Here is a 288,358-nt window from a genome sequence, read left to right as displayed (position 1 = left end):
TCGTGATGTGTTCCGTTGTTCTTATCTATTAAGCTAGGACATATCATTGCTCGACGCTCATGTCCGTTATCTTTAAGTGAATATGTGTGTCCATTTGTTATTGCATAGGTTCTCGTTACAGCATTAGTTTTGGAGTAACGAACGATTAGCGTAGGAGCTTTCATTGTTTGCAGTGGGTTGAATACGTTTATATTATGTACGTTTGTATTGTTACTTTAAAATATTGCCAGGGCAATTGGTCGTTCCGGATGGGCTAGCACCTTGAGTCGGCCTTCGGTATGATGGAAGTAGGCGCTGATTGTTTGCCCCCGACGAGAGCCTAGCAACCACGTGCCATACTCCGCTAGTGCGAATGTTAACGAGGTCTCACTTCCTCTGCGGGTTCACCGACGGTCAGCGGCCACATGTTATTTTTGCTATTGCGAATTGTAGCTAGTGAAATATGTTCGCTTTCCATTGAAAGGTTTATGACTTCACATACAATTAAATGATATTTGTCGACACCTAGTCCAAATATATTACACTCTTTATATGAATTCCGAGTGCATCGCTTGTGGAAAGTGAGTTGGTCAGCATTATAAACAAGATTTTACAATTAATACAAGTATCATTGGAAATCATTGGTGCATTACGCTGCATTTCCATTGAGATTTAAGAAGCGTCTTGTCATCGTTCTGCCTGCAATATGATGTTGTGATTAGTTGATTCTGGACGTCTCAACGGAAGCGTAGCCGTTTACGTTTGTACATTGAAAATGTGTTTCTCGTGTAATTCGTTTTTTTGGATTACGCCATTTCGCAATAAGACCAAGAGGAAGACTCGAAGGCTTTGTTCGGCTGAGCACGTATTGTAATGAAAGGTTGATTCCGCAATTTTCTCCTCGCACAACTAGGTTCACACTTCACATCCCGCTCCCACACGGAACTTTCCAGCGAAACAATGGATCGTTGAAGATTTCACTCTTTTTGTCAATGTATAAGCAGCTTATTGCGACACAGCGCTAATTAAAACCACATGTGATGAGCCCGCAATCGTAACTGTCTCTTCCTCGTCGGTAAGTTTTGCGCGTGATTCGACGACTCTTGCGCAACTCGTAAAAACACACAACACCGTCGCGACGCGGTTTTGTTTTTAATCCCGAGTCATCAATAGCAGCTCTCGCGGAAGTGATACTACGAAAGTAAACGTTATCATTACATGGTTGAAAAGATCTGCGTAAACATTTATAGTTTAAATTAGTGATTTGCCGTGGTCATTTAAATAAAGTGGTCAGGGCTACGAACGGCTTAAGCAATTACCATTGCGATAGCTTTTAATTACTTGACATTACGGTTGTTTTTCTAGAATTAAGACATTGTTATGGTGTAAGAGGCATTGTTATTTTTATAGTATGTAAAACGCCAAGCGCCATGTTAAACGTATTGATATAAATATTTTTTATTCATACGTTTTTGAGAGGCATCTCGTGCCCATTTTTTATTATCTCACTAGTCTTTGAGGGCGTTCAAGTGCTAACAAGCTCGTATACAAAGAACCAGTCTCATACATATAAACGACTCTGGCTAGGTTAGGTTGGTTACGACATTAAGCGGTGAAACATCTCATAAGTCATACGGCAAGGGCTTCATACGAATAAGTCCGCGGTACCACGGGCACAACAGAGACGTGGTGCTTTGTTCGTCTGCCATTCATTAGCCGTACGTTACATTGGTAGACCCCATTCTTTGGGAGGGCACTGAACCCAATGTTCGCCTTGTCACAAGGCGTTCCCTCTCAGTTCCCTTTTAATGTTTTTCGAGTTGGTCGCTGATTCTTCAAAGTTCCATTTCTAAATATTATAGTGTGCGTGCATTGCAATAACCTATGTAAATATTAGACTAAGGGGCTGTTTCACCATCTATTGATTAGCGTTAACCGGCGGTTAAATGTGATGCCGTCTCCGTCTATTCGAACAAAACAAATAGAGACGGCAGCACACCTAACCGCCAGTTAACACTAATCAATGGATGGTGAAACAGCCCCTAAATGATATTTCTATTAATTATTGCACTACGCACTCAAAACCCGCAGTTCATTAATTATGGACGAATATATTCTTTAGTTATTATGTATACAATGAAACTAAAAGAATTTCTTTGCTCACCCGCACCGTGCGTGCACCATACACCACCACCACCATATTCTGAAGATGAGCTCTGGTTGAGTTTGAAACGCGTTAGTGTGTTGTGGTGGTGGTGATAGATGGGTTTGTGTGTTTTGTGTGTGTTCTTACAGTGTGGAGGTGCAGGAACTGCATGAACACGCATATCTTGCATAAACTTAGCTATCATCAGGTCGCGAGTGAGCAAAAAAATTCTTTTAGTTCATTGATATGGACATCCGCAAAGTAACGCCTGATTCAATAAACTAATTATGTATATATTTTAAGCAGCCGTCGCGTAACCAAACTTAAACCCTGACATTACGCAAACTTGTTTACAAAACAATTTATCTAAATATTCTACCGTGTCGCACGTTTATAAAGTCTATTAAGAACGTTGATAGATCATTGGCGCAGTGGATCACTGATACCTTCCGATTACAGGTCCTTCACGATAACAGGAGATAAGAAACGAATATTATAACATTATTTGAAACAAATGCAGTCTTCTCTGAGAAGGTGTGTAGATCGCACGTGACGTGATAGATTATTATGGGGTTAGGTCATGCTCATGATACGAAGAACTGAACTAAATTCAAATCCATAGAGTGCTTCTTCATTGATTGCGCATGACGAACGTTTTGCGAAAATGTTGTAATAAACAAATGACATCAGCTCTATAAAAGTGCATCAGTGACTGAACTGAATTGTGATTAATAATCGTCCAAGTGTCAGTGAACGTAACTCAGTGTTTGTGACGAATGTAAATCAAATACGTCACATCATCAAAATTTGGTGTGCGTAGATTGGTTGTATCCAGTGAGGTGGTTCAGGATATGTGCCAAAATGAGTACGGAGCGGCGTCTCTCGCGGAGCTTCCACTCCTGTCTGAAGGGTTCGTCTACGGAGGAGGCAGCCGACGAGGAAGAGAGTTGTTACCACTCCTTGGGAGGACGACACTCTCTCAGTCGTCAGCCGCAGGTCTATATCGAAGACCTCTCCAACATGTCCTTGGCAGACTTTGAAACAATGCAGGAGGAGAATAATGGTTTGTAACTGAATTTGTTCCTAGGGGTTTAATTTTTGACGCATTGGTATTCGTATATAGTAAATGCGTAGCTATTTCTATATACGGGGATTAATAGATGGCCAATTAATAACACAGCATGTGTTCTTTATTATAACTATTTATACCTACCATCGTAATTGGTTAGATTATAATACTTATTTTTATGGTGGCATTTACATCGTTGTGGTGTTTGTGTTATCGAAATATGCAGTAATTACCGTTTCTGCAAGCTGCAAAAATCACCCTCATTATGCATTTTTTAACTTAATATCTTATAAGACGGTTTTTAAATAAAAAAGATATATTTTAAATAGCTTTTGCCCGCGACTTCGCTCGCGTTAAATTTGGGGTAACATAGATTTACTTTCTACAATCCTTTTTTCGTTTTTAATTAATTTTTCGGAGGATTATATTTGCAAATTTTCGAATTCAAAACTTTAAACCCCACATCTTCGGGGGTGTAATTTGAGAAACCTACATGTTTCTTTTGCCCGCAACTTCGTATGCGACATAGGATACCTAATTTCAGTAGGGTAGGAATAAGTTAATAAGTTAATTCTATATAAAACCACAATGTCCGCGATTGAATTGAAACAGGCTTCTGTTCTATTATTCCGGGAATCGATTTTTAAAAAGCTTTACTAATAGATTTTTTTTAAATTAGCTTAGCTGTTTCAGGGATTACCCGCAACAAACAATGAAACAGACAAGATTTAGATGTCCCTATCCTATGGGAATTTCGAAAAATCCTTCCTCAGTGCATCCGTAGTTTACTTACTTCTGGGATTCTTTAGGTACGTGTAGGTATACCAAATTTCAAGTCTCTAGCACAAGGTAGGTAGTTTAGGCTATGCGTTGTCTGTCAGTCAGCCAGTCAGTACTGTTTTATAGGTATACGCGTAGATAAATTGTGTTACGTAATGAGTTAATTGGTTTGGCGTAAGTATGATAGGTACTTGTTTCATGTTTATGTATTTTTATAGAGCATACTTAAGTAATAGCTTTTTTAGCTATATATTTTAGTCTCTTATCAAGTCAAGTGTGTATCATCAAAACTGAACGTACATGTAAAATTAATTATTGGAGTTATCAACCTTTTTGGAGTTTCTTTATGAGTAGACGACCCTGCCTGCAGCATCAGGTGGTGGTATGATCAGCTAGTGTTACTTTCTTTCCAATATCTTATATGTATAGACTTTCGACCCTCTTCAGCTTTATTTTTTGTATAGATGATGTAATCCCACTAATGCATGTCACGATTATAATCGTGAATGAACCTATTAGTTAGAAACGTCTCTATTTGAATGATATGCCCTGTAGTAGCATGACGATGGATGACAGATAGCGCGGACCGGTTCATGCACTCTTGTGGTCGGTGGACGCGTTCATTATGTACATATCCCGAGAATTACATTATGATATGCATTACTCCTATGCCAAGACAGAAGCCGCATTGCAGTGGCTAGAGTACCGGTCGGTGGTTTACCTAGCAAAACGAAATCACATACTAGGGACTAAATGTCGCATACTCGTACCTTCAGGAATATTGCGTCAATGTACTAAGCGAATTGAATGTGACTATTGTGTTTTAACTTGCGCTTGCGAAATTGAGTGTGTGTTGGAATTGCTAATTAATTACCTACAGTATTCATTTGATCAAATAAAACCTAATAATACTTTCATAGCTTTAAAATTGTTAAAAGATTAAAAACAAATTCGATAAATACATCGACTGGAAGAGTGGCAAACGGGAGCAAAAATTTGTAAGTTAGCTGTCAAACTGCTTGTTAAAATCGTTTCGCAGTTCAATGTCACCCCGATTTATTTAACTTAAATTACTAAAACGGAACTCATTGATTTTGAGTATGGTTACATGTACCAACTCGTACTGATATCCTTTCTTCACATGACTATATCTTAAGTTATATTGTATTCGATTCCTCGTTCATCCTTAGCGACTTATTTATATGGTATTCCGGTCTCGTTGTCTATAATTTTAAAAGCTTAAAAAAGGGTAACGTTCACGTTTAGATCACGTTCAATGTTAAATGATTCTGGTCGCGTGCGTTTGGCGCACCTGCGTCGCAGCGGCGCAGGCGCAGCCACCGCGCACATCCGGTTCCTGTGTTCCTGTCTCTTTCATGTGCAACCCTACCGCTACCGAACACTGCTTCCGTTCCATTTTACAGCCTAGGTTTTAAATAAAATTATTTGTTTTGTATTCTCAAGCTATTTGTGGAGGCACCTCTTTGTCTTCATTACTGTACCTAATATATTACAGGCCGCCGTCAATATTGTCAATCCGGTATAGTGGGATTATCCTTGGAATTCCAGCCGTTAGTAGCAGGGGCAGGTTTTTGTTTGCAGCATCAATTAAGAGAGGAAACTGAGCGGGTTGTAAATCTACCTACGCGAGTGTACCACATCCTCCCGTCCTTTTGTTGGTAGTATTGAATGAAATTTAGAGTGGGCCAGGAAGTAGGCACGCTTGGGAATTGTTTAAGCAAATATCTTTAGAGTTCTTCTCACGAAATACTTTAAACATTTCTTATCCGTTTTTTTACGTAGGTGGCCATTTTTTGGAGAACGGGTGTCACAATTATTTTAATAAAATAAAGTATAAATTATTACGTTCGCTATATGTTTGATATCCTTCCTACTAAAATTATAAATGTGAAAGTTTGTAAGTAAGTGAGTGTGTGAGTTTGTGAGTGAGTGAGTATGTTTGTTACTTCTTCACGCTGAAATGGCTGGACGGATTTGTATGAAATTTGGCAAAAAGTTAGTTTATTACTTGGATTAAAACATAGGATACTTTTTATTCCGATATTCCCACGGGATAGAGATAAAATCTCGAACTAATAACCGCTGGGCTTAGAGTCATGAAATTTGGTATGTAGATAGCTGGATAAATGCAAAATTTCATCATTGAATGTACTCTTTTTGATCTTAAAAAAAAAAGAAGTTATACTAGTATACATAAAATATACCGGTCAAGCGTGAATCAGTACCACCGTACAGTGTCCAGTACTAAGATTGAGCAAAACCGTCGATTGAAACGTAGCCCCTATGATCCGAAGAATTAAGAATCTTATTCATTATTATGTCGGTTATAATCTATTTTTATTCTTGTTTAATGACGAACCGTAGTTCTCAACAAAGGAATTTCCTTTTAAAAATAACAATATTTTAAGTCCAAAAATGCATTCCACAATAAGTAGTTGAATTACAAGTTTTTTATGCAATACCTCGATATGCGTTTGCCAGATTTCGTAGTTTTACTAGTTCCGTAGCGGGTTGCAATACAATACAGTACAATACATAACAATACAGAACACCACGATACCACAATGTAAAGAACTAAACCCTTTGGTTCAAAAGAAAAAAAAAGTGCCGAGGTCGTATTGCGAAGCGATCTCTAAAAGTTAGTAATCACTATAATTTATTTTTGTTTAGGGCGACCGTGTTTTATTTCTGCTTTCTGTCTCCCTTAACGGTGATTAGTCGTCATCCCTATGATACTCTTCACAATTTATTGAATTGAAATGGCTTAAGTTGATTTGAGGCAATCTGGATAAAGAAACATATTAGGTAGGTAGGTACCTAAGTACATTAAATTAATAATAAAGATGACAAAGGAATTAAAAGTGTTCAATATAAAATTATCACTAACTTTACGTCAAAAATGTGACAGTTGCGAATGAAGTGGCGCTCTTATTTTATTTCTACGTTTTTAGTGTCGGACTTTAGTTACAATAAGATCAGTTAGTCCACGTAAGACAAGGGGGTTAATTTTTGTTTTCTTGTGACGATGCATACTAGCGCATAATGCGCGCATCCTTTTTAGCCCTTGAAACTACTACTAACCTGAAAGGTTATTAAAATATTTATGTACATAACAAGTTAGGTCCGAAGGTTCTGACCTTTACATACAATCATAAAACGTCAGCTTGTAACTAAATAACTACAAGAGGCCAATTTAAAAAAATAACATTCTGTAAATGATATAAAGTAATGTAAAGTAAATGTATTGTTTTAAAACTGCAGCTCAAATGAAATGCTTAGTTGACAAGATCAATTAAATCTCTAATTTTCTACTACTCTACTCGTATTTCAAATTCTTATTTCGAATTATATTTTCACAGCTGTGATTTTAAAAATCGGTCTATGCGACTCCCTCAAGAGCCGTTGTAAAAAAAACTGGTGCCTACATAAATAATCTGGAATGCGGAAATTTGTCGAATTCGTGATGTCAGGTCTTCCGCTAGGTGGACTGACAATATTGCGAGTGTTGCGGGTAATTGGTGGATGCAAGTGGCGAGTTGTCATGTCGTTCATTGTGGCGTTCTATGGGCGAGTCTTCCGGCTGACAATGATGATGATGATGATATTTATAAACTTTTTTTTTATTTCACAATCAGACATGATCCTATCAGCATAGGAATAGTAGGTTTAAGTTAGAAATCGTCACTGCTTTTTCTGAATAACTTTATGAACATTATTTCAAGGGTCGGTTTTGTTGACGTATTAATTTCAGATACGAGATCGTTTCAAAGTAGTGACGTTGGCACTGTAAGGGTGCGAAGTTGCGCATATAATATACAAATACTCGCCGTCTTGAATAATTTACATAAATTCGAGGATGCGACTTCGCAATATGATTACAAAAGTACAGAATAACTTCGATGTAGTTCTGCGGTGCCGGTGTTTAGCGACTGTTGTTTTAACTTGTTATCGCATGTGAAAAGTGTGTCGCAAGCAGGAAATGTCAGTTTGAATGTAAATTGGTACAATGGTTGCAATACCAGCTGATAGACAGGGCGATTACTCGTTAGTACCGTCTTAACTGTTCGCAAAAAATAAAGACGATTAAACTTAACACACCTGCAACAATCACAGAAACTAAACAGTATGACGAATCTGGGTTTCCTTTCAGAAAACCAGATTCCGCATTAGTATCATGTAAGTGTTCCGTATTATGTTAGTTAAATATAATATACTTCCAAACAGTTCATAATAATAAAAATAAAAAGTCATTGTAAATGCGTTGTTACATGTTGGCGTTTCAATGTTTTTTTTTTATAATATCTAAATACGACTTATAGATATTTTCATTATATTTTTGATTTTGTTTCAGGTAAGTATCTTCAGAAGTCCCATGATGATGTGAAGGATAAGAACAATGAATTTACCTACAGCAGGTACTGACAACGCCATCTCTGTGAGTTGCTACTGATAAGCATTAGTTTTGCTATTCGCCGCTAGATGGCGCAGTAAGTTGCTACGGCGTAGCGTCGCTATTATCAGCTCTACCAATCTAAAATGTATCTTATATGAAAAATAATGGAAATAGGGTAGTTAATAATTAATAATTTCTATTGATTACGGATGAAACTGTGTAAGATTTCAATACTTGTCGTAAAATCACTGTTAAAATTTGCATTTTGTATTCGCAATACGCCACACTCAAATTTCACTTGAAATATTTCCACTCTTACATTGACGATAAATTTTAATATATCGTTTATTATATTTACTTAAATGTCCACCAACAAGTGAATTACAGATTAAAAGTTTCATCATCATCATCCATCATCATCATGTCAGCCGAAAGACGTCCACTGCTGGACATAGGCCTCCTCCAAAAAATTAAAAGTTTACAACTACATTATTCACACCAAACTTATCATAAATCGGGTACAGGTGCACGAAATAATTGAAAAAGTATGTAAATGTTGGTCTTTTCATGCACTGCCGCTTCGCACACTTCAACCCCTTACATAAAGGCCGTAAAAGCAATTAAATCGAACAGTTTCCTCGCTTTGAATCTGTGCTATATTTAGTGTAGGTAAACTTAAAAAAAATACAACACCTACTAACCTGATGTATGTGTATGTACCTGTATACTTATATTAAGCGTTACAAATACGAGTACGTGGAGATAAGTGCAACCCTGGTTTATTGTATTGTATTGTAACTCTTTATTGTACATAAAACATATGAAAATTACAATTGACAAGAGAAAGAGAAAAATAAAGGTTTAAAGCTTAACATTACAATTTATCCCACTAATATTATAAATGCAAAAGTTTGTAAGTCCGCATTCTACGCGGACGTAGTCGCGGGTAACGGCTATATTATACCTTTATCATTTACCCGTCGTATCTTTGTTATACTATAAATACTTACTGCAATAAATACTCAATGAACTTAGTTCAAGCCACTCAGTCAGAGCACAGGAATTTTCTATTTTAGCATTTAATAAGGATTTTGAAAGGGATTAATTTTATGATTCTGTATTTCGGTGGTTGCTCGGATAATCCTTTTCCTTATGGATTGCGGTCGGAATAAAAGCAAGAGGGCCGTGCATTGCTAAAGGTATTTGCAAACTTAATAAGGTACGCCTTTGAGGACTTTCCATTATGACATTATTAAATCAAGACATCGCGATGAATAAAATTATAAATATTGATCTGTACTAATTTATACGTAAAGAAAGTTACTACTTATACCAGTATTAAACTAAAAAAAAAATTAGAACAGTATTACGTAAGAGGAAGAGATCCAGACTTATAATAAGGTCATCCAGTAAATCTTCCGGTCAATTAATTAATGGCAATCAGTTTAATATTGGTTCGAGTAAAACTGTGTTAATTATTGATTTCCTGTTCATTTCTGTAATTACGCAATGGTGTACATGACAATCAAGCCGACAGAGTGGCAGAATAATAGTTTTTTTTTTAAATTCAGCCTTGATTTTTTTTGGTGTGTTTGTAAAGAGTGAAGTTACACAGTTAAGTAGACTTTACGCGTTTAATGAGGCGATCAAAACATAATATTGATTATTTGCCATGCACCTACTCGTAACTAATGGTACGGAACTTTATGCTCCTTTTTTCAACTTTTCCTTATTAATAAAACTAGCTTTTGCCCGCGAATTGTCTATGTCCTTCCCGGGACTCGACTATCTGTATACCGAATTTCATCTAAGTCGGTTAAGCGGTTTTTACGTGATTGAGTAACAAACATCCGAACATCTTCACAAACTTTCACATTTATAATACATATTAGTAGGATAGGATTAGTAGGATTTCGGAATGAGGATAAACTGTTATATTATCATACAAGGACTTCGTAATTGTTATTATTGTTAAATTATGGTTAAATTATATTGTAACGGATAACTCACCTCTTAAATCGAGTTTAGCTCGACATGTTTCGGGCTATTTCGTAGCCCTTCTTCAAGGGAGCACGCGACTCGGCGGCTGCCGCAACACGCGCACTACGCGCCACCGCTCTGCTCGCGCGACTATTATTTAATATGAGTGAGTCTCACGGTAGTTTCATGTTCTAAATTATGGTTCTTTACTAAGTAATTTGTAATTTATTTATTTATTCATTTATTCATAATAAAGACTTACAGTATACACCAAAGCGTCTCTATTACTATGATTTATTTATATTTTTAGACCACTAATTAATATGTATTTTAAATACCCAATTAACAAACAATTTGGTAGGTAGGTACATGTAGAGATATAACAATATATGTATTAGAGCTCTATTATAGTACTGTCAATGGAAATAGTGGGAGCACACCGGAGTATCAACTAAAAAAATCTTGGATTTCCTATTCTATTCAAAGGACAACCTGCTTAGTATAATGAAAGCGCAATCCAAGCTTTGAGAATTGATAGAAACACGTGGTGCCACGAATTGAACACAATCATAATACGAGAAGCCTCCTCACCTTGTTCTGGGCACAGAACAATACTAGTAAGAACCAGTTAAGTAGGTTCATGACCGGCGCGACCGCCTTGCGCATAATGCCAAGCCTTCGTGATTTAAACATGTACTTACACTACTCGCCCTGCGGCAAGCAAAATCTGACCGAAGAGGGAACCATTCTAACACCAATCTGATCAGACTCGGACCTCCTTTCATCGTCTCTAACATGAGAACGCACGCCACAGATCAATTTACGATTGCCGGTCCCAGCGTCGAAAAGAAGCGCGTTAGTAAAATAAAAATTACATGCAATGTTAGCATCTAACTGCGAAAGCACAAAAGATTTGTTATTAATATGAGAAGCACTGCTATTTAGCAGATTTGGTGTTATGAAGGTTCTACTTACATTGAAGATGGGTATGCATTATGCAGCTCGTATAATGAATTCTGGATATCTACACAGCCGCAGCATTGAATAAAATGTAGCTACTTATAAAGCTGCTCTACGTGCATTCTTCTATACATGCTCTCTAGTCGTAGCAAACCTAGAGTACCGATATGTACTGTCATTGTTGGTGTTACATACAAACCAAAGGTAAGTACAAACTTACAAACTTTTACAGTTACACATCGCCATGTCGATGTTGTAAATCTCGTAGAACCAGAGTGCGAGCGAGAAGGCGATATGAGCCTCTCCCGGACTCCGCACGAAGACCGCCGGAGATAGCCGAAGGCTCCAAACATGGCGGCCGGAGCACGCTTAGCGCTTGTCAACAAAGTTCCTCCGGCTGCCTAGGCGATCGCGCGCCCTCGCGTTCAGCGAAATTTAGAACTTAGTTCACGGTTACAGCTTCAAGTGAATATTGGTGAAAATATTGTGAAAGTGAAGTGCGGTGACATTGGGATTGAATTTATTATTTTAATAATTTGATTAAGATATTTAGACTATAACAGGTATACAATTGTGATGTTACTAAGAAGTTGGAATATTATGAACCCAGAAATTGCATCGGTTTTTTTTTGTATTTATTACTTTTTATAAGCAGCAAACCATATTTGGAGTGACTAAGAATTATGTTCAATGATTGTTTGGTATCTTATCTTCTACCTAATTCTTGCCTAATCTTGCCTACCTAATTTTCTACGTATCATGTTTCTAAAATTAATAGATTTCGTGTTATCAAAAATCAAGTTTTGTTATTCATCCCATTAAAGACTTTTATTTGTTAGAATATTTTTAGTAACTTGTTAATTTTTTATTGTTGTCGAATATAAAAAATAATCAAGCTTTTCAGCATATGTAAGCTTTTAAATTTCTGTGAAAAACCTTTCACCGAAATCGGAACTATTTAACAATTAGTAAAGTGATTAGCATACCTACGTTGCGTTGCACTGCTCACTTTTTGTAGTCGTTGTGCTCCAATAGACTCGCGTCTTGCGGGGTGCAAGTGGCCGCATTTAAATACCAATATACCTACCGCCTATTTGCACTAATTCCTAAAGAAAGTCACACTTACTCGCGTAATACCTACAACGAAAATGTTTTTCTCTTCGTTTTTTGAATAAATAAATTATTCCCCATAGACAAATAAATATTCATAGAGCGATATTTTTTTGTAAAAGGACTAAATGTTAACCAAACCAATGCACGTGTCGGGTTCAACTTGTTGCACAGTCGGTCGGCCCGCAAACTCGCTCGGGTATTGTTACAAAAACACAATGATCCATAATTCCTTTTAAAAACATATGTCAGTGGCAGTGTTAAAACGGATTTTAAAACCATATTCGTAAAAATGGTAACATGTAGGCCACACGCAATTTTAAAACGACGCGTGGAAGTTTGGCGGCTTTCAGTTATTCGAATATCTACTAACTTACATATGTCAAGTCAAGAGAGTTATTTAACTTCTGGTTACACGACAGTAGTTTCCTCACGTTCGAAATATTATTTCTTAGATTTAAGAAGCGTTGATCCGAGTGTGAAACGTTATATTGCGAATCAACTTCCGCATGAAACTACTTCAAATATCATATTATGCTTAACTTCTTATATTTTCGTGCATACAACTACATATTTTATACCTGGAGACTGAATTTGCGTGTCTCTTGATTGATACTTCAGTAGGGTTTGTATGTTGTATTGCATGTATCCCTGACGTAGGACGTAGTTTATTGTCTTTAGTGTAACCTACAAGTATGCAATAGGCATCCCTAAAGCCGGGGGTGCCCAGTTGAGTGACAGCATGCCTCTCAAGGAACGCAACACTCGCGTCACCCTCAAGTACACCTGCTAGACAAAACGCGCGTAGTTAGACAGCTATTAGATGCGGACGGTGTTTAAGAAATAGTTTACCGGAACGAATTGTCTTCCCCTGTTACACTAAGTTGAGTAAGGGTACCGACCGACCTATGTTATTGTTTTTTATCTCTGTGTTCCCACATTCACAATTTGATGACTAAGCATTCATTTAGCGAATCGTTATCAAATCTATCAGATATGCCGCGCATAATGTTTGTAGGCTGTAGAGATTTTAGTAGCAATTTTTTTCAATGTCTCAAATTAGTTTCGTGTATGAACCTACAATTTGCTGTGGGATGTCAGCCAAATAATTACATTCAGCCGAAAGACGTCCACTGTTGAACAAAGGCCTCCCTTTTAGAACGCCACAATCACAATGAATTACAATAGCCAATAAGCTCTACCGGTTGCCTACATTCAACTCTCACGATGTCATCAGTCCACCTAGTGGGAGGATTACTGGCGCTTCGTCTTCCGGTTCGTGGTCGCCACTAGAGAACCTTTCTCCCCCAAATGGTATCTGTTCGAGCGATATGGCCCGCCCATTGCCACTTCAACAGGCATATTCTTTGAGCTTTAGTTCTTCGGCGAGTTTCCGTTTCCGGATTCTATCGCGCAAAGAAACTGCATAGCTTCTCCGTAGCTCGTTGCGTGACTCTGAGCCTCTCCAAGAGGCCAACAGTCAAGGATCAGCCATATGCAGGTCACGAATTGCCTCGTTTGATTAAGCTACCAATAGAAACGATGTGGGACGCGGTATGACTAAAAGTATTGTGGGCAGAGTGGGTGTAGTGTAATCCTTTATCTATAGGCCCACGCGTCTGGACAAACTTTCTAGTTTGTATAATAAATAGAGGGAATTTAAGTCGGGTTAAACGCCTGATGTTTGAGAAAATATATTATTCCGCCGGTGTGACTCACGGAGCGGGTCCCATCGAGGTCTGGGTCACATTCCAGACCTGCGAGCGCCGGCCGCCGCGCTCCGCCAAACCGGACTGAGCTTGTGCTCTTCCATTTTTCGATATCCTGTAGTTTACGTAATTTCGGTGAACGGGATTTAATTATCTCATTACATCACAGGTCATTGGTTTATAAAATTTGGTTAATCGATTGACCTACTAAAGTTTCATACTTGTTACTTATACACTTGAGTAGGTTTTTTATTAATATATAAATAATCTTTGATATATTAACTTTCGTTCCTTGCTAAGTCCCGGTCCCGTCGCGGAAGGGGCGTGTTTTTTGTCCACCATCTGTCGGGCAGCAGGTGTCGCTTTACATACTAAGCAGGTGATTTAAATTCGCCTTTCTCTCGCTATAAGGGTTTTTTAACGATCATTTTGTGAAGTGGTAGTCGGCAGCCGGCAATGATTTGATGTCCACCCGCATTCTCATTTCCGCTGTGGCGTTAACTTTACAATGTCAGTCCGGAGACCACGTCACTTTACAGTAAATACATTATTTTGGTTTTAATGTGTCTCTATTATAATGTGCCTTGCTAAGATCTATTTTTCAAAGACAAACCCCCAGTCTCATTCAAAGCCAAAAGCTGAATATGCTACATAGATACCATCTTAGGAGTTTGTCACAATCCGTCGGGCATAATCTAAAGGATCGAGTGCTTCGCTGCCAGTCTACTACTTGAATGCTAAAGATTTATTATAAATCGTCTGGCTTATCCAAAAAATCCTCACAGATTTTATGTATGATTGTAAAAGTATTATCATTGATAGTTTGCTTACTGCTCTCTTATCGTTATTATTAAATTCTACAGAGGCCTAAAAGTAAGGTAGGTACATACAATGAAAATAATGTGTGCATTGGTGCATTTGACGCGCATGACCATTGTTTCAGCTTCATGGATCATTCGTTGCGGCTATTCCCATACCATTACATGTGCCTATGCACACATGGTTATGGTTCCCAATACACGATACATTACAAAATTGAACAACATGTAAATAAAAAGCATGAATTTAATACTGTATTTAATGAATTCGCAGTTTCAAATGTAATAAATAATATAAAATAAATTATATTCCAACGAATGGAAGCACACAATGATCATATTTGTGTTGTTATTGAAAAATCGTACATACATGGTATAGAGGTGACATTTCGACCGGTTGATTAGACAATTTAACAGGAAATCGGGTTATCTCGCATATGACACTGACCGGAAACTTTATTTATGGAAAAATCACACACGTTGTATATTGTTTATTTACATTGAATTTCCTCCGTAAAACAAGCATCAAATTATCCTAACTAATATGCATTAATAATATTAACTTTTTAATTAAAACTTAAGAATTACCATACCGCTCCTAATGTTCCTATTTAATAGGTAACCCGTCTAGTTTATAGCGTCGATTAATTGTGATGGATCTCGATTGTACCTAATCCCGACTGAAAGTCACTGAGTTTTTCGCCAAAACTGTTAAAATTAATGCAGTATTAACGTTTCGCTTAGTCATAGTCCTTAAACACTGTCTTTGCCATTCGTATTTATTTACGATTCTTTAATAATTGTTTCCGTTCCTTTTGTACGAACAAAAAAATTATCTCCATTCGACAGTAGTTATGTTGGCATGACCATAATTATCCGCTTCATTATTAGTTCCTGTCAATTTCATATATAAATTAGATGTTTCAAGGAACATTGTTTTTTGGGTCAGCTGGCAACATAGTAAAATCGCTCTTGTTTTATTTCACCTTAGTCAAACAGTTTGTTTTGTTGTGTTATAAAAATCAAGGCCATCCAACTGGTCCTAATAGACTGTAGACCTGTTATTACGATATTGACCTTTCAAGTGATCATTCGTTCCTCGAATATTCAAATCAGTATCTACTTATTGTACCTATGATAAATGCCGGCGTCACACTGCTGATCCTGACCTTGCCAGTTAGTGAACGTATAGGTACAGCTTACGACCAGAACATAGGTCTAGAACCGGTATGAGATGAGCTTCGTTGCCTCCGTCACGACTTAGATCCAAAGCTGTTCTGTTAACAATTGCTACGGGTACTTGCTTGTCTGTTGGAATTATCGATTCAAAAACAAATACCAAGTATAGTACTTAATCCTAGAGGGAACAACATATTACTTCCATGCTCTCCTGCAAACATTCATCTGCTTTATAGGGGCTTTGAGAAACCTTTATAAACAAAGAAGCGAATGTTCCGTAGTTGTAATTTGCAAAGTTTTAATTCTGCGGTTTAGACAGCTGTCGTTAAACCGTGATGTGCGCGCAAGTAGTATATACGCGTGTTGTTATGACTTGTGTAATCATTTGTATATAATCATGGTTTATAAGTAGTTTATAAGTTAAAAAACGTAATAATTAGGGTAACAGTTCTTAAACCAACAAAAGAAATATGCATCTGTTGTGGTAATTTCTGTCGACGAAATTAGCACTACTTTCCGTCTAGTTATTTGTAGCAGCATAAAATAATGGGAGATAAATAGTGATAATTTGACCTATGACATTGCAAATGAGAAAGCTGATGAAATTAAAAAAAAAAACAAGATTGTCGGCATATCAAGCGAAGTCAAAAAGGCGTTATCATTTATTAATTGTAGTACCTACACTGACTCTGTGCGAGGAAATGTGTAAAAAGTTAAAACATCGTGATTATGGATTTATGATTTTTTATAATATTTAGCCCTAGCATTTTCTGTAGGCATTTCTAATTCAAGTATGTCTTTTTCTAATCCCGGCGCGCTGTTCTCGCATAGCGTGGAGAATTGTGATTGCACAAGCCGCCCGGGCTCAGTCGCGGCTACCTCTAAACGCATTCCGCATAAAGTTTTTGTACACATTTCCGCTCAATTTTTTACTATTGCGAGTCTGACTGTTTTGACGTTCATAGCAATTATCTCGTGTTAACATAATCTGCGTACTACCGCGGCTAATAATGACACTCGTTTGAGTTTTGTGTTTGAATAAGGTCAGTGTTCGTACTAAAACATATTGGACCAAAAATATAAAAATTCACGCTCTTGCCCCCGTTTCGGCGTCTAACTGAAGAGTGTGCTGTGTTAACTAAGAGCTTTTATCGTGACCTCTCCACCTGCCCTATATCCCGAGGGGTGATGACACGTATTCCTTCCACGTTATTTGTTTAGCTTTACCTGACGAGATCCACTTTTGGCTACCACACTAGTTCTTGCATCTATTTAAGAAAGTTTTCTTTTGTGCTCTCGCCTCCGCATTAGTTGTTTGTTTGTTTATAACTCTTTATTGTACAAAGAGGAAATACAAAAGTTGACAATTGTCAATTTGTACGACATACATCAAGCTTAAATATTTAAACTGGTTTTACTTGGCTTGTCTGTGAGATAACAGTAACGAAGTTGTACTGCCAAAGCGAGTATAATGTATGTGCACGTCTCTTTGACGAAAGTTATATAGTGATTATTTTGATTTTAATAAACCATTTTGTTTTGTTTTTATTTATGTTCTTAAACCGTTAACTATTTTAAGATTAACGGCACTTGACGTAAGTACTGAAATAAATATAGATGATGATTGAGGACTTACTTTATTACTCGTAATCTCAGTTTTCGTCAAACATAAATAGTATTTTTTTTTATAGAGTAGGCTCAATTTATAACGGTCAAAGTAAAACAATCCGCATCTCAATCAAAGCGTAACTAAAAATATGCAGCGTTGTAGACTCCGTGAGCTCTTAAAAATACCTTCTGATTTTAGAAGCATGCTTCGGGTATAGACGATGACACGCGATCGTGATATGCGGTTCTGTTCTGTTATCAGCTTGCAAAACTTTTCAAAGTTACCGTAAAAAGTTATGTAAAGAATATTCATCAGTACAAAATAATCCTTACTGTAATAATATTACGCTTCTTTTTCTTTTTATAATTTTAACACAATATGACTTTTTGTCATGATATAAATAAAACAAAATCAGCATTTTCGAGTTCTTCCATCATTACGTAATTTAAATAGAGAACACTCCGCCTTAACACAATACTTTTATTCGGGTATGTCAAATGAATTTTTTTGGGCTGCTTTCGTTTAATATTTTTTTATTGTAGTTTACGAAATCCCCGTTGCTTCTATAACTCGGTGTTGAAACTTATTAAAATATTAACAATCAACACTTTTCTTGAAACTTTCAGCTTCTTTACTAAATATTTATATAGGTACATTATAAACAATTTCCCGTGATTGGCTATTTACAGAAATGTACCCTGTTTAAGTTGATTCACCATGGAAATCAATTTCCGAAAAATAACAAACTAAATAAATAAGTAAGTGGTGGTTTTAACTGCTCTATATAACTCAATGAAAATACAACAAGTGCACACTTCGCGTGATAGATTGCTACTAAAACAAAAAGACAATTGACATTTTCTACTACACGAATCCTTCCGATTGCCCCCGAAACCCGAAGGTTTTTCTAAGAGCTCACGGATTGTAACAAACTATCGCGACCGCACGCCATTGACAGTGCTACAACCAGCATGACGGCATCAGGCAAGATACTTAATTATACCGCAATTGTTAACACTAGAACTATCGATATCGATATCCATTTCCATGATTAAGACGAAGTTTCCGCATAAGTAATTAACCTATCTCCGGCAAGTTATGCTAATGTTGGGCTCGACGTATTGACTACTTGATCCCCTCATAAAGAACCTCTGATGGATAGAGCGGAGCTTGTCGCTACATCTTTTCCCTGATAGTGAACCCATTAGGCTGATTGTTATAAATTTTCTGAAGTAGCAATACCTACCGTTAATTGGTTGTTTTGCTGATGGGTGGCTATGTACGAGTAATTTAATCTTTGATGCAACAAAGTGCATGGATATAATTGAAAAACAACTTTGTATATAAAAATGACCGATCGTACCACGATATACTTGGACTTCATATGAAATGAAACAGATTGAAAGAATATTTATTTTAAGAGTGAGTTGCATCATGTTGCATTAATTGACTATACTCGTACTAACTGTAACCAATGCTAAACCAATTGTCAAATCTGTGGTAAAGTAAATGTTTGGTTGCAGAAATTTACTTAACCGGAAATTTGACGGATTGTTTGACACTGGTATTCGCTAAAATAACTTAGGGCTACATTTTATTACATTTGTCACTAAGCTAAAATATTTGTAATCGCTTTAAAATATGAAATAACGTTATAATTAATAACGTTTGTTTTGTATGTATTTGGTAAACGCGGGGCGGTCTCCGGTCGTACATAAACCTACATATGCCTGGGATCCGGTCGACAAACCCGTATCTGTAGCTAGGAATCTCACATCTCGTCCGTCGACCGTCCGAGGAAGTCTTAAAGCATTTCCGTACTAATCGCCTTTTGGTATTAGGACTTGGCTTTTACCTACTAATAAAAATAACATATTTCTTTCGCTATCTTTCTTAGTATTCGGTCTACGGTCCGGTCATTTTACGATAATTCTTAGTACTTATAGTTGTTTAGTTTGGCTCAGGTAACTGTAAGTCACGATACCTAATTAAAATACTTACATAAATGTTATCGTTATCCCGCATGTTTTTGTGCCACCTTACCTCAATGATCACACTTCCAAACCAAGCACATACCTACTCATTGTTTATGAAGAACCTTTACAATTTCTCTGACCATTGATTTCTTATTGTCTCTGCTCATTAAAGCAGTTAATTTAAATTGCTCTAAATTTACGTTTTGTTCTAAATATTAAGCACCTTTTCATCTGACAATAGTGCCAGCAAACATTTTCTTTTCATTTTAATTGTATTGTGGCTTTAAATGTACACAGACGTGGGTGAAATGAGAGTTCGTGCGTTTATTTTACGTCGTAATTATAATTACGAACTGAAAAAAATAAATGTAAAAAGTTTAAATTACTACGGAGCGTATTACGCTACGATCTGCCTACACAGTGATTAATGGCTTAATTCGGACTCATAAAAAACAATACACACGTTGTTGTGTATACAAGTTGCTTTTTCATGTTATTTTATATAAAAAATAAAATTTTCCCCGTGCTTGATAAATAGCCTCAATTCAATACCTTCTCGATGCGGTACTGAGGTACCATAAACGTGCGCAACTGCGCAAGCGATCTTCTTAGTAAGTGAAAGTTTCTCGTTTCTATAGTGTCGAACGGATACAAAAACCCCTGATTTTGTCACTTCAAAGTTCAATATCTCAAAACAGCTGAACCGACTTTGATGAAACATGTCTAAAAACCATGGCTAGAAAACCTGCTTTAAAATAAAAAAAAACCGCACTAAAATCGGTCCACCCTTTTAAGAGCCACGGTGCCACAGGTAGACAGACAGACCTCTTTTTGCGTCGGGGGTTAAAAAATAATCAAATACATGTTTAAATGCAGTATTAGGAAAAAAACTGGACAATGAAATGGGACACAACTTCAACTGACATTAAATGATTTGTTAATAGTTGCTCAATATCTTTGGTTTACTAGCATCTATTCGTTAAGCCTGCGGTTGGAATTGTTTTGCGAAAGTCTATTAGTCCGATCAATGAAGCGAAAAACCATTACAATAATTCGTCCGTCGTTTAAGTAAAACTGAATCCAGGTAGACATAATTTAATTTTTATAGGAAGCACTTAGGGTTTATGCACATGTCGTAAGTATTTTTCAGGCGCAGACAACGCGTAGCTTTAAACGAGATTCAGTCGCTTTTGTCCTAGCTTTTTAAGATTTTTTGTCTCCGTAAACGCCGACACACGCGTCATCTGCACCTAAAAATGCGTCGTGTGCATAGGCCATTGGAACGAAATTTTATTGTTTACTTAATGAGAAGAAAATCGTAAATTACGTACCTATATATTTTTTCAGTTTTAATCACGGTCTTTGTTTTGATTGCAACTGTAACACTTGCTGACAATTAATCCAACAGCAATTTACTACATATATGAAAAATCTCTGTATTGATCGGACTATGTAGGAAAGTTTCGCAACTACACCCACTTTAGTTCTAAACCACGTCTTGCGCCGGCTTGCCTCTAATCTCGGGCGGAAATGTCTTTGACAAATACTTACACAGATTCCTTCTGTACGTGCCGCATAAATAGAATATGACATTGTTTAAACCCTGGAAATTTGCCGCAAATTACAATTATCTACTTGTAGCCTTAATAGTATATTGACGATGTTTCAAGTTTCGTTATTATGCGCGACGCACACAGTTAATTATATATTATTAGTGTTAAGTAACATGTCAGAGATAATTACTATTTTATTCTACAAATCATCCCTCGTGATATGAAGGGAGGGATTAATATACGTTATGTAACGTTTATATTTGTTATTAAACACTTTTGCAATAACTACTTAAATAAATAAATAAATATCACGGGACAATTCACACAAATTAACCTAGTCCCAAAGTAAGCTTAGCAAAGCTTGTGTTATGGGTACTAAGCAACGGATAAATATAATTATATAGATATAGATACATACTTACTTAAATACATATTAAACACCCAAGACCCGAGAACAAACATTCGTATTTTTCATACAAATATCTGCCCCGACACGGGAATCGAACCCGGGACCTCAAGCTTCGTAGTCAGGTTCTCTAACCACTAGGCCATCTGGTCGTCTAATCTCGTCTAACTACTTGGCACAAACTTTCTCACCGAAAGGTCTCGATTTATCGCTGGTTCCAATGCTATTTGGTGCGGTTTCGTTGATCGTTTGCGCGAATGCTTCCTGGTTTACGCGCAGATGAGTCGGTTTATGTAAATGCGACACTTTCTAAACACAGCTTATGTGCAAGTAATTCTATTATGGCTAGCTTGGTTTATACTTTTTGATTTCTTAGCTGATTAGTAGCCCTATTGAATTTATGTAGATGCGGGAGGGCGGGCATAAGTATATCAAGTAAAACTGATCCAAAAATATGGTACACACTTAGCAAAAACGGCGTTGTTGATACATCAAAGTAAATATATTCATTTTATTAACTAAAATCTATCTAGATATACATATTTTCACATCCGTCAAATAATCATTTTTTTAATAGCCTGGCTACGTCACAGTATTCTGGGAACGTAAAAAAATAGGCCTAAAAAATAATTCGGCTGACAAACCAAGTACCTACGACATGAAATAAAATAATTTGACGACAGGAATCCTAAATGCGAGGGCGTTTATCATTCCATTTCACAGCGGGAATTTCGAGGATATTCAACAGCATCGCAAGTGCATGAGAAAAAGATTCACGCGTGAATAGCGTCGATTTTATTTTTATGTTTATATATCACACAGCAACTTCGGTCCGATATATATACCGAGAACACTAATCCGGAGTGCTCAAACGATTTTTTTTTTAATTGTCTTTAAGTACTTGGTATAAGCATTTAGGTGTAGGATTTCCTCTTGTATGTACTGCGTATTCAGATATTATATGGATATGTAGGCTTGTAATTTAATAGTCACTTGAGAGTTTATTGCAGTGGATTGTTCATCTTTTTCAAGTAAATATGTACATATACTGTTTTATTTATATTTCAGCGAAGTTGAGCAGGCACTATAATGGTGAATTCATTATTAGCAGCACAGGCTTGCACCAACAAATGGTTGTAATAGGATATTGATCAATGAGATCTTTGCAAGTTTGATTCAAGTTCTTGTGTGCTTATGTAACTTGGGGTTAAGTCGGATCCGATCGGAACGCGGCTTGGTGAATCATAATTCATGGTTGGATGTTATGATTGCTCGGCCGCATTAGGTACGAAGTTATTGAATAATTAAATATATTTCATCTGTGAAAAGTCTCGGTATTATAATTTCTGCTATGAAAAAAATATTGGCCGCCACGAGTCTGTAAAACAATGGGCACTGCAGTATTGTTGTTTTCAGCAAGTCTTGCTGATGTTCCTCGCGTCTTCTGAATGAATGCGAATGCTTAATCATGCCACTTGCAGCCAGTTCATGTTTCTACTCCGAATATTTTATTTTCTCTCGCGAGTCCGACTTTTATTGCGTCTCACTGCCAGTTCTGTTATTACTGGATTTTGCGGTGTAATAAAACCGTGGAAAAATAGAATTACTTTCATATTATTCCAAGGGCCCGCTCTAGGCTGTTTAGTATTGATTTCATAACGCGAACTCTGACATTATCAAATTTTACAGAATTTACTCATCTCGAGTGTTTCTCTTTGGAATAACATTCACAAATACGTGGCGGCAAAATCTTGTGTCTAAATATGGTTTATTTGGGGCAGGTCTGTTTATTTAGGGGTTCAAATTCAATTTTATTTGGAAGCGGTACTTGATACTAGCTAAGTATTATGGGGTAGTTGGCATGTATCGTCAGCGACCGAGCGCGGCGGGTTTAGCACATTCGTCACGCCGGCTTCGCTTTGCTCGATTAAAAGTTACAATCATGTTCAATTATCGCCTGTGCATCACGACGTCCGGTGCTTTAGTCATCCCAAAAGAGAACAACGAGCTGCATACAATCTAATCGTCTGAAAATAACAAAGAAGTTCTTATATCAATTTTTGCACTTTATTTGATTTTTTTAGATATACTCGTACTCTGTTGCATGCATGAAAACACATTACCTTACATTACATTATAAGTTTGCACTTGTTTCGTTTGTCCGGTACGCGGTCCGAGCGTACACGAATAAGTAAAGCCTTATATTTTAACATTTTTATTTTGAACAACCACCCGCCTACGTCCAACTAAATTAACCGAGTATTTTCGCGATCTAATTGCGGCATACATGTGCTATGTCTATGTAGCCGTACTGTGTGTGGCGACCTATCCTATCCTATAGTATAGGGCGAAGCTAAATATATTCGCACGACACCCGCCACTCCTCGCACCAACATGAACACGTGTGTTCCAGTATTTAAGTTTATATATTTTCCGCATCGTGTTTTTATTTTTATTCATGGTAAACAAATGTAAATGCGCTTCCACATCATATTATTTTAGGCAACAGTTTTATTATTTCTTTCTACTTATGCTTTGTTTTAACGTGGCTGGAACTGGACTGCAGCTATTTATTGGCAGTGATGAAGGGCTAATCTTATCGCTCGTTGATAAAGTGCACTACCTTGTGTAAACACTTATTGCCCCGATCAATACCAATGCACTTTTACTTAACTAGCTTTGAAAAAAGTAGATTCGGATCTAGAACTTTAAATGGGTTCTAAATATTCCAACTTTTCGTAATTGGAGTTAAGTCAATCTCAATTAAATTTAACTATACAATTACCAATTTCTTTTTATGGTACAGCGAGCTGTGAAGAAGCTGGAAATAGTTTTGATCAGGAAGTAGTTGATAGCGAGACGAACCGCATCAGCAGCGATGTGGCGAGACGACATTGCTGAGGGTAAGCGGCGCTAACGCAGCGTGCTTCCTTAGCGCGCATCGCCGAGCAGCGCCATGTCCAACTCGCCCGCGCCTGCGCCCGGCGGCGCCGGCGACGACCCGACCCGCCGCCGATCCGTTTTCTATGTGCCATTATTCGAAAGCTTCGAAAATTACCTACCTCTTACCCAAGAAGAAAAAGATGCGATCATCTGTGGACAAAACATAGAACCTTATCCCACCAAAAACAAAAGAAGAAATCTCTCGGAGAATGGCAGACTGCAAACTCCGTATCGTGGCGATTCATCCTTGACAGAGAGCGAGAGCGACATTAGCGTATTTAGTCCGGAACGTCGATTTCGGCGACCTTTATCGTCCACTGTGAGCTCAAATGAAGCACTGGCTAGAGTAGGCCAGCGCGACCTGACCAGTCCGCGGTTGGTCGCCGAGAGCGGGCTCATGAGGCACAGCAAGCCGAGATTACGGAGCACGACGTCCTGCGAGCCTCGCTACGACAAAATATTTTCTCCGTTGGGTGGCTCGATCTCATCAAATAAATTAAATAACTCAACGACGAATATTGGTAATAAAAAATCAATATTAAATTCAAATTTATCACTGATACCTGACTCGCCGCAACTACTTACTCCGGGCAAAGAGAAATCGAAAACGTTACCGCAAAATCTCACTGTGCCATCACCTATTCGAGGTAGTAGCAGCTCTACTTCGATATTCAAAACTCCTAGAATAACTATAACGCCGGACAGCCCCAGTCGAAGCCCCGGAAAAATGTCAGGACTAAATTTTATTCGACGTTCTCGAAGCACAAAGCTATCAAGGAGCAATTCTTTGTTGCGGAGTGTGACTGCGAGAAATATCGAAGATGGGTCAGATGAGCAGACGGCTGTGGTCACGGATCTGACCGAGGATTACGATAAATTTGTGGGTAACAACGGTGGCGAGAGCCGCGTGATTGGGGCCCTCATCAAGAAACACGAGGAGCAGATGGCCAATAGTCCGCTAAGTATTCGACGCGGCTACTTGGACGTCGACGACGATGTCGCCGTGCATTCTGGTAAGCCCCTCGTAATTTAGAAACTTAGATTATTCATCGGAAAATAATTTATTGGATGTTGTTTCGTGGCTCGGTCACAATAGTTTCGTAATATCAAATAGCTGGTTAACCTTGTTGCAAACTAGTGAAATATTCAATCGTGGTTACTACATATTTAGATTCGTATTGATTTTGACGTAATAATGTAACTCTTAATCATGGTTGATTACTATAATGCAGTTACTCTCTATCTCGTACGACTATCTCCTACATATTCCTAGAACATCAATAAATATTGCGAGTCCATTATATAATGTATCACAACATTCGAGCAGTAAATGTGTGTTTGTGTAGATACGTGTGGAAGCTATTGAAGTGCGCTTACTAAGCGTTCTTCAGGCTAAAACAGCACCTTAATATGAATGACTCTGCTATTTCAGACTAGTACGCTTCTCGACAACTCACGTTACGAACAATGCTCACTAATTACATGTCAAGAAACAAAACGTTGCTAAGTTTCCTGCGTAACAATACAAGGAGGCAAAACCATTATTACTGATACTTCAACTTACAGCATGCAAAATCTCTTGTAGCGCAGATGAGAAAGGCGGTTTTGGTTACTGATTTTGGAGACACATTTTGAATGGGCACCTACTTAGTAAGTTTTGGTTCTATTTTATTAAATTGTGACATTTAGCTTATTTATCTGAGCTTACTTATAATTATAATAATGTAGAAAACGAAAACAATAACCTACAAGTTTAATAGTCTGAACTGAATATAACGTAGACATAATTTAGATTACGCAATTGCGCTGCTGTTGCTTTATGTACTCGAAAGGGTAATCAAATCTTTGAGCACGACGCTCGACCACATCGGATCAAAATCGTGAATTCACACAATCGCGGTTTTCGGTGTTTCCACCACATTTTATCTGAGCTGTTCTTATTCTCGATTCAAATATAAATAAATTTAACATGGTTGTTAAATATAAACACAAAATCTGTGTAGTACTTATTGAGGCGTTATCATAATGTCGCGTGGCACTTCCTCGTGGGCGTTTTATCATGGTCGTATCAAAGTATACAGTTAGTGATTGCGGCTGCGAGCCAAACGATCCACTTACCGCGGCTCTTTACTAAACAAAACGATCTTTTGTTGTTTTACTCCCTACAATAACAACGACGACACCAATAGGGAATATTACTGAAATTTTCTCCCGTCAGGGTGCAGCACTAGCACAAAACCGTAAACAGTTTTTTGAGTCATAAAAATAATAAATGCCATAATATCTTATTATTTCAATTATTTTTTTGGAAATATAGCTCTATCGTTACTATCGATGTAAAATATCATGATATTTTGTTACTAATAAATACTTATTATCATGATTTCTATAGGTATAATAATCATGGCGACAAAATAAGTCTTAAATAAGTATAAAGGGATGGAGTTTTCACGCTGTCATCGTTCATCCACCATTACCTCTCATATTTCGTTTTCTAGATTTTTTTACCGTACAACGGCAAAACCTACTAGACACTGGCAACATTGTCTTCCAATGGACAGAGCCATATTTTTTTTAAAATCTAATCTAATCTTAGTATAAAGAGAACTGACGTTGACATGGGTTTGCGCTAGTGTCGCCCCCTGTGCTGCGCAGAGCTTTGTCTAATATGCCCTATTTTTTAACTTCATAAAGTCGTCGTTCATATTTTATTCTCTTATCATTTTTTTTCTTTTTTTTTCAAAGCCAGGTCTATTTTTTTATTTAACCCTTAAATTAAGACTGGTTAAGATCGCGGGATCTGGTCTGAATGGAGAGCCTTGGGGGAAGCCTATGTCCGTCCCGCAGTGGATGTCTTTCGGCTGACATGATGATGATGAACCCTTAAATTCTTAATTATAGCAGTTCAGACGTATGTCTACGCGTTGTTTATTATGCTCATGAAAAATAATTTCCTTGGCGTCTCTGTTTATGACACTTTATTATAGAACCCTCAGATTGTGGACATATCAAAGGCGGGAATCTAAAATTATATTTTCTTTTGAGTTTACAGTTAGTTTTTAAAAGCTGACTTATTTTATTTTGAAATCAGTTTTTTTAAACTTTGTTTTAATGCTCTCAAAACTCTTACTAATATTATAAACGCGAATGTTTGTATGGATAGATGGGTGGATGTTTGTTTGGATGTTTGTTACACTTTCACGCAAAAACTACTAAACGGATTTGCATGAAATTTTGGCATACAGGTAATACATACTCTGACTTAACATATACTTAGGCTACTTGTATCCCGAAATAATATTATAGTTCCTATGGGATCAAAAAAGTTTTAAAAGTTAGTATCAGAATAAAGGAAAAATTTATTTGTTTCCAGATGCACTCAAATTAAATAGTAAAAATCTTAATTAATTATCTACTGATCTGTTCGTCTCGAGGCCCTTTGTGTACGTCGTTGATAAAACTAATAGACGCGACCTTATCTATTCCGATCAAGAAACGTACATAACTTAATAAATCCTGTTATTAAGTGAGAATTTTAATTAGATATTATAAACTGGATATCCAAGGGATAATAAATGCCTTGTCAAGCGTATATGACATCGTATAGTTAACAGCGGGACACGAGGCTACCGTTAGATACCACTAATGCTCCCCTTTGTGAGTACATCTGTTGTTTCGCACGTTAGCGTCGACACTTCTGTCGCCTTCGACGTTGGCACTACTTGACACTGCAATACTATTTTAGTTCAATTATTTTATAAATCACTAGATTAACAACGCCCATAAATCATTTATTTGCATAAAAACATGGTACACGGCTTTACAAAAAGTATTTATTTACTGGAGGCAATATCAATATGTTCTTATTACTTGTTTACAATTTTACTCAAAACAAAATTTTAGTTTTCGGGGGCCAAGGATTATCTGACTCATCAAAGTATAGTTATGCTGTGATGAGTCAGATAGTGAGAACTTTTATTTTGTACATAAAGAAGTTTAAATATCGAAGACAAAGGCAGAATATATTTAATAACGGTACTTCATTCTCTTCCGCTTTCAACTCAGTTAGTGAGCTTTCAGCTCAGGATTCTATTGTAGAATCCTTCGCTACATTCTGGATTCAATTTACGCCCTCGCCGTAAATACACCATTTTGCTCCCTTGTGACACAAATAACTATTATTTAGTTTAGTATTTTGGTGCGAAACCATATCTCTTTTCTTGAAAGTGAGTCACAGGTTTAACGGAATTGATAACGTTCTTGCTTTTTGAAGTCCATTAGTACCTGTAATATAAAATAAGTTTTTTTTTTGTTTTTGCTACTTAATTAGCCTTAGTCATATTAGTCAAGCAAAGATGTGGCTTACAATTCCTGTTCCTTGTAAACGGAACCTTAAAAATGAGAGAAGTACGAGCTCTTATTTATTTAAGCCTCGTTAGCCATAATTTTTACCTTGGGTATTTTTTTTCCAAATTTAGATAATACCAAGTAGTAGTAGGTTTAGGTAGTAGGTTTTTTTCTTAATTTTCTGAATTTAAATGGGAATACCCTCGGGGTGTACGCTTTCCAATAAAAACATAATTGTCAAAATCGGACTACACTGTAAACATAAAATATCTGTCATAAATATACGCGTCGACATGAGAATCTCCTCCGTTTTTTTTTTCGTCGTTTAAAAAGCAAGATACAACGCAGACGTATTACTCTCTGTCACGTCAACGACAACTGGACGGACAACCACAGAGTACTTTATACATACGGACAACAATCCGAGTTTATCCTGCTTCAACACTGCAGTTTGGAATCAATCAGTACAGTAGTACCACAAGTTTATCTGACCCGGTGGTCAAAATTGTAATTAATGCCGCAACCATATCAACATCCATTTAGCTGTAACAGTATTTTTTATTTACCGACTCCGATACCGATCCCATCATCTGATGTGGTGATGAAGTTTGTGGTATTGTATGAAGTAAATTGAGCTATGTACGAACTGATTATTTAGTTATTGTACAGTAGACGCTAAATATTTACATATAAAGGAGCGGCCAAAGTGCCTAAATCCAGTTTGATAAAACTGGACCAGGCTTCGTATTTTTAATAACCATGGAATAGAATTTATCCCCATATCTCTCTATTTTGCGAAATTTAACGAATATTTTTTTTCCTCTTTTCTGTAACGCGCTGCACAATAGAGACATGTTCCGTCTGTGTCTTGAGCATCTCGGTAGCTCCCTTATATCTGACGATGACTATATACCTACATAATTATAAGGTTTTGACATTGTAGAGGCATGCGCGCTGGTCACTTGCGGCGTGCGCGCCGCTTCCGCCGGATGCCGCGCCGTATATACCGTGCCACTTGCTCGTGTCCACATTATACTTCATTCGAGATAACGTTTTGATAAATTTGACGTAAACATTCGAGTATTAATTACATCGTCAAAAGATTGAAACATTTCCACAAATTAAAAACAATACAATTTAGTTTTGATAAATTAAAGCTTTAATTTTCTTCTACTCGTATTTTAAATTCAGCAAGAGTTTTTTTCACTTTCGATTGGTATTTTCGAGTGATATGATTTTAAAAGTCGGTACTGAGGCACAATACCTATAGTTGCTTTATAACTATTAGCGAAAAAGGCGACGTCCTCCTTAGGTTTTAGGTTAGACTGAGGCGCGGAGTATACACGTCGTTGCGATACGCTACCGTAAGGCTAATGGTCGTTTATTTATACCTTACGATTATGCCGTCGGCTTGCTGCAGGTACCATGCCGGTGTGGCCTCGCGAGTAGGTAGCATTTGGCATCAGGATCAGGCGGCACAGGTATAGACCTCTGATATGCTATGCCTTCTGCTTTTGTATCCTTGCATCTTGTTGCGCTATTGGAAACACCCCAAACTGGTCAGATGAGATGAGTCACGACAACGATAATTAGTAGGTACAAATTAAAAATCGCCCGCTATATTGACTTCCGTGTTTGGGCCACTTTAATTCGACTGCCTCGTTGTTTTAGTTGAGTTTTTGTCACTGAAGTACAACATTATTGAAAAATATGTACCTATCATTTGTAGGGTATGTTAAGACCCGTTTTTTCTGTGAATAACATGTTCGTTTCAATTTTATCTCACGTCATCTGGATCTGAAATATGTCAATATCAATAATATTTTTGTACTTGTAGGCAGAGAATCCCTGACAGTCCGCCTCAATCATCATAATTGTTGCAATCATGCTCGCTGCGACATGCAAGGCTATGGTAACTCTGCAAATTGGAATGGGCAGAGTGTATGACTCAGGGCATTACTTTATTGCTGTATTTTGTAGATTTGCGTTCGCGTTAATAAACAGCCGGACCCTTATGCACCGCATGAGTAATAAAAAACTAAATGTTTTATGGATGGAGCAAACTACTTAAATTATGTGTGGCGTTGTCAGTACTTTTGGTTGGTATAAATTGGAATATTAGCTATAACTATGAATAAATACGTCGTGACTTGAGTTAATGATGTAACTAATCTTGTTTTTGACTCGATTATTAACTGAATCTCTTTCTTGCAGACACATCGTATGAAAAAGCGTGTCGCCGCGGCTCGGCGCCAAGCACGCCGGTGCCGGGCGCCCAAGCCCAGCACAGCCCCTCACGCCTCGCCTCCTTTTTCTTCTCGAAACGATCCTTCCGGAACAATCCGCTGAAGAGGACCAAGTCCGCCACAAAGTTGGAAAGGGACCGCGCGCTGGCCGCTGGCAATACGCACCCGGCTACGCATGCTTTACGGACGTCCAGGTAACATTACAACATTAGCTACAAGAGCATCCGGCTGTTTTTCCATCAGATATGTATGAGCTAAACTGCGTGGCTAAGAATATTTCATACACCAATTAGGATAGCTTAGCAACTTAGCACTGGTGAACAGGGACAGGTTTAACCTGAAGTACTTACATAGAGACTTTACAGCTAAACAGCTACCTCACACTTCTCTGGTGGAAAAACAGCCTTTTGCTTCGTACTAAAAACTTTCTTTCGGTTGGATTGGAGATTTCACACACCACTATCTTGAGTGTTTTCCATGATCTAATTCAAATGCAGTTGTCATTAGTAAACATGTAAACACAACTGTATCGTCAATGGTGCGTGTGTGCTCAAATATTTATTACTGACTACCGTAGCTGCTCCGTTACATCTGGTGATAGAAAAATGGCGCGTAACTATCTGAATACTTACACTGGTAGATGCTGCGTGGGCTCAGTTTTGCACACAGCAAGCCACTTTAATTTGTATGGGTTACCTTACGAATGATTGGCTGCATCCGTTTTGTCGAATAGCGACACCAGCGACAGCAAATCACTGGCCCCGATTGGTCGGTTGCGAGTGCTAAGCCTGTAAACTGGTTTAACTGTGAGAATAACAGCCGTACAGCGCCTTTTGTTAATCATTGGTTTCTTCCAGCAATTGATTTGTAGTAAAACGGTTTAACCACTGATGTATTAAACTGGGTTTAACTAAATGAGCCTTTCGAAGAGCGGATACTAGTAAAGTTTGTTAATTGACAGCTTTTATGCTTTCCGAGTTAGTTATGGCCTCTCCGCAAATCTGCCAATCTTAGTATAAAAAAAAAATCAAAAAATGTATTTGATATTGGTTATCGGAATTCGGATCGGAATAAGAAGCTTCTATAACCACCGTCTATTTCCAATTTTTGTTGACGTATCGTACATGTTTCCGTCGCCATTTTCCTCTCCGGGGAGTCTTTTGCAAATATCTAAAGGTCGTATGTATCCCATCCTCGGCTGCCACAATTGTAATTTCATGCCAGTTTCGCTTTGTAATTTTCGATAATGTCAGCGCATGAGTAAAGCTCGTTTCTAAAGAAATTACTGTGCGATATTATTTCCTTCACTGAGAAATAAATATTCGAATTGTAGGTACATGCCTATTTGAATATTGTAAGTATTATGGTGGATTAGGCAACATATAAGTTACATTATCTTCTAGAAAGAGTGTTAGGTTACGTATTTTCTCTCTCTCTAATCTCCTTTTAACTCAATTATTGCGGTTTTGCGCCACTCATTAGTCTTGCCCACGTACAGTCAAGGATTTTAGTTCATGAGCCACCCTGGAACCTTTTCAAAGGAAAAGTCATGACGATGTTCCTTGTTCATTAATGCGATGTCACATGACGTGTCGTATGACGTTTACTGCGGAATGGTTCCATGGTGGCTCATGGATTAAAATCCTTAACCGTCCCAGCATGAAGTGTATAAAATGTTCAAAAGCAGTAACCAAACGTTCCTCCCTCAGTTTAAACTCAAACTAGGCACTGCAAAGCTGGATCGACTCGGTACAACGGCGCAATTAGCGCAATAGAGTGAAATTACTTAGTTTCAAAGCGCTTCCTTTGTTCGTTTCGTATCGAGTTATGCATATTGTCGTGGGGTTGAACCCTCAATCAAAATGCGATGCATGAACGCGCGGTATTTTTACACAGTCGCACGTATTTAGCGACGTGTCGTGACATTACCTACTACGTTACCCAGACACTAGGTGTTGTAATTTTGTATATGTGGGAGTGTCGCCCCGCCCGTCTGCTCGAGTTATTTACTGGTTGCTCTTTAATTACTTCCCTGCGAGCGCACGAAACAAGTTCATCACTCGTATTTATTACAAATTGAAATACTTGGTGGTTGAAATAACACGTAAATTGGATTGTTTCAGATCACACGAGAGCCTACTATCTGCGCAGTCTCCCGCCGTCTCCACTATGGATCTGGGGCCGCCCAATCAAGTGGGTTTAGTTTCTTTGATGATTTCTTTTGTTTTTCCATCTTGATCGGTGCCCAATTGTAAGGGTCTCGAAGCTCTTTGGATCAAATGTTATTTAGTTGGTCCACTCTCTCTCGACCGCTATTTATAAGTTTGATAGATCGTAAGCGGTTTAAGCTTGAAACGGATTTGTTTTATATGATGTCAAATCATGTTTTCTGTTTTTCAGGTGGAAATCCGTGCTCTGCACTCGTCAGTGCTGGGCAAGCCGCACTGCTTTGCGCTGAGCGCTGAAAATCGTGCCCCGCGATATTTCGCTTGCGCCTCCAGAAAGGAGCGTGATCGTTGGATATACAGGTAAGATATAAATGCAGTTTATTACGAGATAACAGCTATAAACGACTTAATCAAGAAACCGTCAGACCACTATTTTAATTCCATTTGGCATTAGTAGCAGTTAACAATTAATGACTAGTATTGCGTAAATCAGAAAACATTTGAATAAATATGTGTAAAATATGTTAATTTTCTGATTTTTCAATTAGTCTTGCCTTTATTATACGTTTATGTATAAACTGTATAGTTATACTAAGTAGCTGTTGCCCCCGACATCTTCTGCGAAGAACTTGTTTATCGCTATCCCGCGGAAACTTTGACATTTTCTGAGATAAAAAGTATCCTATGTGTTAATCCAGGATGTAAACTATCTGTGTCGCAAATTTTATCTAAATCCGTCGAGGCGTTATTGCGTTATTGAGTAACAAAGATTCAAACATTTTCATAAATTTCTTATTTATTTATTTAAAATAGACACAAAATGTTTTAATTTAAATTTTTACTATAGGCCTTTATATTCCAAGGTTTTCTAGCGGATCTCTTCTTGGATTTAAAATTTCTACCAAGCAAGTGTGTTTTCTCCGTGTAGTACACTTAATGCACCTAGAGTTAATTCACCCAGGATTTACTCATCCGTAAGTGTACTACACTTTTTTCTCTTTTTACATCTTTCTATAAAGCGTTGACAGGAACGAAGTACCTATGAACATTTTTTCATTCAGCATACGATGACTGCTGGTACAGCCTGCCTTACCTTATATAATAAAAAAATCACCTCCATTTTACGTCTAAGAGAGGTACTCTAAATTTTTTTTTATTTTACCTCTTTGTCGGCGTGACTGATATGTATATTCATGCTAAATTACAGCTTTCTAGTACCACCGATCTCTGAGCTTAGCCGCGGACGGACAGACATGGCGAAACTATAAGGGTTCCTAGCTGACTACGGAACCCTAAAAAGAACTCTGAAAAAAAAGCAATGTCATAACTGGGTTTGTACATATAATGTACTTGTGTTACAGTCTCCGGCAGGCGGCGCGACCGGACGAGATGCGTACGCGGCGGTGTGAGCGCTCCGTCAAGCTCTGGCTGCTGGAAGCAAAGGCCATCCCGCCAAAGAAGCGATACTACTGCGAGATTCTGCTTGACGATACGCTCTACGCCAAGTAAGCAGTTAAACCCCACTAAAACAAATTTAACCCTTTTCCAGGCATAGTGCATATAGCGACCATATAAATGTACACAAATGTTCGATCTTGCTTAATTTACAATATGCTACAAAATCAATTGGAGTTAAATAAAATATTACTCGTTTTTAAACACGTCCCTCATAGGTAAACAATGAAACTATGAATCATTTTGTAGTAGCGTATCTTAATTTGCGGGGCCTGGAAAAGGGTTAAAACGCCTAGTACGAGTTAGCCGGGTTGTTAATTCTTCTTAGTAGTTTAATTAATTAGGAATTAGGAGTTCTATGAGTAGGTTACTATTTAAGTATACGTTTTGCCGTATTTGTCCAACAGGGGGTAAATTAGTGTTTGCATAGGTAAGTGTAAACAGCGGCGCCAAGATAAAATTTGTTTATGTACTTTTAAAATTCGCGTCGATTTGAACTTTCTCCTTTCCTTTTCGTCAGTTAAAAGACTGTGTACAAGTCAGCATCAAAAGTAGCGGAGCACTTTTTTACTCTATCGCATTGACTCATTGACTATCTCGCATGGCGTTTCGTACGTGGCTGTAAAACGACAAAGTACGAAAGTGTACAGCTACTTTTGATGCTGACTGTACAATACAATTCACTTTATTGCTTTATTTATTACTCTTTATTGATTTTAGTTTATGGGTCTAGGTACATTCGAGTTCTTAAACTTCTGAGCAAACATTTGATCAAAAATATGTGAACACGACTTTATCGTTAACGGCGTAGAAGCGTGTTCAGATATTTTTGATCAAATTTTTGCTCAGAAGTTTACGAACTCGACTGTACCCATAAACTAAAACCAACAGAACGGAAACTTGAAATAATAACGAAATAAATAACTAACTGTTCAAAGGATTAATCGAAATAGTAGAACAACTCGTGAGTCATAGTTTTCGTGCTGCAATTGGTGGGGTGACGTAATACATCATTATCGTTTGCCTAATGAAACTTCCTCACATTTAACTAGTCTGCTCTTAAACATTGTAAACACGGTTGAAGTTATAGTTAAGATACTAATTAATTAATATTCTTAACAAAAGATTTAAGAGGAAGCTAAATGCAATAGGTTATAATTTTTAATATCCTCGTAGCTCTGGTAACAAGTTCCAATAAAGTTGCTGCTACTCTGCAATAGATAGCGCATCTTCAGAAACTTCGATCTGTTACATGACAAGCAAAACTTGATTTTACCTACCATCAGATTTAGTATCCAGTACAATATTCTAGCCTGGTTTCGATTATAACATTGGTGTTTTACTGTAAACGGTTTTATTGCGGAGTTTCGTATTCACTGTTGTGTCATTACAACAAACAAGCCCGCAAGGAATTGGGATTAGACGTCTACATCTAAGAACTCTCTATCGTTTCCCTTGCGTGTTACCATTGGACACTCGTCAACATGTATTTTGTTCTCCAGATCCTCGTCTAAGCTGAAGTCGGAGCTGTGTTTCTGGGGCGAGGTGTACGAGTTCACCGGGCTACAGGCGGTACATGCGATCAACGTGAATGTATACAGAGAGCCAGAGCGACGCTCGCGCAAGCGGGACAAGCATGCGCTAGTCGGTATGTATATTTTAAAGGAGAAGTGATATAACCAAATTTTTCTATCTCTGACCCTGTCAGTGTCAAAAAGTAAAACTCCGCACCCACCTGCCGCGGAGCTGTAGTTTTTTTTTTGTGACAAGAGGCGCTTTATTTTGGCTATCTTGTCGTTCGACCTATATGTATCACTGCCATTCAATAATTTCGTCTCCGATAGCATACCATCATCAAAAAATTCATATTCAACTGGAATTTTTTCCCAGGTACCGTTCGCATCCCGGTCGACGACGTATCCTCCCGATACCTCAACGAGCGGTGGTACCCTCTCTCCGGGGGGGACAAACCCCAGTCCCCGGGGGGTCGCGCCCCCCCGCCCCCGGTGCCCGCGCTTCGCATCAAATGTCGCTATCAGAGCGTAGACGTCCTCCCACTCGATCATTATGCCAGATTCCTCGATTATCTGAAGAAAAATTATAAGAGGCTATGCGAGTATTTGGAACCTGTTATTGGTAAGTAGGGTTTATTTATGGTCAATACAAATATGTAATATGTTTGAGTAATTTAATCTTGTATTTTTTTTATTTTCTGTCTAATAGGTGTTTTTAGTGACACGCTTTTATTTACAAGCGGAATCTTTAGATAGTCCCGCGCTTTGGAGTGTATCTGTTAACAAGAATTACACTCTTAGCCAGCGCCATCTATTTTTTTTAAACGGAATTATCAGTTTTACAAACTGAATTAATCCTTACTTCCACAGGTGTCAAAGCCAAAGAGGACATCGGTTGCGCCCTTGTTCTTTGCATGGCGGGCGCGGGCCTCGCGCCGCGTTACCTCGCCGATGTCGTCGCTTTGGACGTGCGCCGTACCGGCGACCATTCCCTCACGTTCCGAGGGAACTCACTCGCGACTAAGAGCATGGAGGCATATCTCAAACTGGTCGGCGATCAGTATCTACAGGTCAGTTGAGCTCGAGCATTTCTTCAGTATACATCGTCAGGTGGAAACTATTTTATAAACTGGTTAACGCCCATTAAATCACATTGATGACTTTCAAGAGCGATGTTGTAGTTAGCCCAGAACCAGCCTTATATGACAACGTAGTAGACAGTTACATAAGTATGAGTGCTACTGACTACGATCAGAATTGATATATTACTAGCTGTTGCCCGCGACTCCGTACGCGTAGTATTCGTTTCTCACTATCCCGCAGGAACTATGCAATTTTCCGAGATAAAACCTATCCTATGTCCTTTCCAGGGACTCAAACTATCTGTATACCGAATTTCATCTAAATCGGTTCAGCGGTTTAGACGTGATTGAGTAACAAACATTCAAAACTCCAAACATCTTCACAAACTTTCTCATTTATAATGTTTGTAAAATAAATAAATGAAACTGAAAGACCACACTTGCAAATCTAAGTAAAAATTATCTTCTTCATGGACAGGACGTCTCTTATTGGATATAGGCCTTCCCCATAGGTAGACCTCCAGTTGCTTCGGTTGGAAGTGACCTGCATCCACGGCTCTAACCAGATCATCCGTCCATCTCTATCCGTCGTCCATGTAAATAAAAATAGAAGACAGTTTTTATTTACATTCCACCGTATAATGGGTATGAGGACCACATGTATCCTATCTTGCCGACAGGACACGCTAAGCGAAGCGGTCGCCGCGGCCGCTGGCCCTGGCGCAGCGGAGTGCGAAGTAGATCCTTTACGAGCCGGCAGCGGCGCGGCCCTGAGAAGACAACAGACCGCTCTCAGGGACGCGGTCACACTGGCTTGGAAAGCTATTGCCGCTTCCGCACCCCGCTTTCCCCCACCACTAAGGGACTGTTTCGCGACCTTCCGTGAGAGGTATGTGCAATGACCTACCCAAACTGTTCGGCAGATTATAGGTTCACGGAGATATCCGAGGCCCCCGGAAGTCAAAGAAAACGGAAGACCTTGCCGAACCAGACCTTCGCCCAGATACAATGGATAAACGGTATGTTCAAAATTAGTAACGATTATTGAGTGACAATACCGAGACGAATTGTTTAGTCCATAGTTTGCAGCGATTTATAGTGCGAAATATTTGTTATTTGTTTGTGATTGTCTGCCAGCCTTGCGAAGTGAAACCATTTTGTTACCTTTACAATATTATTTTTCTCAACCTGCTCAGCGAATGGTTAATAAAATTTAGTTCAAGTATTAATGATGTTCTCACTTATTTTCTTAAAATGCCCTTTTCATGACTTACTAAATGTTTCTTTATCTTTTCTGTGAATTCCATTAAATTTTTCTGATTTAGTATCGCTACTTGACAAGAGATGGCGCTATAAAGCTTCTTTTGTATTGTTTGCAGGTTGATCGCAATGGGGCGAGAGGATATATCGGACAACTTGATAAGCGCATCGATATTCCTTCGATTTCTATGTCCCGCTATTTTGTCACCGAGTCTCTTTGGGATCACTCATGGTGAGTAAAACAATAACGACGACAAGCGTTTAATTACAGCGCCATCTACCAGTATCTGCTTGTACTATTACGTTCACTAACAAGCTTCCTCATGTTACAGAGTACCCGAATGAGCGCGCCGCTCGCAACTTGACGTTGGTCGCCAAAACACTGCAGACCCTTGCTAATTTTACGCGGTTCCAAGGCAAAGAAGCTTTTATGGAGTTCCTCAACGACTTTTTAGAACAGGAGGCCCCTAACATGAAAGCATTCCTGCGAACTATTTCGGTAAGTACGCAAGTTGTCGATGTAATTAAATTTAAATCATGGTTAATGGCCCGCCAGGTTAAGAAAAATAGGATAAAATGTAATGTAGAAATAGTAATTACGAAAACAGCATGTAGATAGAAATGCGAGTCACAAATATTGAGGTAAGTACATGTAAAGTCGAACAAATTAAATCATGTGTGTAAGTAGGTGGTGCTTAGTAGCACATACATTAGTATGTCATGTTAAAATCCCATACTTTTGTCAAAGAAATCATAATGAAATTTATTATTAAAAGGTTCCATCCTGGTACATGAATCAGTTTGTTTGACGGTACAGACGTGTTCCTTACTCCATTTGTATCCGTCATATTAGTACTGTCACTCAATACCACCATTTGCCTTTATAGATGCGTCCCCAAGAGCAGAACCAGGACGGAAGCAAACGCAACTCGTCCGCGTCCCAAGGCTCCGCTACCGAGGCGGTGGAAGCTGACCCGGAATGGGCGCCTCATGTCGACTTGGGGAAACAGCTGGCAACCCTGCACGCTTTGCTTGTGGACAGCTTGCCTAAACTGCCCGGAGGCAGGACGCAGGTGAGAATAGATTGTTATTGTGTCGTCCTATCTTACGCTGATGCGATGCGCGCGTGTTTTTTTGAGTTGAGTCGCCTTAAGGGCCAAAGACTTCTTACTTTCTTTCAAAGGGTTCTTGCTTTTATTTACTTGATGTTAGTTTTTTTTTCATTTCATATTTAATTATTTCTCATGGAGAATTAACAGAAATAGAATTAGACAAAACATTATCTTATACTTCAGTTACCTAACTTAGAAAATTTATCTAAATATTTAATGATTCTTACCAAAACATATTCCGATAATTTTAACTAGAATACGCACTACATACATAACTCTATCATTAAAAAGTACTTAACACTTAACAAGAGTAAAACTAGTAATGATACAAAAAGCAAAGGAAAAGTACAGTAGCCCATTGATTCCACCCTCCGTAGAACGCTCTCACAGTGTCTTAGTAAATTCCCTTGTCAAACTATAACTGGTATAATTAATCAAAGGATGTCACTGACTTTTACTACGAAACGGTTCCACAGTGGGTCACGATTCAGTTGGTTCGGATGTACAATGGGAAAATATACCCGGAATATTGTCGTTTCACAAAATTTGATGTGGAAATTATAAATATTGAAATTACTGATGCATTATAAACGCATTGATAGGCATGTGCAACTAGTGCTCTGGGGTGCAGACAGTGCTGGACTCTTACCGGCCAAAAAATCCCAGCTGCACGTCCCCAACTCCCTGCAGCTTTGTCCGCACGTGTTAGGCACGGTCAATGAGAATGAGGCACCTATACTATAATTTATTTATTTATTATTTAATTTGTCGCACGGCATTACAGCGAACCAACACACCGAGAAACCAGGTTACTTAATAAACTACTAAATATATATCAGCTAATAACAATTATAATATAAATAACAATATTAATAGCAGAAACAAATCAAACTTACAAATGCCAATTACCTACACCAAAATTATACGGTGGTCTGCCTATTGCCCATCGCCTCAAAAAACCTCAAATATTCTCGGCAAACAGGTACCCATTTCCACGCAAAAAGGTCACATTCAGGTACGAATGCCAAGAGAGCATTCAGAAGAGTGAGTGCGCGTGGTATTGGCGCGTTGCTCATGGTGTCAAAGGGTATAGGTGCGCTAGGGATAAATACATGCGATGTGCTATTTATCGATAACTAGAAGAAAAAAAGCGAAGTACTGTACATTGAAACGAAACCTTACCCTTCCCCTAAATTCCTCCGAAGTAGTCATCGATATGGCAAAACTTACGCCTGATCACCTGAATTAATCAATATAGTATGTGCTGGCGCGTGGTAGTTCAATAATTGCGTGGAATTTAGTAAACTAAATGCTCTGTTTTTTTGCCCATCGGCTAGCGAGTATTTGACATCTCGTATGGCATCAGGTGGGTGGCTAGTTTGAGTTGCTATCTGACAAGACTAGCAGTAAAATAAACCATCTTGGTAACAGATAGTGTGATTCTTCGACGAGCTTATTGTTAGGGATATTGGGCCGCCCATTACATTTACTTTAGTAACAAAGAAAAAAATGTACTTGGTAACTTACAATTTTATAATTTTGTTTTAAGTTCTGCTACTGCTAAAACCGAAGTATTTGTAAACCTGCATCATTACCATTACTTTTTATTATTATTCCAGGAGCTTGAGCCATTAACCGACATCCTAGACGAGCTTACCAAGCGTCTGGCCGGCAACGATACCGGGACCACGCCTTCAGACAACATATTCCGGTTTAACGACCCCACCTGCAACACTCCCACCAAGTTGGAGCCAACCAACTTTGCCCACAGCTCCCCAATCATGAACAAAAACGGCGTCCAATTTAACATCAGTCCGTCAAAATCCAACGCCGAAAACTCTAAATACAAAAACGCGTACGCGGGCGTCATGAAATCACCCAGCTGCAACCTCCGCTCGGCGACGCTACCTAGAAACGTATACGGGTCGAGCCCTCAAAATGTCAACCCTGACCGGTACAGCTCCCAGTATAACAACCAGGAACACTGTGTCAACCTCAAGGTCGTACAAATTGGCTTCGGCTCCGACCAGTACCCTAAAGGCATCAGCAATGGCGTCAGCGAAAGCCTTGAACGCCGTTTCCCAGAACGATATAAGACAAACAATTATCAGCAGCCGACACATTTCCACAACGCCAACTATCCCGGCCCCGAGCGCTCCCCGAGCAGTGACAACGTCAACCACAACTACTGTTCCAGTGACATGCAAAATCTCATGAGAGACACGGCAACGCTCGAAGAATTATCAGATCTTCTAAAGTATGCCGACGATTCTGACATCGTCGAGGACAAACTCATCATGAACAAAAAGAGCCTGTCGCAAAGTCAGCACAACAATAACAACATTGTTAACGGAAACAAAGCATATACAAACAACGGGTCAAATGTATCTATTAGCGGCCTATCTAACGTCGCTAGCTCCGGCTACCAAAGCATAGCCACCTATAGCCAAAGCTCTAGTCCCATCGAAAACACTACACACCACCACCCGCCTTACGAGAACGGCGGCCAACCCATGAGCCGCTACTCACAGCTCAATTACCAAAAACAACGGGACAAACAGTATTACGATAGCAAGAATGAAAAATTCTTCCCAAAGAGTCCGGTCCAACAGAAAATCGAATATGACATACAGAAGTACGGGATTCAAAATTTTACTATGGCGGACAACGCAGCGGCCGCCGCGAACGCTAACGCTAAGATGGCTCCGCTCGTGTTCACTAACCCTGTGTACAACATGGAGGACCGCCAATCTCCGGAGAAGAAGAAACCCGCTGACAACAGGAACTCCAAGCGGTGTCCCTGCGGCTCGTCCAGTTCATCGATCGATGAGGAGGCTCTGAGCACGGACAACGTGGAGACCAACTCCGAAGAGGGCTCTACCAACTTCAACGACGAAGGTAGAAGCTATGACCAACAAAACCGCAACAATACCCACCGCAAGATAACTAGAGATAATAATTACGAAGACGTGTACCAACGGAGCAACCACAGCCACTCGCCGCGCGACGACTCATCTGCCTCGCCGAGTCTACGGAAGAGCAAGACACGTATGCCGCGCACAAATCCCATGCTTTCTTACTCCACGGGACAGCAGCCTTATAAGCACTTCGGCCAGCGCGGGGACTCGCTTTACGAAAGCAAACCGCATCACATCTCCACCGAGCCCTACCCCGTCACTCGCTCCGAATCCAACGTCGAAGAAGTCAACAAAGAAATGTACCGCCTGCAAATCTCCCGCAGCCAGAAGGCACTATTCAACATGGAGAACTCGAAGAACTCTCCCGAAAAATATTCCCTAGCGGAGAGCTCTATTTCCGAAACGAACTATCCGTTAGATCGCGCTTATTCCGGAGCTAAGATGTCGAGTAGTCGTTTGAACGAAGATTTGGAAAGGCATCAGGAGTATTACGTACGTGAGCGGCGGGAATCTCCGTCGCGCATGCTGTTCAGTCGCGAGTCTCACTCGAGCGAGGCGAGCGAGCGTGCGGGGGCTCGCGAGCCTCCGCGCGAGATGCGCGAGGCTACAAGGGAAGTGGTCAGGGAAGCGCCTCGCGAGGCGGGCAGGGAGAAGCTCCAGAGGCGGCTGAGTTTGGAATCGGCGCGAGAGCTCACAGACAGCTCTGATGAACTTGAGGATACGCTGTACAGCACCACGGGCCGGCGACGCGCCAAGCACCATAGGACTATCGAACAGGTATTAGTGCAATTTGTGTTATCAACTATAACTGACGTAGATATTTAGAAGTAGCATTTTACTTACTTCAATCACCATGTTTTAGTGGTAAAACATCAACTATGTCCACAACAGCCAGTGGCTTCACACATTTTGCACTACATCTGCGTGTGTAATGATCGGTATAACAACATTTGATATAATTTCAAATGATAGGAGCTTCACAGAACTTTTTTATAAAATAAACCAAATCTAGCCTAACCCAAAGTACATCAAATCGGATTAATAACAATATAAATAAGTTTGGGTTTAAAGATAAATTACATTATATCAAATGAAAATTACATTTGTTGCATTATATCAATTGTTGTTATATCCTACATCTTCTGACCATAAAGCGACGTCTACCAACAATTCTATTTACGGTACGCCTTTACCACTTGAGAACCTTCATTATCATCATATCAGCCATAGGACGTCCACTGTTGGACATAGGCCTCCCCCACAGACCTACAGTTACCTCGGTTGGAAGCGGCTTGCATCCACCGTGAACCCGCGACTTTAACCAGGTCATCCGTCCATCTCGTTGGTGGACGTCCTACGCTACGCTTGCCGATCCGCGGTCTCCACGCGAGAACCTCTCGACCCCAACGACCATCTGTTCTCCGTGCTATATAGCCTGCCCATTGCCACTTCAACGAGCTAATTCGCTTGGCTATGTCGCTGACCCTGACCCTTGTTCTTCTACGTATCTCCTCATTTCTGATTCGATCCCGTAGAGACATCCCAAGCATAGCTCTCTCCATAGCTCGCTGAGCAATTCTGAGCCTATTTATAAGACCTACAGTGAAACACCACGTCTCGAACCGTCCGTCTCCGTCTGAGAACCTTACCGCTTATAAAATGAGTCGAGTCATTTGTAATGTTAAATACGTACTGCTTCGTAGCCTTTTTAATTAACACTGGGCCGTCATGCGAACTAGAGCCTAATAAGCAAGTTTCTATCAAAAGCAAAATTGTTAACAAATTTATTTCAATTGCAGTACGAGCGCGAGATCGACAGGCTAAAAAATTCTGTGGACTTATTGCGTGGACGCCTGGGCCCCGCCGAGTCCGGGCAAGACCCCTCCGACTCTAAGATGAAAGCTGTCATCAACAGGTAAGCGCGCGCTGACAGTATTCATTTCGTTTTAATAACTTCAATCAATTCAAAAGGATAAGGCTCCATCAGCTTGTTTTAAGCACTTGAAGTTTATACGTGAAAATATGGATAATTCATAAGGGCTTTGTTCTTATTTCCTTTATCGGGAATACTGATATGATATAAAATTTCGGAGCACAGTTATAAAACAGCTGATATAAAACAGTTTTTTTTAAACGTAGCCTATTATTGAGTCCCACTGCCTGGGCAAAGGCCTCCTCTTTTGACCTCCACAACTCCCGTTCTGACGCTATGTCAGGCCAGTATAAACAGTACTAAGCGACAAAAAACGAGCGACCACTCGCCTTTCTGGCCACCATCCCACACTGAACCTATTTCTAAGTGTCAAAAAATTCGCAAATAACTTTTAAACGTGACCAGGTTGATCAGTGTGGAGGACGAGTTGCGGCGGGAGCAACGTAAGATGGCCGCCGCGCTTTCCCACAAGCAACGCGTCATCGAGGCTCAGGAGCATCGGATCGCGGCGCTGGACGAAGCCAACACACGACTGTTGTCCGCTCTCGTCCATCTCCAACAGAGGGCGCCACTCCCCCCACCCGCAGGGAACCCCCATCCCCACCCGCATCCTCACGCCCCCTCCCACCCCACGCACGCGCCGCATAACCACCAGGAATTACAAATATAATTAATTTAATAGAGTACTAATTCTATGCGTTTAAAGCAAAACGACGCGCATGTGGCTTGCACATTGCTTGCAGATGTCTATTCACTATGACTAAGTTGCAAGTTACTCGTGCAAGTAAAATGTGCAAGTTAGCATGAAAGGCATTGAGAACCAACGTTCTATGCCAGTGGCAATTAAAGGATACTGCACCAGATGCAGGGTTCTGATGGAAAGAAAAACCTTCTCAAATCCGCTAAGACTTAAAAAGATACAACTTAGTAATATTACCTTGAAGTACACTTGAGGGGATCGAGACCTGAATCAAAATTGTAGACATGTTATATTTTATTTCGTGTTGATTGATCTCTATACTAGACTAAATGTCGACTTCTTACATAAAATGTGCAGACTTAAAACACAATCAAGCATTTATATTTTAGCAGTTTTCATGTCATCCATTTTCTTGTATTGACATACTCATACATAAGCCTAAAAGAGTATTGTATATCCATCTCAAGAAAACCGACTCCTTGACTGACTCTACCCACGATGGAACCGAACTAGTCTATTCATGTATGTCTAAGTGTTAGTTTTACAGATTGCGCTTGGAATGGTACTTTATTATTAACGAATACACGCAATTGACTGATTTTAATTGTAAACCATCGTGGAATGAGAGTTGCGTCCTGTTGGTAGATTAATTTTAATGTTCTGTGTTTAAAGGTTTATCAACCTCGCCGTTTCTGTGCTAAAAGATTTATTCAATGTCGTTCAAATGTTTAGTAAAATAACGATTTGTCAGTCATATTTGCATCTATATAAAAAAAACAATACCCAGTACCTACTTTCAATATTTAGAATTTAGTTGTAACAAGATAGATGCTACGTGGTCCATGTCTACTATTTCTAGAAACTTCGAGGGAAGGTTACGAGTTGAGAGTCGTATTTGTTCGGCGGGGGTAGCGTGCAAACGTTTCTTAAGTGATTTGCGGTCACGAATATAAGCCTGGAGGCATTATCTTTAATATATTATTTATGTATATATTAAAGCTTATTGTAAGTTCTGTGCACAAACTGTTCCATTGTACGGCTTGTTTTGTATCCTATATTTTATTTTTTCAAGTCTATAATTAGGTAATTTTTATGGATGTAATGATACACAATTTTTATGAAAAAAAAGGCATGAGGCAGAGGCATGTTTCATCGTCGGCTAGTAGCAAGGAGTTAGCGATACTAAAACAGCATGCGCTTATTAGACGTTGCAGTATTTTAGTCGAGTACTTTTTAGATTATAACATGAGCAAGAAATGTCTAAAGATGACTCTTCTAACCAGTGAATACAAAAAATGCTGTAAATACTTGTAAGATGTGCTACCGGTTTTTAAAGATAATTGTAATAGTTAGAAAAATGCTGCCCTATTACCTGTCATAATATATGTAGTTGCAGAAACGTTACTCCTGAAAATTCTCATTGTTTTTAATAAAAAAATACAGCAACGATTATTATGTGTAGACATCATAACAGCTACTTTTTTCAAGACTGGTTGTAAATTAATTTGCTTTTTAAATGATTTATTAAATTTTGCATGAAATTAATCTTTACTTATTATATATTTTTATTATTATAATCATTCACATTATTACAGGCAAAGCGATTAAATTAATATATTTTTGAGGCAAATATGTAATCGATCTCCTATCTTCTTTGCCGGCGGTGAGACTGGCACCGACGAAAGCGCGGCTGCAACATGGATATCATTTTACATGGATAAATAATTAGTATTAATGTTACGTAAATGAATTATAATTGTTTACTAAAATCATTGTATTTATATTTAGAACCATATTTACATAATCATGTTTCGTTTTGCCATTTTCTTTGTACTTTGTTAAAAGTTGTTTCGTTAGGTTTAATGAAGAGATGCTTTAATGACATTAACATTTGATTTCGTATCAGTATTCTTCTCAGCCGGTTTACGTTCGCGCTAGGCGGCCTGTTACGTTTTGTTCAGCAACATTGATACCAAAGAAGATTGAATATCCGTTAGAATGTAGTAGTAGTACCACACACCCACTACGACTGTAGCGTTTGTATTTACATTATAACGTTAAAAGGTTTTTTTAACTACGCTAATGTAAGTCTTGTATAATAATATTTTTAGGCTAAGTTACTATATTTGTAGTAAATGACATATTAAATTAGTACCTAAAAAAGAAAAATATTTTAATACCTTCGGAGTATTATAATACGACCATGACATGGTACGATTTTTCAGAAATCATTACAAATGAATTCCGAAAAAAATCACGTGTATAATGATCAAATCACTTTCGCATTATATGATTTCGAAGGGCTGTCAAATGAGTGGTACAAATTATCTACTTTTCGCAGTTCACTCGTCTGTTTCGTGAGTAGGTACATATTTGATTAGACCCACTTGTGGTACATAAAGACCTGTTTAGCGTGCTGCGATTTATCGCGAACCGAACGAGCGCCCGAGACAACCTAGTTGCTCTCTACGGAACGTAAATGTTTTAAACTTATCACATTAAACTATGAATACTATTCTTCAATGTTATTTTATAATAAATGTATGTTTGAAATGTCACTTTAAAGTACATGGAAAACTGTCGTGTCTATGATGTTTTTCTTTGTGTCTAGTAATAGAAAAAGGAAATAAAGTATTCAAACCAGAAAATCTAGTTTTTATTGTATCACCATTGAACAATTTGCGTGCTCTGCACTCACGATCAAAACCACGGTCTGTCTTTTACAGTGATTCGAAATTGACGGGTAATTATACATTTTAGTATATCTCTCCAAAGTCCCACCCCTACCCCATATCATAACTCCTAGAACGCGTGGTCCCAACTTAAAAGGTATATATTCGGAACTTGAATTGAAAAGTCCAATACCCAAAACATTGACTGAAGCGTGGCGGTGCCCTACCGTTAGATAGTAAAGTGTCACTACGCTTTACTCATAATGCTCATTAGCATTACCGCCTCCCCTGGTAAACGCGCTTTGATATACACGCTCACTCTTCGGGCTCGATGCCCGCGGGCAGACAGATGATTCGCCGCCGCGCCATTTTAAACGCACGCTCATTCGTCTCCATAGTATTGTACGGGTGCATCAGCTGCAAATCTTCTACCCTCCCATGCAAATACGAGAAGTATATTTCGCGAAACTTTTTATCTGGAAACGCACTAGGGTACATAGTGGACCACAGCATGTTATTCAAATTGGCAAACGATCGGAACAATTCAAGTTTGTACCTCATAGTGTACTGATTAAATTTTTTTTTGAGTTCCAATTTGTGGAGCCAGTTAGTCTCACCGTGGAAAAGGGGATCCGGCTTAGTGGCGACGTGTCCGAAACCGTTGGCGGCGAGCGTGGTGAAGAGCTGGAAGAAAGCATTGCTTCGGCGGAGGTACTCACGGCGCTCCGTGGGGCTGTACGGCCCATAGATGCGCCGCCGCATCCACTCGCGCAGCTCCGGCACTTGGTGCACGTCGGGCAGCTTAGCTGCTATGTTGACGTGACGCATCTGCCGCAGCGCGCACTTCAAGTAGTCTTCCGGCTTCGGCCGCTCGCCCAGGCAACTTTTCGATGACCTCTTCTTTTTTATTTTTTTCTTATCCTTATTCAACGGATTCTTCGGGCCGATCACGCTGTCAGTATCCCAGACCCTCTTGAACTCCTTCTCGATCAATAAACTTTTCTCATCTATGTCAAAAATTGTGTGGTAATTGAACTGGAACGGAGCATGCGGTGTAGGCTTTTGAAAATACGGCGGTTCATCCGGTGGAAAAGTTCCTTCGTTGCCGTAATCGTAACGGTGACCGCAGTAACATTTGTTTTCTTTTATATATCTGAATGCTTTGTCTTGCCATAACTTTACGCAGTTACAAGGGTCTGGCTTCGGCGCCGGTGTGAAGCCGCGGTAACCGTTATGTATATTAATGAGTTCCCCATTTAAGTATCTGAATCCGCCATGTATGAGTTCGCCTTTCGCAGGTAAAATGGAAACGCTAGATAGAACAAATACAGTTTTTCCACCAATTGTATACACTCCCTGGATCAGGTATTGCGTGTTCTGAATACCTGTTGATGGGGCCGTCAGTTTTTTTCTCCGGCTTCCTTTTTTCGGACGTGTCATACATATACCATAAGTCTTCTTAACTTCGGTCATGCACAGTTTGTCACCGCGCTGTCTCCGCGTGCTCGTGCGGGTCGTGGTTTTTATTGCGACGGCGGTCACTTCGGAGAAGGGTTCTACAGGCATGTACCCGGCCACTTTGTCGCAAAACGTGCGCGGTAGCCTCTTCTTAGGCGGCGGCGGTGGTGGCGGCAGAGGCGGCGGCTTTGTTACTGGTGGTTCTTCCTCGACCGGCTCATTTAGATCTTCTAAGTTGGTTGGTAGAGGTGGAGGCTTACCTCTCTTTGGTCTGGGTGGATCATACAACACCGCGACCATTTTTTGCAGGTACGGAGATGCTAGTGGTGGCTCAGGCTTAGGCCTTTGTTTATTTTCCTTCACTTTTGGTTGCGGATCGGGCTTGAATCTTTCACGTAATAATTCAATCAAGTTTTTCAAACCTAAATAAAGTATAGCGGACAACATGAGTCTTGCGTTAAGGTTGTACGATTGACACTTTCCCCCTATGGGGTGGCCATAAGAAATTAGATATAGTTCGGCAATCATAGCTTTCGGATCGTCGCGGCCGGCGTAGTTGCAAGTCATCAAGTCTGAGTTGCTTGGTCGCGGATAAAGACCGAGTTTTCGCATTATAGCAGACGTTTTCGTCGGACGCCCTTCGAGCAGATCTTGGTAAATGCCAAATTCTAAGGTGTCGAGGGCGTCTCGCTGTGGCACGCTCAAAACTTGATACCACGTAGGGCCCACGAGTTCTTTTATGTTTCGCATGATTTGTATGTACTTTTGTTTGCGTAGTTCTTGTAGTTCTTGCATAAAGTACTGGCGTTCGCGCGTCTGTTGCGCATACACCAGTTGCATTCGCTTGTGCGCGCGCTCTCCGTAGCTCGTAGTCGGGCCATGCTTCTCGACCATTTTCAACTACTTGTGAATACCAAAAATAAATCAGATGCATACACTTATTGGTGACAAAAAAATCGTAAAACAGCAATTTTGAAAAAAAAAATAGTCTGTAAATCAACGTCAAAATAATCAAAAACAAAATAAGTCAAATGTCATTTTGATTGTAGATGTGATGCTCCATGGCTAGCTGAGATGGCTAGTTAGCTTTTGTAAAAAGGTTGACTTATCATAATCAAATCGTTATTTATTACAGCGCCATCTATCGGCGAGTAGCGTAACTATAGGCAATTTTCACTAGCAATAAAAGCTGGAAAGCTCACCTAATTTAACAAATAGCCTTTCGTCAAATTACAATGTTAACTTATTATTGTTTTGTACCTTGTGTTGAGTGGAATCAGCTGGCAGTGATTAGTCGCCGCGCGATCAGCTGGCAGGTCACAGACCGCCGGGTGAACGCCCCACCACCTGAATAATCCCTCACCTCATTCATACGCACTAACGAATCCATTTCAATGTTTAAAGCTCTATGCATTATTCCGGAAGCGATCAATCAAGTAGCCAGACGTTTTATTCAACTTTGTCGCGTTATCAGTTTTGCATGTCTAAAATTAAACTGTTTGCCGTGTCCGCCGGGTGACAATCTTTCCCGGCCCGGATAATACCGTCATGGAAATACCGACCCTGTTTTTCGTGTACACACCCATAGAAAGAAGCTCGTGTCAGTTTCTATGGGTGTGTAGGTACACTAAAAACAGGGTCGGTATTTCCATGTCGTTATTATCCGGGCCGGGAAAGAGTGTCATCCGTGTCCACCGTGTCGCTCGCTGTACATAATAATATGGACAACCGAGTCCCAATGCGGTGGCCGAATGATGTATTGTTGCTAAGTGCGTCGCGCTCGGTAATTGAGGAGTACAGAAGGAATACGACAATGAAGGTGGTAAAACGGTCGTCATTTTCTTCTAAGGGTTGTTGTAATAAATTTTAATACTTCATTTTTAACTTTGAGCACAGTGTCGTGTTTGTTACTAACAACTTAAAAACTTTTTTTGAGTTCCGTACTGGAGAGTGACAAACGGGACCCTATTGCTGTATGTCTGTCTGTCTTTCTGTCATTGAGCCGTACCTATCTCGAGAATCATAATCATAGTTGAAGTTTACACATAATGGTGTATTTCTATTGCCGCTGCAACAACTAAGTAAGTAATAGACAGCTTCAAAAGCACTCCGGAGTCTGTAAACTTGATGGCTATCTATAGCACTCTTCATTTTATGGAGGTCACTACGGCTCATACACACCCACCCATTATATCTTGCTAAATGTGCAATTACCTACTAAACAGAAAGCGGAATAATTTGCAAAATACGACGTTTTATCGAAATAGTTATTTGTGCAATAAGAGAGCAAAGTTGTTTCTTGCTGCGAGTGTTGAATTCGAACCCGAGAAAGCGAACGATTCTATAATTAAATCACGAGCGTAGCGAGTGATTCTAGGTTAGAATCTATCGCTTGCTCGGGATTCAAACACACGAGGTTTTTTTTCTCTCTTTTTTTTTTGAGGTTTTGAACACTCCAGGTGATCATGTCAGCCTCATGGGTGCTCGCTCATAAAAAAAATAACTTTGGTCTCGTGTGACACATACCACTTTTCACCTCAGTAGCGAGAACATAAGGTTAGAATAAAACCACATATGGTAGGTATTTACAGAACAAACAATATAAAAAATCCGATTTATCATCATCATCATCCCGCCTATTTACGTCCCACTGCTGGACACAGGCCTCCTCTGAAAATAAGAGGGAATGGACCGTAGTTCCCACGCGGGCCCAGAGTGGATTGGGAACTTCACACATGCCATTGAATGACTTCGCAGGTGTGTGCGGGTTTGCTCACGATGTTTTCCCTCACCGTAAAGCTCATGGTATCTAGAGGTGTGGGCCGGGGTTTGAACCCAAGAACCTCTGCTTGAGAGGCGATATGTCAAACCACCAGGCCACCACGGCTTTTTCCGATTATTAGGAAACAAAATAATAATAACATTTAAAACCTTTACTCAAAAATGATACGTACAGCCGCCATTACATCTTTAAAAAGTCTCCAAAAACTTGAGAATGCCAGACAATGATCAAAAGTCTCCGGCAAGTAGAGAGGTTTTGAATTCGGATCGAAAGTGTCCAGTAGGTACGATACAAATATAATACTCATAACATAATATGCATTGTAATTTGAACTTAGAACTACTTTTAAAATATTTCTTAATTTTTAATACTGCATTAAGCCTCATCTTTGGGTCATTAAAAAGGTTGAACAATAAACGTATTATAAATGTTACTAAATATGACTTTATTAGGATTTCTATTAAATAAACATAAATAGATCAGTTGCAAATTCATTCAATTAGACAAATATTTATTCCAACTCTAAGAGGAACGCAGTATACGGAACGCTTTATTAAAAAAAAAAACAAGAACATAGCGGCTTTCGTGCAACGAGGTTGCATACTTTATTAAAAGAGCGGGATTTTTTTTACATTTTGGAAATATTTCGTTTTCATGTAATTTAGTATCGATATATTTTTAATACTTACTAAGTATAAATTTAATTTAAGATTGTAATCAACACATTTGATCATATCTCTCGCTTTCTTCGTGTTGATGTGAAAGTGAGAGATCAAAGTGAAGGTCAAATATTTGGAATTCAGTGAGGACCCCATAGCACTGTCTCGAATTAAAAAACAAATTACTTTGTCTCTCGGAGTGAGCAAAATCCGACTTTGCTCACTGATTTTCAATAGCAAAACCTGCCTGTTTGAGCTGCTGAGGTGAAAACGTTTATTTTATTTACGCACAAAAATATACAAAAATGAACAAATAGGTTAATACAAAAGAAAAGAAAAAAAAACTAAACCTGAGTTACCCATTCTACCCCGTTTTACACTACATAATACAAGGTTTTTACATTCTCGGATCTTTGTTATGTGTTTTATTAACGGATTTTTTATTTAAAATTTAGTTAGGTATACCTTTGATACGGTACACCTTAAACATTCGATTGTTAATCACAATTAAAAATACGAAAATATTCTGGAATGTACATCATCATCTATAAAGAATACGTACTACCTACTACCAAATGAACCTGTGTTCATTAAACACTTATAATTTTCCTTGTGATTACCTAAGCACATGAACAAGCCGAATCCACGTACATTAATTAATTGACTAAATTAATGGTCAATAACCCTAACTTAATACTAATAATAAAAGTACTTCGGGCCTGTTTCGGGTAAAACCATATTATAATTTTCTTTAGGAGATAATGATTTCAATTGGTGTTTGCATTTCATATTACCAAATTAAACTGAACACAAATACCTGCTACATTCCATATTTTTCCCAGAACATAATGATTTAACTGTATAAGTACCTTTCAAAGCTCTTACAAACTTGCAGTGACAAGATATAATTTCGAGAACATTCAAATTCAGTGTTGTGTACCTTGTTTGTGTGTTGGCGTGCGCCTGCGTCACTACTTCACTAGTCAACAGAATGGACAGAGTTAAAGGTTGCAGTCGGTAAGCACAGCACAATACAGCTTTTGGAAGCACCTTTGATATCACAAAGATAAGTAAAGATAATAATATATCTATTTTACTTTAAAGCGTTTAAAAAAAAGTGTTGGGTACCTTTTCTTTTTTTTATTTAAAAATGTATGGTTTTTTTTTCATACAAAATTTTATGAGTCTGTTTTGTCACGCCCATACTGAGTGTAGGTGAAAAAAACGTCGCAAAACTGTCATTTTTTTGGGGACATTTTTTAAACTATCGATATCGATTGTGCTCTTGATTCTGAGTAGGAAAAGCCACATTTTTCCAAAAAAAAAGAAAGCGTACACTTTTTTTTAAAACGCCCTAAAATTCATTAGATGTACTCAGAAGCCCGGTAACTCGATTTGCTGCCAAATATTTAGGTGTGAGTAAAGTGTATGTATTATAATCGTTCTATTTTTAATTACTACAGCTGCGTTATTATAAAAGTTGAAAATTTACATGGACGTAATAAATAGATAGTATCAAACGATAAGTGAAACAAAATTGAGAGTACTGTATATTATTCTATAATTCCATCAATTTTTTTTTGTGGTTGCGAAATAACATGGTAAATTAAACCCTTCAGAGTAGTAACTCTTGATTCAACCCGCGAATCCGTTCACGCAGAATTCCTTAATCGCTTTCCCGCGGGAACTATGCTATTTTCCGGGATATAACTATCCTATGTCCTACGGGGCTCACACAATATATAGAACGAATTTCATCTAAATCAGTTCAGTGGTTTAGACGTGATGTAGGAACAATCAAACAGACCTACAATCTTTCACAATTTTATAATATTGGTGCGATAGGATAAACAAGAGCGTTAATATTAAGCAAGTGATTTACGAGTATGTAAATCCTATCCCACTAATATTATAAATGCGAAAGTTTTTAAGTCTGTTTGTTTGTTACCTTATCACATCTAAACCGCCGCAGATAGTTTGAGTCCCGGGGAAGAACATAGGATAGTTTTTATCGCGCAAAATTGCATAGTTCCTGCGGGATAGCGAAAAACGAATTCTACGCAGACGGAGACGCGGGCAACAGGCTATTAAGAAATAAACTGCTTAAGCTATAATATTCTAATACCTAGAGTATTTCAAATTTATCATACATCACCTACGATAAAATAATATTTTCAACGGCGTAATTTTAAAATAATGCACAATGGGTCCCTAGTGACTAGTGACGGATACCGTAATAGAGGCAGACCGAAGAGGAGATGGAGGGACGACTTAGATGCCTATAATGTGGGATGGCGGGAGCTCGCCTTTGATAGGCAGGAGTGGAGCAAGAGAGGAGAGGCCTTTGCCCAGCAGTGGGACACAAAAATAGGCTAGCTATGATTTTTTTTTGTTAAAAACCGCTCCTTAGGTTCATTTCAAAATCATCTAGAAGAGCTACATCCTGGACATTTGGATATGTATTACCGCGACAACATCAAACCGACCATGTATTGATATATTCAGAGTACCAGAAGTGAATAAATCGGGTTTGTTGCCACTCTAAGTACGCATCTATGAATTTACCGTCTGCATCGCAATTATGCAGGACAGGGTTGAATTATGTAAAGTTATATGTAGACAAGAGTTCCATCTGCCTAGGTTTACAGTGCACATAGCACCGCTAGGGCTGGTTGGTGACTCTTGTCGGGAATCTTTTTACCCGACTGCCCCAAGGAGGGCCATGTTTTTTCAGTTTCAGAGCTCTAATCGTAAGAGGCAATTAGCTGCATACTAAGTTAACTATTTAAGTTCGATCTTCTTGAAGGCAATGTCAATGTTATAGACTTTAGCTTGCAACGCACCTATGTATTATATTGCCAATCCAAACTTAAACACGAGATTTTGTCTCATTGCACGCTTTATTTGATTCATCTGTCTACACTCGTGAGAAGCCGGGGCGAGCAGTTAACCCAAAAATTTTTTTTTTTGTGTTTTTTTTTGCCTACTTATTTATTAACTAGGGTTTACCCGCAGTTTTGCACGCGTAAAGCATAAGATTCAGCAGTTGCATTAACCTCTCTTATGTCAGAAATAATAAAAATGGATTCAAGTCTCATTCTACGATTTAAAAAAATACATATTAATCTAATTAAATTAATTATCTCTTTTCCTAGCGTCAGAAGAATTGGAATTTTTCCAATTCAGTAGGTATATCGGCATAATAGTAGCCTTTGTGTTATTCCTGATGTCTAGCCAGCTAACACACCAAAAATTTCATCCAAATCTGTCCAGCTAAAGCCGAAATTTAACGTTCCGAAGCCGTGGTGGCCGAGTGGTTTGACCTATGACCTCTCAAGCAGAGGATCGTGGGTTCAAGCCCCAGCTCGCACCTCTGAGTTTTTCGAAATTCATATGCAGAATTACATTTGAAATTTACAACGAGCTTTGCGGTGAAGGAAAACATCGTGAGAACACCTGTACATACCTGCGAAGCAATTCAATGGTGTGTGTGAAGTTCCCAATTCGCACTGGGCCCGCGTGGGAACTACCACCCAAGCCCTCTCATTCTGAGAGGAGGCCTGTGCCCAGCAGTGGGACGTATATGGCTGTGATGACGATGATGACTTATAATCGTGACTCGTATGAGTTCAACCGCTTCATTTTTTTTCAAATAGGTAATAATAATATCTCACGAAAGAAGCACGAAAGCATATAATTATGTAATATTAAAGCGTCCCTGCTATGTCAACGCAAGTGCTGACTTGTCATTTCGGCCTGCATCTCTTCTTTCTTAGCTTCTTTATTATGATGGCTTGATGGTGGCACTTCACTTGGCGTTGTGTATCTCGTTGCACTTTTGACATCTTCATCGCTCATGTCAGAAACGAAATATTGGCTCTGTGCACGACATCAGCGCCACCTAAAAAGCGTCCGCAAGGTTGTCGGCTCTGAGGTTCTGACGATCCTAAATTTCATTGCGACATTGTGACAAAAATCAAACCTATCACGTATTAATTTATAATACAAAATTACTGTGATACCGTGATTTGGGTGGACAAAGGGCTGTGAATTCATTTTTGGTCATTAAAATTAAATAAGGTTAGTACAATTTATTCAAAAAGTGTGTTTTATATTGGTTATGTATGTCAGAGTTTGTTTACTTCATGTTTAGTCGTAGTTACTTTTATTGTAAAACGAAAAGATAAAGCTACTTTAATGGTTTCGTTAAAAAATAGTAAGTTCTTGTATCGCCTGTAATTAAATATCGTTTTTAGATCATAAGACGTATTATTTTGACGACCGGTTTTGTGTGTACCTATTACTCAATATAAAATTTCAACCACAAACCGTTTCATAAGTAAAATTGTTGGTATCTGCTGGAGATGTCCGGGATGTAGAGGAATTAAGAACAAAACAGGGACTGTGTTCAATAATTCAAGAAGACAAACATCTATTACGAAAATTAGGCCTTCACAAATTGCTTTGTTAATGACAGATTCATATGAGTATGACTAATGACAGAGCCTACATTATTTCTACTTTTGGCCACTGCGCGCTTTTGGGCGCTGCGATAGATTTCATTACCCTAGTACTTCGCACCCAGCCAGTACTTACCACGCTGAAAGTTTTGCACTCCTGGCCACTCGTAAACTTTTTAATTTAGAACTATGTCATTTAAAAAAATATAGCTCATTGTTTATGAAATTAAATAATAGTTGGCGGGAAATTTAACGTAATATTTTTTTCTGACGTTTATAATGTGACGAATTTGCACTAAAAATGGAATTGACGCGAAAAGACTTTAGAGCAATGATTTTTTACGATTTTAAAATTTCTAATTCTGCGCAAGAATGTAGTGCTCGCCTTCAAAATGCTTTTGGGCTTGAAGCACCACATTTGAGCACTGTGAGATCGGATGATGGTATGCAGAATTTGAGAGAGGCCGGGTTTCTATCCATGACCATTCTCGTGAAGGTCGGCCGGCTACCGCGGTCACTGAAGAAACTGTGGCTGCTGTCAGGCGGCTAATAGAAGAAAACCGACGAGTCACCTATGACGAAATTCGTGGACAATTAGGGATTGGTATGAGACAAAATGCAAAAGATTTTGCAAGAATATTTAAAAGTCAGGAAGCTCTGTTGTCGATCGATTCCCCATGAACTGACATCAACTCAGAAACAGGCCCGTGTCGTGTCGTTTGGTGCCAAGAAATGCTACGGAAGTATAACGACGGGCGTTCAAATGCTGTATATAATAATATAGTAACAGAAGACGAAACATGGATATGCATTCATGGGAATGGGTTTAAATCTAATTTCTATAAATGTATAATTATAGTTATAAATTGTTTTATTTACAAGCTACGCAAAACTTTCAATGTGGCCATCGTAGTATAACTCTTTCGTACACGCAAATATTTCGGTGAATATACCAAGTGAAATGCCAGCGTTACATGCATGCGACAAATGGGGACCGGTGCGAGCCGCCCGGTCCAGGGCTTTCAGAATCTAGTTTGCATAATGAATTCGCGAAGCTGGAGCCACTGTCCTCGGCAATCGGAGCGTTCAACTATGTATCTTATTGTTGTAAGTGCTGCATTCGTATCGTACCTATACTTACTTAGTCGTAGTACTAGTACAGGGTGTAATCGTTAAGTGTAGAAAGGCGATTATTCTGTATCAGATATCAGAAAACTTTAAGCTGATATCGTAAGCACGTGACCCTATGAATAGTTTACGCGTGCGAAGCCGCGGGTAAACTCTAGTATCCCAAATAAATATTAACTTCAAAGTCTCCCATACATGTAAATACGCACATATCTACAGAACATATAGCTGAAATAAAAAAATACGTTTTCATGTTTAATATCGATCACATTACATGTTTGGAATTTTTTTGCTTGTTATTTGTTTTTGTTTGTTTAACGTTAGATAGTTATTTTATTTTAAAATATGGCGCTCTCCAAATAACTTTAGTTATTTACGCTTTTTTTTAGTTAATAGAGTCTGTTAAATTTTGTTTTTATGATATTACTTACATTATAGTCCTCGATTTTAGTGTAGGTAACTAATCTAAGTTATGTATTTAAGTTTGATAAGTTTGATTTTAATTTAATTATTATTTACGTGTACTGTTTTCTGTTGTGAAGTAACTTGTCAACTATTTGACGTCCTTTACAAAACATTGCTTTTCCCGATGCAAGGACTTTAATCGTTGAGGAGTCCTTCTGATAATCAGTTCGATTTCACCAAATGATGACTTTTAAGGGCAATTATATGAGCTACAACCAATGTCTATCATATTTGAAGAGGTCCCTCCATTTTCCTGGGATTTACTCATCAGATCCTGACTTGGTGACAATGGGCCCACCTCAAAAGTGAGGATAATATATTCACTAGCTTTTGCACGCGGCTCCGCTCGCGTCTAATTCGGTTATCGCGCGATGTTCCCTCGGGAACTGTGCATTTTTCCGGGATAAAAAGTAGCCTATGTCACTCTCGGGCCCATAAACTATCTCTATGCCAAAAATCACGTCGATCCGTCGCTCCGTTACGGCGTGAAAGACGGACAACACATACAAACACACTTTCGCATTTATAATATTAGTATTTGTATATGGATTCGTATGGATTTGACTAGATAAGAGCATACATACATTTAAAAAACATACATACAATCGAAGATAAAACCTCATCCTTTTTTTTAAGTCGAGAAAATTACACGATGAGCAATGAACCTGCGACCTAGTGTAGGTCTCAAACATTAGATAAATCCAATCATGATTATATTCAATCGTAATGCTCAGTTTTACCCCTACACTTGACTCTACGGGACCCGTGGCAATGACACACCGAGAAGAATCTACGTTACTCAATTAAAATAAAGTGGTTCATTGATTAATTTATAGTGTTTCGGACACAGCTCGGAGTAAAGACCTCGGGATACGAAGGACGAATATCTTGAGGTTACTTTATTTTTCATCTATAGCTATAATCAAAAGCCTAAAACACGTGGTACAGAAATGTTATTATGTGTATTTTCTTCCACGATCGATGTTTGCTTTCTTTTTGCCTGCGCACAATTTTTTAGCGCTTTAGTATGTTAACAGCTTCACGAAATAAAACTCAGGTTTAGGACATCGCCAGGATTCGTAGGGTTTCGATTTTCAGTGGGTTTTCTAATTTATTTGTCGTAATAATGATAACCACCATATTCATGAACGGTTTTTAAGGTTCTGTTTCAGTGTTCAAAAAATATGGCTCTGTCCATCAGAGGGAAAGTATGCCGTGCTTGTGTTTTTCCATGATTAGGTATGTTAATAAATAAAATGGAATATAAGCGGATCCAAATGGTAGAAGGGATGAATGATGTAGCACAAATCCTTAACAACTTGTTGTTGTTGTTTCTTTAAAAAAAATATGGCTCTGTCCATTCGAGGACAATTTTGCCAGTGTCTAGTCGTTTTTGCCGTTGTACGGTAAAAAAATTGTAGAAAACGAAATATGAGAGGTAATGGTGGATGAACCATGACAGCGCGAATCCTCCCTTAAGAACTTATCTCTAAAAAAAAACTGTCCGTTATCTTTATCTTTCGCTTTGACAGTTGCGGTTGCCAGACGCTGACAAAACATTTTTTACATAACAGGCTTTTATGAACAAGGAGAGTTTGGCTGGCATCGTGTTTCTAAATATAATTAACACATGACTAATTAGTGTTTGATGTTGTGTAGATAAATATTAAATATCAAAGAAAACGCAAACATTTACAACCTGATTTTGATTATATTAAAATAAATACCCCACACCTGGTATTTAACGAATTCGGAAATATTTCGCGTAGCGAAATTTATCTACCGAATCACCTTTCTTCTGATAAAAAAAAAAAAAATTATGACAAACTTTAACACACTTCTGCCTAACATTTCCGTTCATTCAAATTCATCTCTGACACTTTTAGGCTCACTTTTAGGCTATAGTTAGGTTAGTTCTTTTTTATGTATGTAAACTCATAATTGTACAATATAAAAGTCTATCATGAATAATATATATAACAATTTATTTAATATTAAACAAGAAGAATATAAACAAACATAAACAAACAATATTATACGACTACGGTCAAATTTAAATTATACAAAGTCTCTAAACTTTCCGTTTTGCAGAACGTGAGATGTGTATCATGGCCATTACCTAGGCTGGGGCTAGAGTAAAATGCACAGACGCGAAATCTTAGAATCCATTACATCTTTCAAATTCATGTTTTTTGCAAAAAAATTCAGTTTTAATACAAGCACTTTGCATACTGTACTCGTACGTGCATTTCATCTAAACTACGTATCCGTACCAAATTTCAAGTCGGTACTATTAACCGTTGAAGACTTCCCTCCTGCGGAGATGATCCTGGCAGGACCACCAAGATGCCAACATACCAGATTATTATACTGTCACCAAATTTACATACCTAAGTATGCCAAATTTCAAGTAAAAAAATGTAGGTTCCAAGATTTGACCCACACAAACAAATAAATAAACAAACAGGGCAAGTTAAATAAAAGCTTGTAAAAAAGTTCTTAGCGTTCTATGTGCAACCGTTTGGTTAATATCCTCATCAAATACGAACCGATTTAGATTTTTTAGGGTATAGGGTATACCGCTGAGACAATGAAGTCCCATACATTTTATAAATATTGGTTTACACAATTTAAAGGTCAATAAGTGTTTCAGTTTTAGGAAAATGAAACGAAGATCAAAACCAGAGTTCACAGTCAGTTAAATACAATTATGTTATATCACCAGCTTTCGGTCACCTGTGACATCGAGTATCCTCTTTGTAATTTTTTCAAATTTACCTTTCCGCTAGGATTTCATATACGATGGGGACGATGGGTAAAAAAGGGGGGCAAAGTTTGTATGTATGGGACAACGTAATTCCTTGGTCCAATGTACTTCATATTTTGCATAAACATTCATTAACAGAACTGATAGAAGACGTGTTTCGAATTTTATTGAAATTCATTCCCTAACGTGGTGAAAAGGGGGTGGAAAATTATTTTGGGGGTGATTTGCTGCTTACTTATCAATACTCCTTAGTGCTTTTGATTTAAATTACAGAAATTAATAGTACATTGTGTCTTAAGGGCGGTAAATAAGGAATTACGAACGAGAGTCTATTAGAAGGCCGATGTCGAAGACTGAGGGCTTTAATGAGTCGATGTTCGTAATTCTAGTACCGCCCGTGCGACATACAATGTTTTTCATCACATTTGCAAGTAAAATTTTATATTTGTAAAAGAAAACATATAATTCTTCCAAATATTGGCGATACCTTAGGCCCGCTCTTGGCAACGTCGCCCTCTACCTCCCTCGGCATGCGCCGCAACGTGCGTGTGCATGTGGTCCATGTAGTCCTGCAGCAGCGCGCGCACGGCGCAGCGCCATCAGTACGGGCACTGACTCATTTACCGACCTTGGGCTTCATGGCAAGAAAATTTGTACGCGCAATGACTCATTTACCGACCACGGGTTTCATGACAAGCACATTAAGGTCGAGGGTTTTATTTGGGGGGTTGCAACTAAGGTAGCCTGCATGTTACGACACTGTTTACGAGCAAGTGTGATGAAAAATTTATTTTGACACATGTTTGAAAACTCAAATCAGATTTTATTCAAAAAAGGTTGAACTCACATAAAAGCTTGGTGCAATGCCTGGGGTTTCTAAGTTTTAGAGAAGTTATGCAATTTTAGGATACGGCCTCATACGGACGTAGAGTTCGAAATTTGAAAAGGTAAGGAGTAAGGATAAAGAGGTAAAGTTTGTAGCTAAAAAGAGGTAAAGTTTGTTGTAGGGGGAAATCTCTGGATTTACTGAACCGATTTAGATGAAATTCGGTAGGTACACAGATAGATTGAGTCCCGGAGAAGAATAAGGATAGTAGAATCCCGAAAAATTGCGTAGTTCCCGTGGGATCCATAAAGGAAATCTACGCGGGCGGAGCAGCTAGTCTATTTATATAAAAACAAACTAAAAGCACGGTTTATTAAGATGGGACACAAACTTCGCATCTACGTTAGTTTTATTCTAGCGGCTAGGGCTCGACGCAGTCGTGTCTACAGCATGAACCAACTTTCCTCGCGGCAGGAAGCAATGCAGTCACTTTCACCTCGTTCAAGATCTTGGTTTCATCCGACGAATGTATCTTATATTGGTGACTAGGAAAATAACTTATTTTTTATAAAAGAAATTTTGAATGAGATAGAAATAAAAGCTCTCTTCTGCCATGTTCAGGAATAAGCTGTCACAGGAAAAAATATTTCGCTTGTTCACAGGCAAATTTCAAAGCAAGGGATGAACATAGTCGAAGTTTTAGTTAACAACAGTTTGCTAAGTCTTTCAGAAATGAAATTGTAGGTAATGCTGATTCGATTCCTCGATGGATTTTGGTGCTATGAATGCCTATAATCATAACTAACCCCTGTAACCTGTAACTTTAAGTCTATCTTTATCTACTTCTTTATCTTCTTATGTATACGTTTTTAGGAAGTAGATAAAGATAGACCTAAAGTTACACATGTCTCGAAGACAATTTTCAATGGCATATATATATATATATATATAAAATGTTTTTGGGTATTATGTGGTTTATCTATTTCCTATAACTTTAGGAATATGTGACAAGTAGAGTTTGACTTTATTTACGCACTGTGTAGGCTAAGGCTTCACGTATTTATCCTTCATAACACAAAATCAATGTACCTATTCCTTCCTTCTGTCTATTGCAGAGTTGCCTGGAAGAGATCGCTCTGAAGCGATAAGGCCGCCTATTGATTACCTTGGTAAATCTCTTTACTGTGCTGCTTACTGTGTGTTGGTGTTCAATAAAGAGTTATTTTATTGTATGTATCAACGTAACGCTTTTTGTCGTAAATTATTACAAATTAAAAAATAAAACCCTCTATAAAATTACATAAGTATATAAATATTAATATTCGAGGCCTGTTTTATTACTCTCTGAAAAGTTTCGGATCTTTTTTTGACAAAAACTTCCGATGTAGTCTATGACCAAATGACGACGAATGTTTCACCAAAACAAAGATAATGTCACAGATATGTGTCATATTATAAAATACCAGGAACTAAGCAGGGAGGGGTGAAACAGGCCATAAAATGAATAAATGACCGAAAGTTATATCCAAAGCATGCATGCACTTCAAAACTAATCTATTATAATTTAGCTGCATTAATGACTCCATGCTTTCAGTCTGCTTTCTAGTAGTAATTTCAGTGGGCATTTCCCCGCGGGGTCAACGGCCCCTCTTATCTCGTATGTGAGTGTGGGTGCACGTGGCGCACGGCTGTGTGCGCAAGCGACGCCTTAGCGCTTAGAGGATATAGAAGTGGACAGGGCTTGCAACGACAAAGAAAAAAATCCTTAAAATCGAAAATATTTTAAGCAAACTTGCTCTAAGGCGAAATCATCAATTGATAAATATCTTCTTCTAATATTTACCTTTTTTTATAAATTTCTTAATCAAAGTGTTATTTATCCGCATTATTGACGAGCAGGGGCTTGCAAAATTTTCGATGGTGAGAAATGATGTATTTGAGGAAGAACTCTGTTGTGTAGGTACGACGACGAGCGAAGCGAGGATGAGTGTTGGGTAGTACTGCGACCCTACAGAACGCGAGCCGAGCGAGCGTGCCTCGGCAGCGGCCGGCGAACGCCAGAACCGAATATATTTTTTTATTGGTACTTAATACTTGTAATAGAAATACCTAATTAAAACGATATAAGTAAACCGTATTTTTAAATAGATAGTTACCGTAACGAAAACAATATTATGAGTTAAAATATTTTCTTGTTAATGCCATTATAACGAAACAAAAATACATCTACACATATATAATAATATATCGTACAAAAATAATACACGTCTAAGGGCCTGTTTCACACTTGTCGACTAAGTGTCAGATAAAAGTAATGCCGTCTTTGTTTATTCGGACAAAACAAACAAGACGGCATCACTGATATCCGTCACTTAAAGTTAGTCGACAATTGGTGAAACAGGCCCTAAAATAAATAAATTAATAAGAAAATTATTAATCAAATAAATTCATTAATTATTAATAATTATTAAAATTAATTAATAAAATAAATTATGATCATGAAGAGTGATTATAATGAACAAAAATCGGTAATAAAGCACAAAATAGGAAAACAAATTTAATGTGAGCCCTTAATTTCTTGGTGTCATTGTACCGCATTCCAAATTATGTTCTTCTTGAGGAACTTGTGCTTTCTTTTAGGTATTGAAGATAGATAGCCAGTTTTTTAAATCTTTCCTTGCCCAGAGCTAGGGCCTTATTGTCTACACACACTTGGAATCACAATCGTTTTCACTACTTTTTTCTGTCACACGGCATAAGACGAGGGTAGAAAGAGATGGTGAACGATCGTGAACGTCAGCGCGTTAGACAATACGGCCTTTAGTCTAAACCATGTCTAAACGTTAGGTTGACATTATACATATAGACATTAATTAGAACTATATTTTAGTCTAAACCTAAGGTCTAAACAGTTGTTCCACGGCTTGCTATCGGTCCTTTCTCTATACTCGTAATTACGAAGCCATGGCTTTTGCAACCTTCTGCTTCCCTGCTAATATGAAGAACATCCATCAATGATATGATGGTGTTGTTTATGGTAGTTATATGTAACTTTGACATAGTTTTTGGCATGTCGGACTTTTCAATCTAACATCCGTCGGCATTTAAAATAATTTAAATATATATATTTAAATTTTTGCGCTTGTTGAATAAATTTGTGAATAAGTTAATATGTGACATATCAATGTTTAAGTGCTGAGTCTGTGAACACTAGGGTTAGCATTCGCGGAGTTTTTCAGTGCGAAGATACTATGGCGGCGTGCTGATTCTGGATTGCACTGAGTGTGGAATCAGCACTTCAGCAGGGCTACTACGAAAATCGAAGTTCGTATCGTACCGTCCCTCTCACTCTCGTATTAAATAATATAGCGTCAGCGGGACGGTACGATACGAACTACGATTTTCGAGTTTCGTAGTAGCCCAGCATAGCTCATGTTGCCTTACGCGTGCGGCACCGTCTCTTTCTTCCATCATCTTGTACCGTAAGGCAGTAAGAAATGGTGAATGCGATTTTGTTTCCGAGCGCAATGTCAATTCAAGACGTGATGCTGGACTGGGTGGAACTCGAATCTGTTCATCCTCAAAACAAAGGTAAAGTTCATCACCATTTTCTATCTATGCACTTCTCCAATAAAATTGTTCAACAGTTCACGATCACGGCTGTTTCATATGGAGTCGTTTACGGCCACTTTTTTAGAAGCTGGAGGGTAGCTGGACTAGTTTATATCGGATGAAACTTCAAGGTAACATAATTAATGTCTTCTTCCGCCGCGACCTTAGACTGAGAGGTCGAGACACCGCTGAATCGGTTTAGACGAAATTCGGTACACAGATGGTTTGAGCCCCGGGGAAGGACATGGGATAGTTTTGTCCAGGAAAATTGCATATATATGTAGTTCATGCGGGCTAGCGATGAACAAATTCTACGCGGCCGGAGTCACGGACAACAGCTAGTAGTCAGTCAAGGGCAAAGATATCGAAACAGCCAAAGTTGCAAAAATATGTATACACGGCCTTAATGTTAAGTGCATAAAGTCGTGTATACATATTTTTGTAACTTTGGCCGTGTCGATATCTTTGCCCTTGACTGTACATATTTATTTACAAAGGCAAAACAGTCCAGTGAAAAAATAGCAAGCTGCTCTATACGCTCTTAGTTACCGTTGCACACGCACTGCATTATGCAACGAAGGATAGGCATCGAAGGCACTACAATGTAATAATACGAGGATGGCCAATGCAATTATATTTATATCATCTTATTTTTACCAGCGTTTATTTAAATTCTTATTTGTTTGTCACTGTGGATATGGCTAGAGTTTAAATCTAACAGGCTTTTCAAGGAAAACTATAACGGCTAAGTTTGCTTGAGAATTATTAGTAGTTTCACTCTTAAATAGCAGACTAAGGTATAAAATATACCTAAACTTGGAAGATTCCGTATAAAATACGAAATCCTTAGAAAAATATTACTTATTTTTTTTTGTAATAGCTTCGGAACCCTATTTTGAGCATGTCCGACACGCTCTTAGCCGTTATTTTTAACATAAGAGAGCTAGAAAATTAAAAAATTAATTAATTAATGCTTAATATATTTGGAGTGACGTATTTTTGCAGATTGTATGGCGATTGCAAGTTTAATCATCAAAAAGAACCATCGGCAACAAAGTATTATTAAGATGTTAGTAAGTAGTTTAAAAAGTATTCCATGTATCGATATTACATACTTTAATATCGATAGGTATTGGCAGGGCGAAAAACACATACGCTATTTGAAATCTGTTAAATTATGTATAGAAAATAACATATCAAACGAATTTTCTGCTTTGATTTTAAACAATCAAAACTAGAATCATTTAATAGCATAAAATGAATCCAGATTATTCCAGCTTTGTGGTTAGATTAGTTGGACTCCTGTAAATGTTTTGTACTATTTTATATTTGCGGTATTTTATATATTTATCGATATTACCACGTCAAAGGCAGGACCACATCTAGATTAAAAAAAAATACGAATAACCGCCAGGTACAGCGATGATCATTGATCAGCCAGTATAACGCAACCATCTGCTGAAACTTAAATAGGCAATAAATATTTTAATCTTAGTTAATATCATTAATATACCCTATTTGGGTTTATGTTCAGAGCTATTTATACTGTTTAAGATCGCAATAAAGTATTTGTTTTTAAAATATTCCAGATCAATTTTAAAACACCTTGTATAATCAGGATTTTATCTTCACAATAGTCAAATGTCATCCCGTTTACAAAGTTTTATTCTAATTTCGGATTATTCAAGCGAAACCCCGGTTTGAGACGCGAGCTTTCCGTTGACTTGTTTAATTTGCTCGGTGACGTCTGCGCCCGCGCCGGCCCAGGCCCTATACTACGAATGAAGTGCAAAATTCGAACTTGGTATCTTGCCATCCGCTGACGCTTATATTATTTGATACAAGAGTGATAGGGATAGTGTGAATCGAACTTCGATTTTCGAATTTCGTAATAGCCCTCCAGTACACCCGCCCAGGCTCGTTTGAATCTCAGAATCCATGAATCGGTAAGGAGCGAGCAAAATTTGGTATTTAAAAAGGCACACTGCTTCGTATTTACCATTTTACCACCGGGGGGCGGGCGTCTGTGATAATTCGAAGCTTCAGAGTTTTAAGTTCGTTGTTAACTTTTCAATCTCCAGTTTGTATTGTAGGTATGTATGATTCAACCTGCGTCATTGTTTCAGTATTCTACTAAGGGCTTTTGGTGTAAATTTATTCGATGGTTGATATTTATGATGCCGATCAATGAGTTGCATCCAAAGGCATACCTAAACTCAATTTCTTTAATTCTCCGGGAGGCTCAACGTATATATTTAAAGTGCTAACGAACCAAACCCACCAACCAAAACCTTAAACTATGATATTTTCCGTTGTACCATTTAATTTCAAATAGAATACCGACAAACTGCAATATTTATGTTTTTTTAGTTTTTATTTTCCGAACAAAATTAAAAAAGATTTTTATTTCATAATCATCCTGTACATTTACTAGACAAGATATTTAATACTTTTAGTCAAGTGAACATCGTTGGTTGTCTATCACTACGTTGCCCCCGACTCCGTCCGCGCAAAATTCGTTTATCGCTATCCCGCGGGAACTATGCAATTTTTCGGGATAAAAACTACCCTATGTGCTTTTCCGGAACTCAAACTATCTGTATACCGAATTTCATCTAAATCGGTTCATTGATTTAAACGTCATGAAGTAACTAACATCCAAACATCTTGACAAACTTTCACATTTATATAATATTAGTAGGATAGGAGGATTTATCGTAGTAAATGCCAAATGATCGGCGGTTATTATCGAAAGTATACGTATAGTGGTAATGAAAGTACGTGTGATAGTTAAGATGTTCCTCATTTACAGGCTTATTTTTACGTGGCATTTTTTTCCTAAATTTCAACCAAAAACTAACGATCATTCTTAATATTTTAAACTTACTTATATATATACCAAGCAAGTGACGCTGCGTTCAAACGTTAGTTCATACGTTTCCGTACTGCATAATACTATCGCTCTACCGCCGCCTTACTGTCGCTGCGTTAGTGACGCCGGAGCCGCTCTACTCGGTTGTCTACCTTTAACTTTGCGCAAGCACTGCCGCGCAATCGCTGGGATCGCACGTGGTTTTGAGGTTATTTTGCATGGAATAACAACAAACTGACACCGGAGTCGCGCTGCTCGGAAGCCTATCTGCGTCAGAGCCGCTGCGACACTGACGCAGCGGCTCTGATGCTGCGGCCGTTGCGATAGAGCCGCTCTAGTCGGAAGTCTACCTTTACATGGCACGGCCGGTATCGCTCGGCGTCACTGACGCAGCGCCACTGTCGCGGCGACAGTGACGCTGCGTTCGAACGTTAGTTCATACGTTTCCGTACTGCATAATACTATCGCTCTATCGCCGCGTTACTGTCGCTGCGTTAGTGACGCCAGAGCCGTTCTACTCGGAAGTCTACTTTTAAATCGTTGATCATGTCGCGTTTTCAAAGCGCATTTTCATTGCCCCTAGCAAAGAGCTGACGGAAAAAATTAAGAATGAAATCCTAAACCCCTTTTAAACATTAAAACAGGACAAGGAAACGCTATTAACGCACAGGTGGGATGACATTTGAATCCATTTGGCAAAACGATCTATCGGGTTTTATTCAGATTCGAGTTTCGACGTATTTGTAGCCACTTAGAAGAGTTGTTGTCGTTCGTTCGTTAGCATTGTTTACTAAAAATTTGCTATACCTACAGCCTGTTCAATATAGGAATGAACAGAAGGAAAATATGCTCTTTATAATGCACGCTTTAGGAAGTCATTTAATAAATTGCTTTTTTTAGTATACGGTCTAAACTAAATTCTAATTAAAATATTGAAGACGTCAATATTAGTTTAAATTATTCATTAACTAACTGTTGCCCGCGACTCCGTTCATGTAGAATTCGTCTATTGCTATCCCGCGCGAACTATGCAATTTTCCGGGAAAAAACTATTCTATGTCCTTCCCCAGGACTTGCTGTCTGTATACCGAATTTCACCTAATTCGGTTCAGCGGTTAAGACGAAATGGTAGTAACAAACAAAAATACAGACTTACAAACTTTCGCAATTACAATTAATATTAGTGAGATTAACTTTGTTATTTTTCATATCATAATTTAAAAACAGTAAAAAAATCTTTCCCTATTTTGTTAAAAACAGAAACGTCTCCCTATAAAATACCTAAAGAGGCAGAAGTAAAGAACATTCTGCAAGACGCGGGACGCTTAAAATATTGTTAACTCAAGAAATATTGTGTACATCATTTATTGTTTTTAACGCCAGTTTGGATCAAAATGTGATGACATTTAATCATATATGAATAGTTAACTTTTCACAACTAAAGCACTGCACTGCTAGAATTGAAAAAAGCTTGAACTTCATAGTAGAAACTACGAGTACAATATTTTTAAACAGGGAATGAGAGCGGATGAATCCACGAAACAAAGTTATTAAATTATGTATAAAATATAAATATTATGTAGAAAATTACGTATTAATATTGTTATAATCTACTTAGAAAGTAAATAAAATTATGACTACATCTTATTACCTACTTCTTTTGTTCATCATCATCATTATTACGACTTCACAAAAAATGTTTAGAACCCCTGCTTCTGTGACCTTCTAGAGTCCAATGTCATCCTGAATGGACTATACTTTCTCCAAAGTTTGTCAATTGTATTTTTTTTGTACAATCAAGAGTATACATACATACCATACATACATTACTCTGTGGCTTATCCATAGTTCGCTTAGTCATGGCTATAGATATAAACTGTGTTTTCTTGATTTCCGTTAACTTAAACAGACGGCTACCTGGTAATTAAATTTTAGGCCAAATTTATTTTTTTCATACATGTGTATAATAACAATAACTTCAAAGTCATTGTTACAGATCAAAATATAAAATTTACAAACTGACTAGTGACTCATAAGGCTCACTTTTATAAATCCTTATTTTGCTAAATAATGTGTGCATTAAAAACGCTTTAGTTATAAATTATGAATCTTTACAATGTTTAAGAAGGAATCTAAACACTGCGCATAATTAATTATCTTGATTCTTGATTATCCTTTAAACAATAACAGTCAGGCCACTAGTGTCTTGGAAAAATTAAATGCATTTGACCTGTTGAATGTTCCCAGTTCCCACCAAGTTAACGGAAATCAAAAACAGCACGATCAAAAACAGTATGAGAACCTTAAATAAGTCATTCAGAAAGCTTGCTTGAGCCCGATGAACCATTGAGCATTTTTCTGCGGTAAGTATTAAGATTTTCAGTATAATGTGCTCTATGTCCGACCCAGTCTATGGTCTTCATGATTTTGGCCCACCCACCTGTAGGTACATGGTTGGGCATGACTGCTGTGACAGTTGTTTGTCGTGCAACTGGCGTCACAGTTAAGCAAGCATCTTCATTCTGCTACAGTTCCTAAGGGCCCGGGCCTACTTAGCGTCTTACACGTTGCGGCGCCGCGACGCCAGTGGCGTCTTTTGGACGTCAGAGTGTCGTTAACGCCCTAGCAGCGTCGACGCGGTGTCCGCGCAGCGTCGCCTCGACGTCAGGTGGCGAACTGTCAAATGCCGCGTCTGTTCTGCGTCTATCCAGCGCCAGCGAAGCGCTCCTCCCCTATTGACGCCGCGTTGACGCTGCGCGGGCGTTTACTAGACGACGACGCTCGAAAGACGCTAAGTGGACCCGGGCCCTAACCTAAACACAGAGATTCAAAAAAGGCATTTGTGCGCTCGAAATTGCTAAATGCATGCGTTGTTTTGATATAGCGATTGTTTCCAAAGTGGTGTTCGGCTACAGTTTATTTAATAGCCCTCCTTCCATCGGCAGGTGGCTCTTGTCAATACACTTGAACGTGTAAATTGAGACAGCACCAGCCTAAGTTTGTATCCTTTGACAAATAGTAGCCCTGCCAGGGAGGGGCGACACCCAAATACTGGGTGAACAACCTCTTAATGCTTAGAGGAGACATTTTATTTTTACCAAACGTATCTACGTCGTGTCTAAATTAGTAACTTCAAAAACGTACGTAAATACTAACTGCGGATGTATTATGGAATATAATTATTAAAGGCCACCCAGGTTTAAATTTTTTTAGGCAATTTATTGGTTAATGATGAAAATATGCGTATTATAAATAGTATATTTCCGCGCGATGTGTCATCGCTGGAGCGGTAGGAAACCGTCTGCCGTGGCGTACATATAAAAATACTAAAACGTTATCAGTCAGTACCAAGGTCTAATTATAGAGGGGTAAAGACCGTGGCTGCTCGAGTCAAGGGTACGTTCACTCCCGCCAAGTTCAAAGGTCACACAGGTCACGGCTGAAACTAAATCATTATCAACTGAAACGTTACTTCGTCCGTTGTCTGTTGAATATGGTTCAATACTTTATACCAAACTTGGTCCGCTCGTTACAGTAATAATTTGGTACCTATTTTATTTTATTTTATTATATTACTTAATAATGCATTCTAATTAATTAATTAGTCATTTATTTTTAATAATAAGATAAGTAGGCTCTGCATGGATCCAGCATATCATGAATGAGTAAAGAATTTATAACGAAGTTTAACGAGACGGAAGTAAGAAAAATTAAATTATCACGTGGTTTATGAAAACCAGTATTTTCAGTTTTTGCATTGTATCCAGTTAGTCACACGCACTTTTTACATACGTATCGACGGTCTCAACCTCACATTAGTGGATTTGCACCTCATAAAATCATATCATATCAATCATAAATAAGTAACCCAGGAGACGTTACCATGGCAACCAGCTACACTAAAAAGTTGATTGACCCTTAAATATCTTTACAGTAGGAGTTACGCCACTAGTGTCTTGTACAAAATAAATGAACTTAATTTTATTTCTTTAATGTTCCCTTAAAGTTAACGGAAATTAAAAAAACACGGTGTATTCCTTTTTTGTTAGTCCTTAGAACTCCGAAATTTATGAAACAATTTGGAAATCTCTTTTTAAATTTGGATCGGTATAGTTCCCGTTAGCTTTCATCTAAATTTTAAGAAAAAAGACTACCCCCTAAGGAAGTTGTTTGAAGTGGGTTTATTTATCCGCAAAACGTCTCGAAAGTACTAATGAAAATAACCTAAAATATAACAAAAAAAATAAGTAATTTATAAAAACGATTGCTAACAATTTCTTATAACTTCCTGTCCTGTTACATTCATGCAGCACACACGCACCAGAAATCGGTGTCAATATTTTCGACAATGGTTTTCCGGTTCCACTATCGCGGCAGATGTCGTATGCGTGCGCCTGGGCCGGGCGCGCTTGTGTGCGTGCGCGCGCGTGTGTGCAGGATCGCGTTACAGCTGAAACTCGGGGCGCCTGCCGAAAAGCGCGGTCAACGACCCGGTCAGGAGCGCGGCCGTTTAGCGCACGCGACACACCTTGAGCTTTGCGGCAAGCAAACTGCAAACATCTGAAACTCTGAGCTACATATTTTTGCCGTTTTTTTTATTGGATTGATAAGTACGATGATGTACTATAGCATACTATAAACAGAAGCTCGTAAGCTTAGTTTGCGTTTCTAAAATCAAGGTTTTTCCATGTATCTAAATGAAAATAATTATGTGAAACATAAAATTTGTTCTTATGCAATTTATTTATGAAAAAGTTTGAAATGAAATGTAAAAGGTTATTCCACACACAATACACATACAATTATTACTACAAAAACAACAAAAATATAAAATATTAAACAACAAAATAACAAGCAAACATAAATGCGGACTATAAAACTATTTTATGTCCTTCCTCAGGACTCAAACTGTCTGTGTTCCAAATTTCACTGCGGATGAAGCGATTTAGACGTAAAGAGGTAACAAACAAACAGATAAACACTCACATTTATAATATTATGAGTAGGTGGGAACTAGTGGGAAGTGAGCTAAGTGAGTCATTAACATATTGCTTTGCATTGTATATTGTGTAGCATTACACTAACCTACTGTAGCAGTGACGATAAATTTTTGTTTAATTTTATGAGATACGGATACGAGATACCTATAAAGTATTTGACTTTATTACGAGAATGAAATGTACAGAATCCTTATAACATTACTTCATTGCCCGTCCGCGTCAGTCTGTCACTAATATAATCTCAGGAATGGATTTAATGATATCATTATTATTAAGTGAAAATTTATATGAAGTATCTATAACTAGTTTTCCGCGTAATCAGGGAATTCATTTTGGAAGTGTTTTTTTTGTATAATATTAGGACCTAGAATTATGAAATTTGCCAAAAAGCCTAACTTAGCAACGCAAGTGAAGGAAAAATGGAATAATTGCGAATTTCCACATGTAATGAGAATTTTTAAATATTTTTATACAAGTTAATTCTAAACTTTACACGAAATCCTCAGCATGCGAGTCCGACACGCAATTATTCAGTTTTTTTTTTAAATATTTTATATTCAACCGTAGAAGAAATGCAGATATAGACACAACTATTCTTTCGAGCGCATAAAGCTAGAAAAAATCCAAGACATGGGTGAAGTTCAAAAAGTTAAACCATGTCAACCGGTTGTTAACCACACAAATCGAGTGACTGGAAAAGTTTCGTTGTATACAACAATGATATGGTCAGTTATCGTATCACAAAGAAAAGGTTTTCAAGGTGTCCAAAGTTTTGAACCCCACTGACATACGTGACATCCTGAGGCTAAGTGCACATATTGACATGTCGATTTTTTCTAAAACTCTGTCGTGTGTTTTTACGCCGCGTGGCTTATGGGACTTATATCCACGTTAGCCAGGCTTGCATGGCAGCAAGGCGCAAATAGAACAGTCAGGTGGAAAGATATTGTCACCGCCAAAGTTACAAAATTATATCTATACACGACCTTAATGTGAAATGCATAAAGTCGTGTATACATATTTTTGTAACTCTTGCCGTGTCGATATCTTTGCACTTGACTGTACGTTGTCTGTAGGAAGAAGTGCGTGGGTTTTTATATACATTAGCGAGCTGTAAGTAATATCCGCAAATTAGTGGCTTATTCAAATAACAAGGATTCTCGACTACCGCACACTTACTTTCCTACCGACATGATGTTTATATGAACATGATATTTTCAGTAAATTACGATTGAAATATTCAATTTTTAATTTCCATAATTGCTCTACTGAACAGCCACACTTCCCGCTAATAAAACACACAGAAAAGTATTAAAAAGCGATTAAACCAAAACATGCACATGCAAATGAACACTTGCGAGTATCAAGTTGGCTCGCGCGGCGTGTACGGCTCGGTGATACATTTGGTGACATTGAACCGCTTCCATTGCCAACGACCTCGCTCCTCGGGGAAGCTCGGCTTGCGTAATCGTTCCTGCGTACTCGATCCCGGCACACTCATACAAACACCTATTCAATAATCATGCGGCCAGTGAGAAAGAACCCCGATCGGATGAGGATGTGTTTGGTATGCGAGCAAATTGAGGGGCCAATCGGCGCTGGCGGGGGTCCTGAGTCATTTGGATTGACTGTACTTAAGTATGTATGTTGATAATGTATGGAGCTATTTGTTTCCTTAGTTCCGTGATGATTTAAATAGTATTTAATCGCGATAGACAGGTTAAGCTAAACTAAATTCTGCATTATGAAAATTTTGCGACTGCCAGATAGCTACCAAGTAAGTACATACATCGGAGTGGTCTTGGTGCTTAAAAATACCTATATTATTATATTATTATTATTATTATATCGGATGTTAGACTAACTAACTAAGACAAACATTTTAATTACAAGCTTTTATTTAGTTTCACCTGTCCCGTTGTCGGTCTGTATGTCTGTCTGTCTGTAATATCTTGCTAGTTTAATTCGACCAACTTCCAGTAGTTGGATTGACTTGAAATTTTATATACTTATGACTTATGTAACTTACGTGACAATACAATAATCTGGAAGTGACATCCTAGTAGTCCAGCCAGGATCGTCTCCACAGGACGGAACTCTTCAACGGTTGATGGCATCGACTTGAAATTTGGTATGCAAATGTAGTTTGGGTGTCAATACAAGTACAGTCAACAAAAAGAAAAGTCAGCAAAAAAGCTTGTAATTTTTACCAAAAACTTATTAATCACCGTCACTCCCAAAGTACCCACTTTATTTTTCTCAAACAAATTACACACAAAAATTTATTAAAGTTTAATCGTCTCATAAAATAGCCTTAGTTTTTTGTTCATTTACTGTAAATGTAATTCCTTCACCGCATAGCATTACATTTGAAATTTACCACGAGCTATGCGGTGAAGGAAACATCGTGAGGAAACCTACACAAACCTGCGAAGCAATTCAATGGTGTGTGTGAAGTCCCCAATCCGCACTGGGCCCGCGTGGGAACTATGGCCCAAGCCCTCTTGTTCTGAGAGGAGGCCTGTGCCCAGCAGTGGGACGTATATAGGCCGGGATGATGACTGTAAAGGCATTGTTTTTATTAATCCTAACTGTTATTGTTCAAATTAGACCCATTGTTGGTTTTTAAGGAAGGGCATAGCATTTTCGGCAGATGGAGTCGCAGGCAAAAGCTAGGTTATAAATTTACGTAAAAAAATAGTATCGGCACAGTACAGCTCGAGCAACATATTCGAGCACATTGGTCGCTCCCTGCTCGACGCCGACAACAACGACCGTCTCAAATTGGCTTTCATCCTAGGAACAGCCATAAGCCCGGTATTGTACCTAACTATATACCTTGGTGGTAAAGCTGTCAGGTACGATGTGTTACAGTTGTACAGTTGAACAAACTAAATCATGAACCAGAGAATCTTTGTGCTACTATGTCATATTAGGGTTGACTTGACATTGCATATTTTGTCAAGGAAGTCTTAGTGAAATTGATTATTAGGGTACCCGGGTACCTTAATAATAAGCTACAGTCGATCCATTTGATTCCTGACTCACCGTAGAACGTTCTCACAGTAAGCGTCATAATAAATTCCCTTGTCAAGCAAAGCGTTGTCACTATGACTTTTTGTGCGAAAAGGTTCCACGGTGAGTCACGATTCAGTTGGTTCGATGGTACATGGTCAGTTTGTTGAACTGTATATTGTATCTGCCATTAGGCAAATATGCTCGCAGAGTGCATTATTCGGCTTGCATAACGCTGATATTGTACCTATGGATTTAACGGTATTCTTTTTCAACTCCGCAGGGCTACTACGAAACACTAAACTCGAAGTTCGTGTCGTGCGGTACCTCTGACACTTATACTACTTAATACGAGAGCGAGAGGGACGGTACGATACGAACTTCGAGTTTCGAGTTTCGTAGTAGCCCTGCTGGACTTAACAGTGTGTCCGGTCTGTTACAGACTACTGTAGTGCCATAGCTTCCGACCGAACTTTTTATTGTTTGAAAGGTGACTTAGCCGAGAGCCATTTATTATTTATTTATGTTACAATAGCCATTGGGTATCCGTGGGATGGCCACCGTAACAGAGGCAGGCTGAAGAGAAGATGGCTGGATGACTTGGACGCATATCAAATAGAGTGGCAGGAGCATGCTCTCGATTGGGACTAGTGGCGGAAAGAAGGGGAGGTCTTTGTCCAGCAGTGGGACACTTTCAGGCTAAAAAATACAATAGAGATTTACAGCAAAACTAATGTGCCTTTATTATTAATTGGGTCACAAGTATGTCCAAACATTAAAGTAACAATAATCTGTCTTAAATATTTAAAAATGAATTGCCGAAATAAGCGTACGCTCCTTAATTGTGAACGATGGCACTGAATCCATACTAATATTATAAATGCAAAAGTGTGTGTGTTTGTCCGTCTTTCACGTCGAAACGGAGCGACGACTCGATATGATTTTTGGCATAGAAATAGTTTATGGGCCAGAGAGTGACATAGGCTACTTTTATCTCGGAAAAATGCACAGTTCCCGAGGGAACAGCGCGCGATAACCGAATACCAAGCGGGCGAAGCCGCGGGCAAAAGGTAGTTGGATAATATTTTTTTGTTGTGTTCGTTATTTTTTGTCAGGACAAGGTTTGTGCTAACCAAATTAAAAAAAAAGAATGGACGGGGGCGAAGCCGCAGGCAACAGCTAGTTACAAATAAAATAGGAAATAAAAATAGTTCGGCTATACAATAAAAATCTATCAGGTATTCAGACACAAAAAAAAACTTATTTTTTGCATATCTATGTTATTAATATAAATTATTTACTAGATGTGGTGGCCTAGTGGATTGACCTATCGCCTCTCAAGCAGAGGGTCGTGGGTTCAAACCCCGGCTCACACCTCTGAGTTTTTCGAAATTCATGTGCGGAATTACATTTGAAATTTACCACGAGCTTTGTGGTGACGGAAAACATCGTGAGGAAACCTGCACAAATCTGCGGAGCAATTCAATGGTGTGTGTGAAGTTCCCAATCCGCACTGGGCCCGCGTGGGAACTATGGCCCAAGCCTTCTTGTTCTGAGAGGAGGCCTGTGCCCAGCAGTGGGACGTATATAGGCTGGGATGATGATGATGATGACTAGATGTAGAATAAATAAATAAATATCATGGGACACTTGACACCAATTGACCTAGTCCTATCCTAAGCTAAACAAAGCTTGTATTATGGGTACTAGGCAACGGCTAAACATACTTTTATAGATAAATACATACTAAATACATATTAAACATCCAAGACCCGAGAACAAACATTCGTACTCGTATTTACATACAAATATCTGCCCCGGCCGGGGATCCCGAAATTTTTGGGATGTTTTCCAACTTAATTAAGTTGTAGCTTAATGCAAAATAAATTTGTGTTTGATCGCATTTTTATTCATAAGCTGCCATTGACTTGCATTGAAATATTTATTTGATAGATATTGGATTTTAATTATACTAAACAGAGTTATAATTATACAAAATAGGTAAATATTTATTTCATCAACATGCGTTGCGTGTTTGCAGCCTACTCGATTATAGGTGAAATTCTTTAATATTCAAGCTATGGCGAAGACCAAACAATCGTAAATAAAAAATACTAGTTTATTTTTATAAGTGTAACTTGCCAGTCATTTCAGAAAATCATTTTTGAGACGTATGTCATTCACTTTGTCGCGGTGCATTCGTTTTGTACTGTAGACAAGACAAATTTGTCAAGGTCTTGCGGAGGACACGGGCGGTGCATCGCGCTAGACCGCGCCGGCAGCGGGCACTTTCACTGTCGGCGCGGACCACCGCACCACCACTCCGTAACACCATTGCACTGGCGATACCCGATACGCGCCCATTACTTATCGACTCATCTATCTCCAATTACAATCTACGGTGGTCCATTGTGATAACGAGTTTGATCGTGTTTTGTTTCTAAGTTTGGAAAGCGCGAGTTGGGTGGTGCTCTGTGTAGTTAGTTGTTACCACTGTACAGTCCGAGTGCAGTAGGGTTCGAGGAAGCATTGCAAGTCCCGATTCCCGGCGGAAGGGTCCCGGAGGAGCTATCCCGCGGGGCGGCGTGAGTGTGCCGGTCAGTCACCGTTCTGCCGGCGCGCCGCGCGCTCGCCTTGCTGCGTCGCTCGTGCGCCTCTTGTTTATCATCGACCCTGGTACCCCGCATGAACTTGTGATGTGATCCCTCTAAGACTCACCAGAGGTTCCGGATTGTGACACGTGCATCTTGAGCGCAAAAAAGGATTGTGGTTGATGCTGAAGGCGTTCGTGCACTGAAAAATTCAGGTGTAAATACTGTCATATTCTGATTTATTTTTATTGCACCTATTTTTTTTTCTTAGCTATTAGTTTTGCCGGCGTCTGTAACAAGAAATTTTCCATTAGGATTTTTTTTCAGATGATAGGTAATTTATGATACTTATCTCTGAAACTTTTGTATTTTATTGTATTGTACACAAAAAGTACCTACTTGTGATTGTACATAAATGAACCCTCAAGGGGATCTCTTCCTGATAATCTTTTTATTGCATAGCTCGACATTTAAAGGCTTAATTTGTACCTACGTGTTGCTATGTCCTAAGCTAGGATTTCAAACCTTAATAAACGATATTACATAATATTAGATAATTTTATGACTGATATATATTTTTTCATTAAAAGGAATTATAAAAAAAAATTTCGCTGTCAATATTATTGCGCTATTTGTACAGTACACGACTCCTACTTAAATTAGGTATTGAAGTTAATAAAAACAACGAATTAAGAAACTTGCCTAAATCACATCTGGAATATGGATTTTGAATACAATTTTCATAATACATAATAAGATAATTTTAGGTACCCATAGCTGAGGAAACTGAAGTGTTTACTAGGGTGGAACTTTTTCACAATCGATTTCACGATTTCTTTAGCAGATGTATGGAATGTCAACATGACGTTTGCAGCGGAAAGGTTCCACCCTGACACGAATCAGTTTCTTCGACTGTACACTTACAAATGTCTTAACGTTTCTGAAACCTCAGGTGTACGAGTATGTAGGGTTCTGTCACCACGATAAACTATAAACATGTGCGAAATTTAATTTACAACTTTCATGTTTGGTTGGGATGGGCTGAAAGTTATATAAATCCTCGAGACGATGTCTGTACCCAACACTGGATTTCGTATTGGCTCGAGAAAATTATGCATTTTTCTTGGATCACTCATCATCATTAGCTCCTCGCGCATCAGTTTTAATTAGAAAGGACCACGCGGACCTTAAAAGCAAAATTAAGCTATTTTTGTAGGTATAAGGACTAAGGAGTCATGCATATTGTACGTCACACCAATTTTGACCATTTTAGCAACCCCTCCCTCCGTTGTCACACGTATCGCTATGAAAATTGCAACTATTATTTTGTTCATGTCTCACAAACCGCCTGATCCCTTCCCCTTAAATGAGTCATAAAAATGGGTGACCCCTAACAGCATTCGATGCAATCTTGTGCAAGTTCATGATGACGCGGGAATCCTTCTTTACTTCCATCTTAGCTAATAGCCTAGCTAGCCTTTCCTGAAAACAGCATGGTTCTATATATTTAATGGCAAACGTTGGTATGGCAAGTGAAATTCGGGCAAGTAAAGGTATACGGATGTTATAAATGCGAAAGTTTGTTAGTAAGTGTATGTGTGTATGTGTGTTTGCTCCTCCTTCATCCATACTAATATTATAAATGCGAAAGTGTGTTTGTATGTTTGTGTGTTTGTCCGTCTTTCACGCCGTAAAGGAGCGACGGATCGACGTGATTTTTGGCATAAAGATAGTTTATGGGCCCGACAGTGATATAGGCTACTTTTTATCCCGGAAAAATGCACAGTTCCCGAGGGAACAACGCGCGATAACCGAATACCACGCGGGCTGAGCCGCGGGCAAAAGCTAGTCCTTAAATACCAAAATGGATTTTGATGAAATAACGCATAGGCTACTTTTTTACCTACCCCGTTGGGAAAGAGGCGTGATTTTATGTATGTATGTACTTTTTTTTACCCAATATTCCTGCGCGATCGGGATAAAATCTCAAAATCTCAATAGCTCGGTTTAGATTAGAGTCATGAAATCAGGCAAGATTGTTTTTAATGCAACGTTCCCATGGTCATTTTGTAAAATCCTGGAATTTTTATCCAACTGCTGGTGATGATGGTTTACGCGTGCAAAAGAATTCACGGGTATATGTACACTAGTCTCAAATATTTCAGTCAGTTGGTTGGTTAAGCCCAGCTAGACAACCTTATTGCTCAAGATTTTTCAATTTATGGCGACATAATTATGTTTATATTATGTTTGGTCGATACATTTGTTCGTTGCTTAAAGCGAAATTGAATACTGTCAAGTCTTTGCAGGGATTTTTGTTCGAATTGATCGTGAATTGATCCAATCTTTAATTATACCTTGTAAATAAACTTGTTTTAAAGTTACTATTTCCTCCTTATACCTTGTTAGAAAACTCATAACTCATATCATAATCTTATATAAATTCAAATCAGAAAAAAACAAGCTTCTATTTCCCATTTAAATACCTATGTATAATATTTATGTATTTACACCGCCAAAATTTGTGCCAAAAAAGACGTGTTACTATTTCCCAAACAAAACTTAAACACGATAATCGAACAGAAATATCTGCAGGTTGCATTGTGGTGAAAATTAATATACCCATGTGTTTAAGAACTCTACATAACATTTTTTTTTTCAGTTGTTACCCCACTTGCCTTCATCTTCGTTTTGAAGAGATGAGAGAAAAAGGCTGAGCACATGAAGAAGTTGAACAAGAATTAAAATGTAAGTAGACACGCAATCTTTCTAGTTAAGAGGTTCCCAAACAACTGTGCGTCGCTGTGTGCGGAATAAATTTGCCGTTGTGGGAATAGCAAGCGCCGCGATGCGTTTCGATTTTCTCGCTATTTTCCATTGTCCTATACTTAGGACAATGGAAAATGGAGAATAACTTTATAAGACTACTTTCTTACACATATCGGGAAACATTATCCCCGCAAACTGAAAAATGTAATAACTAAAGTTGGGGTCTGCAAGGCTATTATCTAAGGCAAGGCTAAATCAATAATTAAAAATGTTTTAGAACTTTAAAGAAATTTGACCCAACAAATATGTTCTATGGTTTTTAACAAATTTTGCGGCCAGTTGCCTTATTGTGTAATTCACACGGAATCACAATCATTTTCATCGCTTTGTTTTTAAGGTTCCGTAGCGAAATGGCAAAAAACGGAACCGGACCGGAACGGATTCGTCATGTCTGTCTGTCCGTCCGTATATCACAGCCACTTTTTTCCGAAACTATAAGAACTATACTGTTGTAACATGGTAAGTAGATGTATTCTGTGAACCGCATTAAGATTTTCACACAAAAATAGAAAAAAAAACAAATTTTGGAGGTTCCCCATACTTAGAACTGATTCTGATGTGGGGGGGGGTATCTATGGATAGGTCTTCAAAAATGATATTGAGGTTTCTAATATCATTTTTTTTTCTAAACTGAATAGTTTGTGCGAGAGACACTTCCAAAGTGGTAAAATGTGTGTCCCCTGTAACTTCTAAAATAAGAGAATGATAAAACTAAAAGAAATATATGATGTACATTACCATGCAAACTTCCACCGAAAATTAGTTTGAACGAGATCTAGTTAGTAGTTTTTTTTAATACGTCATAAATCGTAAAGAAAACTTTTATATTATGTTACTTGCTGCTACGGAACCCTTCATGGGCGAGTCGGATTCGCACTTGGCCGCTTTTTTCTTACACGGTATATAGGATGAGGGTGAAAGAGATAGGTAGTTAATGCGATCGCGAGCGCTCAGGGGTTAGAGAATACGGCCACAGTCCATAAATCTAATGCCGATGGAACGATACAGACTATATCAATTTAATGAGCTTCAATGGTAAATAAGTGATAATGTAAACAACTTTACGTTAAGTTGAACATTAAGTTGATTTTTATTCTCTTCCAATGGTCTGATTGTCTTAAAATTTCGTACATATATTATGTCGTTGCTTTTTGATTTGCTATCAATACACCCAACATAATGTTTTTGGAGAACTCATCTTCTGCTGAAGTGATTAACATTGCAGATGTTGATCGACTATATTATGTACAGTCAACGTCATAAATAAGTGATCACTTTTGTACCTTGTCGCTTTAATGCATGTTTGAAAAGCCATTTGAAATTGTGTAACGATTGAAGGCAAAAAGGTACAGAAATGATCACTTATTTATGACGTTGACTGTACATTATTATTTATTGAGTTAAAACTTATTTTAACCCCCGACGCAAAAGAGGTTGTCTGTGGCATTTTAGCTCTCAAACAGACAGACCATTTCAATTTTTTTATAATTATGACTATGATTAGATGATTCTTGCTGCTTTTTGAGATATTGAACTTTGAAATGACAATATCGGGCGGGGGTTATCAAACTATTTTTTTTAGGTTAGATTTATTATTTGTTGTATAAAACTATGCGGCTCGCGTAATGAAACAGCTACATGAATGCACTCTTACTTAAGCTGCGCGTCCACTGCATTGGAATCGGAGCGTACGCAGCGTAAGGAGCGGACGGATTTGTTGCTTTGTATAGATTTCTACGGCGCAGAAATGCCGATCCAGTGCACGCAGTACCATAAAGGTAAGCGTCCACCCACACACACACGATCCGCATCGTACGCTTCGGACGTATCGGATTTGTTGCATTGTATAGAAATTTGCGATCCGTACAGTGCGGATCAGTGGATGCACTTGTCTGTCTCTCTATACAAAGAATAATACAATCCGTTTGATGCGATACGTCCGCATCGTACGCTTCGGACGTATCGGATTTGTTGCTTTGTATAGAAAAGTGCGATGCTTACGATGCGGACAGGTGGACGCACTTATATAAGTTTCTATACAAAGAATACTACGATCCGTTGCGTGCGATGCGTCCGATGCGTACGATACCGACAAGTGGACGTTTACCTTTACCTTAACTCTATCCAAAGCAACAAATCCGTCCGCTCCGATTCCAATACAGTGGACGCCCAGCTTAACATTGCCAATTCTGTGCTAAAAACAAAATACTTTTTCAATTAGCTCTGTAGAAGGAGGTAAGTTGGAAATGTGTACTATATGGTAATTAGTAAATATCGCGCTTGACGTGTGATAAAGCATGGCAGATAAAAGTAACGAGTAGGTCTTGGTTTAAATGCAACCATCGGTAAGTTGAAAGAAGCGACTACGAGTATAAAAATAACTTGATTACTTTTCAATTTACTGTTAAGTTGGATTTTTTGTTGAAAATATAAAAATCAACTAATTGAGTTAATAGATAAGTGACGCATCGCTTGTTATTGCCATACAAGTCTATGAGAGAGACAGATACCTATGTTGATTGCTATGGTGTTTATCCCTTTTCCTAGCAATTAAATATTGTTGAAAGTTTTTCAAACTCTATCAACTGATAAGAAAATCATACTTTCAATATCTACGTGCTTACCTACTAGCATTTATAGATAAATAAAGGAAAAAAGAAAACTTTTGCATTTAAATTAAGTACCTACTTACGCTACTGGGAAGCTTTAAAGTTAATTTAATTTAAGTCAACTGAAACCTGATGAGTGATACCATTGCTTTTCAAACTTGGAACTGAAACCAAGATATTTTGCATAATTTTTAACTTTACAAATGCATCGCTTTCACAGTGAAATGAAACGAATGGGAAAAGCCAATACAATTTATCATTCACGGCACTCAATCCGATTATATTCCGGTGGTCGACATGATAAGTACGTTGACAAGCTTATCGGGAAACAATGCCCCATTCAGAGGATTAAAATCTGCCCGTTCTCATCAAGCATCGACGACCCAATCAACATCGGAACGATTATTGTCGACGAAAATACAAATTGCGTAATAGTTCTAAATGCCCATTAATTTTACACACATACCTATCTTTAAACAAAACTTCCGCGAAGCGCCGGGGGTGCGAGCGCGTGATTAGCTGTCTATGTGTGACCGTGGAAGGTGCAGAATCGAGTGTGATGGACGCACTGCGGCCTATTGTTGCGGGCATTATGCACTGGCGGCAGTTTACGAGGTCTTTCACCGACACATTATATGGGTCAGTTAGATTAGTCGCGCTCCCCGTGCGCGCTGCACGGCGCACGAGGCTACTGTTGCAATGTTCATCTAAGGCGGAAGACGGAGTTTACGTATAACAGTTTACATAAAACATACAGCGACATAAAAATGTTGCTTAACTTATTTTTTCCGCCTGTTATTCGCGACTTTCTTAAATCTATAATTATATTAAAAAAAGGTTTGTGTATGGGGATAATCTGCGGAACTACTGCACCAATAAAAAAAACTACCTATGTCACTAATAGAAAACTACAGTATTCCACACTAATTTGCTATTTTTATTTCGCAAAAGTGCGAAACGCAGACGAAGATGCTCGCAAAAGCTACTTATACGTATGAACTTGGTAGAAGGTACGAAATGTGTGAAATTAATGTAATGTTAATTGTTACTAAGATGTCATGATTTTTATTTACAACATTTACATAAATATCACATCAAAGTTAATAAAATAGATAAGCATTAAATAAAACAAAACCATCTTAGACTTAAAAAAACTTACTTACATAACATAAAAATAAAACCTAGAACTAAAACAAATTATAGTAAGATTAAGTATTTCAATTATTTTGATCATTATAATAGAAATTTGAGGCGGCGAAAATGTTTTCCTACTTTATTTTTCAGCACAGAAACAACAGGTGTTAATATAACTTGCATTTCCTTGTAAGTAGTTACAATCCCAGATAATCATTTAGGTCATATGAAACTTCGCTTATCGTTCAAAGCAGTTGCAATAACACTAGGTTAATTATTTCCTTCAGCGATAGCTTGTAAGTTCCCTGTGCCCTCGATTCTACATATTGTTTCCATTTCATTAATCAATTTCTACCGGTCACAAAACTGAGAACTTGCTGGAATATAATTTTATATTCCATATTTTTTTTGTTTCTATTTTCTAACTCTTTTATTCAGAGACTGTTTATCTTTTTTTGTTATTTTGGCATTTGTTTACAAATGAGACAAAACATATTTTTTATTTTTAATCGTATTATTTTTTAATTTTTGATTTATGAAAGTTGAGCCTAAGAAAATACCCCGAATACACAAGGCTAGGCTAGTTCTGAAGCCAGTGTCTTTAGCTTTGTGTGTACAGATCTAGCTAGTTTTTCTTTTGTAGAGTCGCCTGAAGGGCCTAAAACACTATGTCCTTGCTTTAGTTTAATTGTTTTACACTAGAAATAGTTCTGTACACACGAAGCTAGAGTCGCTATGCTTGCTTACAGCTATCCCAGCATAGAGAAGTAGTCTAGTATACCACGAGAATTTTCCGGGCTCAGCTTCCATAAGCCAGTATGAAAAGTCAGATTGGTGGACCGATAGACAGACAAATTGGCAGAGGGACATGGTGAAACTGCAAAGGTTCCTTGTAAGACTACGTATCCCTAAAAATGATAAAGCACTTACCTACTTGGCCAACTTTGCCTAATGTGGATCCTTTGTTGATTTATTTAACGGACTATTTCCATTGAATTATGTCTATGAATTTAGTAGCTTCCCATCAGCAATATCGATAAGTACAGTCAACTACAAAGAGATCGATACGCTTAAAGTTACAAAAATATGTACACACACTCACTTAACATTGAAGTTTTGCATTGCATATTTTTTTTTGTAAAATTGGCTGTATCGACCTGAGGCCGATTGCCTAACGTTTCTGACACTCGCGATAGCAATTAAATGACAGTTTTTGTATGCGAAATCTGTCACTTAATTGCGATCGCGAGCGATAGAATCTGTTTGTAGTTGACAGTATTTAAATTACAGTAGATATCAATTGTTTTACGCCAGACGCTGTTTAATTTTAGCAACATCAGCGACGATACGCCCAGAGGCGGTCCCGTTATAGATTCGTAATGGGAGACGTTATCTTCGACCCGATTCTAGTTTAATTGAAAGTTTGAGGGAGATTCCGCGGTCTCGGTTAACTTAATGGATTTATTGTGGAAATGACGGCGGGACGCGGGCTGCAGACTAGACCCGCTCCAGTTTCGGGAGGTCGCCGCCCGATCGTGAACCCTGCACTCGCTCGATCGCTGCCGTCCTGGGGTTTTTACGGATTGCGTAACATTTCAGTGCCTTTTTCACCTTTTGATGTTCTAAGGCGAACTCCTAATAAGTAGCAAAATAATTCCTTTGACGTCTATCTGTAATACTGACTTATTTAGGAAACTGTGAGCTTTGAGGGATATTAAAGTGTTTTAGTAATAAATAACCTAACCGAACCAACAAAAAGTTTGTCACTTTGTCATCTCAAAAAATGCTTAACCGATTTTGATGAAACATGTCTAAGAACCATCGCTGGTAAACCTGGTTTCAAATAAAAAAACCGCATTCAAATCGGTCCACCCGTTTAAGAGCTACGCTGCCACAGACAGACATACATAGCGGTCAAACTTATAACACCCCTCTTTTTGCGTCGGGGGTTAAGAAGAAGAAACTGAATTTACCTATTTGGCAATACAAACATGCGATGATACTACTATACTTTTTTATATTTTCAAATAACTGCGGTAAATTTTCGTGTGAAATTTAAATTTCGCAAGTAATGGGGTGGCCCAAAGCTGGGCCGAACGCCAACCTCACGAGTCGCCGACCGAGGTCAATGTCCGGGAGCGTATATAGGTCAACCGAAGGCGCCCGCTCGTCTATAATAATATTATGTCAGCCTGATACTTGACTGAACGCCTTTCGCAAATTTGTTCTTTAAACTGATCACATCCAAAACTTGTTTCCTTAATAGTTAAACGGGCTAATAATACTAGGACAGAAGAACCGGTCCTATTGATAAATCAAATTGCCGTGTCTCTACATGAGCGTTATACGAAAAGGGTTGCGTGACAATAGGTATATTGTACTTTCCTTTTTTACAATCGAACCTGATCATTTGAAGTTTTAGAATTAGAGTCAGCGTTTATTTTTTTTTATTATGATTTTTACAAGTTGTTATCGAATACTTCCTACGTTCGTCCGGTCGTAATCTTAGCATTGGTAAACATGGGCAATCAAATATTTTATTGGTAGTGGTTCGTGGAACCATTTGACCTATAGTTAACCCATAGCCGACAACAGAGTGCTGCGGCGAAATTAGAATATTTCTAAATGAAATGGTTGGGCATAAAAGTCTAAACTTTCGTTATTCAGTTCACAAGTTATATATTACAGTAATGAACTTTATTTCCTGAGTCCTTTATAAAGGACTTAATGTAATTTTAACTTCAAACTCTATCATGAATGAATAAAGTATGATGTTCATATGTCAAAAATTTGACTTGGGCGTTAGGAGGATATTGTGTACTTAGTGCTAAGCTAAAATAAATTCTGGATATTGCAAAATGTAGTACAGCTGTAGTAAATTGTAAATGTACTAGTTTTGAACATGTGGTGCATTTAGAAAATCAACCTAAGTACATATTTTAATTTGTCAACCGTAATGTTAAAAAAAAATCTTCACAATCATTTTCAAAACTATCTAAATCGAAATAACTTAATCACTTATTGAAATATTGCGGATTTATTTTGCATCACATCATCTCATCAGCCAGAAGACGTCCACTGTTGAACAAAGGCCTCCTTTTAGAATGCACAATAAACGACAACTCGCCACTTGCATCCACCCGCTTGCCCGCAATTTAACTTTATATTGGTTCAACAATGAATTGATAATTTTTAGTTACACCATTTAAACAAATAATAGTTTTTTCTAAAAAAAAATATTTATGTCATAATAATTCAGAATAGTTTAGTTATTACTTCAAAACGGAGCGACGGATTGACGTGATTTTTGGTATAGAGATAAATTTATGGGCCAGAGTGTTTATCCCGGAAAATTGCACAGTTCCCGAGGGAACAGCGTGCGATAATTGAATTCCATGCGGGCGAAGCCGCGGGCAAAAGCTAGTGTACTGTAAAATACCTTATAAACAACTTTCCAGTTACTTAAAATTAATTTTTGATTGGAATTTATTCTTTATTCAAACTCTTTGAAGTTATGTTTTTGATATTTCATCTGTTCTGTAGTAATATGTATCTGGTATCATAGCATATAAGCAGCGCGCACAGACAATGATCTGCGGCTGCGCGCGGGAGTGCGCCGCGCGCAAAAGGGAAAGTGCGCTTCCTGCTCGCACGCGGAAGCGTTTGAACGTAACTACGATTTGCGACGAGCGCGCCGCAGCTGTAGGTAATGTGGTAAAAAAGGAACTACGGATATATAAAAATAAATTAGCAGGTGCTTAGGTACCACATTTAATGTTGTAGCGTGGTTTAGTTTTACATTAGCGGAACCATCGTGTCGCCAGCATAAACGTCAGATATACTCGTACCTATCTAGTTAAAAACATCTCCACGCTGTTACTTATTCAAAATTCGGTCGTATTCAGATGTTTATGAGTACATAGCTAACTTTACGATTAATATAGCAACTGTACCTAATTAGTAGTAAGTGATTTGTTTGGACCGCCAAACTCAAGTGGGATTGGGCAGGTCATGTCTGCCGGGTGCATCCGGATCGTTGGGCCAAAATCACCACTGATTGGGTTCCAAGCGACGGGCACCGGAGCAGAGGTAGGCCTAAAAGAAGGAGTCGTCGGGACGATTCGGAGCGATCCCAGCCGGACTGGCAACATTTTGCCGAAGCCAGAGACCTTTGCCCAGTAGTGGGACACTGTATTTTGCACGGTTTTAGTAAGATATTCTTACGCGCTCAGCTAAAGAAAGTCCCTTCGGCAAAACTTGTACCAGTGGATCGTTTTTTGAAAAACCATCGAAATACCAAAATCGTTTGTAGAGTTACAAAATTTCACCTCTAATTAATTTCGTCTCAGTTCTAATTTTATTCGAGACTAGCTGGTGCCCGCCGGCTTCGCCCCCGGGTTAGTACCATTATATTCTGATCCCCCAGTGTAGTTTTTTTTTTTAATTTTCTAAGAACTTCTTTTATAAGAACCTTCTCCAGTTTAGTTACATTATTGTAGGTTTAGTACGGAACCCTAATTTTTCTGTTATTAAATATAGCCTATGGCACTCTGCAATAATTTAGCATTTTAATAGTGAAAGAATTTTTAAAATCGGTCTAGTAGTTTTTGAGTTAATTCGTAACAAACATCCAAAAATCCAAAGCTTTACTCTTTATAATATTAGGTATATTATAAATAAATTATATGCCACAGAATAACTAATAGTTTTATTCGAGACTAGCTTTATAGCTATGCCACAGAATAACTAATAGTGCAGTGCAAAGATTCTTAGCACTTTGGAATACTATATCCACGGACGCGGTTTCGAAAATTGCCCACCAGATTTTTTTTTCAGCATTGTCTTAGGCAGTGGTTCAAAAATAGATATAAAGGTCTCTTCCCATTACAACGTATCATAACATGACTGTAATAGCAAAGTGTCAGGCGAAAATATATTCTTTGTATTGAAAAGTATGAGACTATGCCCACTAGCACGTTTCGTTACCAACCGCCGCCGTCGCGTGTCATGTATGCGCTTGAAATTTCGTTCCTGACACGTTCCTATTACGGTCATGGCATGATACGGTGTAGTGGGTTAAGACCTTTATGCTTGTAATTGTTTAAACGTAACCCTTGAGTTAGGCAAAGAATTTAAAAACACAATAATTATGAAAAGACATTAAGTAGGTACTTTCCCGTCAATTCAACAAGTTTAAATTATAGGTACTTAATTAAGTACTAATTTATATTATAACTAAACCATAAACGCGAATCCAACCGAATTCAACGAGAGGCCGTATTGCCTAACGTGTCCGACGCTCGCAATCTCAATCAAATGACAGTTCTTGTATGCGAAATCTGTCATTTGATTGCAATCACGAGCGCCAGAAACGTAAGGCAATACGGCCTCTGTTTACATTGCTTGCGAACAAACCAAACTCAGAATATATTTTGTATTGTTTGATGGAAAAATTGTCGTCTTGTATAACTTGATTTTTTTTTGCATTATTCATACGCCCACAAGCTTTAGAAATACAAATTTAAAAGAATATCTTTGTAAACTTTCCAAGGTATTCCGTTTTTGTTGGATAAAACAAACAATTTAAAGCAAAACTCGTGTACCTAGCTAGGTCTTCTTCAAGTGAGGCAATCATTTTTGTTCCTTTAATTAAATAAAAAGTTTCTCCTTCGCTTAACTTAATAATAAACCTTTTATACTTTAATGCAATCAAAATTTAAAGTAAACATGAGACACATTTAGGGGCTGTTTCACCATTCATTGATTAGCGTTAACCGACGGTTAAATGTGATGTCGTCTCCGTCTATTCGAACAAAACAAATAGAGACGGCATCACACCTAACCGCCAGTTAACACTAATCAATGGATGGTGAAACAGCCCCTTAGAAATGTAAGTAAGTCATTGCAAATGCTTGCGGCGCTCGTTTTGAACACCGCAAAATAATTATGCCGTAGCTACAAAGAACGTTCGCACAGTAGCGTCATAATGATTTTCCTAGTCAGGCAATGCGATATCACCATGACGCTCTCTGTGAAAAGGTTCCACACGGGTCACGACGATAAAACGTTCATTTCTTCCTACAGTTACTTACTATTTCGTATGCACTTACGCGCTATTTATGACGTTGCTCTAACAGCAAGCGTAATAATGCATCATCGCATCGACGCATTATACGAGATCGATCTGTGCGCATAAAACCGGTCGGTAATAAAGACTAATTATAGAACAAAGCGATTGTGAACCCGGCCTTACATGCGCCTTCCGCGTTCGCACTTTCCTCGTGTCCGCTTCCACTCTGCATTTAGGCACGCCCGATCAGTGCCTGATCAGAGTGCAGCAAGTTTGTTGTGTTCATTGCTAGCTTTGCTAAATAACCAGGAGGCGATGAGCGACTTGGCCGCGCATTGAACAGAGAAAGAACTTGCCACGCATCCGGACCCGGGCAGTCGTGATCAGGCCGTAAGAGGCCAGAACAGACTGAAGCCGGAATGGAAAAATACAAGCAAGAACTGAAATTTATAAGCATAAGATTTGTGTAGCATATGGCCCGTTAACATATTTAGCTCATGCAGCTATATTTCTTATATTACTTAGCTTATATTTTAATCAATTCAGGCGAACCGAGTAGCATATATTGTAAATAATGTTAAACGCATTATGTTTGCAATATTATTCGTTTTTAAATTAATCCCACATAGGTAAACAACATAAAACTATGATTAATTTTGTGGTAGCACATCTTAATTCGCGGAGCCTGGAAAAAGGTAACTTTCATCTCTCCTGTCTGTCTGTTTTCGGCACTATAACTTAAGCAGAAGCCTGTTTATATTGGTTTCCAAATCTAAATAATTGTATGGAAGAGATCGCTTCGAAGCGATCATTCCGCCTGTTGTCTACTTTGATTTATTTTATTGTACTGATTTGTTGTATTCAAGAATATTTGTCTTATATTGTATTGTATCTCTAGGTAGATAGAAAATAAGTAAGCCTTAGATAATTAGCGTGTCGGACACGCCCGAAATAGGGTTCCGTAGCCATTACGAAAAAATTAAGTAGGTAATATTTTTCTAAGGATTTTGTATTTTGTACGGATTATTCCAAGTTTAGGTATATTATACCTTAGGCTGCTATTTACTCTTAAACTACTAATCATTCTCAAGAAAACTTAACCGTTCCTATAAGTTTGATATACTTACTACCATCCTGAATTTTTTCAATTTTCGCTCGACTAATGAAAATTTGCACTTTAAAGTTGAATATTTTGCAAACAAGTCACTGAATCGAAAAATCGTTTTAACAACCCCGTAATTATTTTAAAAGACCTATTCAACGATATCCCACACTACAAGGTTGGATGAGAAAAAAGAGTCACCCACACTTTGCGTCTATGGAAGGTACTGTAAAAAAAATATAATTTACCTACCCACTGTCAGGGTAGAACAGTGAGACCCTAGGGGTTCAATTTGAGTAAAACGAATTTAGGTTTTAGACGTTTATTTAGCCCCTAAGGCTTTTCTGACAGAATAGAAATATAAATAAAAAAAAACTCGAGGGTCGCGGATACGAAAGAGTTGAGTTGGAATGCGTTTTCTTTGGAGAGGCTTCCCTGGACTAGAGTCCGAAGCGCAGGTCGCCGGTGCTGGACAAAGGCTGGAGGATGTAGGGCCTCCAGGGCCAGCAAGCAGCAGTAGTCCTTTCAATAGAGGAAGGACAGGGGCTTTGGTTCCAGGCAGCCGTGCAGGTGTTGGTGAAAACGGTGAGGGGTTCAATCTCAGACCGTACTGTGCCCGGAAATTAACGCTCGTTTAGACGAGATTCAGGTGGCCCTTATTCTGCCATCCATCCAACCGGCGTGAAGATTCTTTATCAACATCATCAGGTCAGCCATAATGTTGGAGGTGGCAGAAAAAATCGTTCGAAGAAAGTGAAGTAAATTAAACTTGGAAATATTTTTTTAGATTTTTTTATTGTACCATTTTGGCAGCATAGTTTACATATCGTCGCTCGGCAGGCAAAAGTACTAAAGCGACACTTCGTCAACTTTACAGGAGAGCGAATTAAAGTTTTTTTTTTTACGAAAAAAAATCATAACTTTTGAACCAGACAACCAATTTTGAAATTTCCAGGAATATATGACACATAATTTAATAGACTATAATAAGGTCTTAATAATTCATAGCAAAATCCACTGGTTTAGGAGATAAGTGTCGCTTTAGTAAATTGTCCCCGAGTCATCGAGCAAAAGCAATCAGGCAAAAAGACTAAACGTAAAAATTGACCTCAATCGTCATATTTCAAATTAACTAATGTGATTTTACGTCTCAATAAATTTAGTATGTTTTTACTAACTACACACATTTTTTTCTTATCAAACTGTTCGTAATGCTGATTTACCAAATCGCAAGGGAAAATATATTCCAAAGTACCTACTGAACAGAAATTATATAAATAATATTCATTCATAATAACAAATATTAATCATCTATGCTAAAATTTCAATAACTTAACGTTAACTGTTACTAACACTAGACTTTTGTTAATGTTATAAGGTTATTAATCACAAAGGCACCATCTGATTTCTAACTAAATGCACAAAAGGTTTTTTTTTCACTATTATTTTTTGAGGTATTTTTATTATTATCATGTCCTAGTATTTTTGGTGTATATACAAAGCATACGCTTAGGTTTAAGGATGAAATAATACGTAAAATACCTTAATTTATTCTGTAGGTAATAACCTTAAATTAGCATTTCAACAAAAGTTTCAGAACAATTTTTTTCTATTTTATACAAATAAATCATTCATTCATTCATTCAACATTATAGTACTTATTAGTACCTAATAAGTAAGAAACCTGAGTAACAAACTGATGCGTCATGGTTGCTATAGCAACTTTAGATATATTATTGGTCTATATAAACGATTAAGAAATATAATGCACTATTGGTACAATAACATTTGTTATATTCTCATGATCTAACTATCCGGTATCATGGACTTGTAATATACCAAACTATTAATATACTAAGGGGCTGTTTCACCATCAATTGATTAGTGTTAACTGGCGGTTAGGTGTGATGCCGTCTCTATTTGTTTTGTAGGAATAGACAGAGACGGCATCACATTTAACCGGCGGTTAACGCTAATCAATGGATGGTGAAACAGCCACTAACAGTACTATGGTATAATCAAATGAAACGTCGTGAGACCTTTGCTGAGATTTAAGGACTGCGCTAAGTGAGACATGGCCGTCTTCAAAATTGACCACCTAGACTGAGAAAAGCTGGCGGAAAAATGCACTGATTGGCGCAGACGTGTGTTGGAGGGCCGCAAGTATTGTGATGAAGGCTTGCCTGGCTCAATGCACTTGCTTGCTGACAAGAGACAGAAACGAAACCAAGGCCGTTCTGCACCAACATCCGCAGACTTCTCTTGTCAGAGATGTGGACGAACATGTCGCTCTCGCATCGGTCTAGTCAGCCACCAAAGACGTTGTGCACAGGCAACATGCCAAAATTCGTCTGAAACAGACGCGTAGGCCTGATTGATGGTATAATGTATGTGATATTATATCTAAAGTTGTTATACTGGTCATAACACACCCTGATGGCCATTCGGTTCCACCATGGAGCCGCAGCTGCATTTATGAGGCATACAAACAAAAACAGGCGGAGAGCTACTGCCACCCGCAATGAGTCGTTGTCCAAGGGTGTTCCCAAATAAGGAACAGGCAAAGCCTATAACGACGTTCGCGCTTTGACTATTGATGCCGACTTCAGCCTGGCCAAACCCACCCCAGTGGTTACACTCATAGGCCGTGCCAGAGCGTCCCTAGCCCCCTCGTCATCCCAAACTCATTGTATCTGCGGAGCCCCGTGCAGTGACGCCAGTCTCATTCGCCAGTGCATCATCCACATACGAAATGGTAACCTTTATGAGATTTAAAAATTTAAGAGATAAGGCCACCAACTCCATGTGCCGATCCGAGGAAATCGAGACCACCGTTACATATGGGCAAGGACGCTTGGACTCATTGCTCATCCGCAAGGGACACGTTCAATACAGTCTCCTTTGTATCTCTCAAGTGTGACGTCAAAAGAAGAAGTTTTACCCGAACACAACCATTGGAGTGGTTTCCAAAAATTGGTTATTTTTGGAACTGCGAAACACATTCGTAACAGAGTCAAGATGAGATGGGTATTAATACTCTTCAAACGTTCCTGGGCGAGCAAAATAGACGCTTCCTGGTCTCTAGTGCACTAGAAATGGCCTCTTGGAAAATAGAAGAACCCAAGAGGTTAAAAATCGCCGTAGACAATATATAGACCTGGTGTAAAAAAGGTACAGGGTGGGAATGTATTTTTTCACCTCGCCCAACAGAACATCCCTCTCGCCAGTATTGAACGCGTTCTTGAGATCCTACTTCAAGACGACACAGTTAGGATTTCCGGGTTCCGTGACGAAAGTGCGTGTTGTGGATCGCGACCTCACACCCCCTCAGTGTGCCAAAACCCAGCTGAAAATGATCTGGTCGAATTCCGTCTAAGCTCACAGCTGACCTATTATGGAATGACCCTAGTGCTCGCACCACATCCTCCAAGTTTACCGGCAAGGCTTGAATGGACCGATCCGGCTCTCGAGGGAAAGTTAACGTGCGGGACGCGGGAGGATGCTTCGTACGCAAGAACACAAGCGTCTCAAGACCCGGAGGTGCTACCAAGTCATCTGACATTAACACGCGAACGGCCCCCCACACACCGGCCCCATATACTTTGGACTCGATAGTCTTAAGGACAGAATGCGACCTGGAGGAAGCCTGCCCGTCACTACTAAATTCAACCAAGACCAATGTTCAAGTTTGGTCTCAGTTTGCGGCGTGTGTAGAATGTGGGTTCGCCAGTCTTCCTCACATCAGTACATGGAGTTATTATAGTGGCCTTGTCTCTTAAAATTAAAAATTCTCATGAAGATGGGGTTACCATTCCGTCTGTGCATGGTGCACTGGCGAGGTGGACGGCTCGACACCTAATAGCGTCGCTGCCTCAGGCTCCGCTGATATAACGAGTTTGGGATGTCGTGGGGGCTAGAGACGCTCTGGCACTTGTGGGTGGGTGTGCCACTAGAGTGGATTTAGCCAGGCTGAAGTCGGTATCAAAAATCAAAGCGGGAGCGTGGTTATGGGCTTTGCTTGCTCCTCATTTGGGAATACTTCTGGACAACGGCTCATTGTGGGTGGCAGTAGCTCTCCGCCTGGGCTGCGATGTTTGTGTGCCTCATAAATGCATCTGCGGCTCCATGGTGGAAGCAAATGGCCATCAGGACTTAAGATGGTCGGTATAACAAATAACACATAATTTCACAATATTATGCTATAAGTATTATGTATTTAGTAGTATAATGTGTAGATATAATTTAGTTTTCTCTATGAAATCGTTGGAGTTGCAATTCTAACCTATCCTAGTTTTCAGGCAGTTTCGTTTCTTGATAGGGTCGCAGTTCTAACCTAACCTACTTTTTTGGCACAACACATTATTATAATAATAGTATTACGTATTCCAGATTATACCAATAATTCATTATACCCACTGAACCACCAATAATATATCTAAAGTTGTTATACCTAGCCACCGGTACGCAGCCTGGCCATTTCACGCGTTGAGTTCTCGTCGGTGTTCAGGAAAATTTCCGCGCCGCTATGCTCTCTTTGACATACTGAAGAGGGCTTTAATATCCGCCAACATCCTCTGCGTTCTGGAGCCTCCGGTCCTCTGTCGAACCGACAGCAAAAGGCCAGATGGCTTAACTTTAGTGCCATGGGAGAACGGGAAGTGTTTGCTGTCGGACGTTACGTGCGTCAGTATTTTCGCCGCCTTGCACCTCAGCTGAACACTCCGCGGCCATCCGCGGTGGATTTTGCGGTCAAAAAACGGGAGAATTATTTGGCTATTGTTTACATTCGGGAAGTGGGACGTCGAATTACAGGAAGGGGATCTCACGCCCGCGCGGGTTCGTACCCTGGTGCAAAGATTGTCTATCGCCATTCAACGTGGTAAAGCGGCCAGTTTGATGGCTACCTTTGCGCCAGGGATAACTCGAAAGGGCCTACTGGACTAAACTTAAGCTATTTATGTAACATTAATAAAAACAAATTAAAACTTCTTACTCTAAATTTCAAATAGGGCCGAACATCATCTTTATTTGATGCAAACAGAACCGTAGCGATCAAATTATAATTTTTGAATTTTGAAATAGATTTACTATTGAGGTTGACTGGTAGAGATCCCTTAAAGGGATAAGTCCGCCTTTGCACAAGTATCTCAAAGTTTGTCAATTGTGTTGTGTTTCTTTTCTTTTGTACAATAAAGAGTTTACAGACATACATACTATTTTCTTTTATCCTTTGGCAACATAAAAAGAACTTTAAGTTTTAAGGAATAATACTCATTATAATTTATAAATTAAGTTATAAATCTTAAGAAAATATGATGTTTCTATATACCAAACATCGAATTGCAATGATATTTTACTACGTATATATTTTTAATACACGATAAAGGTCAATGGTAATGACTAATTTCACCAAATCTATAATATTTCGTGAAGTTTTTTTGCTAATCCTATTTGAATTGTATGCTTTTGTATATGTTAAAATGGTTAAAATGCCAAACGTATGTTTTAGTTTTTAAGAACAAATAGCTAAATTCTTATAAATGAATTCTTATCAATACAACCAAACGACTAAAGGTGTATAAAACTTCAACTCAAGGAGGGCATAATTACTAAAGTGACAAAGGTATTTTCTTTTTTTTTGCACAAAATACTAAACGTCCAACATTTGTAAACTAGAAAAATGGAAAAAGACTGAACGACAGTAAATCTTAAAATGGCAAAAAGGTAACAGTACTAAAATGAAAATAATGAAAGTGATGCTGCATTAAGTGATTTGCTTCCCAAATTTAAGCGTTTTTTGAAAGACTAAAGCGCCAAAAAAACTTAAATTTTGCTCCAATCACTTTGAAACCTAGACAGTTTGATGCAGAAAAATTCGCTGATTCTGGTGATATGCATAACTCATTTTAGCCCAAAGTGTCGCTTTAGTACTTTTGCCTGCGAGCGACGATATATATTCGTTCATAATATACAGTTTTCTAGAGAGCCAGACAGACATGGCGAAACTATAAGGGTTCCGATTTTGCCATTTTGGCTACGAAACCCTAAAATTATGGCTGTCCATCGGTGGATAATTTTGTCAGTGTCTAGTAGGTTTTGCCGTTCTCTAATATAGAAAATGAAAAAAATCTAGAAAATGAAATATGAGAGTAAGGTAATGGTGACTGAGCAATTCTAAAAGTGATAATGTTGTAAAAAGGTTTACCTTAGGTTAATTATCACAGCCGATGTCACGTGAAACCAAAGTTAAACGTTTAAGTACCTAATTTTCACTTAAACACTTATCAAACCGAATTTGCATTGTCAAGACTTACGTTTAATCTTACTTAAGCACTTACTTAACTAAGCGGGGATTATGGATGTCGGAAAGGCGTCTCATGAATGAATTATCAATTAGCTCTGAGTGAGTTACCACCGTGGTTTACTCGAGTCACTGAACGTGCACTAAGAATAGAAGCCTCACAAAACGATGGGGTCAGTCGGGTGACGCCGGGGGAGGATTAGGATCTTCGCATTTAAAATCTGTGTCTTTGAAGGATGTGTTATTCATATCGCTATCGTTGTTGTGATCGTTTTTTTGCCGGTTTTGAGTTTAACGACCTAATGGTATTTTTTTTACATTTTTAAAGAGTTAGGAACTAAAGTAGACTACCGGATAGCCTAGTGGTTGTGAATTTACTATACTTGTCTACTAGGGTATCGGAGCACATACGTAGTATGAGGAAACAGGACGACAGGGGCTCTGCTGTGGCCGAGCATTCAATGAACTCGGATTTGACGCATTACATCAGGTTTGATAAGGTGTCTGTACTTGCGAGAGAAAAGTTTTTCATTCCGCGGAAAGTGCGTGAACCCATTGAGATTAGTCGTCATCCGAATTTTAACCGGGATTGCGGTTGGTCGGTACCCCCGAGTTGGAAAACAGTATTAAATACTCGTGCTGCGTCATCGGTTGGTGTGAACGTGCCTTTACGGAGCGATGTTGTTAGTGTTGTGTGCTACCCAACATTAGACATTGACAATAAAAATTACGATAAAAATGCGGGTAGTTGTGCGCCGGTGTTAGTTTCGTCGGGCAGTCGCGCGAGCAGAGCGGGGGCTCGTAGTGTGCGTGTTGCGGCAGCCGCCGAGTCGCGTGCTCCTGAGAAGAAGGGCTACGAAATAACCCGAAACATGTCGAGCTAAACTCGGTTTAAGACGTGAGTTATCCGTGACAATATCATTTAATATGAGTGAGTCTCACGGTAGTTTCATGTTCAAAACGTTCAGTTCTTCATCGTCAACAGTATAAATTTAGTAAAATATCGAAATTTAAATAAAAATACAGGATCGTTTGCTGGTATTGTATGATGGATGTCTAATAGAGCTGAGACGTGATCCCATACAAGGGGCTGGATAATAATACTCCGGGCCACTCAAAGGGCAATGGAAATGAACGATCTCTGTAAGATAGAATCAGGGATGAGGAGGTCCATAGAAGAACTAAAGTTAGTGATGTAGCTCATTAAACGCGGAGCACGTTGCTCCTAGAAGTATTGGTCGTTGGGGTGGCAAGGTCCTGGAGTGATATGTACCGCAATGAAAATTGTTAGTAAGCATTCTGCAACGTGGTTAACGTAAAACCGATAACGAAACCGAAACCGACATAGAAATCCTTGAGGAAGGCCTGTGTCCAGTCGCAGACGCCTTCTAGTTAAGGCATCATAACCGCCGAAAAGATGCCTCAATGAAAGATCCAATTCTTTGCTCTAATTCGCGAGGCTGCGACATATGAATTGTCAATCCAAAACTACCCCTAGTTAAACAAATAAATAGACAGAATCGTTATAAATTAGACCTAAACATGTTCATTGAAAAAAAAAACCGGTTAGCAATTACCGACTCTCAATGGACACTTTCGATGCGTGGGCGCGTCTCTATACCGTAGCGTAGCGCGTGACGTCACGGGAGCGCCGGCCGCGGGGTCGACGCCCCCCATGTGCGTTCGCACGCAACCAATGCACTCTGCGAAAAGAGATTTTCCATTTTCCCGTAACTTGTAGGTTCTAAATGTGAACGCAATGAGCGCCAGGACGGGATTTTTCAAAATTAACTTTTATACCTTGCTTCTCTGTTAGGTGCCACAAAACAGCGGCGAGTCGAGTAGCGTGTGGAAGCCAAAGAGTAAACAAAAATGTTCCAGTCCATATTAATTGACCTCCGCAAAGTAACTGAAACAATAGTTTTTTTTTTAAAACACGGTACATCTATATGAAGGGTCCATGGAAAGAACATGTCTAAGCACCTTTTTTTTAAATTGAGATTTTAATATCAAAATGTAGAGCTCGCAAAGTACCATGACTTACCAGTGAATTCAATAATCTGAAAACAGTATAAAATATATTTATTTAACCTTTAAAGAAATGGTAACCATAGTAATTGTTCGGGATGACTAACTTTGAAACCACTATAAGTCAAAAAGTTGCTTATGTTTTTTTATTTATTTATTAATATTAGCACATACATAACAATATATTTACAGTACGCCAAACTGTAAAACAGTTTGTTGGCGTCGCGCTCTGATGCTAAAATTCTTGTGCAAAGTGATGCTTACTAACTACATAACTAAACATAAACATAGGTACCATGTGACTAGACATGTTCTTTCCGTGGACCCTTCGTATAATATATAATGTATTATTAGAAAATTCTGGAAATCTGTGCATAGTTGCAAAATTTCTGCATGGGTGTATTTTTTACTAATGTGGAAAATAAATTAGACCAGTAATTTTCTTCTTCTCAACTAGTATCTATATATATCGAATATCGACACAGAACTAAGTACATAATAACAAAAGGAATTTAAATAGATATGGCGAAACTATAAGGGTTCCGTTTTTGCCATTTTGGCTCCGGAACCCTAAAAAGGCATTCAAAGCCTATAACGGGTGTGGCCTGTAATATGAGCAAATAATTAAAATATAGATCATACTCGTTAAACTGAACAACATTAGTTCAGCGACTTTTAAAAATAATTAGTTTTCTAATTTTTATTACACTTTAGTTTATTCGAAAAAGCGATGTAAAGAAAAATGCTTGATATTTGTAGCGTGACAGGCAGTGACAGGCGACGTCAGTTGTGTTCTAGGATGGCGTACATTGATAGCAGTATTTAATTTGTATGAAAAAAAGGAAAATTCAAAGACTCCATTATTTTTAAAAGTCGCTGACTGAACTAATGTTGTTCAGTTTGACAAGGATGATCTACGTTTTAATTTTTTGCTCGTATTACAGGCCACACCCGGTATAAGTACTCGTCGCCAGCATTAATTTTGGTGATCATATTTGCAAAAGCGAGTGTGCCTAGGACACCTAAACTTTGAACAATTGGAAAGGGGTACATGCGGATTTCGAATATAATGTGGGTAAGTACTAGGTATAGCTTACTCAAGCAAAAAGTAGTAAAAAGATGAAAATAAATAATGAATGTAATTTTCCGTGTAACATATAGTAAAGTTGTTCAGTTGAGCGATATTTCCATTAGCTTATTAACTTTTTGCGTCATTACAATAATGGCTCAGTTTGTTTTTTTAGGCTTCGAGTTATTTCACACTTTCACTATCCCGTCTCCTATAGAAAATCTACCCCAGGGGTAGTAGTTATAAGGGCGATTTTTCGAACGTTTCAACCGTCTCATTTTTTGGACACGTTTCTGTAAAAATGGCCGAATACTCTGATACAGTTTTTTAGTGCTCTGGTAGAAATACAGGAACTCTAACAAATAACCGAAATATACGTCAAAATCTACAGCCAGTGCGTAAAGATGTGACCATAAGAAAAAGTCGTTTGAAACGCTCGAATAATCGCCCATCACGTGGGTTTTGACCATTCTACGGTAACGCTGATCATATGGTTATAATAATACTAGCTTTTGCCCGCGGCTTCGCTCGCGCAGAATTGGTATGTGGCTTAAACCTTTTTTGATCCCATAGGAACCATAAATTATCTCGGGATAAAAAGTAGCATACATGTTTATCCGGGTATTATGTTACCTATATGCCAAATTTTATGCAAATCCGTTCAGTAGTTTTTGCGTGAAAGAGTAACAAACATCCAAACATCCATCCATACAAACTTTCGCGTTTATAATATCAGTGAGATTACGAATATTAAGATGTTTTAGACGAGACGACGTCATCGACGGAAAAATATGGCAGTTTAAGTTTAATTAAGTGAATATGGCTAGAAACACGAAAACAATCAACCATGAAGATTTGTAAAAGTTATTGCTAATTCTATCAACACCCTTCGACAGAAACATTGTTTACTACTTTATATGTACTATCAGCCAAATATGTGTTCTACCATCCTAAAGTTGATAATCGTTTGCATGTCATAAAACAATAATGCCAGTAGACGTGTCTGTCAACTTGAAAGTTCGACTTTAGCGACATATTCATTTGCTAGGAACGTGTTTAAAAATTGATATACCACTTATTTGGCTGATGGTACCTAGGTAGACAAAGAAGTTGCAAAACAAACAAGACAATCTCCTCGCCTCCTTCCCCCTTCCCTTGTGATAAAGTTATGACAGTTAACTATATTAAAATTCTATGACCTGGAGCGAGTTCAATGACCTGGGATAGCTAGGATCAAGTGTCTCGTTCTCATTTAATGAAAATGTTCCAACTCGAATATCCTAAAACCATTCTAGTGTTAGTCGCGGGGCGTTGAACCTTGAACTTGGTATTGTGGACCGCTCCCAAAAATCCGAGTTGCTTCAACGATTTTCGACAGATTGATTAGCGCTTACCTAGACTGTCAGCGACGAACACTCAATGGTTTCAAATTTTCATGCTGTATCCTATCCTTATACCTATGTGTGTGTATATCTAACGCAAATACTTTTATTGCTGATAGCAAAAGATGAGCTAAAACTCCCAACAAAAATCGGCGAAAAATCCACTGGCTCTTGCGTAATAAGTGGGAGCAGCTCCTCGTAGGTATCTCGAGTCAACCGCTCAGCGATACGGTGCAGTGTTGATACCACTTGCATTCATATAGAAATACTCGTATATCTCGAAGAGGGAACGAACTCCACGAACTCAGCGTTGCGCGTTTTGGAATCCCTTCGTAATGAGTATTGGGATAAATTCGTATAAGACTTTTCTCATCGATTACTCGTAAGTTAAGAAAAGAGAGACGATGAAAATCTAGGTACAACGAGTATTAAGTGCTGATCCGTGTTTAAATGACGTAACTCAGCAATCCACCCTTTGTTTTCGGCGTAATATCGCAAAGAATCACAATTAGAAAATCAAGACGATGAGCAGCGTCATTTGATTGCAATGACGCCGACCAGTAATACCGTAAAGCTCGTCCCAAAAACAATTGTCAAATTGATTTGAATGAAAGTATGGAAAACAGTAGCGCGCAATGTCCGCTAGAGCGAGACAACGGGTTGTCTGTGAGCCCCGCGCAGCTGTGCTAAGGACGGTCGTTGCCCCGCGGCGGCCGCGAGTGAACTTCTAATGTCGTGAGTATGGTATAATAATATACTGCGCCAGGTATATACAAACTTCGGAGACAACTAACTCATAAAATTCCGCAGAAAAACGTCAAATTCGATATGGCAGTTCGTCTCAAGAGGCGTGCTGCTTTTGTTTACGTTGGTTGTAACGGGGGGCATTTCTTTATTCCGTTCGTTAGTAGCGTGTTTTTTGTTGTCTTGGTGTGTTGTGTACGTCTGATGCCGTTTTAACCCTTAAATTCAGTGCCAAATATCTTCTATTTTCTTCAAAGTGCTGTGAAAATATTTGTGAACGCCGATCCGTTAAAGCAGTATTCTCTTAAAATCTGCCGCCGGGTCAGCTGCAACCCGCAACCATATTGTGTTTTGCACATTCCTGGGACTTGGCAGGTAAATACCTTTGTATGTGTCATCTTTACTACATAATGATCCGTCATAACATTATGTTAAATCTACTCTGAATTAAATAAGGCATCAGTTTACTCGTAATTGTTACCCAGTCAATCGTAATCTATTTAAAATCAAAGCTCGAATCCATATTCTAACATTGGGAGCTAATGTTCCGAGTATTATTCTGCCTTAAGGTTTCAGCAGTATTGCTAATTGACGTCGACTGGCATATGTAATGTACATTACATACATATATATTTGGATTTGGTTGTGCTCTGCACTGTAAACAGTTTATGTAGTTACTAGGTTAAATACAGATGCAGCTTAGCATATATGCAAGTACGGGATATAGGGAGTTAATTGTTATCGATGAACTATATAAGCAGCTAGTTGACGTGCTGCCTATATTGGTACACTTACGAGTATTTTTGCTTTTAATTAATATATATACCGCTGTAAACAATTAAATATCTGTGTAGTCCAATAAAATACAACCATTTGAAATTATCTCAAGCTTCCTTAAATGAAAAGAGATTGAGGTACTTAAGTAATTCATGTCGCAATGAGTACTTAATTTATTACGGTCGGTGCAAAAGTTAAAATATTTTTGCAGCTTAGATAGATAAACTCTAATAAGTAAAATAATGATCTTTGCGACTATTTTTAGAATGTAAATGAACAGTATGAGTTAGAATTTATCAATGTATTCGTATGTTGCTAGTAAAGTATATTTAAATTAAAGGAATACATTGTAACGTGTGAGTCGTACACGTCGGTACCTACTCATATCACTGTAACCGCGGGTCGATGACCTGACATTGAATTCTTCCAATTAGAATACGTCAGTGGTGATATCACTCCAGAATGACATTATTAATGCGTACCTACCAAGGGTAGGAAGTAGATAACTGCTTGCTTGTTTACAAGAGACTTTAAACAATTAATTTTAATTACATTCAATTAGGTAGGTACCACGTATAGGTAGAGTCATTCACGATGACGCGCGCCGTGGTTCTTATTACAATGTCATTAATGTAAAATTTTGACAAAATCACGTGTCTTCGTGGATGGCACTAGATATCCATACTAATACTATAAATGCGAAAGTGTGTGTGTTTGTGTGTATGTTTGTCCGTCTTTCACGCCGTAACCGAGCGACGGATCGACGTGATTTTTGGCATAGAGATAGTTTATGGGCCCGAGAGTGACATTGGCTACTTTTTATCCCGGAAAATGCACAGTTACAGGGAACAGCGCGCGATAACCGAATACCACGCGCGCGGAGCCGCGGGCAAAAGCTAGTAATATTATAAACTGGTCAAGTGCGTATCGAGCCACACGTGGGAGTGGGATAGAGTTAATGTGCAGAAAATATTTTATACCAAGTTTTGATCGACTCTTGCTCGTTATTTTTATTCAAGCTGCAGAATCGGATCGGATCGCATATGGCAAAACACAAACGTTCCATTTTAGCTGTTGTGTTTTTTTATAATAGCATTCGGTTTCAGTTTTTGGGATTTCAATAACATTTTTTCTATAGAATACAGCCTTACCCAAAAGTATTGGCACCCTAAAAAATATAAATTCACAAAATATGTGCATCCAAATTATTAGTAAATATGTATATTTTATGTAGTTTTATAAACGATAAAAATGGCATGATGGTTCGCAACAAAACAAAACCTGTAATACAAAATGTAAAACCTTTTTTTATCGGTTCTGGTTCATTTACGCTAGAATAAAATAATTGTTTGTGCTTCGTGCAAGACGAAAATTAAAATTAAAATCCTTTTAATATGCCCAAAAAAATGAGAAGTTACGCGCGCAAGTATCATAGGTGGTCAATACTTTTGGCCAAGGCTTTATTTGCAGAACAACGTAAGTCCTCTTTTTTTAGGCATATTAAAAGGATAATTATACATTATTTATTTTACTTGCACGAAGCAAAAACAATTATTTTTTACTGGCGTAGTGTTCAACTGGATGGCAAACGAGCAAATGGGTCTCCTGATGGTAAGAGATCACCACCGCCCATAAACATCTGCAACACCAGGGGTATTTTTTAGGGTGCTAATACTTTTGGCCTAATAGTCTCAAAGTAGTGTCGATATAAAACTATCGTTTTATTTATAGTTAGAGCTAGAGCTATAGTTAGAATTACTTCAGCGTCAGCGTTCGGCGTTCGTTAAGTTGATTTCGCGAAATATGAACCGAAGCAGCATGTCAAACGTTATTAGCTCTATAAAAACCAAAAGACGATCGCAGCTAAAACGCCACAGTGAAACGTTGCATTTTCCTGTGCCCGGTATAATTACTTAGGTCGGTGGCATACGGGACCGGACTCGCGCATGTACTATACCGGAGTGTTTAAGTAATTATTAATTAAACAAACGAGCGTCGCGGTTGTTTTCTCGTCGCCGCGGTAAACAATGGGCGATCGGCCGGCTATCTGCAGCACATGGCACGTATCCGACGGCGAGACAGCGACCGGAGTCATTGTCGCCGTGTACATACCGGCTGTGCGAGCCGCTCGTATTTACCTACCTTATCAATAACATGACCAAGCCGGTCCTATACTGGTAGCTTTCATTTTAATGCTATTAAAATATAAGATCTCGCAGTCGCTTTCAGATCTGGACAAGGCACTTGAAAAGCTAAGTAACACTATCACGCTCCCTGCAATGTTATTGTGTTTACGCATCTTTGAGCACGTAAACAACTGTAGTATATATTTCACGTGATACTTGAAATAGGCTTTTACCTAACTGTTTATTTAGATAGTTTCATTTCGTAAACAAACAAAACTCATGCAAAATAGTTGACCCATACAGTTTCTGATGCCCCTTGCGAAACCTGTCACTGTCAGTTAGAATTTAACAAAGTAAATTTTGTAGTAACTGGAGCGGAGTCGGCCTAAATTTGATGGACTGTTTAAAAACAGTGCTAGGTCGGTTGCTATGTGAGATTATTTTAGTCTGCCTCCAAGTGTGGGTGGAATTCAGGCGTCAAAGGCAACTTATTTTCTGGGCGAGCTTATTCCCTGTTCGATTCGCGATATTCCTACATTAACACGAATTAACAGAAATAAAAACTATCAGTGATTCAGATTCACATTAATGAATAATGTGAATAACGGAGGGTCGCATCATTGAAAAAGTTGTAATACACTGCTTTAATAAAGATTTTGAAGTTAAGATAACACAGTTAAAAAAAAGGATAGCTGAACTAGTTTGGCTACTTGACGTTTAGACAAAATGTACTAATTAGAAACCAAAATTATGCTAATATAGCAAAACTGATTTTGTAAGACATCACCTAACTTTTAGCTACTAGTAGGCTTGAATTTTATAGTCACTCAAGTTATGTTACAAGCAACTTTTTTTTGTTACTGTCAGCAATTTTTTTTTTCAGTGATACCAAATCACCCGATGTGCGAAATGACTGCGCCAAAATATGTTAACTCGGAAATGAGAGAGCTCACTCAATTGGTATCATGTAGGTATGACGGATAAAGTATAATATAGTGTTGGGAATTACCGTAAGACAAAGAGAGATGGCACTGCTTTTTTAGAACAGCACCGTAGCGTATAATGTTACTACTACACTTTTTCGCCGCGATGGCATATCCTAACTTCTAAATCTTTGGCTTTAAGGGGTATAGCTTGCGATCGCTTCTCGTTATATCTGGCAGTGTGACAAGGAAGACTTCGCCGGGTTCAAGTTCGGGCGGACGACAATGAACTTGCTCGGCCATGACTCATGCATGCCACCGCCATCACTGTTACGAAACCATAAACAACACCGTATCTGTGCGACTGCACTTCGCTCAATTAGCAATATTTAAGCGGACGTTTGATGACTGCTATTAATTTTGGTCCATTGTGCAGTTTAACGGTTTTTTGCACAGCGAAGACAGGCGGAGTTGGCATTAGTATGATTAATGATCAATAGAATATTTTTGAGCCCAATGAGGTAAACAGATACACCAGTTTTCTCGAGAACGTCAAATATATTTTAGTTAATGTGAAAATTAGTTCACATTCTCTGCAAGTGCATTGCAGATATTCAAACTTGAGGTAATTTTTGTGTATAGGTATATTACGGAGCGGCCAGGGTGATCAAAAATATCGGCACATGCACTCAATTATTAAGGTATTAAAGTTCATATCGATGTTTTTGATCACCTTGGCTGCGCCGACATATCTGATGGCAACTGTACTTACTACGTTCTTATTCTTATCTAAGTATAGAGTTTTACAATCAAATTTCAATAACATTCGTAAACGATAAGTGTTATTTTGTTTGACCTATGCAACGTCATATACTCCGAATAGAAAGGAGTTTCAAGTTCAAAGTAAGTAGCATTCCTCAAATCTCCATACAAAAAGTGAGCGTGTTAGATGCTTGCAGGATAAGTAGATTTATTCTCACTTTTATCATTAGTACTCGTACCTACGTGCAAAGCGCAGTTAAAATCAAAATAAAGTATATACAAACAAAAAGTAAACCGCAACAGACATTTTCCCGTGCCACCTATTTGAACACCTCTCAAATTACAATCATTTAAAATTAACCACAATAAAGCGGCTACAAATGAAAATATTAATTTGATCACACTATCACTGTCAAATACCGTACTGGATTTATTGAAAATTGATATTATTTCTCCATTCGCGATTTCACAGCACAAACTTCTCATAAAATCAAATACTGGTGAACATTAATTAAATGCGGGAGGCTGTGGTTGCAGTGAAATCGCTATAACAATTTAAACGTAGGTAGCTACAGCCTGTACTATGAAATGAATATGAATAGAACGTAAACTATTTTTCATACTTCTACGCGGACGGAGTCGCGGGCAACAGCTAGATTGTATGTTAAACTATGTATATCTTGAGATCTCGCAAAAGCTCGAACAACTTCTATAAAGTTTGTTATATTGAAGCAGCAACATCGATTGTCGATTGCGTAAAATCAGACAGTTGATGCGTTTATTAGGGAGAATAAATTATCAGAAAAAAAATACCGAACTACTTCGGTATTTTTGTTATACCGAACACCGAACACAGTGCTAAAATACCGAACGGTTCGGTAAAATACCGTACACCTTGCAACACTGCTTAAAACTGACGTCTCTATTTCTACTGTCTTCTGTTAATTTTCTGTCTTATGTTTCACTAAACTACATAAATTACCCTGCCACTCCATGTTTACAATGATTTGCCCCAGTTTCATAATGAACTGCCATAAACTTGGGCCCGAAGCGATTAGTTAGATAATTATCTCAGCATTCAAGCTATGGTAGTCATTTTACGATGATTCCTGTGCCCTTTGACATTTGTAATGATAGCTGTTAGTAATGTCAAAACGGACCATTCATTACCTAAATTCCATTATTGCATAAAATTTTATAATGCGAAATTAGCAATTCCTAACATACAGTGATGATTATTTGACATCATAATGTCTATTTACACTTTTTTTATTATGTTTATAATTAGTGTTAGTGCAAATGATCTTTTTCTCACATCTGACCAAATCTTACGTATCAAGGGGGATAGGATAGGGAATGCTAAAAACCATACGTGCCTTGACGTGAGATTATTCGAGATCGAAAATGACCAAAATTGATTTTTTAATGATGAATTTGTAAAATCAAATTTTATGAATTAAATTCGGGTTTAGTTCCGCGTACCTTGATTTTAGAGCAAGCTCAATATTTCGGCACAGTTGCATGCCGCCATGATCACGAGACGACTGGAGGATTGCGGGTATGTATAGGTAACTGTCAGTTCCAGTAGTAGCGGTCAACTTGTTAGGAAGAGGGTAGGTAGTTCAGTTACGTCCGATTTATTTTTCTGACTGACAATTATACCAGCATACCCGCAATTCTCCAGTCGTCTCGTGATCATGGCGCATGCAACTGTGCCGTAATATCGAGCTGCTCTAAAATCGAGGTACGCGGAACAAAACCCGAATTTAATTCATAAATTTAGCAATGACCGCGATAGTCTAAAATATTCACAATTCGACGGTTGACACCAGCATTCAATTGTTATGCTTTTTATGAGCTGTTAAAACTAAATTCCTGCTTCAATTTGTACGGAAATAGCAAGTTGTGCATGTAATCCATTGACTGTTTATTTGTTTCGAAGCAACTATAAATGCAATTCCACAGTTAACTGAAAGTAAGTGTGGTTTTCGGGGCTGTAATAAAGTATTATTTTGGAATTATCTTGGAATTATTGGTAGCGGCGTACAGTCGAGTTCATAAACTTATGAGCAAAAATTTGATCAAAAATATCTGAGCACGACTCTATTGACGACCGGATGGCTAAGTGGTTAGAGCACCTGACTACGAAGCTTGAGGTCCTGGGTTCGAATCCCGGCCGGGGCATATATTTGTGTGAATAACACGAATGTTTGTTCTCGGGTCTTGGATGTTTAATATGTATTTAAGTATGTATTTATCTATATAAGTATGTTTATCCGTTGCCTAGTATCCATAGTACAAGCTTTGCTTAGTTTGGGACTAGGTCAATTGGTGTCAAGTGTCCCATGATATTTATTTTATATTTATTTATTTATTTATTGTTAACGGCATAGAAGCGTATTCATATATTTTTGATCAAATTTTTGTTCACAAGTTTATGAACTTTACTGTAGCTGATTGTTTACTGACGACGGTGGTTCAATAAATTTAACCATATTAATGTCTTCGAATAACCTTGCATAAGAACGGTCTGGACTGTGCCCCGCATTGTTGCCATAATACCTCGGGGTATTGTAAACATAAGCTGGAAGAAAACAACGATTAGTATCCACAACCCAAGCTACAATAGCCTTTAAGTCGTGCGCGCTAGAATTTGGACGTTACGTTTGTTGCGGTTTATAAATATGTCCATGACACTGGATGCGGGGATATTGAATTGTACTGGGATTAAGTTTCGACTCTACTCTAGTCACTAAGGGATCCGCTGCGTAAATTTCCTTGTCACCGTTCCGCGATAACGACTGGACGGATTTAGATGGAGTTTGGTGCGTAGATAGCTGGATCTTGAGAATAACAGGTCTCTACCGTTAAGTACTGACATATGAAATCATACGCGAGTGAGCTTTTTACAACGGAAATGAGGATGACATCGTTTTTGGACACTAATGGGAATTTTTCAATTTGACTGCCAGACCTGAGGCCGAGAATAAAATACTCATACAAAAACTGTCATTTGATAGCGATCGCAAGCGTCAGAAACTTTAGGCAATACGGCCTCTGATAGTACACGCAAGTGAAACCGCGGGTAAAGGCTAGTTTATTTATATTATGTTCTTAACCCGTTACATGTATATCCTATGTACGCCAAAGTTAGCACTCTTCGCTAGTCATACCGTAATTTTTGTCCGAATCATCGTTTGTCATAATTTATTTCTCATTCAAACCTTACAGTTTTCTGTAATTTTTAAATGGTCGTCCTATAGAAAACTATAGGTTAGGTTAGGTTTGTTTTATAACAATTCTGAACAATTACTGGATTCAGAGAAAAAAGGGTTATGACAAACGGTCGTTCTGACAAACATTAAGTGCATTCGGATTTCCAATAAGTATGCGAGCCGGTACGGACCCCCTATGTAGACTATGAAAATCATCTCGCCATATTTTTTATTGTATTTTTAAAAGCACGGTTAAGTTTGTACTTAATAGTAGTGAAAACAAAAAAAGAGACTGGCAATGTGGTTGCGATCAAGCCAAACTCCCTTGAACTCAATTGCAAATTGCTGTACAACCTTTTCTCAATAAATGTCACAGTGGCTTAATCGGCAAGACAAATGACTCCAACGACAAAGTTCTACAGCTCATCGCAATGAGGGCTATCGCGAATGAATTCGCCGCTAGAGGCGCTAGTGTAGCGTGAGGTCTCCGAAATGTCAAATCTCATAGTTTTTGGGTGAGCTACGCGGATTTATTTATAATTAGAATAATTTTGTGAATATTTTGCATTACCTGAAATTAATTATGGCAATTATGCGTTACGGGGCAATGAATGTGTGTGTTTTGAGACAGTTTTGTCTTTCGGAAACTTTTGTCCTCCCTTTTTTTCCGAACAAAACGGAACTAAGCAACACCGTGATTGCTGGATATTTTTATGGTACGGTTTTAAGGTGTTTTAAATATGATTTTAATCTAAACTTTGTTTTCGCCCGTAATAACAGACTCTGAAAGCCACACTTAAAAACCTCACGCAACAGTGCGCCATCTAGTGAGACAAAAAACGATAGCCCTCATTGATAATGAATGATTCGGCTATAAATGCACAATAACAACCTTATCGTTCTATAGCGGCACTGCCGATCCGTGAGACAGATTTTGGTCAAATTTAATGAAACATTAAGAAATAAATTTACTTTTATACCCTTATATTAATTTATCATTTTACAATATTACTGGTTGCTAACTCCTCTTTACTTCACCAATGTCTGCTCTCGCAACAAAAGACGCGACCAAAAAATAATTACGCCCAAATCGAATTCCGCCGACGGCGGCCGAAGACGCCCGAAGAATCCCGAAGGGATGACAGCGAGCGCAGCGCTTTCCGTGGAACGCGGAAAACGTCGGCACATGTTGAAAATACGAGTGGGCATTGACCCCTACCGCGTGGGCCTAATCTACAGCTGTTGCTGAATCTAGCGCGGCGCATCGCGATGCCGTTTATTTATGTGATCCTAGTACACACGATGTATTCGTACTTACAGATACTTAAGGGTAAGATAAACTCCTTGTAAACATGCTGTTTTATTACCTGACTAATAAACGAACTACAAAAATAAAATAAAATAAACCGGCACTTCCGTATTAACACGTGTCAAAAAATATTCAATATGAATGAAATAAAAGAACTACTTTGCTCACCCGCGTAAAACCTTTTATTTTAAGTTTTTATTTTAAATTCGTAATATTTGTTTTTTTTGTTTTGCATACAGATCCCTGAATCGAAAAATGATCATAGCAAATCTACGTTTTAGAAAATCCTATCCAATGATATCCCACACTATGACTTTAGATGAGAAAAAATCATCCCCACTATAAGTGAAGGTGAGGGGCCTCCTAGCAATATTTTTGATTGCAAACCGGACAACAGACATAATTATTAGTAGATACTTGTGTCTTTCTCATTAACCTGTCCTCTCCCAGAGGCACAAATTTGTGCCCAAATTCCTTTGATCCTGTTATCCTGGGAGATGACAGATTAATACTCGAGATATGCCCGACCTACCTTAAATACCTTGTATACCGTGGAGACTCCACAATAGAGAACAGTCACTAGCACCAATATCTGACACAACAAGCGTGCATAAATATCTGATACGACTCTATTTCTAGGGCCGGAAGGACGTGTCAGATATTTTTGCACCCTCCGCTGTGGCAGATATTAAAGCGGCAATTACACTGAGTGGCGTCGCCTCATCATTGTGGCTGTCTTTAGCGTATAATGTATCTCGTTATCTAACAATGTAAAGGGTATATGATCTTTCGTGCGTTTCACGCAAGTGAAATATGAACACACGAGTCAGCGCGGTCGTTTATGTTGTCAACAATATCAGCAAATATTATGTATTTATTTATTAGAGCTGTGTCCTACAATTATTGCTTAATGATATGATATCAACTGCCTTATGGGTGTGGCCTGTAATACGAGCAAAAAATTAAAACATAGATCGTCCTCGTCAATCTGAACAACATTAATTCAGCGACTTTTAAAAATAATGGAGTCTTTGAATTTTCCTTTTTTCATACAAATTAAATACTGCTATCAATGTACGCCATCCTCCGATACGCCATCCTAGAACACACTGACGTCACCTGTCACGCTACAAACATCAAGCATTTTGCTTTAGGTACATTGCTTCTTGGAATAAACTTAAAAGTGTAATAAAATTGAAAAAAATCGAATTATTTTTAAAAGTCTTTGAACTAATGTTGTTTAGTTTGACGAGTATGATCTATGTTTTAATTATTTGCTCATATTAAATGCGGTATACTTCTATTACAGGGTATTGCCGTTTGTGTGTTCTAAAGAAACCATTGTTGGAGTCTGACAATTTATTGTGCAGCCCAGAGTTATTCCGTAAACCCAACGGGCTATGGAGCGGCCCCTTGCCGTCGACGTCCTATCAGATATGAGCATACCACTTAGAAATCGCATTAAAAGGCCTGCTCAAAGAGGTTTGCCGATGCCTTTTTTCTGTCTGTCTTTTGATTTGACTTGAAGTCTAAGACACATACCGCATTACCATAAAAATTTAGATGGCCGTTGAATACGTGTTTAAGGCATGTCAGTCTATAGAAGAAATATATTTTAGGCATTGAAATAGTCATTTTCCGGAAAAAAGTAAGCTTGATTTAGTGTTAAACACAGTTTAGTGGAATAAAAATAATATATTTGTGACTGTCAAAGCTTAAACCAAGTTAAGTCAGTAAAAATAATGTAAACTGCTGATTTTGATTTTGTGTTCAGCGTTCCTTGGTCTGTTCTTCTTGAAAAGAATAATCAGATTTAAACATGGATCATCAAAAATAAAATTCTAACGAAATATGCGTAAGCACATGCCAAATGCTCACTTAGTCACTGTGTTAAATTTGAGTAGGTGCAACACATGCTTTTGCCACCAGGACAGCTCTGCTAGCATGTCGTTTCCCGTTTGTTGCAGAGTGTGTCTTTTTCTTGCCGGTCCAATCAGAAAGGGAGCCCTGCTACTTTGACAGAGTCGGTTACGTCTCTTCTGGTCGACGTTCCGGTAGACATACCTTTGCGCTTATTGTGTTTTAGACTAAGTAGGAATCATATTTCTAACTAGTGTTGGAAAAAATCGAGTAGTCTCTAATCATAATATTCGACATATAAAAACAAACTTTGTTCCTCGACGTGTTACGAGCTCCGTGTGTTTCATAACTCGCGTGCGACATTAATGCTCGAGTTTTCTCGAACGCTCGAGTCCGCTTATCATGAAGCGAGTTATACTAGAGTCTTTAAACGTACTGTGCAATAATGGTGTGATCAGATAAGTTTGGTAAGACATAAAAATTTGTTCAAAAATTTAACTAATACTTCCATATCCTTAGTATCGTGAAGCCATATGTGATCATATTATATACGATAGCAATTAATTTTAAGGTGCTCTACATGCTCAGACTCGAAGACTCGGACTCGACTCGACTGTGCTTCCGAGGATGAATCACGCCGAGTTTTGCAGAATTGAGTCGAGCATAAAAACAGGGACTCGAGTCCTCGAGTTTACCCAACACTATTTCAACGCGTAGATGTTCCCTCCATACGTTTTCCTTTCGGTGAGTCACGGGCTCTCTTTAGCACATGAAACGTTTCTTATCAGTGTTGCATTAGTTTTTTTGACTATTTGATTTTAAAATTTATTTTCTTCTCTCCTGTTCTGAAAGTTTATTTTTCATGGGTAGATAGCAGGGTGGAAAATTGCGTTTTCATCTCTAGGGTGGAAAGTATTTTTTTTATTTTTAGATTAGCCACGGAGTCGTAGATAATTAAGTTACGTCACTGACACTTTTTTTTTTCACCTTTCGGCATAGCCATCTAGGTGCACGTCGTGACCAAGGAGCTTATATACAACACTGGAGGTTGAACGCAGAACATCCGTTTGAAACAAGAAATTTGATTTTTATTACGACACGAACATTCCATCTCTTTCCTTAGTTAGGTTAAGATAGAGATGGAAGTCATTCATGAAATGTGAAAGAAAGAGATGAAATATATAAATGAGTAATAAAGGTCAAACTTCTTTGTTCGGCGTCCAACCTCCAGTTTTGTATATATATAAGCTCCTTGGTCGTAACCAACTCAATTTTTTTTTATAGTCGGCCGTGGCAAGTGGCCACGTCGAAAAAGTACCGTTAGAGGTTGGATATAAGTAAATTCAATTTATTATTATTCTCATTTTTTTGTAGTATTTTACATTCCTCACAGTCAAAATGAAAAGTAGAGTGTCTAACTCGGGTGAAATTACCCATTTCCCCTCGAACTATTGGCGCTCTCACTTTGTTCCGAGCACTAGAAATATCTCGGGTGAAATGGGTCACCTTCCACCCTTGGTTATCAATCTACAATTAAATGTATCTCTTGTCGGAAAAAGTAAGATGAGAAATTACAAGTTATCAACACAAGATTCGTATAAATAACCGGTTAGCAGTTTCACTCTGTCCCTTAATTTTCTCCCTTATCAGGGGTGCACATATTAATATTATGACGTACTTAAATCATATAAGTCCCAAATATATACCTACACATAGGTCAATATTGAGCCCGTCCCCGTCAAGTCATTGGCTTTCCCATTTGATGCTGCTTTCGATGGTGCTGTGCTTTGCCATTCTCATCGCTACGGTTTTTTAGTCGTCTGCCAGATGTCATCCGAAAACGGGCTGATGTGCTGCCTTCTTGCTTAACGCTGTAATAATTATATATTGATGATATTATTGTATAAGTCTAAGTCACATTTAAACTGTTGGCATTGACATATACGTCGTTTTTTTAGCAGTAGAAAGAAGGTAAGCGATCTTGACGTGTATTTTTATTGAAAAACACTTTTGAAAAATAAGTCACAGCAAATAGTAACAATTAGCAAGGACATATTGTCTTGATCATTAACATGCTTTTGGTATCATAAGTGATAGTTACTGTTTTTTAAAAACTTTTTTTAATAAAAAGACTCGTCAAGATTGCTTACCCTTTTTCAAATCCTAAAAAAACGAAGTATAGCACTTGAAAACGTAATAGATCAATGATAGTCAATATAATTTATTCATAGAATCGACGCAGTATTTTATTTAGCTCCAGGGCTGACATTGGTACTGAAGCATTATCATTGCATTTATTCACTGGGTCTATGAATAGTTGAGTGTACGTGTAATCATATCATCATATCGTCCGTAGGACCTCCACAGTTGGATACAAGCCTCCCCCAAAGTGACACTGAATGGTAATTAATTTGAAGACGCAAATCAATATAAAACACACGTATTAAATAGGTGAAAAAAAATCGATGCTATATTTTCTTGACACTGAAGACTCATACAGTTCACCTTTAATTATTAAGCTTGACTTTGTTTACATCTTAATTTCGATTTAAAATTATAAGCAAAACAATTAACACATGAAAATCTAATGATAGCAATTTATTTGCGGTTTATGATTAAAACTTGTTCGTTTAAATTAGTGCCGCAGCATAAATTGTTGCTGCACTTAATTTAAATTTTAACGCCACATTGTTTTATTAAGTATAATATCCTTAAAAATAGCATTTCAATTTATAATTCGTAAAGTGATTCGCATATACTGTATTAAATTATTATTATATGTATAAGTGTAGGAAGGTCTCGGGCGGGTCTTCATAGTAGGACCTTTAAAACAAAGTTCGGCTTTGCCAGCCATATTAGGGCACATAATAAATTATATTGAACACTAGCGACCTGCCCCGGCTTCACCAGGGTGCAAATTTGAAAAAAAAAATGTGAAAAAATAAATAAAAGACACTTCACATTGTTCATCTCCGTTTCCCCAAAACTACACCCGCTCGAAGCCGAGGCGCATTGATAGTTAACAACTGATCGTTAAATTTACATTAGGTATACATTATTACCCGTTTCGCAGTTAACGGATCTAAGTGTACATATACATATGTAGGTATACGCATACAAACAGACGGCAGGAAGTGAATTTATTTTATTCTAATTTAAAGATAAATGAAGGCTCAGGCGTAGAGCAGTGATCGAAAGATCGTTGGCCAAAATTCTTTGTCGTATTTATTACGAGTACTATCGTCAAACAGGGAAGCACGCACTATAGGTTAACGAACTCTTGGCCGGAGTCAATGTCAGCGGCGGCTCTGGTCCAGAATTCGGCAAGACGAGGGTGCGTACTTACTGGCACGGGGTAGCAGGGTGCAACTAGCAGGGTAACGACCGGGCCGGGGTCAACGGCCTCCGCCACGCGGCCGTGCGACGGACCCATCCGATTGATTGGAGCGGGATGGCGCTACCTCTCGACACCCTCACGAATCAACTACCCCCAGCTTCAACGGGACAAACGCGGCTTTGTCCCGCAAAAGATAAGGTTATATTCCGCATGCGCTTCCGAGTCAAGTTGTTGGCTACCGGCTCTGAGGTCGTTTAAGCACACATGCGACAGTAGGGAAGTAAGTTTTGCTCAAAATATTGATTTTTCCTCGGGCTCTGCGGATGGTGTGCGTGTGTGCGTGCGGAGCCCGTGTGTGCGTGTAGGTAACTTCATCTATTTCTGGTGAAACACGTGGTTGTTGGGTGCTTGTATTGTATGGGCCAATTGCTTGTTGACAAGCGGTTTTATTTTTAAGTTGATCTGATTGTGTCGTTCAATGAACGGTTGTGAATTAATGAATTAAATCGGTATACCTAGTTATATCAGACATTATAAAATTATGAATCTTCTATTGGAAATAACTATACCTAATTACATACTTTGTTAGAGAAACTTTTCTATTTATCAACAGTAACTAGAGTTGTTAAAAACTAAGTAATAATATTTACTAAAAAATAATAAAATATATTTTATTATACTTTTATTTATCAATCACTCTAATCAAGTATTAGACTTTGTTTAACCATCATAAGGAAATGATTTCCTCAAAAGAAAATTAACTTCTTTAGTACCCTTAAGATGGGAAGACGCCCTCGCAAGACGTCTTATAGGTACTTTAGCGACTTTTAGTAGCGCTTCAAATATTGCTGTAGCAGTGAGTATAGATACCAACACCTAAGTAGCTATGGTACACGAATCGCCGAACTAACACAGCCGGTTCGCGGAACCTACGCACACATCCAAACGACCTTACCCTTGATTTTGCCATCTCAAGGTCTCTACCCTTCGAGGAAACGCACTCTTACTCAGACCTTATCGTATAAGTCTGTCTCGTTCTTATGAACGAATAATGCCGAATTTTACCGACCAGGACAAGGGTCGACGACCGGGGACCACCATATTATTGGTAAATAAACATTGGTAAAGTACCTATACAGTTGCATAATTTTATATGTTGGTGCGGTTTTCATCTGTTGTCTCACTGTATGCCGTTGTACGAACTACGCGACATGATTGCTTGTTAGGTTTGATTCTCCCGAATGGTATCTACGGGATTTTATTCTTTACTAGCTTTTGCACGCGACTCTGTCTGCGAATAATTCGTTTATACCTACCTGACCTATGCAATCGGTTCAGCGGTTTAAGCGTGAAGAGGTTACAGATACATATTGACAGACAGAAAGGCAAACAGCTAATTTCGCATTTATCATATTAGCATATTTTTGCCGTGTGGATCAAATTTCTAATAGGTATTAGTTAGGATAAATAAACGGGGCCTTTTTTCCATGTAGATCAAATTTATAATGTTAGTTAGGATAAATAGACGGGCTTTTTTGCCGTGTGGATCAAATTTGTAATATGTATTAGTTAGGATAAATAGACGGGCCTTTTTGCCGTTTCGTACTTTTCAATGATTTTTCTGGTGTGGAATTGTGGATCAAATTTCTCTACATTTTTTTCCAACTTTTTTGTAGCTAGCATTATTTCCTAGCTTTTTGTGGCTTGCACTATAAATGTGCTTGTTGTATCATTGAGGCGCTACTAGCATGCAAATATTTAATAATTGACCAGAAAAATGCTTTACTCTGTTCTTTGCACAATTTTGATGTCCAGTTTATATTATTTTTTCTATTACCTAATTTAAAAATGATTACTAAGTAAACAAGATAAGTGCTTATTCAAATAAAACTGACCGACTACGCAACTGCTCCAATAGTAGATTATTGTCGTGGCCTGGAAGTAGGCAATTGCTGGCTGAGTATGAGTTAACTAATACGAAGCCAGCAATTGCTATTCCAGCCGAGACTAATATAAAGCTTTTCTCAAAAATGGTGAATAATTCTGAAATAGAAAAAACTTTTTCTCAAAATATATTGTAAAATTTAATTTTATTCCAATATTTTTCTTATGCTTTCCCGCCTTTGTTCATTAAAAATAAACTGCAGGTGTATTTTTCCACCGAGAACACCACAAGCTATTTCAGACCCAATAGAAAAAGCCCGGAGTTCCAATAAAATATCTGATACCGGCCATTAGACTTGGCTGTATACGACTTGTGCCAACATTTCCATAGCCTTTTTAACTTTTAAAAAAATGTGACTGATTGCAGGCGCGCTAATTCATTATTGTCGAGCTAGCGCGCCTGTAATCTTTTAACTTTTTAATTTTTCGCTGACCATAAACTATGCACTGCACCTTCTGATATGTAAAGAATAATGTCAACTTTTACGGTCATTTTTGAGGAAAAATATAAAAATACTTGCCTGCGACCTCTCAATCAGGGCCGTGGATTCAAAGCCTGGGCTCGCGCCCCTGAGTTTTTCAGAACTTATATGAGCTACTATGAGCTTTTAGCCTGTATCACATGCGATGCGAATTTTAAAGAGTTTGTGGAGTTTCCGCTCCGCACTGGGTCGCCTTGGGTACTACAGCCCAAGGCCTCTCAGTCGAAGAGGAGACTTGTACCCAGCAGGGACGATTAGATATAAAAAAAAAACAATTCCTGTGGTAAGTTGTGGTAAGTGATTATTTCGTAATACGTCCAATTTGTATTAGGAAAAAATAAAATAAGATTTTTTAAGTCGCATATTATTAAGAATCTGGATCTGGATCTGGATTGTTTTTTTCTACAGTTACTTACATCTAGCAGTGCAATTGTGCCAAGTTTGGTTGAAAAATTCATGGTCAACCAATTTCTTTAAAACTATTAAACTTTAATTAAACACCTCTATAAAAGTATAGTTACGCCTTTGACGCGGTATACTTAGAACATCGTCAACTGTGCCGAAAAACAATTACCTATAGACAGGGATATTCAGTAACTAACCCATCTTCTGAAACATTTCGGATTTTTTTAATGATACCTCATAAATAGTATGGTAATATTAATTTATAATAGCAAATCAAAAGTTTTATTTGCTTTGTTAGAATGTTATCTAAACGAACTGAAACGTCATCTGATCTCCGATCTCTCTGACGTTCCGATAAATCCTTGCGCAAGAACGACCTGTTAATCCGGACTGTTTATTTTTTTCAAAACTTTCGCCTATACTTTCCCATAAACTATCTGTTAACGTACATACGTACCGATTAGCGTAATTTGCTTCGACTATCACTTGGCTTCATTTGATTAACCAAAGTGCAGTAACTGGCGCTAGATAGAAAAAGTATAATGCCTCCAAAATGGGCATGGACATACGCTGTTTTAAGTGGGAGTTGGTTTAAGTACGGGGTGGTGCCTGACCTACACCAATGCCGCGATGCACCCAAATCTAGACGATCTGGACTGTAGTCCAAATACCTAGGTATGTACGGCGCACACACGCGCGCACCGTTCGTGGGCCTGTACTAGTATGAGTGCGCGAACGTTGCATGTATGCAGGGGGATGGTGTTTGTACATGGGAGTTATATTTTGTTTAAGAATCGTTTCGAAATTTTGATAACTTTGTTAAGAAAACAAAGTGCGAAAAAGGTAAACGTGAATTTGTGTAGACCAAAATAAGCGTTTGTAAGAAATTAACAGTTTTACTGTTGTACGAAAAGACGAGTGACGAGAGACGAGTGGTCAGATGACCACTGTTTTTTTTATCGTCTTGCAAGGTTTATTTTTATTCTTATTTTATTTTTATAAAAATATTTTTTTTATGTTTATTCTTGTCTAAAGATATTTAGCTAAGTATAGCAATTCTTTATTAATACCTACTATATTTTTAAGTGGATTTTTGATCCAACATACCTATCAGTCATAATATCAAAAGAGACGTCAAATCTTCTAGGTATTTACGTAGTCAATAAGTTAGCCAGGGTTGTAAAATTAGATTTGTTGTTAGGTACTAGCAGAAATCGTTAGTCAAAATCAATATTTAGTACTTAGATATGATACGTTCAACAATGCAATATTTGAGCATAATTTAAGTAAAGGTAAAACGTGATGAAGAAACATGGGCACAACTACGCAGCAATGAATGGCCTAGACAGTCTCACTCTGAGATACCCCAATCTGCGCCCCATAGTGACACGTAAATGAGCCGGATTTATTTATTTTAATTATTACGAGTACCAACTTCGTAAACGGTCGCATGCATCAATTCATTCGACCTTTTTACTTGCAAACGAACGTTTAAGTCTAGACCTACCCTAACGAGTGTCATTCTGTGTGCACCGTCCGCTATATGCACGTATAAGTACTGCACACACGCACGTGCCAAAGCTCGGGGTGGCACTTTAAATGTGTTTGACCGCTACTAATGTAATCAAACCACGAGTTAATCAGTAGATAACTAAGTCAATTTCGTTAGCATGTTAGTATTTAGGGTTGCAATTAATTGGCTACAGGGTGGAAACCAAGAAGCTGGACATTTTTTAACTTCAATAGTAAAAAATTGGGCCCACTTGTGTGTTGGGCTTTCCCTGGTTATGTCACACCACCGCTTTGATATTTAATTGGGATGTCCCAATTTTTTACATCGTATAATAAATCGAAAACCATTTGGAGAAATAGGCTTTGTGAAGCGTTTTCAGAAAAAAGATTCCAAAAATATGATAAACTGAATTAAATAAAAAAAATTTAAGTAATGACCTTCATTTGACTCTTGCAGTGTCCCGTAACAAAGGGAGTTCTAAAGCAGGTCTACACTCTAAAGCAAATTGACAGTTTGAAAGGTTGCTGTCCTGCTTATAATAGCAAAGAGTGACAAAGACAGAACTTTAATCACATGATGCGCACCCGGCTTTAAACAGTTGTCATTTATCGTAAAGTCCGAAATGTCATCCCAATTAGCGTAAATACACCTTCATCATCATTATTATCACAGCCTATATACATCCCACTGATGGGCACAGGCTTTCTCTCAGAATGAGTGAGCTTCGGCCGCAGTTCCCACGGATCCTGACAATGGAACATACATCAATAATTATGAACTAAAATACACATCATGCACATGCACACGCATCTTAGTTGCAAACACAGGACCCAGGTTGCTCGTACCGACAAATAAAACATTGAAACTTATTTATTGTAAAATAAAATCAGTCAAATAACAAATTGTTTTTATCGGTTGCAGAAAGATAATTATTTTATTAAAATCAATGAGTTAAGAAAAATATCTACTGTTGTCCTAGAACTCGTCCCCCCTCATATCCGTCCTTGCCTAACGGGATTCGATCCCTGAACCTCTCGTCTCGCTCCGTAGTTAGTCACTTAAACACTAACTAAAATCTATCTAAAAGCTATCCATCCGGTACTAAGTAAAATTTTCACGTCGGCTGCACTTAATCCGGCTAAGCGATGCATCAAATATATCCGCTAAAAACCAGAGCAGGGCTCGCCCATGAAGGGCGAACGTGCAAGAGCAAAATTTTATTATAAATAATTGAGTTTTTTACAGGTGGCAACAACTAATTACAAAATTTATTTACGAAACAATGTTTTTTTTTTAAGAATAACTATGATTGCTGTGATGGTTGATATTTTCGATGGTAAAAGTTTTTAAATTGTAAATAGATTCGTATTGGTTTTTTGGGAATTCGTAGGCATTTTTACGGTCAAATATTTAATAATGTAACAAGACTTGTTAGTGATACATAGTATATATTAAATTTAGAAGGTGTCGCAATTTTAATGATGTATTCGTTAAACTTTATTTATTTAATATTCAGGATAAGTTATACAATGATATTGTACCTATAGACATTTACGAACAGCAAAAACCGTGAACGATGTATCTGTCGCTTACAACGCATCAAGTTTTTGTTCTAAAACGTATGTAAAATAGTCTGTTAAATTTATAATCTAAAAACAGGGTATTTGGAAAAGTTTGTGATATAAGTGCGAACAGAGCGAATTGGAAGTCCAGGGGAGAAGCTTTTGCCGGATTCGATTCGTAGCATTCGAAGATGGCGGATGTAGACAATATCTAATTTTGCTCTTTCTGTTTCTTTGGCTAGTTGAAGTATAATTTTGATAGTGTTTTATGCGGCGATTAACCTTAACAGTGAACAGTGATCCCAAAATCCTATATTGCTCTCGTGTCTAACATTTTTTAATGCACAAGTGGTCTCCACGTGGTTTCTGGAATTTTACTATCAAGTTGCAAAAACTACAATCACCGTACAACGTGCCTCTCAAAGAGAGTTTACCTTGACACTGGCGAAATTGTCCTATTAATTAGGACAGAAAAGCCATATTTTAAAAAGAGAAGAAGAAGAAGAAGCTTTTGCCAAACAGTGGGGCACTAATTAAAGGCAACTGAAAAAGCTTGGTAGGGTTAAGTTTGGTGTTAGTATACCATGCGCCATATTATTATAAATCTGCCTTTTTTATGCGACCCGGATTGTGTTCGAATCGCTTAACGGTATAGTGCCTATTCAATTATTGGAATTATACCTTTATAGTTTTTGTGGTACTAGTCGTGGCAATGAACTATTAGGCAAAGTTAGGCGGCGGAAGGTATAGCAAACATTGTTTAAATCAGATGATTAGATTATAAATTGAAATTTGCCTGACATGCAACGTCAATCTTGTCTGATGTGATGATGATGATGATGATGATTTTGATCAATGTTTATCCGTTGCTTAGTACCATAACACAAGCTTTGCTTACTTTGGGGCAAGGTCAATTGGTGTCAAGTGTCCCGTGATATTTGTTTATACGACGAATTCAGTGTCGTATTTGAACGTTGCTTTTCTTAGAATAAATTACGAATGCCCTATGTTAAATGTATCTTAATAAATATAGGTAGCATTGTGCAGACCCAAATAGATTTTCTTTTGCAGGCTGCAAGACACTTGGGATTTAGAACAGATGATATTGACACTTGCCGCACCGTGTTATTGAGGATATTGTTGATTGAGAAGTAAAATGGTTAATTATCGATGTTAGTTTTAGCGCCCGTACTGGAAGTGGATATTAGTCAACGTTTATCCCATTTATTATTTAGAAGATTTGCAAGTAAGCTACACCATACTTAAGAACAAGGCCGCCTATGACGGGTTTCAAATCAACTTATAATTTTGTAGTTAGAAACACATAATTACTTCTGTTATAAACTTGGAATTTGTAAGTACTGCTATTTGTAAGTAATGTAACAATAAGTAGCTATTGCTTCATTGGTTTATCTTACTAATCGCACTAACATTATGAATGTGAAATGTGTCTATATCTTTTCATCACACTTGCTCGTAAACAGTGTCGTAACAAGCAGGCTACCTTGGTTGGAACCCCCCAATTAAAACCCTCGACCGATTGTTCTTGTCATGACCCCCAAGGTCGGTAAATGAGTCATTGCGCGTACTAATACTGCTGCACGCGCTGCTGCTGTGCACGCTGCTGCAGGCGGAGCTGCGCACGCACGTCAGGCGCATGCTGCGGAGGGCGAGGGCGGCAGGGTGCTGGCAATTAAAAAAAAAATATTAGATTTTCTTTTACAAATATACAATGTTACTCGCAAATGTGATGAAAAACATTGTATGTCGCACGGGCGGTATTAGAATTACGAACATCGACTCATTAAAGCCCTCTCAGTCTTCGACTTCGGACTTCTAATAGACTCTCGTTCGTAATTCCTTATTTGCCGCCCTTAAGACACAATGTACTATTGTTACTCTTTCAAATGAAAATGTGTGGGCGGGCTTGGATGATATGCGATATTTAGATAACTGGACCTCTTGAGTAACGCATAGTTTTGGTATTCCTGCAGTCGGGATATATGTAGTTACAAGCGTTAATATCTGCCACAGCGGAGCGTGCAAAAATATCTGACACGTCTTGCCGGACCTAGAAACTCTTAGAGTCGTGTCAGATGTTTACGCACGCTTTGTTATCTCAGATATTGGTTGCTGACTGTACACATGCAAAGTCAGGAATACCTACCTGGCGCTAAGTCTAGAAATATTAAATTTTGCGCGGGTGCTATTCATACAACGTAAATAAAGTCCATGTTTTTTATGAATTTTCGAGAGATTTTGTAAATTCCGAATTTTCGAATCAACTGTCAGATTCAGTCAGTCACGCGAACTAAGCTGCGGATAAAATCTAGTGTATATACCGCATTTTTTTTTTCAGTGTATATTTTTATTTTTCTGTTTACTTTAAAATAAGTGAAGGCTCATTCATATTGCACAGTCGTATTAATTTAATACTTACTATTAAAGAGCCCACTATCATGTGTTCGTCGTACGTAAATTAAATATCACCGCGGCCAGAATACAAATTGCCTGTGTACCTACTTCAATTTTCACATTGATTCTCCCTCAAAACTAGGATAGGTTATGTTCCATCCCAGCCTATATACGTCCCACTGCTGGGCACAGGCCTCCTCTGAGAACAAAGGGGCTTGGGCCATAGTTCCCACGCGGGCCCAGTGCGGAATGGGAACTTTACACGCACCATTGAATTGCTTCGCAGGTTAGTGCAGGTTTCCTCACGATGTTTTCCTTCACCGCAAAGCTCGTAGTAAATTTCAAGTGTAATTCCGCACATGAATTTCGAAAAACCAGAGGTGCGAGCCGGGGTTTGAACCCACGACCCTCTGGATAGGTTATGTTATGATTTAAATATTTACAAACCCTGTTATGTAATCGATTGTATTGCTTTATTGAGGCTTTATTGTTATAATGTATCATGACACCCTGCACACACTGGGTTTACGTTTGAACGAAATACTTATCATTTTTAAATAGAAAAAAACGCGAAGAAAACACGGAACAGCCTTTATATAACTAATCCCATTAATTCATGTTACATCGAGCCTAACCCTTTTTTGAAGTCCGTTAAAAATACGAAATATTTTCGGCATCGTACGAATCATTTTTGCGCGCCACCTCCCAGTGAGTAGCTTGAACTAATTTAGTTCAGTTAGGCACCAACAGATGGCGTTGCCAGTACGTTGCAACATGTGCTGCTTTCGTTCAGTGATGTTTGCCTCCCTGATAAAAAAGTAAAAAAAAAAGGTTGACGGATCTTATTTTATTTATTTTGCATATTCATATATTTTGGCTTGGTTATCTACCAAGCCACACGGTGAACTATCCCCAACTCTGGGATGAACATGAATTGAATTAATTAGGTTTAAGACGACTCAGAACTCACTCACTCAACTCATTTTAAAATGGAATTTCCGAAAATAGGTCGCATGTTCCTTGAGGTAACTTTAAAGCTAGGTTTCCTATTTCCCGGTATCTCGGCGGTAGGCGGGGCTTAGGTCTTTGACCTATCTATCTATGGACTGGGAATCTAGGCTCATTTCTTTTTAAGCTACTTGTAGTAGAGGTATTTTGATGAAATATATTTCATTTGTTATGTTACATTTAGTTTTATCTTTATGATCAGATTTATTATGAAATTGCATACGTTTTTATAATAAAATTCCAAAAAATATTACCAATGAAACGGATACAAAATTCAGATCTATTGTCAAGAAGACATTAATATCTAAAGCGTATTATAAAGTTACTTAATGATTATATCATGGACAGGGATATTTGGAAATAATTCCGATCCGCATTGGCAATCCCTTACTTGAAATAGCGAACCTATTGCATTAAAAATAAAGTTGTGTAACTTGTAACAAGTTATATAACAAGTATTTAACTTGTGATGTATAAATATAATTTAATAATAATATTGTAAATCTGTTTAAAAAATATACCTCGTTGAGCTTCTTGCTGGATTCTTCTCAACAAAGATTTTTCCGAGCCGGTGTTAGATTTTTTTTTGACATTCATAAGTGCTTGTTATAGCCTAAATTCTAAATTGAATAAAGTTATTTTGACTTTGACTTTATCAGGCTTGATTTATTTTTACATCTTAATACCTAAGTGGTGGGCTTCATCTAGAATACACAAGGTGTTTTGAAATTCATTCGTTGTCACTACTTTGACGCCGTCCATTGTGAACACCGACCAAAACATGAAATCAACCGTAATTTAAAAATCATGCAAATATTTCCAGGGCTCTTCAGAAAAACTACCCAAAATTTCTGTTGAAATAATCTGGACACACATTTAGTTACTTACAAAGTAAGGAAATCCAAAAAATCTTGAGATATAAAATACAAAAAATAATTAAATGTCTGCCTCTCAGAGGCATCGAATTTTCTAGGTGTATATCCTTAATATCCAGATCTTCTCATCAAAAGCGTATATTTTAGGCCTGAACTTGATCTATTGCGATCTCGGTACACGGACCCCACTTGCCCACCAGAGCGGAGAGAGTTACACTCTAAAGTGAAAGTCGGTGATAGAGTAAACACTCGCACCTCATTGTTTTTCTATGTTACGCAATCACTGCATTTAGTTTACCATAACAAGAACTTATTTACAACTTTCAGAAATGTACCGAACTGCTTAGTTGACTGTTAGAATTTGTATTCCGGAATTAAAAGTATTTCATTTTCGTAATCTGTCACTTCCTAATATTATCCTAATCCTAATCGCTATTCGTACTCTATGTATTTCTGGAAATCCAAAGACTATCTTAAAATAAAACAAAATGAAACAACTTCTGTAACGTGGCATGCTGCAAAGGTTAGAGATATTTCGAAGTATCCAGTCGAGCACGACAGTGACTATTTTCGTATAGTATGCTACTGTTGTTTTTGGTAAAACTATGTATAAACAGAAGAGCGAATAGCCGAAAACGAGGCCCTGAGGTACTCAGCATCATCTTAAATTTTACTTTTAACTAGCTTACTGTTATAATCATAATTTAACGTCTAATTCACAGATCATAAGTGTACGGGAGTAAACCACTAATGAATTCTCATACTTGAGCGATTTCCATCGATATTTTTAAGTATTTTGTCATAGGAAGCTATGTAATGTTATATAGCTTCTTAATGGTTCATTTACGCATAGGTCTAGTTATATGCACTCCCTGAGTACTCACATATTCGTAAGCGCTCGTAAAGGTAATATCTGACAAGAACAATTAAGCATATTATATGGATTCAGCTTCTTTAATAGCACTAGGGAGCGATTTTTGAAATAGCACCCGTGAAAATAAAATAATAATAAATAGAATTGCCGCTCGAAATGATTTTTTTAATAGTTGACACCATAAATTTGAACAGCAAGTGTTCTACTCGTCTACTCATATTTCTCATTTTTCGAATAGCATATCTACAGTCTTAATATTAAAAATCACCCTTCAGCGGTGTACTAACTTAGCAAAAACTCCAGTTTAGGATTCGGTTTCAAACTACAAGACTTTTTTGCTAATTAAATTTTTTTATTATTATTTCAGTATTTTCGTGGGTCGGTAGGTATATACCATATACACACCGCGTCATAAAATTAACTCTGAAAAATAATTATGTCGATGTTTGGACAAGTTTCACTGAACATCCCTATAAATAATTCTTTTTCCGCATTTTTTATTGAAATCAACAAATGTTTCCATACATTGCTCAATGTTAAAAAGGGTAACGTGTCAAAGGCATGACTAGGTACATCTTCAATAAAAGAGCAATAAAAACCTATAAGCAGGGATGTTCAGCATGCCCAACTATTTAATGATAAAATCCTGTTTTCTAGTTTTTTATTTTTTATTTTTACTATTTTTGAGAAACTGTTCAGATGGAGCTGGTTTTTTTCAATGAAGGTGCTAATCTACAATGTGGGAGTCAAACGCACTAAATTTCAGTACCAGGTGCTTTCAGCAGTTATCTGACTCGGGCTGCGTTTGGTAATGTTGGTAACCGAGAGTGATCTATCAAGATAACCCAATTGTTGGAGAATTCACCGCTGGGAGCAATTCTAAAAGTTTCATCATCAAAGTCAATATTACCACAAGTTAAATTATTTAATTTAGCCTTTCAAAAATAGCTTATCGTTCTTGCGGTTGTCGCCTGCAGTGAAATCACCGTCCAACCTTTGATACATTACTTTTTAGTAAAACTGAGAAATGTCTGTCTACACTACATGCCAATAAAAATCAATCTACCAATTATATGTAAGCGCAACACTTCCAAACGGCAAAAGGAAAATAAAAAATGAAACATTTATAAAAAAATGTGAGATTGAGACAGAATCCAGTAGAGTAGCGCTCATCTAATCTTCTTATGCTAAACAAAGTAGCACATGTATGTTCATGAACTTTACTAGTTATGATCATCAGCTATCTGAACATTAGTGTTATTAGTTTAAAAAAACCGGCCAAGTGCGAGTCGGACTCGCGCACGAAGGGTTCCATACCATTATCTATACAACATTAGACATTAGCAAAAAAGGCAAAAAAAAAAACAAATTTGGTGTATGGGAGCCCCCCTTAAATATTGATTTTATTTTAATTTAATTATTTATTTTTAAAGTGATTATACAATTAAATATTCTGTGAATATTTCAATCGTCTAAGCTATTACGGCTCAAGTGATAGAGCCCTGTGACAGACGGATGGACAGACAGACAAACAGACAGACAGACAAACAGCGGAGTCTCAGTAATAGGGTTCCGTTGGCACCCTTTGGGCACAGAACCCTACAAATTAGGATCCGTTTCATAAAAGCTAACAGAAAAATACCATTAGTGGTTCAGAGTCCATGACTGGTGCCGTTACCCCTGCTAAGTATTACTTTGTTAGATCTGATCTGTTACATTGAAAAAAAGTTGTCTCGTCAAATAATAATGATCAGGCTTTAAATGTAAACATTATTGCTAATTTCCTGTTGATTGAATGCCATGTATAATGTATAGCGGAAGCATGTAATTTGAAGTTGAAGAGAAGGTATGTCAGACGGAATCAAAACAAATCCTATCAAGATAGCGAGTCGCGTATTGAGGTAGGTATCGTATGTTTAGGGTTCCTTGAACAAAAATACGAAGCGCATTAACACGTAAAACATACATGTTTCATTTTGAAATAAATACTTATCTAATGATACCCCGTTGATGTATTTCTGTTGTTTAATCAAATCACCTAAAATTTACCGATGTAAGTTGGTGCAGTACATTCGTTTCATACGTACCTACTTAAAATTAAGTGCCGTGGTTTTCAACTAGAAGTAGGTATAATGTTAGTATAATTCTTGGGATAAAATACATGTATGGCTGTTTTTTTATTAAATTGTTAGAAAACCGCCAAGCACGATACCTACACCATTTTGAATGTGTATTTTTCTACAAAAACCGTATGGAATCAAAGCTTAAGCTTATTTACTATTAGTTTCTCGTTCATAACTATAAATTACTAGCTGTTGCCCGCGACTCCGTCCGCGTAGAAGTATTAACGATAGTTTACGTCTTATTCTCAGAACTACTGAATATACACAATAAAAAAACATAAAAATCGCTCAAGCCGTTTCGGAGGAGTTTGCTTACGAATACTGTGACACGAGAATTTTATATACTAATGGAATTCGGCAAGAAGTATCACTTCACAGCAAAAGTTAACAAACAGGTCTGAAAATCAGAGACCCAACAGAAACTTTATTTTTCATAGATTTACCATGAAACACAGTTATTTCCAGCTTGCTTTTAAATTCGTGCAGAATCCTCAGTACGTAAGTCCGACTCGTACTTGGCAATTTGATTTACAGTACGAATATTGCGCACTTAATTCTGATATGAAACAATTCGGGGTCGCCAAATTGAGGCTACTCGGGTACATGAAGAGTTCTAGGACAGTCTGTCGCAACCGGGACGGCTAGCGCGGCATGTAGTTGGTCGTTTGTCACTGATTATGTATCGACTTACCCCTTATTCGAAACCCTTGTTAATTTTCTGTCACTGTAACGTTCATGTACCTTTGACACTTGCTTTTGCCAGATTAGAAATATTAATATACAAATACGTACCTAAGTTGTTATACATAAAACTTAACATAAACGCGAAACACAGCCAATATGCCCTTCTAAGTCCCGACATTTTTGTGTTTAAGATCTAGATGAAAATCACTAGTTTTGTACTCTTGGATCGTAAACTAGGATCCACGAGGTGGCTATATTATCGTGGCAGTACCAAGCCAGATTTCTTCAGTACCTACATTCCTGATATTTAACGTGCATAGACGAAGACGCCTCTGGGATAAGGAACAATTATAATGGTAATTGTAAGGTTGCATGTCCAAGGGAGTAAGTGCGTTTCTTACCAACTGAGCTCGTTATAAAGTAGACGCACTCAGCAACAGAGCTAGATCCTATAATTAAAGCTACGCGAGTATGTACAGGATCGGCTTATATCGCCTTACACCAGCCCAATTACATCCGATACCACGATATCCGTCTCGCCTGCACTCTGCTTCCTCCTTCAGCAAAAGCAACGCTATACAAGTCATAACGCTACCCTAACAATCAAAACATGATACCAATTGACCACAACAGAAGTTAATTCAAACTTCGTAAACACCAATAGCCAACTGTAGATTTATATGGCTAATAGAAATAGAAAAGTCTCGCATGTGTGCGTAAATTGCACTTGTGGTGTAGTTATGTGCAATAAATACTTTATGTATCCCTCTCTTTCCTTCTCGACATTTCACTGATAGCTATGGCCTTGTCTAGTCGCATCTAATGCTGGCATTAGTCTGTTTGCACTGCTCGCCCGCCGCGGCGCTGCGCCGCAGCTCACCCCAGTTACTGTCGCCTACTCACCGGCACAGCTGAAGCACTTCAACTTATGTTAGATATTTTCAGTACTTGTGTAAGCAAACAGTATTAAACATGCACTAATTAATTTGGACTTTGTAGGTTACACGCTGTGTTTATGACAAAACGTAAAAACATACTGTATAAACAGATGTTTCGTTTCCAAAAGAATTTTATGGTCATTGGCATGGTTTATGCGGAAACAATTTATACCGTATTGTTGTATCATATGTATTTTTGTCTTGTTTCAGGTGAGTGCTATGTTACAATTTTGAGGTTTTGCTGAGGGGAGTGTAAATATTCGCAGACCAGATGCAGGTTTGTATGAAATTTACTGCTCATTTTACAGTTTACAGCATGCTCGCTAAAGTAATTTAATTTGCGATCGTAGAAATTGGAATTGCGTCAGCTTTTAGGAATGGCACAAGTGTCGGATGATATGACAGCCATGTGCGCTTAGCCAAACATGCGTTCAATTACTTGTACAAGTGCGCTCGCTTGTCCAACGCACCTAACGTCCCTGTAGCGAGTGTTGACTGAGCCGGAGTGTTGACCGGTATGTAGGTTACACCGCGCGAACCAGCAGTGCCGCCCGCACCGCGCCCCGCGCCCCTCGCCACGCAACTACTTCTATTCTATTAATCCATGCATCTATAATATTTTTAACAAGCAAATGTCAAAATGCACATTTCAACGATGCTCATGCAACGTTGCGTGAGTCGATATAAACGAGTCATAAGAATAAATGTCGCTATTATTTTTGCTGTGGGTTATGCAAGAAGGTACATACGTGCTGGTAATACGGAATTTAGATTTAACGGCGACTGGATTCAGGAGGATTATGGATAGGACAGGAGGCGGCCTGTGCCCAGCATTGGGACGTATATAGGCTGATCTTAACGGATAGGACATAACTTGGTATTTTCAGTGTTCTATTTATAGGCATAGATATGAGATTAAAGATGGGTAGAGAAAAGGTAGTCGTAACGTGACCGACGTGTACGAGTAGGTATTATTAAACTATTACGAACCAAGATTCGTTTTATTTATATGAACCACCCACCTCTGGTCAGTGGGGCAAGTTCGCTCACTTTTTAAACGCCATTAAATCGGGCAAGTCGAGTTAAAGGCCGTGGTCAGCGCGCGAATGTTCTGCATTGAAAATAACGCGGCAACGCTTCTGTCTACGCTTTGTTTAGAGCCGATACTTCTAGCCAGTCCACGCGCCGAAATTATATTTCAGCTTGTTCACGGAAGCCATGAACTCAAAGGGTTATGGAGAGGGCTATGCTCGGGGTTTCACTGCGGGATAGAATAAGTAGATCCGTCATACACCAGCGAAATACATGTCACATTTGCATAAACAGTGCGCGAGCCGTTAAGTAGGAAAGCGATCGAATTTAAGCCGGCGCGGCGATGACATAGTTTGAGTCATACTCGTAGCATAGACATTGTTCACCTTTCCATGGCTAAACCCCTGTCAACCTAGATACATCGCAATGGTAATACAATTTATGTATGCAAAAATGTATTCAAAGTACATGCAAATAGAAAAATAGGTAAGACGCGAAATAATGTAATGCAAACTTGTGTCTCTCAAGGAATTCTGCTCGAGGCCTTGACCAGAGAAACCATTTATACCTTCATTCATGAATCGACCACTTAATAGGCATCACAACAACAATACTGTTCGTTTTTTGTTTAGTTGTAAGCACAAAAGGTGTTGAATAAACATGTAAAACAAGTACTATGACCATCAAATTAGGAGATCGATAACCGGCCGTGACTCTGTTTATGACATCAATACAACGATAATGATAAGCATCTCACCACCGAAAAACGAAGGATTTTTGCGATAAGATGACACAAAATACACACAAAGAAATGGCAATTACACGACTCGCGCGAGTGTGAGTCGCCGTCTCGTGCCCTATATTCTATATCTACATCAAATAGTTGCAGTGTACGAGTAGGTACGTGCATTTTAGTGAAAGTGCGTTCACTATGCAGTCAAGGTTCTAGCGCCGGGATTGCGAATCGCGCAATAGTTGATTTGATACCAACTTCCCCACAATTAGCGCACAGGTACCGGGACACTGAATGGAAAATACTACAAAAAAAAAGAAATCTGGCACATTTGAAACGTAGCCAAATGCGGCAAGACGATGGACTCCAGTCCAGGGCAATTTACAAAACGGAGTACAATGATCTCTCCTCATTACTATAAATTACCGCTACGAAGTGAAAACAAAGACTCGCTTTCTAAAGTGCAGGCGAAATGTGGCTCGCCAGTTGTTGCCCGAGGACCATAGATCATCCACTAAGATGTTTAATGAATGCCGATGTTTCATAATATGGACCGGCGGTTAGCGTAATTGCATGGGTCCATGTTGACTCGCGCACTCACTATAGCACTAACCACCGAGTTCCTGCTTGCCAGTACTGGCTACAATTTAGATGTACGCAATACTAAAAATGTTTTGAGGAAAATTTTAAAGGTTAGAGTGTCAGAGATTTTGTAATGACTCATGACTCGTTACATGCCTAGTCACCTTATGCGTGTTGTGTGCATCTGCGCGTAATGTTGTAATGGTACCTAAGCTTCTTAGTAATTGTAGATACTTAATTGGTATAGCAAGTTAATTGGTAATTTTTAGTACCCACGTTATTCTTACCGGACAAAGAATTCGACCGATATTTTGGCCTCAATACTATTCATACCTTAATGAACATATTTTTGAGTGTAACTAGATCATGAAACAAAATGCGTGCCGCTAAATTCGGCGAATATCTAGCATGAGTCATTTTTAAAGTTCAACGTAGCCATAATTCCTTCCAACGTTACTAGGTCAAGTTTCTATTTTCTAAAAAGGTATTCAACGCCCGGTTTTTGGGCCAAATCCGTTTCTTTTTTCACCCATGAAGTAAACTGATTAGCTTTCTTGCCATTGCCAACATTGAAATGTATTCGAGTTAAGTTTTTCGATGTACCTACTCGTAAAGGATTATATGTACATAGTATCAATGAAATTTAAATTTCGGGCATTATGAATATTGCTAAATGATCGCTGGGCAATTTGATTACAACTGATTCTTGGGTAGCTGGAGTCTGATTCATTCAATCGGAAAGTTAGGTGCGACGACGAGCGCAACGTGGAGGAGTGTGTTAGGTTCAACTATGACCAATACATAGCCAGAATTAAATTCTATCATTAAGATAACTTACTTTATAAATTTTGATAGATGTTTAAGGGGCTACCCGAGGTTTTCATCTATTTTTGACAAGTTCGGAATCATATCTCCTACTTTTGCACTACAGATAGCAGTATAAGTCAAACGGCTATCGGTTCTTCGATCTTTTATCTCCTTTTTTGCCCACCGGATTTTGAAAAAAATGAATATACTTATTTTTGTTTGATTTTTTTAAACAGTGTCTAAAAAAACACTTATTTCGCATCTCTATTGACGTGAAAGATCTAACACATACGAAATCTAGATACTTATTTAGGTTCGTCTTTGACGTCTCTAAAAACGTGTCGAGGGTTTTAATTTGAAACTAATTAACACAAAAGTTATGGGCCAGCCTAAAATTGTTCAACTTTGATGCCAAATATCTCGAAGACAATAAACTTTGAAGTAAATACGGGATACTATACCTATTGCTTAAAGCCGTTGTTTTTAATATACCTAATAAGCTACAAAAAATATAAGAAAACTAAGGAATTCGGATCAAAGGTCATTGGTGAAGAATACATCAATTCGTTGATGTGTGTGAAGTTCCCAATCCGCGCTAGGCCCGCGTCATTCAGCGAGGAGGCCTGCCCACGAATGATGCTTATACAGGCTGGGATGATGATGATGATGATGCCTAAAGTATGTGTAGGAAGATGTTCTGATATTTAAGCCTAACTCGACCGGCATAGATCTTGAACCCCTGTTCTTAGAAGCGCATGCCTATTTTTTTTTGGCACTGCACGCGTCCGGACTCAAAGATATTGTTTGGTGCAAGTCGAGAGATGTGGCGGGTTGCGATAAATAAGTATGATTATCAAGATTACTAGTTTTGAAACAAAGGTAAAAAATATACGAGTATCTAATTTCAAAAATAAGGTTAGACAGTGGTTTTTAATTTGAATATGATATCGTTAAAACTATAAATCCTGTTATTCTACAGCTACATTTTTAATTATTTTAGTGTTAGATCACGAGTTTGGAGCTCTAGCATTACATTAATAAAAATAAAAATGAATTCAGTTTTTACAAAGTTTTAAATGCCCTAGGTTTGACCTACGTGGGTTCAAGTCCAGGCTCGCACCTTTGAGTTTTTCGAGATTCACGAATTACATTTGGAATTACCACGAGCTTTACGGCGAAGAAAAACATCGAGAGGACGCCAGCACAAATTCAATGGCGTGTACACCTATCGACTATTTTACCGACACTTTGGGCGTCTCCTGCGTTACCAAAATTGTCTCTGGCGTTACCAAAAAATCGTACTTCCAACAAGATATTTCAAGATTTAATAGCTTGAACTTACGTAGGATGGCATGTATTCATGTACACCATCTATTAAATTACAGAAAAAACATGTTTACTTACAAAAATCTGCAATTGTTTGAAAAATGTCGCGGACAGATTAATGTCGGTAAAAAAGTGGATTGGCCCGTGTGTGTGTGTGTGTATGTGAAACATAAAATGGCAGTGCTATTATCAGTCTGACAAGGAAAATCATTATGACAATCACTGTGAGAATGTCCTACCCTACGATGGGTCAGGAATTAAATGGTTCGACTGTTCGTAAGTATGCGTGTGGGCACCTTGATACAAGACACCATCGCCGGTGACTTGTACCAAGCAGTCCCGGTCGCGGTCGGCGGTCGGCCTAGTTTCGGGCTAGGAATAGGCGCCGCCCCCGCCTCGCGCCCTGCTCCAGCCAAGAGCCAACATTAAAGGACAACGCACACAACAGTACGCCGGTTCAGGGCTATGTACACATATTCATACTGGCCACTGACAACTGTGAGAATCGTTAAAAATATCATTACTTATTTACCACAAGAATTGACAAGATTTCATTTTTGAACACCTGTAAATTACTACGGGAATCGAAAGAGTTTTGCCTCCTGAACATGGGAAAATATTTATTATAATTTATTTCTCCGTATTTAAAAAAATACGAAAAAATAAAAAAAATATCTGAATTTGCCAACACTACCACAGAATAGATATGATTCCTTTGCCTTTTTTACCAGAAAAAGGAGCTCTCATAATTTTGACAACTTTTACGTCAGATTTACGCTATTTACGTGATCTTTTTTTATAGAGACTAGACAAAAGTAATGGACCTATTGTGTGGTAGTTTTGGAGTTATGCCCTTTATTAATAATCGTAGCGAAATTTTAAAAATATCAGCGTCTTTCTCTTTCCAACCAGAATACAGAAAACGAATCAAATTATAGTCTTAGAAATATGAAATCTTGTCAATTAAGACCATTATGCAACTGGCCACCTGGGGGAAAAAACTGGCCAGTATTCTAAAATTAAACAAATGTAGTATTTGGGTATTTCTTCGTTTATTAAGTAGATTCCTAAGTATTAGATAAAAGTCTCCTTAGGGGCTGTTTCACCATCCATTGATTAGTGTTAACTGACGGTTAAATGTAATGCCGTTTCTATTTGTTTTGTCCGAATAGACGAAGACGGCATCACATTTAACCGTCAGTTAACACTAATCAATGGATGGTGAGACAGCCCCTTAGTCTGTCAGTAAGATTATCTTATCAGGAAATATTGGACTATTTTTTTCTTTTGCCAGTGAAACAAAAAAATACAGAGATGACGCGTCGAAATTCTGAAGTGGGGGCCCATGATGTCACGCCGTGCTGATGCTGAAGCATCGCACGGTGTGACGTCACTTGTAACTTTATACAGTGTGGAAAAATAAGTCGGGCCCTGGAGGGAAACTACCTTAAATCCTTAAGTTGGCTCATTGTTCTTAAAGGAGACATTCCTTTATTTTTAAATGAATATTAAGTACTAGGTAAGAACATGTGTAATAAATAGGTATGTTTCATGGATATCCTATCGATTAAAATAATAAAATAGCGAGTGTTTTGTTTCTTTAATATTAGTTGGTTCGAGTCCCGGGCGAGGCAAGCGAGTTATAGAAAATATTTGAAAGCAGTTTTGTTTCTTTTTAAAAATAAAGGAATGTCGCCTTTAAGAACGATGAGCCAACTTAAGGATTTAAGATAGTTTCCCTCCAGGGCACGACTTTTTTTTCCACACTGTATATTCATCATTTTTTGTTTGATTGATAAAAGAAAAAACACGTGTCCAATATTTTGTAACTATCTTTTTGAATTTTTAGAACAATAAAAGACCGTTATGCAACTGGCCACCTAGGAGAAAAATAAAACTGACAATAGTATTGTATAACACCCCTCTTTTTTCGTCGGGGGTTAAAAAATTAGACCAATGTAATATCACGGTTAACAGTCCCTGACTAACTTATCTTTGACCGAGTAGGTACATTCAATTTATAAACTAGCTGCTGGCGGCGACTTGGTCTGCCAAGAATTAGTATTTTTTTAATTAGATATATTTAATTACCTATTCTCACGTAATATTCCTGTAGTAACAAATGTCAAGAATCAATACCAATACAAGTACCACCCTTTTGTGTAAATAATGTATTATTGTCAATTCAGGTTGGGTTGGTTTACTCAATGATAGCGTACTATTTCTAGCATTGATATTTCTTTTGTAAACCGTTGCAGAAGTCTTATGCGAATAATAAAACAATATCAGGAAATAAACGTTGTTTCTTAAGTAAGATTTCCATGAAAATCTAGAAGAGCAATTTTCGCACATCACTGCAAGCTGTACCATCAGCCAAATATGTGGTCTACCACCCTAAAGTTGATAATCGTTTGCATTGTCACAAAACAATAATGCCAATAGACGTATCTGTTAACTTGAAAGTTCGACTTTAGCGACATATTCTATTGATAGGAACTTTTTAAAAATTGTTAGACCAGTTATTTGGCTGATGGTACATTAACTACATATACCTAATCAGCCGCAAAGAGAACTAGGAATAGATCATTAAAACAGTTCGACTGAATAAACACCCCTCGAAGGGTCCCGGGTTATGATTGACAGATATTTAATGGTAAAACATCACTTTGCTATAAATAATAATCAATACAACTTTATACGCGCAAAATGTCTACATCCCTCAGTAATTATGAAGTGCGTGAAGGCTTTACAACGAAGCTAGCGGTGGACCAAATTAACCGACCAAAATGGAGTCGGATTCACAATGCTAATATTCTGTAGCATTTTGATAAGAGTTGAACGAATAGAATAATGTTCCCGCATTGTTTTCAGCTCTAAAATTTAAATATATGTATTTTACTTGGGAGTCTCTGGGATTTCGCTGCTTTTAATCAGTTAAAAATGGTAAAACATTTTATGTGACTCCATTTCAAAATTAACAAACACATACTTAATGCGACATTTTTATATCTAATTAGAGTTTACCCGCGGCTTCGCTCGCATATACTATTCGATCTGGTACCTAGTTACAATTGAAATTTCGGGATTTTACGAAATTCTCCTGGGGAATCCCAAAATTTATATCGTGGTCTTCATTGAGGTTGTGTTAAGAATAACTGTAGAAAAATTCATGACTAAACCCAGCGGTGGAAATTCACACACACACACACACACAAACTTTCGCATTTATAATATTAGTAGGATGCACTAACCATTCACTAACAACATAATTTTTGACAGATGCGGCCGTCACTTAAAGATGGCGAAGTGTGAAAGAGAACACTCGGCATTAGAAAGTGACAGGCGATAGAACGCTTACAGCATGAACAGTATTTTACCGTCGTTTAAGAGGAGGCGGTTATGGGTATGTACATATATATTAACCTTTTTTTTCAAATTGTTGTAGCTAACATGTCTGCCGGCCATGCGAATTTGGTTTAAAATACCTATTGCGTTTTTATAGGTTTGTGATTTTCTGCAAAATTTGCTGGATATCCAGTGGTTGATGAAGGTAACTATCGTAGCTATCGTAGGTTTGATAAATTTTAATCCTGATATGATCGGTTTTTTTTTATTATATTTTTTATCTTATTTATATTTCTGGGATTTCGGAAGCGGCTCCAACGATTTCGATGAAATTTTGTATGTTGGGGTTTTCGGGGATGACAAATCGATCTAGCTTGGTCTTATCACTGGCAAAACGCGTATAGTCGAGTTTTAGCCCGAGCAAAGCTCGGTCGCCCAGGTACTGAATGTTGAAATGAATACTTGTGTTTTTAGGGTTCTGAACCTCGTCGGCAATAAAGGAACCCTTATCGGATCACTTTGTTGTCCGTCCATCCTTCTTTCAAAACTTTTATTTAAGGAACTCGTGGACGTATCAATGAGGAGTTATCAAACTTATCACGCAGGGCTCTGCTAGTACTAGATATTCGTAGATAGAAATTTATACGGAACCCTCGGTGCGCGAGTTCGACTCTCACCTGACTGGTTTTTACATTTTATATTTATAATACATACAGGATTTACATTAAGTACATATGTATTATGTACTAACAGATAAAGCTAAAAACAAATAAAGTGTGTTTATTTATTTATTAGCCTTCACTAACTACCCTTAAAGTTTGAGGTTATATGTATCAAAAATACAATGCCTACATGTTTATGACGTTACAATAGAGTCACATGATTATTATTAAGATTATTTGTATCTGTATATTTTTGAGTTTGCTTAGTTATAGATCAATTTATGTAATTTTTTTTTCTTTTAATATCTGTTTCAATTATTATATATTAACGTTTTTCAAATAAAAGTTTGAAAATTAAACGATTAGGTGTCTACCTAAAATATTTACTCGTTATAGGTACGGTGGTCGTGTCCTGCCCTAGAACACTTTATGCCCTATCCCACTCAACCTTACCGAACATTCACCCTCGATCGCCGCACGATAAAATTTCAACTTTGAACCAAATTGGCGAGCCCCACGGGGGCTATTCTATTACAACATCTGGGTCTTTAACCTAGATTCCATTCCATCTCTGAAATTACCGTGGATCAATACAAGGGGTGACCCGTGAAATCTACTGGTAGGGAAATCTTTTACGCGTGTAACGCGTGAACTTCGACCTGGGTTTGGAGGTCATTAACATTTGGGCGGGCCGCGGAAGTAGGGCGCTGCGTTGGTGCACCGTCGCCTTGACGACGCCGAGCGTCGCGCCAATATGGCCGCCGAGACGGTTTACTAACAGGGCTGGGATTTTTTACTTTTTCAGAGACAGTCATTACCACCAATATCTCACACTGTAAATATCTGATACCACTCTATTTCTAGGGCCGGTAGGACGTGTGAGATATTTTTGCACGCTCCGCTGTGGTAGATATTAATGCAGGTGACTGTAAATAACTTAACGCATTCACTGCCACCGACGCATATATGCGTTTTCGGAACTTCGCCCAGTGCCGCCGTCATAATTATTCATACATTTTGAACGCACATGTGCGTCGGTGGCACCTGTGGAAGTCAGCTGGCAGTGAATGCGTTAAAGGATGTGGCATATCTGCAATTCTGCATGCCACAATTCGAAGTCTATGTAATAGACGTGATTCGATTCTAGATCCTTGGTCTTCGCTACTGCCTCATTGTGTAATAACTTTTGGATTTCGTGTGACGCGGAACACAGTCTAACTCTAAATTTTTTAAGGTCTAAATAGATAATCTAAGAGCGTTTATTCCTGCTGAGCTGGCAACGTTACATTTTTGTTAGTTTTTCTCGATATTCCATAAAATTTGAATGAAAATTAATAATGTTGTCTAATAGAACACTTCTTAATATATAAGTTAATGTGTCTACTCCAATAATTATTCGTTATACTTTTATTTCTTTTAAAAACCGGTCATAAACATTAATTCGTTTTTAAGGAATATAAAAGTCTATCACGAATAATTGTTGGACTAGACACATTAACTTATATATTAAAAAGTGTTCTATCAGAAAACATTTTTAATCTTCATTAATTTTTTATGGAATAATCGAGAAAAACTAACAAAAATGCAAAGTTGCCAGCTCAGCAGGAATAAACGCTCTTAAAGCCATGTATAGTAACGGAAGATTATCCATGGAATGAAAATTTATCTGGGGAACTGAAAATCGGCCATTGATAGAAAAAACTATTTTTACGGCATTCTTTTTAAGTTTAACCTAAGTACTTTAAGTATGTAGATATAGTTTAACTTGTGCAGTTAGTTAATTTATAAAACCGGGAATTTATTAATCAAGATTTGCCTGAATTCATGTTTTATTTTTATTATTTCCGGCTATTACTGTCATTACATTGGTAATGACCGACCCAGTGCGTCTAGTTAAGTGTTTACTTGCTAAAAACATTTTTCTTAATTTACAGATTATAATAATCCCTCATAAAGCCTCAATCACGAAAACATAAGGCCTTTGCAAAAATAAATAATAAATCATTTGATTGAAGTATTACTTGTTCGTGACGTCGTAAGGTAACCACAAGCTTTCGATGTTTAGACATTAGGTTATACATACATAGAGATTAATATTTATATCCAAAGAGCTAACACTGATCTATGACTTTAATAGCCCGGAAAAGTTCCAGACAGAAATAAAATCTCCGCGTTGATGTCGAATCTGCGAAAACCGAATGACATCCCAAAGCATTCACATGTATTTCATACTAGCTTTTGCCCACGGCTTCGCCCGCGTGGAATTCGGTTATCGCGCTGTTCCCTCGGGAACTGAGCGTTTTCCCGGGATAAAAAGTAGCCTATGTCACTCCCTGGCCCATAAACTATCTCTATGCCAAAAATCACGTCGATCCGTCGCTCCGTTTCGACGTGAAAGGCGGACAAACATACAAACACACACTTTCACATTTATAATATTAAGTATACTTGGATTAAGCAAACAGTTAAAGATTCAAGGTTTCATCATTTAAACATACCAGAGCATCCTTTTTTCTACATAGGGTTAATAAAAACACTGATTTTTATTCTTAACAACAGCTCTTTCCGCTTGACTTATCACTTGCTTAATTTTGCAAACGTATTGGTTTCATATTCGATAACCGTAGCATTGTGCCTAGCCCTGCAGTCCATTCGCTTCCCAGAATTACAGTTTAAGCGCATGTGTGCGTGCGTTCGAAGGGACCAGAAAATAGGTCAACGGGGGGGTCGACTGTCACTACCATAGCTCGATGTACCCCCATCATGGCACGTGTAAAATCCACTCTGGGTGACCTTCGAATTTTCGAGAGGTCACGATGGCATCGAATCAAGAGCGGAATGGGACCCATTGCTATGGTTTCCGTACACTTTAATTGCTATCGTTTTCGTGTTGCTCTTATTTTAGGAAGCCAGCTTTTGTTAGTAAATATAAAACGTCTAATTCGAGTTTGTTATGATTTTAGATATATTGGTTCGGGAACATTAAATTTGGCGATGGAGCACTTAATTATGTCAGCGTGATTCTGAATGAGGTTCAGCTTTAGTTTTTGTAATAATGATAAATAACAACTTTATATACTATTCTGATTTGGCATAAGTAAATAAACCGGTAGCATCTAATCTTAATGAAAAAATATTTAATGCATGTACAGAAGCTAGAAAAATGTCTTTCCCAGTTCTTTCAAACAGTACCTTAGCAATGTGTGGCCTGTACAACATTAGTTCATCGATTTTTTAAAATAATTAGTTATTTAATTTTTATTACACTTAATTTTTTTTTATTCGACTGGATGGCAAACGAGCAAGTGGGTCTCCTGATGGTAACAGATCACCACCGCCCATAAACAGTTTATTCGAAGATGCAATGTAAAGCGAAATGCTTGATGTTTGGAGCGTGACAGGCGACTTCAGTTGTGTTTTAGGATGGCGTACATTGATAGCAGTATTTAATTTGTATGAAAAAAGGAAAATTCAAAGACTCCATTATTTTAAAAAGTCGCCGAACTAATTTTGTTCAGTTTAACACGGACGGTCTATGTTTTAATTTTTTGCTCGTATTACAGGCCACACCTGGTATAATTGTTACATAGTTGCTAAAACAAACGAAGTGTAGTTACCTACGTATATATTTTTAATTAAGTCTTCTGCTGCTATAGAACTGGTTGCTTTATTCGATGGATACAATAAATTAACAGCATTGTTATTGCAGGCATTTAGTATATCACGGTGAAAGAGAAAACACTAAGCCGCCTTAAAACACTAATGGAACTGGCGAAGAGAAAGTTTGGATATCTAAAGTTTATGATGGATCAATAGACATCATACTTTAACCATGCTCAGGCTCATTAGTTTTTGAGTAATTGCTATAGAAAGAAACGTCAGTTAGCTTTTGATTGATTCAGTAATTATTTTTTTGCTTACGTAGATAAAATAAATTAGCTGTGGCTGGCAACTTAGCGTGAGTCCCACGGAAACTTTACATTGTCCTGGGATAGAAGGTAGCCTAAAATTAATTTTTTTCAATATCAGTTAAGTAGTTTTTGAATTTCTTCATTACAAACAATCACAATCAAATATCTTCTTCACGTTCGTAATATTCTAAAATATTTTATAAAATCCATTAAAGAAAAATATAACACAATACGTATGCAAACAAATACAACGGGCAAAAGGCAACAAATGTGAAAATTTATTAATGTCGATATTTATATTTGAAGTCGATGAATGAGAACTCACTATGATAATTCAGAAGTGCCACGAAAATTCCGCACTCTGTATCACTAAGTTCGCTGACCAATGAAATACGCTCGCGAGTTGTAGCTGAGACAAAATTCGTAGGGCCCCTGACATTGGCTGGCGACCTCACTCCGCCTTTTGGCAATCGCCTTGGCAATGCAGCGGCGCATTCAAGAGGCAGGCGTTCAAAATTTGTACTAAGTAATTATACTGGCGGCCGGGCCTTTGCCTTCGCGGCTTATATCTTACGCGTGTTTACTTCTCTTTGTTTTTCAGATACCCTTATTCAAAAAACATTTGTTCAACTGATTTTAGGCAGCATTAGTATCTTTATCTGGTGATCCAGCTACGCACAGGTTAAAATTAGAAAACACGCGTTTTCTCAGAGATAAGATTAAGCTCGGTCGATTGTTCGCCCCTAAAACTCCTACATAGCAAATCTCATCGAAATATTTAGGGCCGCTTCCGAGATTGAAATAAACAAATACGAGCAATGTATTGGTACAAGAATCGCTCATTAAAAAGTATTAGATTTTGTCTCTCTCTTTGACTTTTTCGTTTGAATCTCACTAAATGTATAAAAAAAATACTTGTGAGAAAAATAAACATAATAACTATCATGAAATGGTCCCAACTGAGCATACTTAATATTGAAATACAACTAAAGAGGTCTGTAATTGGTGAGCAGTGCCATACCTATTTCCAAGTAAACAATTTAAAGAACCATGAACTAACCACATTATTTTTCTCGGCATAATTCCCTAAACTACCCTAGGTTTTTTATCAACAACTACTACCGTAATTCGTATGAACTGTAAAAATATCCATACTATCCATACTGATATTATAAATGCGAAAGTGTGTGTTTTTGTATGTTTGTCCGTCTTTCACGTCTAAACAGAGCGACGGATCGACGTGATTTTTGGCATAGAGATAGGGCCAGAGAGTGACATAGGCTACTTTTTATCCTTATAAAATGCACAGTTCCTGAGGGAACAGACGAAGAAGCGAGCAAAAGCTAGTCTGTCACATAAAATGTATCACTGAGTCTTGAAAATCATGCCTTTAATCATCGTTTCCTTCTTCTTGTGCATCACAATATCGATATTTCATGTTCGGTCGGCTCCCTTAGAAACTACAAGTTGGAGGCAGTCACTTGATCTGGAAAGAGACACTTGATCTCTTCAATTAATATTTTATGACGTAAATCCATCTTCTAAACTTAACTCGTAGGTATACCCAATACTTGTATGGCATATTATTATATCAGTAAGGTTAACCATACATAATGATAAAATCTCTTTAACAAATATGCTAAATGAAATGAAAGGAAGGCCATTAAATGTAAAACTTCCTTATTTGTTAAATTGGGCCGCTCCAAAACATCTGTTGGCGACTGTCACACAAAAGCCGCACCCCTGCAAAGAGTTTTTACGGGAAATTTTGAAAAAAATGTTTTTTTTTTTCATAAAATAGGCGAATTTAAGACACCTATTTGAAGGGTTTTGGTTTTAGTTGCGTTTTAGATTTTTTACCCTATTTAGAAGTTACCGGAATTATAGCTAACCATAGTAGCCATTTCTATGAAAATGGACTAAATCTACGAGGAAGTAAGTATGTATACATTTGGCAAAGAAATCATGAAGTCCAATTCGAAGATCTTACTTACCACAACATACTGACAAGTAAATTTAATTAGCTATATTCATAGCCAGTTGTAAAACGTAGACTCGTTACTTTTTCACTAGTAGTAACTACTTAAACTAATTGAAAGTCAATATTCTGTTCTTTTCAATCAAAAGCTTCTTTTGCAAAAAAGTCGCAGAGAATTTTTAAATGCATATCCTTTTTTTGTCTCCTTACCAGCTCCTTTTGGAGGGCCTTATAAGTACCTACTTAAATTAGCAGAAAGAACTTTTCTCTGAAAACAAACTATAACATCTATAATGCTATGTACCTGTTAGGTAACTTTCAAATTACAATTAAAGCGTTATTGAATTACGGCTTAAAGTTCAACTTAACCTGAAAACGAGTTGTAACGTGCAGACGTCACTTGAGATACGCTCCTCTCCAGACGTGGGTCTGGACGCCGGGATCTACAATTCAAACGGCATCCGTTGCACTTCGAACGTTTTAAGGCTCTCTCATTAGCAATTCAAAGAGTTGGCTTCGGATGCACCAAGCGCCGGCGGTTGCGCGTGCGCGGCGTCCCAGTTACCGGCCCGAGGTCACGGGTTCGTTCCCCGCTAGGTATTGATCGAGCCACCGAGGCCGGAAGTGGGACTCCGGTGCAGCGGACACCAACAGAGCTGGTGTTACCACCTCTTTTCTTTTTAATGAGGCTGCATTGTCGGCTAGTGGCACTGAATGCTCGTAATCTGGCTTTTGAAGGAAGATATGGGGTGTTTCAAAAGTAACATTTAAGTGAGTTAAGAAAATCATATGGTGATTTTACGTCTGCTTATTTCTGTTCATACGTTAGGTTAACTTGAAAAGATCCCTTTTAGGGATAAGTTCGCCTTTGTACTCTTTTTGTTTTGTTGTTTTTGTATTCTTTTTGTGTTTTATGTACAATAAAGTGCTTTACATACATTGGCAGTTTTGCAAGCAATATTACCTCATCAATGTTTCGTTTTTAAAAATATTTCATCTTTTCAAGTTTGAACCAGGAAAATTCATAAAATAAAAAACGCATTAATTTTATTGGGCGTCAACTGTACTTAAATAAATCCAACGCCAAGAAAACAATAACATTAAATCGCCTTCATAAGATATATTTAAATTACAGCATAATAATTTAGCCAGATCCTGTTACACTTGACATTGATACAATACACGTTGAAAGAAGGAAAATCTTGAGGTCTTATGCAGTCAAGGTTCGAACGGATTGCCTTCATTTAGCCGAGCACTGAAGTTGAGAACAACTAAAACTTACTTTTACAGTGTTAAGTAAGTAATGGAATGAATCATTTCGAACAAAAGTGGTTGATGATACATTCGCGTGGATTGCGACGGGGGTGTTATAGCCCCCTTATAAGTACTCCCCAAAGCTGGGTCAATGGCGTTCGTTCACCCGATGCATCTGGCACGTGCCTTAGCATCCTACCCCTTACCCCTCTTTAACCTCTACCCCTCCTTCGCCCACAAAATTATATCGTAACGATCGTTACTAACCTTTAATGGAGCCAGATAAATGTAACTAAGTAGTGCAAGTTTAACAATTGCTTTTGTAATAACTTGGTGCAGAATTTTTCGCTAGTATTTCTAGTTTATCAAGTTAGGACGTAGGTACACCATCAGCCAAATAAATGGTCTATAATTTTTTAAACAAGTTCCTATCAAATAAATATGTCTATGGAGTCGAACTTTCCAGTTGACAAACACGTCTCTTGGCATTATTGTTTTATGACATGCAAACGATTATCAACTTTAGAGTGGTAGACCACATATTTGGCTGATGGTAGGTACTATCGTACCAGCTGAATTGTGACCCTTTATGGAACCGTTTTACAGGTGTCATAGGTTCATAGGTATATTGCATTGACTGACAAGGAAAATCATTTTAAATGTCTGAGTTGGACTATACTACAACTATAACGTCAAATCATAGATGTCAAATCTTCGGTTAAGTAAATTTCTGCAACCATAAAATAATGTAATTGTCTTCGAGATGGTAATTTGGTACAATTCACACTTACCGTAGGAACATTCTACGGTGGGTCAAGAATGAAATGATTCCGCGGTATTTATTTATTGTACATAAGTGCGTTACATAAACGAAATATATGTTGTTATGTCGAATTTTATTTGTTATAGTCTCTATTTTTAGGTACAAAATGGTACTTGTTGTAGTAGTCTAAATTTAGCCTGGCAGGTATTACGTCACAGGACGCATCTAAATGCCGTTTAAAGGCGAATAATCATCGATCGTATGTCTGTCCCGTTTACTCTTATGCGTAATTTAGCAGTGAGAGAGATGTGTATTCTGTTTCATGCCGTATGACGTCACTGGGAGGCTCGTCGTATTGGTCTCAGAATCAACAGGTTACAATTGCTTCTCGTGTTGAACGTCAATGGCGATGATTATAATTTTATAAGGAACTATATTTTCTGTCACTTAAATTTAAATTGGTCACTAAACTGCGATACCCTAATTATAATATCTATCCCTAAGAAATGTATAAGTCATCATATTAATCAGAACTGTCTCTAAGTATGAGTCATCACTGTCATCAGATTAATGTAAACCTGTACCTATATCCTAAATTATAGTTTGATCATCAAAATTCGATCACCAAAATAATAGAACTGTCACCTAATAAATAGATGCAAAAAATAAAATTAAAAAAAGCCCGTCTGCCTTAAAATACTAAACTTTAAGTTAGCTACTAAACAGAGTTCTAGCCCACTACACTTGTTCTTCTTTTTAGTATTTTGAAGGCAGTCGGATTTTTTTACTTTTTTTATTTTATGTTTTTTTTATACTTAAACAATCATATAAATGGACTGAAAAAATTGTTTTTGGAATATTTTAATAACTAATTTCGTGATAATATCCATAGCTTTTGTATATGTATACCGACTCAGTTGATAACTTTTATTTTTAATAATAAGATGATAACTTATATTTTTAATAATAAGAAAAAAGTATTTCGTTAAAAAAATAATTTTGAATACAAGCTTTTTTGCTGACTGTACTTTTTCTTGATTGTACTTTCATCGTCATCTAAACTACATTTCCGTACCAAATTTCAAGTCGATGCCAGTAACCGTTGAAGAGTTCCGTCCTTCAGAGACGATCCTGGCTGGACCACTAGGAGGTCACTATCCGATTATTGTATTGTCATCAGATTTACATAAGTATGCCAAATTTTAAGTCAATCCGGCCACTGGAAGTGGGTCAAATTCACCTTGCAAGATTTGACCCGCACATTTGTACATACAGACATACATCATACCTACATTGCAAGTTAAATGAAAGCTTGTAAAAATGGGATATTGTCAGGAAAATATTAGAAATTAAAATGGTTTCAAAAGCATTTTTTTCAGTCCATTTACATGACGTCTTAGAAAAAAAATGGACCACCATTCAGAATCATAATTTGCAAGCTTATCTGAGTTCAAAACTATTCACAGAATGCGGTCCTCTAATTTTTCATACTAAATTCCCTCCAGAACCCGCTCTAACTGTTATAATTTTCTTACACTGTGGCTAAAGTACCAAGCACTTTTTGGATCAGATCCTTTAACGAAATTAATAAACCAAGTGTTAAATAGTATGAGAACAGTATGCATCTAATTTTTCCTATGCACCGTTCTAGACTCAAGCAATAAATAGCGTAGCTTGCATATCTACGCACGGCGGTCTAAATTTATCTTGCGCGAGGGTACTACTGGTAGGTCAGTGACGTTCCTTCACCCTGCACTAACTAGGCCAGCATGTACCACCCTTGCATCGCTGTGTGCCGAGTACAGAGTACATCCTATGCTCGCCCCCTTTTTTGAGTCCTTTGACAACGCTCCGCTTTTTATGCAGTCTGTGAACGTGTCGTTCATGCTCCCGTTAGGCCTTTGAAGGAAGTCCCTTAGTGTAAGTCCAAAGAAGGTAGGTACTTATGCTTTTACTAATGGTGGACGACTTTGAAATATTCACTTTATATTTTTCGCGGTAAAGTTGCATATTACGTTATACTTACGTAAAGAGGAGCCTTCTTAAGAAACGTTGGTTTTTAGTTGAATAAGAATGTTCGACCAATTTACCGCCTATTGAAAGAAAACACATTATCTTTGGTAACTTCCATTGAAAAGTTAGTATACTTAAAAGTAATTTAACAAAAAAACCGGCCAAGAGCGTGTCGGACACGCCCAAAATAGGGTTTCGTGGCCATTACGAAAAAGTAAGTAATATTATTCTAAGGATTTCGTATTTTGTACGGAATATGCCAAGTTTATGTATATTTTATACCTAATAATTCTCAAGAAAACATAACCGTTATAGTTTCCTTGTAAGTTTGATATACTTGCTACCATCCTGAATTTTTTCAAATTTTACACCCACCGGTTTAGATTTTAGAGGGGTGGAGGGGCGCTCGATTTTAATGAAAATTTGCACTTTGAAGTTAAATATTTTGCAAACAAATCACTGAATCGAAAAATTGTCTTAGCAATCCCCTGATGATTTTAAAAAACCTATCCAACGGTACCCCACACTACAAGGTTGGATAAGAAAATAAAATCGCCCCCTTCTTACGTCTATGGGAGGTACTCTAAAAAAAGTTTATATATATTTGTGCAAAATTACAGCTTTCTAGCATTGATAGTCCCTGAACAAAGCCGCGGACGGACATACAGACAGACATGGCGAAACTATAAGGGTTCCGTTTTTGCAATTTTGGCTACGGAACCCTAAAAATCAACACAAAAACCAGCCAATGTGAGTCGAAAACGAAATTGTCCACGGAAAGATCCATACCACCGTGGAAAAAACTATGTATTTTCTTTTATGCGGACCATATTTTTGCTTTTAGCTTTATTTTGATTTTAACTATTATTTAAACATACCACTCATACATAAATCACATAATATATTTGTCTGACTGACGTATTGTATCATAATGCGTCAGAATAGTTTTGATACCATTGTACGAGGGTTTGAGCCACCAGATCATAACAATTCTCACCGTATCAAAAAATTTGTTGTTGTGCTACCAATTTCACGTCACCGACACGTTAGACAGTCAAATATTTACGTGCCATTAGTCATTAGTCATTAGGTACTGTAGTGCCATAGTAAAATACTATGTGGAAATTGCATCTTTCGACCTAAGACTATTCAAAAGATACAGACAGTGGAGTCTGTGTATTATTTTGTTACTAAGTTTTAATCTTATTGCAAACAAGAAAGAAAGACGTCCACTGCTGGATATAGGCCTCCCCCAAGGCTCTCCACTCAGACCGGTCTTGTGCTTTTCGGATCCACCGCGATCCCGCGATCTTAACCAGGTCGTCGCTCCATCTTGTTGGAGGCCTACCGACAGCTCGAGTATAATGATTGTAGTCATCAGACAATGTGATGTCACTGTGACTTTTTTGCGCTAAGGTTCTATTCTATAGTGTGTCGTTCAGTTGGTTCGACGTGATTATGCGAACGTAACAGATAGTGTTAAATATGCATCGTAATTTGACCTTGAATGCTAAGACGTAAATATAATCAGTAAATAGCACCTTAGCGTGCAATGGCTTATACCCAATGCCATTATACCTATACTGACTACATTTTAAACCAACATTATGCTAATCTTGACGATCGGAAAGTTCAGTAGTAAGAGAAACTAACTACGAAGCAGGGAATCCCAGGGTCGATTCCTGGCAAATATTATGTATGAAAATACTCATGTTGGATTCCACATCTTGGATATTTCATATCTATGTTTTTTTAATAGCCTATATAACGTTCGAATACTGGGCAAAGGCTTGACCTCCACAGCCCCCGGTTTGACGGTATGTCAGACCAATCTTTTGCGTACAGTCAGCTGCACCAATATCTGAAAACACAAAGCGCCCGCGCATATCTGACACGACTCTGTTTCTAGGGCCAGTAGGACGTTGTCATTTGCTTGCTCTCCTGTGGCAGATAATAATGCAGGTGCCTGTACGTCTTCTTTTTGGTCTCCCTCGCGTCACTGGCCGTTCTTTGGCACCCACCAAGTGTGAGCCTTTGTGGGTGTTTTTATCTAAATAAGTATATTTATCAGTTGCCTGAGGGTATATAAGTAGTACTCGTATTTGCTTGGCTTGGGACGAGATAAATTATTTAGTGTCAATTGACACAAGATTTTTATTTATTATTTGCCTCCACCCGCGGGTTCGCTTGCGTGAGATATGGCGGTTGAATTGAAATTCCAAGATTACGGGAATCTATTTAAAACTACATTAGGATCTTCATCCATATTGTATGTATGTATGTAAATAAATATTTACCTCTACACTCGGTAGTTGAGATACCGGGATTTTTAACCGACTTCAAAAAAGAAGGAGGTTATCAATTCGGTTGTATGTTTTTTTTAAATGTTTGTTACCACAGAACTCCGTCATTTATGAACCGATTTGATTTTTTTTTTGCGTTCGTCTAGGAATGTTGTATGCGAAAAGTCGAACAAATTAAATCATGACCCAGGGTGGAACCTTTGTGCTACTAATGTCATGTTGATATCTCATACTTTTTCAAGGAAATCATAGTGAAATTGATTATTAAAAAGTTCCACCCTGGGTCATGATTCAATTTGTTTCACTATACCATCAGCCAAATATGTTGTCTACCACCCTAAGTTGCCCATCGTTTGCATGTCATAAAATAATAATGCCAATAGACGTGTCTGTCAACTTGAAAATTCGACTTTAGGGACAAATTCATTTGATAGGAACTTGTTTAAAAATTGGTAGACCACTTATTTCGCTGATGGTACATGCGGATCGCGGAAATATTACTTTATTTTATTTTATTTTAATGATAACATATAACACTACCTATCATTATAGGGACACCCAATGCGATTATTTATATTTACACATTGATATACTTAAAGTTATTGATAACATAAAACACAATAAGAAATAAAGGTGTCCTGCGTTATCTATAGCTATTTGAATACCAAATTTCTTCCAAATCCATCCAGCTAATACTCATGGAAAAGTAGGTACTAACAATAAATAATATTTCTTAAAATCAGATAAAGTATAGGATCAATGATCATGAATTTTAAAGCAATAATTACTTACAATTACAACACTGACTTACCTTGCGTTGCTAATTAAGTGTAATCTTCGATGTATTTTTTTAAAGAATTTTACTTTATTTGACCGACAAAAATTCCCCTGCATCTGTGATATAACGGAAGTTAAAATTGTGTCCAATCCCATCCTAGTACTAAAGTTATGAATGAAAAATTTGTGAATAAGTTTGGATGTTTGTTCTTCAGTACCACAATAACGGCTTGATGAAATTTGACATTTTCCGCGGGTTAGAGGTACCTAAGAAAAATCACGCAGGCGAAGTCGCGGGCAATTGCTAAGTTAATAAGAAGCAGATAAATTTTCATGGTGTGTGAAGTCTGGAAAATAACGTAACGCCATTAAATTATGCGTAGTAAATCTGCAAGCTTGATTTTCACTTATTTTCATTTTTCTCCTGCGGTCGAATTTCACTAAAAATTTAATACATTTTACAAACACATGCGTGTTTTTTTATTGAATACTAGCTTTTGCCCGCGGCTTCGCCCGCGTGGAATCCGGTTATCACACGCTGTTCCCTCGGGAACTCTGCGTTTTTCCGGGATAAAAAGTAGCCTATCTCACTCTCTGGCCCATAAACTCTATCTCTATGCCAAAAATTACGTCGATCCGTCGCTCCGTTTTGACATGAAAGACGGACAAACATACAAACACACACACTTTCGCATTTATAATATTAGTATGGATAAAATAACGTCTATTCATAAATAGGCATCATAAAATTAAAAAATATATATGTTTCGTCCAACGCCCGCCAACGCTACACTAGTTTTATCTAATTACGCCTTCTTCATGATGGTGTATACTGTCACATAACGTTTCAACTTTTATCCATGTACGCTCCGGTTTCGATTTCACACGGAAACACCTTAGTGCTGGCACCACAACTCGAAAACTGGTACAGTATTGCAAAATCCTCCTAGAGCATGGGTTTCTCAATGAATATTACATGTAATGCAATCGATGTACTGATGCGCCATGCAAAAATAATTGCTGTCATGAAATAGCATCAACTTTAAATACTACAGTGGCCTGTGTAAGAGTGGATAGAATGTCTAAGTCAGCCAGGCCAGCAAGAGCCAAGGCTAGGTTGCGTCGGGGCACCGTTAGATTCCAAATCGTATTCATTGAAACATAGAGCGGTAAATGCCACGGCTGTAACGCTCAATGACGTTCGTTGACTCGAGCGTTCGATGGCAACGACGCCGGGTGCACTGCTGGTTTTCCTTCTCCATTTTCATATGCATATTGCGATTAGAAACTATTTGCTATATTTAATAATTTAGCTGGAATTTTTCCATGCCATTGCATGTTTAACAATCATGTCAAAGGCATTAAAGCTGCACATGTGTCAAGAAAAAGTTTTCGCTCAACAAATTCAACTGCTTACTTGATCATATCAATAAAATCTATAAACGTATTTTGGGTATTTATAAAACATCAAGGAAGAATAAACGTTACATACATATAATTTTACGATAATGTTCGCTGTCAATAATACAATAACCGCTAAACTACCCTGTCGACAATGCTGAAAATCGATAGTGTTGTTGACCTGTTCTGTCAATAGTCACAGCGTGTCGTATCGTCCATCCTCTCGCAAGCACCAGGTTCCGATGGCCCCTAGTGCGTCGCGCTTCCGTTCACGCGTCCGTCTATCTGCACAACGTGAGGGGTCTCCCTCGAGTGGCCGGTTAGGACGCGAGGCTTGGAGCTCGTGACCCAATTTCGCAGCTGCTGCTTCCAGCAGCGGTGCTGGGCTGCGGGGCGCGCGGGGGGCGGCCCGTGTCAATGCCGTTCGTTGACTCGAAGCAGCGGAGTCGGCGCGGCCTCCAGCTTACATAACCACCGACAATGAGCGAGCGCTCACCCACCGCAGCGCCGCTCGCCGCGCGTGATGCAGCCGACGCGAAAATTTCATATCCTAGTAGTTATAGTACTATCGACCCATTAGGTTCCCGATTCAGACCCACCGTAAAACATAGTTTCGTAATGAATGTAACACAGTATGTTTCATAATGAATTCCCTCGCAAGTAGGTAGCGCGATGTAACTTTTTCTGTGAAAAGGTTCCACAAAGTGGGTTACGATTAAATTACTCCGTAATTCTACGCTTCTAATATTTAGCTTGACAACTATTTATTACTATACACAGTCTGTTCAGGTATGCAGAGAGAAGACATGTAAAACCACATCAATGAATATACCCATTCGAATTTCAGTATTATTATTTAAAATGCTTTACTAATATCTAGTAGAGCAGTAGGAAATTACCGCTGCATCATTCTATGCATCAATCGAAGATTTGGCTCTAGCGGTATTAAGACTTGCGCGTATTTTCACTTTAAAAATCGAATCCAGCCTTGAAATATCCGCAATCGAATTATGTACAACTAATGTACAAATCCTTGGTAGTGAAACTATGGTGTTTAAAGTCACTTGTGCACTTAAATGTAATAGTACTCTTACCAGAAACCGATAAATAAACCCATACTCATCTGTAAATTAGTCGTTTCAAATTTATATTTATCTGGACACAATCGAAATTTAAATATTTTTACTAATAAATATAATTCTTTCAGCCGTGGTGGCCGAGTGGTTTGACCTATGGCCTATGGCCTCTCAAGCAGAGGATCGTGGGTTCAAACCCCAGCTCGCACCTCTGAGTTTTTCGAAATTCATGTGCGGTATTACATTTGAAATTTACCACAAGCTTGACGGTGTGAAGGAAAACATCGTGAGGAAACCTGAAAATACCCGCGAAGCAATTCAATGGTGTGTGTGAAGTTCCCAATCCGCACTGGGCCCGCGTGGGAACTACTGCCCAAGCTCTCTCATCTGAGAGGAGGCCTGTGCCCAGCAGTAGGACGTATATAAGCTGCGATGATTCCTTCTCTGAAAATGGTTTTATTAATACAACATAACACAATATAATTACATTCGTTAAAATGTATCACTATTTTGTCACTTCTACTGGACAGGCCTAGCTTAGTACTTAGGTGTCACGGGAAATTGTTTTTTTTTTAAAGAAATCTGCCGCAGATCGTTTTAATCTATTCATGAAATGTAAACTAATTAATTGTTTCAATAAAATTTATTCTTATTCAGTTAAAAACGCAAATGTATTTCTCATTTCATTTTACCAATGAAACTCAAGTGTCCCTATTTTCTCACTAGTACCGTAAAACGGGGTAAGTAGGGACAAAATTGAAGTTCAAACCTAGATAAAAAATATTTTCTTATGTGGCAAGTTGATTTTTATGGATAGAAAATGTTCCGGTGGTTTGAATTTTAGTTAAATAATGATTATCTGTCGTTTAGTTTCATAGTTTAAACAATGAACACTAAAATATAGGCAAATCCCAGCCCACCCCGTAGTGGGGCAGAAGGGATAGGAAGAAATAAAAAAATGACGATAGTAAATTACCAAAAAAAAAGGAGATATAATAATATGAAAACCACCACCAGTGGACCATCAGTGGTGTAGCGGTATAGCACGCGGTACGGAATACCGAGGACCTGGGTTCGATACCCAGTGATGGTCTTATTTTTCTGGTTTTTCTGTGCATCTATATTTCAGTTTGTATTTTCAATTTATGTTTTACGGGATGACCGTAAAAGTAAAAATTACGAATTGAAATAAAAAATACAAAAAGATTCCAAAAAACCAATCTTAATATAATAATATGTCTAAAAATACAACTTAACTACTTTGCAGCAAACTTAGCCAGAAATTTTAAGTAGCAAGTGAAAACACAAAATATTACTTCTACCTACTTACTGCCCCCGGCAATCCCTTCTCTCCCCGTTTTACGGTATACTACAAACGATGATAGTTTTTGAAATTTTAGCAGCAGTTTGGTGACAACATCTGCTGAACCAGCTACCTACCTTGTTTGTTTAAATACTTCCTGTTTATTCAATTTTAATGCGCATGTGCTACCAAACCAATTGTTACGTGACTTATTCTCAGAAAATGTCAAGCGTTAGTATAAGAACATTCTACGATGGAAACTGTATAAAATGGTGCGATTGTCATGTCGTGCTTTACATAACTTGACTACATAGTTTCGGAAAATAACGTTTTAATTCGGTTATTTAGTAAGCCCGCCCGATCGTATATAGTCATTCACGATGACGCCTGCCGTGGCTGTGGATGGCACTAGGTATTCTTCATCTAAATTTGTTTATAAGTAGGTGGCTACTTAACTGTATGTAGGTAGGTGCCGTACCTATAGTGTCATATTAATTAATTCTGCCCGAACATGTTGTTATTATAAGTCTCGAGTTACGTTATCGTAAAACCACCCACCTATTTGTTATTACTTATTATGGTTTATTTTGAAATATATTATTATAGTCCTGGGAAAAATATTTTTATAAATTCGCTTTAAAAAGGATACTTATCTAAAAGTTACCATTGATACTTATCGACGATAAATTTTGTTAAATTAAAACAGAAATAGGTACTAACCGACTTGTCATTGTGTTTGTGTAGGATTTAATGTAAAAATCATTAATCAAAAATCGAAGAAAATACACACAAAAGTTCAATTTTATTGAAGAAACTCTTCGATTTTTGAAGTTGATCTGATCATATAATCAAAAGAACTTCTTTAAAAATGTCTAACTTTCATAAACATTTATCTTTTCTGAACTATTTCCGTCTGAGTGCATTGCGCCTTCGCGGGAAAGAGAAAATTATATTCTTGACAGCAGAATATAATAGTGGTCCGCTTGAATGGAATAGAGTCATCGACGAGGCGCGATTGTCGGGAGCTGGGGCTGGGCGGGCGGCGCGCGTCTCGGACCGAAAGTGAAAGATAAGCAGGGGGGGGAGGGCCCGAGTGGCGCCGCGGCGCGTCGCTAGCGCGCCGAGTGCAGCGCCGCAGCCTCACGCAAACAAAACTTTAGTTAGTAACCTACTTCCGTGCGGGCGTCGCGAGCGCGATACCTCCGCTCCATTCGCTTGGCTCGCTTCGCTCTTCTACCGCGCTACGATACTGTATGACTGTTTCAGTGATACGCGTATTAGTTCACGAACTTTATTAAGGCCCAGTTGTTTTGAATGGACAAATTCACACATGTGACCCGTGGACAAGGACTTTTGCCAAAATGTTTTACGGTGAGAACGTTTGTTTACGATGTATTGTCGCTATATTGTCCCGCTTTTTTGTGTTTGGTTTTACATTTAGTTTTGTCAATGCACTTTTATAGTTTATTCGGACATTTTCTGGTCGCCCACGCACACACCAAAACGCGTTTTTTTATATTAAATATGCGAAATGTTGGTTGTTTATGCAACTGAAATATGTAAACTTTAAAAATAAAATAGTGACTTAGAATATTGTTACCTTATAATATTGTGCAAAAGATTGTAAGAAAGTAGCTCCAAGAATCTAGTCTAGCTTAAGTTTTTATTTCGATAGGTACCTACTCAGCCTATGGGTATAATTTTATCTAAAACATTCTTCATTACACTTATTAAAAAGTTTTATTTAATAAAACCATAAAAGACACCATTTTGCTGCAGTTCGATTTATATCGAATTAATATCGTACTAATTAAGTAGATCTAAGTTTGAATAGCGAATGGCGGTCATTTAGCTGGCGGCCATCTTGGATTTTAAGCGACGGTGTCGCCATCTAGAGGTTATTTAGTTTGTCTTCAACAAGATACCCATTTCTACCAAGTCGGAGTCTGAATTAGCTTTTTACTATTTGAAAGTATTACCAATTACGAATTATTACTATTGCTTTGTATCCAATGCTATTTTTGGTTTTTGTTTACTTCATTTGTTTGTCTAAGCGATTACGATTAGTTTATCAGATACATACTTTAAAATTATTATTAATTCATTGAGTTAGATTCTGAGGAAAGTATGACACGGATGAAACCGTAATGACCACGCGGATACTTGATTTGATAGTTTAAGAATTAAGTATTTAAAGATTCGTCTTTAAGCCTCAGACCGTCCATACTAAAGACAAAGTCGGTCTCTTTCTGTAGAGCACAATTAAGAGTTCTCAACCTGTGGTCTACAGAAATGACGTTCTATTAGGGGCTTCGCAAGACGATATAGGTACCCTTAGGTCCCGGCACGTATCTAGAGGTACATAAGGTCATTATTTCCTTATAAGGGCTAAACAATTACAACCCCTAAAGGGAGAAGCAAGATGGAGAACCCTTGCATAAACATCGAATAGGTATCAGTTATGTCACCTCATCTAAGACATTATTTCGACGCCTTAGGCATTTAATAATATTATTGCGGATAGCTAGATCAAATTACTAACCATCAAATAGCCACTTTATTGAACAAAGACACGTTAGTGCAATGAGAAACATGCGTAACACAGAATAAAACAAAAACAACAGGTAAATTCAAGTACCTACGCAATACAGTCATATAAAACCGAATATTGGGTCGGTAAATACGACACCGAGCGTTTATAGTATGAACTCGTGCTCGGCTCAGCTCATCCCTACTACCGGTCGACCTGCAAACGCGCGTTAATAAACGTGTGCGCGCGACGCGTTAAATGTGGATTTTTTTACGAAAACGCGCACACTTTCTGGCCGTGTGGGCTCTCGAAACTAGGTCGGTTCAGTGACCCATATGTTTACCTAACGATTGTGCGCGCGGCCTGCTGTAGCCTCGCGGCTTATCATTATCATATATAGCGTTCGCATTTTCGTTTAGGTTATCTACCGGGCAACCTGTCTCCTGTTGTTACGATAAAACACGCTAGCGCATTTAGCAACCAGTGCACTGTGAATACGAGCCAAAGTATGGTAACGTGGGTACGATGAACGGATAAACTGATACATTCTATTGATTGAAATATCAAGTCATAATGGATGTGCTCCAGTCACCTTAGGAATTGCCGAGAGGTCACTAACATTAGTCCTACACATAACACCATTTAACATTGTACCTGTTTTCCGTACCTATTGCTTAATATGTAGTATTCACTAGTTATTGTATTGTATTAAAATTACAGATAGTAAGAACAACACGTGTTCAACCAAATTTTAGCGCTCAAACTTTCGTGCAACTTTCTCTAGACATCCTTCCTTAATGATTTAAATTTTGAGCTCGAGAAAGATTGATGCTCCTACGGATTAGATCTCGCTGACAGGCACTTCATAGCAATGAAGCATCACGGGCCCACTGCACGCCAATCCAAACTAAACCTTCAGGTTCACGTCTCAAAAGATATAACAAATTAGCATGCGAACTTGACAGGAGTGTAAGTACATGCCTACATAGAACCACAATGACAAGGTTGGTGAAAGTTGGTGACGTCACAGTCAGCGTTTCAAAAACGATGTTGGCGCCAACTGTTTAACGAAGTTATTATGAATATGAGAGACGAACTCAGTGCAGGAAGATAAAATAATACTTAACGCGTTTGAAATCAGTCTTGTTTTTAAGTGTAAAGAATGTTGCAATATAAAACGTAGAAGTGCTGCCCTCGCGTCAGGTTTTTTATATTCCTGGTATGCCTTTACATTTCCTTCAAAATTATACCAATGTCCTGAAATAATAAATGCTTTCATATGTTTTTTTTTGTGTTTGAAACACTTGTGACATTATTTTTTTTGCTGATGTACCTACATTTATTTAGGTTTATACATAGATAATTGGTTGTTTGTACGTTTTTGCTCCTGCGGAAGAATAAAAAATTAGCATCTCTCTATCCCATAGTAATTTAAAAATTCGCTTCTTAGTTATTTTAGTCAGTCAACCATTATGCCAGTTAAGTTTCTATTATAAAAGTACAGATTGTGAATAATCCGAAAAACTTCTATGGTACGAGTACAAATCACAGAATAAGCTAGCTAGCTTTTGACAATGCCGACAACAATGTACGCAAGCGTGGACTCTTAATTAGTAACCCAGGCTGGTTACCTTCAAACGCTTGAATCGACTATCGCCCTTCATTTTGTTAGCGCGTTCCATACTTTGCCTTCACGAAGGTGAGGCTACACTCATGCGGCTCCATCGAATCATCTCATTCACTACAATCGCGACGGCGGTTTGCGCGAGTAGGATGGCTCAATTTATGCGTCGTTACAAGTAGTTGGTCTAGCGCGCGGCACAGGCCTAAGGTCGCCTCAGCAAAACGTAGATAGATGCGTCAACGAACTCGGACAAGGTAGCACGAGGAATGTATTACTAGCTACTTGTACGTTGTGCGTTATAATCGCGTGCGTATCGAGCGTGATGCTTCTGAACGTCAGGGCTTGTACACTGGACATGTCTTAAGTTTCATCTGCAGGATGAAAATCAAAGAAATAGCATCGAGATGAGGTATATCAATCTTTAACACTGTATACTTCTCAGCACAGCTATCCTACAAGATAGCCGTAAGGTACACCAGGATAGCCGTTTTGAGAAGTACAATGTTGCGCGTAGAGTAGATTCATCAAATATGGAGAGAACCTACCATGAGCAGCATGCTGAGCGGCCCTTCTGGCTGCTCGCCCTCTCTCCGGTAAGCTATAACAGCCGTCTGAGGCTAACAGCAACAGTTCGTCCAAAAAAAAAGAAAGAGGTAGAAAAATGGTTTGCAAAATTCGAGAACAACTCAGTGACTTTGGCTTATACGTTACTTCCTAAAACGATAGCCTAAACATGAGGCTATTGATCCCACCGGTGAAGTTCACAGTCACAGGAAAGATTACGCGTGATCCCCGATATAAATTAACTATTATGTGTCTAAAAATGTACCTATGCCAATTCAGTTGTTATCAAAGCACCCAGATGAATGCTATATTTGTATATAAATCAAATAACTACGTAAATTATACTGGAGTAACTGCCAGCAACTCCGAATAATTTACATCCATGCATGAGCAATGAATTTGCTATGCCGTTTTATGATGCGGTCGCATGAGGATCTGGCCCGGTACTACTAATAGAAGTGCAAAATTCGAACTTCGTATCTTTCCATCCCGCTGACGCTTATATTATTTGATACAAGAGTGAGAGGGACGGTGCGATACGAACTTTTATTTTCGAATTTATCTGGTACTACGTTATCCTCATTGACGTTGCAGTAATCGCATTTCCGTCATTCGCACGTAAAGTATAATACGGTGTTTCTGTTCTTCTCTCGTACCTATTTTTATTATTGCTCCTGTTATAGGGTACTTGGTGGGCCCTATTTTGTTGAAATTTCGCCAGTATTACTTGCAATGCAAATGACCTACGTATCACTGACCCCGCACATTCGCCTAATTTGAGCAGTGAGCACTCTCCTTTTACAAACGCGTAGTATCTACGGATTAAAGTCAACTGTTTCTTGGCATGAAACACGAAAACTATCCAGTGGTCTCAAGAACAGACGCGTGAAATATTTTATGAATTCAAAGTCTTAAAATAATTTACGACCTACGACCAGAATAAGGCGCTATTTTGTTATTCAACAGAATCTTATCAATTGTTTATTTCCATTGTTATCTCATAGACTTGGTACGACCTTAGAAAGTATGTTAGTCGTTTCAAGGAATTAATGCGTGTACGAAAAATAACAGTTCACCTACTCTTAAGTATTGAATGAAGTTGGTAGGCTACTTATTAAAAAAAAATATGGGAAAATTACACCACTTAATTTAATCCCAAACTTGTTATATGAGTGCTAGGCAACGGATAAACACTTTTATAAACATACTTAATACACATTAATCTTCCTAAACACGCGAGCGATTATACGATCTGCCTAGCTTGACCGAGGAAAGAACCCGATACCTACCTATTGCTACGTAGTCTGGTTTTCAAACTACTAAGCTATCTGTCCTTATTTATAGTATTATTATCTGTATGTATATGCACTGTTGTTGAGCCGTTCCTAAACGGGCAAGAGGCAAGCGGTTGTCTAAAATTAAGGTCAATGATGACATAGTTATAAAATTGACGTTAAACACTGCGCGGACGCCGATGCACGGTTGTATTGCTAGCTACATACCTACGTAAAAAAACATACAAAAAGAAGAATTTATTAAAATATATTTTTTTTAAATTTGTAGTGTGCATGTCTCTAATTAAAGTAAATCATGTGGTATTTTGCATTTCACATAAGATAAGTAAGGGTGATGAAATATAGGTCCCGAGATTCTCAAGAGATCCATGGAAAATCACAAAAAAAACTATTTTTAACCGACTTCAAAAAAGGAGGAGGTTACCAATTCGGTTGTTTTTTTTTCTTTTTTTTATGTTTGTTACCTCAGAACTCCGTCATTTATGAAACGATTTGAATTATTTTTTTACGTTCGTCTAGGAATGTCTTCAATTAGGTCCCATAAGCACCAAATCAGGATCTGATGATTGGATCTTAAGGAAATCGAAGGAACTCTTCAAATGTTGTAGGGACACCTATATTTGGATATATTTAGTAGTAACTCGTGCATTTGCTCTTGAAAATCATCATTTGGTGAAGTGGAACTGATGATGAAGACCACAGTTGTCTATCGGAGTTACTACTCGATAAGAAGTATTTCACGGGTTAAATTTTAATTACTTTGACACAGTTGCTAAGCAATTTATGCTCCTCGTAATGCATGGTAAAACGGGTGGTGAAGCACCAGGACTCCTCAATAATGAACGTCTCTGCATAGGAAACAGCAATTTTTCGTAAAATGTGACGAGCAGTTGATATTAAACTATTGTATCTTATATTATTTACACCAAAAAGCGTGAAAAAAAATTATAACAAAAAATTGAAGCGACTACAAAAAACCATGAAAATATTTTTCTACCAGTCTGAAGTCGGTCGGTGCCTCAGCACGAGTCAGCAGGAGTGATTGAAGCCCAATATAAAGTGCGTAGGTGAGGTAGATGACTATGGGTCCACTCCTGCTGGCTCGTGCTGAGGCACCGACCGACTTCAGACTGGTAGAAAATTATTTTCATGGTTTTTTGTAATCGGTTCAATTTTTATTATAATTTTTATTTATTTAGTGATACATATATGACATTTTGCACATGTGTCCTTCATACAACGTACCTTAATGAAAACCAATATGTAGGTGTCGGTTTCAAGTAAACTGCCAGACCTAATGGTTCACGCGAGCGAAGTCACGGGTGAAGGCAAAGTTATAAATGTTTCAATAAATTATGCCAGGAACCGAGACATCTCTAATCATACGAAAATTATGACTACAGATAAACCGCAGTGTCATTCAATATTAAAATAGTAATAATGTGTGGCAACAGGACGGCGTGGGCGCTGTCACCTACAAAATGTTTATTGCAATAGTAAGGATTGATACCTAACCTAATGACTCAGACTGGCCTATAGAAACTGTCGCTAGCTAACTAGCTATACACATGTCAAATTCTATAACTTTGACTTTGTTCCGCAGTCAACTAGGAACCCTTATTTTCTTTTTTCGTCCGTTCGGACAGGCTAAAGTCAGGGAACATATCGCCTCGTCATCAGTTTATACTTGTATTTATTATTATTATTTTAACGTCTATATTTTATTTCCATGTCAATTCAATAAATCTTCTTCAGCATTTTCTTTCCCAACGTTGTCATATCCAATTAAACTTCTTCAGTATTTCTTTCAATGTTGTCACTTCTAATTAAACTTCATTAGTATTTTTTTCTTTCTATATTGTCTTATCCAGTTAAACTTCTTCAGTTATTTTCAAGTCCGGTGTTTAAATATTTAATCCAGAAAATACAAGATAATGCTTTAAAACTTCTATGATTTACCTTCAGATTGACAACCGATCTGCAAAGAGTGTAAAAATTGAGAAGAAACTATTGAAAGATAGAAAACATTTATTCGTGACAACATGACAAACAAATGAACATGTCAGGAAATGGTCCTAAATAACTCTACAATAAATGACAAAAAAGAGTTTAATAAAACTGTTAAATAATTAAAGCTCCCATTTAATCATGTATTTTTGTTACATGCATTGTCTCATGCATTACGATGACATTCTGATGTCTATGGTCTCATTATTTGAATAAAATATTGATGAACAACTAAAAATAGTAGTTAAAGGTTGCATTCATACATTGTTCTATTGCGATTCTAACACACTAGCATTAATCAGGGACTCTGACCTGAATCATCAGCAGGGATACTACGAAACTCGAAACTCGAAGTTCGTATCGTACCGTCCCTCTCGCTCTCGTATTAAATAGTATAAGTGTCAGAGGGACCGCACGACACGAACTTCGAGTTTCGAGTTTCGTAGTAGCCCTGCAGTCCCTTACGCACGATAGCTAATAACTGTGCAAGCATGACTGATTGTGCACTCGCAACATACGTATTGCTGTAGTCTATGCATGTTAGAGTCCTGTCCAGTACAGTCACAATCGTTAATTTGAGACCCACTTAAGATCGAATATCTGTCATTTTGTATGACTTTTTCACGAAATGGGTCCCAAATTAACTATCGTGACTGTACCTATACAAACGTTCATCGCTGGTATAAATCATCTGACTCACATCAGAAAGGGATACATTGTCCACTGTTTATACGCGACTTCGTAATCGTGAACTTTAGGTATGGCAGCTACGTGGAATCGAAATACCCGAATTTTACCAATTTTAATAATTCCCAGCAATTACATAGTAATTCATTTAAGTTGCAAGAAGAACACCTGATCAAAATTTCATGTCTTCAGACATAGCAGTTGCGATTCTGGGATTTTATCCCGTGGGAATATTGGAACAAAAGTAGCCGTATTATTCCCGCGATCCATTAATCGACAGACCTACTAAATTTTAATCTATTCCTTCCAGTCGATTCAGCGTGAGAGTTAACAAACGCGCGCTCACAAATTTTGGACCTGTTTATACTCACATCAAAAAAGTCTTAGGTAATCAATCACTATCCATAGAAAAATTTCATGTCGGACGACCTTAAGAGGGTCGCTGGCGGTGGATGGATTCGAGAGGCTGAAGAGGGTGACACTCTTTCCCGGCCCGGATAATACCGGGATGGAAATACCGACCCTGCTTTTCGTGTACACGCCTATAGAAGCTCCTGTCAGTTTCTATGGGCGAGTACACAAAAAACATGGCAGGTTCAGTATTGCCATCCCGGTATTATCCGGGCCGGGAAAGAGTGTCACCCGCTGAAGACAGAGTGGTGTGGCGCGCCATGGAGGAGGCCTATTGTCCATGGACTGCTGTAGGCTGATGCTATTGATGATGATGAAATTTCATGTTTTGACTCGGTAGTCTATTTTGAAATGTTCAAAACTCTCTTGGGATAACTATGATGGGTGTTTATTAGTGGGATGTGCGCAACTATAACTAGCGATTTATATATACACTTAGATCCTCGGAATTAAATAAGAAACCGAATTCCGTATCACGGTGGGACTCGGTCGCTGCAAATATCATGTCGTCAATCCATACTTTGGCCAAGGAAACCACCGTGAAACTGATCGCGAAAAGGTTCCAATCAGTTTCTTTGAATGTATAGTCAATGTAACACGTAGTGTCTACATTGAGTCGTAGGCCTAGGGTTCCCACGCAGGGTGCGCGGGCGCGGCGTGGCCTTGCCACCGGACCTTTGCCTACAATGACGGGAGCACGGATCGCCTTTGTTATCATGTGAATGTTCAGCCAATCTGAGCAATATTATGTTGTTTTTGCTACGAAAGTAACGGTTATGTGCTTTGAACTATCGATAGGCACTAGAGAAATATGATAAAAGACGTAATTTCTTTAAAAAAAATAAGCGTACTCTTGTTAAAATATATCGAAACGAAAGTCATTTAATATAGAGCGTGGCATCCCTTGAATAACCTTCCGTGGATAACTTTCTCTTTTTAAAATTTTGCGAAAAATATAATAACCACTCAGGTTTTATTTGCAAAAGCATTTTCTGTAGATAATAAAGTTCTACTCGCTACTGAACCTTAATAATATGTGATAGTAATAGGCATATTATGTGCATTTTGTGTATCGTTTCTTTTATGGTTTCATTATTTTTTGTACCACGGTAACGAGAGGTCAATGATCTCCAAACCGTTACTAAAAGCAAATACATTCTTATGGAAAGTGAACGCATCTATTCTATTTATAGATACTGACCTTTCGCTCGTCGGATGCGTCAGCCAAACTAGTGATGTAACCGGCAATACCAACACAAATATATCTCGGTACTGTGTATGTTACGTGTCTGTGCGCGTGCGATCTGCCATCAGAAGTGAAAGTGGTTGAGGTCTCGACGGGACCTGACCGGTGCAGGGCAGTGCCGCGCGAAGTCAATGTCGATGTCGATATCAAGCGATTTGCGGACAAAACCTGTAGCTAGGTCGGTTATCGCATTTCGTATAGTCGAGTAACTGCTTTACTTACAATATTTTGTAACGGTTTCTACATCAGGATAACAGCAATAAGGCTGATTTGTCACATTGATAAGAAAATAAACCTTTCATGTTTTCAGTCATACATCTGATAATATTTGAACGTTTGGGTGGTAAAGTACGAAATTTCTTAGTTGACTATTACATCAAGGGTGGAGGTCAAAAAATACATGTAAAACCAATAGTTTACCTACCAATCAAAGACTATATAAATAATCGTCTATCGCACAACGAAAGATACTCATAGTATTTTTAACTATCGCTGTCAGTGTTTTTTTACAAAAATATAAATAATAATATAAATGATTTTATATCACCGTGAAAATTCCAAATAAGCGCATTCGAAACTCTATTATTCCTCATACTTATTATTAGATCTGTGGTTTAGAACAAATACATATTCATATAACATACTATGTAGTGTATATTTACTATCATAAAATGAACATACTTTTTTAGCTAAAGGTTTCTGTTAATTTTTTCTTAAAAAACCTATAAACACACGCTGCTAAAAAGGCAAATAAAAAATAAAACAAATATAAAATAGGAATATCGACATCGGTAAGTAGTCCAGCGCGTCACTAACTCGCTCTGTCCTACGGGAAATACCGCTGCGAGGTATTTCGCTGTGCTTGCGCACTCCCCGTGCCGTAACGGACACCCGTTACCGTAGTACTCCCGGTACCGTTACACCGTCTACGCCAGCGCAGCCTAGCCGTAACTATCGCTTTCCGTTTGAGGCCTTTTTCTTTTAAGTGCGCGCTACGTCATTTTATTGAGAAGGCTCATTGGTTTGTGTTATTGTACCGATGTGGGGCTTTTGTGGTCGGTTTATGAGTATGTTTAGACTTGTCCGCTATACTCAGAGATGGCGTTTAACTTTAATAGTTAATCTAATGCTGAACAGTCAATTATTTATATGTAAATATTTTTAGGTAATTTGTTTAGCGGAAACCTAAGACTTTTCAATATGTAAAAACCCTTGTTAATTTTTGAAGAGAGTAGTGTTTGTAATGTTAGCTAGATTTCACCCTGAAAACTAAAGAATCAGGGTGATAAACTGATAAGTTAATAGTTTTTATTTATTTATTAAATTATGTTGCGGGCAACAGCGGTGGTGATTCAGACCGAAATTCACTGTAAGTTTGATATGTCACGTAAGATAAAAATCACAAACGCACAAGAATACTTTAAAAACCTTGACCACGGGTGACTGACATTAAAATCGCACGCTGCTTTCACGGCCCAATCAGGTGGCCGTTGCATAACCCAACTGACTTTCCTTTTCTTTGCCGCGATGTGCTTTTGAAGCCAGAAAACGAAGTGAATACTATGTAGGTACGCATAACACATTACAATGAACATGCTTAGAGTCAATCATTAGTCATACAACTTTAAAGGAAGCATTTTAATTAATGATTGTTGCCAGTAAGAAACTTGTGCCTATGCGTTTGACTCGTTCTAATGCTTGCTCAAAGGAAGTATTTAAGTTGAGTTGCAAAACGTCGCACACTCAGCCCATGTTAAGGTCGCCGATACGAGTAAGTATGTGGCAATTTTCCCATTTCGAAGACAAGCCAAACCTTGACCTACGAATAAAAAGCGTTTCGTCACTCACGCGGCGCTCGCTTTGCAGCAAAATATAATTTATAAAGCGCTGGCTTGCAGTCAACAAGCGTGACTAACCCTCTTATTTTCGTCGTAATTCAGACGTGGACGGTCTTCCTTAATGAAAACATTAATGAAATTAGTCTGAGAGTAACATCGCGGCTTCACAACTGACTGACCTGTATATGTAATAAAAATATCGAAAGATAACAGGAGTATTGCGTTAGATGTTTATTTGCTGCATGCGAGTTTAAGTTGAGACTGGGTCCACGAGATGGCGCTGGGCGCGAGTGCGGGCGCGGAGGGGCGCGCGCGCATGTTGCGCCACGCAGCGAGCGCTTTACGCAACTCGGCCGTTAACCCCGGAAGGCGTTTTCCTCGCAGTTTCTTTAGCAGTGTGTTACTGCGGTGATCGCGTGACTCGTTAGCGTGTGGAACACGAGTGCTAATGCCTCTCGCCGGATCTCACCCACTCAGAGCTGCAGACCTATTGTATTACCCTTATCGCTAGACACAAATAACTTGCAGATGCACTAATGTGCGCTCTTAACATCTATGTTCAACTAGGACGTTAGCTCGTCCTAGCTGACCCGAAAACGAGACGTTCCGAGAAAACACTAATTGACACTGCGCTTGCTCACGCTCATGCTAAAGCGTGTCACACACTAAGCAGATACGATAAGATATCTGTATCTGAACGCATATCTGTCAATATCGCTCCCTATACAATTCAATGAGCTAACACACATAGCGCAGATAACTTATATTTTATCGTGAATCTGTGGGCACCGACATATATCGAAAGATGGCAAAGATATTATCTGCGTATATAAATTGATCTGTGTATAATATCTGCCGATATAAATATGGTATAGTATTTTATCTGCAAATAGATACAGGTTGATATGAGAGCCCCGCTGCACGCGAGTAAATCTAGAAGAGATAAACACGAAAACATCCTGTATAAACAATCCGCAGCAAAAAACAAGTCTACTCAGTTTGAAGGATTTAGACTGAATGTATCGTCTCGTATATTATCGTATCTGCGTATTGTGTGATAGTTTCAGATCATTAAGTTATTATACGCCGATAAATTATTATCGTATTTATCGTATCTGCGTAGTGTGTGACACGCTTAACATATTTAAACGCATGGCCGCAAACGTTTTGTCACAAATGTCTCCACGCAACAATTTATTTTCGTTCGCGTTTTTACAGCGTCATTAAGTTGCGTGTTGTCATTACCCATTGACTGACCGACTTACTTGTGTTTCCTGCAAACACTCAATTAGTCATCGACGCGTTTATCGACGAACACTTACGCTTAATACATTTCAGTTAGGTAAGTAAAGAGATACTTACTAAGGGTTTCTGGATAATGTAACTAGCCGTGTTTTTCTCGATAGAAAAATATTCCGTGAAAGTATCGTGTGTGCTTGCCACACAGTCTCTGAAATAGATGCGAACCGTAAACTGGGAAACTAAAATATTATATTTTCCGTCGGTTCTGACGGCGCCGTAACAAATATTTCTAGTAGCTGGGTTAACGTGCATTAGTATGTGGAAATTCGTTTTAGTATTTTGGTCTCGTGGAAATTTCATAACGCGCATGCACCCGGGACGTGTTAATTGATCAACAACACAAAATGGGCCCGATTTATGATTACGACGAAAGGGTTACGATCTTTGCTGGAACAATGAAATATCTTAATATCAAGAGTACAATTACGAAATCAATTTTTAAGTCCGGATATTCCTTTCTAGTCTTCTGCGGGATTGCCGGTATGAAGAAGACCTTAAGTATACCAACCAAAGCAAATTACTTAGTAGGTACGTAAATTGTATGTCAAAGTGCGGCTGCAACGTGTGCCTGTCACTTCCACATCTAAGGAAGCTATTCACATATACTTATCTTGTCTTCGACATTTACATAAACACTGACATTGCCTCGAGCCGCCTTACGTAAAGATGCACTGGCCTCTTACGTACAGGAGACATCGATTAATTCTATACATACGTGTATATAAGGCTGGAAGGAGATTTAGTTTTCCCTGAAAGGGATAAGCAAACTTTCAAACTAGTATGGTTTTTTAGAACTGTGTATGTAAAGGTGGAGCTATTTTTCAAATCAAATACAAAATTTGTAATAGTTTCAAGTTTTTTTCACGTTATAAAAGTTGACATTAGATACTTTTTCACGTAAAAGAAATTCGTTTTAAAAAATGCGTGATGAGCAAATTATTTTGTTACCTTGAAACAGTTACATGTCAGTGCACTGGGTCGGCAATTCTGCTGCAGTATATTATATAGAAATAACAATAAATCAATTAACCCAATTCATCGTTTTTATCTTCACGTCTGTGATATGAAAATCCAACCTCGATTCCGCGCAGTGCACTGCCGAGTTTTTGTTTTATCTTATTATTGTTTTGCCTACTTTTGGCCGATCGAAGGACTAAAACGTTACACCAGTCCGTTAGACTTTCGAACGCGAATTGAAACGCTGTCTGAAGATGATTAAAGCGTCATCTAGCGTATTGTTCGACGTTGCACAACCGACTCTACAAGTGCTAATAAATTAAAACATCTTTAATACATTCGTCCCAGATAAACAAGGGTAAAGACCTTTTACGTAACTGCGTTACGTGGGCCGGTGAGAGGCAATGTCAGCCTTTGCAACCGTGCTATTATTATGACAAGTAAGCAGATTTCAGTCCGCACGCAGCCTTTTGTTTATAACAAAATACAATCAAAGCTTTGTATCAGATTGAACAAGAATTTTAAAAGCAATCAAATATCGCTTGCAAATGAAGTAGAAAAGTTTGAAATGAGCAATCATTGAGATATTGATCAGCGATTACTTAGAATTAGCCGATATACACTGTACTCATTAGAGTATTGTAGTGTAAAACTCTTTATTGTACATAAAAACACATGAAAATAACAGAACACAGGATAATAAGATTAGATTAGGATTAGAGTATTCGTAACTCGTATTACACATTGTGTGTATTTATTATATATAAAAAAAAAACATAATTGTAACAGCGCGTTTACTTGCTTGTAGCAGAACTCTACGAGACTCTACGCACGTAGAATTCAGCGTTGCTACGAAATTACTACACTTAAGAAACGCAGAAGTCGATTCTTGTATATACCTTCAATCGTTGCAGCGAATGTGGGTATCTTTTATTTCAGATCAAGGTTCCACTAACTAATATCTCAAATTGGTCTTTTGTTTCGCCGTACGCTCGCTGTGGTTACAGCGTATGTGCCAAAAAAAGGTCAATGAACAGCCTCGACGTTTCTACAATTCAAACTGCACGCCGTAATGGCTTTATACGTATCAGCTTGCCACTTCAATTAGTATACTATTTGTTGAGGATTAAAGTTGAAAATGCGGTTTAGTCACTGCGAATAGAAGGCCCTGTGTCTCGCCAGTTGAACTACGCCGTGGATAGTGACGGTTGCCGTAGGTCACTGGCAGGGGCCGACGCAAATTAGACCTAATCGTGGTGTAGGATGGGTTGGAATGAATGAGCGTGCGTTGGCGTTTTGGGCTTGTTGGATTGGTGGGTTGGTTGGCAGTGACGGTCGAAATGTTATTTTGTTTATCGTTCGCGCGCGTTCTTGACAGCGAAAAAGTGAAAACGGCTGCGGTGGCTGGGCGTTGTGAAACTAGACGCGAGCGCCGGCGCGGCCCGGCGCGGGCGCACCGTCACGCGGCGTCAGCTCGGTCTCCGCTGCACCAGGTTATATAACCACATGTGCCGTCGACAGAGTAACCGTTCACAGCGTTAGATACTTTGCTAAGATATTGCAGCTATTTCCTACATGGTAGGTAGTCATAGTCACTATCTGTGTACGGTCGGTTCCCAAACTAAAGTATCCACTTGGCAGTTAGTGTGGAAAAGTGAATACTCATGTTTGAAAATCGAATGTGCTATCAAACCAGCAGAATCGTGAACTTGTGTGAAACTTTTCACAGAAATCGTAATGGTGACATCGCATTGCCTGACAAAGAAAATCAGTACTACTCGTATGTATACCTACTTAAAAACGAATTGAGGTGGGTCAGAAATGAAATGGTTCAACCGTACAACCATTAGTATCCCTTCCACTGTTTCTATTCTATGCGAGTGCCAAATCTACATCTGTTAATAGTACTGTCATTGTTCGTGGCGTTGTTTACAGGATGTTGCACAATCCTACGAGGACACTCCGATTTATTGAATCTTTGCACATGTGTAGGTCGGAATAACAGCCTGTGAGAAAACACAGGATTCAGATGTCAGAATTTAATGACAGGTATAGGGAGTTTCTCTATCGATAAACGACGATAATTAATTGAATTTATGATCTATTGGAGACGATGACAAAGTTTACGGAAAGCGATTTTAAATGATCGCTAGGCAAAGAAGGCGATACGAAGAAAAGATTTGAGTTAACTATTAGTTTGTTTAATTTTTATACTTTCCATTTTAGAATTATATTTACAAACAAAGAGCATTAGCAGGCTAAGAAAGGTCATGTGGCCCTTGTGAGGTATAGTTGAATTTGTAAATGTTAATTGTTTGTCGCCTCATAACTAGTAATAACTCCAACTTTCAGCCCTCTATCTTCAACTGTCACAGAGATAATGTCAAAAATGTATTTCTTTAACATTCGCGCATTCTTTCCCTATAGACGTATTTTCTGATAATTTATTTTCTTGTTAAAAAAATTCCGAAACGCCTTTATAACCGATCTTATTATTTACTGATATAATTTTTTACGTTTAGAAAAAGAGTAGGTGTCAGTTTTAATTTTCTTTAGCAAATTTACTTCCCTATGACAGAGTTGACGGAGCCCCACGGCGTGGGGCTCCTATTTGTGGGCAGCGTGCCCTTCGGGCATATAAAGCAACCTAACGAACCTATTTATTTATTTGAACCAACCTATCTACTTTGACTTTGTTAGTCCTGTTAAAGCTTTTGACATTCTACATAGACGTATGTGTATCAAGTTTCTGACTCACGACGTCATCTCTTGCCATGTGTCTCTGTCAGCGGCGGATCTGGTCCAGGTAACGCCTGCCACAGCCTCCACGTCGTCGCGCCAGCGGCGGCACGGGCGACCGCGCTGCCTGGCCGACTCCCGCGGGTACCAATGCAGAATCCTTTTGCTCCAACGACCATCCTTAGTTCTTGCTGTGTGTCCAGCCCATTGCCATTTCAGGCGGAAGGCCATTTTTGTGTTTTAGACCGAATACCGGTGTTTTTGATTATATCTTTCAGTTTGATGCCCAGCATACTTCTTTCGGCGGATCTTAGTAGCCGGTACTAGTAGTAGATAGTAAAACTCGTGCGACAAACGAATATAATATACTCTTTCAGTCCACTCCTAGGAACCGCCGCTGCAATGTGGCTGAAGGCTGAAACGTCGAAGTAATCTTAGCAAAACACCGTTACTCGCTAATTCTAACGCGATCACGATTTTTTTTAAAGTTCATTGCTTGATAAAATATATCGAAACATTTGCATTACCTAGACGCGATTTGGCAGCCAACCACTAATTGTTAGTCATGCACTGCGATCGACGAAGGCATTGACATCAAACTATTGTGCATTGTCAGGGCATTCGAGCGAAAGCCCATTACGTATTGCGATGGAAATTTGAAAAACATTTTATAGGTCGACGTCAACGACCTCAGCTTTGAACAGTGAACAAGCTGACTAGAGCTACCGTGGTATGGTTTTGCATGTGCGATACTGCGAGGCTTCTACGAAATTCTAAAATTTAATGGTGTCATTCCGTCTCTGACGCTTGTACTATTTAAACCGAGAGTGAGAGGGACGGTACGATATGAACTTCGATTTTCGAATTTCGGAGTAGGCCCTCTGATGGCTGGCACTGGTGACGAACGTAATCAGCTTTTAGAGAGAGAGAGATCAATTTACACACCAGCACACCAACCGTGAACCGTGAACTGTCTGCTTATTTGTCTGCTACCTATAGGTATATACACAGAACATAACAAAATGCATGAGAAGGAAAAATTTCGAAAATTTTTGGAAGAACACATTAAAACAGTATAAATTTGACGCCACTCAACATAATGTTGCAGCAAGCCGCAACGCTGGTCTTCAGTAGGACCCAATGGCTGATTTTCAGCCAGTTTGACTACTTAAATATTGAAATCGTCATGACTTCATCCTAATTAATCGTGTACTACTAATATTAGCGTTTTTGTTAGTGCGAAATGACCAAACTAAATATTTTTTTTCGGATACATTAAATTAATCACAGTAATATTATACAAGGTATTTTCAAGTAATCCAGGATATTTCAGCAGATGGTTAACTCAGTTTGATTGAACACCCTTGTAAATGTTTTGAATTTTTTTATTGTGATTAACAAATATTCAAAGTGCATCGCATCAAAGGCGTGACTGGGTCCATAGTGAATAAAAAAAATCGATAAACTAATTTTACATGAATTTTCAATCAAACTGAATTATGCATCTGCTGAAATGCTCCGGGCTAATTTCAAAACAAATTGATATATCATTCGATATATAAAAAGAAAACTTTATAGTTTAAATAAGTAGGTGGGCTTTACAAATTAAACAACCGATCAAAACTCAATAATAAATTCTAAATACAGAATACAAAATACAGCATGTGGCCAGATACGCACTTTGAACGATTTTAATTATTAAATTGTCTTAGTTATATGTTTTTTTAAGATAGTTCGGCGTTTTGAAATTACTTTTAGCAGCGCCCGAGTGACCCACCTGCTCACTTGCCAGCTGTTTGATAAATAAAAAGTTGACGCTGCTTTTTGCCTTATTAGCTAGAAATTAACCTGAAAGCAAAACTAGAAGTACTTAAAACTTAACAAGGAATTCTTAGCAGCCGAGTATAAAATACTTCTGTAGGACTTACGGAAAAGTTTGAAATATCTATGCGAACAATATTAACCTCCACGTGACAAACTTAAGTCTTAAGTATTTCATGTCTATAAAACCGGATTTTTTCACTTAGTCGCATCCCTGGATATAAGTTTGAACAGACGGGGAATAACACTATTATACCTAGTGCTATCCACGAAGACGCGTGATTTTGTCAAAATTAGACATTAATGACATTGTAATAAGAACCACAGCGCGCATCAACGTGATTGACTCTACCTATAGACGTTTTAAGGGCACATGCGGAGAATATGACTGTTGCTCTAAGTGTAGATATTAAAATGTTATCAGTATGATAATAAATATGATAAATATTAATGGATGGTATGTGTCACGGAACTGGTGAATTAAATACGAGGCATAGAAATATCATGTGAACTAAAAGCGTGAAACATCTCTATATATGGCTAAAAAGTCATATAGTTATTGCCTCATTTAACAAGAGAAAAATAAAAAATTGCACTTTGTCCCATACAAAACTACTCCGTCACGTTTTTTCGGGGATAAAAGAAGACAACGAAAAGAATTTTGACCCAGTTACCGTTTGTGCATTTATTGCTTTCAGTATGTTCAAGTACTAAATAATATTTTGTTTACTTATTTTGAAATTTTCTGTCATTAAAAAAGTTAGACACAAGAATGCAATGGCACGGAAAACGCTGATACATAGTTGGCTTCATAGAAACAAAGAATAGGAAGCGTTGCTGCGTCACTACTGGGTGCCTGACAAACAGACTAAATAAACATTAATTTTATCAAGCGCAGTTAACGAAACATGTTTAAGCTTTAACAACCCTTACTTGTTAAAAAGTAGTAATTTAGAATTAGATTATTTTAATAGTATTAAAATAATCTTACGAGTAACTTGCTCTTTTAACCTGTGAATAATCCAAGCTTTGATGTATTTTTTAATACAACTTGTTTTTTGTTGACTGCAGTATTTGTAGACTGAACTTGCTCTGTTATTCAGACTTCAGACACATATCTTTCAGATCAATCAGTCAACAGGAGCAGGGTAAAGGTTCAATTAAGGCAAAGGCAAACTAAATAAAAGCTTGTAAAACACGCTATTTTCGTTCGCTCGATGTTAACAATCACCCCTGCACTCTGTCTTCACTCGATCACCAATTACTGCCTCCAAGATCCGGCATTAAATGCAAGGTGTACTGTAATTACGTACACTCATTAATTGGGATCGCTTTGTCAAGCTGTTTACGAATGCGGTGTCATTCACCCCGTTATCGTGCAACTCGACGAAATTCGGATTGTCGATAAGCACATGAAAATCGCGAAAACTCCGAATAATGTTTAGCTATCGGTCAATTGTTTCGATACTGCAGACAGCGCGTCATTTGTTTACAATGTTTGTTACTCCGCGTTCGCGATTTTTTTCAAAAGTAACAAGTTTGATGTAGTGCTTAAAGGTCTTACATTGTGTTTTATCGGAAAAGTTCGTATTTATCGTGCTCTCTCAATGAGGGCTATCGCGTATGAATTCGCCGCTAGAGGCGCTAGTGTAGCGTGAGGTCTCCGAAATGTCAAATCTCATAGTTTTTGCGGGTTTATTTATAATTAGAATAATTGTGTGCATATTTTGTATTACCTGAAATTAATTATTGCAATAAATTATGCGATAAGGGGCAATTACTGTCTGTGTTTTGAGACAGTTTTGTCTTTCGAAAACATTTGTACTCCCTTTTTTCCGAAAAAAAACGGGTCTACGCAAGACTGTGGTTGCTCGATATTTTTATGGTACGGTTTTAAGATGTATTAAACATGATTTTAATCTAAACTTTGTTTTCACGCCCGTAATAACAGACTTTGAAAGCCACACTTAAAAACCTCACGCAACAGTGGCGCCATCTAGTAAGACAAAAAAAGATAGCCCTCATTAGATTTAGCACCCATTATTATAATTTTTCACATTGACATTTTGACACTAAATAATAGTCCCATATTAATGAATATCCCGTAAAACCCATCTCATTCCGTAAAACCCATATCGAAAATACAAACTGAACCATAGATGCACAGAAAAACCAGAAAAATACTATTTAGAAATCTATTTGTTGGTTTTACCGTGGGTGTTTACGTGCAATAAAGAGTTATTGTATTGTATTGTAGTAACAAAATTTGGAGTTGAAATGAAAAATACAAAATACTCCAAAAACCAGTCTTAATTTGATTGCCTTGTCCGGGTGAGCGGTTAGTTCCAATGAAATGCTGAAAGTTTCTCGATGAGGGCTACAGCATAGATGTCGCTAGTGTCGCTGCTAAAGTGACTAAATAAGAAACAAACAAGCTGAGATATGTGGTGCATAGAGAAATTCGTGTCTGTACGTACCCCTGTCCAGTGGTGGTGTAGCGGTATAGCACGTGGCACGGAATGCCGAGGACCTGGGTTCGATTCCCAGCGCTGGTCTATTTTTCTGGTTTTTCTGTGCATCTATGTTTCAGTTTGTATTTTCGAAATGCAAGCACAGTCAGCAAAAGCAGCAATCAAGGTTAAGCTTAGGTACTTACTTAACTATATTAAAAATACTTAGTCGAACACAAAAAGCATTCCTTGGCTTCTAAAAAACATCGACCCTTTTTAACGTGTTTCAACTAATAGTGCCTTATCAACGCTGCAGACTAGATTGTTTGTCGTAATTAGAGATATTTGATTAATTATGCAAGTTTATCGCAATCCATGTCAGGTAGGTCATTCAACTGGTACTTAGATCATTCGGGCCGTGTGAACACCCGCGCCCACACTCTTGATACGGTGACGAAGCCCTGATCGATGCCCCAATACCCAACTGATAACAATGAGAACCAAAACTGTATAGTTCCGCGTAGTAAAAATTGCGAAACCTTTGTGTACACAGTACCTGTCTAATACAATGTTTTCTTGTTGTGTGTTTAAACAAGATAGTGAAGATTTGATAGTGCTCTTGGTTTTTTCACACACTTCCTTAACGCAACTAAATTTTATAACCATGAAACTACCGTGAGACTCACTCATATTAAATGATATTGTAACGGTTAACTCACGTCTTAAACCGAGTTTAGCTCGACATGTTTCGGGCTATTTTGTAGCCCTTCTTCTCAGGAGCACGCGACTCGGCGGCTGTCGCAACACGCACACTACGCGCCACCGCTCTGCTCGCGCGACTGCCCGACGAAGCTAACACCGGCGCACAACTACCTGCATTTTTATCGTCATTTTTATTGTCAATGTTTAATGTAAAGGCACGTTCACACCAACCGATGACGCAGCACGAGTATTTAAAACTGTTTTCCAACTCGGGGGTACCGACCAACCGCAATCCCGGTTAAAATTCGGATGATAACTAATCTCAATGGCTTCACTTTTCTCTAGCAAGTACAGACACCTTATCAACCCTGATGTAATGCGTCAAATCCGAGTCCATTGAATGCTCGGCCACAGCAGAGCCCCTGTCGTCCTGTTTCCTCATACTACGTATGTGCTCCGATACCCTAGTAGACACGTTACGACTCAGTCTCACCGATATAGCTCTTGCCACACGAACACGGAATCATGTACACCCCGGGACCACTCAGGGGCTCCTTATCCTTCGGCGATCGCACCAACTGTCTAAGCTGCATATGAGGACGGAAAATTGACTTGATGCTATATCTTCGGCGTAACAAGTGCCCGATTTTATCCGTTATCCCCTTAATGAACGGTAAATATACCGGAAGCCTCTCAGCCCCCACTGGTCTATGACGAGCCGACACGTTCGCCACACGGTTGCACTGCCTCCAGTTGTACCCATTGCTTTCCAAAACATGTCTCACATGACCCAGTTCAAGATCCACAAATCTCGGATCACAAATCGTCAAGGCTCGATTAATCAATGTTCTAGGCACAGAAGATAAATGACAAGGATGGTGGTGTAAATCCGCCCTCTAGTATCGATCCGTATGAGTTGGCTTACGATAAACTGTGGTTTCCAATCTACCACAGGGCCTCTGCATGACCAAAACATCCAAAAATGGCAACTGTCCATCATTGATCCACCGTGAACTTAACTTTATCGTGCATAGTGTTAAGGTAGTCAGAAAACTTGTGACACACTATCTCTGGACACAATCGCAAAAACGTCATCCACGTACCGCCATCAATATCTGGGTGCTACAGGAGCGCTGTTTAATCGTAGTATCGTAGTATGAGGAAACAGGACGACAGGGGCTCTGCTGTGGCCGAGCATTCATTGATCTCGGATTTGACGCTTTACATCAGGTTTGATAAGGTGTCTGTACTTGCGAGAGAAAAGTTTTTCATTCCGCGGAAAGTGCGTGAAGCCATTGAGATTAGTCGTCATCCGAATTTTAACCGGGATTGTGGTTGGTCGGTACCCCCGAGTTGGAAAACAGTTTTAAATACTCGTGCTGCGTCATCGGTTGGTGTGAACGTGCTTTTACGGAGCGATGTTGTTAGTGTTGTGTGCTACCCTACATTAGATATTGACAATAAAAATGACGATAAAAATGCGGGTACTTGTGCGCCGGTGTTAGCTTCGTCGGGCAGTCGCGCGAGCAGAGCGGTGGCGCGTAGTGTGCGTGTTGCGGCAGCCGCCGAGTCGCGTGCTCCTGAGAAGAAGGGCTACGAAATAGCCCGAAACATATCGAGCTAAACTCGTTTTAAGACGTGAGTTATCCGTTACAATATCATTTACTTAATATAAATTTTATTACGTTAATTCTGTCGTTTTACTCTAGTTTAAGTAATTAAAAAACATGCATGAACCAGATTACCAACGTGTGTGCGGTCAGCATCAAAAGTAATTGCACACTTATACTTTGTTGTTTTACAACCACGTAATTAACGCCGTACTAGATTGACAAGTGTCTTAATGCGATAGAGTACATAACCGACCCACTACTTCTGATGCTGACTGTACCTGTGCGACAGCAAATATATTCTAACTTATCATGTTATTTAATAGTTGGTACGCTATAACTACCTTAATACCTTCTTTTAGTATCTAAGTATACGATAAAGCTAACCCATATTCGTTTCTCCAAACTGCTCTAAAGCATCCGTAGCTCACAAATACAGCATCAGGCATTTCCTGATACGGTGCCAAACGTAACGGAGACTTCCTGTTTTTGATCGTCTAAATGGGTTAAGAGTCCCGCTTTCTCCTATTCCACCGAGTACATATTGTGTTGCGTCAATATTTCGAGTGGCCCTGTTTGTACAGGAGAATAGTTAACCCAGTTTCGATGGGCGCAGGCTAAATTTACCCCGCGATACCTGACTGGCGGCGCGAGCCGACGCACCAGTCACCGCCTACGAAGTGTCAATGTTATTAATACCAAATCTTATTTTGAACACGCTTTTGGAGGTAATTTTCCACCGTTTAGGGATTGGGCGATATACGTGACGGGATGCGCGAAGGCATCGCCTATCTCGTGTGCACTCACATGTGCTTCAGTTAGAAACCAACTGCCGTATACTGATGATTACCTATACATTTCAGTAAAGCCAAAAACTTCAGAGCCTATAATTTTGCCGGAAAATATAGAAAAAAATAACAATAAAGAAACAGGTAAGCAATATCAGGACGTATCCAAATGTCATTGTTCAAATTCAGCTAGGTAGCTACAATCGCGGTCGATGCGAATGAACTCCATTTTAATGTAATCCAACACCGAAGTGTGCCGACGGCCCGTCTAACCTTTCAGACAAAAACGCCAACTCGCTCAACTAGGTTATGTTATTGTCATGCTGATGATTAAAGCGCTCTGCAGCGCCGGCGCAGGGAGTGCGCCCATTGCGTACTGACCCTCAGTTAAAATAACAACTTGTATTGATTGTATTGCATTACGGACACCTTAAAGTTGTAAACAGCATTGACAAGGCCACGTTACGAAAGAGATTCTATCAGCTTGTATAATCGTGCCTTAGAATATCTTGGCGTTTTCATAGCACCGCGGCTTATGTGATTTTCCCCATTTCGCAATAGCGTCGCGGTTGAATTAGGTGCAAGAGAAACAAAAGTCATTGTTAATGAAATTATGAATATCATCCGGGTAGCGTCGGGAGCGGCGCGGCGTGCGCGCGCGCTGACCCAGTTCCACGCCGCCCGGCCACACACGCGGCGGCTCGCTATGGAGACGCCACTTAATGGCAACTGCAAACGACCCATCCTAACACTGAACACTTACCACCAACTCTTTAGTACCGAAGAAATCTTTTTCGGCGGTTCAACGACCCCGCTATCGAAATCCGCACTCTCGCGCGTGTGTGCACGTCCAGATAAAGAAACGAAACAAAAACTTGACGTGTAACGGTGAATAAGTACCAGAGCGAGATAACTATATTTCGGCAGCGCACTCGTCAAGCATAAGGTCGACTACGAAAAACACTGACGCAATTTTTACAGCGTACGTAATTGAGGACCGACCGAGTCGGCGGTGTGTGCGTGTGCGCCGAGAGCGACGCCCGCCGCGTCCGAAACAGAGGCGGAATATTTAGGTGAAAGTGTTTCGAATTTCGACATGACGACATTCGCGCGCAGTCGTTATCGTGACTTTGCCGAATCGAGAGGTTCGGGGAGCGCGCGCACCGGGCTACCCTCGCGTCTGTTCCACAGGAAGTGCGGCCGCATGCTGAACCGAGTGCTTATTGAAAAACTATGCTGATGGTTGGTGTGTCCAAGAAGTTTCGGAGACGTAAATTAAAAAGGTGATCGGTGTATTGAACTTGGAGGTTCGTGTGATGTGCCTGGAGTCTTAGCCGGCGCGGCCAAGCTGGGGCTGGAGGAGCACGACGCCCGTGCGCACACGCAGCGCCTACACACCATGACTTCCACGATGGGTAAATATGTTGCACACGTTTTACCACATTATCGCAGTTTTTTTTACGCAGTCTATTTTGAATAAGCAAAGCGAATTTTTTTCTCGATTTTCAGGAAGCTACTATTTACTCGTTGGGTTTATATTTTTTTAGCATTATTTTACGATAACAGAGGGCAAGTACTTAAATTTATAGTAGGTACGAGTAATTCCGTTTTCTAACTAAACGAAGATTGTAGTTCTTTCAGTCGTAGTTTACGATGTAGCGCGCGTAGCCTTTGCTACGAAAGTGCTACGTAGTATTGATAGGTGATCTCGCAAAAGCTTTACAAGTTTTCTTGAAACATTTTATTCGCATTTAGTATCTTTATTTATTTGGTTTGTTGTTTCACTTTGGGAGATAGTGATGCATAAATATTAGTAGACATTTTAAGAGGAAAGAGCATTGTATCAGATTAAAATAAGAGGAATTAAAAGCACAATTGATGTACAGTCACCAGCATTAATATCTGCCACAGCGGAGCGTGCAAAAATATCTGATACGTCCTTCCGGCCCTAGAAATAGAGTCGTATCAGATATATATGCACGCTTGTTGTGTCAGATATTGGTGCTGGTGACTGTACGTATCGTTCGTATTTTAATCCAATATGTACATCAATTGACTAAAATGTAACTTTGTATTAAAACACTACTTTCAGAAACAAATAAAATAGAAAACATGTTTTATACATAAAAATTAAACTCCTGCACAGATTTGAGTTAATAATTAAAATAAAAAAACATCGCGGTTTAAAAAAAACAGATAATTAATGTTTGTTGTGTTAGGTGTTGCAAAATGTCAAGTGCTGTCCCAAAATGTTTGATGTCGATTTATTTTCATCAAATTTAACTAAATCAATCAATGTTTAAAATCCTTAAATGCACCAAATCTGGCAGCTGAAGTTTGTTTAGTTACCTTTATCCAAGCCAAGTATAGATGAGGATTGATCTCAAAGTGTTTCTTTTTAACGTTATGAAATATCCTTCTTAATTTCTAAGGGGCAGGAAACAGTGGGTAGTAAAGATGATCTAAAGCAAAGCCGACGAGATAAGTTATACTTGATCCTTGCATCGATACGTTATTATTAGTAGCTGATACTTTTATGCCAAAATTTATTTCTTCTCGTTGGCCTTACTTAGGTGATAAACTTATCCAAAATTTCTTGATCGAAACTGACATCCTAGTTATTAAAGTTCATGTCTACCAGATCTATAATCGTCGACCTTTCAGTAAATCAATTATATATAAGAACCTAAACATTTGAAGCTTACGAATACGATACTTATGTACTTTCTACGCTTATTCCGGATAGAGGCTTTTTCATTTTTTTATTCATCCATCTATGGGTTAGGCAAAGGAAATATAGTTCATTCAGCCATGTCGTCTGTCATTAATTATTCTTTATTCCTTGTTTACTTCAACGATAAAATGCCCTCCTCACTGATCGACTGATTCCATCTGTTTTTCTCTTTTCGCCGTGACATCTTGACTTGATGTGTTCCAGTTTGGTGCCAGTACCGCAATTGGAAGTTATATAGCTCGATAATGTCTTGATTGATCACACTTGCCCTTCAGAACACCAAGTGTTCAGAACCTTTGTACGATCAATCTTATAAATTTTTCAACGATGTTTAGCACTACGATATCAGAGGTAATCCATTTTGTCAGTCCTCCTTGTCGAGCACGAGCTCTTTCCAATCTATATACATACAACAAACCATTATTTATCCCACGATTTTTCTTTTTCATTTACCATTTTGTTTAAGTTCTAAAATTAATTAACTGTCTCTTCTGAGTTAGATACTTTAGAACACTAGATATTTTATGTCAAAGCTATTCGTAGATTTTACTAAGTTCCCATAACAATTCCTAAGAATAAAATCGTGGTCATAATTTACGTAATATAAAGCAACAACAACAAACAACATCTATGCAACGCTTCACGTGTCTGAATTAGCGGTGGGTATTTCGACATTGTACCTACAGTCAAGTGTAAAAATACGAAATTGTTCAAAGTTTAAAAAATAAGTACCACAGACTTATTCCGACGCAATAAGGCCGTAGTATCATATTTTTGAGTGCTTCGAATAGATACTTATTTTTGCACTTGACTGCACATGCGTACTGTAGGGCTACTACGAAATTCAAAAATTGAAGTTCGTATCGTATCGTCCCGCTGACGGTAATATTATTTTATACGAGAGCGAGAGGGACGGTAGGTACGATACGAACTTCGATTTTAGAATTACGTAGTAGCCCTACTGAGTACATCCCCATCCTGTGGGAATATTGGAATAAAAGTTGCCTGTATTATTTTCGAGTGGGAAAGGGTGACAACACATACAAAGATTCTCATTTTGAATATTAGTATAACTGTGTGTCTGGGCTGCCACAGAACATGATTTTCGCAACCTTAGCATTGTGCAAAAACAATAAATTGCTCTCCTCGAAAACAGATCAAGGAGTGACTCCGCACGGTTGCAAAACAAAAGGCTGCCGGAGCGCCGCGCTAACCGTGACATTCCCAAATCGTCTCGTGGATCACAATCGTGACTGCATAACCGTAGCTCTATGACCAGCCACACTTTTACTTTCGCTACAATATGGCTACCCCTTTGTCTATGGTCCATGACTCGATGGGGTCGACGACCGCCCGCCATTTTGGCGTTGCCGAAATACGTTTTTTTACGCTCACTTTCCAATAGTGAAAGCGAAAAAGGTACTGAATGTCACTGCTTCCTTTCAATGTATTGTAGTGGGAGGATACCGGTGTCGGCTGTTGAGTTTAAATGATAATAGGCGTGTTGGCCGGGCCATTAGAAAATACATTGTTCGCCATTTTGAGTACCTAGAGCCGCGGTCGTGACTTCATGCTCTAATAGGTACGCCATTTGTCCAACAATGTGCGTACTTTTTCATTGGTCTTTGATCTCTATGTTCATTTTAATTGACCCCTTTAAAGTTGGTCCATACTTTGTACATCACACTAAAATGAGATATTTCAAACATAATTATGTATCAGTATCACCCTAAACGCATGCAACTTCTCCGTTCCGCCGTGAGTAAAAAGACTACAACACGAACAAACAATAAACAAGTAACTTAATGCACCTCTATACTAACAGGACAATCTAAGCATCCAAGTACCATAAAAACAAACGAGAATACACAATTCATAATTCATAAATATCTCCGAACGCATACAATATACCACCAAAATAGAACTCAAGTTCAAAATAATATTGAGGAAGTGTTTAGATCGGAACTGGCATGATTTTAAAATGGAATGTTTCAGCGCGTGAATGTGGAAGGGAAAATGTCAAGGCGCCGGCGCGGAGGCCGCGCAAGAGGCTCCGAACTGCGCCGAATTATACCAAGTCATGAATAGCCTCTGAGATTGGAGAATACTAGCTTTATTGACGACTTTGTTGAGTGGTTGAAGTTACATGACAATCTTGTATTTTCACAAAGTTTTTCTTTAATTTACAATGCTCGAGAAATTTTGCAAACCAAAGTTCACCGAAGATCAGTGATCGGGCTGACATGAAATTTAGGCCAAATGACAGTGAACGTCATAGTGACATCGCATTAATTAACAAGGAAAATCGTAATGACTTTTCCTTTGAAAAGGTTCCATGGTGACTCATGAATTAAAGTCCTTGACCGTACAAGTAATTGTTTCAGGATTTTGCCAGGTCGTCTAATATATGTATGTGAAATTTCATGGCAATCGGTTCATTAGTTAAAGATTGAAAACGGACCGAACAAACTCATTTACTTTTCTTTCAACAAAATAAACCGATCCATATAATTCATTTAGATTATTTCAACGTTTCCAAATTATTTTTATTTTCTATTCACTAATAAATATATTTATATGAATGTTTGTTGGTTTGTTTGTGGTTAAAATAACAAACAGTTGCACGGACGTGGATGAAATTTTCCTTGTAGTTATTGACCATGACCCTGAAATCCGAAATTGCACAGTATAGCCGCTAAAATGTAGCTGTAGGCTGATGCTATAATAGGTAGATTAGATACCGTTGGCTACGACGAAAACTTGACACTGCCATTTTGTTGTATTCAGAAATCCTCACATTTCATTGTTTATTAGTACTTAGTATATTGTGTTAATAGGCGTCTGTGAGTGAGGGTTAACTTATTATTCCTAGTTTTCTAATTCGCTGCAAACCCACTATCCGATAATTACAGACAAAACCGATACAACAGAAAAACCTCATCAAGCATATCATACACTCAAACATGTATTGTTTTGCAAATTTTTACTATCGCGTATAATCTTCTTGGTAATTCTTACAATCTCTATCTGTATGGAAAAATGAGTTGATCCTTGATTCGATATAACACGAAGAACGAAAACAACAAGCTCAAAGATGGCCGCGTGGTTGGACGGCCTCGACGCGTCACTGACATTGCCCGGAACCGTATCCACTTCCTGAACTGACCGGTACCCGATGCAAATTGCCTGTACCCTTGTACGATAGCTTAAAATGAGGATGAATGTCTCATTACAATCTGAGCTAACGGCTGGGCATCAGAATAGGAGCTTTTCAGCATTAGCCAAGAATGCGTTACTTGAACATCTTTAAAACGAGTGAAGATTAAATCCGCAAAGCATAATGACCTTTGCCTTTTGCTTATGTTTACACCTAACTTTTTTGAAAGAAAGAAAGAAAGGTATATTTTGGCTCCATAAGTACCACCTAAAACTAAGACTAAAACTAGCACTTAAGCTATGTCATGCACTATGCCATTTTTTACGGCGGCTACTTCTTCGTATTTCTCAATGCCAATCTAAAACTATGACTGAGAATTCTCTCCTAGTGGGACAAAGAGAAAACGTTCTGTTTTCAGCAAAAAAACAAAAGATAATGCAAAGCGGAACAAACCAAACTAGTCCACAACACGGAATTCTTTGACCTTATTTATCAATTATAATTTTAGCAGGTAGTAAATAGATGTAAAAACAATAACTTATACACATTTTACCTTCGGCACAGTCGCGGTCGGAAGCTTGCACTTCCTGATTGCTGTTATGAGCCGTCATATTAACATTTTTATTTGGTGATGCAACATTAAAAATATTTCGTTTAACCTTGTCACTTGGGTCTTGAGTCTTACTTGCTTTAAGTGTTTTGGGTATCTAAAGATCAGTACCATCTATCATAAATGTCAGATGTTTCAATAAAAAAAACTATTGCAGTTCATGGCTCGCACGCTCTCTGGCATTGCCATGACGGAATTACTCCTTGTAAATAAGCAACGTTTGATTGCTTCACCTTAAACTTAATGTAAATAATCTACATTGAACAGCATAGAGTAGTTGTATAGATTTGAATGTTCAATGATCAATCAAACTTAACGCACGGAATGGGATCTTTTAACAGAATCGCTCACTTGAAACTAGACCTCGTCATTTAAATAAACCATGACTACTTACATTGCTCTATACGACGAGTATATCGTATATCAGGACGATATACAGTCGAGGAAACTGACTCACGTACCAGAGTGGAACCTTATCATAATCAATTTCGCTATGATTTCTTTGGCAAATGTATGGGATGTCAACATGACATAGTAGCACAAATAATACTGGTACGTGAATCAATTTACTCGACTGTACCAGCGTCAGGTGTAGGCTAAATACGTACAGTTAACGTCATAAATAAGTGATCACTTTTGTACCTAGTCACTTTAACGTCATGTTTGAAAAGCCATACGAAATTGTGTAACGACTGAAAGCGACAAGGTACAGAATCACTTATTTATGACGTTGACTGTACCTAACCGTGGATTGCTGACATTTCCGGTTATATACCTACTGATGAGTGACTTTTGTCCGTTGACAAATGGATTTTCAGGTTAAATGACTGGCTCTCAATTCGTCTGTGTTTAATGTAATTTCTCACTTTTATACCGTGGCGTGCGCAGCGCACCCAGCTTTTTGGTTTTATCAAAAATGTGGCAAGTTCTTAAATGCTATCGTGGCCAATATCAGAATCGTCGGAGTAGTAGGACTTGTACAAAGCATGTGGTTTTTAAATGAAACTACTTTCTCATAAAAATATATGCAGTACTTATGAAGCTCTATGCAATATAAGAGACGCACTAAATTATGAGTAGTACCGACACCAGTAGGATAAGACGTCACTTGTTAACAAAAGCAGTTTCGTTTGCACTTACACATGGAACTGGTCGTTTTAAGTATTAGCTTCATTTCCAGTTTAATCACTATTTGGACAAACGGCTTACAACGACATGAACACAACGAAAATCCGTCTCTGCTCTCATTGGTTGTTTCAATAATTGCCAATCTGTTTGATGGGCCTACGTCGCGTCGATTCCACGTTGCATTTGCCTAATTAATGGTGAAAATGCACGTCCCTTTTCATACACGAAATTCACCTCGGGGTTAAATCTATCACTCACCTAATTTTCTGTTTGGTGTGAGCATATAAATACAAATTGATTAAACAAAGCAGTGCAAACTTGAAATGTCCAGCGACCCTGTGCGCGGCCGCCGTTGCTTCCGCACGAACTCGCCTCACGTCTCCACCGCTTCACCTTCGTGGCCAAATCCTTTGTCCCTTGATCCATTTGTCACTGTCTTCAGATTCTATAAGTATGGTTCTGTAGCCGCGGAAACGGTGACCGACCGGATCACACCATTAACAAGTCAAAAAGCAAACCTTTATAGTAGATTGATAAACAGGGGTTGTAAGTGATCAATTACACCCAAGATATTTAGGAGCACGAGCGAGCAAAGCGAGCGAGGGTGCTTATTAGTTCGCGGGTGTAATTGATCATTTACACTCGAGTTGAACACTACTTTTCATCACAAATGCGAGGTAATAAAAAAACCGTTCTAAATATAAACGCAATTTGTAACAGAGTGGAAGAAAATTTATCGCGCCAAACCGTCTTTTGTTTTTTTAATGGCCTCGTGCTCTTTGCTTTGGCCCATTCAGCCAGCACTAGCCAGCAGCATTATGCCAGCATGGAGGTTTGGAGATAAGTATTACGCATTACAATCTCCTTGTTTACCAGTTCGTGAATACAAAGGAGCACCATTCGATTTTTTAATTTACTTACATCCCTAAAGATGTTAATCGAATTTACAACACGGACTTCAAGTTAAATGCAACCTACTTTAAGAGCTTAAGTGATGAAAATTATCTTTAATACCGCTCCATGAACAACGAAATGGCGTTGAAAGTAAAATAAATATGCTTTCAGGACGCTTCTTCTGAAATTCAGAAATAGCTATTGTTATATTTTGAAATAAATCAAAAATTTCCAAAGCGCCTTGTTTAATTATAGACCATTGAAAGTTAACAGACGATCCTACAGACTTCAAACTGGCCCTATACTACGAAGTGCAAAATTCGAACTTCGTATCTTGCCATCCCGCTGACGCTAATATTATTTAATACTAGATTGAGAGTGACAGTACGATACGAACTTCGATTTACAAATTTCGTAGTAGCACCCCTGATCTTCCCAAAAATACGGGGCGATTTAATTCGAGGAATGATTTCAATAAATTCGCGCTCATTGTTGTAATTTTTTGTGAAAGAAATTTAAATCGACCCGTGTCTTTGATGTAAGAATCTATTGCGAAAATGCTGTCGGCGGCCGCTTGCGAATGTTTATTGCTTGTCTCCATCATTATCAAGGTCTTTGACATTTGGTTCGTTAATCTTTTTTAACGCAGCCACCATTATATCAGTGAAACGAAAAATCAGCAATCTATATCTAACTTCGGATCCATCCAGTTTCTACAGATCCAGGCTATAAAATGCATTGCGAATTCTATTTAAAATCCAGTTTTTTTTGACGTCATTCAATGTCGTTTGAACAGGAAATTGTTTCTATAATCGAAAACTCGAATGACGTTCGTGTGAATGTTTTTCTTATCAATGGCCCCAGTCCATAAAAAACACGTTAGTTCTACTACTACTTGTACTCTATAGGTTGCAAAACTACGATAATGTGCGGTGGGTAACATAAGTTAATGCTAATTGTAAAGATTACTGCAGGTTTAATACTTCAATATGTTCGTCGCTCGCTGTATACTCTGATAACGCAGCCTACGTAGATGTTACCTAACAATCGTTGCACAGTTATTGCATGCGCGTAAATAAATGATGAGTAACAGTCCGTTGGCTTCACGTGCCTATAAATACAATAAGGACAGGGTGTTCAACCCTTTCAATGTCACACAGGAAGGCCGTATCTGTCAGGCTGGCATTCCTTAACGAGCGCCTCATATTATATAACTGGCGATTAGCAATACCTATTCGAAAATCAATGTACAAACTAGCTTTGACAGAACGCGGTCTCAAATAAATATCAAAAAGGTTTAGTTTAAATCTGCTTCCACGATTCGTTTAGTTTCTCACGCTTAAAGTTTCAGAGTTATATACACACCAAAACTAATATAAAACGTGTAATAATGTGACATTTCAAATATATTTACTAAACAAGTGTCTCGTAAATAAGAAGATTACATTTCCAAGTGTATTAGATCAATTGCAAATCTAATCTAATTCGAGCAAAATACGAGTGAACGTCCTTACGCGAAAACATTTTTGTTTTAGAGTTAAATGACCTGTGGCAATAAATAAGTGTTTTATTTATAGAGCGACTGTAAAATCGCTGGGAAACTTCATTCAAGGCCAATGGACCGATAGTCACCTCATTTAGGGCTGCCTTCAGTATAAAACAGACTTGTTGCATTTTTTTACTCCCAGTGACTTCTGCCCTCAAACAAAGTTCAGTTTGTTAGTGAAAGTTTGAACGGTGGTTTAAGTTTGTTATATGAATTAAAATATTGTTGATTGTTTACTTATAAATAGTGAAAGAGCAACCCTAGTCATTGTAACTACGACGAACCGGTATCGGTCATTATCACGTAAACTTTTGTTGGCCAAGTGACGCACTCGCCTACTATACACGAAGATCACGTGTTGTTTGAAACCTATTTATAGTTACCCGATACGTACGCAATAAGTTCAGGTAGCCGATTACCAAGCGTTAATCTTTACCTACGTCGGAATCTGCACTAAAGTAACGTCACACAGTTCTATAACCATTGAACTAAACATCTCGTAGACACGGCGTTGTTTTATTAAGATGAATTGTCCTCTATCTAGCTGACGCGTCTCAACTAAATCTTGTCAACCCTAGTATAATTTCTGCAATCCTCTGACGTAAATAGGACCCAAATGGATACTATGATTCGTGGTCATACATATTTTTATTATGTAGGTACTTAAAATATCATTCCACGAGCTTCTAGTTCAACGAAGTAGGTATTGAAAATTGAAAATTGACGTTGTAACTATATGTGAACAGGTACATACTTTACCGTTAATAATTTACGCGAACGCGATACTGAGCTCTGCGAATTCCGCGTCGTTATCAACGCCATAAAAAGTTTGCAACGTAAATGATTGAAAAACGTACTTAAATAAAATATGGGGTCAGAAGCGGAATTGTGTAGTCCGCCAGAGACGTTGTAGAGAGACGCTTTCGATTAAACGTATTGACAGTCGCACAATTCAAGTGCACTATGATACATGATGTCCAACCCAAAGTATCCGGGCCAATGTACATTGACAAGCCGGTTATGACACCTGGTTACCGTGAGTACGACTACCGGGTACCGACGTCGCTATCGCCTTTCGCTGGCTCTATTTACGTAGTATACTAACCAGGGGACTAATCTCGTTCAATAAACGTCGAAAGTTTAATGCCATCTTATTTTGTTTTTTTATTATTGCGTCATAAAAAACTCCCATTGTTATTATAAATTTACAGTTGCCATTGCCTCCCACGAATGTACCAATCATAACGACTTTGTCGGCCGCGTCGTGGCATTGCCTGCCCATATATATATTGTATATTTACTGACTGTATAATTAACTGTAACATTCTGGATTGTCTGCAGGAATAATGACACTCAGCCGTGGCCCGTGTGACCTTGACAACATGAGTCTCTTCCAAGACCTGAAACTAAAGAGGCGGAAAGTTGACTCCCGATGTAGTAGCGATGGTAAGTATTAGTCCCTACAATGTTTTTATAGTGACCATTCACGAAATACCCGATATATTCCATAGTTCAGTCAAAGTCAAAATATACCCTTAAAGGATGCTTAAAGAAAACAATCATTTGTAATACATATAGATATAGAGTATATACTCTGCGGCACAAAATTTGGCCCCCTCTACATACAAAATTACCTATTTTTGCATACATTTGAGAGCCAAATTTTTTGCCGCTCAGTATATAATAATATAGTACGAATGGGTACATTATCAGCAATAATCAATCTATAGGATATTTTCCCTTACCTAATAAAATTCAGTTTAGTGCTAGGGTAATCTAAAGTCAGATGAAGTATGGTACAAGTGACGCATGTACCGTACACTTGTCTTCATTTATAGAGAAAGAATGGTTCAATGCTGGTCGCTCTTACCTACTGTCATCTTACCTCACTACTTGTAATTATAATATACCTAACCATTATAACATGATCGAGTCTTTCAATTTTCCATGCAGATGCATATACGTGTGAAGATTGGAAAGCTTGTAAGTACCGTTTGTATTATTAAAATGCAACTAACAGAAATAATACGTACTTACACAAGGATTGGTGACAGAGGTCTACGCCACGGATCGTTTCGATACGACACTGTCTAAATGTTTACTCAAAGGCAAATCTGATATGCACTAACTATGTGTTTTAGATATGTTTTTTTGTATTGTATTTGTTTTGTGTGTTTTAAAGCAACGTGACAAAGCTAAAGGAAGAGAGCACTTGGAATAACATGTATTACATGTTTGTTTCAAAAATAATCTAAATCGGAAAACGGGCACGCATACTTATAATTTCATGGTTTTGTGGCATCAGATTGGGTGAATTGTCTCTCCTACTGATGGTTGTCTACGAAAATTTTCAAAAAGCCTTGTAGATGTATTTATAATGAACTTTCTCTGTTGAAACTTTTTTTTTCAAAATTCGCTTCTACTTAGTAACTAAACCAACAACACCTTATATCTCTGATATAGGGTCAACCCTAATATACTATCAAGTCAATCAATCTGAATTAAAAATAGGTACTCATCCACAACAAGTTTCGTCAGGTAACTAAACTAAAAGCAAGTAATTACACGCCTACTTACAACTGGCTCCATTAAAAACGCTTTTCTTTATTGCGTACCTATAGTACCTATGTCAAGTCCCAACCCGACTCGTAACCGCCCAAAAGTACTTACCGTAATCATCCGCCGCTTAAATCTCTGTTTAAATCATTATTAAACTAGAGGTGGTTGCCTGCAAATTCGTCTGCCTCCTGCGGAAACTAAGAACTATTCCAGGAAAAAAGTAGGTGAAAAATTATTAATCTGAAATTGGTTTAAGTATCTACGATCAAAGACTTACAGGACTTGGAAATGCGTCCACACTTTATCCCATTTCCGCGGCTAAATCCTAAATTCATAAGTGACCAGTGGTACTTTGCTCTAACTAAAATTGGTTATCAACAAAGTTAAGGAAGGTCACTGTTATTGTCATTCCGTGATGGTTCTCATTGCGACGCCGCGCACGGACAGAACTATCACTTTCGATGACGACAGTGAATTCGCTTTGTTACATGTAATTTCATTTTCATTCTAACATCTCAGATGAAACACGTTTGTCGCTCGCAGGCTACCATTGAAAATATTAGTTACTATTTTGAGCGATATAACTAAGCCACTACGAACTGTTTTTTCTAACTGCCGCTGGAAATTTTTATGAGATTTCTGGATTTAGTAAGCTAATTCGTCAAGTTTGGTGTCGCTTATTGATTTTATACCTAATACCATCGGTTTTTGAAACATGTCCTTAAACAATATACCTTTAGGTCTTTGCTTTGTACTTTCAAAATTCTTCACTCTTCAAAGCCACAGGCATCGTTCATTCGGTAGCTCTTCGAATTTGTATCTAAATTTCGACTTTAAACTAATTTAAATAGAAGTTGCGCAATTCGATATTCGTAAACAAATTAGTGTATGTTTGATAATAATCGTCATCTAACGAAAGTTAAATAATGCGCGGAATAAGACCGTGAGAGTCCACCGGCCGGTTTTGAGAAATGCCGCAACTTTCACTCACGAGCAGCCGAAAAATATCAAAAACAAGATCCGGTTAGGCCGCGCCTTCACGCCGATGTTAACTGTAAAAGCAACTTTTTTGTACAAAACTTCAGATATTACAGTCAAGAGTTACGTTAGCTTTGCAAAAAATAATCTGTGTGTTTGGACACAACGGAGGTAGTTAAAATAGCACTTTAAAACATATCAGCTATTGTTCAACTAAGTCAACAGATACAAAGTAAAGATGTGTAGTGATAGAAGCAAACAATTGTTGAACGACAAAGATGCGCTGTCGATACCACTGTGAGTTTAAATTTTATCGAGTGTTAGTTATATTTGCTCGTGGGTTTACGTGCTACTAGTGATTTCCTGGTCCGGTTCATTGTTAATTCTATCAAGAACATATATGTAGAATTGTACTTTTGCATTCAAGTAATTGACGGGATTAATAGCCGACATGGGAGGGAGTGAATGAAGACAGAAAAATGTACTTTATTTCTTTAGAAATATAGTTCTGCATGGTTATTCCTACATTAATATAAGGAATAACTTATACACACTCACAGGTGTGCTATGATGTTTAGTGGTATTAATAAAAAATACCATGAACTTTGACGTTAGACACCCCTGGGCCCAGTTTCTCGAAGCATAATATTAGTCTAATAATATTAGTGTTTTGTCTCATTTTTTCATACAATTTTTGAGACAAAACACTATTATTATTAGACTAATATGCTTTGTGGAACAGGGCCCTCTGGACTCCTAATCGGTCGTCGATCATTGCCGTTGTATTCATTTGAAACCACTAATAAAGCTGAACTGCGAAATATTAATTATATGAATATTATATAAGCGTGACGCTCGTGTGGAGTCACAGTGATAAAGAAAGTTTACGTAAACGCAGAGGTGAAAGCAATAAAGCAATGTCGTAATTATTGCTATTGTGGCTTCATGAATAAGGCATGAGAGAAAGATGTGTAAGCTGTCATACAACGTAACATTTCGCTCTAGGCGTTAGTTGTTTTTACAGAATAAACTTCCACGTATTTGTGACACCTTCATTACAGAAAAAATGCAGTAAATAAATGTGAAAGGTATTTGTGTCTTGTTGCACTGAGTAGTTCGTTACATGCAGATAGAATTTACTATTGGAAATAAAGGTCGTCAACGTTCAAAACCTGAGGAGTGAGGACCAAATTTCTTTAGAAATTTACATCAATGCAATAAATCAAATAAATAAATCAATGCAAGCACATGACGCAGAAATTTCTCAGACGGGAAGTGCGTGAATAGCAATGAGTAGGTATGTATTTACGTAAAGCACTCACGAATTAACGGGATATTTTTTAGCACCGGCTCTGTGTCTTGTCCAGTAATGTTTGCCCCAGTGTCTCGCAAATTTACACGTCGGTTGCCATGCCACGTCGGCCTGTGACGTGGCCATGACGCGCCGGCGCGCCGCGCCTGCCTCGACGTGCCTGGTGACATGCCCCCACACCTACTTACAACTATTCCGATAAGGACCTCGTCCCATTCAAACAAACCAATACCACACAGACTAACAAAAAAAAATCAATAAAACATTTTTTTTAAAATGACGCAATATTCTACGTAGTTATTTTATGATAAGGTGGACGCAAGTTCTAACTTCAGTAATCGTAAATAAACGTAGTACACTCACTTGTTATGTTATGACCTAATTTCATTCAAATATTCAAGGACTCCTTTACGCGGCGATAAGCGTATTAGGTTCCATTCAATAACGCCGTCGCGTCGGCACTCGTATCGTGATCCGAAATGTCATCAAATCGAGCGCGCAGATTACATTTAATACGGTACAATTGGTACATATCTGAATGCAAATTTACATGAGCAATTCCAATTGCGTAAATAACTAGTAGAGAACAATTTACGAGATTACAAGTCGACGTACTCTAACGCCTAAGGCCCCGCGATAACGTGCGCCGGGAGCAAAGGAACTGCAAAACGTAATGAACGTAAAATTATTTACAAACATTACGTCCGCGCGTCCTATTCACCAGTAGTGTATTTTGTTTCGTCACGCACGAAGAAGTCTTTATTAAAAACCAACCAGCGCTGCGGCTTGCCGTGGCAACACGCTGAGTAGGTATGGTCCTTTTTGCTTCTTTCGGCACAATGTCTTTTTCTTTTTCTTTCTTTTTTAGTAAGGTTGTCTTATTTTTAATTGTATTTTTTTTTCTTTTTGCTGTGCCGAAATTTGGCAAATAAATTTATTCTTTCTTTCTTTCTTTCTTATTTTTCTGCAATTGTATTTAACAAGTCGTACATGAAAACGGCTCAAATGGTGAAGGGGCGGCCCTTACACGTGGCGGTGTCCCGGGAGAAAGCTGGGGGTAGGGTTGTGACTTGTGACCCAGTTTCCGAGTGTCGTTGACCGTGCACGACCTTCACTTGCAGGATCCCAAAAACAGCTCTTCCGCGCCGCGCGTACTTGACGGTTGCGTGGTTACGATCTTTATCTTTTTTATTTATTTTTAGCTAGCCGCAGCTACGAGTACTAGATAAATTAAAACTAATTATGCTATCAAATTAATTACTGTTTAATATCAAGTTACGCAGCGTGTGGATAGTAAAATAATAAAGTAAATAATACTTAAATGCTATCAAAAGTTATCTCGGAGATGGTCCTCAACGCGATCGATCGTACACGTAACCCATCTGGCTTCCGCGGTGGTGCAGGCTGCGCAACCGGGACAAGCACTCGAGCCACCGTAAATCACGAGCCAACATCAGCCACATAACAGCCGGCAATTAAAACGGGGCATAATGTCTGTGCTATGCGGCGAGCTAGCCTACCTAGAATCTAGAGCCGATTGCATCACGTGGCTAGAAAGATCGGTCCCCACCAGAGATGTAGCAAAGGACGCATAGTGAAATAGAGATCGTCCTCGAAGCGAGAGCGGTGCACGCGTTGCACTAGTCATTGTGCGGTTGCACTTCGCACGCACGGCCGTCGGAGTGACCTAATAGTGGCTGGAGGGAGGGATCGGGAAGTGCAGGGGGGCGGGAGCGGGGCGCTCGCTCGTGTGGTAGGTCGGGCTCACTGTGCGCGACCGACGCCCGCTGCACCGCCGCAGCCGCGGAAAACTTTCTTTGTGGCTTTTCCTCGCGACGCTTGCGCCCGCGCCGGTTCAAGCGCAACTCGCGCCATATTCGTCCCATGATCTGCGAGCACCGAGACAATTATGTGATAATAACCGCTCGCTCCTGGCGTCGACGGACTGTTTGTGCATAGCGATGTAAGCTGGTCACGCGAGGGTAACTTCGCCTATGGATTTAGCTATAAAAAGTCGGTAAATGTTTGTATCTTTTAAGGAAACCGTTTACGTAATTTATTCAGTTTACATTAATAATAATCATTAATTATGATTGATACATATTTTTTATAACAAAACTATTGCGTTAGTTATGGGGGTATACAAGTAGTTGTGTTTTTGTCGGTATTAATAGTAGGGATTTGAATGTGCATTGGTACAAATGCAAGTGTTCGCGGGGCTGCAGCGCGGTGCGGGCGCAGGCTTCCGGGCGCCGCGCGGCATCTGCGCTGCTTTCACTTTCTCCTCGCCCGCGCCGCATCTCGCGCCTGCTCCACGCTTCCTACATAATTCTATTAACACGTCTTTTCCGGATCGTTACATAAAACACTCCTTCGTAATTTATCAACCGTTTATGAAATTGCATGCACTTCGTATGTGCATAATAAATTAAATTAGTTCTCTATACAGCTAGGCTGGAGTGACGCTCGCATTGTCGTGACGCAACCGGCTAATCTAGTCGGCGGCGTCGGGAAGTGCAGTGTCGCGTCCCCGCCCCGCGCCTCGCGGCCACTCCGCGCGGTCGTTGACTTTTCACCCAGTTTCTATTCTTGCGTCTAAAAGTCCGCAGTGCTCTCTTCCTTGTGCGCTTAGAAGTGAGGTTGTCTGTGTCTCGCTGACCGTGCCGTGTTTCCGCAGGCGAGTCGGCCGCCGACACCAGCACCTCGTCGCCCGACCCGGGACCGCCCTCGCCGCGCATGGCCGACGCGGGCTGCACGCCGCCGCATCCGCCCCCCATGTTCGACGGCGGCAGGTCCCCCACGCCCACGTCGGCTTGCCACCCCACCGTCATCCGCTCAGCGCCGCCATACTCCGTCATCAAGTTCGAGGGAGCCGCCTGCTCCAACAAGTCTGATAATTCACATGCCAGCAAACACGGGCTCACGTCGCCCACGCAACACTCCTCCGTGAAGCTGGAAGGTCCGCCGCCCGAGCCGCCGCACCCGTACCGGCCGCGCGCGCCCGCGCCGCCGCCCGGCGTGCACTCCGGCCTCGCGCCTGTGCCTTGGCCGCCGGCGGCCTGCATCAACGGCGTCAAGCCAGAACTGATCGGAGGCCACTTCCCCCCTCAGCCCCAGGAGCCAAAGGCTGGAGCGCGAGGACCTACGCAATGGCGCGGAGCGCCTGCTGTCATTATGGGTGAATCTGGCGGTGTACGCACAATGTTTTGGACGCTGCCGGCGCCCACGCCCGGTGCCGAATCCTCCGCGACACCTAGCGGATCACATACTCCGACGCCACCTACACCAGATCCCACCACGTGCAGCGAGGAGTCCGCAGCTCGGCTGCTGTTGAACCTCGGCGGCGAGCTGCGGCGGCAGCGTGGGCCGCCGCTGAACATGGAGTTGCTATGGGCGGGCGACGTGTCACAGTTGCCGGCGCATCAACAGCTGCACGCATTGAACCTGAGCGCCGCAGCGGGCAACGTGGCCGCCGTCTCCGGCGCGCCCGCCCCCTCCCCGCACTCCATGCCTCGCCCGGAACTGCGCGCTTATGCACCAGAAGCCGAACGCGAAGAGGACGAGCAACCTATGATCTGCATGATATGCGAAGACAAAGCGACAGGCTTGCACTATGGAATCATTACCTGCGAAGGTTGTAAAGGCTTCTTCAAGCGAACCGTGCAGAACAGACGCGTGTACACGTGTGTTGCTGACGGAGGCTGTGAGATTACGAAAGCGCAAAGAAATCGGTGCCAGTACTGTCGATTTAAGAAATGTATCGAACAAGGCATGGTTTTACAAGGTACGTTCATTTGCAATGACTTAAGTATGATTATTTGAGATCAACATTGGACTTACGATGTTTTCTTGTTTGCAGCTGTGCGGGAAGACCGTATGCCAGGCGGGCGGAACAGCGGTGCGGTGTACAACTTGTACAAAGTCAAATACAAGAAGCACAAGAAGGCAAATAAGGCAGCGACAACGACCAGCCGAGCGTCGCCGCCGGAGAAACCCAAGGAGCCAATGCCGCCTCTCCCTCCGCACCTCGTCAACGGCACCATTCTTAAGACTGCACTCACTAACCCCAGCGAGGTAAATATCAAAATATGTATTTAACTCCTGTTTTGTTTTGCAACTTTTAGTTACACTCTGAAAACGTGTCTTTCTTACTTAACCAAGTTCCAACCATTTATTAAGTTACCAAAAACCCACTTTCAACTATATCCTTTATTTTAACTTCTAAGTTAACAGTATTTTCTGAAAGCATTTAGGTACTATTTCATTTGTCCTTTTTTAAATATGTTATTCATTTCAATGTTGCCTCTGTAGGTATCCAATAAGTATGAGATAAGAACACTTCCTTTTATATATTATATAGATGTGTTGCGTTCAGGTTGTTCACTTAAGGGCTCGGCTTGAGAGCGCAGTATCCTCGTCCCGCGACCGCGCCGTGCCCCTGGAGCGCGCGCTGCACATGATCCGCGCCCTCATCGACTGCGACGCGATGGAGGACATCGCCACCGTCCGCCACCTCCCCGACCTCCTCCATGACACCTCAGAAATCGGCGACAAACTCTGCAAAATCGGCGATTCAATCGTACATAAAATGGTCGCGTGGACGAAGAAGCTCCCTTTCATCATGGAAATCCCAATGGAAATCCACTCAAAGCTGCTAATGGAGAAGTGGCATGAGATCTCTGTGCTGACAACGGCAGCGTTCCAGGCGATGCACGGGAAGCAAGCGCACGCGCCGCCCTCATCGGACCACGAGCACGACTTCATGCAAGAGGTAAGTTAATCGTACTCGGTTACGTATAGGGAATTGAGAGAACGCCATATAAGTGCAAGTGCATCTAAGCAGCGAGGCGGGCTCGGTTGAACCACGCACCGGGTCACTTTCGCTCCAGAGACTTCCGCCGACTGCTCGGAGTGCAGTTACGTGATCTGCATCGGCGCTTACGCAATCGCGATAGAAAGTCGCCGCCTTTGGCAGAGAACTAGCTGCACTCAAGCGCACTCGCTGCATAGTGCGCTCTATTACACTCGTAAACTAATGCATTGCATTGGACGTTCAATAGCCTTCGAGCTGACCGAATGCATAGGAATTATGTGCAATGATAGGCTTCGAAAGGTGAATAACATTACATTATAATAAATAAGCATTTGCTAGACATAAAATACGTGACATTGCTAAAATATAGCGAACCTTGTGAAGTGAACCTTAGATTGGAAGTCAAAGCTTGACTGTTTATTCAAAGCATGTTAAGCGGAATCTGCTTGCATTGCTTATATAATGTATGCGAACATTTACCTTATACGCATACCTGTCTACAGCGTGATATTGTGCTCTTTTAATATATATATCGCTGTGTCTGTTTGTTGGTAATCAGTTCCTACTCTCACAAAACCGCCTCATCCGTGTTAGTATAAACTTTAAACACAAATAAGGTTAACGCGGCTAGTCTCTGTGCCTTTTTCAACACACACGTTACTTTATTTTATTACTAACACGTTCAAAAAATCAGATATTTTGTGGGAAAACACCAGACATCTTAATAAACGACTCGATATGTGTTGTTTACGAGTATACTATATCTAAAGCCAAACAATAATATTTCAACAACAGAACAAGGAAACTCTGGAAACATTCTGATTTAACTTGATTTGCAATTTTATTTATGGACTACAGGAAAATACTATTAAAACTCCCTGGCCCCTTTAACAATAAAGAAGTTAAATCAATAATGGATAAACTTTAATAGAAAGATATAATAAAAGTAATAGTTCTCTGGTTTAAAATCACGAATACCTATTTGTATTTGTATGCAATAGACGCGTATGCACTATCATGTTTTGGTCAAATAACGCAACAAAAATTATATTGACACACGTGGCACCTTCATTTGTGATTGCCTTGAAATTACGTATACATGGTAATTATAAGATCAGCAAAAAGTTACTTCCAATTTACCGTCAGCTACTGGAGTTCTTAGTTTATTGATTGAGTCTAAGCTTAGCAATAAAAGTAGGAGTAATAACAAATTAGCCATACCTTTCTAAGGACCCAGCGTACAAAATTTTGGACATAATGTCGTCTAACTAAATGTCAACTTTTCTTGATTGTGATTAAGTTTGAAAACAGAAGTGAGAATACATTTAAGCTTTGGTCACTGATTTTTTTTTATTTTTTTTCTTTTTTTCGTAGGTGAATGCAAATTTGCGGACACTTCAGAGCTGCTTGACCTCTCTGATGGGGCGGCCTATTACTCTGGAGCAGCTGCGGTTGGACGTCGGGCTGGTTGTGGAAAAAATGACGCAAATCACTTGCGTTTTCCGACGCATCCAGCTCAGGATGGAAGAGTACGTCTGTCTCAAGGTCTACATACTCCTGAATCAAGGTAAGCCTTGACCATCCACCCACGTATGTGCTATACGTTCATCAAACATGTAAATTGTTTATACGCATAGCGAATTCAAAATCAACGTTGATTGTCATTGAATTTATGTCATTTTATTTACTCACTTTATGAATTTGTTATTTTGATTTCAACTGAACCCAATTTGATTCATATCATTGGCGGAAATAATTTTTAGCGACGATGACGTCAATGCTTCATGACCGCCGCTTTTATAACTGTGTTAAAACTGTCTCGGATAACCTTTCCCTGGTTCACGGGCTGGATTTTATTTAGGCTAAATAAATATTGGCGCTTAAAAACATTGCCAACTGATTAAGAAACAATTTGGGTACAGTTCTTGCACAGATTGTCCAGACTTTTATTTTTTTGTAAACATGTCGTGTAATGTGGACGCCTGCCAAGCGAATCCAACTTTGCGCAATTTATGTATAATATTGTTTATTGTGTCATTGATTTGTATAGGAACACTATCGGAACGATCGTACTTCTCTAGGTGAAACTGAAAATCGTTACAAAACATCCCGTAAACATGCTCGCTACAAACCATGTGATAAATCCATCCCTCGAACAAAATATACTCTGCAAATTAACATTATAGGAAGTTTAAAAAGCCATGCGCGTATACGCGTCAATGCAAGCCGGCCACTCGTTTCGACTTATTATGATTTATAGTCCATGTAACCCACTTACAAGTGCCCGCTTGTGAAATCGATTAGGGACTCACTTCGGGACGTGGCAGCAAATGATCACTTACACTCAAGGTACGTACAGCAATCATTTTGCTGTCGTAAAGGAATTGCTCACATGGGGAATTTATTTGCAGACTAATTCTATTACGCACTATCCTGCCAAGTATCCATCAAGAATGCTTATAATTATACGGTATATTATTTCAAAAGAGTATACAAAGTAACTGTTATCGCCATGTAATATAATTTTACAGTAAATTACTAGATTTCACAGGATCTGAAATAACAGACAAAAAACAACGTTCCTGCGGAGACAAAAATATCAGGATTAAGTAGTCTCAGAGTTGAAAATTGGTGAGATTTTCATTCGAGTTACAAAATAATGCACACTTATTCACATATTCGTAATAGTTATTTCCTAGCTTTATCTAAGAACGAGATGAGATAAGTGTGAGTCGGGCTATGTGCAGTATAGAATTCCGTACGGATTTATTTGAGATTTTTTAAACTGACGGTTTAGCCTGTAGAACACTTGTCTCTAACAAAAATTAACACTTTCAAGTATAATATTTTGCAAATGGATCCCTAAATAAAAAAAAACCTTAGCTGACTTCTAATATTTTAAACAGACCTGTCCAATGGATACCCCATACTATATATTTTTTCCTAAATTTTGTTTAACGCCTTTGCATGGCTATTCGACCGTCTATTCCCCTCTGCAAGTAGCATTTCTGAGCCGATTCTTATGAAATTTTTTGAGGAGGTTCGCAAATTACTGGGATTTGTCGATTCAGTCGATTTTTTTTTAATGCCGGAGCCTTGACGGTTGTTAACGTAAAACATATATTTCAGCCGTTTCAAAAGTCGCTATGGCTACTGCTTACAGAGCCGCTAGTTTTATTAGTCAGATATATTAAAATGGTTATGTGGGTGCTCTGGTTCTATAACCCTCTGGTTAAAAGCGACAGCACCAGGGAAACAAGGCGTGACATTCCACCTTATCGCAATACAACTAGGTCGGCCCTCACATGCTGTGTTTGAAAATTATTTTCACCGCATCAACGCTATTGTAACGTACTTATCAAGCGCACGAGTACCTACCTTACCTACTTAGTGCGAGCGATTAGAAATTCCGCTAAAACCGCGTACCCTTTTATTAAAGTAGCTAGTGGGTATACGCTCTAGAAAGGATGAACACGACGCAGGACGGGACTTTTTTAGTACTAAAAGCCATGTTTGTTGCCTTTTGATGCCAAGAGTAGGCTTGATCCTAGTATAAAAACAACATAAATACAATAAATGTCTGTTATATAACCTAAACAACAAAAAGTTTGAAAACCCCGACGTTGTCACTTCAAAGTTCAATATCTCAAAAACGGCTAATCCGATTTTGATGAAACATGTCTAAGAACCATCGCTAGAAAACCTGATTTCAAATGAAAAAAACCGCATTCAAATCGGTCCATCCGTTTAAGAGCTACGGCGCCACAGACACCCATAGCGGTCAAACTTATAACACCCCTCTTTTTGCGTCGGGGGCTAAAAAAAAACATTGACTGCACTTTCATTTCCAACTTAAATGGTGGGAGGTGGGTCAAAATGAATTTACAATATTTGACCCAACAACAACAACAAACGGCAAGTTGTAATAAAAGTTTGTAAAAACATTGTGCCTGTTTCTAAAATACTAACCGTACATGTTTTTCCGCCATGAACTACGGCTGTGTCCGTTACGTTCTGCCTGTACCTACTCACCAGCTATATTGAAATGGAAAGCTCTTGCACAACAGTTCCGCGTCTGTGTGCGTCGGTGTGAGCTGTGTGTGCGCGTTGAGCAACCCACTGGTATGCTATTGAACATGATGCCTTGTCCAAATACGCTAAAATAACTGAATGCGTGTGGATTAACGGGCTTTTATGGAACAATGGTTTTAAACTGTAATCTGGATTCGTGGACAAATTAGATGTACCTAGATTGAACTAGGGTTTTGAGCTATTATTACCTAAAAGTAATCAAATATTCTAGTTCAGAATGCTTATCAATAAATATATGTATACTTATTTATTATAAAACCAAAGGAAATCTAGTTTTTCTTACCAACATACATTTTTAACATTTTGAATGATATCCTCGTATAGTCTAACGTAACGTTTTAAATATAGTACATATACGTCAAAGTTAAATACCAAGGACCATATCAATTTTTACGGAGTGACATCATGTTTCCATTTCTATTTATCGAAATCTGATGTTGGTCTAATATTTTTGCACTTTTAGCCAAAGTAATTTTCTTTTTATATTCCCGGCTATATCTATGTAAGAAAATACACATAAAAAACATATTTGACGTGTAAAAAACATGATAAAGAATACGTTTGCATTTATAATTTTAAAGTTAGGAAGGCCTTGTACTCTACATGTACGTTTAGAATAACATCGTTTCTTACAGACAATGTTATTCATCGCGAAGAAAATGAAAGTAGAAGGTCGCTGGTACAGCGTCGTGTTAACGTTGAACTGTGGTCGCATAAAAAACATATATTTATAAAAACTATGTACTTAGAAATAGTTATAATAATACAGTTAAGTGTAAGAAATATATATTATTTCAACATTTAAAAATATACAACGTAAAATATACCACACTCATAATCCGACGTTATAAAGGGGTCGTGGTAAGTTGTAGGTATTTTGAGTGGTTTGATCAAGTACATATTTTGGCCGTTGACAATACAAAATGTTATAATAGTGTATTTTGTATCAAATTCATATTACACGTCAGTACCCTTAGTGTAAGTTTTCGGTTACAAAATACGTCTCTATCGCGTTCGCGTTAAAATCTCAATTTATATGGAAACACGAACAGCGCCTCTAGCGGAACGTTTGCGATGTTCGTGTTTCCATACAAATTGAGATTTAACGCGAACGCGATCGAGCCGTATTTTGTAACCGAAAACTTACACTAAGAGCACAGTGCCTCTAGCGGAACGTTTGCGATGTTGGTGTTTTCATACAAATCGAGATTTTAACGCGAACGCGATCGAGACGTATTTTGTAACCGAAAACTTACACTAAGGGACTAAGGGTACGGATATAATATAGGTACAGTGTAACACAAATAAATAGCAGTGATAATTGAAAATTGAAACGAATATGAACAAAAACAATTAGAAACATTTTGAAAATTTAAATTTATAGAGAAGTAGGAATTGGATAATTATTAAATAATGTATTAGTAAATACAATGACTCTACTGCCGCACTCTGAGACTTTAATTGACACTTTACGCCTTATACGACAAACTATAGGACCTGGAATAGCTAACACATGCTTACGTGCTCTATTTTACCTACTACTATTCAATGTACTATTTTAACATGTAAAAGACTTACTTCGCACTAAAGCGAGTCAGTCTATCGTCCCAGCTATTGTAGTTGGATGAATGGAAAATCACAAAAGCTAAATTATTCTCGTAAGGCCTACCGTCGTCCACACGACGAGACAGCGACCACACTCAGCCTTTATAACATAAAATTCATAGAAAGAAAATTAGCGTATTATTTTACTTTTTTAGTATTGTTATAGTTTTATTACTGATGCAAAGTAAGATGCACCAAGTAGGTAGACTTAAACTAGTTTACTTATGTAATTCTAAATAAAAGATCGATTTTCCTTTTCTTTCTCATTTGAATCTTCAGGAAAACGAAGAAAAGCGATGTGTCCAGAGCGCCATTAACATTCTGGTTGTACTTTACGTAATTAGATACGTTATTAAAGGAACGGTTACGTCTGGTAGGACAGTTCTGAGCGGAAAGCGCGACGCGAAAGGTTGCTAGTACCCACTTTCTCTTTAGCGGTGCTTCGCGCAGATCGCTGTTACGTAACAGCGATTAGGTGCGTTTGCGAATGCGCCCTTAGGGCCCGTTCCCAGTTGTCGGGTGTCGGCTCCGTTCCGTGTCGGATGGATGTCAGGCATTACGACAGAAAATCGTGTCGGGCAAGTGTGAAGCTTCAGATATAACCTAACCAATAAAAAGTTGGAAAACCCCCGACATTGTGACTTCAAACCGAACCGATTTTGATGAAACATGTCTAAGAACTATCGCTAGAAAACCTGATTTCAAATAAAAAAACGCATTCGAATCGGTGCACCCGTTTAAGAGCTACTGTGCCACAGACAGACAGACAGACACACATAGCGGTCAAATTTATAACACCCCTCTTTTTGCATCGGGGTTTAAAAAGGTTCTGCCACTGGAAAACCCGATTAAAATCCGGGCCCGACATCCGACAAGTGGGAAACAGCTTTTAAGAACATTCTGTGAATTTCCGTGTAACTAGTAGGGGCCGGCCGGGAGTGCATTCCATGACTTAGATATTATTCAGTATAAAGTGAATTAATTATTTCAATTCCCACTTTCTTTGAGTATATTGCAAAGATAGCTCAATTTTGATGTAAAAGTAGCTCAATTTTTCGATTATTTCAACAAACACAATTTTAAACCATTTTGGAATGGTGAAAATGATGATATGTTTTTTAAATCTGCCCCAACTTTGTCATTAGAAAATGGGTTCACGCAAAATGATTCTTGAAAAAACTTCCATTGCCATTTTTTTTTACTAATTTGCAGCAAATGAATCTGGTGTTAGATACGTTTGTTGGCAGGAAATTTGATTCAATATTCAAAACCATATGTTTAAAATTAATCACAATTTCCGCAAAATTAATTAGTTAAATTATAATATATATTCAAATGCAAAAACAGCATTTAGTCCATTTTATACGATACTGCTGGTACGAGTGTACCTACAATTTCACGATATCACCTAAAGTTAATATTTTATTTATGGGTATTTGAGCTGGCGACGAATAAGAGCCGAAGAAAATTGTTGTAACAAATTTATAGACTCCGTTCAGATTTTCCAAGATAAAGTGTATACTTGTATTCCAAGGTAATTACGCCGACAATAATCATTAACACAACATAATTAGTCATTCAAGCAGATCAAAATGCTATTTACGTATTAAATTAACCTTATCTACTAACTAATATGACAGGCGCTATTGATCACATACAGAAGACGTGTCTTCCATCGCACCTTAAATCCGTTTTATAATAAAACATTCCCGTATTCGATACCGCGTGCATTGAAAACTCACAGGCGCAAAATGCTATAAATAAAACAAAGTTAAATGAAATGGAGGTACAATCCATACTAATATTATAAATACGAGTGTTTGTTTGTATGTTTGTATGTTTGTCCGTCACTCATGTCGGACAAACATACAAACGGAAGCGGAGCGACGGATCGACGTGATTTTTGGCATAGAGATAGTTTATGGGCCAGAGAGTGACATAGGCACCTTTTTATCCCGGAAAAATGCACAGTTCCCGAGGGAATAGCGCGCGATAACCGAATTCCACGCGGGCGAAGCCGCAGGCAATAGCTAGTAAATTGTATAATATCGCGTATCTCGCCTTCCTTGTTCTCTAAAAACAAGACACCATCATGTTGGCTGAACGTAAAACGCGCACAACATGAAACGGTCGCGCGGCAAACCCGCATATAAGCGAGCGCGTGCGAGTGAAATGGCAATACAGTGAGGACGCAGCGCGCTCGAGCGGAGGTCAACGGCTAGCCGCGGTCGTTGCCCCGCTATCGGAGTGACCTACTGAGCGCGTGACGTCACCGCCGCACCGCACTCGCTCGATACAAATGGCATTGGCTCGGCTCAACTAGCTTCTTAGCGTCATCTAGCGGTGAGTAGCCAAACTAACAAACAATACACTAGCGCTGCTAGTAGCATAATCCGGATAACTTTTTCAATTCAATTCAAATTTAGAAATCTATTAGCTTTTTGATAATTCTGCCAAAGGTTGTTAATCTCCTTCCTACTTTTTGGTGGAATATCAACCAGCTACCATTTATGTCAAAACGACACAATTTTAATATTGTTAAGTAAACTACACATTACACAATAACTATTATTATGATAGCCAACCACAGATAATATAGGGATCTTTAACAAATAAACAATACAAAATGAAACGGAATTGTAGATAAAACTTTCAAGATCAAAATAAGCCTTTTTTTTCTCCCTCGGATACCTCCTTTGATGAAGAAATGCGACACGATTTCAAATTCAGAATAGAGCTGAAGTACGATCGAGTTCGTTCGCCTATGGTGCGTTTCGTTGTAAGGTTCTGTTTAGTATACTTTATACGATGCTTTCTTTTGTCATAGAAGTGGAACTAGAAGGCATACAGGAGCGATACGTGCAGGTTTTGCGCAGTTATTTGGAGCACGCTGCACCGCACCACCCCGGCAGGTTACAGGAACTGTTCGCAAGGATACCTGAGGTGAGGAAACATTTAATAAAATCTTTCACCATCTGCCGGCATTTAATAAAATCTTTCACCATCTGCTGCTGGCTGGAGAAAGACAGACGCTGGAAGTGCGGGAACATAGTAACCATAGATTAAATACTAACCGCGTTTTACATAGTATAAAATCCGTCCAAATACGCTCGGCACACAAATGGCTGACCATTTTGGAAGCTGCAACTGCAACTCTTACACCAGTTCAGGGCACCAATCACTAACATGGATGTTTTTCTCTATTAATGGTGATTATTTGGTGTTCACAGATCCAAGCGGCAGCGAACCTTTTGCTCGAAAGCAAGATGTTCTACGTACCCTTCGTGTTGAACTCGGCGGAGATCAGATAGTATTGCGAGTAGTGTCCCCGCCGCGCGTCTTATGTCACCACTTGTGTTCACCGCCCCAGCACGAGAGTTCGTACAAATATGTTCCTAGTCGAGCAGGACGAGCGTGGAGCTCGGAGCCACTCGGAGCCGATCGGAGCTCTCCGGAAACCTTCGGAGCTGATCGGAGCTCTTCGCAAGTGCTCGGCAGCGCTCGGCGACTCCCGCGCGACAGTGAACTGCAATGCGGGCACGGAACGTACTCGCAGCTACGACGACTCCAAGTGTGTAAACGCTGTTATTTTAGAGGAATTAAAACGTCCCAATCGACAGACTGATTTTAATAAATAGTTGTTATGTGATAAGTGTCAGGGACTGGAGCGTGTGTTTTATACCTACGTGGTAGTGTATACTAATTAGGATTAAATAGATGATAGTTACTATTTAAAACTGACAGAAGGATCGCATAATATATTATTTCTGTAAATATAGACTATTTTACTAGATAGCTCGTTTAAGATGTTGTTTTTGAAATAGATTTGTTTCTTGTAAATGGAATTATTACTGTTTTAGTTTGCATTTTATATCGTGTAGGAGTACCTAAGCAGTGTAATTTAATAATGAGAATTTCACTTGTCTGTCTAAGACTTGTTGGTAAGTAAAGTTATGTAAGTAGCACTAAGTACGTACTCTCAGTGTTTACCAAGACTGCTTGTATACAACTATACTGTTTACGCACTATCATAATTTTCTATAGTCACAACTTATGCATTTTATTGACAATATTTTGCATAGAACTTTTCTTGCATATAATTTTGTTTTGTTAACCTTGTCCCAGTACTTTAAATATATAACTGTGTTGTAAGTTCGTAGCCAGTGTTCATTGAAGAAAGTAGACTTTGTTAGTTCCGGTTTTCGTTTGTATTTCCTCAGGATGAATGAAAATGAAAAAAAAATATTGCATAGAAAGCTTACAAAAAAGAGTCTACGGCTCTGGATCCTGTGCTAGGAGTCCCTGTGTTACAGGATCCAGGTAGGAAATAAGATCGATTAATATATTTTATGTCATCTTAGAATAATAACACAAAAAGCTAGTGTTCGAGTTACAAAGTAAAGAAATAAATAAAAAATACAGCAATTTTAATGAAAACTTGAGTCGTGTTTTTGCTTAATGGACTCGACACGCGTTAAGCTAAGGAATTATTTGCGTTATTATTCTAAGACTTTCACGATCACTATGGAATAGGTGCTTCTCTCAATTTTATGAGTGTTCGTCCTAGCCTAGTTTAGAGGGAACCGAAGGTTTTATAGGGTTCCGTACCTTAAAAGGAAAAATGGAACCTATATAGGAGCACTTTGACTTCTATCTGTCACGACCCTTTTTCTCGGAAACACGTGAAACTATCAAATTGAAATTTACATGAAACATTTAGGGCTGTACCTACCTCTTGCAACCATACAAAACGAAGTTAAAGTTCACGTGATCAAAATTTACAACCATTTAAAATGTGTTTTCATACAAAAACCATGAGAACCGAAACCATCCCATAGGCCTCTCGACACGAGAAAATAAAAAAGTCAGAAATTCATTGTACCGGAAAAAAGGAGGTACAGACTTATTTTCAGTGGCTTTTAAATTTATACGGAACCCTCAGTGAGTTAGATCCATCTTGTTCCACGGAAGTGCCAGCCTTGTTTATCTCGTAGTTCGCGTGTTACTGTGATGACGTCCTGTTAACTGTTTCTAAGTCAGAAAAGTCACTCTCTCTCTGCGGTGGTTGCATGTCACTGTCATCACCTAAAAAGGTAAAAGTAACATTTACTTCGCCTTTACTAAATTTCACTTATCGGTAAGTACATTGATTATTTTGCTATTATTTTGGATTTTTAATTCATCTTAATACTTCACTTCCGATAAAAAGTAATATTGACAAAGCCATTCCTTCACAGCCATTTATTAGAAGAAAATAGGACACAATTATGATTTCCATTCCTTCTTCATGTATGTTAAAGACCTACATTTCTTACTATTCATCCGTCACAGAACTTCCGTGTTTTCTCCGTACTCATATATAAAGTAAATAAGTAAATAAAACTTAATTGAGTAAAAATAAGTAGCGTACTATTAATAAAATAGCAACAAAGAGACTTTCTATTTTTAACTTTTAACACTGTCAGTATATTCACTGCCTTTCGTTTGTAAACTTATGCCGTTTAATACTTAAGTCTCTGGTCGATCGTTAATATGTTAGCGTTATGACGTACCAGCAACGGTGAACTGTTACCAGTAGGTTAGGGAAGGCTTTGTACGCCGTTTATAATAAGTAATTAAAACCAAAAAGTTCGTTATAGGGACTTAGGTTCTAGTTTATTAAACTAAGTGTTGTACCACAATACGAATGTTGGGGCGAGAGCAGCCCTGCTGATGGATAGAGTTCGAGTAGTGATGGAACGGCCAGGCAAGTCAACGGCGGGGCTGCCTAACAACTTAAGCCGCGATGTCTCCTTCTACATTTACGATCTCGACTCGATAATTAAGACGCGAAATCAAACTTAACACATAACATGATCTGATTTAAGTGTCAGAGGGCCCACTCCAATGTTCGGAAATCGAAGTTCGTATCGTACCGTCCCTCTCGCCCTCGTATTAAATAGTGTAAGTGTCAGTAAGACCGAACGAAACGAAATTCTTTTTTCGAATTACGTAGTAGCCCTGCAGATTTTACTGCGGCTGCTCTAACGCCCAGCGAGGCGCAGAGCAGACTATACTGATCCATCTTGTCAAAATGTGTGCGCCTGCTCTGATCCACTGTTGACTATATAACATAACCCTTTCTGAGACCCAGTCAAATTCGAGCGCCACACATCCGTTCCTCGTCATGTTACCACTAGATAAGTGATAGTTATTAACGTGTTTCGTATAATTTTATAATTAGTTTGAATACAACCAGTTACGATACTGCCATCAAATGCCTAAATATAAATATGTAGTTTTTTTTTTTCAAATTAATTTTGCTGTAGTTAATGTATATGATTTAACTTAGTAAAACGGCGTTCGTGAAATTATAAGTTAAATGTGATAATGAAACAGTGATAGCGTAAAGGAATATTCGAGCCTGGCTGCGCGGGCGCGCCCCGCCGGCTCTTCGCCTGTAGATACTTCACGTCAAATATTTTCCTTAATTGGGTAACTATATTTATTTATCTTAATTGTAATCAGTTAGTTTATAGAACACCATCTTAACGACGGTGTAAATCTAAAGTCTGAGGTAAAGATGCCTTTATAGATTACATGTTACGGGGGAAACCTTTAAAATAAATCACGAATCGTGCATCGTTCTACTAACGTGTAAATGATTATAATATGACACTTATTTTGTTAATACCATAGCGTAATTAGTTAAGGTGAGACTAACGACGTTGCGGGGAGTAGCTTAGGGCGTAATCGGCGTTGTACAAAGGATAGTAGATATTGATAAAAAATAATCAATAAAATTGGCGCATTACTGGCGAGTACCTAATTAGAATAGTACGCGAAGAGCCCGCAGAGGCTATATACATTTCTTGTGTAAATAAATAATGTATTAACATAAGATGGCCGTTCGCTTTTCGTTACTGTCCTGATTATTTGCTGGACTCTGTAATAGAACTTCGCCTTCTTCTTTCAACTAATTTTCTCTTTTACACATCCCAAGATATAAGATTGGAAAACAAATTTGAGTAGTGGAAAGTAGATTAGACATTCGCTCCTGTCGGTGATTCGGTTTGTTCGTAGCGCCCGCTGCCCCTCGCCCATCAATTACTATGGTTAATGTGTGTATGTGACATGTGCGCTACACGCTCTAAGGCTGAACTATTATTTCCTAGAGGCCCAGGCGCCGGGCGCGGACGGTTCTCCACTGACGGACTTAGTAATATTGCGAAAATATTTTGACTGATATAATAATTTAAACGTAATAATGTTAATATATTTATAAGAATGTAACAAAAACTTAATGCATTTCACACTTTCTTTACAGTCCATAAGAAAAATTACATTTAAGATATTGTGACGAAATATTTTCACATTGATAGCGTAAGGTTTGTTGTGTATAAAATAGTGTTGCATGTATTCGGGTAAAAGAAGGGTTGAAATTGTGTACATTAGACATTGTATTAAATAGTACTGAGGTAAATCGTGTGTAAATCCGTAACAGAATATATATATTTGGAAACGTTGAAGTATGATTGTTGTACATATACATTTATGGAACTACATGACACAGATTAATTAATAAATATTTGGAAATAGTACATACCTACACATTCATAGATATCTGTTCTAAATGTTTTATTCGGATAACAATAGGTAATCGTGTTCTGTTAAGATTAAGTGTCTAAATAAAACTAAACAAACACGTACCGCTTGTCTGATTCGTTGTCGTCTTATGGTTTCCTCACTTTACCGAACGAAATATTTTGGAGGTTTAGATAAGTGGCCGTTATGTTTTATCTGTTTGTATACACGATTCACATTAAAATTGAAATTGCCCTCTAGAGACCTAAAGCCCGTATGAACTCAAGCAGGCATGTTAATAACTGAAACGTCTTAAATGCGGTTTCTATCTTGAATGAAAACCAAATACGGCTGCAGGGAACCCGGGTGCAGAAACAGTCAACCAATTTACCATGGGCTAGAAAGGATCTTGTCGCATTGCGTTATCTTGTGACACTGCTATTGTTATATATTATTACGGAGTGATTTAACGACGTAGGTTGTTCTAGGGTTCCTAATGTCTTTGATCGAATTAGTTGACTGATTCAATGAAAAGTTGGATGCTTCGTTTGACTTGCGACCGCGTCCCTATTTGCCATGCCATGTTTGCAAGCCTATCAGAGCCCAACGTGTGATTTTTGTCGTAATAATCGTCTCGAACGCGTTCAATTTAATGTCTAACTCTACCTAGATATGTCTAGCGCACTCAGAATCACAGTCGTTTTTACCATTTCTTTCTGCCAAACGGTGTAGAATGACGATAGGAAGAAATGGTGAAATACGATCACAAACGCCCGCGCATTGACTATATGGGTACGGCATCTTTCTTGCCAATTTGACCAATGACCATAGTAAATGAAATGTTAAGAGAAACACGTTCAAGGCGTTTTTTGCATCAAAAACTTACACTAGAGGGTGAATAAAGATGTAGTTGATTGTGATTGGGTGTGCTATATTTTACTCACGTATTTATTTGGGCTCGCTCAATTTCAAGACTTATCGCTTTGAGAGCTAGCATATTATACATTGTTCGCTTTAATTTAAGTATTATCAATATGATAGGGTTCTGTGTACTTGTAGATGTCACATTAAATAGATGATGATCGCTGTACTATTCTCAATGGTCCGGGCCGGGCTGTTTACTGCGTCCCTTTCTAACTGTTCTGATAAAAGTGAGACAGGAGTTATTATTAGCACAATGACGATTGTCGCGGAGATTAAGCATCCATTTTACGCTCGCCTGCTGGTAAGAAAATGCTTTAAGTCAGTGACGATAGTCATTTTGCTACGTCTACTTTTGAAAGCACATTCGAAGACCAACTACTGTCTAGCTAGGGCCTAGGGCATTTTGTAGCCATGTCAATTTATCTTCGCGTTTTCTTAGGATAATTCCAAAAGTTCGATCGCAAATTAATAAGGGTGAAAAGTTTTGAGACTACTAGTTCCGAGTAGCTGCGACTCGAGTTTTTCCTTTTTCATAGACAAATGATTAATGACGGTAAGGAAAAAATTAAACATCGAATCGTCAGTAATTTAGGCGATCGCTAGGGGGTGATCCTTAATAGATTTACACTTGGAAAATTTTGTGTGTATTACTGTATTAGGCGGATATAACTATAAATAATAAAAACAATGGTTTCGTTTTAGGTACACTTCTGGTCAAAACCATCTGTGGAAACGAAAGTAAAGAGTTTAATTGGACTTGAAATACAAGTGGAGTCGGAGCCCTAATTCATCTTCACCAGTAATCAAATTAAGAATATCGTTAGTCGCAAAAACGAACTCAATCAATCGAGTGTAGAAATATCTTAGTTTCGACCATCTAGTATTATGTTTATGGTTTCAACATGTTATATTCACATTAACAGAAAGGGGACTATACGAGCAAAGGGCCTACTCCGTAATTCGTAAATCGAAGTTTGTATCGTACCGTCCCTCTCACTCTCGTATTAAGCAGTATAATTGTCAGAGGGACGGAACGACACGAACTTCAATTTTCGAATTTCGGAGAAGCCCGCAGCAGTCGCTGGAGCTAGCCCTCCATAGATAACATATCGATTAAGCTAGTTAGTCGTAGGTATAGCGCCTCAAATGGCCACAAACATTTCTCAGCCTAGCTTAATCGAGTATATTTTCTTCCATAGTTTGCCATGTATTGCCGTACATAGAAATGCCCTAGGCTTCTGATGCCAGTGTCTCAGTTCCGGCTTGTGTGTACTCAGAATGTATCGTACTCAGTACGCGCGGTACGCACGGTTACCGTCTCGTTGAGTGGTGCGCCTTCTGGTAGTCAAAGGAATGCAATGGTTTGCCAAGAGAAGTTACCTACAAGTTGTGTTTTGCTAGCGATACATAACGTGTTTGTACTTTAATTTGTTTTTTAGTTTTACTCTTGGAAATCAATGGTTAATAAATTAAGAAAATAAAATGTATGTGAATTATTTGTCTGTCTTTCATTTCGGCCTAATCTTTAGCTAACAGAAGCATCAATATCTTGCTAGTCCTAGGTAAGACAAGTTGTCAAACTTCTGACTCTATTAACAGGTTTAGAGAAGATTATGGTTTAAAGGTCAATCGATAGCTATACATTTCCGCATCTGGTAATTATTCACTACCACCGACTTGGTGTAAAAAAAATAGACAACCTTGGAGAAAAGCAGAAAGTGGAGAAAATGTGAGAGAGGACAACATGAGTTAGGTGTCTAGTGACTACGTCTTTCCGATACAACACCTTGCAGTTAGGGTACACTGCCTTTGCCATACTCGTCATAACTAGGTTGCCTTACTTCCGGAATTTTCCGGACAAGTCCAGAAAAATAGGTATTTGTCCAGACTGCGGGGGGAAGTTAAACCGTCCAGAATTTCTACAATTCTCCCTTCTCGCCCCTTCTTCGACCGTGTTCCATTATAGTGACAAGATCCGAACGCGAGCTAGTGAAAATTCGAACGAAAATTTGCTTCGTTTATTCACATGCATGATGCATAACTACAATATTAATATTAAATTTACAAGAAAGTCCGGAATTTTAATCAAATGTCAGGAATTATCTCCGGATTTGTGATTTTTTTGATCTGGGAACCCTAGTCATAACAGACGCCAGCAGGGCTACTACGAAACTCGAAACTCGAAGTTCGTGTCGTGCGGTCCCTCTGACACTTATACTATTTAATACGAGAGGGAGACGGACGGTATGATACGAACTTCGAGTTTCGAGTTTCGTAGTAGCCCTGCAGGCAACCCTGTGTGAATCGAGTTGTTACTTGGCCTCGCCACTGGTACCTACCAAAGAACCTTTGCACCACAGATAGCAGATTATAGTTTGTGTATTGTTTAACTTTAATTGAATTTTAGGGAACGTCATCACTACTGAGTTTTAAGAGCAACATTAATAAAAAATAAAAACATACCTTAATGGTACCTAACCTAACCTACCTAGATTACTTACTCGTGACTACCTTTGGTCAAAATACCATATACCATGCCCTAAGACCGCTCTAACAAACCCAAACATGATTAGGTTGCATTGCTGTCTTGGAGTTCTGTGTCTAATTTCCGACTCGATCATCAGCCCTATAAGGCCCTATACCACGAAGTGCAAAACTCGAATTTCGTATGTTGCCGTCCCGCTGACGCTTATGTCATTTAATATGATACCAAGTACTAACTTTTTTATAATTAATCGTTTTTTTTATGATAAAAGGTTAGTTTTCTCAAACCTTCACCCCTTACCGCCAAGATATGTTAACTTTGCTCTATAACCTACATATCCTGATAGATAAAAGTCTTGCATTAATTTTGCCAAATTTTCAGCTAATTGTACTGAACTATGAGTAAAGATCAAGTATGCGTGTTGAAAAAAGCGGCAGACCGGCAGCGCTTCGCCGGAATCTGGCGGAACTTCGAGAAATTAAAATTACTTCTGTTTCATTGAGCTACAAAGACTTGATACAAGAAATAGGTAATGAATAAGCACAAAGTACGATATAAGACTGGTTTGACATGGCTCCAATTTTATATATGGTTTGCAGATGTTTATGGGCGGTGGTGATCTCTTACCATCAGGAGACCCACTTGCTCGTTTGCCATCCAGTCGTATAAAAAAAAAAATATATGTAGACGTTTTTAGCAAACAAAACTTTTGTTTTGAGCTAGTTTCCGCGAATTTATGTTTACTGTCATCTGTTGGCGAGTAGCGGAACTAGTATCTACATAGTGTTACCATGACTAATTATTCTGATACACTTTTTTTCCACATATTTTTATCTCAACATCGAATATACCACCACCATCCACCATTCGGGGGTTGACACTCTTTCCCGGCCCGGATAACACCGACTTGGAAATGCCGGCTTTGTTTTTTGTGTACTCGCCCATAGAAATTGACAGAAGCTTCTATGGGCGTAAACCCGAAAAACAGGGTCGGTATTTCCATCACGGTATTATCTGGGCTGGGAAAGAGTGTCACCGTCCGTCAGTGAGGGCTATCGTTTTTTGTCTCACTAGATGGCGCACTGTTGCGTGAGGTTTTTAAGTTTGGTTTTGAAAGTCTGTTATTACGGCGTGGAAACAAAGTTTAGACTAAAATCATATTTAATACCACTCTTAAAACCGTACCATATAAATATCGAGCATGCCACAGTGTTGCATAGTCCCCGTTTTGTTCGAAAAAAAGGAGGACAAAGGTTTCCGAAAAACAAAACTGTCTAAAACACAGACTCATTGCCCGGAACGCATATTTGCCATAATTAATTACAGAATATTGAAAAATATTCACAAAATTATTCTAATTCTAATAAACCCGCGTAGCTACCCAAAAACTGGGCCATTTCATAAAATGTACACAGCGTTTTTGGGTTGTCCATACTTTTAACATTATTTTTCACGCCATAATTGAAACCTAAGTTACATAAAGAAAATATTGTTCCTAAATCAACATTTAGTTTTCTACAACTTAGTATTTCCTTTTTTCTATCAAGATAATAGAAAAATTTATAAAAAATATTTTTTGTTAAAAAAGTACTAAATTTCCCTGTCCACGTCGATTGCTCTACAAAACTAAGGCAGTTTTTTCGAAAATGGCGTTCCTAAAAATCAACGATGGGCAACTATTCATAGTTTGATATATATTTAATGATATTCTTTGAACATTTTCCATTTAAAACAATTACAAGTATTTTAAATTAATAAAATTATTCTGAGACGTAAATTGAACTTTGTGGAATTCTCCATTCCGAAACCGCTATTTGGGCATAAACTGTAATATTATTTCCACTATTTGTTGGCATATTATTCAATCTGGCTACACTAAGCTAAAAAATTTAAATAACGCCTTGTTCCGTTGGCCAAATGCCGACAAGGACTCATCGTGCACTACGTTCGCTGCGGTAACATTTTGTGATTCCACAATCCGAAAAATTTCTGGTAAACTTATAATAAATCATTTGTATATATTTATTAGTGTATCAATTATGTATTCAAAAACAAATTTTTCGCTCTTTGAACTTGGTTTAAAGTTATTTAATTAATATTCAATTAAAACCAACCACAAGTAGTGCTCCGTTACTTCCATTCTGAAACCAAACGCCAGTTTCGTAGAAGTGGAACGAAAAAAGTAACGGAATAGGAGTATAAAGCGGCATACAAAATGGTGGTTTTAATAATTTGGTTGAAAAAAATGAGGTATTCATGTTTTGTGCTAGTTTAATTTAATAGCACGAATGAAGTAAAACGTGTTTGTTTAGGACCCCTAAATGATATTACGCAGACGTGGATTGCTTCTTGACAAGAAGTAAATTAATTTCGCTAGCACATCAACGTGGCCATGGATTTTATTAAAAAAAATTATGGACGTAATTATAATAATGCTAATATTAGTACGCCGCTTAATTTTATGAAAACTTTCCAAGTAAAATGTTCTTAAATACAATACAATTTAGTTAGGTTTGTGTCATTGTTGTGAAAGAGACTTTAGAATTTATTCCGTTACCAATATATTTCTTTCCGTGACTGCCACACAAGAAAATTTATATACAAAAATATAATATAATTTGTTAATTAAGCTACTTTTGATTATTTGATAAATTGCTGTTGGGTTTGTTATTTACATAATAATTGATCTCATTAGATAAACCTGTAAATAATTGTTTGTGAAGAAAAGTTTGATTAATTTTATTCTAAGAGTAACGTAATGAAGTATAAGTATCTCTAGAAAAAAAAATGTGTACATTCGATGTCCAACTAAGAATGTAATCAGTAATTTACTCTATCACCAATGTTTATAAATTAATTAGAAAATTGTAATCCTATTATTTTATTTTTTATCACTGTGACAAGTGGTCACGGAATGGAGCGCTTGCATCTCTCCTACTTTGAAATATTTTTTAACCATTCCAATAACTATTTAAAATATAAATTACTCTTAAATTTAATATAGGCATCCGTAAAAATATTTAATTTTTTACAGCGAGATTGACTTTGAACCCATTGTTTTTTCGGTGTGTACAACTTTTTAAAAAATGGCCCAACTATGAATTTGACATTTCGGAGACCTCCGCTACACTAGCGCCTCTAGCGGCGAATTCATTCGCGATAGCCCTCGTTCCGTCACCGTCTTTTTGACATTTTGCTACTGCCACATGTGTGTTCCTGAGGAATAATAAAATGGTGAGCATTATTTCCTTCATAGCCAATTATTTATGTTGATACTATAATTACGTAGAAACTTTGTTACAGAAACCCCTCATGTTACAAGGGCACGAGCGTGCCATAACTCAGATTAAGTACAACCGCGAAGGAGATCTGCTGTTCTCAGCGGCAAAGGATTCTAAGCCCAATGTTTGGTGGTCGCTGAACGGAGAACGTTTGGGCACTTTTAATGGCCATGGTGGCGTGGTCTGGTGCCTCGACGTGGACTGGCAAACAATCAACCTTATCACGGGTGGTGGTGATAGTTCTTGCAGGTTTGTGCCAGAATATTACACGTTTTACATATAAAATTGACATAGCCAGAATTTTAATGGAACCTAAGTGCTCTGCTATTACAAAATATACAAACATTCTTAAATGAACATCACAAAGCGATATGGTGCAATACAAAGTAAATTACTAAACAAGGTAGACAACAGGCCAGGACATTGCAAGACAGGACAGGTACATTACAACAACAACAGTTAAGTCTTTAGTTACAGACAGCCGTCTCATCTCAAGGTGTACTAGAACCCCTAAACTTTTCAGAACCCAAGCACTACCAAAAGAAAAGTACTGTCAAAACCTAAGAACATTATGAATATTTGTGTTAACACAGTCAGCTGGCTCTACATAGAGCTGGCGGGAGTTGACAGCAGTCCTGAATTTATAGATAGGCCTTATAGGCCGCGGCCTAGGGGCGGCAGATTTCAAAAAAATATTATTTTAGAAAGTTACATAGGGCGGCGAATATAAAGTGGCCTACACTCATAAAAAACATAAATCTGCCACTGGTTGACAGTACTTTTTTCGCTGACTCCTGGTAGCCGGCGGGAGTTGAATGGTTAAGCAAATATTGAATTATAATGGTTTTAACTTTTGTGATTTTCACTCAGTCAAAATACCACCAACGGGACTTATCACGCTAACACACATGAGTAATATTTACCTCGACGTTTCTGCAACATTACAATGCCCGTGGTCATGAGTAGCCACTCAACATCTCTAACGAGTGTGAAGTGCCATTATTGGTATTTTGACTATGAAATATTGAATTGTAAGAAGTAACTATCATTGCAAATAATAATACATTATTTTCATATTAGTAAATCCAAACTTTTGGGGCTTACATGTTTAACACATGTTTATAGGAATAATAGGAAAAACAGTATTTGAGTACTGGAATGAAGCAGTATTTTGACATTTGTCAATGGAAAGCACTCACTTGCCTACCCATTTTGCATAAGCCCATGCTCGGGGCATCCAATCCTACTGAGGCTCCGAAAGTCAGATTGTAGTCACACAAAAATAATAGGTTTGGCCACCATGCAATGCCTGAAGTGATTTTTAGTCATTCTATTATAAGCTAAATATAAATTAATTTTTCACTTTAAATTTCCCCTACTAAAAGATTATCTGGGTTGTTTCTTAGCAATAAAGCAGCCATTATTCAAGAGTGCCACAAAAATTCTAGGCTCTGATATTTAATCTTTTAACCCCAATGCAAAAAAAGGGGTGTTATAAGTTTGACCCCTGTGTGTGTGTCTGTCTGTGTGTCGGTCTGTGGCACCATAGCTCTTAAACGGGTGGACTGATTTGAATGCGTTTTTTTTTATTGATGTATTTTACCACATTTAAAATGAAGTTTCAGCAAATTATAATGTGTCAAATTACTCGCAGTAGCTCTTTTAGCTCAAAGTAAAAGTCAAAGTCAAAATATCTTTATTCAATTTTGGCTATAACAAGCACTTATGAATATCACAAAAAATCTACCACCGGTTCGGAAAAACTTCTGTTGAGAACAATCCGGCAAGAAATTCAACGAGGTATATATAAATATATTTTTTTCTAAACAGATTTACAATATTATTAAATAATATCTATACATCACAAGTATATAACACAACTTTATTTTTAACACAGTGGGTTGCTATTTGAAGGGATTGCTAATGCGGATCGGAATTATTTCCAAATATCTCTGTCCATGATATAATCATTAACTTTATAATACGCCTTAGATATTAATTTCTTCTTGACGATAGATCTTGCTCGATAGATTCTTGCTCCTTTCTTTTCATACTAGAAAAACTCCTTTCCTTCCAATCTCTGCCTGTGTCCTTAAGAATACATAATCATAATGTGTTAATTCCAATAGAAATTTAATAATAATGATAGCTTAATTTTTTGCCTTTTTCTTAGACTATGGGACCTGGAGACTGGCAAAAATATTGCAACGGTGAAAACAAACTCCTCAGTGAGGACTTGCAACTTCAGTTATAGCGCCAATGACGCCGCCTACACCACTGACAAAGCCATGGGACACCCGTGTGAAGTAAGTGCACAAAGAACATGGCACAGGGCATACTGTTGACTATTGGCACTATATTTGTTTTGCCATTTTAGGTAGTAGTAGAGGTACAGCATACAGCTCAATTGTTTCTACAAACTCATTAAAATAAAACTGCCAAATGGGCATTTCTATCTACCTTTGTACCCTGAGTTTATCTCTCCGATTTCAACTAAATTTGGGAGGTAGACTCAGTCCATGATTCCAAGCTGGAAAAACAGGGTCTCCAGATGTGTCCCCAAAATATTGTATGGATGTGTTCGTTTTGTTACGAATTTTTCTAAATATTTTTAGTTGACACACTACATACTACATTTTCATGGTACAGACATTATTTTGGAATTTTCTTCTTCACAATCTCGCTAATTTATCTATAACAGTTTTTGTTGCGCCTGTTACTAACACAGAACTTTGATGACGGAAAGAAGGTAATTACCTTACAAAAATTACAAAACAACAAAAATTGTTATAGATAAATTAGCGAGATTGTTGAATTGCACATGTAGTGGTACTGGTATTGTGTTTTTTATAGTATAGTTAATAATAACAATAATAAAGCCTCATTTATTTCCTTGATAACAATAATTCAAACACAATATTAGTAGGTCTAGTTAATATGTAATTTGTTATGATGTAAAATTTTATTAAAACAAACAATCTGAAAACATCAAGAAAATAACACAGGTTTCGTTGAAACTGCTGGATCAAATAAGCAACAGCGGTGTCGTCCAATAAATATAACAATTATTTTTATTTACAGACTGGCAAGAAAATACATTCCATCAAGGAGCACACCCGTCAAATCAACGATATGCAGTTGTCTTCCGACGGCACCATGTTCATCACCGCCTCCAAAGACCAGACCGCCAAACTCTTCGATACTAGCTCCTTAGAGCTCCTTAAAGAGTACAAAACTGAGCGTCCCGTCAATTCCGCTGCTCTGAGCCCGATCTTAGACCATGTGGTATTAGGCGGTGGCCAAGACGCCATGGAGGTTACCACGACTTCAACTAGACAGGGCAAATTCGATGCTCGCTTCTTCCATTTGGTGTTCGAAGAGGAGTTCGGAAGAGTAAAAGGACATTTCGGGCCCATTAACAGTTTGGCGTTCCACCCAGACGGCAGAAGTTATGCGTCAGGCGGAGAAGACGGCTATGTTCGCGTCCAGAGCTTTGACCAATCCTACTTTGATTACACTTTCGACTATAACCGTGATTAGATAAGATCGTACTGTTATTGTGGCGCTATTGTGAGGTCCCTTCGACATTTATATCACGTTTGGGATGGGTTTATAACTAAATGACCCAATTTTAAGCAAAACTTTAACGTCAAACGGACCTCATGGTACCACGGCATCTAGCGATATTCCAACTGTCTGAAAACACTCACTGTAGTCCCTTGGCTGATTTGTGATTTCCAACCTCTTTTTCACGTGTGTACGCTTTCGGGACAGCAGGGCTCTTGTAAAATCTGCCCATATAAGACTATTCTGCATCGAGGACCACTTGTTACTTAAGGCTTTCGTAGAGCCGGTAACCTGGTGCTATCTCTAACAATTTTTTTAGATGTGTACTTTTTACATCGTCATTACATGCCCAAATTTGCAAGGAAGAGGAACGGTGTGTGAGGAAGTCCACCAATAGAATTAACATTATATTCTTAACCTCGCTTATCACTGTTTTACTATTGGTGGGTTTTCCTCCTACATCTGTTGTGGACGCACAGCCTTATCCTGTTGCCAGTGCATTAAAAGTATTAAAGCAAACTCCCTGAAATCATGTATACCGTAAAACCACATAAAAATAATAAATATGTTTCATAAAATCGATCTGGTGTTTTACTTCAATGATTGTTTACTCGATAATAACGATTTATTACACAACTTATCCGTCGTCGGCGAACTGTTCTACAGACTTAATTTTCAGGTGAACAAATATGTAAGCCTATCATTTCCAAGACTGTGTGCGGAGAGAATCTTCTGAGGCTATACTACGAAGAGCATAATTCGAATTTCGTATATTGCCATCCCCCTAACGCTTTTACTAGTGCTAGCGGTACGCCCCGAAATTCAACAAAATGCTGCACATGGTGTTAAAAGCATGAAAATCGGAACGATTGATCTTTAGGTCATACGAATTAAATTCACCAGTAGTACGAAAAAAAAACAGAAAAGGCGTAATTTTTTTGCATGGTAGAAATAAAATTTTTGTTCTGAAACCTATCGTGTGTGGTATCTAATGAAAGGGCTTACTAAGCCGATTCTAAAAATATATCATGTCATTATATTTTAGTCACTTGTTTTAAATTAAAATGCGGTTGAATCATTATTTGTAAAATACATCTAAAATGATGATCAACCTCAAAGCAATTTTGAGAATATTTACATTTAGTATTTTTTTTTTAATATTACAAAATGTGATGAAATCACAATTAGTTGAAACATGTATAAAAAGTTCAATTTTAGACACTGAGGATGATAAATACTAATGCGAGAGTAGTTTTCAATCATATTTATATTAAAAGCTTTTATTTAACTTGCAATGTTTAATGTATATATGTGTGTGGGTTAAATCTTACAAGTTCAGTTTGACCCACTTCCTGATTTCCGATGAAGCTGAAAATTTGCATACATGTGTACATTGGATGACAATGTAATATTATTAATGTAAACGATTTTTCGATTTAGTATCTGTTTAATTTTAAGTAGTTTAAGAGTAAATAGCAGCCTAAAGATTCCGAACAAAATACAAAATTTATAGAAAAATGTTACTACATTTTATCGTAATGGCTACGGAACCCTGCCTATCTTGGGCGTGTCCGACACGCTCTTGACAGTTTTTTTTTCTTTTGATCAATTAGCTGGATTCGAAATCGACATTGACTTGTACGTGGGTTGTTCCTGTTCTTGAATAAAAACTTCTGGGTAGCCGAAAAAAAAGCAAACTTCATTATATTTATCATTTATTTTTACAAAATATTACATTAATTAAGATAATTAATTACCCATGGGTAATACTTTTGTCTGTTGCTTAATTACAAGAAATACGGCGTGGTAAGCTGCGGAGGCACTTCTCTTTCGCTGTCGGGGACTGCTTGGAATAACTTGGCAATACTGAAGGAGGCGGTTTTGAATTCCATGATGGAAGCGACGTTGCCGCAGCGGTAGCAGTAGTTGGGAGCGGACCACACCGTCACTAGTCGCTTGTCAAACATGTATTTGTAACCTGTAATAAATAGTTCCTTTATGATTTGAAAATCTATGATATTGTCAGAAAAGGCTCTACAGAGATTGCTCTACAGGCGGCAGGGCCGGATTTAGAGGTCTGGAGCCCTGCCAGGCGGATATTATGCCTGGGGACCGAAGTCAAAGAAGAGCGTCGGAAGTTGTAGGTATATATGCGTTCGAGTTGAGAAACTTCGATGGCGCGACGTAGGATTCAGTTTTTTAAATTTGCTCACTACATATAGCCCTAGGAGTCGCTATGATACCATGATTTTTGTGATCATATTTTTGAAACCATTTAAATTTTTGTCTCTTACATGAAAAACTTTTTATACTAGGTATTTTTGATGTGAACGATGAGCTATTAATAGCGTTTCATCCAGAGACGAGCGCCGGGAAGCCCTTAGGCCACAAGAGTATAAACCGACGTTTTAAAAGCTCTCGTGCGAATTGAGCCTTAGGTACTTATGTCATGATAAGGGTTACCTTATACTAGATTAAGACTGGCGATCAGTTTTGTAGCATAAAAGAAATAGGTTAGTATTATTTCGGCTAAAAAGCAGCTGGTCTACGTAGCAAAAGTAGCAAGTGGTCTAAGAAGCAACTTGTCTAAAACGTGGTCTAAAATTCTTTGACTCAAAGTCGACGCGTGGCCGAGGCGCTTCGCGCCTTGACGCAATTCCAACCTAACCTACCATGTTTTCAAGTTTTCGATAAAAACAGGTAAGGCCAGTCGCTTTCTGGGCCAGCTGCTTTTTAGACCAGTTGCTACTTAGACCAGCTGCTTTTTTAGACGAAATTATACTAACCCAAAGAAATATGTCTATTCAAACACCATAAACACACGTTCCAGGAAAGGTGGGCCCACTGCACCCCAGTAGAGATGGTTTACTGACATTTAAAACAGCAGGAAGCGGATGACAAGCGTATTCTATAGTTACCTTCATTGACGAGCTGATGCGCTCGGCATATGAGGTCCAGATTATTGTAGTTCATAAATAGCTCAGTCACGTAACTGCCGAAGAGCCATCCAGCACCTCGCGGACTCACCGACCTTGAAACAAGCACAGGTGTCTGAGAATGAAGGATTCTTGTCGGGCAAAATATCGCTAGATGGCGTTAGTATCGTGAGCGTTTTCAGATTATTCGATCCGATATCGGTATCGGACGGCGATACGATATCGAGGCAAGTAAAATTTATGAGATATGATCCGATATCGGATCGGATAATCTGAAAGACAGGTACATACTTCATACATTTTACTTGCCCCGATATAGGTATCGGCGTGCGATACCAATGTCGGATCGGATAATCTGAACGCTCTTACAGTCTGCTACGATTGGCTCATTCAGTTATTTAACCAATCACAAAGGTGACACGAAAGTCCAACTTATTTGTCGATCCTTATTTTGATTGCTCTTCTCTACCACTCAAAGGTTGATTAACATTTTATTTTTTTGTACATCAAACAGTATAAAATAAACAAAAAAATTCATTCAGAAAAAAAACAAAAGAAAGAAATAGTCACAAACTTTTACAAACAACTATAATCTAGTAAAATACCATGCCATGGTCATGGTATAGTACAGCCTCATCATGTGTGTTTGAATGGTACAGTCGGAGTAAAAAAAGGTTCGTCACCTTAAGATCTATTTTCCTTTGCTCAGTATGAGCGATAATCTGCTTTACCAATTCAGTATGACATACTGCATCAAATTGTCAACCTGCTAAACATAATCTTGTTTAAAGGTGACCATAGCAACCCCACCACTAGGTACACCTTGGCACTGACAAATAAATAGAACATTATTTGATTCAAAGTCTTACGACGCTGTTTATTAAAAAGGTTTGATATTGATATGAAACTAGATATATGTTAGAGGTGTATACTATTTTGACCCTTATTATCATGTCAAGTAAGTATAATCTGATATGCCCTTATCTACTTAGTGCTTTGGTTTCAAAACGTTCTAAGAATCTATGACTGTATAAAGGAATCAATTTAATAACTGACGAAGGTTTTCCTACTCCTACTGTACAGTAATGTGTTGACGTTTTGTATAGGTACAGTCAAGGGCAAAGATATCGACACGACCAAAGTTGCAAAAATATGTATACACGACCTTAATGTTAAGTGCATAAAGTCGTGAATACATATTTTTGTAACTTTGGCCGTGTCTATATCTTTGCCCTTGACTGTTAACTATAGTTTTTTAAAACCTAAACAAGAGGACGACCAAATTTTCTTCTGTCCCGAGCGGCTGATACCCACACTACGCCACTGCACCCTAAGTTTATTGGCATAATTTTTGATCTGAGATTTAGAATCGATATTGTCTTTAGTTTTCATAACAAATTAACCCTGTGCATCATATCTTAATACTCACTTGCCCATACGATAGTGAGGAATAAAACGGCGTAAAAACGTCAGCGTTTTATATTTAGGTACCTCTAGTCGTAACTTACCACATCTCAACATCGGCCGGATCCGACCATAGGAGATCACAGAAGGCACCTTTGTGGGGTATTTGTTGATTCCTATCGATGCATCGGATCTGATCCAGCATCGATATTTCTGGCGAGAGACCGCCATGCACGCAAAGCACTGCTTCGTCTATTAACTGTAAATGTTTAATTAACAATTAATAAAAGTTATCATTAATTAGAGGATACGTTCCAATTGATTTACCCCGTTTCACCATCCATTGATTAAATTTATTTGACGGATAAATGTGATGCCGTCTCTGTTTGTTTTGTTCGAATAGACGGTGACGGCATCACATGTATCCGTCAAATAAAATTAATCAATGGGTGGTGAAACAGCCCCTTAGTCTACTTGTCGTTGAGTTATTATGGCTGCGTTTCCACCAGAGTAGAAATGCTAGAAACGTATAGAATAAAAACGCTTCATTTACCTATCCTCGCTCAGCGCAGCTCTAGCGAGGCGAGGATAAATAAGTTAATGAATCGGTGGAAACGCAGCTTTAGCCTTAGACACAAGGAGCCCCCAGCCACCATTGAAAACAATAGACAATACAATTTTTTAAATTATGCAAATTAAAAATAAGATTGGTAACTCTGAGATTAATCAACAGTCTACAAAACGACAAGGGGAATTCCCTGTCGTTTGTTATTGTTGGTGTATTTTTTGTAGTATTAGCTCAGGGTCTCAGAAATTCACGTGTCGCCGCTGTCATCGCGATAGAAGTACGGAGTCTAATAATAAAAAAAAAACTGTGGAAGAATAAAAAATACATACCGCTGCAACAGTCAGCAGGTCGAATACTCTACAGCAGTCTTTCCACGCGTTCGCATTGCCATATTTGTTAAAACACTCGTCGTAAAAGCCGTAGACTTTTGTTATTTGAGATGTTTCGTGGTTCCCTCTGAGCAATATGATTCTGGAAATAAGAGAAAATATGGAAATCTTTATATGAACGGACTGTGTGACCTGAGGCCTTTATTATCTAACACACTCAGAATCATAATCGTTTTCACCACTTCGTTTTGTAACATGGTATAGGATGAAGGTAGAAAGAGATGGTGAATGCGATTGCAAGCGCCCATGGATAGCCAATACGACCTCTGAGGCCATAATTTTAAGGTACACGCTTTTTTAAAAGTAGTGACAATATACAAATACCAACCAAGTATGATTAATGCATAGTGAAGTAAGTTCTTTACCATTTTTTGTGAAAAATTCTACATCAGAATAAAAACAATAAAGGTGACTGTCACATTGTCTCGTAAGTGGAATAAGCCTTTCGATTGTTTGGAGCTCTATAATTGACATTAGACATGGTAAAAGAATTTCTTCGTTAAGTATACAATCAAACATTAATCAACCTGGAATGTACGAGAATAATGCACAACCTGATAATTCATGCCCTATGGCTAATCATAAAAAACATAATTAAGACATGAGGGCATGAATTACCAGGTTATGGATTTGGTGACTTGTATTTTTTATTTTTTTTTATTTGACTGGATGGCAAACGAGCAAGTGGGTCTCTTGATGGTAAGTGATCACCAACGCCCATAAACATCTGCACCACCAGGGATATTGCAGATGCGTTGCCATCCAAGAGGCCTAAGATGGGATACCTTAAGTGCCAGTAATTTCACCGGCTGTCTTACTCTCCACACTGAAACACAACAGTGCAAGCACTGCTGCTTCACGGCAGGATTAGCGAGCAAGATGGTGGTAGCAATCCGGGCGGACCTTGCACAAGGTCCTACCACCTGCAATTGACAATTACTGTGCATACAGTTGATGAAACTAAATCGTGTGCCAGGGTAGGACCTTTTCATAATCAATTTCACTACGATTTCAATATGTTATATAATGTATACCTAATTCAATTTCAATATAAATTTTAATATGACATAAGTGGCACAAAGGCTTTATCCTAGTGTGCGATACAGTTTTTTTGACTGTGCATCAACTGCACCCAAATATCTACCTGTCTGGATATCGAGCCTTGAGTGCCATGAGCAAAGTCAATGTCTCTAGACTGTAATATCCACGGTCCACATAATCTCCCATAAAAATATACTTCGTTTGGGGAACATGGCCACCTATGTTGAATAGCTCCTCTAAATCGTAGAACTGAAATAACAAAAAAAAAACATTTTAGTCCGTCAATTATGAGCAAAAAATTTAGATACACTACAAATCAATAGAGCTTATGAGTCTGTAACCAAACATAGACCTTAACCTTATTTTTCCTTTGAGTTTGCTTTATGTAAATATTTCCCTTTTCTTTTACTTACTAAGCTTCTCTGAACTGAAAGTTATAAAATCACTGTCCCAATAAAACCAGAACAAAATCATTTTAGTTATTATTAGGGATGGGCCGAAATTATTTTTACATTCGGTTTAACCGAATTTCGGCAGCATGAGCAAAGCGAAGCGTAGAAAAAAGAACCTTGTACTTGTACTATTTAGACTTAAATTAAATTAGTAGAAAGTATGTCTGTCACATCATACCAGTAAAATATGCAACAAAAATGAAATAAACTTAGCACCTATTCTATTAATAAACATCTTGAAAACAATTCTTAATTGCATTATAAAAAAAAGTTTTTCTTTTTCACAATTTTCACAAACTAAACATTCGAGAAATATTGAGTTTTTTATTAATATTAAAGGGTGTTTTCAACAATCAGACTTAAAAATCTGTTTTTATCTGTTTACTCGTATTTTAAATGTACTAGAGGCAAGTTATTGAACCGAAGTACGGCCAAAATCGGGCAAAATTTTTAGATTTTACTGAATGTTTGGCCGAAGTTTGTATTCGGCTCAAACCACATTCGACCCATCTCTAGTTATTATAGTTTTTTTTTTTTTTTTTTTATAAACATAATAAACCCATCATGCAAACTAACAACTTTTCAACCGGCACATCCAATAATCCGGCACCCCCCGCCCACGCCTCCCTCGCCCCTCTGAGCCTATGCGCACCGGTTGCGGTGTCTTAGTCTAGCAGTCTAACCTCAAAACTTATCATGTGCACATGCATATGTATTTACCCTTTTTTTTACATTATATTTATTCTCTCTATGAAATGCTTTATTTTATTCATTAGGATTTTTTCTCTATAATCCAGTAATCCCTGCGTTGGCACCCTCTGGTTTTTCATAGTGCCGGATTTGTGAGATTATACTGTAATGCCTTTTTATTCTGAACTTAGTCGAGTATGAATACATGGATATGTTCGTTAAAATATGTCCCGAAGCCCAGTTTGCCTCTTGGCATAGGATCTAACATTTTCCATTGGGATCTGTCACGCGCTACCCTTCTTCAATGATGTCCAGCCATGAGTTTTAGGTTGTCTTCCCACCTTGTTTGTTGGCATCCTCTACTTCTCTTGCCATCTCTGGGATACTAGTCTGTAAGAATTTTGCACCATCATCGTCGTTGTTGACATATAAACACACAAAAGTGGAGATGGACAGGTCACATGATATGCGATCCACAGGAGAAATGGTGCAAAATTCTTACTGACTGAGAAACATATTGACTATTAATACCTTGATATCCTGGTCTAGTGGTTTTTCTCAAACTAATTAAGTGACATTCACCATATATGCTATCATTGATGTCTATCCTGTTGAAATTTATCTCACAGCAACTGTATGTTAGGTATTTCAGTAGCTCATGCTTAATGTATCTAATAAGAAAATGAATAAATGAAATTTATAGAAAACTAGACAATTTTCTTTGTGACCAAGTTGTCTAATGCTTCTGTTATTGGTCACTCAGAAATTATGGTTTAAACCTTCAAAAGTGCAAAGGATAATGAAGAAACACTGGCAGCAGCTAACAAGTAGTAGGCTGTTTTATTTGAAGACTTAAGTTCTGATAAGAATTAGTATGACTTGCTTATTATCACTACTACGAGCAACGTGCTCTACGCCCGGTAATCCGTGATTTTATCAAGCAATTCCTTTGTGTATTAACTTTTGAACGTTTACCTGGCCATGTATATCCCCGCACACAGTTACAGGTGTCTGAACCGGCTGTACGTTAGGTTCTTCGAGTAACAAATCACACACAATATTGCACAACTCTCGTAAGTCATCTTCAGGCAGATATTTACACCTCTTTGCGATTTCAACCCACTTATCCACGTCAGTCATTTTCTTCAGTAGTGTAGTTAAGATTAATGTAGTTAAGAAACTATTCAAGGAACAACTATATTCCGAATCCCCTGATCTCTGACGGCAGTAGAGCCGACAGCAAATGGCAAAATGAGTAGAAAAGGTACAAATTAGGACGACACTTTGCAAACTTATAGGTAGATGATAAACATTAAAACTGACAAAAGTGACATAATGTTCGTTCAGTTCGACCACAGATAACACAATACTACTTGCTTTAAGGTGGGGCCACATGCAGTCGCTCAACGCTCGTTTCCAACGTCAAATCTGGTCATTGAGCTGAAAAAAAAACCCTTCAATTTCGGCAAAAACAGTGTTATTTTTTTTTCATTCACTCCAATTTCTTTTATTTTTACCACTGCCACGACTGCTACTAAATGAGATTAAGAAATCAGCTTCCAAGACCAAGATCATTCCTGCAAGAAGCCATCTTGACGCTGCTGCTCGACGCGGCGACTTGACGCTATTTTTTTTGAGTCGCGGGAAATTCAAAATCACCTTCAAAATAGGGTCACGTGACCAGATTTATCGCTGCAAACGAGCGACTAGCGACTGAATGTAGAGGCACCCTTAAGCCGGGTTTCCACCGAGCGAGCCGTCGCGCGAGGCAAGTGCATGAGGCCTGATTTTGTTGGGTACCCCCCTGTACAGAAAAAAAGCCCTATGAGCCCCTCGAGCTATACTACATAATTCGAAACTCACGTATTAAATAACGGGAGGTCGGGCGGGCGTCAGCGGAACGGAAAGTTACGAAGTTCGATTTTTGCACTTTGTACCATTCAACATTTTTTAACCCCCGACGAAAAAGAGGGGTGTTATAATTACCAGCTTTTATTTAGTTTCACCTGTCCTGTTGTCTGTCTGTAAACAAATCTTGCAAGTTTGACCAACTTTTTGTGGTCAGATTGACTTGAAATTTTGAATACTTATGTAAATTGCGTGACAATATAATAATCTGATAGTGACATCCTATTAGTCCGGCCAGAATAGTCTCCGCAGGACGGAACCCTTCAACAGTTAATGGATCGTCTTGAAATTTGATATGCAAACGTAGTTCGGGTGACAATGCAAGTATAGTCGACAAAAAGTACAGTCAGCATAAAAAGCTTGTATTAAAAATGTTTTTTTTTACTAAAAACTTATTTTTATTATTAACAATTATTTGGATAGATTGTTCAGAAAAATCATCTTAATTCCGAATAAACAAGCGTGTCAGTATTATTTATATCACTTAGGATGAATCAACCTTATTCAAATCAGTCAAATAATCAAATTAGTATTTTAAAATAAAAATAAGTAAATAATAATTTGGTTGGATTGATTATTATTGATGGCGGCTCGCGGTGGACTACCGTCATTTCAGTTCGATTTTGTTTGCGGATGAATTTCTCGAGTTCCCAAGTTTTCGTAATGATTTTTCCCGTTCCCCAAGCTATAACCCTATCTAGCATGTTTTGCTACGGCAAAAATATGATAGCTTATTCATAGTTCCTTAGTTCTACTTCGTTAATTTATGTCTTACTTCAACAATACGTACTCTATTGTCCATGCCACGTCTTTCTTCAGCGATGTGTCGTACAAATATTTAAAAATAGATACAAAGACGTGGCTTCGGCTTGTTACAAATGAGGAGGCAGAATGGATGGACTAAAACTCCTTAGCCTTTAGATGACGTTTGTGTTTGTATTATTTAATAGGAGAGTGAGAGGGACGGCACGGCTAACGGCTACCCCCAGTACATTAGCATTAGTTAAGCTTAGCATTGCAGTAGTTTTTCTAGAAAAAATTGGAAAATTGAATTGATCTTAATGATAATTTTATTATTCTTCTTGATCCTATATAAATCTCCCTATCGAGATGAATATTGATGGCCAGAGGGGCTACTACGAAATTCTAATTTTTCGAATCGTACCAACCCTCTCACTCATATCCTACTTAATATTATAAATGCGAATATTTGTGTATGTTTTTACTCCTTCACGCTAAAACGGCTGGACGAATTTGGACGAAATTTGGTATGTAGATAGCTGGACATCTGGAATAACACATAAGCTACTTTTTATCCCAATATTCCCACGGAATAGGGATAAAATCTTGAAATTTCGACCGCCTGGGCTCAATATTTGAAATTTTGGACAGTAACAACAGTTAACACAACCTCAATGAAGACCACGATATAAATTTTGCGAATTCCCAGAGAAATTTTATAAAATCCCGGAATTTCCATTGTAACTACCAGATCGAACAGTATACGCGTGCGAAGGTGCGGGTAAACTCTAGTTAAATACTATAAGCGTCAGCGGGACGGCAAGATACGAAGTTCGAATTTTGTTTTGCACCGTAGTACGGGGAACTAACAATGGGAAATAACAATGAAGCATATTGTTTCTCGTTTAGCGTTGGTTTGGTAATACTTTTAGCTCGTAACAAGATATATTTTTACATACAGAAACCATAGTTTTTCTTGTACAAAATATGCCCAAAAATCTAAGTAAGGTTGCTATGAAAATAAAAATATATTTTTTTTGACACAAGAGTTTATTTATCATGAAAATGAAAAACATGCAAGTACATTTTTTAAATGTTACATTTTGTTATTTTAATGGTGCCATTGATATGCTGCTGTGGACTGTTAAACATAACAATAATTATCATTGTAACTATGTACTATATACTTAAACCTAAAAGCAGTTTTAGGTGCTTGGAATACAATGGCCAGGGTCCAAATTCTCGCCACCATCGACATCATCTCACGATCAATATCTATGACCGAGAATAGAGCCCCCGTATCGGGACGGATCGGATCGTTTAGTTAATGCCAAATTAAACAAAATGCACAAGCAAGCTCTTGTTCACATATAAGTGCGATTAAACGTAAAATAAAACTTCATAAAAACTAATTTAAAAATTGAAACAACAACAGAAAGTGATTTACATGACACTACGTATATTTTACCAATAGTCGATCGGCAATCACCACGTTTCGGCTGGCATTATGCAACCGTTACAATTAAAAGACTAGATTTACGCCACAGCGTAATATTTTTTAATTTCAAAGGCCCGACGCGCACTGCAGGGTTACTACGAAACTCGAAGTTCGTGTCGTGCGGTCCCTCTGACACTTATACTATTTAAGACGAGAGCGAGAGGGACGGTACGATACGAACTTCGAGTTTCGTAGTAGCCCTGCTGGAGGGAGTATTGACTGCGACTGCGGATTAGCGTTAGAGGTGATGCGGCCACGCACCGCACCACATAGTATTGGAGTTACTTCACTGCTTGTTATTATTACGCTATGATATTACAAGGAAATGGGCGCGTAAATTTTTGTCTTCATCATTTTGTGACCCAAACACAATACCAGTCCAAACACACATTTTGGAGCCAACTATTTGTAAAGCAGACGTACCGTGCACGTGTAATAATTATAAGTTTATTTCTATCTAATGCGGCTGCTTTCTTAAATATATGCTTTAGGTATATCTGTATCCCGCCTCGCAGTGTTTTCGATTTCTTGTAGGGACTTCTAGGTTAACAGATATAGCAGTCTCTTTTCAGTCAGTTTGTTGTTATTTTTGTAAAGGCTAAACCAAAAGTTCACGCCTTGCGTACTTCATGGATAATAATTTTGTAACTATAAATAAAAGAGCACACAACAAAGTTTGAATTCCTAGAGACAACGAAACACCGCGAGCAAAGCACAGTCACGAGATTAATGTTACAATTTTAATTCCACCACCAAAAGCAAAGTCAAATGTCAAATTTCAAACTTACAAGTTACGTGACTATGCTACGGGGCAGAAAACTAATATCACCAAAAATTCCGAAATTGCCAAGGTATCATTTCATCACAGAATGCTATTTTTGAGATATAGTGACTAGCCATTAATTTATTAAACGAAAATAAGTACCTATTGTTGATGGCTCAGTGAGATTTTCAGTTGATTCGTAAAATAAGAAGTCACTAATAACAGCTTTTTTATGACACCAATCGCAATCTAAAGCGACACTAGTCGAACAACAAAGATAATACCTATAAATAACTTACAAGGATTACTCTACCTTAAATAACGTCTAACATAACAATACGATGTTTAAGTGAAGGTAAAAAGCGTTACTTATTTTATGTTAGTGAAATTTTTTTTCACACTTTAGTTATTAAAAAAAAAACCACTTAAAACATGAGAGAGTACCAAAGTCATCACAGATTAGGAGAATTTCGTTCGCAGATACTCAGAATGTATTAATGTTTAAATATTTAAAAATCGGTCCAAGATCACACCAATGCAGTATAATATAGTTCCAAACAAAATTTCACAGCTTATTCTGCCTTCCACATCGACATTAATAAAATATAACATGCTATTGTACCAGAATCTTAAACAATCAAATGCTGCCAGTACTTTGTTGTTTAATTACAAATGCATAATTGCTTTGGCTTATACGATATAACACGATTTATCAACAAATCACCATTTCATTTAGGCACTTAGTTACGTAATAAAATAATATATAGTTTCATCAATAATTAAGTGTGTACAACACCAAAGTACTGGCACAACAAGTTAAAAACAAAAGTGCAAACAATTACAGTAGGTGTATTAAATACGTTCTTTTATAAAATTCAAATAAAAGAAATATTCCCCTCAATCACCCCCCTATTTTTAGAATCTGTACACACGTGGAACAGGTGCCAATTTTTTGATATCCAAAAAGACCCTGTACTATGCTTAAACTACGTCTCAATATCAACACTTCATGCTTATAAATATTTTCTGACAACTAAGCGCATGCAAACTAAAACTTATTAATGTGTAAGGCGTTTCTCAAAATCGTAAGATTTGTCTGGAAACACGCGACTTCCATACTTCAGAGTAATTAAAAAAAAGTAAAGGTGCTTTATTATAAATATCTCACAAAACCCACTGACGACATTACAATTTTTCTTCTAATTTGCATCTGATTCCATCCAGATTTGTAAGTTCACAACAATAGTTTTTATAATATTCATAGTCCTATCTTCACCTCAAACGTATCTAAAAGTAGTGGATATAAAAATAAAAAAATATTGTATATAAATTCATTGAATCACAAAACCACGTTATGATTGTGAGCCATATCGTCTTCGCGAAATACCGAAGTATGTTCCAATTCTTAGTTCAGAAACAATATTGTGTCCTAGTACTTCCTTGAACTAAAAACATTTTCTTTTAAAATTAATTTCAAAGATGTGAACTTCACTTAGCCCGTCGGTGTTTTGTTACAACCATACAACTTATATCAAAATAATCTATCACGAAATGAAATACTGGAAAAAGTAGCGCCTAATCAAAATAAATCCAGTCTATTTTTTTATAATAAATTAGTAATTAATCATTTTTATTCAGCTTCTTTGTTTTAACCAATCAAACCTCTTATATTGTTTAACGCAAAAATCAGAGTAACATCCAGGATGAGTGACCAAAAGTGGAACTTTGTCTCCTTTCAACAGCCACTTTGAACAGTTCGTGCATACAAAATGTAATACGAAACACTGTGTATCCAACTCATTTAGTTTTGTCTTCTACCACAAGTAATATCCTTCAGAAAACAACTGTTTTTCCTGGCTAGTCGGGTAACAACATGACAATAGACTATGATTTATGTGAAACATGTTGGAAGCAACATACATTTAACAACAACAATAATTAATTCGACTTTAACAACAATAACGTCGATGGATGTCAATCGTAGACAATCCATGTACTGAAACACCAATTGACAGGAGATCGTAGATATCATTGCTGCTAATGATTTCTTGTAAACAACAATCAAAGTCAAACTAATAACTAAAAATACATCAATTTCTCTTAGCTAATATTCAAAGCAAAACAAGCATACCTTACAAACGAAAAGCTGTCCGCGCGAAAGATGTAGGTCGCACCTAACTTGGTGGCAATGTGATGTGATAAACGGTAGATGTAGTACACTTTTATAAAGTAGCTAAATGTCAAAATGCAAATCTTGCTGATATTCCCAAAAACACCAACCCCTGTATTCATAAACGCTTGTTTAGTTACTGTCAACTTATCTTTGTCTCTATCTGTCACTTTAAAATTTGCCGTTGCCAGACACAGACATAACATAAGAAGAATAACCTTTTCTAAAAGATTATAATAATTATTTATTTTATATATGACATAACAGATTACAAACAAACTTATCTTTCATTCGGTACAACGCGCAAAGGGCATGCATCGCTTTGAAATTATTCAGTTTCTTATATCTAATTAATTAGAACACAAACACTTGCTGTCTTTTTAGAATCTTTGATAAAGGGGCAAAACTAAGAGACTTTACGATATTTATAAGACCTTAGCGGAAGCAAATTGTCGCATTTGACAGTTATTCATGCGACAGAGTAAAAGTGTACGATTACGTTTATTTCACTTAATACGTGGTGTAAATATTCAACAAAGCACGACCATACAGTCCTTCTCGCACACTACAAAGCGAATAAAACTGTTTGCATCAAATAAAAATTTTGACGTTGCGATCACGGAACACTTCGTGGTAAAGAAAACCTCGTTCATTCATTCAATAATCAATTACAACATTGAGGTAAACCGGCATTTTTCTTACATTTTAGTCATCGAATCATGGGGAATTGATCTGAGATAAACCCTTTTACGAGTAAAATACAACAGTTTAGGGGCTGTTACACCACACATTGATTAATTTTATTTGACGGATAAATGTGATGCCGTCTCCGTCTATTCGAACAAAAAAAACAGAGACGGCATCATATTTATCCGTCAGATAAATTTATCAATGGATGGTGAAACAGGGGGTTCGCTTCGCTCTTTTTATCTTCAGCCAGCGTCAAAAAGGTTAATAAAATGATGATCACGAGGGAAGTCCCTCTGCGCAATTTAATCCAGCCGTCAGCTCAAGTGTTTTTAAACGAACACTACTTAATTATTAATGTCTGGTTTCAAGGGTTTGCAAGTAAAATTTATTACCTTCGTCAAACAGGTAACATGGAATTTTTAACTTTTTATTTCGTCATGATTGATGCGCGCAAGCTTCCCATTAGCGTATGTTGTTCGGTTGTTTACTTGAAATGCCCGAGGACGAAGGCGTCTATCACCTTTGGTACGTGTTCGTCGATGCCGATAATGTCGAGAACGCCTTCGTGGCTGCCATTTGTGGTCGCGACGCGGTGGGATGCCAGCGACATAACTACCAGCCTGCGAAAAGTAATTAAATTAGCTTCAGATATGTATAACTAAGAGGTTTGCTTAGTCACGGATTTTTGTAATAACATCGAAAACGGTTTTTACCTCCTAAGATTAAACTATTAAACCTTTATTTTTTTTTAAAAAAACAAGGTATCTCTTTAAATTCTTTCGGAATATTTCAGAAGGTAGTTAGACGTTTGACCGGAAATCGGTTTCATTCGGAAATTAATTAAATATTAGTAATTTATTAAGGTATCAGACGAAGAAAGTAAAAATTTCGGCTTGCCGCAACATTGCTGACCGCTGAGTGAGGCCTCAGTTATACTCAAACCATAGGACTTTTTTTATATATTTTCCTTCCAAATGTATATTTTCCTGTGTATTGAATACACGTAAACATATGTCCACAGATTGAACCGTATCACTTTTTTATATCTACTATGACGTCTCAAGAGCGAATTAGCGATGTGAATTCCCCGATGCCCGCGCAAAGTCAATTCAAATACGCCACCCGCCCGCGCCGTGGGGTCGAGTCAGTCACTAGTCATGATTAGTCTGTTAGAGGTCAGTCTTTATAAAGGGCCAACCCCGACGTTTGATCGGGGTTCGGACACGCGAAGTAGATGCATTTGCGTAATCTAGTGTAATCTATATCTGTGCATATACCTCTCTCTCTCTATTTCTCTATTTGAAATAGGTAAATACATAGTAGGTACACTTGTTTACTAGAATCAGTAATTATAATTACTAATAACAAAATTATGAAGAGCAAAATTATATTTCACAAACAACGACGACTTTGTTAGTGTCCCTCCACGCTCGTTCTAAATAAACCTCCATTACAAATCCGCGAAATTTTACTTAGAAAAATACTTACTTGGCGTTAGCTGCAATATTGGCCCTGTAGCGTATGAGAGCTCTCACGGGGCAGTGATCGACCAGCTCCGCGGCGGCCGGCGGGGGAGGGCCGAACCTGCCTCCCGGCCCGCGCCCCCCCCTCTGGTCCTGGTCCAACTCCATGTAGCGAGTGGTCCTGTCCACCATGTTTATGAAGACGTCGAACTTGTTCTTCTTCTTGGCTGCCCATTCGATTGGAGCGTCCAGTTGCACGCGGCCAAGGTTGCCTTTCTGTGTTAACCATAATGAAATAATTAGTAGTGATGGGCCGAAATTCGTTTTGCATTCGGTTTAACCGAATTTCAGCAGCTTGAGCCGAACTTCGACATTCGGCCGAAATTCGGTTTAAATGCCGAACTCTCGGCACTACAAAAAAGAAGCTACTTGGACTGATTTGAATGAAATTAATAGAAACCATTATGTCTGTCGTATCAGTAAAATATGCAACAAAAAATAAATAAACGTAGTACCTATTCTTTCAATAAACATTTTGATTGCAATTCGTAAATAAAATAAAATAAAGTTTTTGGTTCACTATTTCGACAAGCTAAACATAGAGAAACATGAAGTATTTTTAATTATTGAAGGGTGTTTTCAAAAATCAAATTTAACATTCTGTTTCTTATCTATCTACCTACTTGTTTTTAAAATTTACTAGAGGCAGGTTACTAAACTGAAGTTCGGCCGAATTTTTCATTTTTACCGAATGTTCGGCCATAGTTCGTATTCGGTGCAAACCACATTCGGCCCATCTCTAATAATTAGCCAAATAAAGATAATTAAAGGCGTATAACTTGATTGATAGCATTAAGTGGGGAAAACTCCCAGGGCCTACGCTAGCTGGCACGGGTGCACGGAGCGGGCGCACGCCTGCAGGCGCGGGTACAGGTAAACATTGTTGCACGCGATGCGTGCAGTTAGATTGAAATTAAATCTAATAATTTTATTCGAGATCCGCTGAGGATATTGCATTGCCTTCTATGGTGGGTTAGGACTTAGGACTGTACAGTCGCCATCAGATATTTCGGAGCGGCCAAGGTGACCAAAAATATCGGAATATTAACTCTAATGCCTTAACAATAGATGGTGACTCTACGTCTAAAGCTGAGCATTGGAAGAATTCGTCCAATAATTTCGAGGAGACTGGAACGAAGGAATTTCATTGGTCAATTACTCCCTGACCTTACTTACCAACCGTTAAATTATGAATACTTTTTCCCCTGATGCAAATCACTTACCCTTAGAATCACCTCCGCTTTCTCGATGTTAGCAGATTTCTTGTCAACATTCATGATTTGCACTCCGTCGTCGGTGAACACCGCCAGCTTTACGGTGTCCTCCCGCTTCAATATTTGAAGCGCCATGATTATAGCTACAACACATAATGAATGAGATATGGAAATTCCGACCCTGTTTTTCGTGTGCACGCCCACAAAAGCTCCTGTCAGTTTCTATGGGCGTGTACACAAAAAACGGCCGGTATTTCCATGTCGGTGTTATCTGGGCCGGGAAACAGTGTCACCCGGATATCTCCAGATGTAAGAAAAGAAACACGACATTTTTTTCTTTTAATTATTTACTTTTTAAATGGTCTTTTTAGTGGCCAGTACCGCTAACACATATGCAACCTCAAAGTACCTTAGCTTAGAACTTTTCAGCCGCCCCTCGTATATAGGTAAGTTTATTCTTTGTCTAGTATCCATAGTACAAGCTTTGCCTAGTTTGAGACTAGGCCCAATTAGTGTTAATTGCCCCATGAAATTTATTTATTACTAGCTGTTGCCCGCGACTCCGTCCGCGTAAAAGTATGAAAATAGTTTACGTCCTATTCTCAGACGTACTGAATATACACAAAAAAAAGTCATAAAAATCGGTCAGCCCGTTTCGGAGGAGTTTGATCACAAACATTGTGACACGAGAACTTTATATATTAGATTATTTCAATCGCAACTCGTCTCGTATGCAGCTAGCGTGCAGTTTTGCCAACTGCAATGGAAAGTATACGGGCGGTCGGCCTTTGCGTTTATTTTGAGCTTGGAATGCAGTTCGTCTTCGTGTGTCTATAAAGAATGTTTAACTAGACGTGGGTTTTTGCTACAGAGTCTGTTAAGTAAATATCAAAACTAAAACGATTTCTTTTTCATGAAAGTAAAAGTAGGTAATCTTACCCGCGTGCCCGGGTGTAACATGCTTGTTATAGAAGCACTCGGCCAATACGTGTTTCTTGGATTTCTTCTCGGATTCCGCATCGCCGCCACCGGCTGCGGTGGGCGTCGTCTTGGTCAAAGAGGTCTTTCTACCCTTTTTGGGGATCACGAAGTTCTTGCAGAAGTGACGGCCTATACAAAGAAGTTTTGGTAAAAAAAACATTTTTAATACAAGCTTTTTTTGCTGACTGTACTTGTATTGTCACCCAAACTACATTTTCATACCAAATTTCAAGTCGATGCCATTAACCGTTGAAGAGTTCCGTCCTGCGGAGACAATCCTGGCTGGACTACCAGGATGTCACTACCAGATTATTGTATTGTCACGCAATTTACATAAGTATAAAAAAATTCAAGTCAATCCAACTACAGAAAGTTGGTCGAATTTAACTTGCAAGATTTGATGACAGACAGACAGACAAAGGGACAGGTGAAACTATATAAAAGCTTGTAAAAAAGAGCTCACTTTTGCGTCTTTGTCTTAGTTGCAGAATATGAGACCAGCGATCAATTGAAATGCTTTTAAAGAGTTCTTAACAGACGATTCCCCCACAGATTTTGTATGGCAACAGCAAGCTGTGGCGTCTCTTAGTTGAAAACTCAGTTGATAAAATTATTTATATACTATTATTAGTGTTCACCCGCTGCTTTGCACGCGTAAACCATTTGAAACAGCAGATGCATTGAAATGCCGGCATTTTAACAAATTTCTCATAAAATACATCTTAATCTTTTTTGAAGTTACATTAAAAACAACCATGCCAAATTTCGTGACTCTAAGCCAAGCAGTTGAGATTTCAAAATTGCATCAGAATTCCGTGGGAATATCAGGATAAAAAGTAGCCTATGTGTTATTCCAGATGTCCAGCTACCTACAAATTTTTACAAACAAACACACACACACTTTCGCTTTTATAATATTAGTAGGATTTCCAAGCGATCAACAATCTCAAGCCCGGTTCACATTTATCTGTCGTGTTGTGTCGTGATGTTCTCTGTATCTCTCTCTCTCTCTCTATGCTTGTGATACAACACAACAACTATATGTATACACAACAACTTGTGATGCGACACAATAACTATATGAAACCGATACCGTTCTGATGCGTTACGACCACGACACAACACGACAGATAAATGTGAACCGGGCTTTATTTATATTCAGTTACAAAGTCTAGTTTTTCCCAGCTTACCTCTGAACATGTGCGCTCTCAAATCCATGGTGATCATGTAGCGAGCACCAGTTTTGGGTGTCAGCACCCAGGTCATGTCAATCAGGTTTGTGAGGGCATTTATCACGGCTTGGTTCGGGGGCTGGTCGATACCTGTGTAAAATAGATCAGTCATCCATAATCATATTAGCCGTAGGACATCCACTGTTGGAAATAGGTCCGATTGGAAGCGGCCTTCATCCACCGCTAAACTGCGGTTGCTATTGGTGGATTTTTATCTCGCTCCCCGTTCCACTGCCTCGCTAAGCTCCAGTGGGTAGGCAGCCTTAAAGTTTTGATATTTTTGTAAATTTGGCTGTCGATATCTTTGTAGTCGACTCTACCAACTATATGTTATGCCTATCCAATTTATTAAAAGTGTAAACAAAGCAATTTCATCAAATTCTTGTATAAACACCCACTGGATCGAATCAATAACACATTTATCTATAATTCGTGTCATTTAACTAGATGTCTAATCACTTTTTTCACCAAAATTCACTTGATATCAATAATTATTTTTCATTTGAAAAATCTTCGTCAAAATCTGACGTGATTTCTTGATTTAGGCGGTCTTGCAGGAAAAAAAAATCGAGAATTAGTAGTTAATCCAGGCTTAAGCTTGACAGTTCCATACAATTTGACACTACTAAACTGAGCTTAACGCTAACTCGAGATTTATGTGTTTCCAGCAAGTAGCCATTAAACATTGATAAAAGTGGCTCAGAAGCGGTAAAGTTCTAACGTTTCGTGTGCTCAGCCTACCCCATTTGGGAATACAGGCGTGATGTTGTGTGTGTGTGTGTGTGTGTGTTAAACATGTGTATAATCTGTAGTAGCATAGACTAGCGTAGAGATGGTGGCAAATTTGACATGAAATAGTTACTTTTTTTATTATTGAATAAACAGTCTGGAATTAAATCAAGTAAATACGCTGATCTATTCAATTAATAAATAATCGATTTACTGAACAGATTAATTATTTTGCAGCAGGTTCTAGGTTTTCACATCACTAAATGTCTATGGTCGGGTTAATGGCGTCTTTTTTTACTCTTGTCATAAATTGGATTGGGATACAATATACATGGAAGTATGTAATATAACAACTCACCCCAATGCTTGACCTCCTTGGGATGCCGCCTTGTTACTGACCACTCCCAGAGCCCGGTTTTGCTGTCAAATATCTGTCGCGTGCGGCGACGCCTCTCCTTCTCAACAGCCACTTTTGCCTTTTCGTGTTTCATTGGCCTACAAACATGACATTACACGTTCAGTGTTCCTATTTCTAACAACAGTTTGACGCATGCTCAGCATTATTTTGCTACTTTAATCGATTCAAAAGTCATTTTCACTATCTCTTTAATTGATTTTTATCAGCTTAATGCGTAAAAATGAATATTCTTTGGCTAGTAAATTTTACAATAACCTACCGACTAGCCTAAAACAGCTACCAATGGTTGTTAGCTATTCAATTTTTCATTATTTATTTATCTGATTATTTACATGACGATTTTAATTAGCTATCGCTCGCCGAATTCCTCTATCATGCTCTTTATACTGTTGCGGTGCGGTCACTGCATGTAGATCAACTTCACTTAAAAGCTTAAAACACACTGACAGCGGTGGCGGAGCGGCGCGGAAGCGGTATCGGTTGTGATATTAGAGCTAACATAAAAGCGTCCATATAGAATTGCGGTATTATAGGTGCTCTTTCATGTTAGGTCGAATATTACAACCGGTACCGCCTCCGCGCCGTACCGCACCGCTCCGCCACCGCTGCCAGTGGGTTTCAAGCTAAATGCGGCAAGTGAAATTCTATCCCACTGATTTAGGAGAAATTAATTCATACCTGCACTTCATTTTGTAGTTGTTCAGAGTGATGAAGACTTCAATCGGTGTCACCTTCGATTTCTTAACGAGTTCGTTGTTAGTGAGGAGCGATATCAAGATGGCGGTGGTAGGGGATTCGCTGGTCAAGAAGCCCATGTTGTGGACGCGTTGGACGTTGTATAGCAGCTCGTGTAGATCCAAGTGAGGTAGCACCGAATCCCAGACCTGTTTTAAGAGTTTATATTGTGAAAATATATACCATTCTTTCTTTGTATAGCAATAGCAATAGTGAACAATGGCATTTGTAGTAAAATAACACAATATAAAAAATAAATGGTTAAAAAATAGTACATTGTATGTACATACAACGAGAGCATAAAACAAGCCATTGTACCCAAGACGTTCATATAGCCACCCGAGCCGGTACGGCGAGGGTGGATAGACACGTCGAGGGGAAAATGGGTTTAATGCTCGAGCTTTACACTCTGCTTTTCACTTCAACTGAGAGGAAATTAAATGGCAACAGTGGAAACAATTGTTCATTTACTATGTATCTTTTATTGTTCACGCATTACTTTTTTAGTTTTATATAAATAAAAAATGATTTAAAAAATATGTAGAAGCTACTTTGTTTGTGGCTGTTTACACCTGATTGCTTTACTCTTAGACGAAGATTTTACTTTATGCACTAGAGCATAAAAAAAGTCATTTTATGTCGCCTAGATCTAGCATAAACACGAACTTTACTAGCATGAGAAGTGAAAATACAATTATGTAGTTAGACTAGTTCTCTGGGTAGAATCAAAACTAAAGTAAACGTCCTTGTTGATAACCTAGGCAGTACAGTAACTTACATCTTGCGAGATCAGCAGATGCCCCGGCACGTGTTCGAGCGTGAACTGATGCTGTGCGACCATGGCCGCTGCCGCGACAGGGTCCTCGCAGTGACGCAAATCTTCCACCTTTTGGATGTAGTCGAACACCGCTTTCGATTCCTCGTGCTCTCCAACTAACTGTTTAGCTTTCTTCAGACCGTAGATAGCGTATTTGACGATGGCGTCGCGCGCTGAAATTTATTGGGTTATTAAATAGGTATTAGGGTCAATATTCTTTTCGTTCTTATTTTGTACCGAAAAAATGTGACAGAGTAGAGTTTTTTGTATGGGACATAGCGGCATTTCTAATTTTTCTCCAGTTAAATATATACACCAAAAAAGACAAACAATGGTACCACATTTTTTCTTATTTGTTAAAAGACATAAATAATTTCGTGACTGTGGTCAGAAACAAAACAACGAAAATAATTTTGGCCCATTAGTTAAGAGCTATCGCAAGTTTTAGACGTCGCACATTGAAACAACTGTCTAGGTATGCGGTAGAATTTATCGCTAGGATCCATGGAGTCACTACTTACTTGATAAAAATAAATTTTAAACGTAAGTTAGGTACTAAGTATTACTAAAGAATCTGGGGGCACGGAAGTGCCCCCGCCAAGTCGAGCAAAACAAAAACAAAGGCACGGCCGTACCATACTTTTCTCGAAGCCATTCAGGCTATTTTCAACATTTTTATTGTTGTCATTTATAATGTGAAATTCATTTTACATCATTATTTAATTTAAACTAAGTAATATTATAAACAAAACTTAAAAACTACTGAGGGGTAATGTTGCCGACATAATCACCATCCACCATAATATCCAAAAAATTAGCAAAGACCCCCCCCCCCCCTCTGGGGCCTACTTAATACTCGAATGACCTCTGAAGCGTTTTTAAAAAATCTTTTATGTATTCATATAGAAAATAGTGCAATGTTTCCGGACATATAAATTTTCATATTTTTAATATACATGGTGCTACAGTTTATTTATAAAGACGATTTATAAATATTCTTAAGAGCGCACAAACACTTCATCCCAACTCGTCACTAGCGCGTTCTCCTGCCCGCGGCAGTGTTTCGGCCGCATACTACCACGGTTTGCTATGTGCGTGCGACGCGAGCGTTGCCAACAACAATAACACATTTTTATTATTGTACATTTTCCCCTGTAATTTGTTGTGATATTAATATTTTCATATCTTAATAAAAAACCTGCCAAGTGCGAGTCGGACTTGTCCACGAAGGGTACCGTACCATTATCTATAGAACATGTAACATTAGCAAAAAACGGCAAAAAATCAAGTTTGTTTCATGGGAGCCCACTTAAATATTTACTTTATTTTAATTTAATTATTTATAAACTGATTATACAACTAAATATTCTGTGAATATTTCAACTACTGTTGCCGTTATTAATATCAAGCAAAATACGGCAAAAAAAACACGTTTGCTGTATAGCTCACATACAATTATATATTTATTTTATTGTTTTTAGTATTTTTTGTTATAGCGGCCACAGTAATACATAATCTGTGAAAATTTCAAGTGTCTATTACGGCTCAAGAGATAGAACCCTGTGACAGATAGACAGACAGACAACGGAGTCTCAGTAAAATAGGGTTCCGTTGGCACCCTTTGTGCACTGAACCCTAAAAAAAATAGCGACTCCATGGACCATGCAGATCCCATATATGTAATACTGATCTAGCTATAATAGTTACATTTATCATTTGGTGGTATCTTCACGTGGCTCTTACGAAGAAGCGTATTGTGGGAGCGCCCGTGACGCGCCTTCACTCTGCTCACGTCCTTAGCCAACTCCATAGGGTCCTTGGACGTGTACCAGTTGCTGACGATCTTGCACCAACCTCGGCCATTACCTTTCGTAAAAAAAGGTAATTATTATAATGTGATATCCCACGCACTAAGAGTAAAAGCCTCCTCCATCATTTTACAGTTTTCTTTGTCAGTTGAAATATTCATCTAGGCTTTTCGTACTGTTTTAAAAAAGTATGATAAAATCCCACCCGCCAAATGTTGGCCGTGGCCAACTGCAGAGCTGTGGTGACTTAGTGGACCTATGGTTTCTCAAGCAGAGGATCCTGGGATCAAATTCGAGCTCGCATCCCACCTCTGAGTTTTTCATAATTTATATCATGAGCAAAATTATTAAAAATTTACTGCGCGTTTTACTGTGAAGGAAGATGTAGCAAGGTAACCTGATCAAACTGTAGCTGCATAACTTTAACTGGCTATATCTTCGATAAAAGAAAAATTATATGTCTAATATTTTGTTATGAACTAAGTGACAAACTAATTTTTTTTTTAAAACTACACCATTTATTACCTGTTTTCAAAAGCCTTGTGTATTTGCAGAATAGCATCATCTGTTCTGGGGTGTTACAAATCTGACCGACAGCTTTGTAGGTGGCGGCTTTGACTTCAGAACTGCCCACCAACAGGCACTTTGTGAGAGCGAACGCGATCGTTTCAAATCTCGTGTACCACCCATCTTTGTATGCCTGCAGACAACATAATTTGCTTTTGAAAATACCTCATGTTTCTTGTTGTTATTTTTTCCAGGCTTCATAATTATGGAATGTGTATTCTTGTAGTAGATGTTTGTGCATCCATAACATCATTCATGCAGTATGTCACCACCATAATGAAATAAATTATTAGGTTACCTTAAGTATGATCTCCACAACTTCAACATTGTTCACACTATTAGCCAGTGCGAAGTCAAGGGTCTGCAAGCTGTCAACTTCGAAGTATTTGTGGGCTGCCCAACAGCCCGGAAAGTACTTGGGAACTTCATTACCAGTGTGAAGAAATCTCATAAGCTGTATGCGGTGTTTTGGATCAAGTATTGCTGTTGGTTCTGTCATTGTTGCCTGTAAAGAAATTGTTATTGAAGTCATTGCATTGGCCATACGGAATGAAGATGTTTTAACAATAATTTAAAACAACAAAGAAAAATATGTCCTAGTGCAGTGGCTCCTCTTAGTGATATTAAAATTATTATTAGGTTTTGTAAAAAGTATTTGGGCATTAGACCACAAGGATGGCAACGGGAACTATTACTGAGACTCCACTGCCCGTCTGTCTGTCACAGGAAATGCTAAACCAGAATAAAATATTGTAGGGGGCTCCCATACAGCAAAAGTGATTTTATTGGCGTTTTTTGAAAGAAAGAAAAACATTTAATCATGACATTTATAAAGCAGGTAAAAACTAAAAAGAAACAAGAAAGGAAATTGAGACAAATTTTGTCACAAGATGGTCCCAATTCAGCATGATGTCAAACTTGCGGCCAACACTGTTCCTCCGTTAGAACCACAATACACAAACATAGTGATTTACGAAATGATTATTTATTACACTCGATATTAATACTGGCAACATGGTATCCGTTTGAAATATTCACAGAATATTTAGTTGCATATTCACTTTAAAAGTAAATAATTAAATTAAAATAAAATGAATATTTAAGGGGGGCGCCATACAAATGTGATTTTTTGCATTCTTTGCTAATGTCTAATGTTGTATAAATAATGGTACGGAACCCCTCGTGCGCGAGTCCAACTCGCACTTAACCAGTGTTTAGTTATTGTTATTTGATATTACTCAGTATCATTATCAGAACAGTTTCAATTTTGTTGTTCCATGAATTTCAGCAAATCATCTGTTTAATTAAATGTACGAACAACTACTGACAAAACACGAAGTACATACAGAGCAATGGCAAAAATGAAATTAATAATACTTAAAAAATATATGTTTTTCCATATTTTCCGTATAAAAAGGTCTTTGTCTATGAATTTGTAAACAGACCGATTCAACTGGTGGGCATTTGATGATTAATGTATACCTAGACTAGGAGGCTTAATAGCAATTACTAATTAAGTAAGTAAGCTTAACACCAAAACATACTGAGTATTGCTTAATGTGACAGCACAGCAGTAAGTGTAATCCCTTAATTGAATGGGTAGAAGTGCTGATCCAAAGCCAATTATAAATTGATTAATCAATTTTGAATTTTAATAGCATAAAGCTGTGGAAGCCTAAACTCAACGCCATATTTAGATTCCAAAAAAGTAACCAAAGATGGCCAAACGTCATTGTCACAAGTGTCATTGTAATTGTGACGTTCCAGATGTAACCAACCCATGCACATTAATAAATAAATAGTCTTAAAATATTTTGTTTTTATTTAGACCAATTTAGACCTTAAATGGGTACCGGCAACAGAAAACTTAACAGAAAACGAAAACACAAGAACGAAAATTACCACGAGTATAGAAAGCATTTGATCAATCTAAACGTCAGGCCATACTACGAAGTGCAAAATTCGAACTTCGTAACTTGCCATCTCGCTGACGCTTAAGTTAGGTATTAATACGAGAGTCAGAGGGACAATACCAATACGATACGAACTTCGATTATCGAATTTCGTGGTAGTCCCCCAGATGCCGAATGAAGTGACAATTGGAAATGTCATGGTGGCCCTGTGGCCACCATGTATACCATAGTTTTCCATACGCGATTTGTTGTCAATATTTATGTGCATATCAAAAATATTTATAAATAGTATATACGCAAATTATGAGATTAATAGTATCCAAATGTTCTTTAAACCTGAAGTATTGCCACTGTAATATAAATAAATAAATATCACGGGACAATTCACACCAATTGACCTAGTCCCAAAGTAAGCTTAGCAAAGCTTGTGTTATGGGTACTAAGCAACGGATAAATATAATTATATAGATATAGATACATACTTAAATACATATTAAACACCCAAGACCCGAGAACAAACATTCGTGTTTTTCATACAAATATCTGCCCCAAATATATGAATGTTTCTTCTACAAAACAGTTTCAACCAAATATCTGTTGGTAAAATTAATATTTACATTAAATTATTTATTTATGCAGTTGCATTTGATTTTAGCTTTACAATTTTTTTTAAATAAATTACTTATGTACATTATTTAGAAAAGTTAAAACTTACAGATAATGATGGCCTTTTGGTACTAGGCAATTTTTAAACATATCCCTTTCAAACCTAGCCGATACAATCATGCGGGTTAATTACATTTGAATTTGAAGTTGACATGGATTATACATAAAGTACACTGTCGTAAGTCTTTTCATACTCAGCTGGGTTTGAAAGTTATAAATAGATGAATACATTACTTAAGAGTGTTTATACCTGCTGAGCTGGCAACATTGCATTTTCGTTAGCTTTTCTCGATTATTCCATAAAAAAATACCATACGGTTTTTAAAGAAAATAAAAGTCCATCACACATAATTATTGGAGTAGACACATTAACTTATATATATAGAATAGTTTTATCAGACTACAGTTCTAATTTTTGTTAAATTTTTATGGAATAATCGAGAAAAAGAAAAACTAACAAAAATGCAACATTGCCAGCTCAGCAGGTATAAGCACTTAAATAAAAATTAGACATCCAAGACCTGAAAACAAAATTTTGTATTATTTATACAAATCTCTGCCCTGATCAGGGATCGAACCTGGGACCTTAAGCCTCATAGTCTCTAACCATTTGGCTATCCGGTTGTTCATGTTTTGTTTGACGCTCCCAATCTAGAAACTACAGTTCAAGCCCTCTTAAATTGAAAGGAGGTTTGTGCTCAGCAGTGGAACATGATGCAAAAAATTATAATCTGAATCCACAGTTGAATGTATCAGAGACTAGCAGACCCGGCAGACGTTGTCATGCCCGCAAAACACTACATTAAAATTATGATAACATACAACAACAGCGCCATCTAGCAGGTCCAGTTGCATTTTCAAACCATCAACCAACATTGTTTTGCCATATCAATTATTTTATGTGAATATTTTTCTAGGCAAATATAAAATTGTGGGGATGTGGTCTATAACTGACAGTTACAAAACCCATGAACATTTTGTATGGGAAAAAAAAATTCTTTTATTTTATTTTTTCATCAATTTTCCATGTTTTTAATACTTATTATCTTATTCCTGACGAAGACAAATCCAAAAACGCAAAAATCATCAAAAAATGTCCAGCCATTCTTAAGTTTAAATGGCGTAAAATAACTTTTTTTTAAATATATAGATGTCAGTTATAATCGGCCTATCTCTAAATTTTATTGTTATTATGTTCAATTTTATTATTGCTCAGTGAATCAAATATTTTAACCAGTTCAAGTAAATACAAAAACAGTCAACAAGTAGTTAAAAATAGTCAACTTGCTCTATTTAAAAGTGTGAATATCATTTGACTAAGCATCTAGAATATGTTTACCCTCTCAAGCAACTCAGTTCACAAAAAAATATGTATACAGCTTTACTTACTTTGTGGAAATGTTGTACATGATCTTTATTCCATTATATACAATAATATACCTACAATATTTGTAAATTGCAATAAAGCAGTTATGATGTGATTTAGATACAAAGATTATCGTGCTCATTTATGAAACAAAGTTAATTATTTAGAATACAGTATCATCAAAAGTGGGTACTTATTCCATTGAATACACAGATATAGAGCTCTCAACATTCGCGAATAATTCATAGGTGCACGGCAGAGCTAACACTAAAGGTGAATGCTCTTGAGAACTATTAATTTTTTGTCCGAATTCAAGCGAAACGTGCTACAATAAAATTGAGGATGTGGCTACAAAAAACTGACAATGGACGCTGGTTTCCACAATCATCTCGCATGATTTTACGATGCGTAATAACTGCCTATAGTAGTAAACGACCAGAAATTGACATAGTTTAATTTAGATTATTATGTACCTTATTAATTCGTCAAGCAGGTGTCTTCAAAAACCAGTTTAATTCGAGAATTTCAGTGCCGCACTAGACTAGACTTTGCTTCTCTTCTCTTTCGTTTCGTTCGTGAAATTTTCTTTTTTTTAAACCAGTGTTACCAGGATATATGCTGTAAAGTCCGGAGTAATTCAATGATTTGAAAAAGAGTGAAAAAGTTAATTTCGGCCATATTTCGGCTTTTTTTTATGTTTGGTCAAAGAATTTGTAGAAAAACAAACTGAAAAAAGTAGCTCCTTATTCCATGTTTGTAATCAAATCACGAACGCCCGTCGTGCATCAGAAAAGGAGACGAGTTAGTCTAGTTAAGTCAAATTGTGACTATTATTTTGAATAGGTACTAAATACTTTTTTTTTTATTTGAAACGGGCAACGTACAAATTTGTCACATTAGCCCATAGGGTAACCAGAAAAAAATACATCTCACAATTGATAATAACTAATTCCTTGTCAAAGCCAACCTGAAAAGCATTAAGCCAAGCTGAGCTAAAATAGTGTCATAAGGTTGGCTGCTACAAAACGGCACACGATTCCGAACACACACTAATAAAAATTTCGTACGTATTTCATACTAAATACTTGAAGTACGATATAAAATATTAAAAAAAAACAAGAAGGAAGGGGAAAGGAAGGAAAACGGCACCAAAATTTTACGTATTTTCAAACTATGTTACTTTTAACAGGGGTAATAATTTAAACACATTATTTTATTTAATGGTACAATTGAAACAAAAAAACTAGCCTAAAAATAACTTAATTATATTTACAATTTAACTAAACACGATTGTATTTTGTTTTGCTATTTAAATTGTAAGAAAAATTAATAAGTATGTAAGTAATAAAAATAAAATTAAATTCAACGAACCTTTGAACTAAATATTTATCTATACTTATTTTACAAAAAATATGTGAATTTAAGAAACAAAATATAAATCTTATTATTTGTGAGTAACTAGGGAAGGCTTACCTAGGTTTTAGGTATGTGTCTTACTAGAAAAAAGAATAACTCGAGCAGGGCAGGGTAATAATTTTTAAATAAAATACCTAAATTAATACTCTTACTCTTATTACAAAGTGGGTTGTATAGGCAATAGACCTTATAATTCTCGAAAAGCGCCGAGAAAAAAAATATAACAGCAGCGGGCGGCGGCGGTCGGTAGTGAAGTGACTACTAGTGACAAATGTCAAAACAACAACAAAAACATGTGAACATCACGTCACATCATCATGCATGTTGTTTCAATGCTGTTGACCACTTTCATTGAGAGATAATTTCTAATGACCTACTTTCTTTTTAAATCTCCAGTCTTTACCTTGCATCATGATAATTGCATTACAGACTTTGATCTTTTTCCGTGAATCAGTAATAGCCGTGCTGGAGAGGTGGCTACCGCCTTTGGGGCCCTTGTTTAGACAGTTGCTTTTGACGTTCAGTAGAAGCGGTTTGGTGATCCAGGATGAAGAAACCGAAGAGATGGTTTTTGCGGAGTACACCGATGATGGCGGTGTTATGTTCTTCCCGCCAGTTTATGCTCAACGGTATGCAGCAGTCTGTGATTGCCTTATGGATGAGCGATGGTACGAGAAATTAGAAAAGGCAAGCGTTTTTTTTTACCTTTTTCTCTTTTTGTTGCATGCCAATTCAGAATGCTAAAAAATCTTTAGATTACCTACATTTATTTACCATCCTTGAGTAAATTACCTAAGACGTTAAGGTAATGGGATTTGTGGGCCCGGCGGGTAGGCTAAATGGTGCATCCTCCTTTTGATTTATTAAAACAAAGTGCTTGTTTATGAAAAAAATACTGGAAGAAGTCATAACCAGTCGCTTGCCCCCGCACAATCATACCATATCATATCATCAATAATTTTAGATTCATGAATTGTTTTGTAAGGCTCTTTTTGATAACTTGAATTAACATTTTACTGAAACAAAAGCAGTGTGCCACAGTTTTTTTTTGTGCTCTATGTCTCACTGAACATAGCAGGTAGTGGAACTATTTAATAAAATATTATCTTGTATATTTCAGGTTGTAAACATGGGCCGACATCATGACATGAACTTCATCAAATACTTAACAGAAGTGCCGGGTATAAAGCAAATACTTGGTGTTGACATTGACTGTACACTCTCTTGTACATCTGACTTGCTTGATTTTACATTTGACAATTATGGAAGGAGATGGGAGAAGCCTTTACGGGTTACCGTAAGTCTTGTTAACTTATTAACCCCTCGTACGTGGATGCACACTATCTTTTTGTATTTTTTTTTGTCAGCTGATTTTGCTCTTATTAAAACAGATAGACTAGAATCCACTACCTTTAACCCCACTCGCATACAAGGGGTTAATTCTGTTTAGTACACTTAGCAGCAGAAGTGGATGAACGGTGCTCAAAATGATCTACACATGACTCTACTGCCAAGGTATTAAGGGAGCACCACAATCGCTCGTATACTTCTGTTGCTGACTGTACAGTCGCTATCAGATAGTTCAGAGCGACCAAGGTGATAAAAAATATGAGAACATGAACTTTAATGCCTTGAGAGTAGTGTGATGCAATATTTTTGACTACCTCAGTTGCTCTGATGTATCCGATGGAGACTTATATCATTGTTGATACTGAAATACGGCGTAACTAGCTTTTCCATAAGGTATAATTTTCACTGTCAGAACAGTATTAACATTGTACTGATATTGCAGTATCAACGATAATATGTTGGTATCTGATTAGTTTTAAAATAAATATATTGAAATGGTTTTGGCATCACATTCAAGATACAGTACAGTATTGCACACTCAAGACCTTTGTCCTTTGTCAAAACAATTGTACCATGTACTGAGCAGAGACTGACCCCACAGAGATGTGCCAGACGGCCCATAGTTCCCTCCCAAGCCCCTTCACATCCTCCCCGAACGCCTTGAGTTTCAACAGTACACAACTAATTACAGTTTACATTACAGTTGGCATTAGTTAGAGACAATTAAAATTAATAAAACTCATGAATGATAAAAGTAAAAACATAAAGGTGCAAGAATCTATTCTTCTGTATATATATATATATATATATCGGCTATATATATATTCTCTTTTTCTTTTAGCTATACCAAGGCAATGCAGCAGATCCAGACTACAGGCTGATTGGCTGTGATGCTGTAGTTGCAATTGAGATGATAGAATACATGAAACCACACGATTTGGACAGGCTTGTCCACAATATATTTGGTTTTATCAAGCCGTGGATAGCAATTTTCACAACAACCAATGCAGATTTCAATATTGTTTTTAAGTCTTTAGAGAAAAGTGGACTGAGACGATTTGACCATTATTTTGAGTGGACCAGAGAGCAGTTACATGACTGGTAAATATGTGAGACAGGCACACCATAACTTTGGGCAGAATTAGTCAGGTTTGTATCTTGATTATAAAGAATGCATGCCAGCCTTATGATGCGGTGTAAGAGTTCAAACAGCACAGCTAATACATATATACTTGCACAGTATTAGTGGCTTAAGTTTATGATGTGCAAATGCCTTTTTACCCACAATTTAGAAGTTGTTAAGTAGTAGTTCTTGTTTAGCTTTAAACTGTGAATCTGGTTGTATACAGCGATGTGTACAGTGGGTTACAAAATTTGGCCTACTCTCCATACAAAATTACCTATAACTGCATATACTTGAGGGCCAGATTTTTTGCCGCTCACTATATTTCATACAGCATGGAAAATCAGAAATTGTGGATGATGGGTCACGGTGTTACCCTGCACATCATTAAATAAAATCCACAATTATATGTGCTGTTGATGCTTTTTTTCAGGTGCGGCAACATAGTGTCAAGATATCCAGGCTACACCGTAGCATGTAAAGGTGTAGGCCCTGGTCCGCCTGGCACTCTTCATTATGGCTGCTGCAGCCAACTAGTGCTGTTTGTTTCTAAAGACTATCAAAAGCAGATGGAACTGAATGTCAACAGTTTGGCTCTTGTTGCCAGTGGGTATAGAATTTTTTAGGTTTAGAGGAAAGTGTTGTGTGTGTTGCTGAGAACGCCCTTGTTATCTTATAAAATAAAAAATAAAAAGCAAATGTTAAATTTGTTACATTCTGGTTTTTAGGTTTTTAAGAGATCAATGGTGTCTGTAGGTGAAACCGTCGGATGACGCTCTTTCCCGGCCCAGGTAATACAGACATGGAAATACCGACTCTGTTTTTTGTGTACACGCCCTTACAAACTGACATGAGCTTCTATGGGCGTGTACACGAAAAACAGGGTCGGTATTATCCGGGCCGGGAAAGAGTGCCACCCAAATCGTCTATAAGTACAACACTTTCCCCTACTTATATTATAAGTAAGCTGCAAACAGAAGCTTGTTCCTTAGTAGCACTTTTTCGAATTAGGTTTCCCAGCGACTTTCTTGATTGTTGTTATAATGGCTTTTTAAGATAAGGCGCCAGCACCATCAGTACGGGCATTGACTCATTTACCGACCTTGGGCTTCATGACAACAAAATTAGTACGGGCTGTGGTACGGGCCACACCGACCCATTTACCGACTCATTTACCGACCACGGGTTTCATGACAAGCACATTAAGGTCGGGGGTTTTATTTGGGGGGTTGCAACCAAGGTAGCCTGCATGTTTCGACGCTGTTTACGAGCAAGTGCGATGAAAAATATATAATGTAAATACTTAACTTTTTAATGACATTGTTAATTGCATTTGATAATGATCAGTATTATTATTTTTATATAAAGCATTGTAATAAGCAGTTCTGAGAGGAGGCCTGTGCCCAGCAGTGGGACGTATATAGGCTGGGATGATGATGATGAAGGGAATATGTGTTTTTCATTAACCAATAGCAACGCTTCATTTACCTCGCCTCGCTCCGCTCAGCTGTTTCCACCAGAGATGTGCTGTGCGAGGATAGGTAAATGAAGCGTTTCTATTGGTTCGTGAAAAACACATTTCTCGCGATACATCCTCGCACATCTTTGGTGGAAACGCTGCTTAAATAGGGAGTTCAAATACATTGTTGTATTATAAGTCAACTTTTACAAAAGCACTGACTGAGAAAAGTTCCGTTTTTAACCCCCGACGCAAAAATAGGGGTGTTATAAGTTGGCCGCTATGCGTCTTTCTGTCTTTTGTGTCTGTCTGTAGCACCGTAGCTCTTAAATGGATGGACCGATGCGGTTTTTTTCATTTGATATCAGGTTTTCTAGCGATGGTTCTTAGAAATGTTTCATCAAAATCGGTTCAGCCTTTTTTGAGATATTAAACTTTGAAGTGACAATTGGTTAGGTTATGTTATGAATATGAAATAACATTTTCGCATATTGGCAGCCGTACAACATAATGTTTCATACAGTACGATTACTTGAAGTAAGCACTTGACAGATGGGCGTGCCTTCAGTCAATTTTCAACTTTGACGTCGTACAAATAAAATAGTTTTTACATTATCTGTAAACGTGGGTAGCGGTATACTAAAAACGGCTTTATTTGTATGACGTCAAAGTTGAAAATTGACTGAAGGCACGCCCATCTGTCAAGTGTTAACTCGAAATAACCAAACTTACTGTTTTTTGTATTACTGAGCTAAATAGGTATCCAACTTTTTGAACTCTACCTTTAACCATTTGCATAATGTTCATTATGTCTGCAAGAGCGAAGGGTTTAATATCAATATGTATTATTCTACCCAGTTGGTGATAGACATAATGTATAATGCTCGGGCATTACTTGTCACTTGGTCTATAACAGATATACGCGCTATCTATGCTTCAAAAACATAACCCTCCTTTGGGCAGTCGGATAAAAAGGGCTAACATTTTATACATAATCAATCAAAATACGTTAAGGCATTGCGACATTTAAAGCGAAATCACCTATAAAAATGTCACCTCCGCATCCGCCCAGCCGCTCGTGCGAAGAAGCTTAATTATTTGTTTTACAGGCAATCTGCTTTGGCCATAGCCAAACCGTGTTTCTGACCGTATACGAATTAAATGATTTACTATGCCGTATTTAGCGTCAAGTGCGAAGGTTTCCTTTTAATCTAGAGAGCTAATAGAATGTTTGAATAAATAAATAAATAAATATCACGGGACACTTAACACCAATTGACCTAGTCCCAAACCAAGCAAAGCAACGGATAAACATACTTAAATATACAGATACATACTTAAATACATATTAAGCACCCAAGACTCGAGAAAAACGTTCGTTTTTTCATACAAATTTCTGCCCCGACCGGGAATCGAACCCGGGACCTCAAGCTTCGTAGTCAGGTTCTATAACCACTGGGCTATATCCGGTCGTATATAGAACTGAGATAATTTACTGGCCACCTTAAATACTAAAAATCAACTCTGTTTATGGGTGACTAGAATTCATTTTTAGTGTAAGGTTACACCTATTCATTGGTGGCCAGTAATTGACAATTTACCCTAATAGGGTAGGGTAGTTCATACCATGAAACAATACGCAACTCTAATAAATTTTATACTTCTCATCTTTGTTGTATGTATTCCAGACCTCCCTCAACCGAATCAGATCTGCGATTTCGAGAGTGACTGGGAAACACCTCAACTTGATGTCAGCTCCGACAATATGCTCTGTGGATATACAGAGTAAGTACTTGTATAATATCTTTTGTTAGGTCAGTTTATTGTACACTCATAATGGACAGATATTAGGCATAACTCGCGGCTGCATCGCTACAAAGAGTTGTGTGCGCGATCTTCCAAAAGAAAAATATATAAGCTTCTATAATAGTAATTGAAGCATATGCTACAGAAAGTAAAAGCCGATATTTTTCTTTCTTGCAACGCAATAAGTATTCTGTGGTTATTACGTACCTATCTGTGTGCCAACTTTTAACATACAATATGAACTTACTTTTTTATAGTGTCGAATCCTCAACTGAATTGCCGTATCTTGAGCACTGTTCATGCTACGGCACGGTGTCTCCCACAGACTCCATGACCACTATGCACCATGATAAAGCTTCGCAGTGCAATCTAGAGTCGGAACTAGGGAAGAGCTTCGTTATGTTCGATGTGGAAGACTTGTACGAAGTAATGTGGCCGCGGAATAAGAGTAACGGCAGAGTGTATGATATCGGTGACGTCGCTAGCAGGTTTGTAATACCGAAATCAAAACCATGATAGTACATTGTGTCTTAAGGGCGGTAAATAAGGAATTACGAACGAGAGTCTATTAGAAGCCCGAAGTCGAAGACTGAGGGCTTTAATGAGTCGATGTTCGTAATTCTAGTACCGCCCGTGCGACATACAATGTTTTTCATCACATTTGCGAGTAAAATTGTATATTTGTAAAAGAAAAACTAATATTTTATCAAAAATTGCCGATACCGCTGGCTGCGCTCTTGGCAGCGCTCTGCAGCATGTGTATGGAGCAGCAGCACGCCATACAGTAACAAACTCATTTACCGACCTTGGGCTTCATGACATGAAAATTAGTACGGGCAATGACTCATTTACCGACCACGGGTTTCATGACAAGCACATTAAGGTCGAGGGTTTTATTTGGGGGGTTGCAACCAAGGTAGCCTGCATGTTACGACACTGGTTACGAGCAAGTGTGATGAAAAAGTAATAAATCTCTTAGGGGCTGTTTCACCATCCATTGATTAGTGTTGACCGACGGTTAAATGTGATGCCGTCTCCGTCTATTCGAACAAAACAAATAGAGACGGCATCACACCTAACAGCCAGTTAACACTAATCAATGGATGGTGAAACAGCCCCTTAGAATAAAAATGTTCCTTATAATGTCGGGGCATGGACCCATGACGCCCAAGGGTGCTCCATCTTAGTTCACATCTTCGCTAACCATCAGCCGTGATTGTGGTTAAACGCAAGCCTATATCTGTATAAAAAATCTGATTTTACGAGCATTCATTTAATTTGCAATGTTATGTACGAGTATGTATGATATGTGCGGGTCAAATCTTGCGGGTTGAATTTGATCTACTTCCAGTGGTCGGATTGACTTGAAATTTGGTATACTTATGTAAATCTGGTGACAATACAATAATATAGTAGTGACATTGACATCCTGGTGGTCCAGCCACGATTGTCTCCGCAGGACAGAACTCCTCAACGGTTAATGGCATCAACTTGAAATTTGGTACGGAAATGTAGTTTGGATGACAATGCAAGTACAATAAACAAAAACTACCTTGCATTAAAAATTAAATTTACCAAAAAACTTTTTAATTGGTCATTTAGGAACTTACATTGTAATAAAAGAACATTTATAAATGAAGGTTCAACATAGCGGATATACATTTAAGACATAACATTTTCTTTTACAGCCTAAACAATACTATGTTTGTTGTAAAGAAGTTCTCGAAGACTACGCAGAATCTGCTAGATGGAGAAGAAATGAACTATCTAGTCCACACAAGAGGCGTCATGGATGAGGTCTCTTATCTCACCAAAATGCTTAACTTCAACTGTTTAACTCAAGGAGAGGAAGCTAACATTTGGAACAATATAAACTGGGGGGATAATGCCCCTTACTGGAACCAGTATTACAAGATCGTGGCAGTATACAACTATCCTTACGAGGTTATAGTTTGCACTTTATTTTATTGTTTTCGCCGCCTTATAGTATAATTCAATATACCGTTCGTTCAGGGGAGATAATTGATCCGTTTTGACATTTCGGTTGACCTTTTCACCGCCACAAAACAAACGAAGTGACGTGCTCTGTACGCCACAGAAAAACCTGCGACAAATCAACTTGATCTTTAATTCCATTGCAGAAGGATTAATTTCGAGTTGAATGTTGGTCATGACAGGGGCTCGTGAGGCATTCCAATGGCTGTCACGACTGGATGACTGGCGGTGAAAAGGTTAAAAGTCATTACCATCCCGCTTACAGATGTGCAATTTGCAGAAAGTTAAAGTTCTCGGAAATTTCTAGAAATTTTCTCAAGAAATATAGGAAATTTAAATTTAAGAAACGGAATGTTTCAATCCCCATACAAAATTGTGAGAAGTTTTTTGGAAAGTTTCCTTTGGCACATCAGTAATCCGGAGTCACAATGCTGGGTCACAATCCTAATGAGCTACACGAGATCGATAGAGGACCGTATAGTCGTGCTACTGAAACGGTTTTACTGGAATAATGTAAACACGGCCTTATAGACCGCACTTTCTTTTGTTTTCTTCACTTTATAAAGTACACATGTCATCTCAACATACCGTGCGTTCAGGTGTTGCAAACCTTATGCGTATAGTCATTATCAATCATACAAGGAGGTAGCTATTTAGGTTACATTTTAAATGAAGAAAATATTTTTTGTGGTCAAACAGGTAAAATCCGAGGATAATCTAATCCTCGATCTGATATCGGACGAGATCAACAGACTATTGGACACACAAGACGTGGACGAATACTCAGTACATGTCAGCAAGCTGGAGATACCGATAGAAAAGCTAATGGAAACTGTGAAGCATGTTACCGAGGACGTTGACAGGGTTATGTAAGTGTCCAATACTTAGCAAAAGCGCCTAGTGATATTTGTAATCTTAAGACAATAAAAAAAAACCAGTATGATCATATTACTACTGAATCAAAACATCAAATTTGTCTAGGGATCATATCCCAAGACTTTTTTGTCAATTTTATATATATATATTTTTTTATATATATCCATAGTTTTGTTAGTAGTAGTAGTAGTAGTAGTAGTAGTAGTGTTAGTTATGGATTTACGAATAGTTTTTCCTCCCAAGGGAGTAATGACTTGAGTTTAAAATATATAGTAGGTACGTCATTTCAGACTAAAGAGTTTTCAAGTCAGACAACATTTTATTTACATCTTTAAAACTTAGGTCATGGCCTACCAATCCCTACAAGCTATATTTAATACAAAAAAACAGCAATAGATGGCACTACTATTAACATTTGTAAATTATAAAATGTGAATAAGCCGAATTAAGTAGAAATATTAAGATTAAAATAAAGACTAGCATATTTTATAAACACAACTTCACATCAATAGAGTTGCGCCCGCTCGGTCTTTAAAGGGAGCGCTCCGATCTCGGTCAATCGGTCAAATGAACTGGTTCCGTCTTTTAGTTCCTTTAGTTCCTTTAGCTCCGAGAAGCGGCTCAGAAGACAATAAGAAATGATACCCATTACAATACTGTGGACTTATCGCTTGAATTGAAAGCGTTTGCTCGCTTCCAGACCAGAGTTTCCGGCGAAATGCCAAACGGAACAACCAATCACTCGTAGTTTGATGGAATTAATTAACTTAATTCCGGTATCCGGCTCCGCTTTTCTTAAACTTCATTCATGCTAATTAGGAATGACTTTTCTAGTGAATTTATGCTTAATTATTAGTAATCCCCCTCTTCACTTTGGGGATTGCAAAAATATCGCAGGAAAAACCGCGGGTAAAGCTAGTTTTCATTAAATGCGAAAGTTTGTGTACGGATGGCAGAGTCGCTCACGGTCATGTATTTTCCGAGGCAGCCAAACGATAGCGAGTTGTTACATGTTACAGCGCCATCTAGTTGTACATTTTGCTACCTGTAAGTACATTTCTCTACTATGAAATTAGTTAGCTGGTTTAGAAAAATAAGTTATATTTTATTCATCATGCTGAGTTGGGACCATTTCGTGACATTTTTTTTATGTAATAGCAGACAAACGAGCAGACGGTTCACCTGATGTTAAGTGATTATGCCGTCGCCCATGGACATCCGCAGCTTCATCAGTACTGCAGATGCGTTGCCGGCCTTGCAAGAAATGGTGCAATGGTGATCTTAGTTTCTGACTTTCTATTTTTTTTGTCGTAGGACTGTGAAAAGGAAAGGGAAGGGAGCGATTTTAGACTCGAATCGGTCATGAACTGAACTGGGAGCTAAAGATCGGAATGTTAAAAAATAAGGAGTATAATAAATATATAACGTTGTAATCAGATAAAAACAATCATTCATTTGTTGTCGTAGTTTCGTTTAACCGGGTTTCTAAGTATGGTTCTTTGGTATCATCAAACAAGCGGACAATGTACAATGTAAAATAAATGCGTCTCTCTCGCACATGAGCAGGATACGCTTTGAAATAATACTATTTGTCTCGTTCACATCGACCGAGCACCGCGCCATGCCGTCCGCTCCGCTCTTTACCTATTCGTTTCCTCGTTCACTCGCTCACTCCCTGCTCCCGCTCCATTTTAGATCCGGAGCCAAAGAAGCGCGGACCGAGACCGAGACCGATTAAGATCATTTACGAGGAACTAGTTCTTTTCGGTCCGCGATGGGAATTCATTCTTTTTAGTTCAGGACCGACTCAAGCCTACACATCAACCTTAATTCAACTCCTTAATTTGTAGATAAGAAACACCATAAAAATAATAAATTTAATGGAGAATACGAAAGTATAGGCTACATGTGGCTACATTTCAGCTATGAGGCTTTCGTAGTGTTTTGCAAGTGTGACGCTAGATGGCGAATAACCGGAATTCGCTTGCTGGGCTTGCACCGCGCTTGCTCACATTCGTCGAAACTATTTGAGAGAAACATGCCATTCTCTTCTACTGACGTAAATAAGACAGAGACATCATGCGTATCTCTAGTCGTCTAGGCTCAGTTGGTGAGCTTGTTGGTTGTTGTCAGTGTACCGTATCCTTAGTGTCTCACTAGATGGCAATACGTATCGTGTTATTTGTGTTCTCACTGGTGCCATCTATTGGAAAATCGAAGGAAAGAAAAATAGCCAGTTGAATAGCCAGTATTAGGGTGATACCATTTGCTTGTAATAGGTGGTGTCTCTGTTATATATGTACTCTGTGCTTAGGTTTAACCCAATTGTACACCATAAAAATATTTTTCTACGCTTTATGAAACTGCGTTTTGCAATAATTTTAGTAAATTTTTTTTTGCAAGTTAGAAGAACCTGGCCATAAGACCATTTGAATTCTAAACTAAACACGGTTTTTAGCATTATCTATAGTAGACGACTCGAAAAAAAAGTTTCAATCAGGGGGGCTACTACGAAATTCGAAAATCGAAGTTTGTATCGTATTGTTGCTAATATTATTTAATACGAGAGTGAAAGGGACGGTACGATACGAACTTCGATTTTCGAATTTTGTAGTAGCTCTCTGAATTGGCGGGTAGCCATTATTTCATTTAGTTATTTTCGTAGCCGAGCTGTGAAGTATTTAGACACAAAATAATTGTATTTTATTTGCATCTTTTTCCTCGCAATGCGCAATGTCCGTTCTAATAGACTCTCGTTAGTAATCCCCTTCTTACGCCCCTAATGTACAATGTACTATTTTACAGTGATTTATTGGAATACAACGGCTACGAAATTGACGGTGACGTCGTAATCTGTTCACGAGTCGTCGTCGACGATGTCTCAGCCAGCACTCACGACGAATGGCCGGACAACGAGACATACTCAGATGTAAAATACTCCTATATGTATAACATATACTTTATGTTTGTATCTTTATCAAATGCTGTCACAAAATCTAATCTCCAATACATCCATATAAATATAAGTACGTGTAGGTTCTCAAACTGTGACTATAAAGTAATTGCAAAATATAAGTTTCTTTTAAATATGATAGAACATAACAATGGTGTTTCAATTGAAATCAGTTTTGCTTTGTTTCTTGCCTCTCACATGGGGCTTTAAATGTGAGGTTTGATTCTACTTGCATAACTGAGCTACTTTTGTCAATCGTCACTTAAGTATATTAGTGTATAGGACATGGCGGTGTAGTTAATGTACGACTTGTTAACGCACGCTCAAATAATGCACGGCCTGATAGTCCGTGCTTATGTTCACGGATTATACGTGAAAGCAATAAAGATTTTGAATTTTGAATTTTTTGAATTTTATCATGCCGTGCATTATCACCCCGTACCGAACTAGCACGAGTGTAGTTAATGTAAGACTTATTAATGCACGCTCAAATAATGCACGGTATGATAATTGATAATCCGTGCTTATGTACATTTGTTTTTCGTGTACATCGAATATTAATAAATTTAGTAGAAAATAATTTAATTTGGTCCTGGCGCTTCGCCGGCAGCTGCCGCGGCACGCTCGCTACGCTCGCTCGGCTCGCTATTGTGGTCACAATTGGACCTAACACAACCAAACACAAATCTAAGGTCATGCGAATCTATTGGATTCAGATTATTACTTCGTACATTATCACTACGTACATTACTGCGCGCGCAATATTTTGTGCGCCCTGATAATGCGCGACCATGATATTGTACGGCATGATAATCGGAAGCAAAAATGCTTCGGATTATCACGTCGTGCATTATTGCGCGTACATTCCGAGTTGTACATTATTGTTTCCCGGACATGGCGGTATTATGGTACGTCAAGGACTTTGATTCATGAGCCACCATGGAACCATTTCACAGTAAACGGCATAGTGACGTCGCATTAATTAACAAGGAAAATCGTAATGACTTTTCCTATGAAAAGGTTCCATGGTGGCTCTTGAATTTAATGTCCCTGACCGTACGAGGACAAAATTTCCTTTGTACGTGAACTCTAAATAATAATTCTGTATTCCATTTAAACTCGAAACATTTATCAATGTGCTGTCGGTTTAGTATTTTATTATATTGAAAATTACATTTAATCTCTGTGAAAAAAAAGGACAATTTAAAAAAGTTGCAGAACAAGAGTAGCTGTTATGCGAGTAAAATTGAACCTTGTGTTTAAAGCCAGAGGCACCCTGTAGGCATGTTATTTTATTATTTGAATGAACCTGTAGTTTACACCCCCTGATTTATTATTTTAAAGCTACACTCATTTCAGTGGGATACGACTGACGTGAATTCTACAATATCTGACGGAAGCAACATGCCAATGGATTTTGATGGTTTGAATTGTCCAAGTTTATAATTAACTAGTGTTCACCCGCGGCTTCGCACATGTAAATCATTAGATCCAGCAGCTGAAATTGAAATTTTGGGATTTTTAAATATTCCCGTGGGAATTCCCGAAAATTAAATCGTGCTTTTCATTGACGTTCCATTAAAAACAATCATGTCAGATTTCATGACTCTAAGCCCAGCGGTTGTTGTTTCAAGATTTTATCCCTATCCCGTGGGAATATCGGAATTAAAAGTAGCTATGTTTTATTCCAGATGTACAGCTATCTACATTCTTAATTTCATCCAAATCTGTACAGCCGTTTCGGAGTGAAGGAGTAACAAACATACTCACTCACAAGCTTTCGCATTTATAATATAAGTAGGTTGTACAGCTATCTACAAACCAAATTTCATCCAAATCTGTCCAGCCGTTTCAGCGCGAAGGACTAACAAACATACTCACTCACCCACTCACTCACAAACTTTCGCATTTATAATACAAGTAGGATTTTTAGTTGCATGAGATATGCCTGTTTGCAGCTATGTGATAAATATTATCATTACCTCTGGGAATAGTGCCTGTCGCCTAACTATTGCAAACTGTAAGACGATCGGATAGCCAAGCCAACACTACATATATTTCTGACCAACATCTAAAGTAGTATACTAATCAGTCTAGTATTTACCAAAAATTAAATTATTAAGGGTCAGTTGACTTTTTCTTGTACCTTGTTATCACAGTTAAGTCCCCTGGACAACTCTTTAAAACCATGAGTTTCTACATGTTTTTTGTGGTTAAAATTCGTCGAGCGTACATTTTTGTCGTAATTACAAGCCCATTATTTTATGCCGAGTACTGCCTTTTCGCAACGTAACGTTTGGCAACCTGTTTCATTTCGCAAACACTAAAACTGTAAATATTTCAGGATTTATTTCAGGGCCATCGTGTAGAACCCTTTAGGTTAGGTTAGGTTAGTTTTATAAAAATCCTGAAAAATTTACAGTTTCAGAAATATTAAACAGTTGGGAAATGAAAAGTTGCGAAATGAAACAGGTTGCCAAACGTTATTCGCCGAAACATTAGTAAACCATTTTATGGACTAACTCCCGAGCATATTATTAGCATAATATTAAACAGTTTTTTAAGAAACTGTCCCTGTTGTGTCTTTAACAACGGGACAGAAAAAGTTGATGGACCCAAAAAATTACTTAAATGTTTCAACTCTGACACTAAACCTTTTCGACGCCAACGACTCATATATACGCACCGCAGGTTCCTCGCCAACGACCTATATATACGTCCATTACTTCAATGCAAAAGCAACCTTGGCGTATGGGTGATGTCTTTTGTATTTGACGTGGCGGCGAAAAGGCTAATATACTTCTAAACTTTATTATTATTTAAGTAGTATCTGTAGCGACTCTCATTAATCCAGTACCAGGTTGAAGTAACTGAACTTCTGCAGGCCGATCTCTCCGCCGCGCGCTGGATCGCAAAGTCAAAAAGCTGCGAGCTATGTTAACACACGACGAAGATATCACGCGAGAGCTGAACCAAGTAGTGTGCCGGCTCCTCAAGATTGCATTAAGCAGCAGCCGAGGCAGGCAAGCCCCGGTGCACTCGAAATGGCTACAGTGTAAGCTGCTCGATCTCCTCACTCTCACTGAGAAAGCGATTGTGAGGAGGAAAAATAGATTCATTGAACGTTATCCTTTGAATGCGATAGGCTATGGTACGTTTTTTGTTTTAAACTATTTAATAATTACTTATATCATTATTTTTAAATGTCATTGTACCGACTGGTACCGTTACATGCATTGGTATTTACTGGCCACTCTTGAATTCCGATATATAAAGGGTGATCAATCCAAATGGCGACGATAAATCTAAAAGCGACGTCATGGTTCCTAAGAACAGATTTACCTACCTCTTACAGTTTCTGACTGCTCGCTTCGCTACTAACCTATTTGGATTGATCAACCTGTGTATCACGAAGACGAGCGGCAACAAGATAGACAGGTCAGCTCTAACTATTTACAATCTTTTTTGAAAAACCTTGATGGCCATTATATTATAACGATGACAGTACGAAACTATTACATACTGTTATTTTAATTACTGCTGAATAGTTTACTTTTGATACTTTGTCAGCGTTGATGAGTTGATGACTGTAGTGACAGGGATAGAAATAAAATTGATGTTATAAACAAGAAATTATTTCAGATACTCAAGATGACACAACAACCTCTGAAATGGTTGAGTTATGTAAAATTAAGGCGGACGACACTGCGTAAGAACTTCATATGTTTATGTGTTTATTAAGACAGTAGACTTACGTTTTTGTTCATAATGATGTTCATGTTTTAGGTTGAGAATTGTAGAGAAATATCGTCATTTAGTTCAGGCGCCAGGTATTTCTTTTCTTGTATTACATTGTTTATATTATCATTTTTTTGGGGTTTTTACTTTGAAACTGGCTAAGTTTTTTAACCGTCGCAAGTTTCAGATAATGATATAATTGATGATAATAATGAATGTTACGGCGAAAATGGGCTGAGAAGTGAATTTAGCACCACCCTTAGCAGCATATCTACTAAACTTCCAGGTGTGTTAATACATGTTTGTGTTAAGTCAGCATTCGGTATACCTATTTATAAATAAAGGCTTAAAGGGACCACACTTCTGCAATACCTTTTTTTTTAATCTGACAGATTCTCATGGCGATCAAAACACAATAACTGATTCTGAGGTGGCGCATGAAAACTTTATGCGCGAATCTTCCATACTCGGCGACATTAGCTGTTTCCCAGATTTCAAAGTACCATCTCCAGGAATTTATGATGACGAGCACGTCAATAAAAGGATACAGAGTTGGGTTAATAAAGACCTAGTTCTGTACCCTGATAAAGCTCAAGATCGCATGATTAGCTCCGGCGACGATCATAGCTCCTCGAAAAGTCGGACGAAGAATTCAAAGACTACAAAGTCACACCGAAAACATAAGTCAGTGCTGATGAAAAACAGAAACACATTGGTAAATACTGAAATAGGGACTTTTAAACTGCCCAAAAGCAATGCTTACATAAAGAAGTCCGAGAACAAGTCAAAACGTGACAAAGTCAAGAACAAGACACTACTCGCCAAAAAAGCAACGAAAATTAAAACAAGTTACAAAAATCTCGTCAGAAAATTAAGTAATAAAGCTACAGCCTGTGAACTGATGAGGAATTCGGTATCAAACTACAAAACTAATTTAGTGAAGCCTATCGAAGACACGAAGGACCAAACCATAATGCAGCTCACTGCGCCAAAGCCTGTGAGTCTGTATTTTTTAAGAGGTCCAGGTTATTTTTTTTTTCTATAGTCCTGGTCCTAAATAGCGGCAGCACTTGGATTTTTATTCCCTGTCGTTGTTTTTTTTTTGAGATCGAGACGACATTCGGTCGTAATGGCAGACAATCGGATGCAATGATGATTCGGATGTAATGGTAGTCACCTGCGTCCATATCTGCCACGTCCTACCGGCCCCTATTAGAGTTGTGTCAGAAATGGGTGCTGGTGACTGTACTGAGTATGGAGAAGAAAGGAAAAGCGGAAACGACCAGCGCGGAACGTTTATGACGCTCGCGATCGCAATCAAATGACAGTTTTTGTATGCGAAATCTGTCATTTGATTGCAATCACGAGCGTCAGCAAAGTTAGGCAAAACGGCCTCGGGACTATCGAAAAAAAAATATAATCCGCACCTCTTCAAAAAACTTTACTTAGCCAATACGGTATTTGACAACTCCTGATTTTGCCATATCTTAATATTATTATGAAAATATAGATAAACAGAGTGTTTAGCGAAGAGAAAATTTAAATCGGTTGAAAATTGGATTTATAGTGATTTTTTGAAAAATCTATGTACCTGTCTCTTTCTCAAACGCTTTTCTCTATGCAGCAAGTATGGCGGTACTGGCGTGTGACGTCACATGCCAGTATGTCTTTCTCTGTCTAATCTTGAATTTGAAACCTTTATAACTTTGTTATTTGTAAGGGTAGCTTAAAACTTGTTTTTCTATTCGATAACAGGCATTGTGTAGTTTTAATTTATAAAACATATACAAAATAGTCAAATACCGTATTGTAGCACAGAATAAGTAGGTAATAGATTGTTGTACCTATGATAGTAGTTGCAGCTACTTTAAAATATCCACTTTTTCTGAAGCAATATTTAACTCTCGACAAACGCTATAAGAGATGACAGACTTAACAGCGAAGATAATTTTAGATTCCAGATAGCATTATCGAGCTTTGCCAACCAGGTATTCGCGCGCAAAAGCATTACCAAGAGCTGAATTTGAATGGGGAAGGTAGTAGCGTAGGCGCTGTTGCAGTGGAACCATCTGCTATAGCAGCCACAAAAGAAAGTCTGCTTATTGGTATTATTACGGATGATGCACTGGAAACAGTCGCTATGCGACGAACTGTCGGCACTGATCCTGGAATGGATACCGAATTATACGAGCAGGAGTTGGAACTTACAAATGTTACAAGCATTATGAATGACGATGCGTGCTACGAAAAAGCGCCTTTCTCTACTAGGATTATTAATTCTCAGACGATATTTTTGCATGGTACGGTTTCAACGTAATTTACATTAACTTTTGTAGTGTACATACGCCTAAGCCTAGTTGTGTTTGCATGGAAAGGACGCCCTGTCATTAAATGATTATTGTTATTTACGTAATATTTACGAGTCTTTATAACAAGTATTATTTCCTCTAAGTTTCAGCTTCCTATCTTATTCCAATGTTGATATTGTTGATGAGATTGGCTAATGCAATTTGCGTAAATAATTCTGATACAGTATCCTATGTATAGAGAATTGCTAGTCCTATAAATAATACCTATTCAATATTGGCAAAAAACTTTAGGAAATGTAGGAAATAAAACTTTAATATATTTATTTTCTTGCATTTTAGAAGAGTGATACCAACATTTTTTTAGAAACTTAGCGGAAACTTACAGTAAACATTTGATGAAAGGGCACTTTATCATGCAAATACGGTTAGGTAAAGCTCTTATACCCTTTGTATTTTCTAGATATTAATGAACCTACTACGTCAAAAGGCCTTCGGCATGTAAGCATGGACGTTCAGTGTGGCACAGATTCATTTATACCAAATTATGCATCATTGTCCGGAACCACTTCACTTGCCGCTGTACCCAAGATGTTTACGACTGGGATTAGAATTGGAGATTCGTTCTGTGACGTCAGAGCGGATAATACTTCAGATTTTGGAACTTCAACCTACGGTACTAATAATGGGGCTGTCATATCTTCTAGAACAAAATCCAATTATATAAAAATACATGACTCCGACACTCAAGTTGGAGATTCAAATGTTGATACCAAATCCAAGAACGAATCCGATTTAGAAGCAATTTCCAAATATATTTATGAGAACCAGGCCAAATTTTTGCCCGAAGAATCTCAAGGTGTTAAAATAAAACAAACTGATCTACAGAATAGCGAAGTAAGCGATTGCTACACCATAGAACATAGTAAAAGTTGCATAGACGAGTCGATTCCGAAAAACATGACTTCAACAGAAATGTTGAAACCTGTTTCCAGCCACATAAAAATTGAAGACTCTGGTTCGGAATTTAATGGCAGTTTCTGTAGTGTGCCAAAGTCTACGTTATTAGCAGTTCGCTTCTCGCCAGAATTAAGCAACTCAAGAGTTACGATGCCAAGGTTTATCACGTCGAAATCCGTGCGACCCAAATTAAGCTGTGGTGGCGTTCACCTCCACAGTTACATGGACCCGCAGATATCTGAAGACGTGGTCTACCAAGGAGAATGGCAGCAATACAGACCAAAGACATCTATTCGAAATAAACCTTGCAACTACACAGTTCTGAAGAATAAAAAGGACGTGGCTTCGAAGAAAATAAACGGAGTGCCAAAAGATAAATTCGATTCAAAAAAGAAGCCAGACTTTAAATTCGGAAAGCAAATAAATCGAAAACCAAAAGTAGTACCCATACAAGTACATCATGCTAAAGTATCAAAAACAAAGGATTCTTTGAATAATAAGATTCCAGCGAAGAAAATTGAAACTACTACTTCTATGAAAGCAAAACCACCCTGGAAACCGGTCATAAAGGTACTAACATAATCTAATTAAGTGATAGTCTTAAAATTAAATGCACAAAGTCATGAACATTTATTGTAGGTTACATTTACGAGTAGAAAATTTACTATAATAGTTCTTATTTTTCAGGTCTCATCCAGAATAGGTTTGAGGTAAGCTAGCCGACGATGCTAATAATATTTAAAATGGTGACAGTAGTAAAATGTGACTCACTTCTTGATTAATTCATTTATTTACCTTTACTATAATATTTTAGCACCAATATCACTCGAAAGATGACATCAAGGTCGACCACGCAACCTATGCGAAGAGCAAAATCAGTACCACCAGATTTAAAATTAAAAGACGGAAAGTTGCAAGAAATGCTCCCTCTAAAGAAGTACATACCTTCATATCTCAGCAGAATGCCCAAAAGAATTCCAGGCCAGAAGCTAGATAAAAGTAAATTTGGCACCAAAGAAGGCACCCTACCAGCCACAATAAAAATAAATAAAGATATCAAAGAACCAATATCACCACCGTCGAAAGTACAAGACATAAAGGCAGTATTATTAAAAATTCCAAATGAGCCCCGGGAAAACGTAAGCTACGTTGTATTTCGAAATGAAATAGAGAATTCAAACAGTAGAACAGTTTTGGGGGAAAACACAGTCTCTGCGAGACCAAGTGACAGGGGGAACTCTGTTAAAGGAACACATAATCCGGGATCTCCGAATAGTTCAACATGTTCTACTCCTAACAGTGTAGCTACAGTGCGGCCTGCAGTGTGGCCTAAACCATTCAGCTCCAGACGACATTCAACGCCAAATAATAAAGCAAACGTACCGCGTAGTGGTTCGGACAATAAAATTTCGTCTAAAATAAAACGGTTCATTAAAAAAACAAAAGTTTCGAAAAAAGAATCAAAAAAAGATATCGAGAACAAAGAGAACGTACCAGAATCTTCTGCCAATTCAAGATTGAAATTAAAGGATGTCGATCGTGCATTGTCAGGAGGATTAGTTGGGACAAGTAATACGGTTTATAGAGCTCAAGTGTTAAGTGGTTCTCATACACCTAACAAGTCCAGTATAAAGATACCACTCCTTGAGAATTCTGAGGATAAAAATAAACCAGGGGATGAAAAGAAAGATGAATGTAATAGCCAAAACTCAAACATGGTCCTAGTATTAGAGCCTTGTCAAATAAAAAGTAATACTCAAATACCAGAGGTAACCCCACCTTTTGAAGAGTGGATTGTGGGCCCTAACAAACCTGCTGAAGAAAGCAATAAGAACAATATTTTAACAGCAATGAAAGAGCTGATTGAAGAAAGTCTAGATTTTATAGATAATTCAGATAATTTTCAAAACATTGATTCTAAAACTGTTATTTTGACCCCTAACAGAAGTGTCACTAAAAGTCTGAATGACACGTCAATTTCTCCATCAGCAAGCTTCAATACGGTTGTTAACAACAAATCTGAGACATTTCACAGTGCAGTTGGCACCGCAAATGATACTGCTGAAAATATCGAGAATACCTCTGTATTAAGTCTACCTCGGAGTATTGGGTCGACGGAGAACACCGATCTTCTTTCATTCAAATCTGTGGCGTCTATTTCTAAGTTTTCCGATTGCTTCGCTGATAACGAAAGTTACAACGACTTCAATTCTATTTCCTTTGACGGCAATGCTTTTCAAGATATATATGAAAGGAAGGAGACGATTTTAACTCAGGTACGGTTCCAAATGTCAATTGAAAGATACATTGCAATTATTGTACTTTTAACCTTTACCCACGGCTTAGTTCACGTAAACCAATACGTAAGTCGCACAAACTTTAAGAAACTTATAACGTTAGTAGGATTAGTTAAGATTAAGCGTAAATCCTATTAATTGTCTGTTTGTTTTACCTAGAGTGAGCCTGGCGCATTGGCTATTCAAGCATTTAGCGGCTATTCTATAAATACGGAGCCGGTCGCTGGCGACCAGCCTGACTACGTCAACTTAATCGATTCGGAGACTGGAAGCGCGGCATACGAAACTGCTAGGCTAGCTGTTAGTATCTACTATCTAGTACAGTAATACAATGAAATTATTTTAAAAATCCTCTTTTCTAGAGGATTAGTTTGTATCACAAAGTAGATAATATAACAGAGATACCACTCAATACAAGCAAATTGTATCACCCTAATAGCCAGTAATCAACTAGGTATTTTTCTTTCCTTCGATTTTCCAATAGATGGCACCAGTGAGAACACAAATAACACGATACGTATTGCCATCTAGCGAGACACTAAGGACAACAACCAACAAGCTCACCAACTGAGCCTAGACGAGTAGAGATACGCATGATGTCTCTGTCGTATTTACGTCATTAAATGCCATGCCAAAAGGGAATGCCATTTTTCTCTCAAGTCTCAAATAGTTTCGACGAATGTGTGCAAGCACGGGGCTGTGCACGGGGCAAGCCTAGCAAGCGCATTCCGGTTATTCGCCATCTAGCGTCACAATTGCAAAACACTACGAAAGCCTCATAGCTGAAATGTAGCCACCTGTAGCCTATACTTTCAAATTCTCAATTTATTATTATTATTTGTTTATTCGACTGGATGGCAAACGAACAAGTGGGTCTCCTGGTCTGGTTATTTATGGTGTTTCTTATCTTCAAATTAAGGCGTTGAATTAAGGTGGATGTGAAGTTGTGTTTATAAAATATGCTAGTTTTTATTTTAATCTCAATATTTCTACTTAATTCGGCTTATTCACATTTTATAATTTACAAATGTTAATGGAAGTGCCATCTATTGCTGTTTTTAGTATAAAATATAACTTTTAGGGGTTGGTAAGCCATGGTTTCTATATACAATTTACCGTCTATAATCTTGGCTAGCGGAACGGAAGTAAGTATCGCTCTTTCAAAAGAGACATGCGATCTGAGATGTTGTTCCATATTTTATTGCACTGAGCATTTTATTGTTGTAATTTAAATTATAACAAATAAGACTGCCGCGCCTATTTATGAATGTCAAGTCAAGCAAGACCGCTAAGACTGGTTTAGAATCCGACGCATAATAAAAAAAATGGAGTCCGAATGATAGAAAAACGTAAACATAAAAACTATTAGCATCGATCAAATGTAGATCTCGCCGTCTCCAAGATTTAAGCCCAAAATAGGTTCCGTATGTCATTTTGCAGACTTCGGAAGAGGTGTTCGTCTCTGGGAGATCATCAGAGAGCTTCGCGTCGTGTGTGCTGGATGACGATTCCGTGGTACCTAACTGGCTGTTTCAAATCATCAGTCAACACCATTCGCAAAGTTTTAATGTTAGTCTAGGATTGGTAAGGTATTTAAACAACCCTAAAAAAGACATAAGTAGGTGTACCAGACCGGAAGAGGAAGCGTTGGCAGGCCTCCCACTATCTAGTCCCACGACATCGTGCGAGTTGTGGGCAACGGGTGGTTGTATGTAGCGAGTTGTCGTTCATTCTAGAGTCCTAAGGGGGAGGCCTTTGTTCAACAGTGGATATCTTTCGGCTGATTATGAACCAAGACGGCGAAATTAATCCTAACTTGAATTTCAATAACAATAAAAGGGATAGTTCTACTAAAGTTTCAACCGCTATCCTGTTTCCTGTGCCATGCGATTGAAAAAGTTAACAAATTGAAATTGTGCCGCACGCACACTATTTAGTTTTATACCACACTACCTTTCGGTGTGGCTCATTCATTTCGGTTGGCTTCAATATGCATCAGGATATTGATAGAGATTGGAACGCCAGTAAAACTACCCAACTTTGTTTGCACTGAACTACCGGGAATTTAGCATTTATTGCCGCTAGGCGTTGCGAACTAGGTTGGTACTGTAAATTTCCGTGCGGACTATCTAATAAGATTTTTTTCCCACTTGTCCACAGTGGGAACAAAGGGATGCGAATAAATGTGAATAGCCCAACAATAGGTGACTACTTGTCAAATGTTCCCGTGAAAAACGACACAAATTTTCCATTGCATTATTTTGATGGTTTTAGCATGGTTACTAGTTGCTAAAACTGAATAAATAAGTACACACAGTGGAACACAGGACCCCTCCTTTTTTGACGTCGGTTAAACAAAACTTTTATTTTCGCAGGCGTTGCATCCACAAGAGCATCCAGTTCAACCACCGGAGCTTCCGATGCCGTTCGCGGTCGAACTCGACGAAAACAGCAACGAGGTCGGTTTGGCGGTCGGCGCCGGCGCAGGCGATGGCCGCGGTATACACAGCGACCAATCACAGGACAGCTCTGGCCGCGGGACCTCGTTGAGCTCCAGTGCGTCTTCGTCTGGGGCACAGAGCGAGGTTTGTTTTGACAGATTGAGCACTTTTATATTTTAGTTGTGGATTGGAACGGAGCAAAATGGTCTAATAGAAGAGCGACATACCTCTCGCATATAGATTGTATACAGCCATTTTTATTCGCATGCATTTTATCAGTGTTTTTTTATAAAGCAATAATTTATTTATTTCAATGATTAACAAACACTCAGATAAATACAATACATAATACAGTAAGTCAAACAAACCGCTCCGCGTCATACCAGGCGCAAAGGTGCCCAATACACTTGCCGCGTAGCCCGTCGAACTGCGATGGACAACTTGAAAAGACCCAGAGAGACGGTCAAGACCTCTCTCACCAAGACGGCGCCCCACTTGTTTAAAAAAGTTTTGTCAAATTTTCGTTTTTCTGTGAGTTGAGTAATGTATGTATTCAAGATCTTCTTTCTTCATTACAGGCAATTTTAATCGATCCTTCTGCATTTATTGCCCATTTCGAGATGATGAGGGAGCCGGGTAATGGTCCTGTAGTGGCGCCTAACATAACAATACCTCCGGAGGCGGCGAACGCTCTAGGTAAGTCTTTTGCATGTAGTATATCGTATCTACGTATAACCAATTTCTAATTTATTGTACCTAAATTAATTTTTGCAGTACCTTTCCTAACTCTTTTACCTATAATTATTTGTACTTTCTTGATGCATACGTTATCAACTAATATTTAGTAGTCATTATGAGGTTAAAACACTTGATTAAAGTTAAGGTAGGTATTTGTCTGTGGCTGTAAAAATTTATATGTAAATTTTGGAAATAGTTTGAGAATGATGAAAACGTTATGTAGAATTAATAATAAACGCGAAAAAATAAATATGACTAATATTCGTTCAACAATAAAAATCGTGTTATGGGCCAGTCATATAAATATATAAATAATTAGCTTACACAAGATTTATCAGACTATTTCTCAAAAAGTTGTCCATTTTCAAGTTGTGGCCATATTAAAACATATACATATAAATAAAACATATACATATATATATATATATATAAATAAGTAATATTGTGTTTAAATATATACAAAATCTTGTGGTAAAGGTGATAAAAAGTCAGATAATCTTTGTTGTTGGATCGAATAGAAAGTTTCGATGTAGTTACAAAATTACGATTTGATGATTTGATCATCACAAGATTTCGTGACGTTTTCCTGACATCAATAAATTTTGGATGTTTTATGCAGAGTATGCTTTATGACCTCGTCCTTAGTGTTGATAATTTCTTGACAATACTGATTTCTTGTCAATTTCGTGACGGGACAACTTTTTGAGAAATACTCATCAGACTCCTAAGTAGGCTGTCTTACTTAACTTTTAATAAGGCCCCATCTATTGGAGCATACTACCACATAATCAAAAGCAGCTATCGAATACATAACCTGACAAAGAATATTTTTAAAGCTAGTCGTATTTTCAATAATTCCAATAGAAATTGTGACGTATTTAGAAATTAATAAGGTTCAGTTTCCAACTCAATGCAAGTGATCGCTAAATCGCCTCTACCTTATTAAGGGTTAATACTTGTGTCCTTATTATTCCCACGGAATAGAAATAAACCGGCTAAGAGCGTGTCAGACACGCCCAAGATAGGGTTCCGTAGCCATTACGAAAAAATCAAGTAATATTTTTCTAAGAATTTCGTATTGTGTACGGAATATTTAGGTATATTTTTTATGTGCCTATGCTGAGGCACCGACTTCAAGCTAGTAGGTACATAGAAAAATATTTTTAAGGGTTTTGTAGTCGGTTCTATTTTTGTTATTTTTTTGGAGTCAGTTTTACTTTTTGTTAATTTTAATAATAGTGAGGCCGAGGAGGACGCATTTTTTGACGAGACAAAAAAAATTTTTTTTTCAAAGAAATTCGCGTTTTCTAAACAAGGTGGCCATTTTAGTAGACTTATTAGGAAACAACATAGCAAAATAAATTTACTTCATGACCACATGTTTTGCAATTCATACTCATTATCATGCTGCTATTTACTCTTCAACTACTAATTATTTCCCAAGCAATCTTAACCGTCATGATTTTCCTTGTAAATTTGATATACTTTTGGTAGGCTGGTGAAGTACTCAGCACTTACGTGGATATCGTGCGGGTCGCGGTGAATGTAAACAAGAACACTGTTTAACAGTTTATTTAGAGCGACGTTTAGTACAGCACAGATAAAAAGTCAAGCACAGTCTTAGAAGGAGAAAATGGAAGAGATAGGAACAAGCACAGCGATTGATATTAGGCGCATACGTAATTAAAAAGCGGATCGTAAGCGAAAGCGGCGGAGCAGAGCGACATGCGTCTCGCGTCGTATCATCAAGCTCACTGTCCGGCGGCGGTCGCGCACACGCAACTCCGGAGGAGGCGAGCGCGCTAACCGGTTATGCCGTGACGTAGGCGGTTGCAATGCGGATTCCTAACTACTAATAAAAACGGTGCGCTTGTCCGCTTCAACATACAAAATATATATTATAAAGTTTATATAATGCAAAGTGTCATTTATGATTTAACGTAAATGAATGCATTATGCAATTTTAAATTATTATTAGTATTATTACATTATTATTATTATTAGATTAACATTATTATATTTGTTTTATTATTAACATTATTTAATTAGATTATTAAGACTAGATTATTAAGTTAGTATTAAGATTAAATTAATATGATTTATAATTAAGATTAGATTATTATGATTGGTTTTATTATTTGTAATTATTTATAATACTTTATTTGATTGTACTATTATAAACATGCTAATGTAAATTTTCGTAATTATTTGCCATTACTAACATTCAGTAATAAATTATAATGTACTAAATTTAACTATTATAAATTAAGATTTAGTGACATACACTGAATGCACGCCACATCACCCCCTTCCAGAGACCATCATGGGCGATAATAGTTGGGAAACCGGACAACGCGGCCTGATCGCGTCCGCCTGATGTCATTATCTCCGGTTCCAGTTGTAGATGTGGTGGTGTTTGCTGGAACTGGTGGCGTTGATGAAGTGTTTGTGACGTTGTTTGTGTTGTGAGTGTGTGTTTGTGTATCCGGTTGAGTACTAGTGGTGTGTGTGTCATGCAGTATGTAAGCCGGCTTTAAGCGATCTACAGATACTGTCATTTCCTTACCATTGACTGATAACCGATACACCTTGGGATCTCTCTTCAAAACTTTATGTGGGCCAGTGTATGCTGGCTTTAACGACCCACCGACTGTGTCGTCCCTAAGGAAAACATGAGTTGCTGTTGCCAGGTCTTTGAAGACGAAAGTTGGCCGTCGTCCCACGTGGCGAGTACCTGGTACTGGTTTCAGATTCCCAGCGAACATACGAAGTCGGGACAGGTAATCTGTGACATCCGTGGTGGCGTGAGTTTCGTGGTCGAAGAAATCACCGGGCAACCTAAGCGTCTCACCGTATACCAATTCTGCCGCAGAGGCCTGAAGGTCTTCCTTGTATGCGGCTCTGATGCCTAGTAGGACTAGAGGGAGAGCTTCAACCCAACTACTGTCGGCGTGGCACTTTATGGCTGCCTTCAGCTGCCTGTGGAAACGTTCCACGAGTCCGTTGCAGGCAGGATGATACGCAGTAGTGCGCTTGCGCCGAAATCCTATTAGCCTTGCCAGCTGCTGGAATAGCGTCGACTCAAATTGCTGACCTCTGTCGGTGACAATGTCGATTGGGCATCCAAAACGAGCAATCCAACCATGTAACAGCGCTTTAGCGACGGTCTCGGCTGATATGTCTTGTAGTGGTACTGCTTCAGGCCAACGTGTGAAACGGTCGATGGCTGTGAGGCAGTACTTGAACCCTTGACAAGGTGGTAGTGGTCCTATGAGGTCGATGTGGATGTTAAGGAATCTGGTATGCGGTAGCTTGAATGAGCTTAAGGGTGATGAGACGTGACGAGTGACCTTAGAGCGCTGGCAAGCCAGACAACTACGGGTCCATTCTCGACAGTCTTTGCGTACCCCTGGCCAAACGTACCTCTCCGCAACCAACCTGGCAGTGGCGTTTGCTCCTGGATGGCTTAGGGAGTGAAGGGTCTCGTAAATCTGCTGCCTGAGCTCCTTAGGTACATAAGGTCTTACCTTACCCTCTCTCTCGTCGCAGTAAAGGTCGACACTAGTTCCGGGCACATTCACTTTCTTCAGGCACAGTGAGCTGCTAGTGTTCAAAAGAAGGCGTAGTTCAGAGTCGGTGTTCTGTGCCGTAGCTAACTTACTGTAGTCGACAGGCTGCGTGATTTCCTCGACTCGTGACAGAGTGTCAGCTACGACATTGTCTTTGCCTGAGATGTGCCTGATGTCCGTCGTGAATTGTGACACGAAATCTAAGTGTCGAAACTGCCTTGGGGAACAATTATCCTTACGAGAGCTATATGCGAAGCATAAAGGTTTATGGTCGGTATAGACAATGAAGTCTCGTGCTTCTACCATATGCCTAAAGTACTTTATAGCTTCGTATATGGCTAAAAGTTCCCTGTCGTATGGAGAGTACTTACGCTGTGGTGGCGTCAGTTTTCGCGAGAAAAATGAGAGAGGCTCCCAGGCGCCGTCCTTCAGTTGCTGCAGCACAGCACCCATAGCCACGTCTGATGCATCAGTGACGATGCACAATTTTGCCTGAGCGTCAGGGTGAGCCAGTAGTGCTGCATCGCACAAACCTGTCTTGCACCTTTCGAAGGCAACCCGTTCTACCTGGGTAAAGTTGACTGGGTGGGAACCTTTAAAGGAACCTGTGAGTAGGGAATTCAGGGGAGCCTGGTGTATAGCTGCGTTAGGGATGAACCGTCTGTAAAAATTAAGCATACCCAAGAATCTCCTGAGTTCTCTCACGTTCCTCGGCGTTGGAAAGTCCTGGATGGCTGCTACCTTTTCAGGCAGTGGTTTGGTACCGTTTGCAGATATACGGTATCCTAAAAAAGTTACCTCTTCCACTCCGAAGTGGCACTTGGAGGTGTTGATCACCATCCCGTACTCCTGCAACCTGGTGAACAGTCGCCGTAAATGTGATTCGTGCGTCTGGTGGTCCTTTGAAAAGACCAAGAAATCGTCAAGGTAACTGTAACAGAAATCCAGTCCCCGCAGCATCTCATCCACGAAGCGCTGGAATGTCTGCCCGGCGTTACGAAGTCCGAACGTCATGAACGGGAATTCGTAAAGCCCGAAGGGCGTTGTAATGGCGGTTTTCGGGATATCTTCGGGGCTGACGGGGATCTGATTGTAGGCCTTGACGAGATCTATGGTTGAAAAGACGGTGCAACCAGTTATGCTGTGCGAGAAATCCTGGATATGACGAATCGGATATTTATCCGGAATGGTTCTCGCATTTAGCAACCTGTAGTCACCGCACGGTCTCCAACCGTTATCCTTTTTAAGGGCCAGATGTAAGGGAGATGCCCAAGGTGACTCGGAGGGTCTGGCTATGCCACTCGAAAGCATAGAGGCAAACTCCTCTTTTGCTACCTTAATTTATCGGGTGCCAGTCGTCTTGGTTTACTAGATACGGGCGGGCCGGGTGTGGTGCGAATGTGGTGTACTGTTGAGTGCTTAGGTGTACGATGTATGCCAGATGGGCGAGTGATGTCAGGGTATTCGCGTAGTATGTTGTGATATGTAGACTCACCAGTTACAACCTTTACCGAAGAAATGACATCAGACGGCTGCGTAGGCAAAGCAGGGGCGGTGAGCCTTGTATTGTTGTCGGTAAGGCGATGGTTCCTGCAATCAACTAAAAGATTATAATGAGCAAGAAAATCTACACCTATTATTGCCCTGGTGACATCCGCTACAACAAATCGCCAAGCATAGTCGCGGCGCAACCCTATGTTAAGAACTAAGTGTGCATACCCGTAAGTATTAATATTTGTACCGTTAGCTGCACACAAAGTATAATTGGTTTTATTTCGCCGTTCTTTTAATAAATTACGGGGAAACACACACAAATCACTTCCGGTATCTACTAAAAATTGTATTTTAGATTTAGTGTCCATTACAAATAAGCGACCGGAATTCGGACAGCCGCCAGTCGCCATCATCGACTGCCCTATGCATTTCCCGCTGTATAGTCACACGGTTTCACACAGCACCGCGCCTGGCTTCCAAACTTGTGATGGTACCAGCAGGTGGGAAATTTGCGGTAGTTGGAGTTTGACCTCGTTGAGTTCTGGCGGTGTCGGCTTCGGCTTCGGCTTCGGTTACTATTCTTTGGTCGTGACTGGCGGGGCTCCCGGGACATTCTGTCCATTCTGGTGGTCAAAGCCTCCATCTGCTTGCTGAGTGCCGCGATCTGGAAGACCAGCGGGTCCGTTGGAGGGGCTACAGCTGGTTGTACCGCTGCGACTTGTGGAGCAGAAGCAATGGCATCATGAACCTTGTCCGCCAATTCCGCCAATTCTTCCAAGGTACACTTGGTTTGTGACGCGAGGATGACCTGGATGTTCTGGGGAAGCCTGTTGGTCCACATCGTACGCATCAGATCTTCAGGTACCCCAGGACCGGCTAAATGCTGCATGCGACGAAGCAACTGGGAAGGTTTCCTGTCCCCCAACTCCTCGTGAGACAAGAGCTGCTGAATATCTCGCTCCCGTGTGGCTGATAAACGTTTCACCAGCTCGTTTTTGAGCTTGCCGTATTTATTCGTAGCTGGTGGGTTCGTTATTATGTCCTCTACTTCTGACGCATATTGAGGATCCAGCTGGGCCATGGTGTAATAAAATTTGGTAGTGTCCGAAGTAATATTGGACAGCATAAATTGGGCTTCCAGCTGGGCAAACCATAGTGCTGGTTTTTCTTTGAATGGGGGTATCCGCACACCTACTCTACACAACTCTGCGGCATTCTGCGCAGCGCCATCATTTGTCCCTTGTTCAGATGCTTCCTTGGCTTCCATATCGTCGTGCACAGTTCGGGGTCACCAATTTGGTAGGCTGGTGAAGTACTCAGCACTTACGTGGATATCGTGCGGGTCGCGGCGAATGTAAACAAGAACACTGTTTAACAGTTTATTTAGAGCGACGTTTAGTACAGCACAGATAAAAAGTCAAGCACAGTCTTAGAAGGAGAAAATGGAAGAGATAGGAACA

General features: G+C 38.3%; 8 protein-coding genes across 47 annotated transcripts in view; 4 read left to right on the top strand and 4 right to left on the bottom strand.

Annotated features, from left to right (window-relative positions):
* raskol (Ras GTPase-activating protein raskol) overlaps nucleotides 1–48,014 on the top strand; it is a 183,630-nt gene extending 135,616 nt beyond the window's left edge. For 12 of the 20 annotated variants that reach the window (XM_074111572.1, XM_074111514.1, XM_074111554.1 and 9 more), the window contains 14 exons: nucleotides 31,193–31,418; nucleotides 33,348–33,417; nucleotides 33,625–33,752; nucleotides 34,754–34,897; nucleotides 36,350–36,495; nucleotides 36,738–36,983; nucleotides 37,232–37,431; nucleotides 38,124–38,332; nucleotides 38,823–38,935; nucleotides 39,036–39,202; nucleotides 39,591–39,776; nucleotides 41,435–43,510; nucleotides 44,533–44,648; nucleotides 45,072–48,014. In XM_074111572.1, the coding sequence (XP_073967673.1) occupies nucleotides 31,193–31,418; nucleotides 33,348–33,417; nucleotides 33,625–33,752; nucleotides 34,754–34,897; nucleotides 36,350–36,495; nucleotides 36,738–36,983; nucleotides 37,232–37,431; nucleotides 38,124–38,332; nucleotides 38,823–38,935; nucleotides 39,036–39,202; nucleotides 39,591–39,776; nucleotides 41,435–43,510; nucleotides 44,533–44,648; nucleotides 45,072–45,336 (4,292 nt within the window). In that variant the 3' untranslated portion in view covers nucleotides 45,337–48,014. Of the gene's footprint in view, nucleotides 1–2,584; nucleotides 3,189–11,727; nucleotides 11,892–24,494; nucleotides 25,645–31,192; nucleotides 31,419–33,347; nucleotides 33,418–33,624; nucleotides 33,753–34,753; nucleotides 34,898–36,349; nucleotides 36,496–36,737; nucleotides 36,984–37,231; nucleotides 37,432–38,123; nucleotides 38,333–38,822; nucleotides 38,936–39,035; nucleotides 39,203–39,590; nucleotides 39,777–41,434; nucleotides 43,511–44,532; nucleotides 44,649–45,071 lie in introns of those variants that run through there. The other 8 variants (XM_074111590.1, XM_074111581.1, XM_074111583.1 and 5 more) reach the window with 4 other exon arrangements.
* On the bottom strand, nucleotides 48,001–50,523 carry LOC141426178 (uncharacterized). Its single transcript, XM_074085035.1, has one exon. It carries the CDS (start codon nucleotides 50,388–50,390, stop codon nucleotides 48,354–48,356), a length of 2,037 nt encoding a protein of 678 aa, XP_073941136.1. The 5' UTR covers nucleotides 50,391–50,523; the 3' UTR covers nucleotides 48,001–48,353.
* A 28,760-nt stretch (nucleotides 50,524–79,283) lies between these two features.
* Hr4 (nuclear hormone receptor 4) lies at nucleotides 79,284–219,323 on the top strand. 13 transcript variants are annotated; one of them, XM_074084976.1, is made up of 12 exons: nucleotides 79,284–79,888; nucleotides 82,336–82,421; nucleotides 134,284–134,350; nucleotides 141,833–141,956; nucleotides 195,321–195,425; nucleotides 195,933–195,962; nucleotides 201,506–202,612; nucleotides 202,688–202,902; nucleotides 203,189–203,599; nucleotides 205,016–205,208; nucleotides 212,166–212,281; nucleotides 212,569–219,323. In XM_074084976.1, the coding sequence occupies exons 4-12, from the start codon at nucleotides 141,953–141,955 to the stop codon at nucleotides 212,647–212,649; spliced, it is 2,262 nt and encodes a 753-aa protein (XP_073941077.1). In that variant the 5' UTR covers nucleotides 79,284–79,888; nucleotides 82,336–82,421; nucleotides 134,284–134,350; nucleotides 141,833–141,952; the 3' UTR covers nucleotides 212,650–219,323. The 13 variants fall into 13 exon arrangements, with proteins under 13 accessions (XP_073941077.1, XP_073941084.1, XP_073941099.1 ...); XM_074084983.1 differs by lacking the exon at nucleotides 134,284–134,350; XM_074084998.1 differs by lacking the exons at nucleotides 134,284–134,350; nucleotides 141,833–141,956.
* Nucleotides 219,324–223,474: 4,151 nt separating this feature from the next.
* Nucleotides 223,475–227,740, top strand: LOC141440795 (eukaryotic translation initiation factor 3 subunit I-like). Its single transcript, XM_074105343.1, has 4 exons — nucleotides 223,475–223,544; nucleotides 223,614–223,840; nucleotides 225,765–225,931; nucleotides 226,632–227,740. Exons 1-4 carry the CDS (start codon nucleotides 223,542–223,544, stop codon nucleotides 227,129–227,131), a joined length of 897 nt encoding a protein of 298 aa, XP_073961444.1. The 5' UTR covers nucleotides 223,475–223,541; the 3' UTR covers nucleotides 227,132–227,740.
* A 1,116-nt stretch (nucleotides 227,741–228,856) lies between these two features.
* Nucleotides 228,857–235,977, bottom strand: PpV (Protein phosphatase V). Its single transcript, XM_074111416.1, has 6 exons — nucleotides 235,614–235,977; nucleotides 233,600–233,745; nucleotides 232,396–232,537; nucleotides 231,603–231,757; nucleotides 230,077–230,189; nucleotides 228,857–229,136 (listed from the first exon to the last, which is right to left on the bottom strand). The coding sequence occupies exons 1-6, from the start codon at nucleotides 235,776–235,778 to the stop codon at nucleotides 228,946–228,948; spliced, it is 912 nt and encodes a 303-aa protein (XP_073967517.1). The 5' UTR covers nucleotides 235,779–235,977; the 3' UTR covers nucleotides 228,857–228,945.
* Nucleotides 235,978–239,491: 3,514 nt separating this feature from the next.
* Nucleotides 239,492–256,980, bottom strand: LOC141445566 (RNA-binding protein RO60). Of its 2 annotated transcripts, none has more exons than XM_074111404.1 (12): nucleotides 256,851–256,980; nucleotides 252,731–252,937; nucleotides 252,391–252,565; nucleotides 251,765–251,923; nucleotides 250,019–250,230; nucleotides 249,184–249,389; nucleotides 248,446–248,582; nucleotides 247,317–247,448; nucleotides 246,085–246,255; nucleotides 245,155–245,288; nucleotides 243,897–244,147; nucleotides 239,492–243,028 (listed from the first exon to the last, which is right to left on the bottom strand). In XM_074111404.1, the coding sequence occupies exons 2-12, from the start codon at nucleotides 252,929–252,931 to the stop codon at nucleotides 242,893–242,895; spliced, it is 1,914 nt and encodes a 637-aa protein (XP_073967505.1). In that variant the 5' UTR covers nucleotides 252,932–252,937; nucleotides 256,851–256,980; the 3' UTR covers nucleotides 239,492–242,892. The 2 variants fall into 2 exon arrangements, with proteins under 2 accessions (XP_073967505.1, XP_073967508.1); XM_074111407.1 differs by lacking the exon at nucleotides 256,851–256,980 and adding an exon at nucleotides 256,401–256,618.
* Nucleotides 256,981–258,032: 1,052 nt separating this feature from the next.
* On the top strand, nucleotides 258,033–281,793 carry Hen1 (Hen1 methyltransferase; the record flags this gene model as incomplete). 8 transcript variants are annotated; one of them, XM_074111432.1, is given in 23 exon segments in its annotated part: nucleotides 258,033–258,480; nucleotides 258,914–259,090; nucleotides 259,985–260,244; nucleotides 260,700–260,872; nucleotides 263,414–263,510; nucleotides 263,789–264,019; nucleotides 265,220–265,475; nucleotides 266,226–266,395; nucleotides 269,208–269,331; nucleotides 270,715–270,778; nucleotides 272,240–272,506; nucleotides 272,998–273,064; nucleotides 273,142–273,185; nucleotides 273,281–273,379; nucleotides 273,486–274,090; nucleotides 275,048–275,393; nucleotides 275,863–276,929; nucleotides 277,047–277,069; nucleotides 277,174–278,635; nucleotides 278,816–278,956; nucleotides 280,097–280,240; nucleotides 281,032–281,241; nucleotides 281,676–281,793. In XM_074111432.1, coding segments are annotated over 23 exon segments (6,421 nt in total), but the record flags the coding sequence as incomplete, so codon positions are not given.
* A 5,526-nt stretch (nucleotides 281,794–287,319) lies between these two features.
* On the bottom strand, nucleotides 287,320–288,165 carry LOC141440777 (uncharacterized). Its single transcript, XM_074105325.1, has one exon. It carries the CDS (start codon nucleotides 288,163–288,165, stop codon nucleotides 287,320–287,322), a length of 846 nt encoding a protein of 281 aa, XP_073961426.1.
* Nucleotides 288,166–288,358: the final 193 nt, after the last annotated feature.

This window comes from Choristoneura fumiferana, chromosome Z (assembly GCF_025370935.1).
Source record: "Choristoneura fumiferana chromosome Z, NRCan_CFum_1, whole genome shotgun sequence".
Lineage (NCBI taxonomy): Eukaryota > Metazoa > Arthropoda > Insecta > Lepidoptera > Tortricidae > Choristoneura > Choristoneura fumiferana.
Note: the sequence above shows the minus strand (reverse complement) of the source record. Positions and strands in the feature narration are given on the sequence as shown.

What these genes read in the sequence shown, in the direction of transcription:
- LOC141445566 (XM_074111404.1), bottom strand. Translation starts at nt 252,931, where the DNA reads ATGACAGAACCAACAGCAATACTTGATCCAAAACACCGCATACAGCTT. An exon ending in GATACCACCAAATGATAAAT is followed by an intron (nt 250,231 to 251,764) that starts GTAACTATTATA and finishes AATAAATTTCAG; the next exon opens with CGCGCGACGCCATCGTCAAA. An exon ending in TGTTACACCCGGGCACGCGG is followed by an intron (nt 245,289 to 246,084) that starts GTAAGATTACCT and finishes TATGTGTTGTAG; the next exon opens with CTATAATCATGGCGCTTCAA.
- LOC141426178 (XM_074085035.1), bottom strand. Translation starts at nt 50,390, where the DNA reads ATGGTCGAGAAGCATGGCCCGACTACGAGCTACGGAGAGCGCGCGCAC.
- LOC141440777 (XM_074105325.1), bottom strand. Translation starts at nt 288,165, where the DNA reads ATGGAAGCCAAGGAAGCATCTGAACAAGGGACAAATGATGGCGCTGCG.
- Hr4 (XM_074084970.1), top strand. An exon ending in CTCCCGATGTAGTAGCGATG is followed by an intron (nt 195,426 to 195,932) that starts GTAAGTATTAGT and finishes TTTTCCATGCAG; the next exon opens with ATGCATATACGTGTGAAGAT. An exon ending in GTGTGAAGATTGGAAAGCTT is followed by an intron (nt 195,963 to 201,505) that starts GTAAGTACCGTT and finishes GTGTTTCCGCAG; the next exon opens with GCGAGTCGGCCGCCGACACC.
- LOC141440795 (XM_074105343.1), top strand. An exon ending in GGTGGTGATAGTTCTTGCAG is followed by an intron (nt 223,841 to 225,764) that starts GTTTGTGCCAGA and finishes CCTTTTTCTTAG; the next exon opens with ACTATGGGACCTGGAGACTG. An exon ending in AACATGGCACAGGGCATACT is followed by an intron (nt 225,932 to 226,631) that starts GTTGACTATTGG and finishes AATAAGCAACAG; the next exon opens with CGGTGTCGTCCAATAAATAT.
- PpV (XM_074111416.1), bottom strand. Translation starts at nt 235,778, where the DNA reads ATGACTGACGTGGATAAGTGGGTTGAAATCGCAAAGAGGTGTAAATAT. An exon ending in GCGGGGATATACATGGCCAG is followed by an intron (nt 233,746 to 235,613) that starts GTAAACGTTCAA and finishes TTGTTATTTCAG; the next exon opens with TTCTACGATTTAGAGGAGCT. An exon ending in GCATCAGCTCGTCAATGAAG is followed by an intron (nt 229,137 to 230,076) that starts GTAACTATAGAA and finishes TATTTATTACAG; the next exon opens with GTTACAAATACATGTTTGAC.